This window comes from Panthera tigris, chromosome A2, assembly GCF_018350195.1.
Source record: "Panthera tigris isolate Pti1 chromosome A2, P.tigris_Pti1_mat1.1, whole genome shotgun sequence".
Classification (NCBI taxonomy): Eukaryota; Metazoa; Chordata; class Mammalia; order Carnivora; family Felidae; genus Panthera; species Panthera tigris.
Window position 1 is genome coordinate 81,418,771 of NC_056661.1, and position 277,031 is coordinate 81,695,801.

Sequence of the window (277,031 nt, forward strand, 5' to 3'; positions counted from 1 at the left end):
TGCTTCCTAATTTTATATAGTTTTACTGAAACATAATCACACCCATTCATTTACATGCTATCTATGGCTGTTTTTGTGCAACAAACAATATTTGCTACAAAGACCATGTGGTCTGCAAACCCTAAAATATTTATTACTGGACTCTTTGAAAACAAATTTGCTGGCCCCTGTACTAGACGTAGACTAAATTAGAACTGACAACATGGTAGCTGAAAAGGTCAGGCTTTCTTAAAGCACAGAACCACTCTTTACAAGCAATAACTCAAGTCAGAAAGACACATAAAGATGAGCAGGTCAATGTGGTAGAAGCAGGGCTTTGAGATGTCCAAGCCAGACTGGTAGAAGAGATGTCTTTAAGGTTAATATGGGGTTTTATAAAGCACAAAGACCTTTAGCCAAGGGTGTCAGGACAACGCCAGAGGATAGTGTACTGGCACAGTGAAAATATAGTTCAGCTCAGGAATACTGGGAGGGCATCATGTATACAGAAACCAGATTCTAAGAGGTGCAGCAGGCAGCTCTAAGCTCTGCTAACAAACATTATGGCTGGAAACCTGAGTATAAGTTGACTCCTGAACAATACGGGGACTAGAGGTCCTAACTGTTACCTTTGCAGTCAAAAATCCACATACAACCTTGACTCCCCAAAAACTTAACTACTAGTAGCCTACTATTGACTAGAAACCTTAACAATACCAGTAAATTAATACATATTTGGTATGTTGTTTATATTATATACTGTAATCTTATAATAAAGTAAGCTAGAAAAAATGTTACTAATAAGGAAAATATTTGTAGCACTGTACTATGGTTATTGAAAAAAATCCACACATAAGTGTACCCATGTAGTTGACATTTATGTCATTCAAGGGCCAAATGCATTTACTTAGCATCTATTTCAGCAACTGACAAAGGTAGGGTTGTGGATTAACAAATGAAACTCTCAAAAGCTACCTTACCCAAACTAAGCTGTTCTTTTCTAGATAAGAAGTCACACTGGGTTACACGCCTGATAAGTTTTGTTTGGCTCACACAGCTTCTTAGGAAATTTCACTTTAAAAAAATCTAGATATCTAGCAAGTAGGCCCACTGCATTTCCATACGGAAATAATCAGTTAGAGCTGAGAAGCAAATGTACCTTGTAGATAAGGCAAGTATTCTTAGTTTTCCACAGTCCTCCCCACTTCTTACTAGATAACATTCAGCTTGCCTTATTTTTATTATTTTTGAATGCACCAAGACCATCTGGCATTCATGTTTGTAGCCCCAGGTCCCCATCTTACCATAAAGATCACAAACCTGCACTTTACACAGGTCTTTTCAATATACATTTATTGAGCACTGACCATCCCAGATACTATGCACACAAATATAAATACTGCATTATCTCTGCCAAAGAGGAGCTCACAGGCTAAAAGCAGAGACCAATGATCCTATGTAGAATGATGATGGCACAAAGGGATGCTCAATTCTCACTGACCAGTCAGGAAGCACCGCCAAGGGAGATATTTAAACTAAATCTGAAAGGGCAAGCAGAGCTTTATTACTGTATTCCAGGCAGAGGAAACAGAATGCACATGGCGACAGGGAGTGCAACTCTTTTAGCAATTACACATAGTTCAGAATAGATGAAAGAGAGGGAAGCTGTAAGAGAGTTAGAAAGATAGTGGTGGGGTTATATATCAAGAATGGCTTGGGGCGCCCGGGTGGCTCAGTCGGTTAAGCAGCCGACTTCGGCTCAGGTCACGATCTCGCGGTCCGTGAGTTCGAGCCCCACGTCGGGCTCTGTGCTGACAGCTCGGAGCCTGGAGCCTGTTTCAGATTCTGTGTCTCCCTCTCTCTGACCCTCCCCCGTTCATGCTCTGTCTCTCTCTGTCTCAAAAATAAATAAACGTTAATTTAAAAAAAAAAAAAAAAAAAAAAAAAAAAGAATGGCTCATATCTATACTAAAAACTGACTTTTATTCCATATGCAAAAGGGAATTCCTGAAGAGACTGAAGGATAATTGAGTTTACATTTTAAAGGTTTTTTTTTTTTTTTTTTTTAATTTACTTATTCTTGAGAGAGAGAGCGAGAGAGAGCGAGCGGATGAGCAGGGGAGGGGCAGAGAGAGAGACGGAGGGAGAGAATCCCAAGCAGGCTCTGCACTGTCAGCATGGAGCCCAACGCAGGGTTCCAACTCACAAACCATGAGATCATGACCTGGGGCAAAATCAAGAGTCGGACATTTAATTAACTGAGCCACCCAGGCACCTCCAGATTTACATTTTAGAAATACAATTTGGTAGCAACATGGAGCATAGTTTAGAAGATGCAAGACTGAACGCAGACAGACCAGTTCGTAAGGAAATCATTGACAAAACCCAAGATGGCTTGAGGCCTGAAGGCAAGAAGCAGCAGCAAGAATGAAGAGGAACTGGCTAGAGACAGTGACCCACTGAATGTGGAGGAGGAGGGAAAAAAGAAGTCAAAGATTCCCAAGTTTGTAGCTTGAATGGTAAGGAATGTAGGAAATGACACAGGGGAGGATGGGAATGGGTGGTATGAACTCGGAGGTATTTGTGGCCACACTGGTGGCAATGTCCGCTTGGCATCTGGGTAAGAGTCAGTAATCAGATACAAGGTTAAGGCAGGTGGGAAGTTGGGAACTGTCAGCATTTGTGAGCTATCAGAAGACACTGTGATGCATACTATCACAAAGAAGTGTGCAAAGTGAGATCGAGAGCAGGGACATATGCCAAACATTTAAACGGAAAAGAGGGAACCATGCTCAGGCCGGCTACAGAAGAGCAGGTATAGACGTTGCCAGCAGCATGGAGAGGAAAAGAATTACAGTGTGAGGAACTGAGGTGTTAGTAAACGTATGCTACCAATTACATACTATAGACTCTAGGCTGGAGAGTGAAGAAAGTATAGAAAGGATGGATTACTATAGGGCTTCCAGATTTACTGAGAAAATTAAAAAGGGGCATCTAGTTAAGCTTGAATTTCAGATAAATAAAGATTATTTTTGGGGTGCCTGGGTGGCTCAGTCGGTTAAGCATCTGACTTCAGCTCATTTCATGATCACACAGTTCATGGGTTTGAGTCCCGTGTTGGGCTCTGTGCTGACAGCGTGGAGCCTGGAGCCCGCTTCAGATTTTGTGTCTCCCTCTCTCTTCGACCCTCCCCTGCTCGTACTCTGTATCTCTCTCTCTCAAAAATAAATAAACATTAAGAAAAAAAATTAGGGGCACCAGGATGGCTCAGTGGGTTAAACATCTAACTTCAGCTCAGGTCATGATCTCATGGTTCATGAGCTTAAGCCCTGTGTTGGGCTCTGTGTGGAAAGCTCAGGGCCTGGAGCTTGCTTCAGATTCTGTGTCTCCCTCTCTCTCTGCCCCTCCCCTTGCACTCTCTCTCTCAAAAATAAATAAACATTAAAAAAAATTTTTTTTAATTAAAAAAAGATGATCTTTTTAGTATAAATACATTCCAAATTCTGTAGGGGGATACTTATATTAAAAATTTATTCATTGTTTACCTGAAATCCAAATTTAACTGGGTGTCCTATATTTTATTTGGCAATCATAATTAGGTAAAAAAGAAAGATCTAGAGTCTGGGAGTACTGCTGAGGTCAAAGTGAAGGGTATGGTATAGAGGAATGAGGAACCTGAATATTAAAACACTATAGTTTAGGATTTCAGAGATGGAAGAGTGATGAAAAGGATCAGGAAAGGGCTATTTTGTGACTGAAACAGGATGGAAATGCAAGTCCTAGAAGAAACACTGAGGCAAGAATATTGGATGGCTCATAAGTGTGGACGCTGAGGTCAGTTAAAATGTTGGCTGAAGGGTACAGGGCATGAACATAAGCAAAATATCAAAATCTTCATTAAGTGTGGCAAAATGACCAGGAAGTCAGTGAAGGATGATACAGCCATACCACAAAATCTGATAGAAGGGAGGGATTTTGACATGACTTTGAAAGAGTACTAACAACCTGAAATTCTGTGAGAGGGACAGAGAGAATTTTAAGCAGGCTCAAGACCAGTGTGGAGTCTTGATGTGAGATCATGACCTGAGTTGAAATTAAGAGTCGGACACTTAACTGACTGAGCCACTCAGGCGCCCTGAGAAGAAACAACTTTCAAATGTACAGGCTGTGTCCTCAAGGTTTCAAACAAGATGGAGAAGCAGGGTATATGGGGTATGTTTTCAACAGAGCTTGTTATAGAGGAGAGAATGAAAAGGTGTGGGAAAGATTATCAGTGAGTTGATAACAACAATGAAAAGCAGAAGAAATGGGGATAAAAAGAACAGGAACAAACAAGGAATCTAGTCTTGATGGGGAAGAAAAGGTAGGCTTTCTAAACAAGTGAGAATTGGCTTAAGTTGAGATCCAAAGGAAGTGATTTCTCACCAGCATCTCATGTTCATCAGGTCCAAGGTCAGGAAGTAGTCCAAACTTGTCCCTTTTCCAATGTTTCCTAGCTCAGTGAATGGTACCACTGTCCATCAAGTCATGCAGGTTAGAAATAATGGAGGTATTCATGATATCTGCCTCCATTATGCTCATTATCCAAACCATCACAGAAGCATCAGGTAAGGAGAAAAGCTTTCCACACAGTGGAAACATATGTGATATTCTTAGGTTGAAAGATAGCATGGTGCATTCTAGAAACTAAAGAGCTTTTACCTTGATACAGAAGAAAGTACTAGATCATGATGTGTGTAGGTCACATTAAGGATTTGCTCTTTATCCTAAAAGCAATGGAAGCCACTGGCAGGTGTGAAGCAAGGAAAGAGACATTACCAAATTTAGGTTTTGAAAAGAGCATTCTGGGTAGAATGGAGAACAGATTTGAGAAAACAAGAATATAGGGAAATCACAACAAAGGTCAGTGTAGTTACCCTGGTGCGAGGGGGCAGTACTTTGAATAGGGTGCCAACAATGGGCATGGAGAAAAGTGGATGGTTTCAGCAAGGCAGCAGAGATTAAGCCAACAGGAATTGGTGACAGTGATGGGAATTCTCTCCTAATATTATAAGGAATGATCTAGTTGAAAGAGAATGGTTGATTACACAGGAAAGAAAACAGTTAATTGAACCCTGATAACGGTAATAGTGCAAACTGAATTACCTGGAAGGATCTTCCTCCAATTGCAAAGTGTAAGGAGTCCATAAGATCAGGGGACCATGTGTGCCCAGATCAGGGGGCAGACAGAGCTGTGCTGATTAGACATCACTATTTGCAGGAAGTGAAGGATGTGGACATAAGCTTGGACATGTTGAATGCACACGTGCAAGGTTTCCTCTGGTGTGGTAAGTGAAGAAGCTGGGAATGGGAAGAGAATGGGATGCATCTGAGAATGCTAGAAATCTGAGAGTTCTAAATTTAAACCTGGCCTTCCAGATCATTATTTCAGTAGATACATCATGTATTAGAATAGAATACATTTTTTTTTAAGATTTTATTTTTTAGATAATCTCTACACCCAATGTGGGGCTCGAACTTAAAACCCTGAGATCAAGAGTTGCATGCTGCACTGAGTCAGCCAGGTGCCCCAGAATATTTTTTTTATAATAGTTTGTTATCTTGATTTATAACTTAAATGTTTAGACACATGGCACGTGAGCCTCTGAGCCACATTTGCCCAGGCTCTGCAAATTTAAGGTTAGGACTGATAAGAGTGCATAATAGTATAAAAGACTATATATAGTGCAAGCAGAAAAAAATTCCTGAAGGTGAGAGTACATTGTAGCTGGGCCCTTACAAAGTTAGACATCCTAGACTTCTATGTGGGAGATGAGAAAATAAATGGCACAAGTTTCCAATTACCATATTACCATACACAAGGGACACATTTATGCGCTTGGAAGGTCAACAATTAAGAAGCTACTCTAGGGCGCCTGGGTGGCTCAGTCAGTTAAGCATCTGACTTCAGGTCATGATCTCACAGTTTGTGAGTTCAAGCCCCGTGTCAGGTTCCTGTGCTGACAGCTCAGAGCCTGGAGCCTGCTTCGGATTCTGTGTCTTCTCCTGTCTCTGCCCCTCCCATGCTCATGCTCTGTCTCTCAATAATAAATAAACACTAAAAAAAAATTTTTTTTAAATAAAAAAAAGAAGCTACTCTAATTGTAATGGTTTCAGTGTGACTTTGTAAAGCTTCTTGCATATAGCAGAAGTTTAGAGCATGGAAGAGACCTTAGTGATCATATAACTGAATTTATTCCGCTAAAACAGAGGCTCTGACAGATGAAGAATTGTGACGGAGGTCTCAAAGCTAGTTAGTAGCTGATGATTTCCAGCCCCATCCTCTTAGTCTGCTTTTCCACCAATGTTCCTTTTCGTGAATACATATGCTGACAATCAATTGCAACCACTAAGTTTTCACTTTCTTTCACTGATATGTATTAAAGGAAGTAAATACTTTGATTATTTTAAAAATCTGAGGCACCTAAAAAAAGGACCACTATTAAATTTTGACTCCAAAGTATTCTAAACAAACAAAAAAGGGAAAACAAAAAATTCCAATTTCATATGGTCACAAGAAATGATAATCCTGGAAAGTTACTTTTAACTGTTTTCCAAAAAGTTACAGGTAACTTGGGGCTCCTTTTAAGACTTAAGAATATTCTCCGACTGCTCATTTCCTGATTTGACTTTTATTTTTGCGTCTGTTCCTTTGACTTGTTAATCTCCTGTGAAACCTCAAAGTGAAATTAAAATCTTACTCCTCGCCTCGGTTGCAACTGTACTACTGTACCTCATCTCCCCCAATTCCTTATCTTCTAAGCTAGAAATCAAAACACACGCTTATAAAACATGGAACACTCAGGATGCTAACCACTATTTCACAGTTAAAAAAATTTTTTTTGCCTTTCAAACATCAATAAATATCGCTAACGGATTTTTCTTAGCAAGGTTCATTTATAACAACTGCAATAAAATTAAGATCTTTACGGGTGTATCATAAAAGTTTAAAAGAAAAATTCTCCAGGGGGTCTTACCTTCGAGCTCGGAAGAAATCCGAAAGTTCTGGGTTTGCAGGAAGTTATCTCCCTCAAAGCATTAGAGCTGACGATCTTAGCAACTGTAACAAATCTTGTCAGGACACCAAGTGATTTTTGGTCCCTCCCATTCAACTGCCTAACAGAAGGAAGGACTTAATTCCGCACAAAATTTTCTCCTCTGAGCTAAGCATCTGCGAAACTCGGATTTCTGAGAGCGAAGAGAAAGGGAGGGACCAAAGGGACCCCAAGGCAAAAAGGAAGAGAAAGTGATACAAAAAAAGTCGTCGAAACAGAGTCGAGTGCGACCTGGCGGGGGCAGATTTGGGGGTCCATTCCGAACACTCACGGGGCACCAGAGTTCACGCTGGCGACAAGTGGAAGACCCTCCCCTCACGGCAAGCTCCGCCACTAAGCCGCGCCCAGAGGAGCTGTGACCTCCAAAACGGGTCCGCTTGGCGATCCTGCCTCTTCGGCTCCAGATTCGCGCCTTTGGTTGGCTCCCAGAGGGATCCCTCAGCATGGTTCGTCCAATGGAGGGCTTCGCCGGTGGCCCGTCCGCTCCGCCCCTCCCCCGCCCCTCGCCCGCCCCTCGCTGAGGGCCCGCCCCTGCCCCGCGCCCGGGAGCCGAGGAGAGTAAATACAACAGGAGCGCAAAATGGCGGAACCGCCGAGCCCCGTGCACGGCGCTGCCGCTGCCGTCTCGGAGAAAGAACCGTTTGGCAAATTGCAGCCCCCATTCCGGGACCCACCAGGTCCTCTGTCGGCCAAGAAGGTCCGGACTGAGGAGAAGAAGGCGCCGAGGAGACTGAACGGAGAAGGGAGCAGCGGCGGGAACAGCAGGCAGCTGCAGCCGCTGGCGGCACCTTCGCCTCAGAGCTATGGCAGCCCTGCGTCTTGGAGCTTTCCCGGTCTGTCTGCTGCCCCCTCCCCGTCCTCTGCTCGGAGCAGTTTCTCTTTTTCCGCTGGCGCGGTCCCTTCGTCAGCCTCTGCTTCCTCATCTCAGCCGGTGCCGCGCAAACTGCTGGTCCCTCCTACGCTGCTGCACGCTCAGCCTCACCATCTCTTGCTCCCGGCCGCCACCTCCTCGGCCAACGCCAAGCCGCGCCGACCCAAGGAGAAACGAGAGAAGGAAAGGAGGAGGCACGGCCTCGGCGGGGCAGGCGAGGCCAGCGGGGCCGCCCGGGAGGAGAACGGGGAGGTGAAGCCGCTGCCGCGAGGTGGGTGCCGGCGCTGGGAGGGGGAGGGGAGGGCGCTCGGGTCCCCGCGTCCCCGCCACCTCCTCGCGCCCGCGGGGCCCGGGCAGGGGGAGTGTGGCGGTCGCGGGCGCCAGCCTGGAGGGGGCGGGAGGCGTCCCGTTCTCAGCGGACGATTTTGCAGTCCCTTTGGGGACAGGAAATGGAGCCTGTAATTTCAGTTGCAGCGAGGGGAATGCCCGAAACTCTCATTTTTAAATATTGTTTCTATCTCCCAGTTAATGCGCTGAAAGATTTGTAGAATTCGGTCTAGAGTACCCGCTTAGGTGTGCTGGACTACGGAGGGAGATGGGAGGTGATGGGATCGCGAAGGGTTTGGTCTGGTAAAGATTCTTGATTATTTAGACCGTTTAGACGTGATCGCGGAATTCGTATTTGTGAACACAGGCTCCAGCGCCAGAAAATCCTGTCAAAAAAGGGGTGTGGAGAGCATTGGCGTCAGCTGGAAGCTACCAGAGGCCCGAGCTTTTCATCCCTATTAGGGAAATGAGGTAGTGTGCAGGGCCCGAAGTGTGCTGTTTCATAAGGTACCTTCCGCACCGCTCCGTATTCTCAAGTGTTTTCTGGGGTCCTCTTTGGAATGCCACCACCCTTCGGAGAGAATTTTCAGCCATATTCTTTTTTCCTGCAGCAAATGATAAAATCAGGAGCGTTGACGTTTTTTGGTCAGATCAAGTGACTGCAAAATGTTTTAACATCAGAAAATGGCAAATTCACGAGCGTCCGTTTCAGACAGGGCTAGGCAGTTTTCTTTTAAAATGTAGGCTAGCCATATAATTTTCCGAAAGTGTTTATTTAAAATAGATGGTCCTACTTATTTCGTTATTGATATATAGTGATCTGACGGTGGCACAACATGGAGACTGGTTAAAAAGTAGATTTTTATGTGATCAAAAGACTAAAGCATATAATGACGTTTATTACAAATATACATTGAAAATGTACTGTGAAAGTATCATTGTTTCTTAGGAAAAACGACATGTCAAGCAGTTTTAGCATTGCTGATCTAATTGTAGCTTAAATCATGAATAATTCTGGTTGAGTGGCAGTTTTCACAGTTTTTAAAAATGCTGCACAGGAGTATGTAGTAACAGGGTTACTTCTTCCCTGCTGTTTTGCTTATAGCAAAGCCTCGACATCTAAGCATAGCCATCAGGAACTCTGGCACTGAGTAAAGTTCTCTCAGTTTTGGACTGTGTTGCTTCTAGGAAAGTGGTTTTGAGGATGGAATTTATACTATTAGCTCTGGAATTTTAATATGATTAGTATTTTAAAGCCATTTTGTTTTAGTGGTTACCTTGAAAAGTTATAAGTGCCTGAAAGTCTGTGCATTTGCAGTTTGGTATTAGTTTTATTTGTGGTATGTAAACAGTGTATTTGTTCTTCTGAATTCTTTGAATGAGGAAGTGAATGTGGGGTATAACATTTGTCAGTGTATTGGAATGGCTGAAAATAAAGAAGTAAACATTCTTTCACAAGTCTAACTTAAAATATGGAGCATAAAAATGGCCCTTAAAATGAATGGCTGTTAAAGAGAAATTTCTGTAGTCTTTTACGTTTAGGCTCCTCCTTTTGAAGGTCACAGCTTATATTATGCTTTAATATGAGGAATGATAGCTGCTACATTAAAATGTGGGGAACATGTTTTTCCATGATTTATGTAGGGTTTTTACGTATGACTAGATGTAAACACTATTGTACGATTTTCATTTTTTTTTTTTTTGAGAGAGAAATGCTGCCATTTTACTGAGAAAAAACTAAAAATCAAAGAGAAGAATTTTTTTCAGTGTCTTGATAAATTTAATGGTGGAAATCTTTCCCTTTTAATTTAAGAAGTACTCTTATCCTTCTAAAGTTCAGATTTAACTAAATCAAATTTATTTTAATTAAGAAAACTCTTAAGCAACTGTTATTAAAATAGCAAGATTACATACATCAATTCAATATAAATATAATTGCAAATATGAAAATCCTAATTTGTAATCCAATTCTCATTTCTGTGGGCTTTAATATAAGAATCTTAGTGAGTGGATGGCGCGGGGGGGGGTGGGGGGGGGACGCCTGGTTGCCTCAGTCGGTGGAGCATGTGATGCATGATCTCAGGACCTTGAGTTCAAGCCCCAGGTTGGGCTTAGAGTTTACTTTAGAAAAATCTTAGTGAGTGGTTAGGTCTGTTGTGTTGTATATATATATATATATATATATATATATATATATAACTCTTTCTAGTGTTGCTCTAAGTTGGATAGTTAATGGATAGCACATAGGATAGTTCAGTGACCCCAATTATCCCATAGCTTCATGATTGAACAATCTGAATCAGAACAGGAAATGAGCTATAAAGACATCTAAGCAAAGAAAATAGAATGAATCTTCCCTGAAAAAGCAAACAACAACAAAAATCCAAAAAATCTAGCCCACTACCCCATTTACCAGTTAAGTTCCTGTACTGTAGTAGGTTTGGTTTTGGGGTGTTTTTTTGTTTTTTTTTTTTAAGTCTTTAGTGAGAACTAATTTTTTTTATTGGCTACCATTCTAACAGGAATTACATGGATTAAATGAAACTGTGTATGAAAAGCCTTGGCAGGCCACTTAGTCAATGTTATTTGAGTCAGAAACATGATGATTTTTTAACCCCATAGCAAATTAAAAAGTGGATTAGTCCAGACACAGTAAGGATCATTGACAGTGGATTTGAAAGTTAAGAGTGATAAACAACAGAATAACAAAAATGTGGCAGTTCAAGCCCATTTAGCATAAAGGTTGATGCCTTATGCACCTAAAACCTGTGAGGCCATCTGGTCATAGTGCGGTAGCTGATTTCCATGATAGCCTGAGTCATCATGTGAAAGTTAAATTTATTTCTTATAAAAAGGAGATGTGCAAAACATTTAAAATTTTTAAAACTAGAAAATAACCAGATTTGGTTATAGAGGTAATCTGCTGAAGAATTCACATTCCATCTTCCTGTAGGAGTGAATAAATTTTTGAATTGGTAAAATTTTTGAATTGGTAAATGTGGAAGGTAAAAAATGGACATGTGCTGGAAGTGTCTGACATTTAGAATTATATTCTAGCAAAGAGCAAAACAAACGTATTATTAGATAACAAAGTGCTTTAATGATTCAAGTAAGCAGTAAAACTTGTATAGATCTTCTAATTTTTGTTAGTGTTTTTGCTTTGCATTTATTAACTTTTTTTTTCCTTAGAATGATTCTGTAAAGTATCTCAAGATAAAACCAGAGCATTTCACAGAATGTTTGCCTTGAAAGTATACAGAATTTAACTCTAATGAAAATAGAGACTCTTAAAGAATTGAATAATAGTTATTTTTCTTTTTATCTTAATTCCAGTTAACATACAGTGTTCTATTTATTTAAGGTATACGATGTAGTGATTCAACAATTTCATACATCACTCAGTGTTCATCACAAGTGCCCTCCTTAAGCTTTTAACCCCTCTCCCCTCCCCTTTGATAACCGTCAGTTTGTTCTTTATAGTCAGGAGTCTGTTAGAAATGAATAATTTAAGGTATGTAAATGTCAGTGATGTTGGAAGACTTTTCAAACTATACTTTCCCCTATCTTTCTAATATTGTTAATTCCACAGTTTTACCTTAAATTCAGTTTTAGAGTTTTCATCATTATGGCCAAATATTTGTCACTGCTGGCATAGTTTACTGTAATTTCATTTTCTTGTATAACATTTTTTCATGCCTTGTTTTTTCATTTGTTTAGTTTTGTCTAGCAAAATCTTTCTATACCCTCCAGCAGCTCCATAAAATGCTTCTCAGTACAATTTTCCACATGGTCAGATCTGTCAGATAAACTTACCAGTTCTATTTGTTCTTGTAGTCATCTCTTCTGTAGCTGTCTTTCTTCCTGCTTTAGTCTGGTTTTCTCTTTAGGCCTGCTGCAAAGCTGTCATCTTGGGACTTCCCTTAGCTGATACTCTGAGAATTTCTTTCACTTTTGTTGAGTCCCTTTTTTCTGGATCCTATGTGTTCCTTTTGGTTTATTCCTTCATTTTGGTTTCCTCTACTATTACTGTGGAAGTGTATGTTGGAAATAATTTTTTTGGGGGGGGGGGATTTTATTTTTACCCTCACAGTTGACTGGCCATTGAGAGGTTTGTATATTGGAAATCATTTTCCCTCAAAAGTTTGGAGGTGTTCCCGAATTGCCTAGCTTCCAGTGTTGATGTTGAGAAATTTGATCTCAAAAAGTTGCTGTGATCTGGGAGATTTCAACCTTTTCATTGAATTTTTAAATTTTAGCTCTCTTTTAAAACCATGTTTTATGAACTCTTGTTCTTTGATCCTGTATTGTAGCATCTTGTTCTTTTTTCATGGGTGTAGCACTTCTGTTACCTCTTCAAGAATATTAATTATAATTTCTTTGTTTCTTGTATTATTTTTGGTTCCTCTAAAAATTTTTTGTTGTTGTTGGTTTTGGTCTTTTTCTTTTTGTTGGAGGCTTTCTGCAGCTCTCCGTGATCCTTAGCCATTCCTTCATACTCAAGGAACATTCAAAGCTGATTTGAAAGCTCACTGGGCATGCATGAGCATGGCTTAGTGACTAATGAACTCCCATGTTTTATCTTGTTTTTCAAGATTTTATTTTTAAGTAATCTCTACACCCAAAGTGGCGCTCAAACTTAACCTTGCTGAGATCAAGAGTCACATGCTCTACTGACTGAGCCAGCTGGACACCCCTCCCATATTTTATCTTCTTTTCCCTGGGTAGTAGGTGACAAGGTTTTCAATTTCTTCAGATAAAGGTCCTTCATTTTTCTGTCCATCTGTATAACTGGAATAATGGAGATGAGGGGATTGGCAGAGGTAATAAGTTTAGATGGTAAGACTCTAATGCTGGATCAAGGAAGAAAACTGTAAGTTTCACCATTCAGTTTCTGGATTTTCATTTAGTCTTCCTGTTTTCATATGAATATGTCACTTCTTCCTTTTTCTGTGTGGGATGCACCTGAACCTGGAGCCATTCTGATTCAGTTTTGCTGGAGATCATACCTCTCATTCCCTTAGGAGAGACAGAGAGGGAGGAGGGTGAGAGTGTGTGTGTGTATGGGAGGGGTGGGGGTTGAGTCTGCTCTCCTGCTTCTCCTAGCAACTCCAGTTTTTCTTTCTTTCTGTCTTTCTTTCTTTCTTTCTTTCTGTCTTTCTTTCTGTCTTTCTTTCCTTCCTTCCTTCCTTCCTTCCTTCCTTCCTTCCTTCCTTCCTTCCTTCCTTCCTTCTTTTCTCATTATTTTAGAGAGACAGAGTGCAAGTGGGGGAGAGGGGCAGAGGGAGAAAGAATCTCAGGCAGGCTTCAGGGGAGAATCCTGACTCAGGGCTCAATCCCATGACCCTGGGATCATGATCTGAGCCGGATGCTCAACTGACTGAAACCACCCAGGCACCCCTAGCAACTCCAATTTCTAAGCCTTTCTAAGGGTACTGCATGGTAAATAGGATTGTTTGCTATTATCTCTGTAGGACTTAACATTAACCTTCTTCCATTATGCTAAATTGTTTACCATTCTACCATCAGCTGGTTTTCTGCCTTTATACATTGTATTTCAGGTTACAGTTACAGTATCTCCTCGTTACATGAAAGATGGAATTTCTGTTTCTGTTTCTCTCTATTGTTTGGTTATGTTTTTTAAAACTAGATCTTAAATTTTAGCCTTATTTTGATGTGTTCCTATTTTTGGAACATTGATGAAATCACTTAATCTCTTTGAGCCCAACTTATCTGTTTTCTAGAGATACCTTTTTCACGGTGTGGTTGTTAGAGTTACATGAATCTAGCACATAGCACCCATTTATAACAGATGTTAGCTCCTAACTCTTCTTTCCTATCTAACACAACAGAGACATTTCATGTCACTGAACTTACAGATAGGTATAACCTGTATAGTTTTTCTACTGGTATCCTGGTTTCTGGGAATTTCTGGTATTTAGTATGGCCTATACTAACTTTTTGAAAGAAATTTTTATTTTCGAGGTGTAGTTATTTTGGTAATTGCTATTTTTCACCATCCTTAAATGAATTAAACTTCCAAGTTACGCATAAACTACTTAAAATAGAGTATTGAAAAAATAAGGATGCTTATTTTGTGCTAGAGTAAAAAGAATTATGAAATATTGTAGCTTACATAAAATCTTTGTGTATGAGATTAGGAGAATCAGTGGTAAAAGTGCATTCTTAACTAAACTAATATTTTTATAACTTCAGACATTTTTATTTTTCAAGGTACATTAATGTGTTGTACATATTATTTACTCTTGAACTGTAGATTGAAAAAATTTAATTTTTTCCTCATGAAAAATTTTTAATTAATACAAAAGAAACCATAACAATATAATGAATTCTGAGTCTACCTTTCACACTGCTTTGACAGTTAACATTTAACACTTCAAGTTTCGTTTCCTTTCCTCCACTTATTTTTATTTTTTGAACTGGTATTTTAAAGCATATTCCCAGCATCTGTCATTTCACCCCAAAATAAGTAGGATAGAAACTTTTTGCATTATGGAACTAATAATGCCTGTAAAGTTTCACCAATGCCTATATGTATGCTTTTAAAGAGTGAAAATCTGCCGTAGTCCCAAACTCATTAATGATTTGGTATATCTCCTTTTGGAGTAGATGTGCGCATATAGATATATATACATATATATACATATTGCTTAACTCCTTTTAAAAAATACTTCTTAAAAAGTTATGGTAAAATATACCTAAAACGTACCATGTTAGTCATTTTTAAGTGTACAACTCAGTGGCATTAAGTACATTCACATTGTTGTGCAACCATCACCACCATTCATCTTCAGAACTTTTTTTATCTTCCCAAAATGAAACTGCATACCCATTAAAGAATAACTACCCTTTTTCTCCTCCCCACTAGCCCCAACAGCCCCTGGCAACCACCATTCTACTTTCTGCCTCTGAATTTGACTAAGCATTTCCTCGTATGAGTGGAATCATAAAGTATTTGTCCATTTGTGGCAGGTTTATTTCACTTAACATAGTGTCTTCAAGATTCATTCATGGTGTCAGAATTTCCTTTTTAAAGCCGAATATTCCATTATAGGTATATACCACATTTTGTTTAAACATTCATCCCTTGATGGACACCTGGTTTCTTCTACCTTTTGGCTTTTGTGAATAATGCTGTGATAAACATGGGTACAAATATCTGTTTGAGTCTCTACTTTCAGTTCTTTTGGGTATGTGCCCTGAAGTAGAACTGCTGGATCATATGGTAATCTTCCAGTTTTTTAAAGGAACTGCCATACTGTTTTCCATAGCAGTTGTACCATTTTATATTCCCACCAGCTGTGCCCCAGGGTTGGGTTAACTATTTAGTATCATCAAAGTAAACCTAAGCAGACAAGGGGCACCTGGGTGGCTCAGTCAGTTGAGCGTCTCTTAATTTCAGCCCAGGCGGTGAGATTGAGCCCCTCCTCGGGCTCTCTGCTGAGTGTGGAATCTGCTTAATAGTCTCTCTCCCTCTGCCACTCTCCCTTGTTTGTGTGTGCTCTCTTCTTCCCCTCATAAATAAATAAATAAATAAATAAATAAATAAAAAATAAATACACACATAAATACATAAATAAATAAGCAAGCAAGCAAGCAGACAAAAAACTCCCAATAACATTTATTTTGGAGCAGATACTTGTGAAGTCAGTGTGCAGTCAGCCACAACAGCTTAGGAAATAAAATTTGAGGGTTTGGTGGGAGAAAGGAAAGGCATTTGTCGAGTGCTTGTCATGTGCCATGGTATTATCTCAATATTTTTAGATTAAAACTCTGAGTTTTTCTTAGCTCACTCAGAGTTGCATGGCTAATGTGTAAAGAATTTGGATCAACCCCATCTCTGCAAGAGTCTGAGCCTAACTACACAGTGCTACAGTTAACTTAATTTTTTTCCCTTTAGACTGTGATAAACAGGAAGAAGAAAGTGAAGATGAACTTTAAAACTTTTTCCAACTTTTTCTTTTTTCCTGAATTTTTATTATAAAAAAATTTAAGCATACAGAAAAGCTGAGAGAATAACAATGATCTTATGTTGATTTTCCTCCTAGATTCGACAGTTGTTAATATTTTATCATATGTAAGAACGGACTTATTTAAAAGACATGATAGTTCATTTTTTTAAATTTTTTTTAATGTTTGTTTATTTTTGAGACAGAGAGAGACAGAGTATGAGTGGAGGAGGGTAGAGAGAGAGAGGGGGACACAGAATCCGAAACAGGCTCCAGGCTCTGAGCTGTCAGCACAGAGCCTGATGCAGGGCTCAAACTCACGAGCTGTGAGATCATGACCTGAGCTGAAGTCGGACACCCAACCAACTGAGACACCCAGGTGCCCCATGATACTTCATTCTTAAATAGTTCAGCCTTCATCTTCTAAAAGTAACCACATAACTAAAATAACATTAAAACATTCAAGAAAATAATCATACAGCGTGTATTCAAAGTCTTCCAATAACCCGCAATTTCCCCATTGTACCACAAACACACTACATCCGTTTATCTTAATCTAGAACCGTCCCACTCACATTTTTTTCTTCATGTGACGTTGACTTTTTGTAAAATTTATTTATTTTGAGAGAGAGCGAAAGTGCACGTGCTCACAGGCCAGCGGGGAAGGACAGAGAGAGAGAGAGAGGGAGAGAGAGAGAATCTCAAGCAGGCCCTGTGGTCTCAGCACAGAGTCCTTCTTGGGGATTGATCTCAAGAACCATGAGATCATGAGCTGAGTCAAAACCGAGTCAGAGGCTTAACCGATTTAGCCACCCAGGTGCCTGAGATTGGCTTTTTGAAGATACTAGTTCAACATACCTGTTACCTTGTAGATTTTTTTTTTTTATATATTCATGATTTTTAAACATTTCATTCTGGTATTTTATTTATTTATTTTTAAAGATTTTATTTTTAATATCTACACCCATGTTGTGGTGGTATTTAACTTGATTCTTTTTATTTATTATAACCTGGAAGTTAGGTATCAAGATCAAGGCTGATTAAATTCAGATTAACTAGTTTTGGTGAGAATATTTCATAGGCATATTTCATATTATATCCCATCAGGATGCATATAATATCTAGGTTGTGCCATTAGTAAATTGGTTGAGGTGCCCATTGTCCCCATTATTATAGTTCATTTTTTGTTTGCATTTAGTTTGTAATCTGTGTGTTGATGCTTTGTGAATATCCAGTTTCTCAGTTATTTTTTACCTCATGGCTTCAGTATCAATGATTTCTGCCTGAGTTACCCATTCCGTTGGGACTTAAAGAATGTTGCCAAACTATTTCTAACTAAAAAATGAATTAGATTTGGGAATGAGGAATTCATAATAAATCGCTACTCTTATATGTCGATTAACATTTGGCAATCTATTTTGATTTGGAGTACCAAAGTAAATAAGTTCATTGGTCTGACTAGAATTTCATGGTAAACACGTTTCTTGAATTCTTAATTCACCATAGTTTGAATTTTGGAAAACTACTTGCAGAATGCTTATAGTTAAAGATTGAGTGTAGTAGTCTAGTTACAATTGGTGATCTGTTACAATATTGGTAACACAGGCCAAAAATAAGAAATTCCTACCAGTCTTTTTTTTTTTTTTCAATTTTTTTTTTTTTTTAACGTTTATTTATTTTTGAGACAGAGAGAGACAGAGCATGAATGGGGGAGGGTCAGAGAGAGGGAGACACAGAATCCGAAACAGGCTCCAGGCTCTGAGCTGTCAGCACAGAGCCCGACGCAGGGCTCGAACTCACAGACCGGAAGATCACGACCTGAGCCGAAGTCGGACACTTAACCGACTGAGCCACCCAGGTGCCCCCTACCAGTCTTTTTAATATAGTAAATATATAATAGTATAGCATGTTAGAAACTATATATATTTCAAAATTATAATCTCTATTACATAACGTCCTCTGTCGACTGTTATAAATTAGCCATATACCTATATGAATTCCTGTTTAACTACATTATATCAATGCCTTCAGAACAGGCATCGTTATAGTCATCATTTTATGATCTTTGCCTTGTTCTCAGTGATTGAAGGAAAAAAAAATACCTCTACCATGAGAGGTAGAGGGAGAGAGAGAGAATCTTAAGCAGGCTCCATGCGCAGCACAGGTGGGGTTGATCTCATGACCCTGTGAGATCATGACCTGAGCAAAATTCAAGAGTCAGATGCGCAACCAACTGAGCCATGCAGGTGCCCCTTAAGAAATTAATTTTATCTGTCCTCTTTGCATTGCAAATTTGAGTAGCTACACTTGTTAGCTTTTTTATAGAAAGGGTATACACTTTCTTTAGATATTACTTAAATCAGAACCACTTCAGTGGTTTGACATGAGGAACAATATTCTGAAAAATGGATGTCTCCAGACATTCATTTTCTGGCTAAATCACTGATGAACTTTATACCTTAAGAGGGAGCAAATAGCCACCATTTTTCAATTTTCTGCTTTGAGGATGATGAAAATATCAGAATTAGTAAATTCTGTCAGGCTGAGTTGGGCCACAAGCTGATACAATGAGTAATTGGATGCAGCTTGAGCTAGAATTTAAGCTTCTTGAGGACAGAAACAATAACAATAATACCAATAGGTAACATTTACAGAACTGTACTCAGCACTTTTATGTGTTTCTATCTAATTTTAACAACTTCTTTAAAGTTTAGTCAGATATTAGCCTTTTTTAAGTATTGTATGGAAGCTCAGAAAATTTAAGTAACCTGCCAAGGATATTAAATAAACAGGCAATCTAAGTTTTAGATCATTATGTAGTTTGACTTCAGAGCCCCAGCTCTACGCTATTGTGCAAACTGGGTTAATGTTTTTAAATCTCCTTCATCCAGAATTGCACCTTACATTGTGAGCTAGTTTACCAAATAACCAGACTTTGAAAGAAGAATAGGCCTTAGGTAAATGGAGATGATGGAGACAGGCTTATTAGGGGGAATGGTATGAGTAAGATCGTAGAGACAGAAGCAGAAGTGTGGATGGCATGTTCAGTAGTCTGTGAATAGAACCATTCAGCTGGGATTGGTGATTTTGTACAAAGTTGGGAAATAACACAGCATGCCAGTTGAAAGTTTGCCATGATATGCCTTCTATTTGCCAGGATAAGGAGTTCAGACTTCATTCTGTGGGCAACAGCAAGGCACAGTTTTTTGGGTTTTTTTAATAGAGTGATAATTTATTCAAATTCGTATTTTAGGAATATTGATTTGTTAGCACTATGTAGGATGAATTGGCTGAGAGAAAAATTAGAGACAGGGATATTGGAGACTACTTTAGTAGTAAAGTGAAGTGATTTTAGTAGTAAGATGATTGGAACTCCTGGACATGGAAAGGAAAAGGTGTGTGTGTGTGTGTGTGTGTGTGTGTGTGTGTGTGTGTGTGTGTGTGTTGTAAGTTTATTTATTTATTTTGAGAGAGTGCTAGCAGGGCAGGGGCAGAGAGAGTAGGGAGAGAGAATCCCAAGCAGGCTCCTTGTTGTCAGCGCAGAGCCTGACACAGGGCTCCATCTCACAAATTGTGAGATCATGATCTGAGCTGAAATCAAGAGTCAGACACTTAATTGACTGAGTCACACACCCCAGAAAAGATTTTGAAAGGGAATGTATGGTAGGGCTTCATAAATACAAATATATAGCAACAAAGGATTTATGTATTTAATTTTATTGTTTCAGATGGAGAAAATAAGCATATCATTGAAAAAATGTGGGTAAGCTTGCAGGAGACCTGGTTGGAAACGATGTATATAAGTTTGAGACACAATCAAGTACCTTATGTTAAAGTTCTTATCACATGAAGCTCCAGTTAGTGGTGAGTCAATGTGTAAAGTTTAAAAATTAAAAAGAATTTTTTTTAATGTTTATTTTTGAGAGAGAGACAGACAAAGCATGAGCAGGGGAGGGACAGAGAGAATGAGAGACAAAGAATCCACAGCAGGCTCCAGGCTCTGAGCTGTCAGCACAGAGCTCTGGCGCAGGGCTCAAACCCATGAACTGTGAGATCATGACCAGAGCCAAAGTCGGATGCCCAACCGACTGAACCACCCAGGCTCCCCTAAAGTTTTAAAATGTTTAGGAGATTCTGTTCAGTGAGTGTGTGTATGTTTCAGTATTGTGTATGTGGAGGGGACCATTTTAAAAGTCACTGATAGTAGCAGGTAACAACCACTGTTTTTTTTGTGAGGAACAAATAATTTCAGATCCTGTCTTAGTTCTTAGGTAACCAGCTGTTCACAGCCTTTAAAAGGGCTCTAAAAAAAAATCAAGATTAGACATGGCCTAACAATTTAACAATTTATCTCACATTTGTCCTCCGTCTTCCGGCCTCCCCCACCATTTTTCTTATCTCTTTCCTTATCTTAGTATTTGGTTTAGTTTGGGGCTCTTTTACATTACTCTTCTCTCTGACTTTGCTAATCTCCTTGTTGGTTTTCTAATGTCTGTTGTTAGCACTCCCCAAATCTTAGTTTAGTTTGGAGTTTTAGATCCATAGATTCAACTGCCTCCTTGACATAATCCCTATTAGATATTCCGTAGAGCTGTAAAATTAATATGTTCAAAACCCATAGCCTTCCTTACTCAAATTTGTCTTGCTGTGTATGTTCTTTATCTCAATGCCATCATATATCTAGTAGCTCAAGCTTTAAAACTGGATTCTACACTTTACCTTTGTCTAACCTGTAGCCAAGTCTTGTCAGTTCTAATCACTATCTTTCATATCTGTGTCCTTTCACTGTCCGTCCTAGTCTTAGTTCAAATTACCATTATCTCTACCCTAGATCATTATATAACTGCCTCTTTATTGGAATCCCTACTTCAGGTCTGTGATCTTTCAATTCGTTCTTCATGCTACAGCCTTAAGTGATAACTAGAGATCTGAATGCATATGTGATCATGTCACTTTTCTCTTTATGACATGATGTTCAAATCCCAAAATGTCCTCCAACTCTCTGAATGATCATATTCTTGTTTAGCTCTTCAGCTTCTCCTCAGTGCTCCTTGCTGCCTAGGACTTTCTGTACCCATTATTCTACCCTCCCTAGTTCCACATTTCTACTGCACCTAGCTAATGACTACACTCATCTATCAGGACTCCACATGAAAGGAAGGCCTTTGCTATTCTCTAGATTAGGTTAGGTCCCCTTGCTGTCTCTTCCCACGTCACCTTGCACTTCTTCTATCTTCTTCACTTCATTTTAATCAATTAATTGTCTTCTTCACTAGACATAACCTGTGAAAACTGGGGGCTGTGGTTCTCTTCTTTTTAGGTCAGGGTACCTCTGGGTCCTCAATAACTATTTCGGAAATGAATGAGTAATACTACGTGTCAGCCCTTTCTGCCTGCTCAGAAGAGATGTCTGCCTGTTATTCAGGAAAGTTTGGGCACGTATTTCCAACTAAGAACGGCAGAAAAGTGATAACGGGATGAGATGTTGACCAGCAACTCACAGACGATGGTAAAATTGTCAAGTGAGTACAAAAGGCAGGTATTAAGGGCACAGGAACTAGAAAGACTCTGTAGATGATACTAATTGTATTGTGTTTGACTCAGCTTGAGTTACCAGAATTGACATTTTATATACTCTAATGTCAAACAAATGAAGCTTATCAATACATTACACAAAGAGGATATTTTACGGTTTTAATCTGCATGTGTTTACCATATCTGTAATGGCATTATAAATGGAAATCCTTTTCCAGATTGTCAAAAAAGTTGAATCCTACACTGTCTTTTTCATGTTTGGTGTCTTTCATTTAGGATATTCCTTTTTTGAGGTTTATCAATGTTGTTGCAGTAATCAATTCATTCCTTTTTTTTTATTTTTTATTTATTTATTTTTTTAGAGAAAGAGTGAGTGTGAGCAGGGGAGGGACAGAGGGAGAGAATCTTAAGCAGATTCCACACTCAACATGGAGAACATTGGGCTCCATCTCATTCATGACCCCAGGGATCATGATCTGAGCCAAAATCAAATTTGGACACTTAACCGACTAAGCCACCCAGGCACCCCTCATTTCTTTTATTTCTGAGTAGTTCATTGCATAGAGATACCACAGGTTTGTTTTTTCATTTCACCATTGATGGACATTTAGATTGTTTCTGGTTTTTGGGTTTTGTTTCTGCTACAATTGTTCACAGACGAATCTTGTAGTAGATGTATTTTTCATTCTCTTGAGCAAATATCTAGAAATGGGATCACTGGGTTGTATGGTAAGTTTATGTTTAACTTCATAAAAAACTGCCATACTTTTCTAAAGTTGCTGTACTTTTTTTCATACCCACCAACTTTTGATGTCGGTTTACTAAATCTTAGTCATCCTAGTGGGTGTAGCAGTATTTCATTGCAGTTTTAATTTGCAGTTCCCTAATGACTACTGATGTTGAACATCGTTTATGTACTTATTTTCCATCCTTGTCTCTTGTTTGGTGAAGTATCTGTTCAGATTATCTGTTATTCTTATTTTCAAATTGTGAGTGTTCTTTATTCTGTGTACAAGTTCTTTATCAGATATGTATTTCATGAATGTATTCTCCCATTCTGTGAATTTTCAGTCTCTTAATGTTGTCCTTCACACTTTTTTCATAGCAGAAAAATTTAATTTGATGAAGTCCACTTTATAATTTATTTATTTTTTGTATGGAATGTGCTTTTTGTGTCTTAACTGAGAGGGCTTTGCCTAACCCAGGATCACAAGGGTTTTTCTCCTATGTTTCCTTTTAGATACTTTATAGTTTTAGGTTTTACCTTTAGGACTATAGTGCATTTTGAAAACTTCTGTATTTGAGGTTTGGATCAAAGTGCCCTTATTCTTACTTTTCCTTCTTGCTTAACTTGAGAATTATTTTGTAAAGTCCACTCTCCCAACCCACTAATCACTTAGGGTGTTTCATTAAATTTGTTGATTAAATTAAGGGCAGATTTTAATTACAGAATTTTCTTTATATTCAAAAGTTACATGTATGTTTTGGGGCACCTAGGTGGCTCAGTTGGTTAAGCATCCACCTTCGGCTCAGGTCATGATCTTGTGGTTCATGACTTCGAGCCCTGTGTTGGGCTCTGTGCTGATACCTCAGCCTGGAGCCTGCTTTGGATTCTATGCCTCCCTCTCTCTCTGCCCCTTTCCTACTCATGCTCTGTCGCTCAAAAATAAACGTTTAAAATTAAAAAAAGGGGGGGGGCACCTGGGTGGCTCAGTCATTTTGAGCATCTGACTTCGGCTCGGGTCATGATCTTAGGGCTTATGGGTCAAGCCCCGTGTCGAGCTCTGTGCTGACAGCTTGGAGCCTGGAGCCTGGAGCCTGCTTCAGATCTGTGACTCCTCTCTGTCCCTCCCGGGCTCACACTCTGTCTCTCAAAAATAAATATTAAAAAAAAAAAAAATTTAAAAAGTTACATGTATGTCTTTACCTACCCTTATATTCTTTTTTTTTTCTTTTAATATTTATCTCTGAGTGAGAGAGATAGAGGTGTGAGTGGGGGAGGGGCAGAGAGAGAGGGAGACACAGAATCTGAAGCAGGCTCCAGGCTCTGAACTGTCAGCACAGAGTCCAATGCGGGGCCCAAACTCACAAACCGTGAGATTATGACCTGAGCCAAAGTCAGATGCTTAATCAACTCCACCACCCAGGTACCCTGACCTACCCTTGTATTGTTATATGTCTCCATAAAGTGTACTGATTTTTAATACAGATTATGAGTTTTCATCTGGCATTTTATTTTATTTTGGGGAGTTTCTTCCAGATTGTTACTGGTATATAAGAAAGCTTTTGGGTTTTCTACATACACTTAGTAGTTGGGTATGTAATTATATAATAGTGAAAGGCTACCAATTCTTCATAATCAGGAATAGTTGAATTACAGTATGATACTTAGTAATACTCAGGAAGTTATGGTACTCCTTGTGGTACTTCAAGCATTGTGTTTGTCTTTGAAATCTGAGATCTCTATTAGCACGGTATAACTATTCAGCTTGACAAATATTTTTAGTGCTTAGGTGCTGTGGTAGGTTTTAATAAAATGACAAAAACAACAATATAAAGCTTCTGCCTTCAAGTACCTTAATCTAGCAGGATACTAGAAAAAGTAATTATTAGTGCAGTAAGTTGAATACCACAAGACAAATGGAAAGTAGAGGTGGTACTTGTGGAAATGCAGGTAGGCAGGGAGGATGGGATTTTTGAGCGAATCTTTGAAGGATAGTGTGGTAGGATTTCAGTAAAGAGATGAAGGAATTTAGGTGGAGAGCTTTATTTGAAGTGTAACATTCATAGAATTGGATAGGAATTGGATAGGAAAACACGTATACAATGTCATAAAACAAAGAAGGAAATAATTTCTAGATATTTGATTCTCTTTGTAGCTCTGACATTATATATTGCTAAACATCTTTATTTTAGCTCTTGACTCTTATTTTTGAGAGAGAACGTGTGTGTGCATGCACAAGTGGCAGAGGGGTGGGGGGGGGGAGAGAAAGAAAGAATAGAAAGAAAAGAAAAGAAAATCTTAAGTAGGCTCCATGCCCAGTATCGAGTCTGACATGGGGCTCTATTTCACAACTGTAGATCATGACCTGAGCCCAAGTCAAGAGTCCGACGCTCAACTGACTGAGCCACCCAGGTGCCCCATAACTTTTTAAAATTTAGAACTTTAATTGGTTGCATGAAAAAACATAAGCATATATAATAAAAGCAATGATTCTCATATATGCTGTTATCATTATACAAAAAGAACTATATAGTTTACTGTTTGCATTATAGAATATAGTTTTAATTAAAGTAATTGTGTAATGTTGACTTAGAGGTCTAGAATGCCCCTGGTTGTATGTGGGTCACATTTTATATGACAGCTGTAGTATAAAATTCAATGAATACAATCTAGATACCAAATCTAGATACCAAATATAATGTCTCGCTACTTTATATCTTTCTTTTATAATATATAGAGAGGAGAGGAAGTATTTACTTCTGTTTTAGAAGCAGGTCTTCCTGGTAGATTAGTGAAGAAAACCTGACCTGAAATTTTTAATTATGGTACAGGAAGGCGCCCAGACCACTGTTTCATGTTATGCCTGGTTAGGCTTTCATGTAGGTACATCTATATTAATTTTTTTGTTCTCCTTTTAGGGATTGTATTCTTGTGATTATTACTATACTATTACTATACTATTATTATTTTGTCAGTGTATGCATATTACTAAATGCTTTCCTAATAATCTATATTTAATGATGATAGCTTCTTTTGTCAAGTGCCTGCAATATAAACTGGGGATAGTTGGAAATAATGCATATGTTGCCTTTAATCCTCATAAAAAGTCTAAAAAGATAAGTGCTGTGATCTTTAACAATTAATACTGAGGCACAACGTGATTAGTAAGTAATTTGTGTCAGTGAGTGGCAGAACTGGAAATTAAATATGTCTAATTACAAAGCCTGAGTTATTTCCAACATATTACAGTATATTTAGAGTTTCTTAATACACAGCTGTCTTAAACTATATCATTTTCAACATTCTCTTCCTTGTTTTTTTGGTCTCAATATGTTAGCCAAAGCAGCCTGCCTTTCCCTGAATAGTAAGAGATAAGTATTGTACAGTCTGAACTTCCTCATAATATGTTCAGGCAGAAACATTTTTTGCATTACTGTACAAAATATAGGACATTGTTGCTGTATGAGTCATTATACTAAGTTTTTTCCCCTTCATAAGAAAATAGAAGCACAGAATTGGGAAACACTAGAAGAGAAAGGGTCATCAGAGCTCAGTGAGCAGAAGCCCCTGATTTGCAAGTACAAGCAGCAGAAGCTTGCAGCCCTCTCACAGGTTAGCAGTTCCCAAGTCCTTCGGTTCTTACTTACTGGAACTGCACAAGTCTTTCACATCTCAGGGTTCATGACATGTAGCAGTTTTTACAATTAGGTCCATGAAGACCTTTCACTCTTTTAGCATTTTCCCCTCACTATGGATGAGCAGACAACTCCAGAGGAGGCATCAGGTATTTTAAATACCATCTGCCTCATGCCTGTCACATCTCAGCCGTCCTTTAATTGGAAAGGAAGGTTTTCTTCTTTGCCTTCCAAGTTTCTGAAACCCATTTCTATGTTATTCCTTCCCCTGTAATGTTACTATATCCTTATGAAGATGTAGTGCGGAAGAGGTAGAAATGGTGCTGCTTCCGTGTGCAGGTTTAAGTTAGGAACTATCTACGATTAGCTAAATTCAATGAAACATTTGTGGTCCAAAGAATTATATGTTTTTGGTTTTCTTTCCTATAGTGTAGTAATAGGAGCTTTTAACTCCTATTGGACCTGTTTGGGAGTTTTCCTAGTTCTGCCACTTAGTCTCTGTGCATGAGAACATCTTATCTGCTCTGAGCCCTGACTTTTATTCTCTATAAAATGAGGAGAATAAGTGAAATCTTTAATTTTTTCCTATGAAAAAAACTAATTTTGTGGAAGACTTTCTGGCAACTGTCCCGCTTCAACACTATCTTATTGATTTTTGTCAGAGCTCTATTTTTTTATTACTTATTTTTAGAGTCATATAAAATACTGATAAAAGCATTTACTTTCTTAAATTATATCACAGTTTCTCTAATTTGTCCTCTGCTTCTTTCTTAAATGATTCAACAAACACTGCCTGCCATATGTTTGGTATTGTGTAGGGGAATGCAGAGAGAAAAGTTGTTTGTATTTCTTTCCTTCAAGATGTATAATTTAATTGGAAAGATTATTAGCTGCAATGTAAGAGGCACTTTGTATTGTTACTCATCTTGTTTCTGTTTCTGCGTGTTGCTTTTTTTGGGGGGCTGTCTTCTCTGATTGCTGACCCTTCAGATGATTATTGGTAATAATTTGCTCCTACTTATATTAACCCTTTTTCTTTTGCCCTCTGGAATCCTCATTCATTTTTAGCATCAATTATGTGCAAAACACTATTCTGGGTTCTATAGAAGACAACAAAGATACATTAGATATAATAACCAAGAAAGAGTTTATAATCCAACAGAGCAGATAAAAAAGGTACACAAACAATTCAAATCATAAGAGAGGGAGAAGAAGGCAGTGGTCATTTCAAGTTGAAGGGACCAAAGAGTCCTTAATGGAAAGCTGAATTTCAGGTAGATTCTTGCAGAATGTGTAGGATTTTGGTCAACAAGAATTGGGATGGGCAAAGGCATCCTAACTAAATGGTATTAACAAAAATATTGGAGTAAGTTGTACTAATGAATCAGTCTGGAATCTTGTGTAGATATACATGTGGTTGAAGAGTAGAAGAAATTAAAATGTGTCTTGAATATGTAGATTCTTGAATGGCATACTGTGGGAATTTTCTCTTTTTATGTAGGGTGGTTTTGTTCATTTGTTTAAAGTAGAAGAGAGTGACATGATCAACTATATTTTCAAGGAATATTTTTTGGTCACTGCTGAGTGGATTGGTGGAGAGAGAAACTGTAAGTAGGAAGATCACTTGTTTCAAAAGATAAGTAATCAGTTATGGAAAGGGAAAGGAAGATAGACATATTTCAATGGAAAAATAGACTGAACTGAGAAAGTGATTTAATGTTAGGGAAAGTTATTATATATAATATATATGTTATTATATTATATATAATATGTTATTGTATATAATATTATAACGTTAAGGAAGTATTATAAAGGTTTTTGAGAATTTTTTGAATTTGGATGTTGGAGGATGTTGTGCCATTAACATAAACAAGGAATTAAAAGGAGAGCTTGAACTTTATTTATATGAGAAAGATGGTAATTTTAATGTTAAGTATTTCTTTTTTTTTTTTTTTTTAAGATTTAAAAACATTAAGTAATCTCTTTACCCAGTGTAAGGCTCAATCTAACTCACAACCTTGAGATTAAGAGTCACATGCTCTGCTAACTGAACCAGCCAGGCATCCCAAGTTGTTAAATACTTCTTTTTTTTCTTTTAATAGTTTTATTTTATTTTATTTTTATTTTTATTTTTTTATTTTTATTTTTATTTTGAGAGAGCGCCAGCAGGGAAGAGGGGCAGAGGGAGAGAATCTCAAGCAGGCCCCATGCTTAGCATGGAGCCCAGTGTGGGGCTTGATCACATGACCCTGGGATCATGACTTGAGCTGAAATCAAGAGTCTAGTGCTCAACCTGCTGAGCCACCCAGGCACCCCCCAAGGTGTTAAATATTTCTTATGGAAATAAGTGGTAGAGCTTGGCCAAGAGGCTGAGTTGAGATATTAGTCTGAGGATTCATTTACCTAACGGTTATAGTTTGAATCATAGGAATGCATTTTCTTCAATGGAAAAAGAAGAGAGAAAGAAGCATGCCCAAGGTAGATCCTAATGAGAATGTGCAAGTTTTGATGGTAGGATCGTGAGTTACTGAGTAGACAGGATAGTGCAGTACCACTGAGACTTAGGGAGGAATTTTGAAGAAGAGGTTAGTAATGTCTTTTGCAGTAAGGACCAAGAAAAAAGGGCTGAGAAGGCATTGCTCCCCTTTTTACTATATCCTTTATCTTTCTCTTTCCATTTTTGTAATGTTACCTTCCCTTCTACTTCCCCACTTAAATTCTGTATTATTTCTCTTTTTCTTCTATTTATTGCTTATTTTCAGATCTATTTCTAGCTATACTTACTCCTATCTGGGGAAGGTGTTTAAGGAGATCAGTGTTGTTGTTCAGACTAACTGATTTCATAGACTGTATTATTACAGTGTGAATCATGGCACATACCCAAAGCAGGAAAAACTCATAGCGTGAAGCCTATTTGAGGTTTGTGGTACAAGAATGTATTGTAACTGAAGTCTTCAGTAGAAAATTCTACCAACACTCCTTAAGAACAGGTAGTGTGGAGGGGCTCCTGGGTGACTTAGTCGGTTAAGCGGCCGACTTTGGCTCAGGTCATGATCTCACAGTCCGTGAGAGCCGCGTCGGGCTCTGTGCTGACTGCTCAGAGCCTGGAGCCTGCTTCAGATTCTGTGTCTCCCTCTCTCTCTGACCCTCCCTCGTACATGCTTTGTCTCTCTCTGTCTCAAAAATATAAATAAACATTAAAAAAAAAAAGAACAGGTAGTGTGGATTTTTATGACACTTTATTTTTTTTATTTTATTAATTTTTATTTATTTATTCATTCATTTATTTATTTATTTTGAGAGAGAGAAAGAGTGCAAGTGAGGGAGGGGCAGACACACACACACACACACACACACACACACACACAGAATCTGAAGCAGGCTTCAGGCTCTGAGCTGCTAGCACAGAGACTGATGCAGGGCTCGAATTCAGGGACCACAAGATCATTAAACTGAGCTGAAGTCGGATGCTTACCTGAACCACCCAATGCCCCTATTTTATTTACTTTTTTAATGTTTGTTTATTTTTGAGAGAGAGAGAGCGTGAGCGGGAAGGGGACAGAGAGGGAGACACAGAACTTGGAGTGGGCTCTAGGCTACACGCTATTAGCATAGAGCATGACACTGGGCTCAAACTCCCAAACCATGAGATCATGACCAAAGCCGAAGTCAGGTGCTTAACCGACTGAGCCACACAGGTGCCCCTGTTTTTTACTTTTAATTATTATTTGTTAATGTAAGCTCTATGCCCATGGGAGGAGTTGAACTCAAGACCCTGAGATCAAGAGTTTACTGAGTAAGCCAGCCAGGCACCCCTCTGACAACATCTTTTAAAAAAAAAAATCTAATGAATCTACATGAAGATCCTTCTTTATACAGAATTCTGTGGTTTAATGAGTCATTTATGGATTTCTCTCTTTTCCTTAAAAGCTATTAAATCTAACAAGTAGTACATGCATATATACATATTGAGAATAGATGTATAATTGCATCATATTTTCTCCTTTTGTTCTTTTTGTTAACTATAACATAACCTTGAGATAATGTATATAAAAGTGAAGTAGAAATACACTTGAACAATTTTAATGAAGTAAGGAATTTGGAAAAAGTAACATTATTTTCATGTGTGTTTGTGTGTTAGGTTACATATTCACTCTTTTATTTTGAAGTGGTTTGTTTTTTTTTTCTTATTTCTTTCCTTCTGATGCACCTTGAGTGATTCTAAATCTTTAAAAAAAAATTTTTTTTTTAATGTTAATTTATTTTTGAGAAAGAAAGAGACACAGAATGCAAGCAGGGGAGGGACAAAGAGAGAGGGAGACACAATGCAAAGAAGGCTCCATCCAGGCTGTGAGCTGTCAGCACAGAGCTCAACACAGGGCTCAAACCCACAAGCCATGAGATCAGGACCTGAGTCAAAGTTGGATGCTTAACTGACTGAGCCATCCAGGTGCTCAACTGTAAATCTAGTTAAAAAAAATTTGTCTAAACATGAAATTATCAGTTCTTCTTTCAGGAAAGAGATGTATGCTAACAACTTAATTACATAAGTATAAATATGAATCCCTTTCTGTTGTAGAAATTTCAGATAATTTAGAATTACCTAAAATAAGAATCAGTAGTTCCTTTTGGAGCACCTGGGTGGCTCAGTTGATTAAGCGTCTGACTCTTGATCTCAGCTCGGGTCATGATCTCACGGTTTGTGAGTTCAAGCCCCGCATCAGGCTCTGCACCGTGCAGAGCCTACTTGGGATTCTGTTTCTTCTTCTTTCTGCCATCCCCCGCTTGTGCGTGCATGCATTCTCTCTCTCTCTCTCTCTCTCTCTCTCTCTCTCTCTCTCACTCTCTCTCTCTCTCTCTCACTCTCTCTCTCTCTCTCTCACTCTCTCTCTCTCACTCTCTCTCTCTCTCTCACTCTCTCTCTCTCTCACTCTCTCTCTCTCACTCTCTCTCTCTCACTCTCTCTCTCTCACTCTCTCACTCTCTCAAAATAAATAAGTAAATAAAAAAATTTTTTAAAGTTCTTTTGTTCCTTCCATAGGAGCAAACCTGTTAGGTATTTTGTGTTCTTCCTTCCAGATTTTTTTCAATGCATTTACATATGTACATGTGTACATATACATGCACAGAAAAGAATATGTAGCCTATTTTCAAAAGCCTAAATATTCTACCACTTTTGTGCAACTTGCTGTTTTTATTTAACAGTGTCTTGGAACTCTGTCCATTACATAGAGTGAAATTTATCTACACATGCACACAAACTGCATGTGTCTGTGTTACGTATGCATGTATAGTTGACACACAATGTCACATTAGCCTCATGCACAAACCTGTGTGTGTCTGTGTATTTGACTATGGTTGACATACAATGGCACTTTGGCCTCAGGTGTACAAAATAGTGATTTGACAGTTTATACATATGCTGTGATCACCACAAGTACAGCCACTGTCTGTCCCATAAATATGGAATGCTTCATGAATTTGCATGTCATTCTTGCTTGGGGGCCATGCTAATCTTCTCTGTATCATTCCAATTTTAGTATATGTGCTGCTGAGGCAAGCAAGCACTGTATTTCTTTCTTACAATTAAGTTTTTCCTTTATAAATTTAGATAAATATAAGTTTTATTAAGCTTTCAATTTTGGAATAGCTTTACATTTATAGAAAAATTTTCTCTTGAAATTTTCTTTCTCTTGTTCTTGAAATTTTATATTTGTATGATACATTTGTCACAATTAATGAACGAATATTGATATATTATCATTAACCAAAGTACATACTTTATTCAGGTTTCCTTAGTTTTTACCCAGTGTCCTTTTTTAAAAAAGTTTATTGGGGCACCTGGGTGGCTCAGTTGGTTAAGCGTCTGACTCTTGATTTTGGCTCAGGTCATGATCTCGCATTTCGTGGGTCCAAGCCCTGCATTGACAGCTCAGAACCTGGAGCCTGGTTCAGATTCTGTGTCTCCTTCTCTCTCTGCCCCTCCCCCACTGGCACTGTCTCTGTCTCTCAAAAATAAATGTTAAAGAAAAAATTTTTTAAGTTTATTTTTGAGAGAGGGAGGGAGAGTGAGTGGGTGAGGGGGAGAGGGAGAGAGAGAATCCCAAGCAGGCTCTGTACTGTCAGCATAGAGCTGGCATAGGGCCAGATCTCATGAATTGTGAGATCATGACCTGAGCCAAAATCAGAAGTCATATGTTAAACTGACTGAGCCACCCAGATGCCCCCCATAATGTCTTTTTTTCTGTTCAGGGATCCCCCACCCAGGGTACCACGTTACATTTAGTCATTATGTCTGTTTAGGCTCTTCTTGGCTACAGCAATTGCTTAGATTTTTCTTGCTTTTGATTATCTTGATAGTTTCAGGAGTACTGGTCAGGCATTTTATAAAATGTCCCTCAATTGGGATCTGTCTGATGGTTTTCTCACGACTGGAATGGGGAGATGGGTTTTTGAAAGGAAGGCCATGACTTTGTAAATTTTAAAAATAAAATTTAATCTAAAAAATCAAATCGGGATGCTTTGGTGGCTCAGTTGGTTAAGTATTCAACTCTTGATTTCTGCTGAGGTCATGATTTCACAGTTTATGGGATCGAGCCCCACATTGGGCTCTGTGCGGGTGTGGAGGCTGCTTAAGATTCTCTCTCTCTCTCTCTCTCTCTCTCTCTGCCCATCCTCTGCTCTTGTTGTCTCTCTGTTTCTCAAAAAATAAAATTTTTAAAAATTAAATACTGAAAGGTTTATAATGAGAAATGGCCCTAACTCTTTGCATTCCCTACCCCTACCCCCAGTTGTTAACTCTTTTAGTTCTCATCGTTTAATTCCAAATTTCTGAATAAAATGCTCATAGTGGCTTTTATTTTTTGACTGATCGGTTTTAGACACACTATATTGCATTCTTGTTAAGGGTAATAAGAATTTAGCACTTTTATAACCTAGCTTCTTTCCTAACCAGTGATTTCATAAAACTTAGTTAAAGTGCAATAATCAGTGCCTATTATGACTTTGCAAATACTGTTCAATGCAAATCAGAGATCCTTTTCTGTATGGCCTTCTGGATTTTCGTAATAGTTAAAAATGGCCTTTCTTTTCATACATATTGGTCCCTGACTTACAGTGACTTGGAATTTTTTGACTAGATGATAGTGCAAAAGTGATATAATTCAGTAAAAACTATATTTTTGAATTTTGATCTTTTCCCAGGGCTAGTAATATGTGGTAGGGTACTCTCTGGTGATGCTGGGTGTGGCAGTGAGGTGAACTCCCCATCAACCATGGAGTCATGAGGGTTAACAACCCATATGCTTACAACCATTCTGTCTCCATACAGCCATTGTGTTTTTCACTTTCAGTGAAATATTCAATAAATTACTTGAGATATCCAACACTTTATTATAAAATAGGCTTTGTGTTGGATGATTTTGTCCAACTGTAGGCTAATGTAAGGGTTCTGAGCATGTTTGTTAAATTAGGTGTATTAAATGCATTTCTGACTTAATGAAAAAAAATGTTTCTTTGGTTTTTTTTTTTTTAACATTTATTTATTTTTGCAAGAGTGAGAGAGCAGGAACAGGGTACGGGCAAAGAGAGAGAGGTAGATACAGAATCTGAAGCAGGTTCCAGGTTCTGAGCTGTCAGCACAGAGCCCTCTGTGAGGCTCAAACCCATGAATTATGAGATCATGACCTGAGGCCAAAGTCGGACACTTAACTGTGAACCATGGTTGGTGAACCACCGACACCCCAGTATTTTCAATTTACAATGAAAGGGTTTATTGGGACGAAATCCCATTATAAGTCCAGGAAGTTCTATTTATATGTATTGGCATCTTCATTTTCTGCCCTATTCTTTGTGTTCTGTAGTAAGAGATAATCTGGCAATTCCCTTTTATTCTTGGAGGTGGTTTGTGCAGTGCTCTATACCTGAACTGGTTATCCTTTAAGCCAACTACACAGTTTTCGTACTGATACTTTCTTGTGTGCCTTCCTGTGGTGGGTCTCCTGTTTCCTTGGTCTCATGCCGTTTTCCTTTTCCTTCTTTGTTTACTCCTTAAATTACTTAAGCGTATCCTAAGAAAGGGGGTGTGTGTGGTAACAATGTTTGAATTTTTGCTTGTGTGATCATGTCTTCCATTGTACTTGGTTGATAGTTTGACAGATCCTATAATTCTAGGTTAAACATTACTTTCATTCAGCATTCTGAAGGCACTTGTCGTCCTATTGCTCTCTACCATCTACTATTGTGTTGAGTTCCACACTGTTATCTGATCTTTTATGTGAGATCTGGTTTTTTGTGTTTTTTTTTAATTCCTCAGGAGGCTTTTAGGATCTTCTCTTGAAACCAAAATTTCATGATGATGTGCTTGGTGTGTATGTGGAGAGGGGGGCTACCACTGTGAATTCCATTCTTTGTTCTCCTCTCTCTCTCTCTTTTTTTTTTTTTTTTTTTTTAATTTAAGTAATCTCTGCACCCTGCAGGGGGCTCAAACTCATGACCCTGAGGTCGAGTTCCATGCTCTTCCAACTGAGCTCCTGTGCTCATCCCGTAAAGTTTGGTGACTCATTTTTTCTGATAAAATTTCTCATTTATTCATTTTGATATTTTCCTTCCCTGTAAAATTCTATTTTTCTTTTCTGAAATTTCAGTTAATTTGATATTGGATCTCCTGAAGAGATCCTTTAGGTAACCTTTTTTCCTGCTGTTTTCCACTTTGTCTTGTTGCTCTCTTTTTGGAAGATTATCTCAATTTTACCTTCATGTTTTTAGCTTTTCAGTTTTGCTATTGTATTTTTCTTAAGATTTTATTTTATTTTTAAAGTATTCTCTACACCCAGCATGGGACTCAAACTCCCAACCCTGAGATCAAAGAGTCATATGCTCCACTGACTGGACCAGACAGGCACCCCTTTGCTACTGTGTTTTTATTTTATTTTTTATTCAAAAAAATTTTTAATGTTTATTTATTTTTAAGAGACAGAGCACAAGTGGGGGAGGACACTCAACTGCCTGAGCCACCCAGGCACCACAGTTTTATATTGTTTTGTGTTCCTTTGAACACTGGTAAGGTTGAAATTTTTTTATGTCCTTTGCACCTTTTTCTATTTTCTCTTTTTTATTAAAAATTTTTTTATTTCTTTTTATTTTTATTTATTTATTTATTTATTTTAATTTTTTTTTTTTTTTAATGTTTATTTATTTTTGAGACAGAGAGAGACAGAGCATGAACAGGGGAGGGTCAGAGAGAGAGGGAGACACAGAATCCGAAACAGGTTCCGGGCTCCGAGCTGTCAGCACAGAGCCTGATGTGGGGCTCGAACCCACGTGGGTTTTTATTTATTTATTTATTTATTTATTTATTTATTTATTTTAATTTTTTTTTTTTTAATGTTTATTTATTTTTGAGACAGAGAGAGACAGAGCATGAACAGGGGAGGGTCAGAGAGAGAGGGAGACACAGAATCCGAAACAGGCTCCGGGCTCCGAGCTGTCAGCACAGAGCCTGATGTGGGGCTCGAACCCCCGTGGGTCGAACCCACGGACCGCGAGATCATGACCTGGGCTGAAGTCGGACGCTCAACCGACTGAGCCACCCAGGCACCACAGTTTTATATTGTTTTGTGTTCCTTTGAACACTGGTAAGGTTGAAATTTTTTTATGTCCTTTGCACCTTTTTCTATTTTCTCTTTTTTATTAAATTTTTTTTTTATTTCTTTTTAAAATTCTTTATTGTTTTATTCATCTGTACACTCAACATGGGGTTCAAACTTATGACCCCAAGATTGAGAGTCACATGCTTTTCCTACTGTTACTTTCTTTTTCTTAGTTTTTTAGATGTTATGTTGTAAGAATTCTTCATAAAAGAGAAATTACCCCATTGTCTTTCAGGGAAGATTATTAGCCTTTATTGAGACTTAGAAAAATTGTGGAACCCTAATGTTTTTGGAGGAGCAACTTCATAAATCTCAGGATTTTTTGTCAGAAACAACCAGGGTAGTTAGAAGGGGAAATAAATTTGAGGAACTACTCCTGGATGGCTTTAAGGGCTAAGAATTTCCTTCCTTGCTGTGGTATGGCTAGGAAAAGAAGGAAGAATTAATAAAGATCAACGTAGAGCACATAAAAGGAAAGTCACAATGTGCTTCAGAAAATAACAGTAATTTACTATATCACAGGACCTGTTTTGTGTATCAAACAAGCATTTATTGAGGTAGAGTCTTTTCTACTCTCAAGGATAAACTATATACTGGTGGGGGAGGATTGATTATAAGGAGAAAGATAAGTTTATAACTAGAAAGAATACAGTGTGAAACTTGTTTTAATAGGGCTAGAGATAGAGAACCTGCATACTGTTGTATACAGTATAGTATTGATGGACCTGGTCTAATTTCTTAGGACAGAGCAGATGAGAATGAGCCTATTGGTGACTGCCAGAAGTTATAGCTGTCACCTCTTGTATGTGGAATGATAAATGACAGCTAAGACAATAAAAATTAAATGATACTCAAATACTGTTTTTTAGTTTTGAACAGGTAAATTTTGTTTTGATTTGTTTTTGAGTTCATCAATATGAGTGTGATAGTGAGAGTTTAAATTTTTGTCATAATGAAAAGACTATATTTCCTAGATTTTTGAAAGCAGGGAAGTATAATACATTTTTGAAAATTATTAGAATGATTAAAAAACAGTGGCAGTCTTCTGTTATGTAGGAACTGTGAATTTATTCTGAAGATTCCAGATAAATGGATTGTTGGTGTATTAGAAATCTCTCAAAAGGATTCTCTAACAATGCTTTTTATAAGTTCTACTTCCTTTATACTGGACCGATTCACCTAATATTTGTTTATGTGTGTGTGCGTTTTCATTCTATATTATAATGACTGTAATACTGGTGGAGACTAGTAAATTTTATAACAAGATGAAAACAATGATTTTATTATTTAAGAACCGGTCTTTTTTTGTTTGTTTGTTTTAAGAACTGGTTTTCCATAGTGGTACCAACAGTAAGAATCAACCAATATCAACTGATATCGTTGATTGTAAGATTCTTTAGTACAGCACTATTACTCTTTTTATCTCTTGCACATAAGTGCTCAATAGAAATATATTGGGTGCATTCAATCTGAAATATACTGGTAATTCAATAAATTGAATATATGTTTGAAAATCCCATTTATATTATTTGAAATTATTTTAATCAATTTTATTTTTTATATCTTAACTTTTACATATGGTATATGTCTTTAGCAAATGTTTATTTTTCCAACTTTGTAATTTACAGCTTGTTCTAGTTTGATAATGCTTAGTCATTTATTCCTTCTCTTTTCCTCCATTCTTATATTTGTTTTGCTTCTGGGTTCAAATTCTTATCATGGGTCTGTTTGTATCGCTTTTCTTCAGTCCTTTACCACCCTTTTTATTTTTTATTTATTTTTTAATGTTTGTTCATTTTTGAGAGAGAGAGAGAGAGACAGCACAAGTGGGAGAGGGGCAGAGAGAATCCTAAGCAGGCTTCACACTGGCAGTCAGCGCAGAGCAGGGAGTGAGGCTCAAACCTACCAACCTTGAGATCATGAGCTGAGCTGGAACCCAAGAGTCAGACACTCAACCCACTGAGCCACCCAGGTGCCACCAAAAATAATAGCTTTTAATAATTTGAACTGTTATTTTTCAGTCTTTTGAATGTGTGTACATTATAATTTTTTTAAAATTGGGATGTATAGGGGTATCAGTTCTATATGGAAAATCTGTATATACTTGCTGTTTAGTTTTGCTGAGAACCTAAAACTGCTCTTAAAGTCTATACTGTCTATAAATAAATATATTTATAAGTATATAAATTAAGTTTACTAAAAAATTGGGTCATAACCATATTATAATTTTATTTTCTGAGAAGCTAGTTTAATTTTATTCTGAAAAATATATTTTGTGACTGTGGTAAGTTTATATTATATCATAGTCTTTGTATACATATATGCCATTAAAATTCTGTAGTTATTTCCATCTGTGTGGTTAGCAGTTAGGATCTTGGTTACTCTTAGGGGTACTGGAAGGGAAGACGGGGATCCTTGAGGTGCTGTTCATTTTTGTGAAAATTGAACTGTATACTTACATGTTTTTCTCTGTGTGTATATTATACTTTAATAAACTTTAAAAGTTCAATAGTTATTGAAATAACACTTTTAGGTTAATAAACTAACAGGGATGATTGGGAAAATAAATGCAGAGACAGATTATTTTCTTCAGTTGTGATTTTTAAATGATGCATAAATAGTTCATTAAAAATGTATGTTTACTTAGGAAATATTAATTTATATATGTGTCTAAGCTCTAGCTAGTTGGAGTAAACACTTAATAGCTGGATGACAGCCTATGACAGGATCTCAAGGACTTTAAGCATCAAAAAGTAAACTAATCTGAAGTGTGAGAACAGCTTAATGTATTTCTAGAATTTAAGTTATATGTGAACAGATGAGGACCTTACTTACTTGTATTTCCCTAACCCTTTTCTTATACTCAGCAATGCATATTTTTTAAGTCGGTCCCTGTTTTGGTTTGTTCTACCATCACCTGTCCTCTCCTCTGTTTTGAGTATTATCATTTTTGCAAAAGCACTTTGTCAGTTTGATCGGTAGAAGATGTTATTTGAATTTTTTTTTTTATTAATGAATGTAAGTTTTAAATTGTTAAGTGCATTAATTTATTTTTCTAAGAATTTTCTGTTTAAGTAGTCTAGACCTGAGCTGTTCAGTGTGGTAGTCACTAGTGTCACTCATGTGGCTGTTGAATACTTTGAATTGAGATATGCTGTTAAGTATAAAATATACACTGGATTTTGAAGTCTTACTGTGGAAAAAAAAATAATGTAAAATGTCTCAGTAATTTGTTAATATTGGTTTCATTTTGAAATGACCATGTTTTAGATTCATTAGCTAAATAAAACGTATTATTAAAATTAGTTTCACCTGTTAGTTTTTGTTTCTAATGTGACTACTAGAAAACTCAAATTTACATATCAGGTAAGCATTATATTTCTACTGGGCAGTACTGATATAGATGGTAATCTAATCATAAGGTGGTTATGGCCTCAGGATAATATTTATAGAAAGGACAGTAAGGGGGGATTTTAAGAAATTCTGCAGTCTGGGGGCGCCTGGGTGGCTCAGTCAGTTAAGCGGCTGACTTCAGCTCAGGTCTTGATCTTGCGGTCCGTGAGTTCGAGCCCCGTGTCGGGCTCTGTGCTGACAGCTCAGAGCCTGGAGCCTGTTCCAGAGTCTGTGTCTCCCTCTCAGTGACCCTCCCCTGTTCATGCTCTGTCTCTCTCTGTCTCAAAAATAAATAAACGTTAAAAAAAAAAATTAAAAAAAAAATTCTGTAGTCTGTGTATATACACTATATAATCTCTGTTACATTAGAAGATATTTTATAGATTTTATGTGCTTCAATCATGACTTTGTAATCAATGGGAAGCATTTTGAGAACAGAAACTACATCACTATTTTAAAATTCTCTAGATCTTCTCTTTTGCTGGGGGCATTGGAGCTTGATTGAACAAGAATAGGGCAATAAATCTTACAAACTCAAATTTAAATTTTTAGAATGCAGATCAATGATTCCTAGAGTTTTTACACCTTTTATTTAAAAAAAATTTTTTTTTAATGTTTATTTTTGAGAGAGAGGGAGATAGAGTGGGGGAGGGACTGAGAGAGAGGGAGACACAGAATCTGAAGCAGCCTCCAGCTCTGAGCTCTCAGCCCAAAGCTCAATGCGGGGCTCCAACCCACAAACCGCAAGATCGAGACCTGAGCTGAAGTTGGACGCTCAACAACCGAGCCACCAGGCGCCCCTATACCTTTTATCTTAATATCCTAATATCACCAGCTAGCCAGATCAGTCATATCCTTTTTAAAAGATGCAAGCAAAGGTAGGGGAACTCACATTTAGTCTTATATAAACCAGGCTCTGGGTAGTCATTTTATAAATTGATTTATTTAATCCTTACAGTAACCTGTGAGAAAGATATTAACCGCCATTTTATAGTTTAAGAAACTGTGATTGTTTTTTCATTGTTAAGGTATTAATTCAGATATAGCCAACCTCAAAGCTAGCACTTTTTCCATTGTAGTTTACTATCTCAATTAGCCAGTTATTTTAAGTGATTTGAAGGTAGTCTAATAATATGGTTGACATGAAATAAATGAAGAATAATCTTTAGAATGAAGATTTTTCTTTAGAATCTCTACAAATCTTCATAATGATAAATTTTGACAATATATGATGTGTATATTATGTGTTCCATGTTAATTTATGACAGGAAATTCAGAAATCTATTTCCCCCAAACCTGAGAGGAAGAACAAAAGGCATGATTGTTTTTCATTCCGATTTTTCATGGTATATTGTAACTCTAGAAATTGCCCTATGGTTCATGGGGAAAAATTATAAAATGATTTTATTTATTTATTTATTTTTAAATGATTTTAAATATTTCCTTTGTTTTGTCTTTCAGATAAAATCAAAGACAAAATCAAAGAGAGAGATAAAGAGAGAGAGAAAAAGAAGCATAAAGTAATGAATGAGATCAAGAAAGAAAATGGAGAAATAAAGATTTTGCTGAAAAGTAAGTTTATATTTAGTGATGTAAGTTGTACTATATTATATTGCTCATTGTACTTTCAGACTTAGTGATTTAATGTTTGTTGCCAAATTTTGCTGAGAGCAAACTTTAATGGTTAGAATATGGAAAGTTATTGTAATAGTAGGGAGTTCTAATCCATAATGTTGTTAGTAGTATATTTCTTCAGTATACTTTATGAAGAAGTAGTAAAGGTTGAGCTTCATCAAACTATTAGTTTCCTTAAATATAGGTTATTTAATTCTGTGTTTGCATTACTAGTATTTACCCATGTTTAGATCATCTAAAGAGCTAAAACAATTTTAGTACAAGAGGGATGGATGGTAGAAGAAGTGATCTTAAAAATATTTGACAGTAATCACCATCTCAAAGTCTGGTATCATACAGGGATCATTTACTCTGAGCTGAATTAGAAGGTATACTCTTACTGTGTGTTGCTTGCATACCTAGAGAATATCCTGTTTTTGTTTCCTGCCTTTTCTCTGTTAATGTTTGTTTTCAGTTGCTGTTTATACATGGGGCTGGGTGGTTGCGTAATAATACTAATCCTATCAATAAATCTAAACCCTTCCAGGAAATATGTGGTAGAAGAGAAGTAAGAACAGTCTTAAATTCAGTCAGATAGCAAGAAGAATCCATGGCAATTTGGTTGCTAGACAGCTAACAAATTCATTTGCTGCCCCTATTAAGTCGAGAATTTATGGATCAGAATACATTGACTTTGATTAATTTGATGTTGAACTCATGTGTTAATAAACCATTATATACATTAGGAAGAAAAGCCTATAGCATTGTATGTGTAATGAAGTAACTGGTTAATTTATATTATTTAAGATAAACAGAATATTAGATTCTGTATTTTCATTTCATTCTTTGTCATATTTCCAGATGTTCTTGGGCTATTTTCTACTTGTCAGAACTTCATTTTTAATAAAATTCTTTTGACCTTGGAAGAAACAGGTCAGAGCTTAAGTTGATGGTTAGTTAATGTTCGTGGTCCTTTTATTCTATTTCTTTTGACAGCGTGTGTTAGCTGTGTTGTCTAATTAGATTGCAAGCCTTTGAGGCGGGACTCAAATCTGACCACTCTAGTGCTAATGATTAATGCTTGAAGTGTTTACTTAACTTTACCCTGCTGGTTTAGTCAAATAGTCATTTTTTACTGGTTTAGTCAGATAGTCATTTTCTTATCCAATGGAATGTACAGTGATGGAAATTCCTGTCACTTGGGTGAATGTTGGATTCCTTACATACCATTCATATGAAATACGTGAATCTAGAGATTATATATACAAACAAAATTTAAAATAGCCTAAGAAAATGGAGATTTTTCAGTAGTATGCAGTAGTAACCTTGACTTTGAAGTACATGAAAAATTTAGGAAAAATTTTGAATTGAACTAAACTGAAACCTAGTAATGATAAAGGGGAAGAATGAGATAGTTTTAGAAATGAATCTTAGTGACCTCTGAGATGACCATGGGAAAATGTACTTAATTATAGAATGAAGGTAAATAATAATGTAATTACTGCTTTACAGGGTTGTGAAGATTAAATCAGGTAAAGTATGGTGGAAGTGCCAACCATGGTGTCTGGCCCACAGATTAAGTGGATATGAATCTTTTTTGTAAACATGTATGAAAGATTAACTCTTGCGATTGAAAAACAACAAAATTATCTCCTCCCTAGGTAAAATATAGATAATTAAGTGAATAAAACATGATTCATTTTGGAAATAGTGCCTGTCCCATTGTAAGCACCAAGTAAGTGTTAGCTTTTGTTATTATCCAGTGGAAACAATTTGCCCTGCTAGTCTATGATCAGGGAGAGGTGATGTCCTGGAGCAACAACAGAATCTGTTGGTGGGGACAGTGTGCTGGTATTTACTACTGTGTGCCCTTTGTGCCCTGTTTTCCTTTCAGCCTTTCTTCTCTCTGTATTATTTTCTCCTGATAATGTTACAAAGTATGGCACACACAGGCATTGATTGTTTAATGACAGTGTTTGACATCTAAAATAGATCCTAACTCTTAACTCTGCACCAGTCTCATTTCCTCCAGGTTTTCATCAAAAACTGCATGAGATTGAGTATGACTAGATTATGTACATAATTATATACATGCTAAAAAATCTTTATTAGTGCATAAATCTTGTAAATGTTTTTCATTGACAAAATAGGATTATTTGCTTTATGAGAAATAGTTTAAAGGAATAAGCTGATTTAGCTTATCCTTTTATGTTTAACATCTACCACCTACTTTTTCTGAGCATACTTATATGTTTCAGCCATTTTTATGTTGTGAAAAGTTGTAAGAACAGAGGTGTTACGATTATAGTATTTTTGAGAGTGATATTTATCATTATAGCACATAAAAGAAGCTTGCTGGTGAGCAAGGGGAATGAGGGTTAAAAGAAGCCAATATCCAAGATTATTACTAGTATACCAAAGGTCACAGGTAGGTAATTCATGTCAGGAAGAGTGAAAATATTGCCATGCAAAACAAGCAAAGTCATTCCCCTAAGACCCAGAGGTTGAAAATAGCTAATTACTACTTTTTTTCTATGTATGGTAATGAGTTATATGTAAATATTAATTCCCATATTAGATACGAAATCAGATCCAATTTTTCTGGACAGCCCTTATTTTTTCTTTTGTTAACACTAATATACTAACTCTAGTGGTAGAAATTAATGCCAGTAGATTTGTGATTTTTTAAAGTTTTTGTTTAATTAGTTATTAACAATACATGCTGTTTTTGTATCTGTTTCGGTGTGTGTTTATTTCTGTATTTAAGTGAGGGTCTCTTTCCTCTCTGGCAGTGTGTGTGTGTGTGTGTGTGTGTGTGTGTGTGTGTCCGTCCACCTCTCTCTGATTGAATCTTTCTTTGGCTCTCGTTGCGTGTGTGTGTCTGTGGTGCTCTGTGTATGTGTGTGTGTCTGGGGTCCACTATGTTCATGGATCTATGGATCTGTGGAGGGAAGGTCCCTTATCAATCCTATTCTTTTATACTTTTTGAGGGTTCAAATTGACAACCCTTTTTGTTATGGGTACGTATCACGATCCTTTAAAAAAAAAGCATACACGATCCTCTAAAAAAAAGCATAGGTCTGATTTGAAGAATCATAGGATTTAGAGAAATGTTGCTTTAAATACTTTTAGTGTAAGAGAAGAACATTGATAATCAAAATGGTCTAATTTCCTTAAAGTATTTAAAGATTGTCTACCTATATGTCTACTGCATTTCACGTGTCTTTCTAACAAAGGAAATGAGTGACAGATTATATAAAACCTTAAAAATCTATCTAGTGAATGTAAAAATACGTCTAGTGAATGTTAGTGCCTCAGTTTGTAAAGAATGCATGTTACCTGTGTCCATCAGAGGTCCCCAACACTACCCCCAGGTTTGATGATTTGCTGAGAGGACTCGTAGGACTCAGCATATAGATGTATTCATGGCTATGATTTACCGTAGTGGAGGATACAAAGTAAAATCAGTAGAGAGAAAAGGCACATGGGGTAATTAATGTCTGGAGGAAATCAGGCACAAGCTTCCAAGAGTCCTCTCCAAGTGGAATCACAGAGGATGCGCTTAATTCTTTGAACAATGAATTGTGACAAACACATGTGAAATGTTGTTTATCAGAAAACTCAAGACTTGATGCTGAAGGTTTCTATTGGGGGTTGGTTACATAGGCATCTTTTGTCTAGCATGTACAATTCCAGGCTCCCAAAAGGAAAAAGGTGTCAACATAAACCATATTGTTTGCACGGAAAGTTTAGATACAGTGAGCCACTCTTACCAAGGAATTGTGGGGACATTCCCAAAGTACCAGTTTCTCAGATACCAGCCCAGGGCCACCCCTGTAAGCAGGCCTTTCTAAGACCAGCAGTCTCAGCCATGTTATGTTAACTCTCTTCTGCATACTGTGCTCGCTTTAGTGTTTAATTACAGAGTACTTTGTCTTGGGAATTTAATTCCTTGTTGCTCATTATAAGACTCTCTTAACTGATTTCTTATTATTTTGCATTTTTCAGTTTCTGACCATTTAATACTGTTACTACTTTCATTCATCCTTGTGAATAGAAAATAGACTGTTGTGCCTAATTCATTTCAAAGTAACATGTGATTCTAATGGCTGGATATTTTCTATTTTACTTTTTAAACATGTGGTAGGTATAAATATAATAGGATATGAAGCTTATATTTTCATTGAAATGAAATTCTTTATTTTGGCAGCCCATTTAATTTGTGCAACTTTATATATATTTTCCATTTAGTTACTGTACTTAGGCCTTTTAAACTTTAAGTTCTGTTTTTGGAGCTCGCTGCAGCAGCACATAGTACTAAGTTCTGTTTTTGTTTTGTTTTTTTTTTTTTTTTAAGTGGGTTCCACACGCAATGTGGAGCCCAACTCAGGGCTTGAACTCAGGACCCTGAGATCAAGAAGTGAGCTGAGAGCAGGAGTCAAACACTTACTGACTGAAACCACGCAGACGCCCCTTAAGTTATAATTTTTTAATTCACTGCTTTTTTCTTTGACGCATTTGGATTTTGCTTATGTATATATACCTATTTTATCTTTTCATGCTGATTAACTCCCTGTTTAAATTTTTTTCATTATTAATTTTGTTCTTAAAATATTAAATCTAATGTTTTGATCATTCCTAGGTAGCAAGTATGAGTTTATTAGTATATTCATTTATTTACGTGTAGACATTAGAGAATTAACACTTTGCATTTTATGACTCTACAAACCTATGTAATCAGTAATGTTGAAAGATTTTTATTTTTGCTTTACATAATTATACCAATTTGGTCTTCGTTGTATATTTATAAATTTTTAGAAGTAATGAATTTTTACAAGTTAACATTAAATTTCCCTTTTTTAGAATTGCTATTAACTTAAGAGAATTTTTATGTTCGTTGTTTCCAAGATTAGGATTTAGTGGTATTTATATTGTGGAAAACTTTGGCTGAAGGAGGGACAAGGAAAAAACCCACAGACCTCAGTTAGTTTATTGGTGAGAGAAATCTCTTCATTTATGGATTTATTAAATGTTCATCCGTAGCAATGTATTAAATGTCATGAGGAATACAATGCCTGGCTAGGGGGGGAAAGTATCACTTAACTCTTTCTTATAATTCATATAAAAGTTACTTGTTTCACTCATATAGTATGTGGAAGGACGTGATATACAGGTATCCTATGAGTGAAAAAAATATATGAATTTATTTTTTTTTAATTTTTATTTTTTTTTATTTTTTTATTTATTTTTATTTATTTTTTTTACGTTTATTTATTTTTGAGACAGAGAGAGACAGAGCATGAACGGGGGAGGGTCAGAGAGAGAGAGGGAGACACAGAACCCGAAACAGGCTCCAGGCTCCGAGCAGTCAGCACAGAGCCGGATGCGGGGCTCGAACTCATGGACCGCAAGATCGTGACCTGAGCCGAAGTCGGCCACTCAACCGACTGAGCCACCCAGGCGCCCCTATATGAATTTATTTATTTTAAAGTTTTTATTTATTTTGAGGGAGAGAGAGAACTGAGGAGGGGCAGAGAGAGAGAATCCCAAGCAGGCTCCACACTGTCAGTGCAGAGCCTGATGTGGGTCTTGAACTCATGAGCCGTAAAGATCATGACCTGAACTGACACCAAGAGTGAGGCAGAAAGAGCCAGGAACCTGAGCCACCCAAGTGCCCCTATATGAATTTAGAATGAAGTGATTCCAGTTCCAACTAGAGAGGGAAAGCAAAATGAAGAAAATGACATGAGTTGTCTTTAAAGAATGGTAAGAAAGAAGTCAGATGTGCTGGGTAGGACAAGGGTATTTTCGGAAGAGGAGATGTCTTTGCAAGTAGTAGAAAGATAACACAGGCTGTTTTATAAGAAATTGTAAGTAGTACACATTGACTAGAGAATGAAGTACTTGAGAGCATTGTCTGTTTTTTTTGTTTTTGTTTTTTGTTTTTTATTTTGAGACATAGTACATGCTTGCGAGCAAGCCGGGAAGGGGCAGAGAGACAAGGAGAGAGAAAATCCCAAGCAGGCTTCACGCACAGAGCCCAAGACAGGGCTTGATCTTACCAACTGTGAGAGAGATCATGAGCTGAGCTAGAACCAAGAGTCGTACACTTAACCAACTGAGCTGTCCAGTTGTCCTGAGAGCATTTTCTTTGGATTCCATATTGAGGAGGTTGTATTTTATTTGGTAGGCATTGAGAACCCTTCAAAGCAGTTTACTTAAAGGATAAATATGATCCAACAATATATAAAATTTATAGAAAGGTTAATATGACTCCAGCATTCAGGATGAAAGACAGTCATGAGGCTTTTAAACTAAAAATTAGCAAGGAAGTAATGTCAAGCAAAAAATCAAGGATGAACTGGATAATTCTGTTAAAGCTTGGAGAGATCAGGAAGAATGAATTGAGAGAATATCATTGGATTTAGTATTTGAACATTCTGGGAAAGTAAATTTGAGTAGACTGAAGGAGACTTAGAATTTAAGGGATAAGAATAAGGTAATAAATGGAAGGACCTCAGCATGGATGGTTGCTTTGAGAAGTTTGATCAAAAGAAGAGGATAGGGAACTATTTTTGTAAGGGTTTTTGGAGTTGGTGGGAAGGACTTATTTTTTAAAAGTAGGCAGGACATCTCGCTCACTGGAGACAGAAAGGAATAAAAGCTATATGTGCATATGGAAAAATTTAGGTAAGGAAACAGATTGGGAAGGTTTAATTTATAACAGGTTATCTATAAAAGTGAAGTAACAGGTAGAAACAGTGAATGCTTTTTCTTCTTAACTCTTACCATATGGCTTTCTCATACTATCTTAGGAAGCATAGTATGTTTTTTAAGTTTATTTATTTTTGAGAGAAAGAAAAGAGCACAAATGAGGGAGGGGCAGAGAGAGAGGGCTCAGTGTAGAGCCTGCCACGGGGCTCAATCTCAGGACTGTGAGATCATGACCTAAGCATATATAAAGAGTCTGGCACTTAACCTATTGGGCCACCCAGATGCCCCAGCATAATACTTTCTTGTGAAGATGTTTGCTTTCTCCTATTTTTCTTGCTGTACAGAAATAAATATATTGTGATAAAATTACACATTTATATGTACACTTAGTCTATAGCTGTATAGCCTCTGTGCATTACTCTTGTATTTTTTGGAGTTCTAAATTTCTAGACCCAGAATCTACCTGACTTTAGTTACAGAAGCTTATTAATGTATATGGTTATAATCCCTAAATGTTTTACTTTTTTATTCATCTCTTTACTAGTACATGGGTATCATTTATGCTTAGGACATGTGAAATTATTCTAATTTTGTCATCTCCTTTATGCTGCCTTATTGGGTCTTCATTGGGGACTTTGCAAAATCTAGTGGACCTCTAAAATAGTCCATTTTATTTTTTTTTTAATTTTTTTTTTTAACGTTTTATTTATTTTTGAGACAGGGAGAGACAGAGCAAGAACAGGGGAGGGTAAGAGAGAGGGAGACACAGAATCTGAAACAGGCTCCAGGCTCGGAGCTGTCAGCACAGAGCCCGATGCGGGGCTCGAACTCTCGGACCGAGAGATCATGACCTGAGCCGAAGTCGGCCGCTTAACCGACTGAGCCACCCAGGCGTCCCTAAAGTAGTCCATTTTAGATGCAAGAATAGTTTAGTAAGGAGGAAATATGGTAAACAGCTAAGGAATTGCTGTGTTTGTTGCTGCTCATACAATGCAAGTAGTTCTCTCCCTTTGTGATTTATAAGTCTTTTGACTACATGCAATTTTTAAATAACTTAGATGCATTAAAATGATGATATGTGTCAGTGGGAAACATCTGACTGATCTCTGTTCAACTTCCCATTTCTGATTTTTTACATTTAAATTTGAAGATTATGCTTTCTAAAATATCCATTCATTACTTCAGTAAACACTGATTGAACGTCTGCTGCATGTCAGAATGGTACCATGCGCGATAGGTACAAATTTGTCGTAGGCCTTCGTGTGTGTGTGTGTGTGTGTGTGTGTGTGTGTGTGTGTAGAGAGGGAAGGAGATTGACTAAATTATGTTTATCAATATTGTGTAAAACAAGTCCCAGATACAAACTCAAATCTGAGTAAACTTTGCTTATTTATTGTACAATAGTTCCTTAAGCATGATTTTTAAGTAACTAAAATATGGAGTGAAAAAAATTTTTTTCTCAACAGGTGGGAAGGAGAAACCAAAAACAAATGCAGAAGACTTACAAATTAAAAAAGTAAAGAAGAAAAAGAAAAAGAAACACAAAGAGAATGAAAAACGGAAGCGTCCAAAAATGTATAGCAAATCTATTCAAACCATCTGCTCAGGATTGCTATCTGATGTTGAAGATCAAGAAGCCAAAGGCATCCTAAATGATAATGTAAAGGATTACAGTGGAAAGAATTTGGATACCAAGAACTATGATTCCAAAATTCCAGAGAACAGTGAGTTTCCATTTGTCTCATTAAAGGAGCCACGGGTTCAGAATAACCTCAAAAGGTTGGACACGTTGGAGTTCAAACAGCTCATTCATATTGAGCACCAGCCTAATGGAGGCGCATCTGTTATCCACGCCTACAGTAATGAACTCTCCCACCTGTCTCCTGTGGAGATGGAGAGGTTTGCAGAAGAGTTTGTGGGTCTAGTGTTCAGTGAAAATGAAAACTCTGCAGCTTTCTATGTAATGGGTATTGTTCATGGGGCAGCTACTTATTTACCTGACTTTTTAGACTACTTTTCATTTAATTTTCCCAATTCACCAGTGAAAATGGAGATATTAGGAAAGAAGGATATAGAGACAACGACTATGTCCAATTTTCATGCTCAGGTAAGAGGTTTTTAGGTTTTGGGTTTTTTTTAACTTTTAGTTACATGTTTTAGACAAGTTTCTGTTTTTTATTTTGCTGTGGGTTTGAAATAAAAAGGTAAGACTATAATGACAATTTTGGGAATATTAAGAATAAATTACTGTCCTGATGTGAACATAAGAGTTTAAATTTCAGATTCTGGGGTGCCTGGGCGACTTAGTTGAGTGTCTCACTCTTGATTTCATCATTGGTCATGATCCCAGGGTTGGGGGATTGAGTCCTGCGTCAGACTCTGTGCTGAGCATGGAGCCTGCTTAAGATTCTGTCTCTCTCCCTCTGCCTCTCCTCCCCTTCCATGCTCTCTCTCTCTCAAAAAAAAAAAAAAAAAAAAAAGTAATATAAAAAAATAAATTTCAGATTCTACTTAATCTCTTTTTTCTTAGAGATAATGAAATAAGATTCTGTTGTCCTTTTTTGCAAGGATTTATCTTGGAAATGAAAGAAATGTGATGGATGTAGCCATGTATTTTCCAGCCCTTACAGCAGTACTCTTACCTAAAGATCACTTAAAATTATCTTGTTTTCTATCTTAAAAGTGCTTACCAGTGGATCCATCACATAGTAGGTGCTGAGTAAATGTTGGCTGTTAAATATATTTTAGTACAAAGGAATCAGTTAATTCTGCAATTAAGTGAGAAGGTTAGTGTATCAGTGCATTTATTGAGCTAATTTCCTTTTCCTGCCCTTCTCTATGGTATAGAATGTACATTATTTTAGAAAGCAGAGGCAAAATCAAATCCACTGGCTCTTGAAAGTGAATGTGGGCTCATCTAAAAGGTCATTGCCAGGGTGCCTGGGTGGCTCAATTAGGTGAGCATCTGACTCTTGATTTCGGCTCAGGTCATGATCTCATGGTTCGTGGGATCAAGCCCCACATTGGGCTCTATGCTGACAGTGAGGAGCCTGCTTGGGATTCTCTCACCTTCCCTCTCTCTCTCCCCTCCCCTGCTCTCTCTCTCTCTCTCTCAATAAATAAATAAACAAACATTAAAAAAATAATAAAAGGCCATTGCAATTTGCACCCACTCTCAGATCAGGGACTGCTTGCTTAGGCCAGGAGATCAGCCAATTTTTCAAATTTATGGGTGCTAAAGTTCCCAGTTTTCTAAGTAATAATTGACATTATGCTAGTTTGGAAAGAAGGAAAAAAGTGAAAAAAGTCCCAAAGAGATCTTAGTGATCATGTATTGCAACCTTTCTCACCTTACAGATAAGCAAACAAACATAGATAGGAGTAATTTACTATTTTAAGTTTGGTAGCAGTGTCAGGAGTAGAACACAATCTCCTCAATCTTCATCCAGAACTGTTTTACTTATTCTATTTCTTTTTGCGATATGTGTTTAAGTTACAGTCTTTTACCTTAAATGATAGTCTGGATGTCCAGTCATATCCACATGTCCAAGCCCCCTTCCCCCACTGTCTGTTTGGTATATATTCTGTAATACACTATTGTCTGGAAAATACAGTAGTACTTAAAGTTTTAATGTGCCTGTGGGAAGATACTCCTTAATGTAACATGTTTGAGAATCAGAATGTAAATATTCTTTTAGAGCTGAAGGGGAGCTATAGAGCATCTATTATTAGCACTGTCATTTTATAGAATTCTAGAATGGTTAGTAACTTGTCTGAGATTACACCTCTGTCTCGTGGTGGAACTAGTGATAGTATCGATTAGTATCTAGTAATAGTATCTACTATTTAGTCAATAAATAGTTCTGTGCCAAGAACTGCTCTAAACACAAATGTAATAACTCATTTAAGCCTTATTACAATCTAATTTTAGAAATAGGGAGAGAAGAAATAACTTGTCCATAGTCCTTTGGTACTAGATCATTCATTTGTCATTTATTATACGTCTAAGTGCTAGGTTTTATGCTCGGCCTCTTGACTTCCAATCCCACTTATTTTCATTATATCACAAACTTTCTTGCTGCCATGCTATGCAAGTTTATTTCAGTAATCTTTCAAATGTCATAATACATTTGCTTTTCAAATAGCTCCCAATACATTTTCTTTCAAATTAGGAATTTTTTATTAAACAAGAATTTTCATGTTATTGTGTAATAAGTGCTTTTGTTATGAATTAAAATGAGATACTGGGACTCATTAATTGTTCTACTGTGTGGCCAGGTTGTGGGTTGCGGGTCCTTGAAGAGCCACCTACCATTCATTTCCTATCCAGGGTTTTGGTATAATACATGTTACATAGAGGAAACGCTAGGCAGATGCTAGAGTTCTTGGTTACCAGCTGTGGCTCTCGCCCCTATATGATCTGTCAGCTGCAAGGACAGGTTTTACCTCTTTAGCTTTATAGTTACTAGCAGGAAGCTGCCTATGCAAGGTCCATGTTTCACTGCCCCAAGATGCTCCAGATTGAGTCATTCCTGTGGTGTGGGGAAGAATATCCAGCAAAGAGCTACTTTGAACTACTCATTTGGTATTTCTTGTTTTTTTAAGAACGAGGTATCTGAGGAGCGCCTGGGTGGCCCAGTTTTGGTTAAATGTCTGACTTCAGCTCAGGTTATGATTTCATGGTCCGTGGTTTGAACCCTGCATCAGGCTCTGTGCTGACAGCTTGGAGCCTGGACCCTGCTTCATATTCTGTGTCTTCCTCTCTCTCTGCCCCTCCCAGGCTCATGCTCTGTCTCTCTCTCTCACTCAAAAATAAATAAAAACATTATTAAAAACAACAAAATGAGGAAACCAAGGAAGAAGTTGTTTGCTGCCGACTGGGGCAGGTAGCCTTGTGTTTGTTCTTAGGCGCTAGCTATCTGAAACTGAATGGAATCCAAAAGAGAGCAAATAGGAGAGAAATGAGTATACTTTTTGTAGCTTATTTTTATTTCTGGTTTCTTGATTCTTCCCAGTAAACCCCCATCTCTTAACCTAATTTGTGGTATCCCTCCAGGAAATTATTTAACCATTTGTATAGGTTTTTATTTGGGAAAATGCTTTATGAATTACAGAGACTAAGTTATAAACATGTATTTAGAGCTAAACCAGTTTATAACTTGAGCCTTTTCTTGTCCTGAATGTGAGAACCTCTCTTCAAAATTTAATTTGTAGTAATATCTTATAGTCATTGTAGTGAGTTGTGACTGGGTTAGTGTGAATAGCTGCTTGAGCTCTGATGTGGGGTGGATGGAAAGAGAAGGGGTCTAGTCAGGGTCTTGCCATTTACCCACTGTGACACTAGCCTGCTACTTCAGCTCTTTGTCTCCGATTTCTCACCTACAAAATAAGGATAATATTATTTAATTCACAAGGCTGTTGTTAGCAGTATTTCATAGACTACTAACAGGTTATACAAAGAGAGTTGTTATAGTGACTTAGTGCGATATTAAAATTTTCCATTTTGTTGAATAGGTGACAACTGACTTCTGGGTGAGGATTCTTAAAAGTGTGTTAATTTATGGTAGGGAGTTCAGCAAGTACTGAAGGTCAAAAATTACCACAAATGCTTTATATACAAATAAGGAGTTCACTGAATTATGATATATGCACACAATGGGATATTATTGAACCATAAAAAGGAATGAAATACAGATACTGTTACATAGTGTGGGTGAACCTTTAAAACATCATGCTGAGTGAAAGAAGCCAGTCACAAAAGGTCACATATTGTATGACTTCACTTACATGAAATACCCAGAGTAGGTAAATCTATAGAAACAGCAGATTGGTAGCTGCCAAGACCTGGGGGAAAGGGAAAATTGGGAGTAACTGCTTAATGGACATGAGGTTTTCTTCCTCCCTCTCTCTCTCTTTCTCTCTCTCTCTCTTTCTCTCTCTTTCTTTCTTGCCTTTCCTTTATTGAGATTTTCAAAACTTTTTTTCTTAACTTTAATTTTTTTTTTTTTTTTTTTTTTTAAGTAATCTCTGTGCCCAGTATGGGGCTTGAACTCACAACTCCAAGATCAAGAGTCACATGTTCCACTGACTGAACCAGCCAGGCACCCCTTTTATTGAGAATTTTAATTGCAATAATTGAGGTAGAACATTATGTTAGTTTTAGTGTATAACTTAATGATTCAATATCTGTATATATTGCAAAATGATGACCACAATAAATTAACAACCATCACACATAGTTGCAGATTTTTTTCTTGTGATGAGTGCTTTTAAGCTCTATTCTCTTAGCAACTTTTAAACATAAAATACAGTATTATTAATTACAGTCACCATGCTGAACATTGCATGCCGGTGACTTACTACTTATCTTATAATTGGCTTGCACCTTTTGACCACCTTCACCCTCTCTTACCCCCTCCCACCCCACTTCTGACAACCACCAATCTTTTATCTGGATCTATCAGCTTGGTTTTGTGTTTTGTTTTAAGATTCCACATATAAGTGAGATCATACAGTATTTGTCTTTCTTTGTCTGAACTTATTTCAATATATAATACCTGCAAGGTCCATCTGTGTTGCTGGAATCAGCAGGATTTCCTTCTTTGTTTAATGGCTAATACTCCATTGTATGCTTATATACACCTCATTTTCTTTATCCATTTATCCACAAATGGACACTTACATTGTGTCTTTTTCTGTGTCTTGGCTATTATAAATAATGCTGCAGTAACCATAGGGGTGCATCTGTCTACTCAAGACAGTAATTTCATTTCCATGAGATAAATACCCAGAAGTGAAATTGCTGAATCATATGATAGTTTTATTTTCCGTTTTTCATTAAAATGTTTGTAAAAGATAAACTTCTTTAAGCTTTTGTTAAATTGATTTTTTAAATAAACTTTTTATTGAAGTATATATATATACACAGAATGCACACATTATAAATGCATAGCTTGATGAATCTTTACTAAATGAACACACCGAGATTTTAAAAAGTAGAATATTACTAGTAGCCAGAGCTTTCTCCAAATCCCTCTTTATCACTACTTTGCACCCCACCACCAGCACATACACAAGCACCCAGGCAACTACCTCCTGACTTCAAATATCACAGATAAATTTTGCCAGTTTTTGAACATTTCTGTGACAGAATCAAATAGTATGTGTGTTGTTCCGTGTGGCTTCCTTCCTTTTATCTTTATGTTTGTGAGATTCATCTATCTTGTGTGTAGCAACAGTTTATTTTCTCATTGCTGTATGATATTCTGTTGCATGACCATACCACAATTTATTTGTTCTTTTTAATATGGATGAATATTTGAATTGTTTCCAGTTTGTGGCTATTACAGTAGGGGTGCTATGAATATTTTTGTACATGTGTTTTTGTGAGCATATGTATTTGTTTTTGTTGGCTCTGTATATAAAATTAGAATTTCAGGATCAAAAAGTATGCACATGTTCAGCTTTACTAGATACTGCAGGTTTTCCAAAGTCATTGTACCAATGTACATTCCCACCAGCAGTGTACCACATCTTTGGCTACACTCAGTGGTGTCTGTCTTCCTCATTTTAGCCATTCTGGTGGCTGTGTAGTAGTATCTTATTGTAGTTTTAATTTGTATTTTCCTGATGACTAAGGAAGTCAAGTTCCTTTTTATCTAATTATTGTCCAATTGGATATCCTCTTTTTAAAAGTAACTAGTTTACTCTTTTGCACATTTCCCTACTGGCTTTTTTTTTCTTCATTGAGTTGTTGGAGTTTTTAATATATTGCGGATAGGATAAGAATCTTGTCAATTATATGTATTGCACATATATCCTCTTACTCGAAAAGGCTTGCCTTTTCACTCTTAAGAGTGCTTTGATGACTAGAAGTTCTTAATTTAATGTAATCTAATTTATAAAGGTTTTTTGTTTTTTTTTTTCCCATTTATGATTAGTGCTTTTTGTGTCCTGCTTAAGAAATCTCTGCCTAACCCAGGTCATTAATGTATTCTCTGAAGTTTTCTTCTGGAAGCTTTTATTCTTTTATCTTTTGCATTTAAATTTACAGTTCTTCTGAATAGATTTTTGTATATGATATGAGGTCACCATCAGGGTTCATATTTTTTCATATAAGTACTCAATGGACATGATCATTTATCGAAAAGGCACCCATTCCATGCTACATTGCAATGTCCTCTTAGCCATAAATCAGCTGAATCGTATATATGGTGTGCATTTCTGGGCTCTTTCCGATTTCCTTATCTTTTTGTCTTAGTTGCTATAACTTTATAATATTTCTTGATATCTAGTAGAGTAAGTATTAATTTTGCTGTTCTTCAAGATTTTCTTGGCTCTTTAGATTTGCGTATAAACTCTATAGTTGTCAGATTCCACAAAAAATCTGCTTAGGATATTGATTGGGATTACATTGAAGTTGTAATTAAGTTTGGGTACAATTGATGTCTTTACAATTTTGAATCTTTCAGTCTGTGATCATGGTATTTTCCTTCATTAGTTTTTTATTTTCTCTCAATAATATTTTTTGGTTTTCATCCTACAGATCTTACACATCTTTTGAGATTCATTCCTAGGTATTTGAGGACTTCATTTTATTTATCACTGTTTTTGAGAACTTGGAAGTTCTGAGTACCTCTTAGAATATGACATTAACACTCATCTTGAGAAACTGAAAATATGTCTTGTACCTTATTTCTCTTTCAGCACCTTTCTTCCCTTTACCTATGGCATTATTGTGCAGCATGCTTATTAGTAGAATCATATAGTGAGGCTATATATTTTGGTGATGTCAAATGAATTAGCCTACATCCTGCCATGTGCATTTGTCTTCACCAAAAGAATTGGTTGAGATAACATTATTGGACTCATGCATGGTAGTATTCTACGGGAGGAAGAAAATGAGGTATCAGTGTTGGAATGTAGTTTCACTTAATATCAACCATAACAAAGACAGGGTGTGGGAAACAAAGCCAAATTCATGTTCTAGTTTGATGATTTGATCACGACCTCTCATTAACTAAGTTCAATAGGTTAGGTTTACTAGAACCTGGTATAGTTGAGAGATAATACTTTTTACAGAGCGGAGGAAAGAAAATCTATAGAGAAGTTTTGAATTTTAAAATTTTGTAATTCACTATCCTTTAATTCCTCTTTCTGCCTTTTATATTCTGAAAAACCTCAGATTTAGTCAAAACCAGTCCAAAAAGCAGTATTCAAAAGATCTAGAAACATGCGAGAAGAGATAATTGAATGAGTTCATAGAGAGGAAGTGTGCAAATCTAACCTTTACTGTTTTTCTTTAATCTTAGTTTGGCAAATGCACTTAGCAGCATTAAAGAAATTGTTGATAGGGATGCCTAGGTGGCTCAGTCATTTAAAGTGTCTGACTCTTGATTTTGACTCAGTTCATGATCTCACGGTTCATGAGATTGAGCCCCACATTGGGCTTTGCCCTTCAGTGCAGAGCCTGCTTGGGATTCTTTTTCTCTCCCTCTCTCTCTGCCCTACCCTGCTTGTGCTATGTGCGTGTGCGCTCTCTCACAAATAAATAAACTTTAAAAAATTTTAACAAAAGAAAAATTCATGATAATGAGTATCTGTAATGAATTAGCACTATTTTTTAGTGGATAAAACAGTTTAATAATGTTAAAATATGTATTTTATGTTTCCTTTATTTGTAGTATTGTACTGTGTGCAAATATTGAAGCTTAAAATGTAAATAAAACCTCATCTGTTTCAACTTAAAATAGGTCCTCATATGCCCAAGTTTAGATCAGACCCAGAGAATTAATACTACCAGCAGGGCTGCTGTATATGCTGACATAAAATTGTTACTGCACCTATTCATAGTGCAACCTGATGGTCCTGACTACCAGTGGCTTGTGGAACCCAAACTAAGTCCATCCTCATGAGACTAGTTTGTTTCCTTATCTCCCTCCTTTCCTTCCCTCCCTTCTTCCTAATTTCCTTCCTCCCTGATTAAAATCTGATCAACCAAAATTCATTTGTCCTCAATTCTGTGGAAAGTAAAAGATGACAAATTATGTAACCGTTCCTATGATCTTTATAGTGTTTATCTTTGTAATATTACTCTGTAGTTTTCACAAAAACTCATTTTTGCACCTGTTCAGCCTTTATCCTTGAAACGTGTTAATTTGAAATTTTTTGTGTATATGTGTGTGTGTATACACACAGTGCGCACGCACACACACACACACGGCAGTGACAGATGATCGAGACCTCCTAGTCTTTGAATTCTTTTGGTTTTAGAATTCTTTTTACTTGTGTAATTATGTTTTCTATCTTCATCTGTATCCTTGCAGGTTGCCTGAAAATTTTAAAGACCATGTAGAATTATAATGTTGTTTTAGTAGGTCATGTCATGTCAGTAGTGTTGTGGCTCTGAGGTTAGTGATATAATGTCAGTCAAAGTGTATGATAAAAGTCTTTTTGAGAACAGAAACATATATACATGGATTTTTGTTGTAAGTTAATAGCCTGTCAGTTCTTTTGCTGCAGCAAACAAAACCTTCAAAACTTAATGGCTTAAAGTGATTTCTCACAATTCTTTGGGCTGTCTGGAGAGTTCTTAAGGTCTTTGTTGGGTTGGCTGGGGCTGAATGGCTTCATTCACGTGTCTGGTGATTGGCAGGTCAGTTGGTCTTAAGAGATCTTGCTTGAATGTCCAGTGGTTGTTGTGCTGTCACCTGGAGTGATGATCCCATTTCTCTCATCATCTAGCAGGTTAGCCTAGGCTCATACACATGGTGGCAGGTGCAGGACTCCACAGAGCAGAAAGAGGGCAATCCCTAGTGCACAAACCTCTGCTTCTGTTGGGTTTGCTAATGTCTGTTGGCCAAAGGAAGTGAAATAGCCAGGCCCAGATTCACTTCTTGATGATAGGACTGGTGCAGTCATGTTGCTTAGAAGTGGGCACACAGGGGCGCCTGCGTGGCTCAGTGGGGTGAGTGTCCAACTTCGGCTCAGGTCGTGATCTCGAGATTCGTGAGTTTGAGCCCGGTGTTGGGTTCTGTGCTGACATTTCAGAGCCTGGAGCCTGTTTTGGGATTCTGTGTCTACCTGTCTGCCCCTCCCCCGCTTGCACTCTGTCTCTCCCTCAAAAATAAACATTTAAAAAAAAGTTTAGGGGCGCCTGGGTGGCTTGGTCGGTTAAGCGTCCGACTTCAGCTCAGGTCATGATCTCACGGTCCGTGAGTTCGAGCCCCGCGTCGGGCTCTGTGCTGACCGCTCAGAGCCTGGAGCCTGTTTCAGATTCTGTGTCTCCCTCTCTCTCTGCCCCTCCTCTGTTCATGCTCTGTCTCTCTCTCTCTGGCTCAAAAATAAATAAACATTAAAAAAAAAAAAGTTTAAAAAAGTGAGCATACATGCTTGGGAAGAATTTTTGGCCATCATTTGCAATCTCCACATTTGTCCTAGTTTTTCTACCATCTCCATTTTGTTCAAATATTCATTTGATAGTAGGAAGACAAAAAGGCAAGTAAGACAGGAGTTTTATCTGTTAAGGTATAAATGAGGTTTCTTTCTTGTCACTCAGTATTTAATCAGCACATACTCTGAACACTGTAGTTGGAGCTGTGAGAATATGAAAACCAGAGCACTTATCTTCTGACCACCTTTCCCCTCCCCAAACTCTGAATCCTGGTTTTATTTCATCTTGGTTCTGAGTTGTTTGTATCAAATAACTTAGGTCACGATGTTAACTCATGATTAAATGGCTGGTACCTTAATAGTGAAAGTTATTAAATCTGATCTGATTTGTTAAGCTTTGTCCCTCTGCAGAATGAGACAGTTAACATTTGTTGGCTTCTTGCTGGGGTCATTCACTGTTTTAGGCCAGTAAAAATGATTAGATATGCCATCTTTGAACCATTGGCTGCATTTGTATTAAAATTTTATTTTGACCATTTGTGCCTGTCCCATCTTCCTTGAATGCTTAGGAGCAGATCTATGCAAAACATTACTGTAGCAAGTGCCAGGTGCTCTAAATGAGAAAGGGGACTTTTTCCTTTATTGTACTGTTTTAAAAATGAATAATGATATTTTTATCCTAATTTTAGTTGAAGTTACATGGATATTTTTGAAATAGAATGTTGACTAAATGTCATTACCTGTTAGATTTTGATTTGAAAGGATATGCCAGATGTGATGGGGAATGGCTCCCCCTTGTGGCACACTCATTTATGTTAGATTTTAGATTTGCCTCAGTAAGAATGGGATGAGCTTTTTTTTTTTTTTAAATAAGACTTTCCCTCTCCTTCCCCCTCTCCCCTCAAAACACCCAGCAGAATTGACAGCCTCTTCTGCCCTCACCCCCTAAATTTTTGGTTCTGATAACTATCCTGTTTTTGTGTTTTCTTCAGATTGATGATGATACTAGCTAGCTAGGAACATCTGTAATATCTTCTGTATTTATTATGGCTCACTATTATTCTGTGGAACCATTACTATCTCAGGATGTTGGTAGGCATGCTGAAACAAGTATGAGAAAAACTGGTTTTGAAGCCAGAATAGTTTGTGTAAGGCTGGGTCAAATAAGTTATGTTTACCTTGAGACCTCACAGAAATGCTAATAGTCCCTGTGTGTGGTAAACCTCCCACATGGAAGAGTTTCCGAAATTTATTGGACTGTATAGAATCCTCTTTGCAGGGGCTGGCATATCAAGAAACATATTTTAGGAAGCAGCAAGTTGTTTCACATGAGTCATTCTTCATGTTTTTTTTTTTAATTACTTATTACCATATTTGCTTCTTCCCTTGTAGCCATATTTATACATAAAATAAAACAGTTTTGAGTCCTACGTATTTATTTTTGGCTGCGTTTTTCTTGTCAGAAAGTCTACTTTTTTTCTTTTTGTAAGCAGGCCGACCTCAGAATCATAAGGTCTTCTTTTTGTTCATTTATTTTAAAGATTACTTTTCATGAGGAATGATGAATAGGATTTCGGTTTAAACATGATTTAATTAAACAGTTCATTTCTTGTTAACCAGAACTTCTTAGATTTTGTTTTTGACACTTAAACAGGCATTGGGTACAAGAAGTTTCCTATTCCTGATTTTTTTTTCCCTTTATAACATTTATAAAGAATATGAGAGGGGAAAGGTAAACATGCAATCATGATGGTGGTAGGTTTTGCGGGGGGGGGGGGGGGGGCGGTGGTGAAGGGAGCTATAGGGAGGAGATTTAGATTAAAAATATTCCATCTGCTTCTAACAGGCACTTTTTAAAGATGAGCTTAATTTAACTATTTAAATATAAGCAAAAATGTCATTTCTATCTTTTATTGTGTTGTCTTTTGAGTGTACCTAAATTGAGAGGAAAAATATGTGTACTCTTTGTAACAATGCATTTTTCTTTCAGCATATAGGATTTGTTTTAAAGCAGTGACACGTTTTGATATTTTCTAGTAAACTTTTTAACTGCATCAGAAAACTGATGGCTTGACTACTGTTTACTGAAGTGAGTCAAAGCAAATAAAGTAATCTCATATCCAGTGTCATCAGGATGTGATATTTTTCAGATAGGTGGTTTTTCTAGATAATGGAAGCCCATAGTTTTAGGTACCAAGATTTTAATGAAAATACCCTTTTTAAAAGCATATGCAATACAATTTAACTCTGTTTTCAGTCTAGGTTTGTCATTCTGATGCTCTAATGCATGCTAGGGGAGTTGCAAATATGTATGCCTGCTTCTTGTCACCACTCCCCACTTCACATTTGTGATTTCTTATCCTTTATGATTTTAGAGTTTAGTTAGGATTGTGCCTAATGTAGAAACATACGTCAGAAGAGACCCTTTTATGAGTCATGGTTTTATGGCATTTATTTTGGCTCTCCAGAGATTCTTTAGAACCTTACCTGTTTCCTCCCCCTCAACTCCCACTGCCCTTTAGTTACAATTGTTAAATAGATGATTTTTGGAGAGTTGAAGCTTTTTATCTTATGATATTGTAGGTTTAATTTCATTCCATGTAAGAATAGATATTTGCTATGTAGTATTGCAGTAAAATAGGTGTCCTCTAAATCAAGAGGTACTTACATTTTTTTGTGAAAGGTGTGTGGATCATATTCTTACATTTTGTTGTAACCACTTAAGTGCCATCTGTATATTTTATCAAGAGATACATACTTTTTGAATTTGAATGCATTATAATGTGTAATATGCCATGTTTAAAACATTAAATTAGTGATTCCGACTAATTTAGTCTATGTTTGAATATTGGGTTATGAAATTACAAAGTTAAGTGGTATATAATTAAAAGTTATATTACAGTGTATTTTAAAAGATTGCTTTCACAAAATTACTTTTGTGAAATTTTGTAAGTAAGATTTTGATGACTTCAGTTTAATTTTTAAAATGTAGTTTTAAATTTAAATATATTTGTATCCATCGTATTGAGTTATCAGAGTATTATCTTTAATATTTGGAGAATAAATGTTTTAGAAGAAAATTACTGTTTTGTTTTTGAACATGATAGATAAGTATACATAGTTTATATAAAGACCATACTTTTAGTAGAATTTACCTGTGTGGTTTTTTTTTTTTTTTCCAATGTTTTTTATTTATTTTTGGGACAGAGAGAGAGACAGAGCATGAACGGGGGAGGGGCAGAGAGAGAGGGAGACACAGAATCCGAAACAGGCTCCAGGCTCCGAGCCATCAGCCCAGAGCCCGACGCGGGGCTCGAACTCACGGACCACGAGATCGTGACCTGGCTGAAGTCGGACGCTTAACCGACTGCGCTACCCAAGCGCCCCTACCTGTGTGGTTTTAATAGTAGACAAATAGGATGTATTTTACAGTTTTAGCACATTTTGGTGAAAAGGAGAGAGACCTGTACTTTTATTATAGCAAATTATGTATATAAGTAAATTTCATATATAATATATATGTATTTTGCCATGAGGTGACAAGAACTATAAAGATTCAAATACAATATTTAAGATTATAAGCTGACGACTAGAGTCTATATTACTTTACTCTTGAAAATTTAGTTTTTCCCAATTATCTTTTGAAATATTTATGACTTATAATAGGACCATATTTTAAAACATCATCAAAAGATATAGCCTCTTTTTAGGTGGCCTCAAAATAGAAATGGTGGGAGGGGGACTCAAGTTTGTTCTAATTTATTTAATGTATTATGTTAAAGTTTTTAATAGTTTTTAATTAGTCTGTACTAATTTAGATGTGTTTCGTTTTAGTATATGTGCTGCCAAAGCGAGCACGTTTCATTTTAGTTTTAAACAAACAACAACGTTTATAACTTAGAAATTAATGTAAAGGTAATTTGAAATGAGATGACTAGGTCAATATGTTCCTTTCAATTAATAATCATTCTAGGCTAAGATAACATCTGGTTAACATCTGGTTAAGTCAGTTAGTGAAGTACTTAAGTTATAAGATAAGACATTATCATTTGTCTTTAATATTATCATCCAAGAAGCTTTACCCATTTTTTCAGTTACTAAATGATACATTTTTACTTAACATTTAAACACAGAAATTATACTCTTAAGAGGGCTGAATGTTAAATTTGTTAGTAATTAGTTCTGGTTTTCTGATTACTGTATTTATCTCATCTTCTCTATAGTTTAATAATGCTTTTAGTAGGTTTTTGTTTTTTGTAGGATGGAAGCAATTTGAATTGCATGGCAACTGCTAGGTAGAACTCAGAAAACTACCTCAGTTATTTGCGAAAAAAATTATTTCAAGTATAGTAAGACCTGTTCTTACCTATTACATAAATTGTTATGATTTCATATTTACATTTCCTCAGAGAAGATTATCTTTGATTCCTAACATTCACATTAAAGAGCATTCTTTCTTGGTGTTATCTTTTATATGCACACATTTAATTTTTGCACTTGGAAAGAAAGTCCAGTGGACCACCACCCATTTGACTTTTCTTGAAAAGTATGTTCAAAGTGCCTATTTCTTTAGGAGAGCTCATAAATTGAGTTGTGCTTAGTATTTTAGAAGAATTTGATTGTTGAAGATTCCTCCTTCCCAAATTATTTAGTTGATCATTGAGTCACTGCCCCAATTATTCAGTTGATTGTTGTTGATATTGTGATGTCGTAGAATGAACAAGCTGGGTGGCAAAGACTTCCTTGATTTTGGCTTTGTTAGTACTAGTTAATAATTAGAAAAGTTTTTTTAATGTTTTATTTATTTTTGAGAGAGACAGAGGGAGACAGAGGGCGAGTAGGGGAGGGGCAGAGAGAGAGGGAGACACAGAATCCAAAGCAGGCTCCAGGCTCTGTGCTTATCAGCACAGAGCCCGAGGAGGGACTTGAACTCACAAACTGTGAGATCATGACCTGAGCCGAAGTCAGACGCTTAACCTAAGACTTAGCCACCCAGGCGCCCCAGAACTAGTTAATGATTTAGATGAGTTATCTGAGTTAAACAAATTAAGGAGATTTGAGGCACAGAACTTTGGTTTGAAGTGGAAATATTATTATCTTACTGTGACTTTTACAGGTCAAATAATGTATTTCAAAGCACTTGGAAAACTTGAGTTTTGCACTGTAGGTCTGATTTCACTGAATGGCCATGAGGTCTGTTAATACAATCATATGCAGATCCAAAACTCAAGCCACAAACTCAGAATCACCTAATAGAATTAATGTTATGTCCGTTCTGGTAAATTTGCTTAATTTTGAATTGATAATAACCTTTAGCTTTGTTAGACTACATTACAGAATGCACACTGATGACTAATTTTCTTGTGGTACTGTTAGTACATGTAACCATCTAGAACCTCTAGAGTACAGTCAGATCTTAACATTTAGCTCTCTCAGTATTGAAGATGCTAAGAACTTTTGGGATACAGGAAAAAAGATGAAGTCATGAGTACAAAATGGGGACACAGAACTTCCAATTTTTTTTTTTAACTTGAGGATTGGAAGAGTGTGTTACGGTTCTAAGAAGTGACTTTTTGACAGTTAATCAAAACTTAAACTTGGAATTCTGGTAAATAAACTTATTAAGGAATTAACGTATCATTGTTAATTGCTTTTGCTGATTATAATAAAAATGAAGTGAAATTCTCTAGTATTTGAGTCAAATTAATCTATTGTGATGGAATTTTTGTCATCTTTTTTTTTTTTTTTAATATGGGGGTGGAGGGCTTACATTCTTGGGTATATAAGACTATCTGTGCCATCTGTGATAATAGGAATTTGATTTGTGATGTGAGTATCTTTTAAGAGTGTATCCATGATGTGACAAAAGCCTAACCATTCCAGGTTTGCCTCTTGAGATATATAGGACTTTGAATTTTAAAACTGCCATAGACCCAGGCAAAGTGAGATACTTTGATCTCCCTAAATTTAGTGCCCACCAAAGCTAATCCAGAGATGAAAAAGATAATTAGGATTTTGCTTAAAGTTTATGAAAGGAAGTTGTTTTGCCTTATAAAGATTTTTGTTTACTTCCATTAGGATATGAAACGGCATAGATTTCTTTGCAGGATTTAAATGTGCTTGTTAGAATTCAAGTACCAAGATTCTTGAGGTGTGGGTTGTTTTACTTCACTTGATACTCGAATGCCGCCCATTTGCTAGCATTGTGTAGGTGGCTTTATAGCTTTATATAATTGTTAAGTGTTCTTCGGCAATCTGAGGTAAATCATTCCACTTAAGGAAACTAAAACTCAAGGAATTTATGTGATTTCTGACGGTCACATAGCTGGTAGATAGCAAAGGTAGAGTTGGAACCTAGGACTCCAGATTCTCAATCTCTAGTAGTTTTTATCAGAGTTAATCATAAAAATAAACTGGATCCTAGGTAATAATGTATGATCTAGAAGGGAAAATCATTCCTGGTGGCCTTTCAGACATATAAACCACTGGTATCGGATAAATGTAACATTTCAGGGGGAAATTCCAATAAAAAGATATGAGGTATTTAGGAAAAACTGGTATACAACTTTTTAATATAATTTAATTGGCCTTATAGATCATATAATTAACTGCATTGTGAGAAGTTAGTGTCTAGAATTATGCTGTTGATCTCATCTGTGGTTTTATAAGCAGTGTGTAGAAATAGCTAGAGAAGGTAAAATAGCTTGCCTTAGTATGGATTTTTTTTCATGCTTTTTTTTTTCTTTAACTGTTTGTAAAGGCTTTTGTTTTGTTTTGCTTACCTCACATTATGTTCTTATGTTCTCAGACAGTATAATTTAGTGTTACAGAATGATAGTAAACATTATCTTATGTGTAACTTTTAATTAAATTCATATCCTTCAGGTAAAAAGAACATATTCTCACGGTACTTACAGAGCTGGCCCAATGCGACAGATCAGCTTGGTGGGAGCAGTTGATGAAGAAGTGGGAGATTACTTCCCTGAGTTCCTTGACATGTTGGAAGATTCACCATTTTTAAAAGTAAGAGAAAACAGTATCAAGCAGTCTAAATCGTGGGTGTCACTTTCACACTATGGGTGACACAAATCATGGTTGTTTCAGAAATAGAATTCTTGTGTAGTGTGTGTGCACGTGACCTCTCAGGTACTGATTATAATGGCAGAGCTAAGTGGTGGACCAGAGTAACATTTGCCTGTTGCTCCCACTTGAGGAAATTAGGTTCCATCCGTTTGTCAGCTTTGTATCAACTGAGTACCAGAGGATTTAAAGTACAGGAAGGATGCCTACAAATTAAGTGTTTAGGACAAAGTAATGGCAGTTTGGCATTGTGGAAAACTGGCTTGGGAGATTATAGCTCTGTATTTCAATCTTGGCTCTACTTGCCTGGGATGGGCAAGCCATTTAAACTTTCTGGACTTCAGTTTCCTCATCCATAAAACATTGCATTTAGACTATGTGGCTTTAAGGCCCTTTTAAATTTTTTAAATGATTACTAGCCAGATTTATTTTTTCAATAATCTCTGCATTCTAGAAAATATTTCTTCTTGTGGGCTGTTGGGACTGTCCCACCGAGAGAGAAATTTCTGAGCTGTGTAGTTCTTTCATCAGTAATTTAAAGGTCAGAATATGACAGGATCCCTTTATCTCTAATATTTGCTACATAATTCGCTGTAGATAGCTTCTTTTTTCACTTTCTTGTTCCATTTTCTAATCTATGTGTGTATGCATATCTTTTCTAGCTTTTTCACTCCATTCCATTCCCCTTATATTTTTTTTATTCCTTTACTAGTGAAATCATGGAATTTGATTGCATTTATTTTGAGTGGTATTTTTAAAATGCGTAATTTAGGGGTGCCCAGGTGGCTTACTTGCTTGAGCATCCGACTCAGTTTTAGCCCAGTTCGTGATCTCACAGGTCGTGAGTTTGAGCCCCGTGTCAGGCTGTGTGCTGAGCTTGGAGCCTGCTTGGAATTCTCTCTCTCTCCCTCTCTACTCTCCTTCTCTCGTTCTGTCTCAAAATAAACTGTAAATTAAAAAATATATATACCATTATTTAAACATCATTGTTTCAGATTTTAATTTTAAAGGCAAATGAACTAAATGCATTCTTTCAGGGGAAATTTCATGTGACAATCCTCCCCTTTCTTGGAAATGATAGGATAAATGTTTGTTGTTTTTTTTTTTTAAATACCATTTTCACCATTCCCAGGACAATGGCCCTTAGACATTTTTTTTCTCTCTTTTCTTTAAAAAAAAAAAAAAAAAAGTTGCTTTTAGACCAGCAACCTCTTCAAGCAACTACTAAACAGAAATAAGTTTTGACTTTGGTTTGGTTTTCCTTTTCGTTTTGTTAGGTTTTGATGATAATTATTCATAGAGGTATCTTTTTTTTTTTTTTTTTTTTTTGAGATGCCTAGTTTTTATAACTCAGTTCATTTTTATGGATTCTCATGGAGAACACTTGCTTATTTTGCCGGCTTATTAACATCATATGACCCTTTTATTTGGTAGAAGGAGGAATAACAGATGATGAATGTAGTAAATCATATTCTGCCAGGGTTAGAGGAGAGAACCATCTGAGAATAATTACTCTTGATATGTTTGAAATAGAATTTTTTGAAGGAAAATGTATAAATACATAGGAATATATTCAATATAGGTATGTGTTTCAAATGTATAAGTATAAAGGTATATATGAAAGTTTGTCAAGGGGGCAGTATTCTTTAATGTATGTTGGAAGATGCATTTTGAAAATAATTGGTTTCTGTGTAACTCTTTGCCTCTAGTGTACACTGCCATGGGGGACACTATCTAGTCTAAAATTAGAGAGTCGAAAAGACAGTGATGATGGTCCCATCATGTGGGTGCGCCCAGGAGAACAAATGATCCCTGTGGCCGATATGCCAAAGTCACCTTTCAAAAGGAAAAGGTATGTTGAATACAAATTTTTATTGCCAGGGATAGATGTCTGTACACTGGGTGTGTGTGTGTGTGTGTGTGTGTGTGTGTGTGTGTGTGTGTGTGTGTGTGTGTTTGTTGGAAATTGGAGAAAGAAGGAAGGGAAGGTTTAGAGCATACTTTAAATGTAAATTCAAAAATGGCTACACGTGCTGATTAATTTTTTTTTATAAAATATCAAATATAAATGAGGCTTGAGTAATGTAGGCAAATTACAATAAATTGTAAGTAGGAATGGGAAAAAATGTCATTCACAACAAAGACATTATAAACTATTTTGGAATAAATTTAATAAGAAATATTCAGAACCCATATTAAGAAAACTAAAACATCTCCTGGAGGATATAAAATAATAACCTAAATAAATGGAAAACCCTACTGTGTTCTAGATTGGATAAAAATGAGTGTCTTTTGAAATTTTTAGCATTCCAGTTGGACTCACACTTCCAGCACTGGATTTAATGATTTTAAAGTTCAGAAGGAAGGATAAGTAAAGTCAACAAATTTCCAAGAAAACTGTGAAAGAGAAGATAAGTGAGGGGGCCTTGTATTACTCGATATTAAAAATTATTGTAAAGCTCAAAAACATCACTGGAATACAATAGAGTATCCAAATAGATCAAAATATGTTGAGACCTTAATGTATGAGATGGATGGGAAAAGGAAGATTTATTTAATGAGTAATGCTGGCATAATTGAAGTCCATTTGAAAGAAAACAAAACCATAGCCCTTATCTCAAACCCTTATCAAGAAGTCAGAGATTTGAACATAATAGATAAAAAATTAAAATAAAAGAATAAAAACTTTAAACCTAGGAGTAGGTTTAAGTAAGATAGAATAAGATAGAAAATAAGAAAGAAAAGATAGAAATAAGATAGAAATAAGATAGAAAATAAGATAGAAATAAGATAGAAATACTATCTAGTATTATCTAGTATAATAGTAATACTATTTGTGAGAAAAAAGACATGAACAACAAAGTTCAAAACCATGATAGACTGGACTAAAACATTTATATTGTGTGCCAGACTAAAGTTAATATACAAAAAGCATTCCCAAATTCACAACAAAAATGTAACACAACCCAGTAGAAAAATAGGCTTCAGCCAGTTACATTAAAAGAATCATGAGATACTATTTCTACCTATTACATTTGCAAAAAAAAAGTATTAGAGGCTGGGAGGTATGAGGAAACAGAACCATTTATATATTGTTGGTAGAAAGGTGAGCTGCTATAATCATTCTGTGAAAGTAATTTAACAATAGCTCATGAAGTTTAATGCATATATACTATTTGATCCAGCACTACTACTTTTGGGAATCTGTCCTAAGAAATGAAATCACCAAAGGTAAATGTATAAGAATGTTAATTTCAGCATTCTTTGTAGTGAGAAATAGACTGTGAAAGCCTCTCCCCAGAACAGTGCAGATATACACAGAATTTTACATGTGATTTAAGGGAGTTCACCAGCCCTCTGAGGAAACTGCCTGCCCTCAGGGATTAGAATCCATGTATATGTGATGATTGTATATCACGTAGTAGTCTGACCAACTAATAACAATATTGCCCAAGGCACTGTGCTAAATGTTTCATATAAAGTTTTAATTCATTAGAATGTGGTGTTAATGACACTAGAATTGTAGGCTTGAAAGCCTGTTAGCTTTCCACAGGAATTATCATCTAGCTTTCTGGCACCTGTAGAACATAGTCACAAAAGGCAAAAAAGTATGTTGTAGCATCACGTGTGTGTGTGTGTGTGTTGTAATACAAGAGTGCACAAAGAGCAGTGGTAGTAGAGATGGACAGTGGGAAATTAGAGAACTAATAAGAAAGAGTGATTCTAGGGGTTAAGTCTAGGATGAGAGGAGAAAATTATGGGGGCAATCTGGATTTGTCTCTGAAAGCAACAGAAAACCACATAGGAAGATAAACAAGATGATGACTCCCAAAGAAATTGTTCTCACCCTTTTCCCCTTTTGCAGCAAAATTAGAGGGTTTTTGCATTGAATGAGACTAAGTAGCAGCTTCTGTATGCTTATCTAGGTGAGCCATAGGGGAATGCAGGTGGATGTCCTTTAAGAGGGAGCTAAGGTTTTCCTTTCTGCCTCCAATAAATCATGCATGTTTTGTGGAAGTACTTACTACTTGGTATTTTCTTCCTATTTATTTGTTAGTCTTTCTCCACTGGAATATCAACTCCTATGAAAGTAGGGAACTTGTCTGTTTTATTCACTACTGTCTTGTTCACTAGCTGCAGTGCCTAGATAGCACCTAATATACAATAGGTATTCTATTAATATTAATTAACCCATTTTTGAAAGTTACCTGTTTGTTCCAGATAATATATCTTACATTAGCCACGTGATTTGAATGAGGGGCATGGTTCTACAGATAAGACCCAAACCTCAGGTAAAGATTCTGGAAGGGAACCTGGGTAAACCACAACATCTATGATTTAGTTGTTTATCCACCTTACAGTGGCCACTTTTGTGAAGACTGTTAGAAAAAGGAGGGGATTATATGCATTTTTGTTTGTACTTGTTCATTTTAAAAATAGAACTTGATTTGGGAACAGGTGATGTAAAATTTCCTTTTGTCTGAATTATGTAATTACTAAATCCTTGATGGCAGTTAAGCCTCAGGACATCAATACAAATGTTTGAAGGCGATTAAGCTTTAATACGTAGGCCAGCCTCTTTCCCCACCTCCTCTATTTATCTTCCTTCCTTCCTTCCTTCCTTCCTTCCTTCCTTCCTTCCTTCCTCCCTCCCTCCCTCCCTCCCTCCCTCCCTCCCTCCCTCCCTCCCTTCCTTCCTTCCTTCCTTCCTTCCTTCCTTCCTTCCTACCTTCCTTCCTTCCTTCCTACCTGTCTATCTTTGATTTTATTTTAACAGAACTACCAATGAAATAAAAAACCTGCAGTACCTACCTCGAACCAGTGAGCCCCGTGAGATGCTCTTTGAAGACAGGACAAGAGCCCATGCAGATCATATAGGACAAGGTTTTGAACGACAGACTACAGCTGCTGTTGGAGTGTTGAAGGCTGTGCACTGTGGAGAGTGGTATGTATTAACTACTGCTTTTTCTTTTCTTTTTCTTTTTTTTTGACTGCTGCTATTTTAATGAAAGGTTTTTGGGTTCTAAAATTTTTCTTGGGAAGTTTCTCAGTAATTCTCCTTCCTGTGGGGAAAGAAAGTTCCATTTTTCTCTGTATTTGTATGACTAATTGTATGACTGCACTAAAATTTTTTAATTGTTAGAATGTGCTTTTACTCTTTTGGGTTGGACCATAATAATTTGATTTTCTAAGTGATGAGAAGTAAAAACAATTGCCTTAACTAAGGTTAAAGAAAAACTAAGGTTCACTTGGTGCTTACTGTGTCATCATTGTCCCTGATGATCTTACCCTACTTTCCCTGTGTATCAGTGTAATGTATAAGTTGTAGATTTTCTCTTTATCACTGGTTTTTAAAAATCTGTTTATGATTTGCCCTGGTATGATTGTTTTGTAGTTCTGTTGCTTGGAATTTCATTTCAAAATCCATTTTTTAGCATGTTCTATAAAAATGTATTTGTATATTGCTACTTAATTGACGAATTTGGGGATTTTTTAGAATTATAAAGACACTGTTAATCCTCCGCAAATAGAGTGGTAATAGTTTAGTAGCACTTTTCTAGTGAATGTCTCTTAATTTATTGAGTGACTTAGGAATTTTACACATAATTGCGGTTATATATGTCTTTATTGAAAGTATTCTCTTCTCATATTTACCTCTAATTTTTATTTAGTAATTTCGTCTTTAGCATTTAATTTGCTGAAGTATTAACCTTCAAGATAATCCCTTACTTTTTTGATTTCTATAATTAACCAATTCAAATTATTTTACTTTTTCAAAATACGGTTATACATAGCTATAATAAAATGAAGCGAGTTGTTCTACTTATGTTTAAGCCAAAACTCATGGTTTTATCCCTTTGTTTAAATATGTAAAGTGGTCTTTACATATTTAAACATTTTGACTTTATTTCTAAGTACTTTTGTTTTGACCATAAAATTTAATAAGGACTTAACTGAGTGAAACATTAATGGAAGATTCTTCATTGTTTCATGTTTTTGTAGGCCTGCTCAACCCCGAATAACCAAAGATGTAATTTGTTTTCATGCTGAAGATTTCTTAGAAGTAGTTCAACGAATGCAGTTAGATTTACATGAACCTCCACTGTCCCAGGTATATCTTTAACCATTATTGTCTTCAGTTTAATTTTTATTGTGGAAAAGACTTACTGGTATTTCTGTCTCTTTTTTTAGTGTGTCCAGTGGGTTGATGATGCAAAACTTAATCAACTGAGGAGGGAAGGCATCCGTTATGCCAGAATTCAGCTGTATGATAATGACATTTATTTTATTCCAAGGAATGTTGTTCATCAGTTCAAGACAGTTTCAGCTGTATGCAGTTTAGCATGGCATGTTCGGCTCAAGTTATATCACTTAGAGGAGGACACTGTACAGAATACAGCTACTCATGAAACAGGCACATCACCAGATACCACATCATCAGTTCTTGGACCTCACACTGACCACATGCTTTGTGCTATAAGCAAAACCTCCTTGGATTCTAATTTTTCAGACAAACTTCATTCTAAATCTGAACTGCAGCAGATTAAACATGAACCTATTCCATCTGTAAGAATCAAGGAAGAACCTGTGAATGTTTATATTCCTGAAAAGACTAGAGCACCGAATATGGATGGCAAGAATGTTAAAGCAAAATTGGATCATGTTCAATTTACAGAATTTAAGATTGACGTGGACTCTAAATTTGAAAATACCAACAAAGATTTAAAGGAAGAATTATGTCCTGGAAGTCACATAAGTCTAGTTGATACAAGACAACCTAGTTCAGCACATTCAAATCAAGATAGAAAAGATGATGACATTTTGTGCTGAATTTGTACATACCATTTACAATTCTTTTTTTTTTTTAAGTTAATAATGTAATAAAGATTCATGAATTCTGAAAGCAAGCCAAGGACTTGCTCCTAAGTCTGTTACAAAATAGAGTTTATGTAGCTTTGTAACATTCCTCAGTGCCTGTCCATAACTGTGAAGTATCAAAGCACTTAGGGCCAGATGCACTGTAAACATTACAGGTTTAAACAAAAGGAGTCTTTAAAAAAATCATTTGATTTGGAATTGTAGGTTTTAGAATAGAGCTGACATTAACATATATATATATATAACATATATATATATGTTACATATATATATGTATACATATGTATGTATATATATGTGTATATATATGTATTAACATATATATATATATATTTTGTAATATGAGCCAGAATTCTTTTTTGACAATTTAAAGGCTTTTCCATAGAGCTTATTTATACCAATTTTTTTTTTCATTTTACTGTGTCAGCACTGTAGTGTAAATAGCTTTTAAAAAATCTTTTTAGTGTGATTTATACTGAAATGTGAGCCACTTAATAAAGGTTCATAATAATAAATATGTTTTCTGTTGGGTCTGCAAAAAGACAAACTGACAATTCAGTTAAATCATTTGATCTATTATGTTTCTGCTGGTGTATGCATTTAGAGTGGTAATGGAGTGCAATGTACGTATTCAAATCTAGTGAATATTTAAATTCTCCACACTGTGTAAGCATTTTTAAAACCAAGGTTCAGTTATGAAAGCATATTTATATACGTGTGTATGTATGGGAATATATATATATGTATATCATATTTTGCATAACTTCTTAAATTGCTGAATAAGATGAATATGTGAAACTTCCTAGCCTCACTCCCTGGAATATGTTTTAAAATATTTATATTCAACATTAAGAAAGCAGTTTAGGTAATAGAAACAGTTTTATAAAGTTGGGAGAAACAAGGTCTGTTAGTGATATCTAACTCTTCTAACTAATGAAGTTTTGTGGCCAGATTGCATAGCCCTAAGGTAAATTTTCTCTGTAGTGTGTGGAATAAGTTGAGAAAATTTTCTTACTAATCAGCATCTGTACTATATATACTTCATAGAAGCTGAGTAAAAATCTTTAGTTACAGAATGTTTAGTTGTGAGCAGTTAAAATCCTTTTTTACATTTTTCTTGCAGACCAGGAGGAAAATACGACAAATACAAAATCGTAAGGGCAATGACTCAGCTGCCATACAGAGATAGAACTAACAAAATAAGATGTGTTACCTCATTTTTCTAAGGATCCTTCTCCCTACCTTAGCAGGTAAACAACTTAGAGTACTTTTTTTCCCCCCAAAAAAGCTCTAGAAAGTAAAATTAGGGTAGAAACACGATTGCCAGTGCCTACCTAAAGCTTAAAACAAATCTCTTCAGTGATGGACTTCAGCACTATTTGAGACTGCTTCCACTACTGTAATTGAAAGTCAAACAAATGTCTTTAATGTATGCTTTGATATAAGGAATTCTACTCATTGCAGATCAATTTTATTTACCTTTGGTATTTTTCTGGGCTCTTACTTTGGTTGATGACTTTTAACTGTGGTTCTTTTGGGCTAGTGTTGCTATTTAAATTGTTTCTGTCCCAGCCTTATTTGTGGTACCCATAAAACTGCTTATCTTTCTGGTTAGGGAGAAAAAATAATTGCAGCAGTGATATTTCTGGCTCACAGTTTAAAAGGGTAGGCAAATATTGTAGGAAATCTCAGTGGTTTACAGGAAATCAGTATGTTTGTAACATAGGAATTTTCATGGGATAAGGAAGGTATAAATCATGATAATGTAAATAGGGATTTTGTTTTATACGTTACTGCCTTAGCCTGCTCTTCACCACTTAAATCTTCTCTTTTAAGCTAAATTTATCGTTTGCATCTACCTTTTGGATACAAAAGTTAGTAACAAACCAGTATTGAGAAGTAGGAGAGCATGTGGTTAAAATGTTTTTCTGTTTTTCTTTTTTTAATTGAAGGGTGATATATTTAACAACGTTTTCGTTTCAGTTTTCCAGTAGTATACACATAGATGCATGAGATCATACAGTAATAAAATGTCTTTAGGGTATCCGTCCAAAACATTATGAGCCTTAAACTTTTAACTAAAAGACGTATCTAAAACAACCACAGTGGTTGCTTTTAGGTATAGTTTCTTTTATAAATACTCAAAACTTGTCCATATTTTGAAAACGTAATGTTTTGTAAAATGCATACATTTCTCTGGAAGTGAAATACAAATCACTGGGCTCAGATTTCAAGATATAGCCTTGTCACCTTGAATAATGCTATGTTCCTTGTCTTACGGGTTATAATTTTAAAATCCTCTTCAGATGCAATCTGAGAACTTTCTGACTACCTTTGTTACACACAAATAACTTCTATTTCAATATTGCATTATATTAATGGTTTCCTAGTTAGTACATTCCAGTTCTTTATCTGAACACAAGTTTGTTAGGTTTTTTTGTTGTTGTTTTGTTTTGGTTACTTCCAGTTTGTTGGACCAGAATAATAAAGCACTTAAGATGTAGTTTCTATATGATCTTATGCTATATAAACAGTGATTATGTAAATTATTAAATTGATACACAGACCTTTAAAAAAATAACTAAGGTACCTCAGTGGTGTCTGCTACAGTGCTTTTTTTGTTTGTTTGTTTGTTTCAATTACTTTTGTTCATACCCTTTTAGCTAAGAAGTAGTATCTTTTCCATACTCAGGTTAGCTGGTTAGCTAGCAAAAGAATTAAACATTTGTGATATTTAGTTGAAAACTTTACTAAAGCCATATTCATTTTCTCCCTTGTCCCTAAAGCTGTTGACCTTAAATAAAGATTAGGTTGATCTAGCACAACACTGTGTATGTGTGTGTATGTGTGTGTATGCATGTGTGTAAGATTATTGGAAATATTATGTTTATTCCCACATATATCCATTTTTAATCCATTATATAACTTGGGAGTTGGGGCCAGGGAAGGTAGGAAAAATTTTATTTCTTTTGTTAGGTCTTCAAGGTATTTCATTAGTGTTCCTGAGTGAAACAGTTTTTTCCCCAAATACTTATGGCAGGTAAGATCATGTTTGTAAATAATAGATTAGCACTGTTTTGGTAAATTTGCATTCAGGTATTTTGTTGGACAAGTTCATTGTCATGTAAAGCAAATATCTAAAAATTCATTTTACATTTAGCAAAGATGCAAGATTTGTTTTTAGAGTTTGAGAGGAATTTTCCTTGTCTTCCACCTTTCAATAAATACTAAAATTGATAACTGTAATCTTTTTACCTTTGTTTTGTAATTATTTTCTTATATTTGACATTTTATTTTCATCTTGTCATCTTTAAAAGTTCTTGTTTCTCTGTCTTTAGCCAAAACCATAAGATCTTGAATTGCAATTTGAAAATCTTTTTTTTTCCTCTTAAAACTTAATTATCAAAAGTTGATTCATGCCAACTTTAGAATACTGAGGATTACTTTAAGACTGCTAAACTAGTTAGGTATGGGTGACAGGATGATGGGCTAAATTACTTCCGTTCCCTCTAGACTCTCTTTCCCCTGAGTGGAGGTCAAAAGTGCCATTGTTTTCCAAATACTTTTAAGCTGGTAAAAACTGACATGTTGGGTTTTAGATCTTCAGAGTGGTAGTAGAGCTCTTGCTTAATCTTTCTCCCGCCTGATGTAACTAATTTGATATGTAAACAGAATTTTGGTTTTTAGAATGCCTTGTCTATTTCATGAAAGACTTATGTTTGGCACTGACAGTGTATCTCAGATAAGATAATTAAGAGGACAACTAGGGAGAAGTGTAAATCTCTATCTCTGCTCTGGCTTTTCTGTTCTGTGACATACTGCATAATGCAGATGGAATGATTGCTTTTTAGAATGTCAAGCACAAGAGGCTAAAAGCAGTGATGTCTTTTCTTTTTTAAGTTTACAGAGGTTGTATATCATATCTCTACTAGGTTGTATATCATATCATATTCTCTACCAGGGAAAGGAGGGGGAAAAAAAAACATTCTGCATTTCAGGTTATCTTCCCTTCTAGGACTTTAGACCCAATCAGGAAATGCGAATGAGCCAAGAATAAAATGTGGGCATATAGAATATATGTTAACTAGAAACGAAGAGGACAACAAAGACATACTACTTCTATGTTTTTTACTATTATCTGCCTTCCAAGAACTGCACTATCAAAATAAGAGAACTCTGGATCCTTCTACACATTTTAAAATTTAGGATTTATACATCTTGTGTGTTTTTAAAATGTTAAATCTATATAGTTTCCTATAAAGTTCATTGCTTTTGTATTACTTAACACTACTAGGCAGATTCAGAGACAAGTCAGTATAGCTGCAAATATTTTGCATAATGTAGTGTTTAAAATTTTATTTGGACAGGCAGTTCCACATCTTCCCTCTACACCCCAAGTGTCTTCTTTCTTTGAAATTTTGTTTTTAACTGAGCCAGACATTTATGTGAAAAATCTCATCTGCCTTCTTAAAAAAAAAAAACAACAAAAAAAACCCACACACTTTTCAGTCTGGCTTTTGTTTATACTATTGTTCCATCTTCCTGACAGTTCTTGGAAATCTCTGTCTGCCTTCATTTCCTCATTTCACTCCAATTTTGTTTTAAGCCTCAGATTTAATCACCCTGCTGAAGTGGTTCTCTCAAAGGTCACCGTTTGACTGCCAGATTCAGTGGCTTCACTTAATACTTCTGTTTAATCCTTGAAGCACTTGTAAACAATCATTTACTCCTTAAAACTCCGTACTTTTGACCTAACTGTTCTGCTTTGCTTTTCCATTCCTTTGGATGTCTTCTTTTGCCTATTCACTATTTAAAGCAGTCTCCGGTTCCTCAGGTCTCTATACTCTGTCCCTGAATTATCTTCATGACCCCATGACTTCACTCAGCCTTGGATTCTCACTGCAGCTCTAATGATCCCTGTAATCAAATCTAAATTCTTCTCCCTTGCCCCCAAGCATTAGCTGTTCCATCCCTCCTAATTTGGTTATTGGCGTCACTATCTCTCTACCTAGTCATCTCACAGTAATCAGAATTCTCTATCTTTTCTTCTAACTATATACAATGTATTGTGAGATTTTGTCTTGGTCCCAGAAGTAGTTTTATAATTTGTCTACTTCTCTTGTTACAGTAGATATTTAGCCATAGTAGATGTTCATCTCACCTGGACTCTTAAAATAGCCTAAAATGTTCTAGGCTGACTGCAGTCTTCTGCCCTTATCCCCATTCCAATCCATTCTTTCTTACTACCAGATCAATCTTTGTAAGACAAACAATGATTGTTACTCTTTTGCTTAGAAATATTCCATAGCTCCTTTCCTAAATAGAAGCCAAATGCTCATCATTGTACCAAAAAGCCTTCATGATATGGCCCTTCCTTTCCAACTTCATCTGTTGTCACCTTCCATTAACGTGTGTGCCCAATTTTCAGATTTATCTGGTGCCAGTACTTGCCATTTCCCTTGTGTACTTTTAAAATTCTTTGCCTTTGCTGGGGAAATCTCTGCTTGGAATATAACACAGTGAAATTTTACTTATTTTTTTCGAAATTCTAGTTAAACATCTCTTCCACATGTCATGAATTTGTTCCATTTGTGCCCTTATCCCAAAGTCGGTGTAGAACCATTTCTTCCCTCTGCTTCTTGTGTTCCTTTGTGCATATTATTTAGTGTACATATTAGTTAAGTACATGTTGGGCTCTGGCTAAACCATAAGCTAGAAGTTACATTTTCTTTTCCTTCTGTATCCTCAACATCCAATATATACACTTGGTATTCAATAAATATTTGAAGGAACCTTAACTGTTGTACCTTTACTGGGAGTGGGAAAAACAAATTATGTAGATTTCTACTAAAAAGTCTGTCTCTGACTAATTCATAATGTAACTCCAGAATTGCAATAGAAAGAAAAGTGAGGAAAATTAGATCAGCAGGCACTATAAAGAGACCAAGTTTCTATTTTGTACTATGGTCTTACAAATAAAGTGTAAGAAGCGACCTGTTAAATATCTGGGCCCATTGAGCAATGTGGAGGAAGTAAATATTGTAAAGATCATTAAACCTGTAAAATCCAACTTTTTTCCTTCAACCAGACATACATTCATTACAAATTAAGGATAGATTTTAACTAGACCTAAAATGATTAAAATTGCAAATCATATAAGAAGCAGTCTGAAGCAGATTTTTAACTGTTGCTAAGTCTTGCTTGGCAAGATAAAGTCTCCCTATTGATACTGTAAATATTCAAAAATTGAAAATTTTGAAGGTGATAACATGCACTAGTGTTTTTATTCTGTTGCAGGAGTGGGGCAAGGACAAAAAGGTGGCACGTTTTCACAGACCCTCTGTGAACCCACTTCACTAGTATGATACTATGCTGAGGGCATTTGAGCAGTACAGCTATCAAGGGGGAATAATACACTTGTATAATGTTGAGAAATTTCTTAGTTTGTATTTTTCATATGTAAAATGGCAGAGTGGGGAGAAATACCTTTTCTGTTAATTTGTGGTGAGAATTAAATGACAACATGCCAAATGTTTACGTAGCACATTGATTTATATATTGTAGACACTACAAGTGTTAGCTTCTGATCCTGGAATTAACATAGTAAAAAGAATAGAAGAGCTATGTTCTGGGTCAGCCTAATCATTTCACGCCTTTCTCACTAATGATCTCTTCTCTGTATACCGCTCTCTAATTTTGGGCAAATGATAGGTATCTGGGAAGAGGAAAAAGTTTATCAAGGGATCAAGGTGAGGTTGTGGCAGAGGTTAGGGAGATACAAAACAAACTTCTTCCTAGTTCACTATTTTGCCCAGAGCCAGAAATTCAAAATCATGTCTTGTCACAGACTGCTTTTTCTGTCTTGTCACAGACTGCCTTTTCCTGATTAGAAATTTGTGTTTGTGGTATCTACATGATAGTGGTAGTAAATTTACTTTGAGGTATAAGATTACCAGTATGATTATAGTATGGTAACTTGAACATAGGGCAAGCAAAATGAGAGTAAAACATTAAAGTGTAAAGTAGATCCCTCTCATAAAAGCTTTTAACCCAGGGTTACCTTACCTAGCAGTTGATAACTGGTATGCATCTTCCACTGATAACTTTCTATTTTTTTTCAATAGCAAACCTATTTGTGGAAATAGCATTTGGAGTTAGACGTCTCCATTTATCAATGACCATGGTCTGATTTACATTTCATTCATCTGTGCTTTAGTTTTTCTGTCATTGTAATGAGGTGGTTTTTTTCTTGGTTCTAACACTGTAATTCCTGTGTACCTTCACTATCTATGTCACGAATTATAGGAACACCAACAATACTTTGAGATCGACTGACATTTACTGTGCAAACGTGACCAATCAAGATGAGAGGAAACTCCTTTTGTAGTTTGTGGCTTCTTAATATAATACTAAAAGCACTCTGATTGTCTTCAGGAAGGGAGAAATGACTATTCTTTTCTTGATGACACAGGTGTATAGTAACCTGCCTGCCCCATATGAAAATGGTTCTATGGTTTCCTCTTCTTTTTTGACCATTACTTCTGTTAATTAATCGACATCAGTTTCTCTTACTTGCTGCACTGTGAAAAAGCAGAATGGAAAACAGCCTAATTCATAAGGTTAATAACTTTTAAAATTACAGTAAACTTTAGCGCACGGACGGATCTCTACTTCTCAAAGCTTTGCACAACTATTTTTCTTGGTGCGTGAAAGCCCTCCATTGGTGGGCTCATGTTTCATGTGGTAAGTTGATTGTACCACCATACCCATCCTCTGTGTTAATGAAATATTGCTGAATTAAGTTGTGCGTTCTTTCATATTTTCTACTTTTTCTATTTCCAAGTCTTATAAAAAGTTATTTTGTTCACAAGTTGCTTTTACTCAGAATTTTTGATAAATCTTTCACCCCAAATCAGATTAAGTTACTTCTTGTCCATGCTGACCTGGAAAATACTGACTTCACGAAGAAACTTCATGTTGCATACTTTCATGTTTAAGTTTCTTTCTTAAGGCAGAGTGTGTTCTTTTTATAAACACCATTAGTAAACAACTTTATATTATAAAGGTAATAGCCTATAATTAAAAAGAAATGGGAAGGTATTTTTCTTATTATTTATTATTCCATTAGTTTTGCTTTTTCTGTGAGCATAGTTTCTATCCTATCTTTAATTAATATTTTAAATGTATCCCAACCACTGAGGCTGTGATACTGTGATTTATAAGAAATACATATTTGATCTTCATCCTTATTCCAGGCACAGGAATTTTAACACCCTTGGAACTTAAATGTTAAGTGTAATAAGGTGTCTGTTGAACTAAATGAGGTGACTTCTGGAAAACTCCTAGGTAACCTAAGAATAGGGGCTGGTTGCCAGGGGAAACAACCGTGTGATTAAAGGGTTGGAACTTCCAGTCCCCCTGTCCTTATACTCCAGGGGAGAGGAACTGGAGATTGACTTCTGTCACCATTGGCCATTGATTTTCTTAATATGCTATGTAATCAAGCCTCCATAAAATCCCCAAAGGACAGGGTTCAGAGAGCTTCTGGGGTGGTGAACACAAGGAGATGGGGGAAGAGTGGTGTGCCCAGAGAGCATGGAAATTCCTTGCCCCTTCCCCATACCTTGCCTTACCATTTCATCTCGCTGTTCCTCAGTTACATCCTTTTATAATAAACTGGTAATCTAATAAGTAAAATGTTTCTTTGAGTTGTGAGCTGCTGTAGCAAAATTATCGAGAGAGTCATGTGAACATCCAATCCAATGCTGGTAGGTCAGAAGCACAGGAAACAACCTGGATTTGTAATTGGTATCTGAAGTTTGAGAGAAGGAGGCATCTGCTGGAATTGGACCCTTAGCCTGTGAGATGAGATACTATTTCCAAGTAGTGTCAGAACTGAATTAATTCCTTGGTGGTATGGAGATAAAGCACATCTGAATTGGTGCCAGAATCAAGGAGGCATACATCAATAACTTACTATGCTGCTTCAAGTTGTTCATTTATGGTGTCAGTATACCAAGTTAAGAAAGTTCTACTTTCTGGGAACCTTTCAGATACAATTACTTGATCCTCATGGGTCAACAGGTTGGTTATTACATGGCCTTTTAGATATATTTCTTACCTAGTTTCTCATCCTCTGAGACTTGTCCCATATTTTTCTTTTAGAAAATCTCATACAGAGATTTGCTTGTTTCATGGCCTAGCTTAGGGGTCTGTTTTTTGAATGGCTGTGAGGCAAGAATGGATAGTTTTGAGTAAGTGGAACAAAAGTCAAAAGAATAATAACTTTGTGATATGTGGAAATTTTACAAAATTTAAATTTCATTGTCCATAAAGTTTTATTGGAACATAGCCATGGTTTATGGCTGCTTGCTTGCCACAGAGCTGATTTGAATTGTTGAGACAGACCCACATAGCCCACAAAGCTTAAAATATTTACTATATAGCCCTTTAGAGAAAAATTTTGCTGACTCCTGACCTAGCTAATTGTTTGCATGTGGTGCTGTCCTTTTCCTTTTCCCTGTGAGAGATTATACTGAGAGATAATACATGCACAAATACAGCTTTTGCCGAATTTCAAAATCCTATCTGGTTTCTCAAAGAGATGAAAACTTTTTTCTCCTTTGAATCTATCATTAGAGAGACCAAATGGTTTGGATCTCTCAGTTGAATTAGAAATATCTGATCAATTCTGGAACATTATGTTCCCCATATTAACTATCCCTCTCCATCCTATTTTTTGATGCTCAAAATAGAATATATACCAATTATAAGACAGCAAAATGCTTGTAATTGATAATTTTTATTTAGCTTAGCTCTGTAGTTTCATAAGCTACATTAATTTGTGGTGTTATAACTTAAACTGTCATCTGCTTTACAAAGGAGAACTAGACCAAAATGCTATATTCAAAGCAATCCTCTCAAGTATTAGCAGCCAGGAATCACTTTGTGTGTTAGATATTTTTTAAGACAAATAAAATACTACTTTAGGTTCTTTCTGAAGCTAAAAATGAAGGCTGTATAGGGCGAGAACAATCACCTGCTTTAGGGTTATAATACACTTAAGACTGTTGGGAATTCTTCTAAGTAATGTCACCTAGGCTTCACTGGAATGGGTTAAGTGCCTTGGTAGGATGATCTATAAATTCTTAAGCCAGGATATTCTAAGAGTGAAAGGGGCACTAAATTCCTGAGACTGAGGACAGCAGGCATAAATGAGGCCTGTCCTGATTTAACCAGGATAAAAGGCCCCTCTAAATTTAAAAAGAGGCAAGCCTCTGCTCTAATATGCCACCTCTAATTCATGGATCATAAACAGGAGAGAGAGTTAATGCAGTTAGCCTAGATAAAAATCTCTCAAACTCTGATTCTGAATGTAAACATGAAAGTGGCACACGTAAGTATTTCATTAACTAGGTTTCTTTGTTCATAATTACAAGCACAAATGACCATTTACATTGGTCATAATGGGGCCATGATATATTAAACTCCTACCCAAATAATGTACATTAAAGACTTTGTGTTTACTTACTTTAAGAATTGACCACATACTTATAACAGATTATTCAAGAGTCAAGTATAAAAATAAGGTCAAAAACAAACTTTATTTATATAGGGATAATAAGGATATTAGTAACTCAAATACTGAATAATTAAGCTTTGGATTGACTAGAAGTCCATGATTCACAAAGACTATTTTATGGAAGCAGTATAAAACTACATTTGGTTATTTTTCTCAGTTCTCTGGTATTTCTTCAAGCTTGCAAAGATTCAGAACACTTTAATGACAGCTTGTTGAACAGCAATAAAATGAGATGATGTCCTTAGAAGTCAGTCTCTCACAAAAAAGACGTTATATCCAAGTTCTATCAAAGCCCCAGCCAGTAAGGCCCATAAAGGAATGAAGACATAGGACAGATTCATTGTAGTAAACTGTTCCAGTTTAGCACAGAGTGCAAGGCAGAAGGCTAATTTAAGTAACATTGCAATGAGGTACCAGGCTTTTTTTTTAATATTGTGTGATCCATGTCGAGGGTCAAAACCAGACTTACATCGCCCAGCCATTTTCACAATCAGCATGACAAGAAGGATAGTATCAAATATCCAGACTGGAATAAATATGAGGAACCAGTTCCAAGGTGCCTTCTCATCCAGTTTCAACACCAACATGATCAAGAAGAGTAATGTGAAAAGCCAGGTGAGTAGTACTCTCTGAGCCAAGGACATTCTCATTTAAACAGTTTAAAGAGGCTGTTGCAGAGTCGAAAAAAGGGAAATATACCCTAAGAGAAGGAAAAAAAGTCAAGATTGTTTTGATACCAGAAAAAAAATCACTTCCATTCCTGGTGAACAAAGCTGGTTCTTCCCCCACTCACAGATTTCCTAATTTTGAAAAATCCTATTCTGCCTTTCAAAACCTGTAAAATTTTGTAGCCATCTTTGACAACATTATATCCATCATTCCTTAAAGCCTATGACAAAATACAATAAAATTTTTAGTATATCAACTGGGCATAAGCTCTATACAAAAGTCTCAAGAATAGTCTGTTCCTTTTCATTTGCAGTCACTCAATTCCAAGTACTCATGACTTTATTCCTGCATCTCAGGGATATTCTTAACCTCTTTTTTATACATTTGTACATCTATAAATTTTCATTCAATTTGGAGATGTACTAAGAAAAAGCTTTCAAAATCAAAGTAGTGAAAAAGGAGGAAGTGGTATCAGGCTAAGGGAGGAGAGTTTTAATAAAGAGGGAATGATAAAAAGATATTAAGTAGAATTACTTAAGTAAAGAGGTCATTGGGCTAAAATAATACAGAACACATTAATACTGGGTTTTCACATAGTTTAGTCTCTGGGTCTTATATTTTTAAATTAAACTTTCTCATTGCAATTCTTAATAAATAGCTATTAGTCTGAATTTTTCTTTTTAATACTAATTATATATTGTTTGGTTTGTGGTATAGATCATGATTTTTTATCATTTGCTATCCAATAATCAAGACCACTTAAACTTTTGACATTTTGTTACCAATAGATGCCAAATTATTCAATAATTTAGTCCCTTCTTTCCTTTCTTAGAGTAAGCTCTATGCCCGTTGTGGGGCTTGAACTCAGAACTCGGACAGGCAACCTGAAGCTATTTCTTATACTTCTATTTTGTCTTACTGGTCTATATTTGTTTTGCACTAGAACTATATGACTATGATTGGATATGTTCCAGGATATATGCTCTAATATCTGGGAAGCTTAGTACCTACTCATGGGATTTCTTTTCCAGAATATTTTGCCCTTTCATTTTTTCACTACTAAAATCACTAATTCTTTAAAAATTGGAATTTTGATTGGGATTCATTAATCTATAATATGGTATAAGCATTTAGTCTTCACATACAAGTTTACAGTATGTTCTATACTTAAATTGTGACCATTTGGAGAAAGAGTAAGTAGAATGGAAATCAGAAGCCAGATTGCATGCAGTTGGGTAAGCAGTTAACAGAAGATAACGAAATGCAAATAGCTGACAACATTTTATTCTTTTGAAACATTTGGAGAAAAAAGATGAAAGATAAGACAAATAATGAGCCTGAGAAAGGGTTAAGAAGAAATTTTTCAGTAAAGGAATAATCTATGATTATAAGCTGAGGGAAATAAGCTACAGAGGAGTGATTGAGAGAGGATACTTGGTGGAAAGAGGAAAGGATCAGAAGGTGGTGGGGTAGATAGCAAAAGCATGAGAGCTAGGAGTAAAAATGCAGAAGATAAGAAAAATGCAGGAAAATAAGATAAATGCCCTAAACTAGCATGTTTAATTAATTATATTTTAGAACTTTGATATTCTTTGCTACATCTCTACTACTTTAAACAATGGGTGGCTATCATAGGGCAAGAACATATATCTGTTTTATTACAATAATGACTTAATGGATCTCCAAACACCCCTCTTCCCCTTATACCCATCTTTTGGCACTCATTTACTTAGCTGGCAGATGCTTCATACTGCAGTATGAAAAGCAGATGCTTTTACTCCGAGGAAGGCATTTTCTCTAGGTCTCATTTCCTGACCAGAGGCTGCCATAGTGGGATATGGGCTGAATTTGGAAGAGGTGTGAAGGGTGTGTACTGATTATTAACTACAAATGGATTTCATGCTGTAAAGGAAGTTTTTCTCAATCCTGATTCCCAGTCTATCTGAACATTTTTGTGAACCTTTAAAAAGTTTACAATACACTTGCTTAAACACACTTTTCCACTAGCCATTGGATGAGTCAGGGTTCATATTTTTGCATGTTAAGACTGAGTAAGCACCTGGTCAAAGGGTAGCTGCACTCAACACAGGCACGTTAGGATTGGAGGTGGAAAAATACAGCACAGTCTTAAGGCTTCCAGTTTTATAATGTGGGATGCAACAAAAGCTCTGTATGCACTTATACTAAAATGCCCTCAACTGAGAAGCGCTATGTCGATATTTAAATGATGCTTTAAGAATTCTGGATGCTGAGCTACAACGTTAATTTTACTTTATTCGTAAATCTTCACTAATTGAAGCAATCGTTGTTTCCTACTACTACTCTTCTTTCTCCTCAAGGGAGGGGGTTGCCTTCTCCAAAAATTTGCTCTACTGAAGTCCCATTTTAGGTGGTTACTTCTGGTACTAGGAAGATAATTATTAGTTCATATGCTTCCTCATTCATTGTCAAAACGTTCTGCATCGCCCCAAAATGGAAATCGAAAGGGCTCTGCCCACAGTTCCAGCGTCTATCAGTTGTGTGTGCAGGCATTGATTTGCCCACGGTGCTTCCCACACCACCCCCGTTTCCTTCTCTCGCTACCGCCAATCCTCTTCCAAATGAACTCGCCTCATCCCAAAAGACAGTTTTGCTTATGAGCCCACAACACAGAATTCCTCTAAATAACGAGTAGCTTTTGAAAGGCCCCTGCTGCAACAGCCTTGGAAAACTTAACCTTCCTTCAGAGGAACAGCGTTTTGCTTACAACTTACATGGTTTTCGGGCCTACTTGTTCCTATAACTTCAGGATGTTCCTAAACTCTCCTCGCCCTTAGTCTTCAAACACTGACGGTCCGCCCTATCCGGACTGTTCCCATTCTGCGCTTTGGGCGGCCCCGTACATTTTGAGAGTTGAACGAGGTTTCCTGCACAAGATCCAAAACGCACGCAGAAGCCCGGTGCCAAGCAGGTGTCAGTCCTTTTGGCTGGGAGTGGGAGGGGGTGGGAGGTAGAGACAAACCCCCCGAGGCTTCGGGAAGCCAGCACCGGGGCACCGGCAGGGCAAAGGCACCTCGGGAGACCGCTGGCCCGGCCCATTGGAGCCCGGGACTCACCTGGCAGCGCCGCTGGCCGGAGAGCGGAATGGGGCGCGAAGATCAGAAAACTCGCCAGTTTGGATCCTTGGCCTTTTCCAAGCTTTCTCCTCCATTAAATCCAGAACCCGTCACATGATAATCAAGAAAAAGATCTCAGTTCCGCCTCCCCAAACCACCGCGGCGGAGGCTCTATGTTCTACCTCAGGGCCACGCCCACATCCGGGGCAGGTTCTCACCACCCCTGGGACTACCCTCTCTACCTATAGGTAGAGAGGATGCCAATCTAAGTTCAGAGGCCTTTTTTCCTGTGGTAATTGGACCATTTGGCCGCCAGTGCGAACCAACCGATCTTTTCTTACGTTCGGGTTTGTCAAAAAGGCGGCTATAAGAGAAGCCACTAGGCCCGCCTCTCTACCGCTACGGGCTAGGAGGGAAGTCAGTCTAAGCACAGCCTGGAGTGTCCGTAGTCCCATTGGGCCCACAAGTGCCAATCAGACCAGCCAGCTCTCGGCTTCGCCCCCGAGGGCGCCCCGCCCCTTCTCTCCCCCTCCGCGCCAGCGCGCGGAGACTGCAGGCTCCGGCGCAAAATCCTGCGGGAGAGGGGGTGGGGCGACAGCTCTGGAGGCAGCGCTCCCGCCGGCAGCCTCGTTGTGACTCCTCCGGCTCCCGCAGCGGCGGCGGCGCTCGCTTCGGAGTCTCCCGCGCGCACCCCAGCCGCCTCCTAGCGGCGCGGCGCCCGCTCCTACGGTAAGAGCCGGCATCACCTCTGTGCTTGGGCGGGCCGTGTGGAGGTCGTTGGGTTCTGACAGAATCCTGGGGATGGAGCAGGACGAAAGAGGAAAGCGGCGGGCAGGATGGAGGTGGGGGCTCCGGGCCAACGCATCGCCCTCTGCCGCTGGTGACTTCCCCGGCAGCCGCTGGCACCTGCGCGCCGGGGTCAGCCGCGGTCCCCTCCCATCATTTGACCGGTGGCAGAGGCTCAGCTTCCCTCCTCTCGAGCCCGTGCAGTCCTCGAGCCTCGATAGTGAAGGGCCAAAGCCCAGCGCCGCCTCCCGCCCCTCCGCCCCCTCTCGCGGCCCCTTTCCTTCGCTTCCTTCCCCTGGCGCTGTGTTGGGGGCGCGTCGGGTCCTGGAGGGCGTGTAGGGGCATCGGCATCGGGTGGCCGAGCCTGGGCTGGCGGGAGAGGTCAGCTAGCGGCCGGAGGAGCGGGCTCGGGCGGAGAGGGCGACTGTGCGCGCGCTGGACGCAGGTTGGAGGAAGGGTCGCTGCCCTGCACCCGCTGAGCAGGCAACAGTTTAGTTTTCTGATTCCAGCACTGACTACGGAGCGGGTGCTGAAACCTCTCAGGGGCCTTAAGGGCTGTTTCCCCTCTGGAAACAATACTGCGGTCCACCAGCTTGCTTTACCTTTTCTTATTTTTATCTAATGTTGACAGCCAGTATTTTGGTATTCCTTCGTGTCATGACTTTTAAACTCAACACCTTCCTTGTGTAACTTTGGAGATCATTCTGTCACAGATCCATCACTATTTTTAGCCTGACCAAAGGAAAAAAAAAAAAAAAAGGAACTGCTTTATATCATCATATACTGACTAGGGGAGTGCAGAATATGGACAGTTTATTAATGTCAGCATTTACATACCAAGTAATTTTTAAATTCGTGAATGTATTAAACATTTTTTAATTTACACTCGCTGTCTTTGTTTATGGTATATCCTGCTTACTTTGAGGTTATTTTGTTGTGTGCTTTGATTTTATAGTTTTTGGTTAGCTTTAGCCAACTAGCCATTTTAAGATTTTTCTTTTCTCCAAGACTTTCCGTATAGACATGGTGTTTGCTCTTGTTTTTAGAGATCATGTATTTTTTAAAAATTTGTTTCCTCCCAAACTGGATTTTTTTCATAACGTTTTTAAAGTTGTAAGGGGGAATTCTGAGAATTTGGAAACTATGCACTTTAGCCTAAAGAACTGTAAATTATCACAACAATTTGAAATTCTAGCTTCTTGGAGTAAACATTGCTAAGTTGAAGAGAGGGAAATGGGTGTCCCCTGTCAGTTGTAGTGGCTCAGTCTCCAGATACCAGAGGAAAGGAATCTAGAGGTCTGAGGAGAATGAGCCATGCCTGAGTCCAGACACAAGGTAGTTCCAGGAAAAATTCTTGGTGGGGAAATAGCTTGCCTCCCACACAGGTTAGTTGTGTGCATGCATGGGATAGTATTAAGTTAGATGTTAGGTAGGAAATGTCTTTTCTAATTTTTACCACTTTCTGATAGGGCATGAAAATGTAATAAGAGGAAAAAGTATAATGTACAATGGAGGTCTGGCATAGTCAAACCTCCCAGAATAAACTTTTTTTGAGTCCAAACTGGCACTGGACAGTTGGCCCTAAAAATGGAGTAGGTGGCCTGAGCAATTTTTTATTTTTTAATTTAATTTTGTTATTTTAAAATTGTTATTTATTTACTTACTTGTTTATTTTAAATAAGCTCTAGACCCAGTGTGGGGCTTGAATTCACAACCATGAGATCAAGAGGCACATGCTGTATTGACTGAGCCAGCCAGACATCATGGCCTGGCAATTTTTAAACCACCAACCTTTTTACTAGCCCATTTGATACAAAGTTGCAAGGAATTTGTAATGAAAAAGGCTTCACTAAACTAAGCCAAAGAAAATTTAGAGTGGCATGTAGAAAAATTGAGGATAGAAAAATAGTCGGATTGCTTACATACTATCTCATTTAATCTTTATAATGCTATAAGGTATGTATGGGATTATTGTTCTGTGTTATAGATGAGTTAACCATAACTTAGGTTAATTCATTTGTTCAAGATTTCTCAGCTAATAAGTTGGTGGAGTTGGAATTCAAATCTGTGCAATCATTACAAAGCCTACATTCCAAGCCAATAAGTTTCACCACCACGGGGGCTTATTAGAGACCTGATACAAGGAGACTAATCAGTGGAAAATAATGCTCCAGAATCATAAACTGAATAAGAATATTGTAGGTGTTCAGTAACACTTTGAGTCATTGTATAGTACGGACTGTTGAGTGTTGCTGGGGATATAAGGATGGAGTCATCTTCCCTGGCCATAGTGGGGGAGAGAAATATTTAAACAGGTAATGATAATAAAATACAACATGTACTATAAGAAGAGTGATATAAATCTGTGATTTAATGGAAGAGAAATCAGTTGAAGTTTAGACATACCACCATTTTAATTCCTATTTGGCTTTATGACCTTTAACATGATGGCAAACCTTTTTGAGCTTCAGCTTCTTTAGCTGTTAAGTGGAGAGAATATTACTTCAAAGGGGAATATTAAGTATTAAACAGAATATATAAAGTACTGACACATTGGTAAGCACTGAATAAAGAAGACGGAATAATTTTCAGAGAGAGTAGAGAAGGGGTTGGAGGTTTAGCAGGGAGCTATCTCTGGAGCCTTAAAGGGTGAGTAGTAGTTTTCATTATTGGGGAAGGAGGGCATTCTACACAGACAGAACAGGAGGCAGCGTCCTGGAACAGGAATGTGGATTGTTGAAGGAATGGCAAGTAATTGTAGCTTTGTATAAAAAGTATTTGCGAAGGCCAAATTTAAATGATAATTGTATATAAATGTGGCTGGGCAAGGTGAGTACTACCCAATTTTGGTGGTTGGAAATTGCATACTTAGATATTTAAGTCGTTGGAAATTATTTGTGCATTGTTGTATTTTTATTTAATATTTACCTTTTAATACTTATTTTCCCCACTGTCAGTTAAAACTTCATTTCCAAACATGTCCAGCTAAGCGCTTTCATTATTTCATTGTGATATTTCACTCTAAACTGTAAAGGAAGATTTAACACCACTAGAGGCATTTGCACTTAATTTGTGGGATGTATTTTGGGAGTATTTAAAAAAGAAGAATCTTAAAGTGACTGTTGCCTTCCCTTAACCCCTTTATCTAGTATGTAGCCACATAGAGCCAATATTGCAAACTACCCTTTGCATATGTTGACTGCTTTTTCTGAATCCAAATTTGAGACATGGGAGTGGGACAGAACGTTTCAAATTGGGACTGTTCTTAAAAACCTGAGAAAAAGTCCCATGTGTGTATCTTCCCTTCAGGTTAGCACAGAACCATAAATGTTCCCATTGGATTGATAAATGTAGATCACTTCGTGACCAGAATTATTTGACAAAATTGAAGATATTAAATGACATTTAGGAAAGCTGCATTTTTATTCCAACGTGTTAGCCTCATACAGATTGCCAAAAATGACACAAAATACAGAGATCAGATTTCAGATGAGAAAAACCAACTGCTTCCTAGAACAGGTAGGTTTAGAGCACAAGGAAAGAGTGCTGGACTTCATTCTGAGTAGTGAACAGGAACTGGGCAGGAAATGGCTGTGGCTGCACCACTACCTGATAATAATCATAACATGATTGAATCTGACATTTAATGAGAGGAAGTAAAGGGGGGAAAAAGTGCACTGTATGCAGCTTTCCAGTTTCAGAAACAGTAGGGGAAAGGAGCTGTTAAAAGCATTTCAACAGAAGTTTTGAAGATATGTCGTGGGCACGCCTCTATATTTACATGAATGAAAGCACCTTAGTAAAACATTCAGTAAAACATCTGTTACAGATAGCAGAAAACGTTTTGCTAAGTTATGCGGCACAAGTTTTGATGCTCTATAGACCTAGGTTCAAGTCTCAGTTCTTCAGTCTGTCAGTTATGTGACCTTGGGCTCATTATGAAATCTTTTTAAGGTTCAGGTTTATTTAATCATAAAATGGAGATATTTATTCTGAAAATTATGTTTGCTAATGTATGTAAAGCACTTGACACATTGCCTGGCTTATAAGACATGTTAAAAAAATGGTTGTTGCCGTTAAAGTTAAGTTAAACAGTTGTGTTTTTATTTTAAAAATACAGTTCTCAAATAGAGTATGGGAAAGTCAGAAAATGGCAAACAGATAAAACCTTAAAGGGAGGCAGTAGGATGTCATACAGGCAACAGGCAAAGTTGAATAAAAAAATTGAGTTATTGCAGCCACATAGAAAACAAAGGAAAAGATGGGGAGAGGGTTTCATATTCTGAAGTGTTTTTTTTTGAAGATAGTATGTCAGACTCATTAAACCAGATAGAGTAAATAAATAAGGTTTTGCTATTCTAAATGACAATAAAAAGGTCACTGAAATTGGGTCTCTTGTACTGTGAATTTAGTATGTACAGAAAGGGACTTTCTTTTCTCAGACTCCTTAACCACTTTCTTATCTCTAAAATTCTTTTAACAGATAGAAGCCATTAATTTTACAGTTATAGAGAAGGCTTTAATTGCAGGGACTCCTAGGAGAGCAAATTAACTACATGTATTTCCTAAGTGTTGGTTCCATATATCCCATTGCCTGCTATATATCTTTTGGACACTGAATGTCTAAGTATATCGTATGTTGAAAAATAAACATATCTTGTTCCCAAATCTGTTTCTCCTCTATATTCCCTGTCGTAATGAATGGTTTTTCTAGTGTTTAAGCCAAGAATCACGGAGTATCCTTACTCTTTCTTCACTCTCCATACCTTTCATGTCCAGTCAGTCATTCTATCTGATCTTTCCTTTTATTAGCTGTCTTTTAATCATGCCCGGTCCGAATACTCACTCCTCATTGCCACTGATTTATTTCAGACCTACATTGTTTCTTGCCCAGATTATTGTTACTAGTTTTCTTGGTTTTAAATTAGCCTCATATTAATTAGTTCATATGTTGAAAAATAAACATATATTCTTGTTCCCAAATCTGTCTCTCTATATTCCCTATCCTAATGAGTGGTTTTTCAGTGTTTAAGCCGAGAATCATGGAGTATCCTTACTCTTTACTCTCCATACCTTTCATGTCCAGTCAGTCATTATATCTGATCTTTCTTTCTACTAGCTATCCATCTTTTCATCATGCCCTGTCTGAACACTCACGCCTCATTGCCATGGATTTATTTCAGACCTTCGTCGTTTCTTTCCCAGATTGTTATTAGTTTTCTTGGTTTTGATGTAGCCTCATATTAATCAGTTCTTCCCACAGCTCCCTTCCAGAATGATTTTGCTGAATAATAACATAAACATATTAAAATATATCCTTAGTGCCAGCACAAGATGATAATTAATAAATACTAGATCCCTCCATGTATCTTAAACTTAATACTAAATGACTTACATACCTGTGTCTAGAGTTTTCTTTGTGGGAAAGATTTTAATAATTAATTTCAATAGAGAGCTATTTAGTTTATTTATTTGTTTGTTTTTGAATGAGCAATAATAGTTTGAATCTTTCAAAGAGTTCGTCTACTTAATCTAAGTTGTTAAATTGGCATAAAATTGTCCATAATATTCTCTTACTATCTTTTAATGTTTTAAGATCTGCAACTATGTCCCCTCTCTCATTCCTGACCGTTAATTTCTGTATTTTTTTCATTGTTTCCTTTTCACTTTGGCTAGAGGCTTCTGTTTTATTGATATTCAGAGCAGCTTTTGCTTTTATTTATTGATTTTCTGTTCTCAATTTCATTGATTTTTTTTTAAGTTTTTCATTTATTTATTTATTTTGGGAAAGAGGGAGAGAGGCGAAGAGAGAGAGAGACAATCGTAAACAGGCTTCACACTGTCAGCACAGAGCCTGATGAAGGGCTTGATCTCACAAATTGTGAGATTAGGACCTGAGCCAAAATTAAGGGTGGGGCGCTTAACCAACTGAGCCACTCAGGTGTCCTTGATTTGTATTCTTTATTATATTCTTTTTGCCATTTCATTTCCATTTTATTTGCTCTTGGTATGCTTGAATTTTAAAAATAAAATCTTAGCTCATTAATTTATTGTCTTCTGATATAAATGTTTAATGTTGTAAAATTTGTCTCTAAATAGTGTTTGGCTGCATCCCATGAATTTTGATAGGTTGTATTTTCATTTTTATTCAGTTCAGAAATCTTGCTGATTTTATTTGTGATTTCTTCTTTGACCCCATTGGTTATAAATGAGTATGTACATAAGTTTCCAAATATTGGGGGATTTTTCAGATATTGATGTCTGATTTAATTTTACTGTGGTCAAAGAACATACATTATAAGATTTGAATCATTTTACTGATTTTTATTTGTTTAAAGTTTGTTTTGAGAGAGAAAGCATGTGTATGTGTGCATGGAAGTGGAAGAGGGGCAGACAGAGAGGGAGAGAGAGAATCCCAAGCAGGCTCCATGCTATATCAGCAAAGAGCCCCATGCAGGCAAGATTTCACGAACCAGGAGATTAGGATCTGAGCCAAAATCAAGAGTCAGACACTTAACCAACCTAGCCACCCAGGCGCCCCAAGATTTGAATCATTTTAAATTTATTGAGACTGTTTTATTGCCCAAAATATGGCCCATATTGGTAAATGATTCATGTGCACTTGAAAAGAAAGTTGGGTGGAGTGGGCTATAAATGTCAGATCAAGTTGATTGATAGAATTTCTCAAGTCTTTTCTAATTGTGGACTTGCCAATTTCTGCTTGTACTTCCATCAGTTTGGCTTCATATATTTTGAAGTTCTGTTATGAGATGCATGCATGTTTAGGATTGTTGTGATTTCTTGACAGATTGGATCCCTTTATCATTGTGAAATGGCTCTCTATTTCTGGTAATATGCTTTGCTCTGAAATCTACTTTGTCAGTATTGATTTTCCAGCTTTCTTTTTTCTCCCAGCTTTCTTTTGATTGGTATTAGCATGGTGGCTCTTTTTCCATCCTTTTATTTTTATCTATTGATGTGTTTATATTTGTAGTAGATTTCTGGTAGATAGCATATAGTTCAGTCTTTTTTTTTTTTTTTTTTTTTACCCAATTTCCCAATCTTTGCTTTTTAATTTAGACCATTTATATTTAATATGATTATTGATATTGTTGGGTTTAAATCTGCTGTCTTGCTGCTTGTGTTTTATTGCCCCATCTGTGTTTTGGTTTTTCTCTTTGCCTTCTTTTGTAGTACTTGAGTATTTTTTATGACTCTCCTTTATCTCTTTTTTTGGCTTGTTTATTATCTGTAGCTTTTTTGCTGTATTTTTGTTTTGGGGGTTTTGTTTGTAGTATGCATATATATCTTTACCTTATTACAGACTCTTTTTGGATAAAATACTACTTCACATATTATATAAGAACTTTATAATACTATGCTTCCATTTCTCCCTCTCATTCTTGTGTTGTCATACATTGTAGTTCTACATATGTTTAAATTGCACAATATATTTTTAGTTTTTTAGCTTTAAATGGTCAATTCTCTTTTAAGGATTTAAAAATAGTTTTTTGGAAAAAGGTTCTTATATCTACCCACATCTGTCCCATTTTCAAGGCTCTTCATTCCTTTCAAATTCCTTTTCCATCTGGTATCATTTTCCTTCTGCCTGAATGACTTCCTTTAGCATGTACTGTAAGCTGAACTGCTGATGAATTCTTTCCGCTTTCATATGTCTGAAAAATCTTTTTTTTTTTTTTTTTTTGTACTTCAGTTTTCAAATATATTTTTGCTGGGTATAGAATTCTAGATTGACAGTTTCTTTGTTTCAGGACTTTAATGATAGGACTTTAATGATGCTCCACTGTCTTCTCATTTGCATTTTTCTGACCTGAAATCTACTGTTCCCCCTATTTCTTTATACTAAGAGTGTCTTTTTTCTCTGGCTACCTTTTTTTTTTTTTTTTTTTAAGTTTATTCATTTATTTTGAGAGAGAGAGAGAGAGAGAGCACAAGTTGGGTAGGGGCAGATAGAGACACAGAGAGAGAGAATCCCAAGCAGCCAATGTGATGTTAGCACAGAGCCCAGTGGGGGACTCAGTCTCACAAACCGTGAGATCATGACTTGAGCTGAAATCGAGTCAGATGCGCAACCAACTGAGCCACCCAGGTGTCCCCTCTGGCTACTTTTAAAATGATGTCTTTAGTTTGTGGGTTTATCATTTTAATCAAATTTAGAAAAGTTGTGGCCATTATTTTTTCAAATAGTTTTTCTCTCTTCCCTTCACTCTCTCCTCCCATTCTGGTATTCCATTTAATATTGTCCCACAGCTAACTGATACTGTTTTGTTTTGTTTTGTTTTGTTTTTAGTTCTTTTTTTGCCTTCTTGTCTCAATTTGGATACTGTCAATTATTATGTTTTCAAAATTACTAACCTTTCTTCTGCCGATTTCTAATCTGCTGTTAATCTTATCCATTGTATGTTTCTTATTAGATAGTGTATTTTTTATATCTAGAAGTTTGATTTGAATCATGTTTATAACTTCCATGTCTCTCCTTAACAGTGCTCATGCATTCGTCTTCTACTTTTTTGAATAAATGGAGTTTATAGTAGATGGATTTTTTTTAGGTCGTGGTTAAAAATACATAACATAAAATTTACCATCTTAATCATTTCGCCATTTTTACTTAACCAGTTCAAGAGTGTTAACTATATTAACGTTGTGAAACAACTCTCTGGAACTTTTTGATCTTACAAATCTAAAACTCTATACCCATTAAACAACTCCTCTTCTCTCCTTCCCCCGACCCAGGTAACTACCCTTCTACTTTCTGTCTCTATGAATTTGGCTATGCTAGATACCTTATATGAATGAAATTATGCAGTATTTGTCTTTTGTGATTAGTTTATTTTACTTAGCAAAATGTCCTCAAGATTCATCCATCTGTAGTTTATAACAGGATTTCCTTTAAGGCTGAATAATATCGTAATGTATGTATTTACCATATTTTCTTTATCCAGTGATCCCTAGATTTGGGGATCTTTACTTATACCTCTTGATTATTGTGTATTAGTGCTGCTCTGAACATGGGTATGCAAATATGTCTTCAAAAACTAAGCTTTCACTCTTTTTGAATATATACCCAGAAGTGGGATTGCTGGATCATATGGTAATTCTACTTCTGAGTTTTTGAGGAGCCTCCATACTGCTTTCCATAGCGATCGCACCTTTCTACCATTTCACTAACAGTACACAGGGCTCCCAATTTTTCTACATCATTGCTAACACTTGTTATTTTCTGTTTTATTGATAGTAGTCATCCTGATGGTTGTGAGGTGATATGTCATGGTTTTGATTTGTATTTCCCTAATGATTAGTGATGTTGATTAGCTTTTCATATGCTTCTTGGCCATTTGTACATTATCTTTGGAGAAATGTCCATTTGAGTCCTTTGCCCATTTTTTAATTGAGTTATTTGGTTTTTTGTTGTTAAGGAGTTGTTCTTTATATATTCTGGTTATTAACCCCTTATCAGATATATAACTTGCAAATATCTTCTCCCATTCTATAGGTTTTTTTCTCTGTTGATTGTATCCTTTGATGCACAACAGTTTTTCAAGTTTGATATAGTCCCACATACTTGTTTTTGCTTTTGTTGTCTGTGCTTTTGGTGTCATAGCTAAAAAATCATTGTCAAGTCCAAAATCATGAAATTTTTCCTCTAAGTTTTCTTCTAGGATTTTTATAGTTTCAGGTCTTAGGTTTAGGTCTTTATCCATTTTGTGTTAATTTCTGTATGTGGTATAAGATAAAGGGCCACCTTCATTCTTTTGCATGTGACTATCCAGTTCTCCCAGCATCAGTTGTTAATGAGTCTGTCTTTTCCCCATTGAGTGATCTTGGCATTCTTGTTAAAGATCATTTGACCATATATGTGACCATACACGTTTATTTCTGGACTCTGTTCTATTCCATTGGTCTTTTTGTATGCATTTATGCCAGAACTACACTGTTTTGAATGTTTTGAAATAAATGGTGAGTCCTTCAACTTTGTTCTTTTTTAAAATTATTTTGGTATTTGGTGTCCTTTGAGATTCCATAGGAATTTCAGGATGGATTTTTCTATTTTTGCAAAAAAAATATCATGGAATTTTGATAGAGATTGCATTTAATCTGTAGATCACTTTGGATAGTGTGGACTTCTTAATAATCCTAAGTCTTCCAATCCATGACATAAGGTTGGTTTGCATTTATTTTTGTCTCATTTAATTTTTTTCAGCAGTGTTTTGTACATAATAGCTGTAATGTCCTTCCTTAACTAATCCTATCACTTTTGTCATTTTTGGGTCCATTTTTAAAACTGGTTTTTCTCCTTATTATGTATTGTATTTTCCTATTTTGTATGCTTGCTAATTTTTGTTTGAATGTTAAACATTGTGAATTTTGTTGTTTGGAAATACCTTTCCTTTGTATTACATTTTTGAGGTTTCTTCTGGGACACAGTTAAGTTACTTAGAAACAGTTTAATCTTCCAAGGCTTGCTTTTTAAGCTTTGTTAGGTGAGACCTGAGCATCCTTTAGTGTAAGGTTAATTTGTTCCTAGTACTGGTATAATCCTCTTCTGAATGCTCTAGCTGTTGCCCCTTGTTACAGGATTTCTTCACTTTGTGAACTCTTATCATTCCTTTGTGAACTTTGGTAATTGTTCTGATTGCTTCTGTCTCTGGCTTTCTTACATACATGTGCTGATCAGTATTCAGCCGGAGACTTGTGGGGGGATGTACTGCAGAACTCCAGAGGGTTTTTTTTGCTGCTTTTTCCTCTCTGGTACTTTGTCCTTGGAACTCCATCTATCTTGGTATCACTGAACTTTCTTTCCTTTTTTAAGTAGGTTCCACGCCCAGTGTGAAGCTCAAACTCATGTCCCTGAGATCAAGAGTCATGTGCCCTACCAACTGAGCCAACCAGGTGCCCAATTGTTTTCTCAATTTGGGGAGTCTCTCTGGCTCTGGTTTTCCCATCTTAGTGCTGCGTCCTGGAAACTCTATGGACAGAACACTAGAGAAATTAGAGGGCTTACTTTTGTTTCCTCTTTCAGAGATTGTGCTGCCTGTTGTACAGTATCTGAAAACTTTTTACTCTTTTGTCCATGTTTTTGGTATTTAAGATGGGAAGATTAATGTGGCCCCTGATATTCTCATCATGGTTAGAAATGAAAGTCTCTGTTGGGGCGCCTGGGTGGCTCAATCTGTTAAGCATTCGACTTCGGCTTAGGTCTTGATCTTGTGAGTTTGAGCTCTGTGTCAGGCTCTGTGTTGACAGGCCCAGAGCCTGGAGCCTGCTTCAGATTCTTTGTCTGTCTGTCTGTCTGTCTCTCTCTTTCTCTCTGCCCCTTCCCTGCTAGTGTACTCGCTGTCTCTCTCTCTCTCTCTCTCTCTCAAAGCATAAATAAACATTAGAAAAAAAATTTTTTAAAGAAATGGGAGTCCCTGTATATTTTTATAGTCATAATTTAAATGTAAAGTACCACTTTTTAATTGTTTTAATTAAATCCCATGATTTCATAATGTATTAGCTTTGCATAGCCAGAACCAAAGGATACCGTATGTTTTGATTGGATAAATGTATTTATGTTCATGTTCCTCAGCATTCCTATTTCCTTTAAAACAAATGTAGGAATGTATGATGAGTTAAAAGGTGAGCAATTAGTTGCATTTGCTTCTTTTATAAATCCAGTTTTTATGACAAAAATTGTGTGAGTGTGAAACATATGACTAGAATATTACTAGGGTCAATAGTGAGAAGTGTTTATTTCTCTAAGTATAATAATTCAATTTTTATCATCATTGGAAAATATTTGCAACGATGACTAAAAATACTGGTATGATCCAGAGTTATCTTTTATATTTTGAGCAGTCATTATAACTTAACCTTTGAAGTAATAAGTATTAAATGGTGTTAAAAATCTCTGGAGGAAATGGGCTTTAAGATATTAGAAGAGGAGCAGCTGGGTGGCTCAGTCATTAAGCATCTGACTCTTACTTTCAGCTCAGATCGTGATCTCACAGTTTGTGAGTTCTATCCCCACATTGGGCTCTCTGCTGTCAGCATGGAGCCCACTTGGGAACCTCTCACCGCCCCCCGCCCCCACCCCCGCCGGCCCTTCCTTTGTCTCTCTCACTCTCTCAAAAATAAACATTAAAAAAAAAAAGATATTAGAAGAGTATCTAAAAATCTGTCTCCTCATTGATCATAGGCAACTGAAGTGACCTTTTTCTTTTGATGGAGGTGGATTTGTAAATTTGTTAAATTAAAACACAGGGATAGTTTTCTTGTGCTTATCCTATTCTGTACCACTGCAACCACACTAATGAGAAAATAAACTTAATTATAAGAGGAAGGCTTTGGGGTGCATGAGTGGCTCAGTCAGCTGGGCGTCTGACTCCTGATACCGCCTCAGGTCATGGTCTCATGGGTTCATGAGTTAAGAGTCTCGCATCGGACTGTGTGCTGACAGCATGGAGCCTTTTTGGGATTCTCTCTCTCTCTCTCTCTCTCTCTCTCTCTGCTCCTCCTCTGCTCATGCTCTCTCTCAAAATGAATAAAAATTAACTTAAAAAAAATAAAAGGAAGCATTATGTATATTTAGTTGATAGTTTGTGTGTAGAAAATTAACATAAAAAGGTATTTTAAAACTGAATTAAAGCTTATTGTAGCTTTTTTCTTTTTTGACATAATTTCAGGTTTGAAGGAAAAGTTGTAAGAACAGTATAAAGAATTTCTGTGTATCCTTAGCCAAAATTAACTGTATATTACAATTTTCCTATATTTGCTTTATCCTTTTTATCTATGTTGATAGATACACGTGTATTACTTTTTCCTGACTTATTAGAATCCTGATACTCCTTTTCTCTATATGCCTCAGTTTTGTTTCCTAAAAACCAGGTGATTCTCCAACATAAGCAAAGTGCAATGATCAAAAATCAGGAAATTAACATGGATACAATACTATTATCTAGCTGCCAGTATTATTCACATTTCACCAATTGTCACAGTAGTATCCACTTAGCAAAAGAAAATCCCGGATCATATGCCGCATTTAGTGTCATGTCTCTTAAGTTTCCTTTAAGCTGGAATATTTCTTAAGCCTATGTTTGTATTTCTTGATATTGACGTTTTTTTTAAGTGTTGAGATGTCATTTTGTTGAATATCCTTCCATTTTAATTTGATTGATTTTTCTCCAAAAATTAGATTCTGGTTCTATAAGGGCAGGAATACCACAGATGTAATGGTGTGTTCTTCATAGTGCATTATATCAAGAAGCAAATGCTGCAATTTCTCCTTTTACTGATGATGATAACTTTGGTTATTTAGTTAAGGTGATACCTGCCAGGTTTCTCCAAGGTAAAGTCACTCTTTGTAGCTAATAAAATACCTGTGGAGAGAACCTTTGTGTAAATATCCTATTACTCACAGATTTGCCCATTAGCTTTAATATTTATTGATGATTCTTGCATGAATCAGCTATTAAGATGGTTACTTAAAAGTTCTCTTTACAGAGATACCTGTCTGGCTCAGTCAGTAGAGCATGCGATTCTTGATCCGGGGTTGTGAGTTCATGTTGGGTATAGAGCTTACTAAAAAAAAAGTGTGTGGGGGGGGGGGGTGGGGGGGGGCGGTGCCTGGGTGGCTCATTTGGTTAGCATCTGACTTCGGCTCAGGTTTTGATCTCGGCTCAGGTTTTTGATGAGTTCGAGCCCCACATCGGACTCTGTGCTGACAGCTCAGAGCCTGGAGACTGCTTCACATTCTGTGTCTCCCTCTCTCACTGCCCCTTCCCTGCTTGCACTCTGTCCCTCTCTCTCTCAAAAATAAACATTTAAAAAAAAAAAGGGAAGTCATTTAGGTGACTTAGTCAATGAAGCATCCGACTTCAGCTCAAGTCATGATCTCACAGTTTGTGAGTTCGAGCCCCACATCTCTGTGCTGACAGCTCAGAGCATGGAGCCTGCTTCAGATTCTGTGTCTCCCTCTGTCTGCCCTTCCGCTGCTCGTGCTCTGTCTCTCTCTCAAAAATAAATAAACATTAAAAAACATTTTAAAAAACATTTAAAAAAAGTTCTCATCACAAAGGAAAAAATTATAACTGAGGTGATATATGTTAACTGAACTTATTGTGGTAATCACTTCACATTATATCAAATCATGTACAACTTAAACTTATGCAATGTTCTGTATCAATTACATCTCAGTAAGATTGTTGCCAAATGGTAACTTTGTTTTTGTAATTCTCTAATTTCTTCTGTGTTAGCTGGCTCCCTGCTATAAAGAGAAGTTTCCCTCTTATTCATTCATTCATTCATACCAGTATATTCTTTTTTTTTTTTTTTTTTTTTTTTACATTTATTTATTTTTTGAGAGACACAGAGAGAGCACAAGTTGGGGAGGGGCAGAGAGAGAAGGAGACACAGAATCTGAAGCAGGCTCCAGGCTCTGAGCTGTCAGCACAGAGCCCGATGCAGGGCTTGAACTTACAAACCATGAGATCATGACCTGAGCCGAAGTCCGATGCCCAACCGACTGAGCCACCTAGGCGCCCCATACCAGTATATTCTTACTTTAATTTTTGACAATGTCCCTATCATTCTTTGAGCACCTTCTTAATTTCTGACTCCACAAGATGTTCCAGAATCACCTTGTACTGTCTCTGTGCCAACTGGAATCAGACATTTCTCTAAGGAACCTTGGTTTCTTTTAGTGTAGAATGGTGTTTAGAGATTTGGTTGCTAGATATGCTTATTGCTACTAAGGAATCGCTGCTTCTAAGCCTTCTCAGTGGACATAGCTAAATGTATTGTATACGTATGTGTATGTATATGTGTGGATGTGTATAATACACCTTTATTTTCAGAAATGATTATTGAGTCAACCAGTGTCGTGGCTGCTAAGAAAAGTGAATATATTCTTATGCCGCGTGACCAAATGATCATGTCCCAATTAGTAGAAGTTATAAGTCTACTGTATTTTGTACTCTTGGGATAAATAAATTATTTTCTTGGCCAACTACATTTTAGGAATTATTTAGATCTTATCTGGTGAGGAAGATGCCTTGGATCATGAGAGGTATGGAAATCATGTTATATGGAGAACATTGAAGGAGCTGGGCACATTTAATCTGGAAAATGATTAACAACAGCATATACTTATTACATTATTTTATTTGAAGGCTGAAGATGTGATAAATAAGTTTTGTGCTCATTTAAAGTAGGTAACTAATACAGGTGAATGGAACTTAAGAAAGACACAGTTTCTCTCTGCATAAGGAAAATTTTGAGGCAAACTCTCTTCTAATGGAGTGAGCTGCCTTGAAAACTTCAAACTCAGTCATTACCTCTTCAGAGGGAAATTTTGCCCATTTTTATATAATTAATTTGTGCTGTGAAAAGTTGGAACTACTTGAAAGATAGCTTAGTATGGTATATTTAGTGGCTTAGTTAATTGTATATCTCACAAGATGCGTCATGAGGAAAGGATTCTGTTCTAAATAAGTATAAGACATATTGTGTACATACTCTTCTCTTGGATATTTATAATGCACAGTAATATATTAAAGGCTCTGAGAAGTCCTTAGGTAAGGAAATTTATCTGACTTTTTCTAAACTAGTGGATTTAGGGGACAGGTGAGGCTGCAGCTGTAATCTACATACATGGTATTTAAACCAAGATACCTGAAGTGATCGTCAAGGGACTAAACAAAGCCAGAGAAGATGTCTAAGTACTGAGCTTAGGGAGAAGAAGAGAGCCAGCAAAAAAGGTGAGAAGGAATAGCCAGAAAGTTAAGAGCAAACCCAAGACAGGTTTCCTAGAAGCTAAGTGAATAAAGTCTTCCAAGAGGAGGGAACATAATTGGCTGCATTGTATACTGCTGGTATGTTGAGTATGATGAGCAACTGAGACCTGATCATTGGATTTATTATTTTTTTTATCTTTTAATGTTTATTAATTTGAGAGAGAGAGAGCACAAGTGAGAGGGGGCAGAGAAAGAGGGGGACAGAGAATCCTAAGCAGGCTCTGTGCTGCCAGTGCAGAGCCTGACACGGGGCTTGAACCCACGAACCATGAGATCATGACCTGAGCCGAAACCAAGAGTTGGACGCTCAACCAACTGAGCCTCCAGGTGCCCCAAGACCTGATCATTGGATTTGGCAACTAGAGTAGAAGTCATTGGTATCCTTAAGGAGAGTTTTCAATAGAGTGTGGGGAGTAAAAGCATGATTGGATTGAAGAGAGAAGGTAGAGAAATTGGAGAAGATAGCAAAACTTTGCTGTGAAGGAGAGAAGAGAAATGGAATAGTTGTAGTGATTGAGCACCTACTGTGGTCTTTTTTAAAAAATTTTATTTATTTTTAAGAGAGAGAGAGAACATGTGCGAGCAGAGGAGGAGCAGAAAGAGACAGAGAGAGAGAGAGGGAAAGAGAGAAAAGAGAGAGAATCCCAAGGAGGCTCCACGCTGTCAGTGTAGAGCCCGACACAGGACTCACAACTGTGAGATCATGACCTGAGCCAAAATCAAGAGTCAGATGCTCAACCAGCTGAGCCACCCAGGTGCCCCCCTACTATGGTTTTTATTGTTGAAAAGATTAGGCAAAAATGAAAAGCTCATGAAATTGAGCTCATGATTCTGGTTTAAGTAGTAGTTGTAGCATGTTTATAAAGTACTTTTCTCTGTGATACAGATTTGAATGGGCTAGAAATTGAAGTATTTGTTTTTTCCTGATATGTAGGAATTTCCCTCAGATTAGAAGAATGTAAGTTTAGTGGCTGTGAAATTGTGTTGCATTCCTGAATTTCCAGGCAGATTAGGCCTCTTGGTGTGGTAGTTAGTAGTAATATGGAGCAAAGCCCCCAAATTTTATTTTTATTAATCTGAAGTGATGATCTGGACATATTAATAACGGTTTTACCTAAAATAGATTTGCAGACCAGCAATATGTTCATCATTTTAAAAATGACTTGGTTTCCCTGAATAGTTCACTTGCCCCTAAAAAGTACTCTGGTTACATTTAAAGCCATAAATACTAATTTTAAATTGGCCACTGTAACTATAGGACAAAGAAGCCCAGGAACACAAATTGGTTCTCATTTCTACTTCACCATATTAACCCTCCATCTGCCTTCTTAGAATGAGCCCAGTCAGTAACTCCAATTACAGTTGATTCCTGTTATTCATAGTAGTTGTGTTCTATAAGGTGGCAGCAAACACTGAATTAGTGAACATTGAAGCAAAGCTCCTATGGAAATACAAGGTTAAGCTCCTATGAGCCACTGGTCACAGCATTTTCATCAGCTGATCAGTACCTAACCTTGTTTCATATGTGTTGCTGTTTACAGACACCTTATTTACTTAGTGTTGGTTTGCTAACATTGAATTCATGGCCAATAGCCCTGTAACTAATATGAAAATGAAACTTACCTAACACACATTTTCTTCATAAGGCACATCAAAGCCTTCTTGCATTAGGAACACTAGACAGCACTTCAACACTACCCTTGGGGGCCATTTTAAATAAAAAAAATCAATAAAAAGCAAAACATGCAAAAAAAGGTCACAAAATAGTCCACAAAAAAGGTTTAAAAAAGATTAAAAAAAGATAGTGTGAAAGCTGTCTTAAGAAGACAGACCATCATCTTGTTTGACCTCTTCTGGAAACCTTCACATCAGACATCTCAAGTTTTTTGCTAGTCTCTGTGTGTCTGGAAATGATTAGGGAAAGTACTATGAGTATTTTGACCTTGCAAGTAACAATTAACTAGCAGGCAAATTTGCAAATAACAGAATCTGAGAATAATTAAGACTATTAGGTAAGAAAGAGGTGGCTGTCTGATATGTTAAATGAATGTTTTGGAATATACTTACATAATTGAATCATGTTTATGAATACTAGGATTCCAGTTTACTGAAGCTATAACTTTGGAAATTGAAATCTAAAACTTGGTTCAAGTTGTAATTTTTATCAGAGTTCCACAGATACATGTCTTAAGAGTATAATTCTGGTACCAATTCCAATGTGTGTGTTTTTCCCCCGCCACCAAGCAATTCTCCAGCATCAGCTGGGTGTCCTATAATTCAACTCAATTCTGACACTATCTTTCTGGAGATAACATCACATCCTACCAGGTAAGGACTCAGTCATGCAAGACTGCCCCTCCCCCTGCCTCAGATGTCATTCACAAGTCCAGACAATCCCCTGGGCTTTTGACTTAACATATAGATTGGAGGTTCCCACCACCCCCTCCTGGAGGTCAGTTAATTTGCTAGAGCAGTTCACACTACTCAGAGAAACATTTTACCTACTAGATTACTGGTTTATTACAAAAAGATGTAACTTAGAAGAGACAGATACAGCAGATTCATAGAGGACATGATACGGGGAAAGGGACCTAGAGCTTCCATGCTGTCTGCGCACACTTAACTGTCCCCAGATCTCCACATGGTCTCCAACCTGGAAGCTTTCCAAATCCTGAACTTTTGTTTTTTATGGAGGCTTTATTATATAGACACAGTTGACTGAATCACTGAACTCCATCTCCAGCTGTTCTCTGCCCCCAGGAGGTTGAGGGAAGGGTAGGGAGTACTAGGACTGAAAGTTCCAATCTCTTTGACTCCACTGGCAAAGAGTGTCCTTGTTCAGGTGCTTTCCGAAAGTCACCTTATTAACATAACAAAAGACCCCTTTAGCATTCTCCCCATAGGAAATTCAGAGGGTTTTAGGAGCTCTGTGTCTGTAATAAGAATGAAGACCAAACATGGTTGACCTTTCAAAAACAGGGGTTTGAGCGCTGTGAGTCCAGTTATATGCAGATTTTTTTCCCATAAGTACAGTGTAGTACTGCAGATGTATTTTTTTCTTCCTTATCATTTTCTTAATAACATTTTCTTTCTCTAGCTTACTTTACTGTAGGGTAATAATACATAATAATACATATACAAGATATGTGTTAATTGGCTGTTTATGTTATCAGTAAGGCTTCTAGTCAACAATAGCCTATTAGTAGTTGAGTTTTAGGGAAGTCAGAAGTTACGTGTGGATTTTTGACTTTGCAGGGGGGTCTGTACTCCAACCGCTGAGTTCAAGGGTCAACTACATTTCTTACTATGAATCAAAATATCACAAAGAGATGGTTATACAAAGTTTAGGAAAAATAACAACCCTAGAACACCTTCCCCACATTTTCCCTTTCCCAGGGGCAAATACTTTCAACATTTTTAGTTGATATTGTATTTACCTGTCTTTAGATACACATGTGACTTGGTGATCTACAGGGGCATGGAGAAATAGTCACTATTACAGTATGGAGTGAGAATGCACATCTGCTGCTTTAATAGCTTTTAACTAGACCTCCTTTCAGCCCCACCTTTACTCCTACTTCCAGTGGAACCTGGGCCACAGTCCTTGAAGCTTTTGTTGATTTTTATGGTATAAATTGGGTTGATGTTCTCTTTTGTCCACTATCATGTTCTGCTTTCTCAGATCTGCAAGGTTAGTTACTAGTCATACATCTTATTTAAAGCTTCATTTTTATTTTTGTTTTCTATTTACCTGTGCATATATATGTATGCCTTTGCTGTAATTTCCCTTATATATTATATATTTTTTAAGTTTATTTATTTTGAGAGAGAAAGAGTGTGCACACAGGAGCATGAGTGAGGGAGAGGCAGAGAGAGGAGAGAGAGAATCCCAAGTAGGCTCTGTGCTGTCAGAGCAGAGCCCAGGTTGGGGCTCAAACTCACAAACTGTGAGGTCATGACCTGAGCCAAAATCAAGAGTTGACCCTTAACTGACTGAGCTCCCAGGCACCCCTCAGTTACATAGCGTAAAGGAGTAAAGTTCAATGCCGTGTTTAATTAGCCTTTTTTTTTTTCTAGTAGTTTAAAATACGTAACTATAAAATTACTCTCTAACTAAGTCATTTGAATGCTACTGCTTGTATGTTCTCAAAATTTAATTTCCTGATGAACTTGGCCTAGAAGAATCCAATGTGTCTTGTCAAATAGGTCAGAACAGGGATAAAGTTATTTTATTTTATTTTTAATTAAAAAAAATGTTTATTTTGAGAGAGAGAGAGAATGGGAGAGAGGCAAAGAGAGAGAATACCAAGTAAGCTTGGTATTGTCAGCTCAGAGCCCGATTCGGGGCTCAACCTCATGAACTGTGAGATCATAACCTGAGCCGAAATCAAGAATCGGACACTTAACCAACTGAGCCACCCAAGCTCCCTGATAAAAATTATTTTATACAGAGGAAATATGACCAGGACTGGAAGGCAAGCATGAAAATGTATGGTACATTCAGAAACCCACATGGCTAGATTGTAGGATATGTATATGAATGGTAAATTGGAGAGGGTAGCTGAGAGGTCGTGTGTGGAAGAAGATAGCTGCTACTGATTGTAAAGGCAATAAATCTATGATCAGGTTGTGAAAAAGGGGGGGGTTGTCTACTATACTAATTAAGCTTTTTTTTTTTTTTAAGTTTATTTATTTATTTATTTTGAGAAAGAGCACGTGAGCAAGGGAAGGGCAGAGAGAGAGAAGGAGAGAGGGAGAATCCTGAGCAGCTCAACACTGTCAGTGCAGAGCCTGATGTGGGGCTCAAAACTGCAAAACATGAGATCATGACCTGAGCCGAAACTGGTCATGCCTGAGTCAGATGCTTAACCAACTGAGCCACCCAGACGCCCCTGATTAAACTCTTTTCTTAGGCAATGGGAAATCATTAGATATTTTTGAAGAGGAGATAGACATGAGGAGGTCAGGAGTTCAGAAAATGAAGAAGTAGTGGGGCACCTGGGTGTCTCAGTCAGTTAAGCGTCCAACTTCGGCTCAGGTCATGATCTCGCAGTCCATGGGTTCGAGCTCCGTGTCGGGCTCTGTGCTGACAGCTCAGAGCCTGGAGCCTGCTTCTGCTTCTGTGTCTCCCTCTCTCTCTGCCCCTAACCCACTCGCATTCTTTCTCTGTCTCTCTCAAAAATAAATAAACATTAAAAAAAATTTTTTTTAATAAAAAAAAAGAAAATGAAGAAGTAGTAAGAGACTGTTAGAGTGTTCTTGGTAATAGATGATGGTGACTTACTTGCACCAGACCTGATAATGGGCCCGGAAGGGTTATAGGAGAGATGTGTTGGCAGCATGACAAAGTAGACTATATTTATTTACTCCTTCATGTTTACTGAATGGTTCCTATGTGTCACATATAAAAAACTAGTGGTGGTGGGAAAGGGAGAAGGCAAAAAAGTTTCTAGCGTTCCTTGTGTGCATAGGAGATTGAATAGATGGTAAAAGAGGAGTCAATTTGAGAAGGGAAAATGCATTTTATTTTTTTTTCTTGGAGGTACTTATTACATGTTCACAGAAAAGCTTAATTTATGGTCCCATATTTTCTGTTGAGTGTCTTGAATTGAAAAGAAGAAGTGAAACTGGGTGTCTTCTCTGTACTTCCTTCTGTTAGGAATAACAGAAGTAAAAATGCAGCTGTTGTTAGTTTTATTAAAAAATAAAATACAACCGAGTAAATTTAAAGATCCATTTGGCTTTATTCAATAATTCATGAATTGGGCAGCATCCCGTTTAGCAAATAGAAAGGAGCTCCAAAAAGCTGAACAAAATGGAACACTTTTATAGGCAGAAGGAGTAGGGACAAGGAAAGAGCAGATTAATTCATCTTTCTTTGGGGGTCAGAAGGGGTCTGTTAGACAGACTACCTCACTAGTGCTGACCAGGAAATTCCAGATTCACTGGTTTAAGATGACATTCCTGGGAAGAGTTGAAGCTGCAGTTAGGTTAGGTATTAAGTCTTGGTTTGCTGACATGGGGTTTAGCACAAGTGACTCTATTTGGAGTCTGTTGTCTTTTATTTATTTTTTTTACATTTAACAACTCTATCTTAGAATAATTAAATTTTACTTTTCAGTTGTGTCAGTAACTTAAAAGATTACGTTTAGTACTTAAAACATAAATGTTGAAAAAAAGTAAGGGTAGAGTTTCTGAATAAAAATGAAGTAGGATCACAGACCTTTTCTTCACTAAAACCAAAAAAAGAAGGAAAAAGTGGGTGGGAAGAGGAGAGGGCAAAAATTGAAATAGAAGAGGACAAAAGAGGGGTATGTGTGAACTTATGCCAAATACTTAAAAAAACTAGAGGCCAAGGAAAGAATGAGAAGCTAAAAGGTGTGTCAGATGAGGTTGGTAATTCCCGCTGCAAATCCCAGAAGCCAGACTAAGGAAGACAAGGCCTACAAAACAGTAAGCAAGCTCAATAATACTGCCCCTGGAGGCAGAGCTAAGAGGTGCGTAGGGAGCGAAAAGTCAAGGAAGAATCTTCATACTGATGCTGAGCCTCACAGAGTCAGGGAACATTGCCATTTTAATTACGCTTTGGTAAAGGACAAGAGCCAAAGCCCACGAAGGTGTAATAGCCTTCTGACTGGAGGGATAGATCCTCATACAAGATACCTAATGAAATTTCAGCATTCAGAAGTACCCCATTTCCTGCATCTTTGGGTTATAGAAAAATAGATGAAAAGCAGTATCCAGTTCTCAAATTGAAGACTGTGTGTGTGTGTGTGTGTGTGTGTGTCTGTGCGTGCATGCGTGTGTGTGTGTCTGTCTGTCTGTCTATGCCTGCATATGTCAACACAGAAATAAAAATGATCCCAGCTACAGTGAGAACGGTGTTGAAGTTGTTAAGCAGAACCTATTGGATATCAGAATAAGTAGGAGCTTAGCACAGCCCTCCCCATGTTAAACACCATCAAGATTTAAAAAAAAAAAAAAAAAAAAAAAGGCATGGCAGCTCTACAGATATGCCACAGGAAAGAAATAAAGGAAAGAAATGACCACGAAAAGACTGTCCTGGATAAGAATAGCGTGTATCCCTGACAGAGATTACAACAAATGGAAAAGAAACAATTACTCAGAAATATTCTGAAATAAAACCTGCATTTTCAGGTTGAACGACACTGAATTCCAGGGGGGAGAATTTATGAAATGATTAAAATTGACTGTACCTTAGAAATAACTAACTTTAAAAATGAGAGAATTATTTTGGCATCCTGGACAAAAAGAGAACATGACCTATAGAAGCAGGGACAAAAATTTAGCTGACTGCAGACTCCTCAATTGCAGTCAATAGCCAGAAGACACCAGAGCAGTGTTTACAAAGTTTTGTTGGAAAAGAAGAGTGAACCAAAAGTATGCCCAACAGTATCCATTAGATTTGGTTTGGCTGCTAATAACAGTGGCTGTTATAAGTCAGTCACATGATCTATATTGAAGTGATCTTTGAAAGGCACATCTTTCAATTAAGTATGCATTTGTTCACTTTTGACAAATGCATATATCTGTATAATCCACCTCTGATTTTAAATATTGACAATGTGTTTATGGTTCCCAAATCCATATCTCTATCCTTCTTGGTCTCCTCCAGCTTCAGACCCATCTCTCCAACTACCTGTTTGACTTCTTTATTTTAATGTCTAGTCACTTTAACAGGTCTGAAATTTTTGTATTTACTCTCATAAACTTTTTTTTAGTGTGTGTCCATCTCAGAAAATGGTTCAAGGCAAAAATCTAGATTCTTCTTTCTAATCCCTTTCCCCAACCTGCTTCATCCTAGTCCGTTTCCAGGTCTTGTAGATTTTACCCATAAATAAAACTCAGAACTGCCCACTTAGTGCCATCTCTCCTGATTGCACCTGAGCCCAATATGTTGTTATCTTCTACATGGGATTAAGACTTTCTTAACTAGCATCTAACTAGCATCACTGCTTCCACTCTAGCTCTTCAGTCCAGTCTGTTCTCTATAGAGTTGTCAGAGTGGTCTTTGCAAAATAGAATATTACTGCATTCTCAAATCACTTCAGTGACTTCCTATCTTTGTAATAAAATTATTTGCTATGGTGCCTGGGATCCCATGACCCCTACCTCCCTTTAATACATCATCTTGAATCACTGTCACTTGTGTCACATTGGCTTCCTTTCTGTTCCTTAGAAATACCAAGCTCATTCCCACCTCAAGGTCTTTGTGTTTGCTCCTCCCTCTGCTCAGGGTGTCCTCCCTCAATTCTTCATATAGTTGGCTGTTATCGTCCCTAAGATCTCAATTCACATGTCATCTCACTGGGATTTCTTGACCATTCTTTTCAAAAGTTTCCCACCCTGTCCCAATCATATTTCCCTGTTCATTTCTTTTATGGCACTTCTTCAACACCACGTTATCTTGTTTGTTCATTTTCTGTCTTTTCTCTTTGCAGTGTAAGTTTAATCAGGGCAGAGACCTTGTTTGGTGTTCACTTTTGTATCCTCAGTGCCTAGAATAGTACAGTATTAGTAGTAGGTATTCAGTAAATAAGTATTTTTATTAAATGATCAGATTAAATATCTCTAATGATTTTCAAATTGTATTCATAGCATTTTTGATGAGGTATAGTTAACTATTTTAATCTCTAAGTAAAATCATTTTTAAGATCTATTAAATCTTTAAACCATTTGAATATCATTTAGTGCATTATTATTTTGATAAAGAGTACCTGGGCCATTTATTTAGTGAATGTTTCTACTAGAGGCCAGTAATAACATATCTATATTTAAAATTTTTTTTTAATGTTTATTTATTTTTGAAGGAGAGATAGAGACAGAGTGTGAGCGGGGGAGGGGCAGAAGAGAGGGAGACACAGAATCCGAAGCAGCTCCAGGCTCTGAGCGGGCAGCACAGAGCCCAATGCGGGGCTGGAACTCACAAAGCACTACTAGATCATGACCTGAGCTGAAGTCAGATGCTTAACTGACTAAGACACCCAGGCACCCCAACATGTCTATATTTGAGTGGCGCCTGATTGCTTGATGGTAAAAATTTCTTGTGAGTAAATGAGGAAGTTAAGCCATTTAGACTGTATCTCATTGATTTTTTCTAAGTGGCACAACAGTCAAAAATATTAAGTACTTTAAAAAAAAAAAAAGAAAAGCCCCCCAAATGCTCAAGAAATAGAGATGATGTGGGTATATGCTAAGGTTAAGAAACCCTGAAATTTACAATGTTGCATTAAGGGACATACAGGGTGGGTTGGTTGTACCCATCAGGAAGTTCCAAAGAGGTCTTTGTGGGTAGTATTAAAACTATCACTCTAGGGATTCTCTTGGATTTCACAGTAGCACAAAATGTTTTTGTAAATACAGATTTAGAGAGTTACATGCTTAAAATTTTCCTTCTTAGATTAGGTGTTATCTTCCAGCCTCAAATATACAGACTATGCACTGGTTCCATGCAGGGAAATAAGAATTACAAATATTCTTTTTAGGGGCACCTGGGTGGCTCAGTTGGTTAAGTATCGACTTCAGCTCAGGTCATGATCTCACGGTCCGTGAGTTCGAGCCCCACGTCAGGCTCTGTGCTGACAGCTCAGAGCCTGGATCCTGTTTCAGATTCTGTGTCGCCCTCTCTCTCTGACCTTCCCCCTGTTCATGGTGTCTCTGTCTCAAAAATAAATAAATGTTAAAAAAATTAAAAAAAAAAAAACAAATATTCTTTTTATGAACTGGTAAAAGAGGAAATGTATAGCCCTTTTTATTAGACCTTATTTTCCATTTCATTTTTCTGTCCTAAGATTGAAAACAACTTTAAACATGTAGTGTGTGGTATTTATTCTTCACAACATTTCTTTGAAATCGTATCCTCATTCCAGATTTAAAATTTTGCAGGAAATTTTAACAATCTGTGGGTCCCATGATTAGAAAGTAGCTGCCTTGAAGCTGGTAGATTTCCTTCAGCCCATACCATGTTCCTTCTACCAGAGTTTCATTGTCTTCCCAACTTTGCTACCAGTGTAGCAAATTTTGACTTGAACTTTAGCATTCATTGCCTTTCTAAGGTCAGAACAGCTTTGTTCCTAGTTTCTGAAGCAAAAAAAAAAAAAAAAAAAAAAAGGCTTATTTTAGCTGTGGAGGAAGTCACTGAGTTATATTTAATTTTAGCATTTAAGAATGAAGTTAGACTAGAGTTGGCAGGTTTGACTTTAACTCCTTTACTTTATACTTTTTAAATCTACAAATATTTATATATTTGTTGATTGAGTGATATGTCAGTAAATAAGCCATATTTATTATACTTCACAATATTTTTATACCTCTTAGTGTTAGGAAAGAGTATGTTTCTGTATTTATGCACGTGTCACAGTAGTGCAGGAGTTTGATGGGTAGAATTTTCAATTGTGGTCCTTAAATGGACTCATCTGTGGGTGTGCTTTCATTAGCAGTTTTTACATTTGGTTGGTAAACATTGTGTTTAATATATACAAAAAAGCTATTATGAGAATTCAGAGATAATGACAACATTGGACTGCTCTCAAAAAATTTATAGATGGGACGGGGCCACATATCAGCAAGTACACAGAGTATACACTAAGTATAATGGGAACACAGAACAGGATGAGAAATCTTTAGTGGAGAAATTTGGGAGAAACTTGTAGAGAAAGTGGAATTTAGGATGCCTTCTGGAAATCCCCCTTGTTTTGTAAAGAGAAGTGTTAATTTTGACACAGAGGTGGAAAAGTGTAGGAAAATATGGTATGGTTGAAACAAGATGTATGAAAACAGATGAACATAAGGGAAGCAAAAATAATATAAAAACAGAGAGGGCGACAAAACATAAGAGACTCTTTTTTAAGTTTATTTGTTTGTTTTGAGAGAGAGAGGAAGAATAAGCAGGGGAGAGCAGAGAGAGAGAGGATCCCAAGCAAGCTTCATACTGTCAGTTTGGAGCCCAACACGGGGCTCGATCCCTCAAGCGGTGAGATCATGACCTGAGCTGAAATCGAGAGTCTGACACTTAACCGACTGAGCCACCCAGGTGCCCCATGTAAAAGACTCTTAAATATGGAGAACAGACAGAGTTGCTGGAGGGGTTGTGGGTGAGAGGATGGGCTAAATGGGCAAGGGGCATTAAGGAGGACACTTGTGATGAGCACTGGGTGTTATATGTAGGGGATGAATCACTGGATTCTACTCCTGAAATCATTATTGCACTATATGCTAACCAACCTGGTTGTAAATAAATAAATGAGTGCATGAATAAAGGAATGAATGAATGAAATAGGGTGTATGAGAAGATGATAGCAGTAATGTTGGTAAGTTGGTTAGGGTGAGATTTTAAAAAGTCTAATTCTAAAGGGTAGAGGGTCTAGATAGGTTTATAAAGGCAGTAGACAGTGATACAAGGTTGTTGAACAGACTAATAATGAAATCAGGGTCTGAGGAGATTTGCATAAACTGCCTTTTAAAAATAACCCATGTTCCATTTTGTCTAAAGGTTTTATTACGTTAAGTTCCATTTATGTAACACTGGTTTAACTAATGGTCGTGTTTTGGGGTGAGTTAGTAAAGGAATGCAGAGAAACTCCTGTACATTATTAGAATTGTTAGTTGTTTAGTTTTTATTGAGTTGTGGAATGTTTGGCTAGATGGCACTAGTGAGAAACTAAGGCCCAGAGAACTCAGTAACTAATTCAAAAGCACATCTCATTTAGCGTCAGAACTTGGATCTAGAACCCAATTCTCCTGATGCTTAGTCATTGCTTTTTCTCTGCTCTACTTCCTCTACGCCTATTTTAAAGTACTGGGTATTTAGAGACACAAAGGAAGAAAGATGCATCTGTTTTTTTCCTTTACAGTGTTTACATGTAATCAAATGACATGTGGCTATACTGCTTTTCATTTTTATTTAAATACCAGATTTATTAGTACAGACCAGTCTGAAAGAGACATCAAGCTTCAGCACTTTTTGTCCAAGTGAACACTTGTAAGAAGCTTCATTTTAGAGTAAGTAGGATTCTAACTGATTGAAGAGGATGGTTGAGTGGAGAAAAGGAATGAGAATAACAGCACAGGCGAAGCGTCAGGGGTGGGCATGAATGAGTTGTTTTGGAGCATGGTGAGAACCATGGTAAAGCAGAGAAGTTTGTTTCAGAATAATGAGAGAAGTTCCTTATAACATTTGTAGTGTTTGATAGACTGGGTTTTTTTTTTTTTTTTTTTAACATTTTTTTAATGTTTATTTTTGAGAGAGAGAAAGACAGAGTGTGAGCCAGAGGGGCACACAGAGGGGCAAAGAGAGAGAGAGGAAGACACAGAATCCAAAGCAGGCTCCAGGCTCTTAGCTGTCAGCACAGAGTCCAACACGGGGCTCAACTCTCCAACCATGAGATCATGACCTAAGCTGAAGTCAGACGCTTAACTGACTGGGCCACCCAGGCGCCCCTAGTCTTTGATAGATTGGGTTTTGTTCTAACATAGGGAATGGTTAAAAACCTCCCCCCCCCCTTTTTTTTAAGCTACAAAGAATACCCTTGGGCATTACTATATTTGTGATAGTGAGATTTTATAAAGGTGTACTCAACATACGATCTCTTTGTAGTCGTCCTTTTTCTCTACCCTGGGCATTAGCATCATAAATGCATTTTGCGTTGTCCTTGACATAGTAAAGTATTTTCAGGTGTTTTGACAAGGTATAATGATTAAAGCAGTGTTAAGGAGAGAATTAGCTCAGAGTAACTGTCTATACTGATATTTAAATGTTATGTCTGCAGTTAGCTCTGTGGTTTATAATTGGATTATTTCTATATCTTAATACCCATCCTTCTCTGAGATCAGTTGATCAAAAAAGATTAAGATTCTCAATTCAAGGTACCCAGTAAGCTTTCTATGCCCCTCTTTTTGTCTGTAAATTAACTTTAGTGTCATAATGTAGCATTAAAAACAGCATGAACTATCAATATGATAGAGACTGTAAACCTGTGTTTCTGGACTGTTAGAATCATCTTAATTATTCATGAAATCGTTTGTTGACTTATTCTTGTTGTATGAAATTTGGGTGTCTCTGAGTGAGTGTACTTTTTCAGATGTCCAATTCAGAAATCTATCTCAGCATGCTGTAAAACCTGTTTTAAAAATAGGTATGAGCCACTTGTGTCACTGAAAGGCTGTTGACACAATGGAAAAACTATTAAATGAGTTTGCAGAACAAACCTTGCCATTACTGAGGAAAGGCTTGTTTAAAAAAAAAAAAGTAGATTGACTTTTTATTTCTGTAGATCCAAAGAAATACAAATAAAATGTTTATAACATTTCATATACTTTGTGTCCTGTTATAAATGATTTTCAAAATTTATTTCTAAGTGTAGCTTGGTGTAAACCAAAGTATATTAAAAAATAATCTTTTAGATCATTTTATTTGAAGCAGGCAATGTTTTCCTCACTTTCATTGAAGCTTTTTTAAAAAAAGTTATTACTGTTTATATGTAACCACTTAAAGATTCCCCAAATGTATTAAATATCTCATACATTTAATAGATGGAGTGAATAAAAAATCCTTTCACATTTTGTATATGAAATGCATATTATTTGCACTCCTGGAGGATTAGGAGAGAGGATCTTTTATCTTGGTAGATAACCTGGAATTTTTGTCAATAAAGATTAGGTAAAGAGAAAGGAGGTTAAAGTGAAATGTTGAGATTCTCATAGTTTTTGTACCATTTTTTCTGCTTTTGCATTTGGCAAAGGTGAAGGGCAGGAGAGGGGAGAATGAGTGGAAAAAACTTCTAGGATGAAATGTGTTGAAGCTAATGAACTACTCTCAGAGATGTCTAGGAAAAAAAATGGGAGATTTTATTTATTTTATTTTATTTTATTTTATTTTATTTTATTTTATTTTATTTTTTAGTGTTTATTCATTTTTGAGAGAGAGAGAGAGAGAGAGAGAGAGAGAGAGAGAGGATGAGAGCATGAGTGGGGGAGGGGCAGAAAGCGAGGGAGACACAGAATCCTAAGCAGGCTCCAGACTCTGAGCTGTCAGCACAGAGCCCAATGTGGGGCTCAAACCCACAAACTCTGAGATCATGACCTGAGCCTAAGTTGGACGCTTTAACTGACTGAGCCACCTAGGCACCCTGATTTTATTTTTTTTAATTTTTTTAATTTTAGTTTTTTTAATTAGGGAAAGAGAGAGTGAGAGAGAGAGAGAGAACGAATGGAGAAAAGGGGCAGAGGGAGAGAGAGAATCCCAAGCAGGCTCCATGCCCAGCACAGAGCCCGACTCAAGGCTAGATCCCATAACCCTGGGATCAATCATGACCTGAGGCTAAATCAAGAGTCAGACAATCAAATGACTGAGCTACCTAGACGCCCCCAAAATGAGAGATTTTAAATCAGTAGTAAGGGAAAGCTTCCCCAAAAACCCTGGTGAGAAAAATGGAAGTAGCCATACCTGACTAACTTCAATGGCGGTGAACTTTGAAATCTCTAAATACTCCCATGTGCATGTAGTTGGAAATTGACATTGTGATTTTATGATAGTCTGGTAGCTATTTTTACTTTAAATGTCAACAAAAACTGATTACAGGTATTCCTTCTCTAAACCTTTTGCCATGTTTAAAAAAGGAAATATAAACACTTCCCAGTTCTTGGCTTGCAGGATTTTTAAATATAAAATTAATAATAAAAATAATCATAATTAACATCTGTTCTACGTACTGGACTCTGGTAGGCATTTTATGTATATCATCTTATCAGTCACAAAACCCTCCAAGGGATGAACAGATAGTCATTCCTATTGTACTAGTGAAAGAAACAGGTTAGAGAGATTAAGTTGCTTTTTCAATATTACATACCAGATAGTGGAAGACAGTATTTGAATCCAGGTCTTTAGACTCTATGCTCCTCCGTTTGTCCAGAATTTCAAAACATAGTTTGGTTGAATTTGGTCAGTTAAAGATGGAATTATTATTATCATAGGAAAGGTAATAAAACAATCTGGTTTATAACACTGTCAAAAATACACACATCAAGTAAATTCTGCCTTAAATTTTATTTAGAGACTGATCATCTGAACATTTGAACTTGTGGATAGTAATTTTCTTTATATTTGAATCCTCATATGCTTCCAAGAATGATTTGTAAACCTGGTATTTTGTTTACTCTGGGCAGACTCTGTAGCAGTAGCATCTCTAAAGTTGCAGACCTGCATGTGCTCACTAGGGTACTTTACTCCCAGGATTTCCCTGACATCCTCTGTAGCCTTAGATGATCTTGGTTTGTAATGAGTTCTGGGGCAAGTGTTTGTGTTTGAACCTGTTTAGGCTCATCCTTAACACCATACCCTCCATGCCAGCCTGGTCTTATGACTAAAGAAGTATTCCAGAGTTAACTGGAATCAGCCTGGAATTAATTCTCTCCAGGGCTAAGGAACCATTAAGTTTTGAATCCAGAACTCTTTTAGACAAACACACACAATATGCTTATGAAATGGTCTGTGGTAAATTTCTGAAGATTAGCAGACTGATATCTGGGAAGTGTTTAATATTAATTATTCCTCTGTAACTAACCCTGATATCAATTTAGTATTTAACATAAATTAGTTAAGTTTCTCCAGTTATTTGATTTTAGTTCGAAGTTCTGTTTAACTGAGTACCAGAGAGCATTAAATATGATTATAAACTTTGGCATCTTTATCAAGCCATCCTTTAGCAACAGTAATTGGCACTAGTTCCTAGATAGGAACTGTAGCAAAACTGATCTGTTACTGAGTGAATGAATGGATTTCTACTTTTAAATGAAGAAGTTCCAGTATAACCTGGGAAATTCTGAAATTTATTTAAAAGGCTTATTTAAAAAAATCCATCTTGTTAGAAAATTCAAGTGTTACATTCTCTTAGAAAGATCCTTTTATTATGGCAACTGATTTTTGTTTACTTAAGAGAACCTGTTGCTAAAATAGTAATGAGGAAGGGTGTAATACAAGTATAGTCATACACCCCTTGCTCTGCAAGTAACCAGAGTGCTATGTTCGCGTGTTGTTTAGTCTCATTTTGGACGTTGGAAATAAAGTCGTCTGTGTGTTTTTCTCTCTTGCACAGCCTAAAATGACGAATGTGTGATTTCAGTGGAATAAATGGCGTCCAAAGTCACAGATGCTATAGTCTGGTATCAAAAGAAGGTAAGTTGATCGTCAAAGCTTTCAACCTTTTAAATATTTTTATTCTAAAAATGCATGCTTTTTCTTAAGGTGCTATGGGTTTATGTCAAATATTACCTGAAATAATGACATATAGATTTCAGGATCTTTTGAGTGGAATGGGAGCATTTTGGTTTTTCTTGTGCTAATTTTATTTCTAAAGAAATTAGAAAGATGATGCTTCACAGTGTTTTTCTCCACTGTTTACTCCACATTATTAAAGTAGCTAGATTAATTATTTTCAGTTATAATATAAGCCAGATTTCCAGGACTTTGAATATAATTAGCATTTTATAAAAGCATTAAATTTTTCTTGCATTAACTTCTTTTAAAGCTAGGTTAGCAGAAGTCTTGTAATTTTATAACTTTTTATATCTAGAAAATATAGTCTTAATCTGTTTCTTGTAAGTTCAACTCAACAGTTGAATCTTTTCAATAAAATAAAATAAACCTTTGAGGTCTGTGTTTTTCAAACCAAAATAGTAAAATGTTTATTTTGATGTTTTAGGATTAATTGTCCTAACTACTAAACTAGCTGTGTCCTCTGTATATTTCAAAATAAGCTTTCAATGTAATATTTTTATGAAGTGCAAGAGAATAAACGTCTTTTTTGAAAATAAAGTGTTTTTTCCTGAAGAGTGTTGTTTAGACTCTTTAAAATGTATGTTGTTATATGTAGTATTTTAGATTTTTAGTGTATATAGTGAGTTATGTTTGTTTTCATAGTTTAAAACATTTTTGATGCCTTATTCTTCAAGTCCCTATTAACAAAATATAATTATATATTTAAAGCTTTTCTCATATGGGGTAAAATCAGACAATTTGTAAGTTTACTTGAATTGAAATGGTAATTAGAGTGCTTTCAAGATTAAGCAAACCTGAGAATACAGTCTGTCTTTGGATGTGTTTCTCTTCTGTGTAGAACATGCCACAGATACACAGGATCACATGTTTCATATAAGGTACTGAATTGGAAGTATTGACATTGATCATACTATTAATTCTGTCTTTTGTAGTTCTGTATTCATGTCATCTTTACCTTTAAACTTCCATTCAACTTAAAACTGAATAATGAAACTAAAACAAAATTATTTTTTATTTTTTTTTATTTCCTACATAAATCCTTGAAAGCTTTTCTGTTAATGCCTACTTATTATGAGAGTTAGTAATGTTTACTAAGCATTTTATCTATCTGGTTTTTTATGTTAAACATTTCAAACTTCACTGAAGATCATTTGTAGAACATGCTAGATTTACTGTCCTTTCTTGGTAACGGAGGGTTTGAAATATTACACTCGCATTCAGTTAGCTCACTAATACCCTTCTTATCTGCGGGTCATTTACCTAGCAGCTTTAGATATGTGCAACCAAAAAATTCTCCAGAGCAACCATAACAGATGTCACAAATTATATCTAGCAAATGTAATCACACATTTTATGTTACTGAGTCACCAGAACCATTAACCAGATTTTATTTGCTCTATTTTTAAATTTTGCTTTTAAATTTAATTGTCTTGAAGAAATACATGTGACTACTTTGAAAAATTAATGTTTCTGGGCTAATTGGGAAAAAAAAAAAATAGCCACCAGTACTACCTTTCCCTGTCCTTACCCAACTTCTGAGCTTTGCTCCCCAGAGGCAATGATTTTACATTCTTTATAGCTGAAACCAAAGTTCTACTACTCCTCATCACTGGTAGGGAGTTAGGAAGGATGGGTTACAAATGTGGGGTGTGAAGTTTTGGTTTTCTTAATTACTTTTGGGAGAATGCTGATATTTGTGGGTTAGAAATCACAGATACTAAATGTCATGCAATACTCTAAACAAGGGTTGGCAGACTTTTTCTGTAAAGGGCCATATAGTAAATATTTTAGGCTTTGAGAGTCATACGTATCTGTGACAGCTATTCAGTTCTGCTGTTCTATGGTACAAAAGCAGCCATAGACAGTACATAAATGAATGAATGAATGAGTATGGCTGTTTTCCAATAAAAATTAATTTACAAAAACAGGCAGTGGGTTAGATTTGGTCCACAGGCCTTAGTTTGCTTATCTGTACTGTAACATAGCCCAATACAACAAATAATTGTCCTATTCAAAATGCATTAGTGCCCTATTAAATTACACTGCTTTTTTTTCTAATGGTATTTGTGTTTTAAACTTGGCCCTTTCTTGATTATTTCATTATAGATGTTACTTGTTGATTTCTGACTGTATGATAAAGATTTAGCTTTTTTATGAGTCCCTCTTCAACCAGTATTCCTTACCCGAATCCTCCCAATGACTACAAATTTTGGTGAAATCACTATGCAGAGCTTCTGTTTGTGTATGTGTTGTTTAGAGCTATGTCATGCCATATACTCTGATATTTTCTGTCTGTGCAACTTTTTCCTCCTTTTGCTTAATTTTCCTAATTCTCCAAAGTCTCTGATAGAACTATAAAACTCCTTTTGTTGTAGTCAGTCATATTCAAATATTCTAGTAGTTCTTTGCCTCCCCCCACAAATCCCCCTTTGGGAATGACCTCCTAGAATTCTCTGTCCTTCTCTTCCATTCTGGGGGGATTGTTCTCATGTCACACCTCTCATCTGCCCTCTTGGTGTTTTGTTTTGTTTTGTTTTGTTTTGTTTTGTTTTGTTTTGTTTTGTTTTAAATATGAAATTTATTGTCAAATTGGTTTCCGTACAACACCCAGTGCTCATCCCAGCAGGTGCCCTCCTCACTACCCATCATCCACCCTCCCCTTCCTCCCACCCCCCATCAACCCTCAGTTTGTTCTCAGTTTTTAAGAGTCTCTTATGTTTTGGCTCCCTCCCTCTCTAACCTCTTTTTTTTTTTCCTTCACCCCTCCCCATGAGATTCTGTTAAGTTTCTCAGGATCCCCATAAGAGTGAAAGCATATGGTATCTGTCTTTCTCTGTATGACTTATTTCACTTAGCATAACACTCTCGAGTTCTATCCACATTGCTACAAAAGGCCATATTTCATTCTTTCTCATTGCCACGTAGTATTCCATTGTGTATATAAACCACAATTGCTTTATCCATTCATCAGTTGAAGGACATTTAGGCTCTTTCCATAATTTGGCTGTTGTTGAGAGTGCTGCTATAAACATTGGGGTACAAGTGCCCCTATGCATCAGTACTTCTGTATCCCTTGGGTAAATTCCTAGCAGTGCTATTGCTGGGTCATAGGGTAGATCTATTTTTAATTTTTTGAGGAACCTCCACAGTTTTCCAGAGCGGCTGCACCAGTTTGCATTCCCACCAACAGTGCGAGAGGGTTCCCGTTTCTCCACATCCTCGCCAGCATCTAGAGTCTCCTGATTTGTTCATTTTAGCCACTCTGACTGGTGTGATATCTGAGTGTGGTTTTGATTTGTATTTCCCTGATGAGGAGCGATGTTGAGCATCTTTTCATGTGTCTGTTGACCATCCAGATGTCTTCTTTAGAGAAGTGTCTATTCATGTTTTCTGCCCATTTCTTCACTGGATTATTTGTTTTTCGGGTGTGGAGTTTGGTGAGGTCTTTATAGGTTTTGGATACTAGCCCTTTGTCCGATATGTCATTTGCAAATATCTTTTCCCATTCCGTTGGTTGCCTTTTAGTTTTGTTGATTGTTTCCTTTGCAGTGCAGAAGCTTTTTATCTTCATGAGGTCCCAGTAGTTCATATTTGCTTTTAATTCTCTTGCCTTTGGGGATGTATCAAGTAAGAAATTGCTGCGGCTGAGGTCAGACAGGTTTTTTCCTGCTTTCTCTTCTAGGGTTTTGATGGTTTCCTGTCTCACATTCAGGTCCTTTATCCATTTTGAGTTTTCTTTTACCATCCGCCTGAGAGTTCCCTTCACTCCTCTTAGGTCATACAGATTTGTTTTTTTCTTAAATACGTATTTATTTAAAAAGTCCTTTTACAGGTGTTTAAGTTTCAGTGAAAAGAAGGCTTGACTGCTGATGCTGATATGATACTTGCTGATTATATGACCATGGGCAAATAACTTCATTTGAGTTTCGCTTACCACTCACTACATTAACTTGATAATCATTCTCAGCTGCTTTTCAGTCATCCCTTTGAAATTGTGATGAACTTTCCAAATTCTCAGGATCTTATTGCCAGAAAAGTGTATATAATATAGAAACACAATAAAATTTTCGCATCTGATTTGAACCCTCTAAGTCTTCAATTAGATAATTTTTAGAACATTAGTATTTTAACATTCTTTAATTTTTGTGACCTATCATTCAGTGGTATTCAGCTTATAGTAGGAAGTATTGCTATAAATAAAACCAAGAAATGTTCAGGGGCACCTGGGTAACTGAGTTGGTTAAGTGTCTGACTTCAGCTCAGGTCATGATCTCGCCGTCCATGAGTTTGAGCCCTGCCTGTTGGGCTCTGTGCTGACAGCTCAGAGCCTGGAGCCTGCTTTGGTTTCTGTGTCTCCCTCTCTCTCTGCCCCTCCCCCACTTGCGTGCGTGCGTGCGTGTGTTTGTGTGTGTGTGTGTGTGTGTGTGTGTGCACGTGCGCTCTCTCTCTCTCAAAAATAAATAAACATTAAAAAAAGTTTCTTTTAAAAAAAGAAATGTTCAGCTTCATTTTCTTGAACATATGTATGTTTAGTTGTAGCTCACTTTAGTGTCACCTTTTCCACTTAAAAATGGTGACATCTTTATATTTTTGTTTTGAGTACTGAGCACTAGCTAACCCCAAAGACCGTGACTTGATCTGTGGACTGTTGTGAACATGAACTCTAATATCAGATGTGAAATTTCGAGGAGAAAATAAAAACAAAAGTTTTAAAGTATTAAATCTAATTAGATGATGTCAGGGTACCTTTAAATAAATTATTCTCTGCATGATTTATTTTGAAATTTTTAAAAGTTCTTTTAACATCTTATTTTAAACTTCATTTGGTACTATTGTAGCCATCCATAGTCATGAATAATTTGAAAGTCCCTATTGAAAAAAATAATCTTCAGTCACTAATTCAGAAGAAAAATTAATGCCTCAAGAATGGTGATTGGAGAAACCAGAATAGATTTCCATTAGTATTAGGCTGTTAAATTGAAGTACTGAGCCTCAGACAAATGGGTTTATTACTTTTTCTCTTCTAAGTTTTTTTTTCCTGAACCATATTCTCATATGTACCATTAAATATTTAATGTAATTTTACTTACTTATTTTTTAAAATGTATTTATTTTTGAGGGAGAGAGAGAGTGAGTGCGAGCACGTACACATGTAAGCTGGGGAGGGGCAGAGAGAGAAGGAGAGAGAATCCCAAGCAGGCTCTGTGCTGTTATAGCACAGATGAGGGTCTTGAACTCAGGAGATAAGGGATCATGACCTGAACCAAAATCAAGAGGTTGAGCCACCCAGGCTCCCCCAAACCTTTTATTTTTAACTAGAGGTGATGAAAAAGACCCTGTTGCTTCTTTCAAGGCACTAGAAGGATTGAAAGTCTGCAGCAGGCAGAAGACAATGAGACAGCACCAGAGCAGGTCAGAAATAGGGAAAAAAAGAGACAACCACAGGCCAGCATAGCGCTCTAGTCCCTGGATTCACTTCACCCCAAGATTAACTTCACTCCAAACTTGGAGTTGTTTACCCATGTCAGCCAATAACCCCTCCCCCCCTTTTTGCTGATGCTAGTGTGAATTGGATTTTTACTTGCAAAACAGAAAGTTCTGACTAATGCAAAGGCAATATATATACATTTTATTGAGGTGTAACATACTCAGAAGACCACACAGATTTTAAGTGTTCAGCTTCATGAATTTTTACAAACTGAACACCTGTTTGTGTTTAGGACTGTTTGTGTCTTGTTTATGAAACAACTCAGATCAAGAAACAGAATGTTAACCAGCTCTACAAAACTTTCATCCCTCCCTCTCAGTCACAACCTGCCCTTGTTGAGGGTGACCACTGTGCAAAGCTGTGTATCTTAATGGGTAACAAGAACATAGATTTTGGGATTAGAAAGCTGAGATTTGAATCCTTGTTCTTGAAAGCCAGTATGATTTTGGACAGGTTGCTTAATTGTCTCTGAATTTCACTTTCTTCATGTACATAAATACCATTTTTTGTATTTATTTTAGGAGTAACTGATGATATATGTAAAATGTTAAGCAAAGTGCTCCACACAGGGTAAACCTTCAATAAATGAGAATTATTTCTATTATTATTACTTCATATTCACCATACTTATCAGATGAATTGTTCTCCAAACTTATCAGAGTGCTTTATTTCATGGATTCTAAAAATTCTCATGAGGCTAAAAAAAGATTCTTACTTGTAAATGAGAAATGTAAAATGTCAGGCTTCTAATATTCAATGTTAAAACAGTGGGTATTTGTTGACGTTTGTTGTCTAACCCTCATACCATAAAATCATGATTAAGTGTAACTTATAAACTTCAACTGTCCTTGCTTCAGTCACTGATCATGTTTTCCACTTCTTCCTTTTTAATATCACTTACTTGCCAAAAATAAGACTTGTCCTACCAGAAATAGATTGGTTAGTTTAGTTGCTCAAATATTTGCCTTTTCACTTAAGGTTTTTCTCCCCGTTTTAGTCATGAAGTCCTTGATTTTCCACCTTTATCCATTTCCATTTCGGGTATTTATAGCATAAATAATTTGAGTTTTAGTTTTAGTTATAAGGAAGAAAGAAACTATGCTGTGCAGTAGTCATGATAGTTTGACTTTAGAGATCATCTGGTTTCTGTTAAACTTTTTGCTTTATAGGTAAGAAACCTGATGCCTGTAGATCTAATAACTTGATCATAGTCATGAATTAGTTATAAAACCAAAACTCAGGTCTACTGACTTTCAGGTCACTCATCCTTCTGTACTAACGTAGCTTTGAAAAACAGACTGAAGAAACTTTTACTATAAAATTTTCTTGTTTAATTTGAGAGTTTATTTTTAGATGACTTCTAATGCGAAAGTGAGGAGATACACTTTTTTTTTAAAAAGATGGTTAGTATTATACATATATATCTGTTGATTTAACAACAGTAATGATAGTGATGATGATGATGGTGGTGGTGATGTGATAGCACTGCCTCACATTTAAAAGCATTTATTTTTCAGAGTGCTTCTGTTTCTGTTTTCATGGTTTCATTTATTGTGATAATGAAGTGGATTAACTCAGTGGTTATTATATCAAGATACTGTAAGAAGTTTTATAAGTTTCCTGGGGCTTTTGTAACAAAGGACCACAAACTGGGTTGCTTAAAACAACAGAAGTTATTTTTTTTCACAGTTCAGGAGGCCGGAAGTCCAAAATCAAAGTGTCAGCAGGGTTGGTTCCCTCTGTAGGGAGGCTTGAGGGAGAAATTGTCCCATGGGCCTCTTCTAGCTTTTTTTTTTTTTAAGTTTATTTATTTTGAGAGAGAGCACACAAATGGGGGAGGGACAGAGAGAAAGAGGGAGAGAGAATCCTAAGCAGGCTCCACACTGTCAGTGCAGAGCCCGATGTAGGGCTCAAACTCATGAACCATGAGATCGTGACCTGGGCCAAAGTTGGCTGTTTAACTGGCTGAGCCACCCAGGTGTCCCTCTTCTAGCTTCTAATGAACACAATCCTTAGTTTTCTGATGCATCATTCCAATCTCTCCCTCCATCTTCATGTTGTCTTCTTGACTCTTCTTATAAGGACACCAGTCAATGGATTTAGATCTGCTCTAAATTCAGAATGATTTCATCTTGAGATCCTTAATCAATTACACCTGCAAAGACCCTATTTTGAAGTGAGGTAACATTCCAAAGTTCTGGGAAGACATGTGGTTTTTTTCCCCACTACAGAAGTATGTCTAAAGCATATGATTGGTTTGAGTGGATTCAGTGTGGAGATGTGTAGCTTTATTTATGTCCTTTTGTTTAGCTGTGTCCTAGACCACCAGTATTGTACTGAGTAGAAGAAGATCAGGATCCTCACTATTTTCTTTATATTCTTAAAAGTTAAGATTGTGATCACTTAGCTCCTCCCATATGAAATGTTAAGGAAGAAGTTTCTATAGAATTCAACACAATTTTCTGTTTCCAGTTCTTAATAATACATAGATATTTGTGTTCTTTATTTAATCTAATTATATGAGGTTTATTGTCTTAATTATCATAGATAATAATAACATTCTTTCCCTTTAAAACTGCATGTAAGTTAAACCACAGTGTATATTTTTCAATGTTCTAATCTTTAAGGGTCATCAGATCTACTTTTTGATAAATTTTGACTGTTTCTTAAAATGCCAATTGTTTATATTAGAACCAAACAATTTTATATATAAAAGTAAATATTTAAATGTGTTTAAAATATTAATCTGTTGTTTCAGATATAAAACTGTGTCAGTTGAGTTAAAGTATGGAGTTTTATTTATTTCTTATTTCAAAGCTTATTTCTTTTGAAAGAGAGAGCATGCACACATGTACATGGGAGCAGGGAAGGGCAGAAAGTGAGGGGAGGAGAGAGAGAGAGAGAGAGAGAGAGAGAGAGAGAGAGAGAGAGAGAATCCCAAGCAGGCTCCTCACTGTCAGCTCAGAGCCCTACATGGGGCTCAATCTTGTGAGATCATGACCTGAGCTGAAATCAAGAGTAGGACACTTAACCAACAGAGCCACACCAGGTGCCCCCAAACTATGAAGTTTTAAAAATTTAAACTCTTATTGAATTTAATGTATGAGAACATTTTTTTTTCTATTTTTTTCTATATTTGCTACAGACTTTTGAACAATTATCAATCTCTTTGATGCTTCAGGAACTTGTATTTGGGGCTAATTATGTACAACACTAGTTTCTTTTTTTTTTTTTTTTTTAATTTTTTAACGTTTTATTTATTTTTGAGACAGAGAGAGAGACAGAGAATGAATGGGGGAGGGTCAGAGAGAGAGGGAGACACAGAATCTGAAACAGGCTCCAGGCTCTGAGCAGTCAGCACAAAGCCCGACGCGGGGCTCGAACTCACGGACCGTGAGATCATGACCTGAGCTGAAGTCGGCCGCTTAACCAACTGAGCCACCCAGGTGCCCCAACACTAGTTTCTTAACTTTACTGAGTTTTAGTTTCTTTGTCTATAATACTGAGATGAGAATCCTTAAAGATTGCTATGATGATTAAATGAGATAATATGTAAACACCAGGTACAGTGTTGGTGTATAGTAGGTATTCAGTAAATATTGCTAAATACCAGTTCCTGTGCCTTATGTTCTCTTTCACTAAATATGGAGTGTTGTTAATAATATATTTGGTTAATTAAAGGTTTTGGTTAGTAGTTCTTGTAAACTGAACATTTTGTATCTATTAAAATAGAAAAACATTAAAAGAAGTGGTCAATCTTTTGTGTGTTTTTGTATTCTGTACTTGCATTTAATTGCTGTCTCCTTTATCCTTTGCTGTAATTTCTAGCACAAATAGTTTTTTTCTCAGCATATGTCATTATTTATCTGAGATCATTTTCTTCTTTTTTGGCAAGAGGTGTTTGGGGAATAAACAAAACAAATGATACATTAAAAAGTGGATAGATAGATTGGGGCACCTGGGTGGCTTAGTCAGTTGAGCATCTGACTCTTGATTTCAGCTCAGGTCGTGATCCCAGGATCTTGGGATCTAGCCCTGAGTTGGGCTTCTTGCTGAGCATGGAGCCTACTTAGGACTGACTCTCTCTCTCTCTCTCTTTCTTCCTCCCTCCCTCTACCCCTTTCCCCTACTTGTATTTTCTCTCTCTCTCTAAAAAAAATAAAGTGGATAGATTAAATAAATAGAAGGATAGATACAGTTTCTTACATTTAATGCCACCTAACTTTACATGGTATTTGCAGGCACATACTACACTGCTGGGTGAACTTTCTGGGTACCTTTTTTTAAATGACCAAACTTTGTTTTATTTTTGACTCTTTATAAAAAGTTCTTTTTTTTTTTTATTTTCTTTTTTCTTTTTTAAATTTTACATCCAAATTAGCATATAGTGCAACAATGATTTCAGGAATTGATTCCTTAGTGCCCCTTACCCATTTAGCCCATCCCCCTCCCACAGCCCCTCCAGTAACCTCCAGTTTGTTCTCCATATTTATGAGTCTCTTCTGTTTTGTCCCCCTCCCTGTTTTTATATTATTTTTGTTTCCCTTCCCTTATGTTCATCTGTTTTGTCTCTTAACGTCCTTGTATGAGTGAAGTCATATGATTTTTGTCTTTCTGTGACTGACTAATTTCAATTAGCATAATACCCTTCAGTTCCATCCGCGTAGTTACAAATGGCAAGATTTCATTCTTTTTGATTGCCGAGTAATACTCCATTGTGTGTGTGTGTGTGTGTGTGTGTGTGTGTGTGTGTGTGTGTGTATACATACATACCACATCTTCTTTATCCATTCATCCATCGATGGACATTTGGGCTGTTTCTATACTTTGGCTATTGTTGATAGTGCTGCTATAAACATGGGGGTGCATGTGTCCATTCGAAACAGCACACCTGTATCCCATGGGTAAATGCCTAGTAGTGCAATTGCTGGATCATATAGTAGTTCTATTTTTAGTTTTTTGAGGAACTTCCATACTGTTTTCCAGAGTGGCTGCACTAGCTTGCATTCCCAACAAAAAGTTCTTTAACTTCAACTGCAAATTGAATAGAAATAGCCATTTCTAATATTTTTCTGAGCAGTGGTTGTTTTCGTCTATTAATTTCAGCTTTGATCTAGAATGCATTGTAATTTATCTCTCTTCCTTTCCTGTGAATTTTTACTTCTATAAACTTCTCTCCATTTGTTGTTTAATCAGTTAGTGGAACTGAAGGTAAATTAATTACATTGCTCTGAAGCAAAACCTGATGGAAGGCTCAAGGGAATTTCTCCTTGGGTAAAAAGTCAAGTATTCCAGTGAACTGATTTTGCAGACAGATCTCTAAGGTTCAGAAATCTCCAGTTTGCTTGCTTGCTTCTTGCCTGCTTGCTTGCTTTCTCTCTTTCTCTTCTCTCTCTTCTCTTTCTTTTCTCTCTCTTTCTTCCTTCTTTTCCTTTCCTTCCTTCCTTCCTTCCTTCCTTCCTTCCTTCCTTCCTTCGTTCTTTCCTTCATGTGTGTTTGCCTGAGGCTATCCCTGAGGTTGCCGTGTGCTAGAATCTAACTTCTTACTAAGGAATCAGGAAGTAGAGATGGGAAGGACCTTAAAATTAACCATTCTAATATTTTTATTTTACAGATGAGGAAACTGAGACACTGAGAGATAAGGGAACAAGGTTTTGTTTTGTTTTTTAAATCTAGTCTAGAGATCTTGTCAGCTGTACCATGACTTACAGAATTTCACTTTTTGAACAAGCAGAACCTGTACTTAGTTGAGATAGCAGCTTCACCTCCCATGGGTAAAGAAAATGGAAAAAATCGGAGAAAAAAAAAAAAAGAAAGAAACCTTTCACTATTCCCTAGCAATATCCTTCTGGGCTACCCAGTAATGTTTACAGACTCCAAGGGGACCTATATTCAGTACTCCTGAGTATAGAAGTACTGGTTTCACAAAAACACTTTCAGTAGAAAATTCTTTATCTATTTTTAAAGTTTTTGCAACATCTTTTTAAACTGTGAAGACATAAACACCTAAATGGTTAGTATTTATGTTTGTCCTCTTTAGAAACTGAGTGTTTGGAAATAGAAGGTTTTGTTTTTGTTTTGCAAATACATTGATGTGTCAGAAATAGGAATTTCTACATAGTACATAACCTCTTTGAAATGCTGTGGTTCTCTTACTTATTTGCTTATGAATTTTTTTTTTTCTTTTGGATAAATGTAATAGTTATTCCATTAAAAGGAAACATCTATGTGCCTACAGCAGTTGCCAGTAACAGTGCGTAATAATTAAAGTAGTTGTTTACACAGGTATGAGGAGATTCAAGAAACAGTATTATTTGACTAGAGTTGAAATTTTTAATGAATAAAGCTTCTTATGCCTCTTGGGAGTTGGGAAGAAAATTATTTTATGGCATACTGGAAAACTAGTTTCTAACCATTTTCATTTTCTGATGAATAGATTTAAAATAGAAATGTTAGCCAAGGATAGAATGTTTGCCAGTTATATTCCAAATATCTTGGAGTTTATCTTTAACCATGGTAACAGACATAGTGGTGAAATAAGTTGGTAGGTTGCCGTTGGCTGCCTAAAATTAAGCAAATGTACCAGCTTTGAAAAGGCCTGAGAGTGTCTAAAACACTGGTGTTAACCTGCTGAATGTTTATAGTTGCACGATGAATAACATTTATAAATGCTGTTTAACAGAGTAACTTAGAAGCTAAATTGCTCTTTGCCATATGGCCCCTAGAGTTTATTCAAATGAAAGCTGTTAATTCAATACCAGGGACTGATTCACAAGAAGGAAATGCTGAAGAAGCTATGAAACTTAAAAATTTCTCATTCTAGTTTTTGCCTAAAATTAATATCCTTATTAGGATATGTTATATTCACTTAAAGTGGAATCTTGTTTTAGTTTGCTTTCTGTTTTTAATGTCTTCCCCCACCCAACCCCATGAGGGAATTAGAAGTACAGATAAAGAGTTCTGGTTTACCTTGTTTATGGAGAAATGGGTTGGTATGTGGCTCTAACCAGGTAAAAGACAGTATGTAAAGAGAAAGTCAGGTGGCCTTATTAAAATTTAAGTCTTTTCAAACATTAGGGAACAAGAAGATAAGATCTTATTTTTCTAATCTCAAAATGGTAGACAGCAGGATATATTTTAATTACCGCTTTATGGACACTGTAACACTTTGCTGTGTGGTTTATTTTTATTTACTGGTAGAAAACAAAGGAAAATTGCTAGGTGAAGCCTTATTACATTGACTTCAATTAGGGAAAATTCAGTACATTTAGTTTTACTAGTACAGTTTGACTTTTAACACTAAAGACTTTTATGACCAAGACTATCTCTGTCTCTCTGTCTCTCCAAAAAAATAATGTCATGGTAGAATTTGCATCTGTCTACCTTTAAATAACATTTATGATGGACCTACTATGTATAAGGCACTGAGCGCTTATCTTAATACAACTCTGCATCATGGAGGAACCAAAATGCAAATAACTATTATACTTTATGGTAAATGCTACAGTGGAATTGTCTTTAAAGCATTATGGTAAGTCACATAAATTTCCATCTAAGTTTGTTTTTCCAGTCACCATTCTGTCACTACTTTTATCTCCCAGATATTTTTCAGATTTCCTATGATCTCCCTTCCTTCATTGTTTTCTTCATTCTTATTTTCAGTCAAATATTTTCTCTTCACAACCCCCCAGGGTGACTTGTCTTAAATAAAAATTTGACCTTGTCATTTACCTACTGAATAACACTCTTCCAAGATTTCCTCTTACGTGTGGTATAATCTTCTTCCCGAGGCCTTTAAGGAATTTTTTTAACATCCAGTTTCAGTTGGCTTTCTAGCCCCATCCAGCCTTCAGCTTTTATTCATTAACTCCATCCTCCACCAAATACAACTTTTTGAAGTCTCTCCATGCTGCTTTTCACCTTACTGCTTGGGATGCCCACATCTGCTTTTTTTTTAAATCTCACTCAAATTGGTCCTTAAAACTCAAAGCTAGTATCTTCTTCAAGGACATCTTTCCTAACCCCATGGGGACTGGATTAGGTGTCCCAAGCTACTTCTCCTATACAAAGGTTATGTGTGCTGTTTTCATGGCAGTAGTATTTTTTATTTCTTGATTCTTCTTCTTTTTTACAAGTATACCAAGTAACATGGTAGTTACATACCATCCTTCAAAAGTCAGCACTGTTGTTTGTTTTTAAATATCATTGTGAACTCTTGGTTTAAAGATACTTTACATGCTTCAAACTGTTGCAGTTATTCATGCTTAGATTGTTCTGTTTTGCCATTGGGAGCTTCTTTAGATGGCTTCTGAGTGTCTAGTTGTATTTGACTGTGTTCCTTTGAAGAAGCAAATTTGAAATGGGAGCGATCCTTTCTGCATAGGGACAAGGAAAACTACAGAGAGATCTTGATCCTTTTTTAATCATCCTAGATATAAACATGTTGAGATGGTGGTATAGTTATAGACTGAATTACTTCTGCTCCATCTAAGAGCAATTACAGGGAAATTTTTCTATAAATTCAATTTTTCTTTTATCTCTGTGTTACAGTGGTATTTGTGTATTCTAGCATTTATCACAGCTTGACTTGCATTATAATTAATTCCCCCCCTGCTAATCTGTAAGGGTAGGAATCATTATGTTTGTATCTACATCATTTATTCCAGTGCTTTACCTTATAGTTGGTACTTGGTAAATGTTTGCTGCTTTGAGAACAGTGCTCTCAGGAGACAATACTTACCTTAAACTTTTATTTAGTTCATGTAGTTCTTCGTTATATTGAGTGCTTAGGATGTGCCATGCACCAAGTTAGACACTAATTCAAGTAACTTATTTAATGGTAATGTGTGAAATTCTGTCTGTATGCTGAATATCTATTACATTAAGTGCTAAACATAATGCTTTAACCTATAGCAATATTTCCCAAAGTGCATACTGAATAATGTCAGTAGGCATTAGCAAAATTAGAGGGATTTTGTGATCAAAGAGTTTGGGAGATACTGAGCTAGACAAAGATAAACAAGTTTCTGATTACAGGATTTTATTATGCAAATACGTGTAATGTTATTTACTACCTAAGAGGCAAAGAAGATATCATTTCTCAATTTGTTTGACTTAGGTTTTTTTTCCCCAAGTATTTGTGGAACATTCTTAGGAAAATGCTGACCAAGTTACATAAAAGAATGTGGTTCAGCAGAAAGGACGTGGGGTTGTAAGTCAGAACTTGGGTTCTGCCCCTAAATACTAGGTATAGAACTTTCTGACCCTTCTTAAAGCCTCAGTTGTCTTCTTAATACAAGAAGTTAATACAGGTCTATACAGCATAAGACTGCAAATCCTTTACAAACCACTTGACAAAAATTAGTACTTTTGTACAGTCTTAGTATCTAGATAAATAGTTCATTATAAAGTTAAAATCTGTAAGTGAATATTTTATTTCTTCTTCTGCAGAGTTTTTCCTTAATTCTCCATACTAAAGATTAAAGGTATAACTTCTGTAGGCATACTTGAGTCAGTAGCAGTTTTATAGCCACCTGGATTCTTACAATTACAGCATAACTTTTCTTGACCAATGATGACAGTGGACTAGCTCCCTTAGATTGTAATTCTGAGGAATCTGGACTAAGCACCCAGGAGCAATTTATCTTAAGTTTTTTCTCCATAGTAATGTTACCCTATATAGATAAATGGAAGGAAGCCAAACAAATTAATGTTTTGATTTTGAATAATTGAACAGATTTAGATCTGTTTCAGGGTCTCGTTTTTTATTTCAAATGAATGAATGAACAGCAATAATGTTAGTTATTTTCTAAAATACAAATGTATTTTAAGTAACCAAGATATGGTAATACTCTTGGCATTTAAATTGCCTTAAAAATATGATACACATTTTTATGCTATTTATAGTACACTATTAGAAATATGCAAACAAGGAAGGTACTGTAGTCTTGATTCATATTACTTATATGTGGTTTAGTCAGGTTATGTTTTAGAATAACAAACGAGAATATATCCTATGATAAAAACTGAAAGAATGTAGATAAGGCATATGCATTCCTTCCTTGTTTCATGCTGCAGTATGAGGGAAAAGGAAGCATTGGGTAATTCATCCAATGACATAATAGATAACTTTTTTGAGTTCTTATGTGTCTGTTACTGTTGTTAGCTCAGTATGTGTTAGCACATTTAATCCTCAAAGTGGTACTGTGATTAATATATTAACTGTTTTACATATTTTTAGGGCTGAATAAGTTGGACTTCATGAAGTTTCGTGTATTTTCATTTGCTCTTTTAACAGGGTCTGATAGCTTCCCTGCTAGGAAGGCAACCAGGGAGAGACATGAGAGACAGAAGTCTCTGACAGCAGTTAGGGGTTAACTGCCACTCTTCAGACACCTCTTAGTGATCAGAGCCAAGACAAGAAAGAGAACATGGGTGGGTTTTGTTAAGAATGTGAATGAAATCACTGGTGGGTAACTACTGGCTCAGCTGTGGAGCCAGTCACTTGGATTTGAATTCCTGTATTTTGCTGCTTACGTTTAGCTTTGTACAATTTAAGGTTTTGTTAACTGTGCAACAGGGATGCGGTAATGTCTATTTCATAGAGTTATAAGGATTAAATGAGCTAATACATGGAACATGTGTTTGGTACTTGATAAATAATAAATGCTAACTCATTATTGTTACTGTTACTACTATTATTAACAATATCAATTGCCTTGACTGACAAGGGAGTGAAAACCAGAGACCTTAATATCTTCCTCAACCAGTGGTGGGACCTTCCATCCAAGCTGGGTCCCAGTCAGTCCATGGTTATTTTAGACATAGCCTCGTATTGCCATCTTGGGTAGTGTTTAAGTTGTTTGTTTTCAATGATTATCACCCACTACCAACACTTTTTTCTACATTTATTTTCAAGTTATGCATAATTTTTATATATACTGTTTCTCAAACAAAACTCCTAATAAATATGTTATTATTATTTGATTTCTTGAGGGGGAAGGTTAGGGGAGAGATTTTGAAAAAATGGGAAATTTCTTCTGAAATGTCTCTCTACTATCATAAATGAGAAAACCCAGAGAACTCAAAGTAATTTGACTGAACTCATTGAGCTGGTAAGTAATGAGGCTGGAGTTTAAATATAGGAATTTAATTCTGTGCCCTTACTAATTAGTTCTCCTGCCTTTTTTTTTTTTTTTTTTTTTTGCAAAGAAATAATAAAACAAATTATTTTAGAGTGAATATATATTTTCTAATTTACTTTCTTTTTGTAAAGACGGTAATGTCTTAAGTTAGACATGTAATAAGACTGGGTTCCATTTTTTAAAAATTGCTTTCATTTCTAATATAGAATGATTTTTTTTTCCCTGAAAGTAAATACTATGGTGTCAACAGACTGTAGTTTGATATGATTGGATTTTTAAAATCAAATCAAAATGGAGATAAATATTAAGTCTGATGTGTACAGTATCCTTGGTTGATGTCTTTGATGCAAATTAGCACAAGACTCCCTTTTTATTCACTTGGAGATACATTACAAATTCCTGTGAATGAGGAAAATCTTCATTTATGTAACCCCAAGCAAAAGTGACTGCATAGAAATGCAGACAATGAGAAATAAGAAGTTGAGGGATTCTTGGAGTGTTTGAAAAATGTTCATAGGGCACCTGGATGGCTCAGTTGGTTAAGCATCCAACTTTGGCTCAGATCATGATCTCACAGTCTGTGAGTTCGAGCCCCATGTCGTGCTCTATGCTCACAGCTCAGAGTCTGGAGCCTGCTTTGGATTCCATCTCCTTCATGTTCTCTCTCTCTCTCTCTCTCTCTCTCTCTCTCTCTCTCTCAGAAATAAACATTTAAAAAAATTGAAAAAAAAAACAATGTTTAGATACAGGTATTCAGGTTTAATTTGTTTTCACAGTATGTTGACTCCATCTCCTGATGTTTTGTTCTTTGGAAATTTCCTTTATTGAAATTGTTTTTGTACCTGTGATGCTTAGAGAAATGCCCTGCTGAACTAATCAAAATTGAAGGCTAAGAGAGCTTGGTTTTCCAATGAATACTTCAATTTAATAATTGCTGTTGTCTAATATAAGCATTCAAATCCTTCCTTCATAGCTTAAACTGTTCCTAATTACTTATCATTTCTATTTGCAAGTTCATACCACAGTTCAACGTATCTAAAAATCAGAAATTAACTCAGCTCTCCATTGTATTTGAAATACTATGTCATGGAATCAAGAACTCATACTTTTATTTCAGTGTTGATCCAAAAATTCAGGAGAGATCACTTTGATGAAGTCCACTTACACAGATTCTCTCCAAATTATATGATATTTTTGTGTAATTCTAGACCTGGCTGGGGTTAAAAACAAAATTTAAACACCTAGTGTATACCAAGTGTTGTGCTCAATGAATTACACATCATGGTCCAGTTTCCCAAACATTACTGAAGAAACAGGCTCAGAAGTTTTTTTCATTTGTTTTATTTTTTTTTTAAGTGCTCCAGTCACTATATAAATGGCCTGCCCAGATGTTCAGTCTGCTTACAGCCTTGCCTTTAAAAAACATTCTCAGGGCACCTGGGTGGCTCAGTCGATTAAATGTCCAACTCTTGGTTTCAGCTCAGGTCATGATCTCATGGTTCATGAGTTCAGGCCCAGCATCGGGCTCCACATTGCTGGTGCCGAGCCTATTTGGGATTCTCTCTCTCTCCTTCTCTCTCTGTTCCTCCCCCACTCACTTGCACTCTCTCTCTCTCTCCCTCTCAAAATAAATAAATAAACTTAAAAAAAAATTCTCATTCTCACCCTTTATTATTGTAGCAATTACCTGGTCATCCAAGCAAAAATTATCTATTTAATAATTTCAATTATTTGAAATGTCACGTAATTTTAATTTTTATTTGAAAATTTGCATATTTTCAAATAAACCTTAAAATTCCAAATAATGCAAATTTAGCAACTATTTGTACAGCATAGACAATTTTTAAATATTTTTTTAAAGTTTGTTTAGTTTTAGTGATCTCTATACCCAGTGTGGGGCTTGAACTCATGACCCTGAGATCAAGAGTCACACACTCCTCCAACTGAGCCAACAGTTTCTTTATATTGACAACTTATTTTCTCAGTTGCAATGAACTGTAATTTACACCACATAGCGTTTAAATATCTCAAATCCTTTGGGAAGTAAATCTTACCAATATGCAAATGAATGTTAGGCCAAGATTAACATTAATTAATAATAATCTAGCATAGGCACCAAAAAAAAAAACAAAAACAAAAAACAGAAGTAGTCTTCTGGATAGAGAGGAATAGCCTGCTAGGAGTCAAAACTTGATGAAAAAGTTTTTTCATTCCAAATTCCCCTAAGATCTAAGGCCTGTGTGTGTGTGTGTGTGTGTGTGTGTGTGTGTGTTTATCACTTTAAATGTTTGTCATGTTAAAGAAATCTTACAGAAATATAGCTATTTCTTCTTTTACAAAACAGCTTTATTGATATATAAATAAATGCCATAAAATTCGGTTGTTTTAAGTATCTAACTCACTAATTCTTACTAAATTTATAGAGTTGTGCAGCCATTACCACAATCTAATTTCAGAACATTTCCATCATTCTAAAAAGAAACTTCTTTCTTGTTTGTAGTCACTCATTCCCACCTTGAGGCAGCCACTAGTCTACTTTTTGTCTCTATAGATTTGCCTCTTTTGTACATTTTATATAAATGGAATGATACTATACATGGTCTTTTGTGTCTGGCTTCTTAACATGATGATTCTGAATTTCACCCAAGTTGTAGCATGTTTGAGTACTTCTTTTTTTTTAATTTTTTTATTGCCGAGTAGAATCCCATTGTGCCACATTTTTTTATCTGTTCACAATCAATGGACATTTGCATTGTTTCCACTTTTTGACTAATATGAATAATGCAGACATAAACAATTATGTACAGATCTTTGTACGGACATTGAGTTTCATTTCTCTTGGGTAAATAAGTAGGAGTGGAATTATCAGGTCATCACTGTCAAATTATTTTCCAGAGTGGCTGCTTCATTTAACAGTCCCACAATATATGAGGATTTTAATTTCTCCACATCCTTGCCAACATGTTATTGTCTGTCCTTTTGATTTATGGCCACGTTAGTAGGTGTGAAGTAGTGTCTCTGTGGTTTAATTTGCCTGGCTACTTCTTTTCATTAATTGTTTATTGTCTATATTGAATGACATTTCTATAGCTTTGGAAATCCTGCAAGAGACTTAAACTGGCATGGTCCTTGCCATGTGAAGTATTGGTTTCCTCGAAGATTCTGACTGTATCCTGTAAAATAAAGTCTTTGAATTGTGATTTAAAATTTAGGCCTTTTCAGGTAAAATCAAAAGGAAAAGAGATTAATTACTTGTCACACAAAAAATAATCAATCTTAGCTGATTGGCATATTACTGGTCATTTCCTGCTTTAACTCTGCTATTACTAGTTGAGTTGTAGGAGGTTTTTTGGGGTTTTTTTGTTTGTTTTTTTGTTTTTGTCTTGATCTTACCTATTATCATGAACTATTATTCCATTTTCCTCAAAGTGTGATGATAATTGATGAAGTAGTCCTGGAATTTTCTTTCCCTTTTCTGGACCATCTAAGAAAACATGTCAAATAATAGATGTCAGTCGGCAAAAAAATATTTTCATTTTTTTCATCATTGTAGGTTGGGCAATAAAAGGTGTAAAATAAATATTTAATCTACAGTTTGATGCAGTAAGACATTTATGGAATTTTCCTTTTGGTTTTATTAGACTGATGAAACCCTGTTTAAGGAATTTACAAGGTGGGCTGAACTTTAAAACAAGTTGCATTTTTGTGTTAAAGCATGCCCAATACCTGTTATAGTTAAACAGTATAGGTGAGAGGACAATATAAATATATATTCATTTTAAGGAAATGTTTCTTTTTGTTCTTCCCCCTCAGTCTACCTGAAGTGCCTTGGTGGGAACTTTTCCCACTCTTCCAGGATGGCATTTAGCCTATTCTTTGCAAAAGAAGTAATAATATTGGACTTTTAATTATAATCATGAATACAAAGAAAAAGTGATAGCTGTTCTTGGGTGTGTGGTTATTAAAAAAACAAGTCTTGGCAAGTTGAAGGATGGATATGTCTGAAATAGGTGATGTATTTACTTAATTCTTTTCTAAAAAAAATATTTGAAATGGTTTCTGCTATTAAGGCATAGCAGTTTCTACAGACTGCTATTATTTTGAGAAAAGACAATTAAGATTTATCTTAGGAAGGTAAGACTGCGTAATGGCCAGCCAGCCAATGGGCAACTGTGTCTGTAGATGGGGTCCAAATTCTATGTCTTAAAAGCTGTCCGACCATGGGCAAGTTGTTTCAATCTCTCTGAGACTCAATTTTTTTATCTTTAAAATTGGAGTGAAAATGTTGACTTATGAATAGTTTGTAAGAAAGTTCTAGCACAGTATCTGAGAGCTTTTGAAGTAAACATTATGTTGACTCAATTTGTATTTGTACCACACATGGATACACTGTGAGTCTTATAACTTAAAAATCAATCAGGAAAAAAAACAAAACAAAAAATAAGGCCCTTGGAGCCAGCGCATCTTGTGTTTGAATCTGGTTTGGTCATTTGCTGTCTTTCTGACTTTGGGCAAGTTATAGAACTTCTCTATCTCTGTTCAGCTTTCTTTAAAATTGGAACACTATCTGGGGCTCCTGGGTGGCTCAGTCGGTGAAGCAGCCGACTTCGGCTTAGGTCATGATCTCTCGGTCCGTGAGTTCGAGCCCCGCATCGGGCTCTGTGCTGACAGCTCAGAGCCTGGAGCCTGCTTCAGATTCTGTGTCTCCCTCTCTCTCTGACCCTCCCCCCGTTCATGCTCTGTCTCTCTCTGTCTCAAAAATAAAATAAACGTTAAAAAAAAAAATTGGAACACTATCTATTTCAAGGATTGTTATGAGAATCGAATGACATTGTGTAAGTAAAGTAGTTGGCCCAGAGCTTCCTCTGTCATGGTTGTTGTGCTGGTTGAATAACAACAGGTGGTATTTATTGAACAGTTACTGTGTGCTGCACACTTTCCTAAGTCTTTACATGCATTTAGTCATCACAGCAACCCCATGAAATAGGCATTACACTCGTACATACACTGACTAGCTTGGTTTTGGTCATTATTATTTAACTGAGTTAATTAATTTTTATAAATGCATATTTGGCTAAGAGAATTGTGACCTTTGTTGTCAGTGAAAGCCCTTTCTTGGACTAGGTGGGAGGATGAAGTTCATGTCTTTTTGAAGTTTTTTTCCCCTTAAGTTTGACATATAAATATGAACAGCGCTGTTAGTGGTAAAATCAAGAGAGAATAAAGTTTGTTATTTGGTCTTCCACTGTGTTTCAATGATTTAGAAGCTAAAGAACTGAAACCTTATTTTTTTTAACTAACCTGTTTGTTTTAAGTAGTAAATAGCTTTTAAAAAGCCATTTTAATTCGTTTTAATAATTATTTTAACTATTTTTAATAAAATTACATTTTTATTTAATAAACGAATTGTTGAGATAACACTTAATGAAAAGCCCAGATAATTATTAATTAAATTAAACTTTAAGGGTTTGTCTATATAAAAGGTTTAAAACCTGGGGAGATGTGTTACAAGTTTGTTAAATAGAACTTTAGTATTTACCCTGGATAATGTGTCTTGACCCTCTGCTTAATTGATGAAGTAAGGCATATTTGAATTATTTCATGTGATTAATATAAAAACCAGTGATGATCTTTTTTCTGTCATTAGCGGGGTCTGCACAATTCATGATGCAAGGTTTGGTTAAGTAGAAAAGCAGAAGTTAAACGGTCTTTGCCAAGATGACTTCTTGGGAAAGGTTATTAATTGGGCAGTACCTTGATTAATAAATCTACTGAGAATGTACTGCCATGTACCAGCAAGTTGGAAAATAAACAATCTTTGTAAATTATGCAGAGTGGTGTTGGTTTGCATTAGCAGCAATGTTCTCATTAAAGTTGGGCCAGGAAAAAACACCACTGTGTTCTGCTTCTACTTTTCACTACGCATGTAAACTACGCCAACAGCAACAGCCAACACCTGGGAAAGAAAGGCAAACCAGCCCTATGTTGGGCCCCTTAGCAGCAGAATTTCTAGCAACTTGTCTGTAGGACTTTGTTGTTTAATTTTATTCTCCTCTATTAGCCATCCAAGTGTTTCTCTTGATGATCTGACGTTTGAATCGGGAGAGAATCTGATTGGCTCAGCTTGGGTCAGCTCTCTAGCTTTGGATTACCGTGGAGAAGGGTTTCTTGCAGGATCAAATAACAGTGACCTGGTCCTGGAGAGTGCCCCTCACACACAGTATAGCAGGTTCTTAGTTCTTTACGCTTAGTGATTTAATGATTTTACTTAAGTATACATGAGAGATAGGTATTGAATCAACTAAGTACTTGCTTTTTTTAATCTTAAAGAATTAGTTTCTTATTAAAGATGGGGCTTGGCATTTGAGGACCATTGAGGGACCCCTGAAATCTGCACTGTGTCTAGTAAATCTCACTGGCTCTGAGGGTTAATTTTAATCTCTTGAGAACTGAGGGGGAACAGAGAACAGGAGTCAGATGAGACAGTCCATGGCCAGTCCCTGCTGGTTGCTATAGAGGCCAAAAAGCTGATGATGGCCTTCTCTCCTTGGCTCCCAGAACTTGGAGTTCTCCCAGTTCTACCATGTAGCCGTTTATTGGGCTCCCTTCCCTCCATTGCCTCCCTTTCCTGTGTGAACCATTTGAATTCCTTCCCTTACCACCTAATGCAATTTAAGTTACCCTTCTGCCACAAGAGTCCCTTATGGAATGTTGTTTTCTGGGGTAGTATATATTTTAGCATTTTGGTTCTTTAACCCATTTTTCCCCTTTATATCCTAGCTAGGATATTGGTGTCTGTCTGCCCTTTTATAGTACTCAACTTTGACAGTTTTATTGTTAAGGTATAACTTTTTTTTTTTTAACTTTTTCTTTTTTTATTAAGGTAGAACTTATTAGGTGAAATTTCCATTCTGTAACTCATAGGAAAAACCTTATTTATTTTCACAGTGAGACTTAATTAAATTGATTTTGTGCAGTGGCAATTCCTTTCTTAACAACTTGCCCCTCTTAACAGTATTTTTCCATGAGAAAATGTGTTCAAGAGCATCTAGTCCAGTGCCTAACAGTTGTTATTACTGTGATTAGCTTTCATTTTCTCTTGATGTTTTTAAATGAGATTTTATTATGATTTAAAAGTTATACATGTCTATCATAGGAAAATTGGAAAATGCAGGTAAACATAGTAAAATCACACAATTGCCCTACTGTTAACCTTGTGAAATTTCCCCCAAAAATATTAGGATCATATTGTATCTAGTTTTTCTATTATCCTGTTTTCATGTAACATACCAAAAGTATTTTCTCACATTACTGAATATCCTTTTACTTTTTAAAGTTTATTTATTTATTTTGAGAGAGAGAGCGAGCGAAAGAGAGAGTACACATGTGATTGGGGGATGGACAGAAAGGGAGAGAGAAAGAATCCCAAGCAGGTTCCCCACACTGTCAGCGCAGTGAGAACTCACGAACCGTGAAATCCTGGCCTGAGCCAAAATCAATAGTCAGATGCTTAACTGACTGAGCCACCCAGGTGCCCCTGAATAACCTTTAAAACATAATTTTAATGAGCATAATATTCTATTGTATAAATATGCCGTAATTTATTTTTTAAGCCTTTCCCCTGACTACATATAGCATTCACGTCGTTGAGATAATCTCTTACTGGGACGCCTGGGTGTCTCAGTTGATTGAGCGTCTGGCTTCAGCTCAGGTCCTGATCTCACAGTTCGTGGGTTTGAGCCCCACATCAGGCTCTGTGCTGACAGCTTGGAGAGCTTGCTTTGGATTCTGTCTCTCTCTCTTTCACTGCCCCTCCCCCACTTGTGCTCTGTCTCTTCTTTCTCTCAAAAATAAACAAACGTTTTTTTAAAATTTTAAAAAGTAAACTCTTATTTCCTTTTTTTTAAAGGTGTTTTTTTTTTAAGTTTATTCATTTATTTTTGAGAGAGAGAGAGAGAGAACAGGGGAAGGGCAGACAGAGAGGGAGACAGGGAGAATCCCGAGCAGGCTCCACACCAGCAGCGCTGAGCCTGATGTAGGGCTCAAACTCACAAACCCTGAGATCATGACCTGAGCCGAAACCAAGAGTCAGATGCTCAACTGACTGAGCCACCCAGGTACTCCTCTCTTATTTCTTTAATAGGTTTTTTATAGGTAGAGATTTCTGAATAAACACAGTGAACATTTTCAGTCTATTGAGCCCTCAGTCTCCACATATGTAACCAGTCTCCCATTGTAGCTGCCATCTCATTCTGTATATGGATACCTTTCTCATCCCATTCAAACTTTTTATTGTAGACCTCTTTATCTTTCTTGGGCTCTGACACCCCACATTAGGATAGATGTTCTCCAAGTGAGGATCTTCCTCACCCTGCATGGGTTTTAACACCCTGTCTGTGCTGGGTAACCCCAAAATATGGTCATCTTCATGACCCTGCTCAGGCTCTGAGTTCCCTGACACCACAAAGCCCCTGCTCTACACCCCACTTGGGCTGGTACCCCACACCTAGCCACACCTGTGTGTTAGACCTGGCTTTGGGCTCCCAGGGCTCTGCCCTATTTAATGATGTTGACACTGAATTGTTCAGGAAAGGCATGGGGAAAGGGAAATGATGCCATACCGTTTGAAGACTTACTGAGGGGTGTTGCCAGGTGATAGCATCATGCCTGGCGTACTGTAGGTATTTGGTGGCAGGGTGTGCATACGTGTGTTTAATTCTTCCCCTCCTGATCCTGGAGTGTTGAGTCTTGGTGGTAAAAGGAATGATTGCTGTTTACCTTTTTTATTGACCCCCATTTTCCAAACTCCAAGCGTCTATATCTTGGCTAATGACTTTGCCTACTATTTAAATGAGATCAAGATTATTTGAGATGAACATGTTTAACTGCCTAACCACCTCAGAACATTTCAATATTTTCAGCTCTTCTTATTTTACCTTCTTTCTTGAAACTCTTTCCTCTTTTGGCTTTTATTATAGTGTATTGTCCCACTTTTCTTCTTGCCTGACTAATTTTTCTAAATCTCCTTACCTGACTTTGATACGTCTACCCCCCCAGCTGGATATTTATCTTTCTTAATATTTTGTTATTGATCTCCTTAAGCCATTCTGTTTCCCTAGATTATTATTAGCCATAAATTGTCCCAACACCTAGGTTTTGCTGCTGAATTCTGGATTTTATTTTTAGTTTATTTTTATTATTTTTTTAATATTTATTTTTGAGAGAGAGAGAGAGAGACAGAGACAAAGCATGGGCAGGGGAGGGGCAGAGACAGAGGGAAACATAGAATCTGAAGCAGGCTCCAGGCTCTGAGCTGTTAGCATAGCGCCCCACTCGGGGCTCAAACTCACAAACTGTGAGATCATGACCTGAGCCAAAGTCGGACACTTAACTGACTGAGCCACCCAGGTGCCCCCTGAGTTCTGGATTTTATACCTTCCCAACTCTAGCTCAGATTTTATACTGACTCTAGCCATAATTCCTAGTAGGTTTATAGCTCCCAACAGTGTTTTTTTTTTTTTATTCTTTTTCTTCTCTTTGCTATTCTTTTATTTCCTTTTTAAATGTTTATTTATTTTGAGAGAGAGAGAGTGTGCAAGCAGGGTGAGGGGCAGAGAGAGAGGAGAGAGAGAATCCTAAGCAGGCTCCATGCTTGGGGAGTGAGATCATGACTTGTGTTGAAATTGAGAGTCAGATGTTTAACCAACTGAGCGACCCAGGCACCCCTGCCCCCAATTTTTTTAAACATGGGAGAGGGAGAAAGAGAGAGAGAGAACATTTTAAGCAGGCTTCACATCCCGCACGGAATCTTTTGTGGGGCTCTATCTCCCTGCCATGAGATCATGACCTGAACCAAAATCAAGAGTTGAAAGCTTAACTGACTGAGTTACCCATCCCGTAAGTTTCCTGTTGTACATTTTACCTTACAAATACTGCTATTTTTCAGACTATCTCTCATTTGTGTATAGTACAATAGTACTTACTTGATTATGCTTTGAATTATAACTAATTCTCTGAGTATTTTTCTTTGGATTTGTAACTTCTTCGAGGCAAGTTCTACTATAATCATTTCTTTTTGTTGAATTAATGAACACTCTTAAAGACATTTTTTCTAAACTTGAGTCAGTGTTTTACTGTATCAGTAACTGGTTTTCCCTAGGCAATAGGAAATTGGTCATGATTTGATTATATGTATGTGGCCTGTAATACACTATTCTTAGGGTTAATGCAGGAAAGGGTGTGATTTTAAGATGATGCATAAATTGACAAAATATGTGGGAAGATTTTAAATAGCTTTAACTACTATTATAATGAATAGAATCTTTGCTAATTACCTAGATTCTAGCATCTCCAGATGAGAATGTGTTTTCGGACTTTGATGTTTACGTCTGAATGTCAGAGGCTACCTAGAAATGTATTTCATAATTGATTGGATTCTAGAAATCTGTTTTCTTTCTTGAAAAGTTGTATTCTCCCCCCCACCAAAGATTTTAATCTTTTTAAAAGTTTTATTTTTTTATTTGCTTTTCTACTCAAGCAGCTTTTCTTTACTGTACTTAAACTATTAATTATATGATTCTGCTAATAACTAATAGCAGAAGAAATAAAGGACAGTTGAAGCAAAGGTTACAAAGAAACTCTTTGCTTATAATTATTCATATTTATTCCATGATTTAGAATTCTTTCCCCAATTAAGATATCTTAACTCTGAATACTTACCCATGTCTTCCCTTTCCCAAATAACACTAGAATTGTGGTGAAATATTTTAATGATTGGATTTAAAGACTTCTGTGATTTGGCTTTTCATGTTTTTTAGAGCTCTAAGAAAAGGTTGATTCAGAAGAATTAAAGATTTGGTAAAAAATTTGGTACTTGTTTTACATTTGGAAGGGTTACTAGCTCTTTCCATATCCTCAGACCACACCTTTTTGTCTGACATCATCCTCATTCATAGTTCATATTGTGTAATTAAATGATTCAACTTCCTCATATTTCCTCATTATTAAAGTCACCTGAGTGTCTGACCTCTCTAGGTATTGGGGGCGGGGGGGGGGGGGGCAGTGCATGTGCACGCATGCAGTGGGCAATCAGAAACATTGGCAGTATCTTGATTAAAATAGGACATTGTGGGGGCACCTGGGTGGCTCAGTCAGTTAAACGTCCAACTTCAGCTCAGCTCATAATCTCACTTTTTGTGAGTTCTAGCCCTGCATCAGGCTCTGTGCTGACAGCTCTCTCTCTGACCCTCCCCGACTGGCATGTGTACGCTCTCTCTCTCTCTCTCTCTCTCTTAAAAATAAACATTAAAAAAATAGGACATTGTGAAGAATTAAGAGAATAGAACAAGAGAGCACGAAAATGGAGAAGTAATGGGAATTGCTGCGCAATATAGTAGATTAGAAACAAGGTTCTTCAGGAGCAGTTATAAAGACTCAGAGATAGGGGCGTTTGGGTGGCTCAGTTGGTTGAGTGTCCAATTTCAGCTCAGGTCATAATCACACAGTTCCTGGGTTTGAGCCCTGTGTTGGGCTCTGTGCTGACAATTCAAAGCCTGGAACCTGCTTCACATTCTGTGTCTCCCTCTGTCTCTGCCCCTCCCCCACTCGCGCGCGCGCGCGCGCGCGCGCGCGCGCTCTCTCTCTCTCTCTCTCTCTCTCCGTCAACAATAAATAAACATTAAAAAAAGAGAGAGAGAGAGAGAGATATTGCCAGGCATTCAGTAAAGAAATTTGTTTGAAAGTCAGTAGTTATGATCAAAGAACGGTGAAAACCTATTTGATAAGCCCTGAAAGCTATACTTGGAAATTAAAAGTTATAAGAAGTCTAAAAAATCAGTTTCTACTAATACCAGGTATGGATTTATCTCAAGGTTAATCAACAATTCTGATGGAAGTGGCCCTAATCGTTTTGTTAGTATGGTTTAGTGATATGAGCACAAGTATTAAGTCTAATTTCAGAATGTCCGTAGTAATTTTAATTTTGTTATATTGCTCAATGCTTCAATTTATTTTTTACCAAATTTATGAAAATGCAAGTTATATATAGTTTAGATATCTGGGCAGATTAGATTGTGAGTGTTGACAGCCCTGTTTTAATTTATAAGTTGTAAACAATTCTTTAAAAAGTGTAACATTGACTTTTTAATTGTCAAAATGACATTTATCTCCACAGCTTATTTCTGCTTTATTCTTTGTTCCTTTTGCCCAGGCATTTATAGCTACTTTTATTGGTTCTTTCTTTTTTCATAGTTGTAATGAGTCTTTTCTCCCCACATACTCATACATTAAAAAATTATGGCCATCCAAATCCTCATTAGTGAATATAAATATTGTTATAAATTAATTTAAGTATAGTTCCACCTTATCAATTTAAAAATGAGATATTGAAGCCTAGAGAAATTGATTTACCAAGAAAGGAAAGAACTAATATTTAAGGAGCACCAACTATATACCAGACACTCTTTTTACATTCTAGTTCTGTGAAGTATGTTTTGTTGTCCCCATTTTACAGATGTTCAGAGGTCAAGAAACTTGCCAAGACCATAAGACTTGTCATGGTGGAGGCAGGATGATAATCCACTTCTGGTGCACAGTCTGGGGTCCTTGCTACTCCTGTCAGCAAACATTAAAAGTCAATCAGCTAAGGCAGTGAGAGAACAAAGGATTAAAAACAAACACTCCAAATATAACAAAGGGTATTTTCTGATTGATAATTTTGTTTTTATTAAAAAAAAAAAGACTCAAAGGTAAAAATTATCTTTGGTTGTGTAGCTATTTAAATCACTATTGGGGCACCTGAATAGCTCAGTTCGTTAAGTGTCTGACTCTTGATTTCAGTTCAGGTCATGATCTCATGGTTTGTTAGATCAAGTCCTGGGTCAGGCTCCATGCTCATGGCAAGGAGTCTGCTTGGGATTCTCTTCTCTTCTCTTCTCTTCTCTTCTCTTCTCTTCTCTTCTCTTCTCTTCTCTTCTCTCCTCTCCTCTCCTCTCCTCTCCTCTCCTCTCCTCTCCTCTCCTCTCCTCTCCTCTCTCTCTCCCCCTCCCCTGCTCTCTCTCTCTTCCTCTCTCTCTCTCTAAATAAGTAAACATTAAAAAAAAAATAAATCCCTATTAAAATATGAGACTTGTAGGTATAAAAGCAACATGACCTTTACCTATTTGGGTCTTCTAGTTGATGATGTATGTACAAAAATATAGTCACAGAAAAAACTAGAATATATTTACTATCAGTATAGAGATGGAAAGAACCACGAAGGTCACAGGCATCTTTCCTTTTATTTTCTTTTTGAGAAGTGGTCTCAAGAGATTCTTTAGCTTCTTGCCCTGAGGGTATCCTTGTCATGTTCTTAACACACACACACACACACACACACACACACACACACACACACACAATGGAGTACTACGTGGCAATGAGAAAGAATGAAATATGGCCATTTGTAGCAACGTGGATGGAACTGGAGAGTGTGATGCTAAGTAAAATAAGCCATACAGAGAAAGACAGATACCATATGTTGTCACTCTTATGTGGATCCTGAGAAACTTAACAGAAACCCATGGGGGAGGGGAAGGGAAAAAAAAATGAGGTTAGAGTGGGAGAGAGCCAAAGCATAAGAGACTCTTAAAAACTGAGAACAAACTGAGGGTTGATGGTGGGGGTGGGTGGGAGGGAGGGAAGGGTTGGTGATGGGCATTGAGGAGGGCTTCTTTTAGGATGAGCACTGGGTGTTGTATGGAAACCAATTTGACAATAAATTTCATATATTAACACACACACACACACACACGCACACACACTTTTGCTATCAAAGGTTCATTTGTCCTGGCACATGATTGGCCTCTGATTAAGTTTATTGAGTGGACCAAACTCAGAAGGGATTTGGGTTCTGTGTTAACTTTTTGAATTAAATTTGATGTTTGTGAGAATTAATAGGTTGCTTTTCAGAGTTTTTGAAATGAGATTCCAAAAACCGAAACTGAGCATGATAGAAGTAGGAAAAAGTAGGACTTTGATATATAGTATTATGGTGTATCTGTTCATTTTCTAAGGAAAGGAGGTGCTTAAAATATGTGTGCAAATCTGGGCCTCCATTTGCCCTGCTTATGTCTATTTGTTAACTCTAAATCTTTTATCTAAGCACTTAATCTAATTAAACTATTGGTAACTACCTTTTTGAAGCAAGACACCTTCTCTTTAGTCTCTTGATATTTGAGCCACTGCCATTCTGAATGTGATGACCTAAGGGGTAATCAGATCACCTAAGAGTAGCTTTTCAAATTGTTTTTCAAACATTTCTTTTCTAGAATTCCTTAGTGATGTGTGTTTCCCATTTCATCATCATCTAGGTTTTAACATTTGTACTCTTGATACCATCATATTCATTACAATTTTTTTTTTCCCTTAGAAGCCAGAGCTGATTCTGGCAGACACCTAGACAACGATACTCTTTTTCTCCACCCACCAATCCTCCCCTTCCTTATCCCTGTCTATCCCTGACTTCCCCTCATTGTCCTCCCCTCTTTTTCTCCTTCTCCATTTTGTTTTGTTTCAGTGTACAGGAAGATAAAAAAATTAGATTGATGATAGGTAGAGGTAGGTGATTCCCTGTAGACATACTATTTAGTGGTAGAAACATTAATTTCTTAGTTACTTCAAATTACTTTGGGTTAGAATCTTACTTTACAAAAGTAGTACATATCTATTATGAGGGGGAATATGATGTAAAGAAAAAAATAAAAGTATTCTCCTATACTTCTTTTAGATAATCTCTATTAATAATGGCTTTCATGTATCTTTCTAAATATCTACTATATATATTTAGGGATATACTTAATGTAACATTAGCCACATTAGTTTCAGATTTATAACATGTACATTTTCTTTTTATTTTCTTTTTAAATTTTTTTTTAACATTTATTTATTTTTGAGAGACAGAGAGAGAGAGAACATGAGCAGGGGAGGGGGAGAGAGAGAGGGAGATTCAGAATTCAAAGTAGGCTCCAGGCTCTGAGCTGTCAGCACAGAGCCCAACGCAGGGCTCGAACCCACAAACCGTGAGATCATGACCTGAATTGAAGTCAGACGCTTAACTGACTGAGCCACCCAGGCACCCTACATTTTCATTTTATGATAGTCTTCTGTAGGTCAGAAAGTATATATAGTATTCATTTGATTCAATTTTAATTCACTTGATATTACTATAGTATCTCAATTTCTTCTTTTTTTAATCAGTCAACCTCTGTAAAGGCTCAAAGTTTATCAAAATAGGAGGAAAGAAAATAATACTAGAAGTAATAGATGAGAACACGGATACTAGAGATGGAGAAGACAGGAAATGAAGACATTTGCATCTTATGACTTCAATCTTAGTAATTGGAGTGGTTAGCTATATGTTCTGCCAGGAGAGGTAATGCTCACAGTAATTAGGAATTAAAGCCTGTAGGAAGAAAGTTTAGAGCTCCCCTTACTGTCATGGGAAGTATTGTAACAAATCAATACAGGATTGCCAGACCTGTTGTTACAGACACAGAATGTTACAGATATAGAATGTTACAGATACAGAATGATTTGTAGAGGGCAAAGTGTTTGGTCTGGAACCAGGTGAGAAAAAAGCTAACTGTAGGTCAGCTCTGGTTGGGTAAGAGTACACCGGAGGCCTAGGTGTTCATGGAATCTGTGGGAGTAATAACCAGAGTGTTAATAAAATTGCTTATCATAGCCAGGCACCAGATAATGAACTTTCTTAATGGTTGCCTGCACATCAAATGTAAATCAGGATTTCAACGTAGTCTCTCATAATTTGAGAGAAAGTGTTTTTGCCTCCTTGAAATAGATGGTTGGTTATGAAGAATATTGTTTGAAAGCCATATAACTACTCATACATTAATTACGTTGGTATTTTGTAAGGTACCTTACAGAAGGTTGGTCTGTTTACCAACAAAGCATTATTTGTATGTATATCCCTTTGTTTCCATAGAATATGGGGCACTTTTCTAAACATCCAAACAGTGGAGGGCAGGGGAGAACAGAAAGGAAGTAACTGAAATTTGGAAGTAGCCAAAATATTACATAACATTCTTCTCTCAGTGGGAAAACATATTATCTTTTTTTTTTTTTAAGAACATATTATCTGATTAAATTTCTTTTCTGTTGGACAAATGCTACTGCTGAGATTCCTTTAACTTTTTGTATGGCATTTAAAAAATAATGTAATTTTTTTGTCCTGATCTTTTGCAGAGAACTATAATTGAACTCAGCTTTGTGACTTAATTTTATGTAGAAGAAATACAGAAACAACAACAACAGTTATTAAGGTTAGGTGACTTAGTCAAGTCTGCCAAGTGTTTGTGTGTAGAATAGAACCTTTGGAAAGTGTATTGAATTATTTGTTTTTTAATTTTGTTAGCATAGCTCTGCAGCTTATTCTTCATCCCTGACCCTAAGTCTTGAGAAGATGGTTCTTCTGTTTTTCAGTCTGAGTTTCACTTCTTTTCTTGCTCTGTGATGATTGACCATAAGATCATGTTTCTTTCAGGGGAAAAGCTTGAACTCAGCCACTGGGGTTCTGATTTATCGTGACAGATTGCAGCGTGGAATTAAATGAGGCTTTAGACCAGAAGGGGTCTTGAGAATTCCTTCCCTGCCCTTCTGGTATCCTGTCACCACCCTTATTTCACGATACTTCTGATGTGCTACACACATATCCCAAAAAACCAAGCAATTTTCAGACGCAATTAGGTCTGAATGTCTATTTAAGAGTAATTTGTTAATGGCATATGCATTGCTAAGCAGAGCCACGAACATCTAAAGCACCTGCATTTAGGTTCACAGCACCCTCACAATTTTTTTCAGAGAAGTAGTCTATTTGCTTATGTAACTAAAGGGTCCATTCTGGTGGTATTTTTTAAAACAAAAAATGTCTACTGCAAAGGAAAACTGATGTTTCCACTTGGATAGACATTTAATTGCTTGTAATTGAAAGTGATGCTTCTCTAGTTTTTTTGTTCTTTGTTTTAAGATCCCACATTCTGTTACAGTAAAAGTTGTTCTTCCTCTAACCCATTAAATCTTTGGGAGAAAAATGGACTCCCCAGTAAAATAAGCCATCTTTATCCTCTTTATATCCTTTTTATAGGAATATCCCTCACCACCACTGCCCTTTTTTTAGGATTACATGATGCTATTTACAAGTGCCTCAGCCTTCAAAAAGCTTTTCGCCTTTTAGCCACTGCTTCACCTCAAGATTTATTAGACTTTCCTAACCTTTTTAAGCCTGGAGCTACTGAGTACTGTACTGGGATTGTATCAAACCTAGTTAGGCCAACAATTAACATGTATTTCTGATTTGGTCTTTTGCATATACATTATTTTATCTTCCTGATTTTAAGATGGTGGGACATATATTTCCATGTCCATATTCTTGAGTCATCTTGAAATAAAAAATATAGTTCTTTTTAAAATTCTCTTTAGAATTTAGTACATTCTTTTGTACATGCAAACAAATACTGCCAATATAATCATTAAAACAAATTAGTGCCTATGGGGCGCCTGGGTGGAGCAGCCAGGTCACGATCTCGCGGTCCGTGAGTTTGAGCCCCGCGTCAGGCTCTGGGCTGATGGCTCGGAGCCTGGAGCCTGCTTCCGATTCTCTGTCTCCCTCTCTCTCTGACCCTCCCCCGTTCATGCTCTGTCTCTCTCTCTGTCCCAAAAATAAATTAAAAAAAAAAAAAATTAGTGCCTATTCCTTATTAGTTTTGGTTATTGTTTCACTAAAAAATATACAGTACCATTGAAATAGTTACACATTTTAAAGGTAAGTTTTGATTAATCCCAGTCATTCTGAATTATCAAGTTAGAGCAGAATTACTCTTGTGGAATCTATGTCCCCATACTTACCTCTTCTGATTTTAAAGAAGATGATTGTTTGATTGAATTCAGAATTTAAGAGGGTAAAGGACATCTGGTCACTGCAGGTCAGCTCTGCCACTAAGTCCAACCAGTTGGTTACTGATTATCTACCCTGCTTTAGAGACATTCATGGCAGATTCGGTTACATATAAGTGAGTTGTTCAGTCCATGTGGCTTGGTCTAGGTGTTCTAAGATTTTAATTTGCAGGGTATATTATATCACACAGTGATTTTAAAAATAAGAAAGGAGTCACAGGAAAGCAGTGAAAAAGAGAAAAGGATTTAAAGGACCAGAGAAATTAGTATGAATAAGATAATGTCTGAGAGAGAATAATCAAAATGAACGGCTCTTACAGAATCATGTAATCATTTTTTTTTTCAGAATCATGTAATCATTTTATTGTACCTCCTTCATGTCTGTCTTTAAACCATTCCTGTATTCTCGATTTCTCATTCCTTGAAACAAGATTTTTATTTGAGTGTTTATTTGTTTTGAGAGACAGACAGAGAGAGAGCGTGCGCATGTGTGCGTGCGAGCAGGGGGAGGGGCAGAGAGAGAGAGGGAGAGAGAACATCTCAAGCAGGCTCCGCCCCATCAGCACAGAGTCTGATGTGGGGCTGTATCCCACAAAATGTGAGATCGTGATCTGAGCCAAAATCAAGAGTGAGACACTTAACTGACTGAGCCACCCAGGCACCCCTTGAAACAAGATTTTTTTTTAATGTGTAAATAAGAGGACTTTTAGAATGATGTTGTGAGTCAGAAAGTGCTCTCTCCTGAATTTCCTCATAATATCTCTGCCTGTTTCTGGTATCCATTTCGTCTCTTAATTGTAATTATTTGAAATAATTTTAATTTCTCAGGATTCTAATTTTCAATCAATGCTAAAAGCGAAAATCCTTAGTTAAAACTATAAGTTATTGACCCATTTCAGTGTCCTGTTGGATATTGGGAACTAAGGGGAAACTTAGTTTCTTAGTATTTAGTTTCTTAATACTGAGATGGACCATAAGAGTGGTTTCTTCATGCTGCCCCGCTGAAGGTGTACTTCAGAGAACTTTCCAGCATCTGAGAATGATGGGCATAGAAGCTAAAAGGAATTCTACTACTTGATGTTTACCCTGTGTCTTCAATTGCTTTCAAGACTTTATTTTTCAGTTTAAACCGTAACCCACATGGTAATTGTGATCTACATGTTTATGAATTTTTAATTCTGTAAAACATTGACATTTTGTTCTTTAAAAATAACTCCATAAAGAATTTATTATTGGTAGTTTTTTCTTGAAGGTACTAGAGGTGTAGCAATTGTGTTTATTTAAAATAAAGATTCCCAGTGCCGCGCTAGTCTCAGTCTGGTGAAGCTTTTCCGTCGCTTGCAGAGATTCGCCGGGTCATGGTGCCAGCCTGACTGAGAAAGGGACGCTCCTGGGAGACGAATGAGGAACCACCTCCTCCTGCTGTTCAAGTACAGGGGCCTGGTCCACAAAAGAAAGAAAAGCAAAAGACAAGAATGGCTAAATTCGTCATCTGCCCAGCCCCTGCCACCCACTGCAGTGACATCCTGCGGCTGATCAAGGAACTGGCCAAATAAGAATATATGGAAGAGCAAGTAGCATTAACTGAAAAAGATCTATTAGAGGATGGTTTCGGAGAGCACCCTTTCTACCACTATCTGGTTGCAGAAGTGCCCAAGGAGCACCGGCTTCTGGAAGGACGCAGCGTTGTTGGTGTTGCCATGTACTAGTTTACGTATGACCTGCGGATTGGCACACTGTTGTATCTTGAGGATTTATTCATAATGAGTGATTACAGAGGCTTTGGCATAGGATCACAGATTCTGAAGAACCTAAGCCAGGTTGCGATGAAATGTCGCTGCAGCAGCGTGCACTTCTTGGTAGCAGAATGGAACGAACCATCTATCAATTTCTACAAAAGAAGAGGTGCTTCTCATCTGTACAGCAAAGAGGGATGGAGACCCTTCAAGATAGACAAAGAGTATTTGCTAAAAATGGCAGGAGAGGAGTGAGGAATGCTGATGCAGAAAATGACAGCTTCCATTCTATTTTAGATTAAATTCTCAACTGATCTTGCTTTCTATCCTGTTTGTGGTCAAATAATAGAATGAACACCCATTCCAAAGCTTTATTACCAGTGGCGTAGTTTGCATATTTGAAATGCAGTCTGTTTAAGATGGTAGTCTTGTATGCCGTTTGGAGTCTCCTTGAACATCTTTTGATAAACAACAAGATGGTGTGATCTTGATGTATATGAAAAAGACTTCATTCTTGTGAGTCATTTAAGTGTGTACAATGTACACACTGGTACTTAAGAGTTTCTGTTTTAATTTGTTTTTAATAAACTCCCCTTTGATTTAAAAATAAAATAAAAACATAAAAAGGTTCCCTAGAGTAGTGGTTCTCAAACTTTAGTAGTGTGTCTGAGTCATCTAGAGGAATTTTTAAAACACAGAGTGTTGGGTGCTATTAGTCATATTACTGATTCAGCAACCGTGGGATGAGGCCAGAGACTTTGCATTTCCAACAAGTTCCCAGGTGGTGCTAAAACTGCTGGTCCTGAAACCATACTTTGAGAGGCACTGAGTACAGTATTGATTGCAGAAGTCTGAGACAAAGCTGAATCTCATCTGTGCTGAATGAATGCTGAGTTGCTTGTAATGCAAGCAGAGTCATTCTACCTATTGGATGAGTACCAACGATGAGCATTTAATGCAGTGTCATATTTTATTTATTTTCATAGATTGGAGCATATGATCAACAAATATGGGAAAAATCTGTTGAGCAAAGAGAAATCAAGGTAACAAGTTTATTTCATTTTGTATATTCTAAAACATAGTTCTATAAGTTGATTATTAACCACATTTTAATTTATATCTTTCCATATACTTTTAATTAAAGTACTTTTAAATAACGAGATAAACTCCAAAGTTTTAAATAAAGAGGTAAACTCTTATGCTGGCATAATCATGTGTCTTTACCTCTGATGATTTATTTATTTATTGTTTTTGCTTTTTAGCATCTTTCTGTTCTTTTAAAATTTAATTTCTTATGATTATTTTTTTATCAGCTGTCTGTCTTCCCCTTTCACTTGTCACCTTATACTTCTAGTTTGCTTTTCCTCCCTTTTGATGCTGTCATTGCTCTGTACAGTTTATTAAACTGGTAAGTGTTTCAGGACTTTTCCCGCCTGAGTGATCCTGTCAAATGCCGCTCTGCTTCATTGAGATCTGCTTTTGGTGCTACTAACAAGAATGACTTGGACGCAAATAGTTTCGCTGAAAAGTTAGTTATTTTTTAAAAGAACTTAGGAAAATAAGGCATTAATTAAAGTGTTTTTGTGTTAGGTGGTTTTCATGTAATCACTTATGCTGATAAGACATTGTCATAGGCTCCTTGCTAGCATGAAAACTATTTTTTAACCAAATTTATTCTGTTTCTCAGCAGTTGCTCTTTTTTGATAATATTTATATTTTTCATTTGCATAGATAATACTAATCTGTGTGTTCCTGCACGAGCTAAATTTAATCTGAGCCCAGAGAATGTTACTTTAGCTGCTTGACATTTTCTATCTTGTATAGAAAGATGTATATTAGACTGGAAACCAGTTTTAATAGTTACTTAAAAAAAATCTCAGTGTTTAGACAATTTAGTCATCTATGATAAAGGGCAAGGTTCTTTGCCATTGGTCATTTTTAATCTTTAAACTTTTCATGAAGAATTAAAGTTGGTGTAAACACCTAGTATGTTAAATATAGGATTAAATCATGGGGACAAAAAGATGGAATGGATTTTATTTTTGTAGTAAGATACATAATTACAAATGTGATCAGTTCAGTTAGGCAAGGGAGGTGTAGGTCTGTGATGGGGAGTGCAGGGGGAGGCATCCCTGGGGAGGTTAAGAAAGACTGCATAGAGGAAGTGACTCATGAGCCGAGTTTGACAGACGTTAGGGAGAATGAGGAAAACATTCCAGACAGAATGGAGAGCATATGAAAATAAATATGCAAGAAGGAAGGAACATGACTGACTGAGGAATCCTCAAGAGCTTGGTTGATAATAGGGTGGATGGAGGAAGGAAATTGGAACGGTTAGGCACGAAACTAGAAAGGAAAATGGGAGTCAGATCATGGAGGGGCTTGACTGCCTTACCTGCCAAGTTTGAATATAATCTGGAATACAGTGAGGGAGACATGGATGGATTTTATTTTATTTTATTTTATTATTTTTTTAAAAAGAGAACTTTTTATAACTTTGATGTGCAGCAAATTCAGCAGCATACATTTAGCCCAGTTTGGTGGCCAATTCTTTAGCCTTTGCCTTTTCTAACTTGACAGTGTGAGCCACTGCCTTTGGACCCAGGACCCAGGATAGTGGATCTCCTCATCATATCTGTCATTGTAACTGGTCCTAATAGCTTCCACCTGCTTAGCCAGAGCTTCTTTGTCTTCCCAGTTAACCTGTGTGAAGGCAACAGTGGTGCAGATCTTCCTATGGACCAGACACCCTAGCCTGGCCTTTCCCTTGATGATGCAGTAGGGAACCCCCCTCTTGATGACACAGGGCAGGCAGGAAGACAACCAGCTCAGTGGGATCCACATGATTTGCAGTCACCACTGGCTGAGCTTTCTTATTTTCCACCAAGGTGGTGACAGTATTAACCCCAGCTCAAAGGACAAGCGACCTCTTAGAGGGGACATCACCTTTGCTGGCAGCTTTCTTCTCAGCCTAGGGCATCAGTCTCTGCTTCTTCTCTTGCTTTGTCTCTGTTGTGTGTCGGGGGTGGGGGTGGGCAGTATAAGTAGTTGAGCAGCTATTTGATGGTCGAGGGCCCGGGAGAGCTGGTTAATTGTGGGAGGCACTTTTAGACATTTATAGAGAATGGCCCTTTGCCATTACAGCTGGATGTAGTGGGGCCATTTAACAAAGCAGATGAGGTCTCTTTTGGTCTGGATATCCTGTCCAGTGCCAAAATTCTTGGGCCTTTTCTCACATAGGGGATTGACCACCTTCTTGACCTCCTGCTTCTGCATGACAGCAGGAGGGGGCGGGGGCAACTAGCCTCCCCTTAGCCTTTTTTCCTTTCAGCATCTTGGATGGCTGGAGCTGTGCTACTTTGATTTTTAAAAATTTTATTTGAGTATAGTTGACATGCACTGTTACATTAACTTAAGGTGCATCATATTTTAGTGACTTGGCAAATTCATATGTTGTGCTATGTTCACCACAAGTATAGCTACCATCTGTCCCATTGCATCACTGTTACAGTAGCACTGACTGTATTCCTTATGCTCTGCTTTTTATTCCCATGACTTACTCATTCCATACTGGAGGCCTGTATCTCCCTTTCCTCTTTACCTGTTTTGTCCAACTCTCCCTACTCCTTACCCCTGCCCCCCCCACCCCAGCAATCATTAGTTTGTTCTCTGCGTTTATAGGTCTGGTTCTGCTTTTTTATTCTTTTTTTTTTTTTTTTTTAAGATTCCATTTATAAGTAGAATCATATGGTATTTCCTTTTTTTAATTTAAAGTCAAGTTAGTTAACACATAGTGTAATAGTGGTTTCAAGAGTAGAATTTAATGATTCATCATTTACATATAACACCCACCCAGTGCTCATCCCAACAAGTGCCCTCCTTAATGCCTATCACCCATTTAACCCATCCCCCCCCCCACCTACCTCCCCACCAGCAACCCTGTTTGTTCTCTCTTATGGTTTGCCTCCCTATCTGTTTTTAGACATTGAAGGATTTTAAGCCGAAAAAGTTGCCTGATTAAATTTATGTTTTAGAAACTTGGCTTAGGCAGCACTGAGTGTGATGGGAAATACTACAAGAGGAGCAGATTTAAAATTGTGCTTTAGAAATATCCAGGTGGTACTTGAGAGAGAGATTTGGGAGTCCTTGGTATGAATGTGTGTATATCTAGGAATGTGTATATGTATGCTATGTGTATTATATAACATATCATATAATACAGCTATAGGAGTGAGGGGATTTCCATTGGATGATGAGAGGAAAAGGCTGAGAATAGAACACAGGGAAACATCAACATGTAATAGGTAAAGAGGGAGATATAAGTGGAGAGTAAGAGATCCATGACACAATAGTCTGGCAAGACTATCAGGAAAAGTAGGAATAGTCAAGCAAGTAATGAGCAGCATACAGGTTTAGTAAGATGCCTTGAAACCTCTTAAGCTGCTCAGTACAAATAACTGCATTCCTCATTTTTAGAACTATTTTAATGCCTAAGCAGAGGTTAGGGTAAAGGAGGGTTACTTATTTATTCCTTTGTGCACTGACAGGATGAACTTGGAGAAGACTAAGAACTATAACTTTTTTTCTGGAATATGTCTCCCTTTAAAGATAGTACTTTATAATTGAAGAATTAAAAATGGTATTAAAACTTACTCTTGTTATTTTGAATTAAATAAAGGGGCCAATTTGTTGACAAGTCTAAAATATTCCATTCTTGCTAAACATTTTAGTGGAGGCAAATTGTTTGTAGTGTAAAATAATTTTGCATTTACTCTAAGGAAGGTAGAGAAATAGCTGCTGTGTATTAATATAATATTTGATTTAAAGCACCTGGTGCTTCGAAAACATTGTACGGAATGTGTTGAGTTTGTCCTCTGTAATCGATTGTCTCTCTGTCATGGCAGTGAGCAGCAACTAAAGAAACCAAAGAAAGCCATAAAAGTAAATTCTTTGGAAATGTTTATTTTTTTAATTGAGACCTTTAGTTGATATTGCCAAAGTTTTTTGTAAGTTGCAGATTATTTTTTTCTTAAACATTTTAGAAATTATAACTGAAAACTTACATTTTCTGATCACCTTAACCCAAATTTAAAAGTTAATGTGGAATTTCTCCCAGCTTTACGGCTTACTAGAGTTTCAAAACTTCAATAAAAAGAACCATGCTATTTAAAGTCATTATAGAGGAAAAACAGGATGGGGAAAACTAAATAGGATTTCTGGAAAGTGAAACTGATGGTTACGTCCTTTGGTGGAGTCTAAGTATTATAATAGTTCCATGCATGGGAAGTCTGCATCATTGAACAGAAGTACTTTCTAAATTTAAGCAGCTGTTTTAAGCTTTTTGGCTCAACATTATCTGTGTGTACTTACAGATTTAAAAAAATTCAAAACTTCATATAATTTGTGTCATTGTACCTTAGGAAGGTACTATGAGAGTTTAAGTATTCAATAAAGAATATATTATTTGGATTCTTAGAGATTAATTATATTTCTAATACTTAGTTGTTTCTACTTTCTAGTTTGATCAGTAAACTAGAAAATCTTATTAATTAATTTTAATAAAAATTATTAACATCTTTTATTTTAAACTAACTTGGTTTTTATTTTTTGTTCATTTAAACTTTTGGTGGTCCATAATTATAGTTAGTACCTGAAAGCTATGCTATTTTGTTTGAATATAGTCTACTCTAAACCAATTAAAAATTTTTCCAACTTAAAATATCTACTTAATTAAAATCAGATTTTTTGAATGCTCACCTGTGGGTGCTAATATCTTTTATTTTTGTGATTGAAATAATTAATGTTAGAAGATTTATCAGTGAAATTTTTCTTTGTTTTTCTTTTTTTAACACTAAATAGTCTGATAGGTTACCTTGAAGGGGAGTTTTATCAAAACTGGCAATTATGCTATGATTCTACAATGTAGCTCAAAATAAATATTTTAATAAAATATAAAATAAGAAATGAACCACATAAAAAAGGTCAAGAAGAATGAATCTTGTGTTGTTGAAAAACAACATAATTGCAGAAATCAAGATAATTTACTGTTCCACTCAAAGGACTTTAAGTTCTTAAAACAATCTTTAGAAATTATAGGTACATAGCAGTAAATTAAGCTTCAGGTTTGCCATAAAACATTGGCAATAAGATTATTTTCAAATTATCAGGAAAATAATGTGTAAAAGAAGTAAATCAAAGTATGTTACTGTTTTCAAATTTGTTGGCACTAATAAAGATTAAATCTCAAACTTTTTTCTACATCTAGTGCTCTATTAAAGAAATTTTGTTTTTCCGTATGTGTATTGTTAGAATTGTTTTCCCAATTTGCAAAATGTTGGGAGTGATTTATAGTTCTGCTAGCCACTCGATCATGACGTTAGAATGGGAATACAGATGGAGTCAGTTCTCGTTATTTGCAGGAGTTGTGTAAAGTCACCACAAACACTGAACTAGCAGATACTGACCGTTGCTCCATCTCTAGTCACAACTCTTTTGTCAACCAATCAGTACTTATACTTGGTTTTTGTATGTTTCTGTTGAAAGGCATCTTATTTAATATATATTGTTGATTCACTAACACTGAACTCATGGCCAACGACAGTATGACTCATGTCCGAACAAAGCTTATGGAGCACATGTTTTCTCAGTGAGGCACCTCTCAGCCTTCTTATACTCACTTCAGCACTGTGCTTGAGGGCAATTTTAAACAACAAAAATACCAACAAGAAGCATAAAAAAAGCAAAAACCAGCACTTTGTGAAAACAGACTGTGAAAGGATGCATATTTACAGCATGAGAACTGAAATAAGAAGGCAGATTGTTGCCTTGTTTGACTTCAGATGGGAATGTGCACATTGGGTGACTCAAATTTTTTGCCAGTCTTACTTTATGCATGTCTGCAAATGACTGCAAAAGCACAGCAAGTATTGATTTGGGGTTACAAATAAATTCTGTGAGCAGGTAAATCTGCAAATACAGAATCTATGAATATGAAGATTGACTATATATATAAAATTACCATGGCTGTGTCTTCAGTCCTGACTCTTTTGTTTTTGTACCTGCCAGTGGTTTTCAGCTTCACATGGACAACTATTCGAAGGGGTTCTAAGGTTAATTGCTTCTTGATTTCAGGGTACATTTTTGATTTAAACATCTCCGTTAATTCTGAGCTCAAATAGTCTCCTTTTCTATGTTTCAGATGCAAACAGTACTTAACTAAACGATTACCTTACGGGTCATTGTTATTTGGATTAGGACCAAACAGAATTTATTACAAAGTTACCTGATTAACTGAATGAATAGTAAACAAATTACCTACACACTGTGTCATATTTCAGCACTTGACTCCTAAAGAATTTAGTCTAAGCTCTTCCAATTCTTAACATCCCTTTTTAAGTTATAAAGTGTGATTTTTTTTTTTTCAGTGATTTTGATCTCTGCCTCTGCTCCTGCTCCATACACTGATGGCAGAAACTTAATCTTAGTGTTCAGTAATTCTGGGTTTAAACTAATTCAATTCATGATTCCTGCTTTCCCTCCTCTTCCTCCTGGGCATGGCATCTAAGTTCTAAGGTGATTAGGTGGCATTGTGGTCTCATTGGTGGTTGGCATGTGAACGTAGTGGCGACCCTGAGATCTGCATCATCCTCTCCGGGTCTCAGCTAGTATCACCCCCACATGCTGGCATCTGCTGAGAAGTCTGCATCCCTGTCTGTCCCCAGCTTTGTGATCTTCTGCTTCCTGCAGCCACGCCCCCAACATCACACCTTGAGGGCTTTTCAGGGCCACTGCTCTCCCAGCCAGCCCCACCCAGTATACTCTCCTGTGCAGATCTGGGGCCAACACAGTCTCCTGGACCGTCTCAGGCTTTACATCCAAATTGAGTTCTGGTTGTGATAGTCTTTGTTTTAGAATTTTACTTTTAGTAATAAACAGACCTCACATGTTACACACATCCCTAAATGTATCCTTTTGGAAAGTAATAAAATTTATTACAATACTACAGTTATGTTCCAATGGTAACAAATATGTGATGTGTTATATTTTTGTCCAGTGTATTACTTACAGGGTTTTTTTAATTGAAATCTTTAGAATTTGATTATTTTCTGTTGTTCTGGATTTAAAAATATGTAAATTGAATTCTACTTTTTTATTGAGGTATAATTGACATATAAGATTATATTCTAAGTGTACAACATAATGATTCAATATTTTTATATATTGAGAAATATATGTATTGAGAAATGATACCACAATAAGTAGTTAACATCCATCCCCATACATATTTCCAAAGATTTTTTTTTTCTTATGATGAGAACTTTAAGATCTACTCCCTTACCAATCCTACTTTTAATATATTATAGGGTTTAAGGAATAAACCAAAGAAAACAGCGCATGTGAAACCAGACCTCATAGATGTTGATCTTGTAAGAGGTGAGTCTTGAATAAATAACAGCTTAACGCAATTAGAAATTGACCCTGAAGAAACATTATTCAAAGTGGGTTAAATATATATGTAGAGATAAAAGAAATGTGAGCTGAAATGAAGGTGGGAATAGTACAAGAAAGACATAGTGGAAGTATTTAAATACCATTGACTAGTCTTTCTCCCCACTAAAGATCAGTCCAAGAAATAAAAGAAAAGCAGCTTGTGTTTGCCTAGCCAACTATATGGCTTGTTTATAAAAATTTAAGTGGTAACTTTTAATTTCTAATTGGAACTGACCTTTGAACATTGTCTTGTATTTATAAAATATCTGGGAGAAATTCTGCTGTTATTTCAGTTAAAATGGTTTCTTTCAGAGTACCTAAGTTAATAAGATAGCACTAAGAATGTTTTTAGAAGTGCCTACCACCCAAAATTGGGCATTTCTCACTCATAGTATAGTGCAAACTAAAATTATACATGGTTTTCTCTGTCCTTCAAATGTTGAAATATTTTCTCTAAGGAAAGTAAAGAATGATGCATGTATTTTGTCATTTTATTTTGTCATTTACTTTTTTCAGGGTCTGCATTTGCTAAGGCAAAACCTGAAAGTCCTTGGACTTCTCTGACTAGAAAGGGAATTGTTCGAGTTGTGTTTTTTCCCTTTTTCTTCCGGTGGTGGTTACAAGTAACATCAAAAGTCATCTTTTTCTGGCTTCTTGTCCTTTATCTTCTTCAAGGTATAGTTAAGTGATAGAAATTCATTTTGCTTTTAACTTTCAGAATGTTATGTTTTTAGGCTTACTAAGGCTTTTGAGAAAACATATACTAATTATATGGAGTATGAAGATACACATTTGTTGTGATATTTCATTTAATAAGACACAGCTGGTTTGGTGTTAAAAATGTTTGAGAAAACAGTTATGTTCCATTATAATTTTTATGAAAACTTGAATTTGCAAATGGCTAAAGAAAAACACAAATTGAGAGTAATTTAACAATTAGAAAGTCTCTTCAAAATGCACATACATATCACATGTACCTACCACACCAGTCTTTTTTTTTTTCTTAAGTTTATTTATTTTGAGAGAGGGAGAGTGTGTGTGCACGTGGGCACACAGTGGGGGAGGGGCAAAGAGAGAGGAAGACAGAGAATCCCAAGCAGACTCCATGCTGTCAGCCCAGATCACCACATGGGGCTCAGTCTCACAAACAGGGAGATCATGACCTGAGTCAAAATCCAGAATCAGACTCTTAACCAACTCAGCCATCCAGGCACTCCCACACCAGTCTTTTTGTATACAAGCTATGTGAGTTCATTTTTCCTGTATCAGCTATAGTTTCTCTTTTCTTCTAACCACCATATTTGGAGACTGTCCTCATTCTGTATTGAGAGTCTGTGTGCCAGGCAGTATTCTGAGTGCTTTTCAGAGTCTCACTTAATTCTAACAACCGCACAGTGAAGTGTTGGTACCAGTAGTTTGCCTAGCTTATAGAGATGGGACCCGAAGGACCTGAGGGCCCCAAGTCACACAGTCCCCAGGGGCAGTAGAATCCAGGTTCGAGTCTAAGCCATCTGACTACCAAGCCACATGCTTAACACAACTCCATTACGCTGCCTCCCAGCGCAGCAGCACTCTGGTGCCCAGTCAGAGCAGCAGCACACAAGGCATAATACGTGATGCTCTATAGAGTGTTTGGAGGCTTGAAGAAGACACCACTCGCATCCCAGCACTGTAACAAAAGCAGTGGTTTTAATTCAGTGGGCACCCTTTCAGTCTTTTTAATGTCTTGCTTTTTTAAAAAGACATGATAGTAATCCTGAATGATTATTTAAATACGTTTCATCAACAAACTCTAAGTAAAAGATTAAGTATCTTTTTTTTTTTTTTCAGATAAGTATCTTCTAAGTAAATGAAAATACAATAAAGCCTTCAGACTTTTATTTAGGTAAAGTTGTTTCTTTTGAGCCAAGGTACATCATATATACCTAAGAGAGAGTAAATTATGAAGATTCTGTGATTTTTATCAATAGAGAGATTTGTGTGTTTTTCTGATTAAAGAAATGATAAATTTTAATTGAAGAAAATTTGGAAAATATAGGAAAAAAATTTTAAAAACCTGCCTGTAATCTGGCCCTTCAGTTTACTTTGTAACATTTTTTATGTAGTTTTGATTATTCTGTATAAACAATTGTATTTTTTTGCCTTATGTAATCACAAGTATCATAGTCTTTATAATTATATTTTTAAATTATTATATACTGTCCTACATCAGTATTGAGCATTTAAGCTTTTTGCTGTCTTTTGCTATTAGAATTACTGCTGAAGTGAATGTATTTGTGAAGTTTTTCTTATATTTTGAATTATTTTCCTATGATAAATTCCTAGAATGCCTGCAATGGGGTGTAATAACATGTCCAAGGATTTTCATATGCAATTTTTAATCACTTTCAAGAATTTGACCTTTATTGTTATTGTTAAGTAATGCTATTATATGGTAGTTCTTCTAACTGTATTTTTATCAGCTATTTTCTAGGTGTAGTAATCCCAATTTTTATTGAGTTACCATCTTGTGTTTGCTGTCCTCCCCAAAAGATTTAAGAGAACTTAATCTAAATGTAGCTATCTTCTAATGCTTTCTAGTTTAACTACAGGAGAAAGCTTTATTCTAAAGTAGTCAGAAACTGTAATTGCTAATGAGAGTAATGAGTAATCAGTACCATTGATTGTAATCTCTGTGCATTGTGCTTTCTACTATTGGAGGGCAAGGAAGTTTCCACTGTAACTAGATGTTCACATGTTGTGTCTGAAATTCACTTACTGGCTTGCCAAAGTTAAATAAGAAACACAGGTTAGAACAGACATGAAGTAGATCTTTTTCAGTTCAGAACCAAAGTTTAACATTATAAGTGTTCATAAGTGATAAACACTGAATATTCTCCTAGTAAAGCTTAAAGAAGTGACTTAACCCACTTCAAGTCACACAGCCAGTGACAAAGTGTTGATATGACCCTTAATGACCCTCAAAAATCTGTTGGCACCTTAGAAACCCCTGTGCCTCCATTTTTTTTGAATTAAAAGTTGTGTCCTCATTCTCTATCCCATCCCTAGCTCCTGAAAGGTAGAAAGAATCACATGCAGTCAGACTTGGTTTTGTACAACTACATATAGTTTTTCACTTCAGTTACAGAAGTATCTCAACTGTGTATCCTCAACTACATTTATGCGTTTTGCTTATATCATTTCTCACCCAGATTTTTGCCAAGAGCCCTTATATCTTCTACCTTCTATTCATTTATTTATTTATTTACAGAGAGAGATAGAGAAAGCACCAGCAGGGGAGAGGGGCAGAGAGAGAGAGAATTTTTTTTTTAATTTTTATTTATTTTTGAGAGAGAAAGAGACAGAGTGTGAGTGGGGGAGGGGCAGAGAGAGAGGGAGACACAGAATCTGAAGCAGGCCCCAGGCTCTGAGCGGTCAACACACAGCCCGACACGGGGACCGAACCCACGAACTGTGAGATCATGATCTGAGCTGATGTTGGACATTCAACCGACTGAGCCACCCTTGCGCCCCAGAGAGAGAGAGAGAGAGAGAGAGAGAGAGAGAGAGAGAGAGAATCTTAAGCAGACTCCATGCTCATTAGAGAGCCTGACATGGGGCTCTATCCCACAACGCTGGGGTCATGACCTGAGTGGAAATCAAGAGTTGGACCCTCAACTGACTGAACCACCCAGGCAGCCCTGTCCATTTACCTTTTAAATTGCAAATCCAAACCAGCCACTTAAGGTCTAAATCTCTTTTTAGTTACCATTGCCTTCAAAGTGAAAGCCAAGTTTTTAGTCAATCCTTTGTTGAATCTTTCCCCAGGTTTAACCAGACTAAATTAGCTCTTCGCTGTTTCTTCAGCATTTTGCGGGTGTTTTTGTTTGTTTGTTTTTTTAATGTTCTCTGCCTTTGGACACACAACTGTCTTTGCTTGGGTAACCCTTTTTCCTTATAGTTACCTGGTCAGCAGCGTCTTCTTGTTCTCTCAGTTAGATTAGGCATCAGATGCCCCCTTCTTTGAGAATCCTTTCATAACCCCCCAATTTAGTTATAGGTCTTTCCAGTATATATTACAGCACTCTTTGTAGGTACTGCTCGAGCTGCCATAACAAAATAGCACAGACTGTGTGGCTTAAGTGACAGAGATTTATTTTCTCACAGTTCTAGAGGCTAGAAGTCTTAAGATCAATGTGCCATCAGGATGGTGTCTGGTGAGGTTTCTCTTATGGACTTGTAAATGGCTACCTTCTCACTTGTTCTCACATGGTCTTTCTTTTGTGTGTGAGCAGAGAAAATTCTCTGGTGTCTCTTCTTAGAAGTATACCAGCTCTATTGGATTAATGCTCCATGCTTACAACTTCATTCAACCTTTGCTCTATGCATTTGGCCGTTTAGGGCTTCAACATATGAACAGGGCAGAGGGTACAATTCAGTCCATTACTGGTATCTTGTTTCTTTCTTTTTTTTTTTTTTTAATTTTTTTAATGTTTATTTATTGGGGGGGGGGGGGAGGGAGAGAGAGAGACTACAAGCAGGGGAAGGGCAGAGAGGGAGACACAGAATCCGAAGCAGGCTCCAGGCTCTGAGCTGTCACAGAGCCCGATGTGGGGCTCGAACCCACGGATTGCGAGATCATGACCTGAGCCAAAGTTGGCCACTCAACCAACTTAGCCACTGAAGTGCCCCACTTGATTCTTTATATGTCCCCCTTTTCCTCTAAATTGAGGAGGGGCAGGGAAAGAGACTATGCCTTATTTGTCTTTCTACTCCCAGTGGCTCACATATGTCACTAAATCTCAAAGACTGACAGACCTAAAAATTGACCTTTAGATGGTTTTTTGTTTCTAATGATTATCCCTAGAGTTCTGCTTGGCCAGTATGTGAATCTTTGGAACTTTTGTGCCTAATAAACATTTTGTCATAGTTGAGCTCTTAGAGGAATCTGTAGAAGTTCTGTCTAACAAAAATCTCCAGTAGTTCTGTCTAGTTCACAGGACTTCATTACATGATCAAAAAGTATAACTTAGCATTATGTAAGAGAAGTGAATGCTTTCTTCTTAACCCCTCACTTGAAGGGGAACAATAGGATGGAGGTGATACCAGAACTGTGGATACAGGAACCACTGTCTCAGGAACTGAGGCCCTGGGAGGGACATGGACACTTAGGCACAGCCAGAAGAAAGAAAGAGGGATAAAGTTGGTTCCCAGCCCCACCAGAGAGGATGGTAGTCACAGGGCTGAAAGAATACAGATAAATAACCAGCAAGAGGTTATATAAAATCTGAAGTTCTTTAAGATGTTCTTCTTTGTGCCTGAAACTCTGAACCTCATAAGTAGCGTTTGCATCCCCCTTCTTTTTATTTTTTATTTTATTTTTTTAATTTATTTGTTTAGTAGTCCCTACACCCAACCTGGGGCTCGAACTTATGACCAAGAGATCAAGAGTCACATGCTCTTCCAACTGAGCCAATTGGGCAGCCTGTGTCCCCCTTCTTTTTAAAGATAATTTAGTGTTAGTGAATAGAAGTACTATCACTAATGTTAGATACACACTATGTAAGGAGCTTTTCAGAGTGTTTTACTTGAATTTCTAGTACCTATCTCCGATTTTATTTTACAAAAAAATAAATAAATAAACCAAGGCTCAGAAAGGTAAAGGGACTTAATAAGCGTCACATTAGAGTTCATGTTAAAAACATCAAAAACTATACTTTTCAAAATTTCAGCTTTGTTATAAAACAACTAGACACTTTGAGTTAAATTCCAGGGTAGTTCATAAAGATGATTGGTATTTAAAAAAAAAATTTAAGTCTCTTTTTTCTTTTTAAAGAAACTTATTACTTAGGAGATTATAAAGCTGAAATTTGTTTTTATGGGACCTCTTTAAATACATATTAGGAGGTAAAGTGGTATGTTAAGCTTCCATCTTGGTGTGCTAGACCAGGATTCTTTCGGTTGCACGTGGCAAAAACCAAATGCAAACTAGCTTTTGCAAAAAGTGTTGTTTTTGTTTTTGTTTTTTTGCTGCTTATTATAAAAATTAAAAACAAAAACAAAAAAACCAGGAAACTAGATAGACTGGTCAGTAACAATAGCCCGATGGCTGTATGTTCCAGTTTGCCTGGGACTGTGCAACCGTCCAAGTCTACTTGTGTTGTCCTGAGGCTTTTATTTCACAGCTCTTCTTTCACTCTCAAAAGAGTCCTGATTTACATGATAAGTTGCATAGTCATTCAAAACAGCATATGCCCATCTCTTTGATTAAATAATTATTGATATTTTAGAATATTCACTTAATATATTTTGTTGAAGTAAATTATATACATCATGACATTTTACCCCAGTATACATCAACATGCATCTCTTCAAAATAGGCACATTACACGACATTACAACAATCACACCTAACAGAATGAGCAAAAATCTCCTAACTTTCAGATTCTCCAGTTGTTCCAAAACAGAATTAGAAACTCCTAGGCCCTGCATTAAAGCATTGCTGGATCTAGAGGCTCAGGTGATGTCTTTTTGTGTTGTTGATTCTGTTCTCATCATGCTGGTCTCATTCTTAAGAAGGCTTTTTTCTGAGTGGTGGCTGAGGTGGTATGGTAATTTTGTATTTCCATAGTAGTACTTGTGATCTAGGAGAAGGGCCTTCTTTCAAGTACTTATATTAATCCCTGAAAAAGATTCTGATTGGCCCCACTTAGGCACATGCCCATCTTTTTATTTAAAAAAAAAAACAAACAAAAACAATTTTTTTAAGTGTTTATTTTTTAGAGAGAGACAGAGACATAATGTGAGTGGGGGAGGAACAGAGAGAGAGGGAGACACAGAATCTGAAGCAGGCTCCAGCCTCTGAGCTGTCAGCACAGAGCCTGATGCAGGGGTTGAACCCATGAACCGTGGGATCATGACCTGAGCTGAAGTCAGACGCTCAACCAACTGAGCCATGCAGGTGCCCCGCCCATCTTTTTATTAATTCCTGTGCCCAAAATTAAGACTGTGGCAAGACTAGCATACATTTCTATCCCTGAAGTCAGAGAAATAAGACCATTTGATTGACAGATAAAAGGGGCAGACTCCCAAAAGGTAGACACTTTTATGTCTAGAAAGTATAAAGGATGCTGAGCAGGCAAAAGCAAGATTTCTTCTTCGTATGACAGTGCTTAGTATTGGTGAGTGTTTAGAGGTTTTCCTGAAAAATACACCCAAGTAAATTTATGTTACTTTTTCTGAGTGGATAAACTTCTATTGAAAAGAAGCTCTTTATAGCCTTATTACACATATCATAGACTTACTTCCTTGTTTGGAAAACAAAGAAATAAGAGCACTAGAAGTTAGTGGTTCTTTTGATTGTGATCTTACTAGGAATGCCCTTAGATTTATATGCAGCTGGTTTTCACTATAGCGTTAAAGTGTGTACTTTAGAGACTGTGTTGGATGTTATCTTGTTCCAGGAGTTTATTACTGAATACTGTGGGTAGCCAGTGGCAAAGAAAAAATAGTCTGAAAGAGCTTGTCTGGAGTAACATCTTAAACTCATTTAAAATTAGAAAAATAATCTGCCAAGAAGCAGTGTTAGAACAATTTTTAAAGTTTTGAAGAAGTGACTATCAGATCTATAATTAAACATATTTTCTTTCCCTTTTTGTAGTTGCTGCAATAGTGTTATTCTGTTCCGCTTCTAGCCCACATAGCATACCTCTGACTGAAGTGATTGGGCCAGTATGGCTGATGCTGCTCCTGGGAACTGTGCATTGCCAGATTGTGTCAACAAGAACACCGAAACCTCCTCTGAGCACAGGGGGTAAAAGAAGGAGGTACTCTGTTATAAGTGATCTTTTTGTGTATGTCTGTAACTTGAATCTAAGATTGTTCTTGACTTGAATAAAATGTCATCTTGTAAAGTCACTCTTTCAAATAAAGCAGGGAGTTTCAGAGTAAACTGCCAGGAGATTTAGGTTGTGCATTTGCTTCAAGGCCATTGTGAGACCACATACCTACTTTTGTTGTTTTTGCTTTCTTTTCTGAAGCTCATCTGCAAGGCACCTAATATCATTGCAGGGAATATATTAGCTGGAATTGCTGATAATTCTCTCTGTTTACAAAATCTTGTACTTATACTTTGACAATAAGAGCCAAGAAAAAATTTCAGTCAAATTCTATTTATTAAATGCTATTTGAAGCTGTTTCATATTGCCCCTTGATTAAGTAAACGTAGCAAGTCTCACTGGCCACTCAGCACAATGGAGTTCTGTTTAAAGGGTCTTTTGGAGCAATTCCTCTTTTGAATATCGTTGCTAAGAGATTGTGACATTTGCAGTATGGGGATGTTGAGATTTAAGCCCTTTTTGTTTTGAAAAGATAATACCTTCATTAGATAAATAGCATTATTGATCAGTTAGATTATAATTCTTTCCAATCTAAATTTTCTTCTTTCTTCTTCCTTCTTCTGCAGATAAGTGGCATTCAAGTAGGGAAGAAATGCTTTTGTAAAAATCTGTCCAGTGTTATCCTTACAACCTAATGTCCACTGACCTGTCATTAAGAGCAAGAAACAATACCTAACATTTATAGAAATTGTTCTCAAATATGTACCTTAACATTTGGATTAACTTCTATCCAGTTTATTTGAATTTTATTGTGTACTGAAGTTCCTGTGTTTATGTTTTATCAAAATTTTGAATGTACTGCCAAGAAAGTGGTTGTTAAAATTTTAAAGTTAATCGGCTCTTAACCTCTTCTGATGAAGGAAATTAAGAAAAGCAGCCCATTTGGAAGTACACAGGGAAGGAGATGGTTCTAGTACCACAGACAACACACAGGAGGGAGCAGTTCAGAGCCACGGAACCAGCACCTCTTATGGCGTCGGCGCTGTCTTCAGAGACCTCTGGCACGCGGCTTTCTTTTTATCAGGGTTTGTATTTATTCAAGGCTTTATATGGCATAGAGATGCACTATCCCTTTTCTGGGACTCAGTCTCAGTTAATGATTATTAATGACTTTAAATATGACAGTTCTGGGGGGTGCCTGGGTGGCTCAGTTGGTTAAGCATCTGACTCTTGACTTCGGCTCAGGTCAGATCTCACAGTTCGTGAGTCAAGCCCCACTTTAGGTTCAGTTGAGGCCCTGGAGCCTGCCTGCTTCAGATTCTATGTCTCCCTTTCTCTCTGCTCCTCCCGCATTCATGCTCTTTCTCTCTCTCTCTCAAAAATAAATAAACATTTTAAAAAAATAAAGAAAGAAAGAAAGAAAGAAAGAAAGAAAGAAAGAAAGAAAGAAAAAGAAAGAGAGAAAGAAAGAGAGAAAGAAAGGAAAGGAAGGAAAGAAGGAAAGGAAGAAAGGAAGTAAGGAAGGAGAGGAGAGAGAGAGGGAAAGAGAGAAAGAAAAAGAAAGAAAGAAAGAAAGAAAGAAAGAAAGAAAGAAAGAAAGAAAGAAAGAAAGAAAGAAAGAGAGGAAGGAAGGAAGGAAGGAAGGAAGGAAGGAAGGAAGGAAGGAAGGAAGACACAATATTATAATTGGGCACCTGGGTGGCTCAGTTGGTCCCACTTCGGCTCAGGTTATGATCTCGTAGTTCGTGATTTCGAGCCCTGTGTCAGGCTCTGTGCTGAAGAGCTCAGAGCTTGAACCCTGCCTTGGATTTTGTGTCTCCCTCTCTCTCTGCCCCTCCCCTGCTCAGAGTCTGTCTTTCTTTCTCTTTCTCTCAAAAATAAATAAACATTTAAAAATTTTTTTTAAATATGGCAGTTCTGGTATGGATTTTGTTTTGATAAATTATAATGCTACAGATGATGGAAAAACAGAGACCATAAAGTTTACTTTGGGATATGTGTAAATACATCTATATGAGAATGAGTATATACCATCACAGTATGTTTAGTTGGGATTTCTTGATTTTGGTTTATTTAATGATTTTTCAAATACTGTTTGACTTCTATTGAATTGGTCATTTTATTTTTATCAGCACTATTAGTCAAAGTGACTATTAATGCCATGTGAGTTGTACATTTTTCTCTAATCCGTGCTTCAATTATGTAAAATTATCTGAAGTAAAACATATAGGCATTATTATTTAAAATAATAAAATGTATACCATAGCATGAAATTCTGGTTTTATACATTGGGCTTTTTGTATAGTTTGTATCACAGCAAAGATTTACCAAATAGGGAAATATAATTACAGCAAACTTCAAAAATAAACCTAATTCAATCTTGTATTGTCATTTTTAATGGTTGATTCAAAACATGTAAGGGTTATATTAATAGTTTACATAGACATAATAAGTTTGAAAAAAGTTAAAAAGCTATGATCAAAACACAGAATTGATAAAACTTGCCAAGTTAATAAATCAAGGGATACTGCACGTAACTGTTTTTGAGCACTTTTGTTAACTCCTTCACTAGTATCATTGTTTCCTCAACTTGTGTTTGTGCTCTTAATGATAAAGTTTATCATACGTTACACAATTAAGCCATGGTATCCTGGGAGTATTTTCAAGTGCTTGTAATTTTGAGGGAAATTGTACCAAAGCCTAAGTTTGAAGTAACATGAAATTAAGTTGGATCCCCTGACCATTCCAACCACCTGTTCTTTGTCCAGAAAAGATACAGGCTTTGGTTTTATTTTGAATTTGACTTTCATTGTCTTTGTTAGTTTTTTGTTGTTGTTGTTTGTTTTTTAATAAATAGCTGTCCTTTCCAACAGTAGGATGTGAAAGTTTTATCACTGTGAAGTCAGTTTCTTAAGACCTTCTGATGAGCACTTATAAATAGCATAGTATATATGTTTTGCTTTTGGGGAATCATTTAGTTGTTTGGGTTGTCCAAAACTAAAATTGTATTACATAGTATTCAAAATCCCCCTAGATCAATAGGTTAGTGCCTTTGGAATTCTACCATGTTTCTCTAGTCAAATGAGATTCAGACTTCAATTTTCTTCCTTTTGGACTATAGAATGACCTTGACTACCAGTCACTGATATTATAATGGCTAAATCCCTTTGGATTTATATCTTTAAAATGACAACTTTGTAATCTAAATGTTTTTATTTTTTAAAAAAAAAATTTTTTTAACGTTTATTTATTTTTGAGACAGAGAAAGACAGAGCATGAACGGGGGAGGGGCAGAGAAAGAGGGAGACACAGAATCGGAAGCAGGCTCCAGGCTCTGAGCCATCGGCCCAGAGCCCGATGCGGGGCTTGAACTCACGGATCGCGAGATCGCGACCTGAGCTGAAGTCGGATGCTTAACCGACTGAGCCACCCAGGCGCCCCTCTAAATGTTTTTAAAGATGTACTATTTTAATCTGTCTCATTTTGGAACGGGTTTGTTAGCATATGAATGAATGTTTTAAATATTAGGTACAAAAAGATCTTAAGAAAAATGTTAATTTTGGAATTTCTAAACTGAGTTCTGAAATCTTGATGATGTCTTGTTCTTTCAAGCTTTGATAAATCAGAAAGGCCTTAAACTGAAATACCAACTGAGACTTAAAATTGTTTCTGGTGATAATAAATTGAAAAGCTAGATACCTCCATTAAGGTATCTGAATTAACATAACTAGGAAAATAAATGTATGACCACACAAATGTTTAAGCTTCATGTAGAGTGTCTGTTGGTTTTGTAGATGTTAGGATGAAAACTACTGTTTATTTTTATATCCTGAATTTGTAAGTTGGGAAGGCCCTATTTATCATTTCTAAGTACATTTCATTTTCAGGATTAAACAATTTTTTAGATAAGGCATAATATTTCTCATTTGAAAAAAAATTAGGAATTATTGTAAAAGAATTCCATGAACCTAAGAAAACAAAGCCAACGAAAGTAGCAATTTAAAAAGATGTAGAAATCAACTATACTTCCTAAGTATTTAGTACTTTAATTTCAAAGAATTATAGTCATAAATTAGCATAATTATAAGTTTTAGTAAGAATATTGAATAGGAAGAATTACATCTAGCTAGTATATCTCTTCAGCATAATACCTTCTTCAGAATTCAGATACTAAGGTTTCTTACCTGTCCTTTAATTTACTATCACAATATCACTGAAAAACAGTCAATATAAATTGACTTGGTGGATGAGAGACAGATGCCAGAGTAAAACTGGTCATACGTTAATTCAGATGGCTGACCTCCATATTGACTATTTTTAACACCTAAAGATTTAATAAATTGATTTTTTTCACATAATGTAGTATACTGCATAATGAATTAAAGTGGTACGCAGTCCCACCATAAATTTTTGGTATAAGGATTAAAATTTTATTTTTAATTTAAGTCATTTAAGCTATGAACTGGGTGAAGCGTGTCTTCCACAGACAAGGATGAAGACCATGTAAATATCAGTATATCACAGATTTTTCAAAAATATCTTAGGCCAAGGGCGCCTGGGTGGCTCAGTCAGTTAAGTGTTCAACTTCGGCTCAGGTCATGATCTCGCAGTTCGTGAGTTCAAGCCCTACGTCGGGCTCTGTGCTGAAAGCTCAGAGCCTGGAGCCTGCTTTGGATTCTGTGTCTCCCTTTCTCTCTTCCCCTCCCCTGCTCTTGCTCTGTCTCTCCCTCTCTCTCAAAAAGTGAATAAATGTTAAAAAATTTTTTCTATATCTTAGGTCACAGATTAACTCATTAAGCTCTGCTAGAGCCACTCTGTTTTGGAGTAGTCCTAGAAAAATTACAGGTACCATACATAAACCTGGTACATAATACATAATTTGGTACACACCTCTCAAATTTGCATGTTACAAAGGATACCTAGGGAAACAGGGGCCCAAAAGTCTTTGAAGGGCTATGTTAGCATATCATGAAGGTATATGCATAGCTGTGCACACAGTAGAGGTAATATGTAGGCTTCTGTGTCATTTTCTAATGTCTGAGATTTTATGCATTCTGTCTCTCTAGCTTCCTTTCCCTCTGGATTCTTAACCTTGTAGAAATGACAGCAGGACTAGAAATTTCATACCATGTTCTAGAATAAGAGTTATTTGCTACTGTTAACTTTCCCCATAGGAACATCTCTCGAATATCCTTTAGTACTGGAAGGATAATCTTCAGTTGGGTCTATTTATATACCTCTAAATGTTTTCAAGAGCACCAACAAACATTTCCAACTTTTTTTTTCCCTATAGCAGTACAGAGTACCATGAATGTTATGATTACCTGATGAGGTTTTTCAAATAGAAACACACTGGTTTTCATGTTTGGTACAGTAGATCTGAAATTTCATAAGCTAGTAAATTCTTTAAAAGTTGTGTTACATTTTTGGTTAAAGTTTTCAGTGTTGAAAAACGCAACCATTTTCATGATTTATTTATGGCATAGGCTGTACATTTATTTGCATTTTTTCAGACAAGACCAAAATCATCATTCATCTCACAAAGGAACTAAGCTAATTACACTGCTTACATTTTTGAAAGTCATTTCCTCCTCAGAGTATTTTTGACATAGAGTTATCCTTCTTGACTTGTCAAGCATAAGACTTTTAAAACAATTCTACACAGGTCATGCCATTCAAAGATTAATGTAGTAGGCTAGTTACAAAATTAACTATAAAGTTATAAAACATGGTAAGCCTTGACCATGGCAGTGGAATTGCACATTGTTTCTTTGCAAATGCTTTTTGTTCAAAATCCAACGCATGAAATACTGTTTCTATCACAGAAATAACTAAGAGCAGTATGGCCTAGTATGTCTCCTGTTTTCACCGCACTGCTAACCTCATTGCCCACATGCCTGTGACTCATGGTATTTGGGTTGATCTAAGAAAAAAATTGTTAACTCTGGTTTTTACCAAGTTAGTGTATTATATGCATTAAATGTGGCTGTCAAAAGGTAGATTTTTTTTGTGGATAATATGAAAAAAAGTACCATTTCTTTCTATACTACAGTACTTTAATTCCTAATACCAGCTTTTTTTGTACTGTGTGTTTTATTTTTGGTAGAGAACGATGATTTAGATACATATGTTTGTTTTAAAATCAAAATGCTATTCACTTACTCTTATTTTTGTACATATTTTAAAGTTGACTTGAATGAAGTACCCATCCCTTTAAAAACTAGTCTAAGTAGAATTTTACAATATTAGTATTTTAAATATATCTCTCAGTCCTACTCCCTTTCTCTAGTATCTTTACTCCCTAAAACAATGGAATGTAGTAATAAAGCATCTGAGTCTTGGTAACCTGTGTTCCTTTTGAGAAACTAATATTATTCTCTGAGGTTCTTACTTTCAGCTCTTAATGGCACTATGAACGACACAGCAGTCAGTGGTGGAACTAAACATCACCTGGAGCAGCCAGTTTTTGACCCTCTTTACCTCCATTAATTGGAATTTAGCTTTCCTACTCTCTCTTTCCTTTCCGCATTTTTGTGATGCTCAAACCAAGAATACCCTAATCAGGGTACAAATCAGCTTGTACTTTTTAAAAGATGTAATTTTATTTTGAAACAATTTCAAACTTCTAGAAGAGTTGAGAGAACAGCACAAAGAACTCCCATATATCTTTCACCCAGAGACCCCATTTAAATTCTGATGGTCTCTGTTAATAGCTTTGTTCCTTCCCGCAGAAGCTCTAATCTGGGTCATGTCTCTCTAGTCTCCTTCAGTCTGGAACAGACATCAGTCTTTCCTCAACTTTCACGTTTTTAACATTTCTGAAGACTTACAAGGAAGTCATTTTGTACAAAGTCACTTAATTTAGGTTTTGCCTCTGGTTGGGATCTGACTCCAAATGACTTGTGAGTGCCAAATATGTGTATCTTTTCCTAACTCCAAGGTCAGCATTATCAGTTGGTTGGTACTTGAAACTGGCCATGGTGGGATTACTTACACCATGGAAATCAGGAAACACTACAAACAAGGACTGTAGAGCTGGTTGTTTAACATTTAGCAGCATAATACTGAGTTAGTAGTGTGATGTTTCTTCATGATTAAACCCAAGTTATGCATTTTTGGCAGGAATATCAGAGAAGTGATACTTAGTTCTTATTGCATCCTATCAGATGGAAAACAAAGTAAATTTGTTCCTTTACTGCTGATATTGATGTTAATCACTTAATATAATATCTACCAGATTTCTCCATTGTATATTTACTTTTCCCTTTATAATCAACAAATCTCCTGTGTGGAGACACATGAAGATTATAAAAATAACTTCTTTCTCATCCCACCTTCACCTTCTAGTTTTAGCATCTATTTGATGATTATTGCCTGAATTATGGTGGTTGCCGAATGGTGATTTTTCTTTCTCTGTCATTTCTTCTGCATTTATTAGTTGACATTCTGCTTTAAGGATAAGCTTTCCCTTATTTATTCCTAGATTTTCATTTTATTCAATTGGTTAATGTCATTATTCATTTTGATGATCAGATTGGCCTAAATTTGGCCAGTGGAGCCCCTTTGAGCAGTTTGTCTTTTTCATATTTCCCTATCATTCCTTGATCACTTTCTTACTTTCTAGAACAACAAAATGTTTTAGGTTCGGCTTGTACTTCCTCTGTCTCAGCCCTCGAGTCATCCATTTCTTCGAGGAGGGTGGTATATAGAAAGCAAGATCTGAGTTCTAAAAGTGCTCATTGCTGTTGTGGTGTTAAAACTCCCAGACCTTCTTAGTGGGCAGAGCTGGAAAGTGGTGTGTGTGTGTGTGTGTGTGTGTGTGTGTGTGTGTATCCCTCTACTTTTATTTCTATATTTAGATGTATTATAAACCATGACTTTGCAATGATAGCTCCAATTCAAATATGGTACCTCAAAGTTTATCTTTTCTTTATATTCACATGTTCCTTCTCTATCACTGAAAAATCTGATTCCCATTGTCCTCAGTATACTTATTTATTCAGTTAGTCTCCATTTGTAGCCCATTCCCAAAACCCCATTGGGCTACACCTGACACCTTGCCCCAGAATTGTCCTTGAATGGGGTGCTATTATTGGCTGCCACCGGTCTGCCCTGCTGCCCCACTGCAGCACTTCTCAAGCAAGAGCCCTTACTACCAGCCACTGCCAAGCTGCCTGTTTGTATTTTGAGCTACTTTGTAAACTCTGAGGGTGGTACTTATATTTGCTATTTTCTTTGTCCTTTCAGCTTGGTTTGCAACTTCTCTGCATTTAGTTTGTGAGAAACATCAGAAAGCTGCTATAGCTTAGTAACTTACTGTTGATGTCTCCTGAGGGTGTTCCATGTACTTTGAGGAGATAGTGGGGAAAGAAACAACCCAGAGAAGATTGGAAGTAGAGATAAAGAAGAGAGGAAGGGAGATAGCAGAAAGGTATGTGGAATGGGTTACTGCTAGTACTTCCATCCTCCCCTCCACCAAGAGTACATTCCCCTCAGAAAAATCCCAGAGGCAGCAGTTACTACTGATTCAAAGCCCTTTTCCCTAGGCCTTTATCTTTTTGCCCTTTAGGGTTCTGGTTCACTCTTCAGGTTTTCAGCTATTTTTTCTACTTTGACTATAGACCTCCAGGCCTGTGTTTTCAACTGCCTAGTGATCTTTCTAAGGATATTCCTAGGCCCTTGAGGGCCAGCATTTCCATCTTCTAAGATAAATTTCTCCTCTTGCATATCCTGTCTGATTAATAGTTCTACCAATTTTCCAGTCTTCTTTCATCCCATTCATCTCCTTTTCCCCGTTTTTCCACCCCAGTGTAATTTCTAAGAACCTTCATAGATCCCTTTCCAGCACACTGGTCTAGCTTTTCAATTCTCACATTTTTGAAATATCAAGACTTTATTTCCCTAGGTCTTTTTCTATATCCACATGTTGCGCAATGTTTAAGGGAGAGATGTGAAGGGAACAATTAATAACTGATGATTTTATCACTTTATTCCTGAGGCAGAGAGGGTCACACATTTTCTCTGCATCTTTTATCTTCTGTTTTGCCCTTTCTCCTCTCTACTTTAATCCATTTTCCTCCTTCCCTCTGTAACTCTTAAGTGATCTTTGTTCAATGGTTCATTCCCTTGGTCTCTCCATCTCTTAGGGTCATATAGAAAGAAAAGGGTCAGGAGATTGGGCTTCTGAGTCTTGCAACTCTGGAGATGTGTTCTGAATGACTAGAAGGCATCAGACATCTGCGAAGCTTATGGGAAGTGTGGTCTGTACCATTTAGTAACCTTGCAGGAGAAGATCAGGAAGAAGAGAGGCCTGTTTGTATAAAACAAAAGCTTTTTAGGCTTTGATGAGTGTGTTAAGAAATCCCATCAGGCAATTTCCCCAAGAGGAGGCACTTGGAGGTAGTGTGGAGAATATAGTTACCTTCATAGTCAGAAGGTCTGTATTCTAATGCTGGCTTTACCTCTAACTAGTTCTGTCACCTTATATAAGTTACTTAGATTACTTAGATCTCTTTATATCTCTGATCCATTGTTTCCAAAATGAGCATTTAGAATAGGTGAGTTCTAAGGTCCTACAAAGTTCTAAAAGATTCCAATACGACTGAGTTAATTATAGTATTAAAGATATGTTTTTTGTGTGCATTTTTAAAAAATTTTGGTTTTTGGCCTTTAAAAAAGCAATATAATTTTTTTTTTCCTGCAAGTCTGATACTCTGCAGAAAATTCAAGGGGATTTATTTAAATAAAGTTAAATGCAATTGCTTTTTAATAATACAGGCTTAATAATTTAGGCTTAATCTGCATTGAGCACATTTTAATTTTGTGTGGGACTTCCACTGTATTTCTGCTATTTCTTTTGGATAGCTATTCTTTCACCCTCTGTAGTCTCTGAGAGTCTCTGAAAAAGACTCCTCAAGCATTGGCCTGTTAATCAAAAAGTCTTGTTTATTATTTTACATGTTGTATTTTATGTATTGAAAATAATTAAATTCCTATAAGTGAAGAATTTCAGTGGTAGCCTTTTAGGTAATTAATGGCTACATGATGCTAATATTTTTTCCAGAGTATTTCTAGTGGGTGAAAGAGGTTACTTCTTTATTTTCTTTGCGTTGTTCATGTCTACTTCTTCCATTATTTATATTTCTTTCTAATTTTTTTAAATGTTTATTTACTTTTGAGAGAGAGAGAAAGAGAGCAGAGGCAGGGGCAGAGAGAGAGAGGAAGACACAGAATCTGAAACAGGCTCCAGGCTCTGAGCTGTCAGCACAGAGCCCGATGCAGGGCTCTAACTTGTGAACTGCAAGATCATGACCTGAGCCGAAGTCAGATGCTTAACTGACTGAGCCACCCAGGTGCCCAGAAACTTGTATTATAAAGTTTTCCCTTTCTTAACATATTTTTATGCTACAAAAGGTTATATGGCTCCTTTGTATACTACAATGAATTTATCAGAGATATTTATTTATATATACTAATAGTAAAGTATTGGGGTAAGCAAAAGTATTAAAACCAAGATAAACCACCAGTCACAATTTAATCTAATAATTATAGAAACAGTTTTTTTGTTTTTTGTTTTTAAATTTATTTTTTGAGAGAGAGCACATGCACTCACAAGTTGGGGAGGGGCAGAGAGAGAAGGAGAGAGAGAATCCTAAGCAGTCTCCGTGCTGTCGGTGCAAAGCCCAACTTGGGGCTCGATCTCACAACCCTGAGATCATGACCTGAGCTGAAATCAAGAGTCAACACTTAACTAACTGAACCACCCAAGCACCCTTAGAAACAGTTTTTAAACAAAAATTTAAAATATATTATTAACTGTAATAAAAAGGGCAAAGTTTTGATCATAGATTTTTCATAAAGACCAAGTGATTTTAATCAAGAATCATTTGATAAGTTAGGGCATGTCTCTTAGAATTGATATTTGTTAAGACCTCAAAACCAATCAAGTAAGCTAAATTAGGACATTGATTGACAATTATTGACTTACTTTTTATGATAGGTATTCTATTTCTAAATTATTTATTGTAAAAAATAAGATAGCCATTAAAATTCTGAAAAATAACTACCAGATTTAATTTTTAACAGAGCATAATTTCTATCAGTAACCCATGAAAATAAGCTAGGTCTACATAACATGCTTCTGCAATTTCTTCTTTTTAGATCAAAGAAAGCAAAGAATTCAATTGATAAATCAACTGAGACTGACAATGGCTATGTATCCCTTGAAGGGAAAAAAACTGTTAAAAGCAGTGAGGAGGGAATACAAAGCCATGAACCTCAGTGTGAAACTGTTGGACCAGAAGAGACAACGTGGCACACAGGAACACTGAGGAACATTTCCAGCAAAGTAAGTGTGATTTTTAAAATTGTTTGTTTGTGTGATCTTTTATCAGCTGATGGAAAGTGACTTAGACAATCGGAATCACCTTTGAAGTATGTATTTTTTCCAGAATTTATTCTGTAGCCTTTACAAATCACACTGATAAAGCTGAAAATAAAGTTACTTGATTAAATTTGATTGCTAGTGTAACTTGGTGCCTTCTGAATTGATTGATGGCTCCAATTTTTCCAAAATGTTAAAGCACTTGGGGTTGCCTCGGTGGCTCAGTCGGCTGGGCGTCTGACTTCAGCTCAGGTCATGATCTCACAGTCCGTGAGTTCGAGCCGCACGTTGGGCTCTGTGCTGGCAGCTCAGAGCCTGGAGCCTGTTTCAGATTCTGTGTCTCCCTCTCTCTCTGCCCCTCCCCTGCTCATGTTCTGTCTCTGTCTCAAAAATAAATTAAAAAACATTAAAAAAATTTTAAATGTTAAAGCACTTTATAATTTATAACTGATGTTTGTTAAACCTACCTTCTCTTTCCTCGTTTCTCTGTGTGTGTGAGAATTTGTTTTAAATGGAACATTTAAATTATTTTAGAAACTGAACTAGGAATGTGGCTTTCCATCCATGTTCTCCATAAGAAAATATCACCTGTTTTTCATTTCATTACCTTTGGTGTCAGCACATTTGTTCTGTTTTGTTTTGTTTCGTTTTGTTTTGTTTTTAATTTGAAAAAAAATTCTTATTGATGACATTTGTTAAGGATAGCAATTGTTTGTTTACTTTTCCAAAATAATAAAGAAATCCAGCATTTATTGTAACAAAGCCTATGGTAATATTATATATCTCTTTGTTTCTTTCAGGTTTTTTTGTTAAGTAATTTTTTCTTTAAAAAACTGTTACAATAAAACAGTATGGCCAAATTAAAAGATGTTTGCTTCTGTTACATATAGAATGTGAGCATGAACATTTATGTTGCTTCTTTAGGTTTGAGTGAAATATGTGTTACCACTTGACAATACATGTATTTTCAGTACCAGTAGCATACAATAAATACCATGGGGTGCAGTGAAATAGAGTCCCTTACTCTGATTTTAGATTTTGGAAGCATTTAGCTCTTTAATACTGTGAGCTTCACATCACTATCATCATTCACCAGATAAGTTTTTAGTCCTACCGCTTTCACATTTTTAGCTGTGTATTACCTACTAAAGTTATATGAGTTTATTGAGAAAATCAAAACTAAAGCTCTGGAGTCTCCCAGTTTCAGAATTTCCAAACTCTGGATGTCTCTTACAAATTGGTATGGACATAACGTTGTCTGTCTGATATGCACATACATACAACTGCCATTCACTTCCCCCTGCCTCATAAGCCATTATTAAACCAGTAATGGGCTTGTAACTGACCGCATTTTGGGTTTGTAGAAATAGTATAATAAGTTCATCTCGGTTTTCTCAGTTCCTCTTAAATAAATGGTCTCTGTTCTTCTTTTATCCTATTTTATATTTCTTAATTTTCAAATCTATTTCTCATCCTTTTGTGAGCAGAAATTTTATAGGACAGTATTTGACAAATAGCTGTTGAATTACTCTTAAAATTGAAATAACAGTATAGTCACTAACTTAAGACATTTTTAAAGAAAATCAGGTAATACTAATCAATCACTTTTAGGTTTTTGAAGACATATGTGTATGTATGTATAATTTAAACTCTTACAGTTTTAAAGTAACAAATTCAGTCATAAATTACCAATAAGTCTCTTCCTGTACTCTCAACTTAGGATACTCAAAGGACAATAACAAATGTTTCTGATGAAGTCTCCAGTGAAGAAGGCCCTGAAACAGGATATCCGTTACGCCGTCATGTGGACAGGACTTCTGAGAACATTCTTCGAAACAGAAAATCACACCATTATAAGAAACATTACCCTAATGAGGTATATACTTTGTCCTTATGTATATGTATACATACTTACTTATATGTTACTAATTTACAGCTTCTTTTCAACAATTGAATAAAATTACTGAAATAAATATATCCCATCAGTATGAATACCTTGTTATATGACCTGGGTTTATAGAGTAGCAGTTTTGGATTTGTGTATTCCACACATGATAGATAGCTACACATTTGTTCTCGTTTTGTGCATTTTCTCCAAAGACTCTCATACATTCAGTTCATTGTTTGCTTTTAAAGACAACCATCCTAGAGAGAGAGAATCTGTGAACGCCTGTGTTAGTCTTTTTCACAGTATGAAAGGCTTTATAGCTTCTTGATTGTAGTAGAGTTATCATTCCAAGTGACTTTCATGTTACTATTACTAGTTATTGAGTTTCCTATAGTATAAAATTCAATTATTTTTTCTTCTTTGATTCTTTCTTTTTAATATTTGGTTTTCTCTAAACCCTTTTCCAGCTTTTTCACATCTCTTGAAACTATTTAAATAGAAAAAGAATTTCATTCAATTGTATTTTTAGTTTTTATTCTAAGGACAGAAAATTTCATTACCTGACTTCAAGGCAGATGTCACTTATGTCACTTTTTGATAAACATTGCCTTCTCCTCTTTTGAGACTATACTAGAATTTTTTCCTGGATGATTTAGGGCTATACTTTTGAAAAATCACACATTATGCTTGCTGTGAGTGTGAATACCTTGATTGTTTTAAGCTTAGAAGAGTTACTTCTTTGTACATTCTTCTCTGTGGTTGTAGCTCTGTTTAATCTTGCTGGTAACTGTGGCTATGTTTCTTCTCTCAGTGGCTGCCATTAGGCAGACACTAATGCCAGTGTGTCTGCTCATTGCCTGTTCACCTGGATCATCTGATATACTTGTGAAATTCAGTCTCGTTAATTTCTCAGTGTTACACTAGGTATCGTTAGAAGTCAGTTGGTACTAGAAGGGATTTCAGGACCTCTTATAGAAAGAAGTCTCCACTCTCTAAGAGAATAAATTATTTGGCTTTGGAGGTACTTTTTTTACCCCATAATCTTTGCTTTTCTTGATTTGCAGCTATATTTTGAACTATTGAGATTCTTGAAGGGCAGACCAATATTCTACTGATCTTAACTTTTAAATAAATATGTTGCTTAAAATCTTCCAGGTTTCAGGTTAAATAAGGCTGATAAGTAGCAAATCGGCATTGATTGTTTTCAATCTTTTTTTAATGATGTAAAAGATTACCTAAAAATAAAATCTTGTCTTCAGATTCTTTATTTGTAAAGTGAGGAGCTTTAGACTAGAACATATTTTAAAAACTGCATTTCAGGGGCACTGGGATGGCTCAGTCGGTTGAGCGTCTGACTTTGGCTCAGGTCATGATCTTGCAGTTCATGAATTTGAGCTCAGCATTGGACTCTGCTGTTAGCATGGAGCCAGCTTCAGATCCTCTGTCTCCCTCTCTCTTTGCCCCTCTTCTGCTTGGGCTCAGTCTCTCTCTCTCTCTCAAAATTAAATAAACACTTAAAAAAAATCTCTTTAAAAACTACATTTCAGTTCAAGAAAATTTTGACTCTCAAATCAACCTCACAAGGTATTTTAAAAAAGCAAAACAAGGGCTCCTGGGTGGCTCAGTTGGTTAAGCATCTGATTTTGGCTCAGGTCATGATCTCACGGCTTGCGAGTTTGAGCCCTGCATCTGGCTCTGTGCTGACAGCTCAGAGCCTGGAGCCTGCTTTGAATTCTTTGTCTCCTGCTCTCTCTGCACCTCCCCCATTTGCACTCTTTTTCTCTCTCTCTCTCTCTTAAAAACAAACAAACATTAAAAAAAAAAAAAAAAGCAAAATGAAACCTCCTTTGAATAAGTAAAATTGAGACAGATAGCCATAGTGTTGTAATATTGTTTTACTTCTTTATGTATATATTATTCTGTTCTTTTCAAATTACTGGTGATATTTTTTTCTTTCAGGTTGAGGCACAAAGGAATCATTTTGGGAAGCACTTTGTGCTTGGGTGGAACTGGTGGTCTTCACTATAAAATGAGTGGTTAGGGATACAGCCATTTGTTATAAGGCTCTCGAATGTCAATATCTATAGATACACTTTTTAGGGGATTTTAGTTTTTCAGGAAGAATCATCCAATCTTTGGTGGTTTGGGTGGTAGATATTATATTAGGCTGCCGTAATGTTTGGCATCAAGGAGATTGGGAATGAGGTGGTCTTGTCATTCAATATGTAGACTTTCACTTAACCTTCTTTCCTCCCACCCCTCAACTCTCCCATCCCCACTTCTGCCCCAGTTTTTTTGCCTTTTTCTACTATCCACTATGTATATCTGGTTGTCTTCTTCTAGTCTCCTGTTGGGAAGATGGTGGTAGAGTTACTTGATTATCTGGCATAGGGGATGTCCTGTGGAATTGATACCTTCTTTTAGGCATTTGCCCAGTTGCCTGCCCCATCCTGCTTTGTTTAACTCTACAAATACCTTTCAGTTTTTATTCCCTATTGAAAATTAGGTTTCAGTTTTGATGGCAGTCATAATAAAGAAACTGTGGGCTTGGACTCAGAATATTTAAGTGACTTTGGAAAAGTTATTTAACTTCTCTGAGTCTCAGTTTCTGCATTTGTACAGTGGAGAGAGACAAGCCTCATTGGATTGTTAGGATTAAATAAGATTTGCACAATTACCTGGCACAAAGCATTTATGTTATAAATTCTTATTCCTTTCAAATAAATATTTTTTCTCCCCTTAATTTGATTATATGCTCAGTTTTAGCTAAATGTCTAAAATGATTTAAAATGAGCAGAGCAAACCAAATTAAATGAGCTATTAACTTGAGCTGCTTTCTTCAATTCAGAAATTTCTAATTTTTAGCCCTTATTCAGCAATTTGTAGTGGAATCCAAAGTGGCCATTAATCACCTAAATATTGCAGGCAAAATTCTGTTTGGCATGTAATCAGTTATAGACCATAATTTTTAGATTTTACATTTGTAAAGTAGCCCACTTATTAATCAGTATTTGGCAAAATGCATCTGTAAAGAATTAGAGATATTTTCTTATCCCTAAAATCACCCATTAGTTTCAGTTAAATAATCATCAGGGCTTTAATCCTGTTACTCATTTCTGTATCTGATTAGCAAATCTACATCAGAAATTAATGATAGATAATTAGCTAGTTTTATCAAAAAATTTAAACTAGCCATTACTGGTTTCCTAATGCATTCTGTGCCTTGCTAGCTAATGAAAACAGTTGTAATGAAAACTGCTTATGCTTCAAGTATTCTGGTTGGCATTAGTGAATCATATATTTTTGGAGTGCTTTTTATAAGACAAAGCAGACTGATTTTTACCTTTTTTCTTTCTGTATTTTTTTATTTTGATTTCTTTACTTACTTTCCTGCTCAACTCTTTCAAAACACTTTTACTTCTCCTTCAAACATATAATTCTCCCACAAATCCGTAATCAGCACACTAAATGTGTTTTCATGGTGCTCCATTCTAATATCAGTAAATTAATTATCAATAACCTGTCTCATTCATTCAAGATATTTTGTTAACTTGTGGTGAGGGTGGCAAAAAAATGGTTTTTGTCTTTCATTGACTTACAGTATAATTGAGAGTTATGACTTATTTGAGCATATGAAGTACATGAACATTTAATAACAGACAATATTATAGATGCTGAATAGGAATGTAAAATTTATTGTCGTGAAAATAAATAATAATACCTCACTTCAGGGACAAAGGGATCACTCTAAATAGAAGGCTCCAGGGGCGCCTGGGTGGCTCAGTCGGTTAAGCGTCCAACTTCGGCTCAGGTCATGATCTCACAGTTCGTGGGTTTGAGCCCCGCATCAGGCTCTGTGCTGACAGCTCAGAGCCTGGAGCCTGTTTCATATTCTGTGTCTCCCTCCCTCTGTCTCTGACCCACCCCTGTTCATGCTCTGTCTCTCTCTGTCTAAAAATCAATAAACGTTAAAAAAAAAATTAGAAGGCTCCAGAACTAACATTTGTGGAGCCCCTGCTTTGTACCTGGTTTGTCTTAAAAGCTACAGTGCTCATTTAATTTTCAGTGTCTCTTTAATTAAGATAGGTGGTTTTATTCCCCCTTGGTAGAAGACTAAACTAAGGGTCAGAAACAAGGTAAGCCACCTAGAAAGGGATACAGATGGCATTTTCCAGACGCTTGGTTGAGTAGGTTGTAAAGGAGAGTAGGATACAAGGTAGGAACATAATTAGAGACTAGAGTGGCAAAGAACAAACAGGTTTAGGGGCTGGGGAGTAGCCCCTTGTCACTGGAGGAGAAGGTTGTGGTAGGGACAAGTGGAGAACCAAAGTCCAAAGAATAGCACATTTGAAGACAATCATGCTGGTGAAGGAATTTGAACTTTATCCAGGAGAGCAGTGTGAAGTCACAGAAGGACTTTGGTCAGAGGAATGGAAAAAAGCTGCACTTTTGGAAGATTAATCTGGAAAGTGGGGAAGGCCTTTCGGATAGGGGTCAGTTAGGAGCCTCTTTATAGCAAACAAAGTGTAGATGATAAAAGCTGGTGATAGCATGAGAAGGAGAAAGAGATACACATAAAACACTTTAGAGGTTAAATTGACAGTCTTAGTGACGACATAGGATAGCTAAAAATAAATGTGAAAATTTCAGCATACTTGGCTGTAAGGATTACCATTCTTTATTCAGTAAAAGTTATTTTGAATTATTTTTTAAGCTTATTTATTTTGAGAGAGAGAGAATGTGAGCAGGAGAGGGGCAGAGAGAGAGGAAGAGAAAAAATCCCAAGCAGGCTTCGTGCTGTCAGTGCAGAGCCCAATGTGGGGCTCCATCTCACAAACCATAAGGTCATGACTGGAGCCAAAACCAAGAGTCAGATGCTTAACCAACTGAGCTACTCAGGCACTCCGTTTTCAATTATTAAATCAAACTTTTACTCAGAATATTTATTTTATACAATAACAATTCCTAGGAAAAGAAGTAAATTGATTAGAAATTATGTAACTTGTACCTTTTAGGTTTCACTTTTGTACCATAGATGACCTCAAAAACATGAGTTGGCAGTTATCTTCCTGGTATAGATTATTTACCAGTTTTACATCAGTTTCTTGAACTTCTGTTTGAAAAACAAAAACAGTAGGTATATGAGATCCACTGTTGCTAAAAAAAAAAATGAGAGTAAGAAAATACTCTTAATACTCAAAATACGTTAAACACATCGGTTAAAGTTGGTTAATATTCATTGACTATACAGTTCATATGAACTTAGGCTGGTCTCTGCTTGCCTGAATTCTGAACTTTGTATAAAAATTTAAGAGAAAACAAGCACAACCTTTGCATGCAAAATAACACGAGCTGAGATGTGAAATCAAATAGATTTTTGATAATAAAAAAATTCTGTTACTCCTTAAACACTAATATATATCTTTAATGTTTTGCTATTTCACTGTCATTTGACAGTGTACTTGTCATTGCAGCAAAAAGTAGCAAAGTATGGTTCTGATAGAATCCTTTGATTTGGAAAGGGTACATAAATTGTATTAATGTCAAAGAATATCTTGATTTCAGGATGCCCCTAAATCGGGTACTAGTTGCAGCTCTCGCTGTTCAAGTTCCAGACAGGATTCTGAGAGTACAAGGCCAGAATCTGAAACAGAAGATGTATTATGGGAAGACTTGTTACACTGTGCAGAGTGCCGGTCATCTTGTACCAGTGAGACAGATATGGAAAATCCTCAAATTAATCCAAGTGTGAAAAAAGAATATAGAGACGACCCTTTTCATCAGGTTAGTTTACAGCATTGGGTTATTTGGGGCTCTCAGTCCAGCTCTTTTGAATGTATGTACAAATTTTATAGAGGTAAAGAAAAAGCTTACATTCAATTAAAGTAATATTCCTGTGATTTTTTTTTTTTCCTTTTTATGTGAGCTGTGGTCTGGCTTCATTGGAACATAGAATCTCAGTATTTATATTATGGTTGTGTCTCTGATGTTGCTACTGAGAGGTTGTTGGTAAATGGAGTTTTGTAAGTCAAATTGTGTTTTAGATGCATTAGTCCTTTTCTCCCTCAGCATACTTCATGGTCAGACCAGCACTCATGGCCTTAACTCCACCTATAAGGTTATAATTCACAAATCTATATCTCAGTACCAGATTTATATCTCCTAAGAGCCCATATAATGAGAATCACATATGTAATTTTAAATTTTCAGGTAGCCTCATTTAAAATGTTTAAAAAGGTGAAATTAATTTTAATATGTTTTACTTAGCCCAGTTTATTCAAAATATTTTCACTTCAACTTACAACCAATGTGAAAAATACTAATGAAATATTTTGCTTTTTTTATACTAAGTCTTCACAATCTATTGTAAACCCTGACAGGCACAACTTATTTAGACTAGCCACTTCAAGTACTGAATAGCCACATGTGAATAGGGTACCATATTGGACAGCACACCTCTATAGCATATCTTCTTTTGAATGTTCCACCAGTATCTCAAATTTAACCAAACACCCCATCTTCCCTTATAAATCTGTTTTTCTTCTGGGACTCAAAATCTTAGTGAGTGACATCTCCATCCATCCACTCACCAGTCCAGAAACACGGTGGTTATTTAAAATTTTCACTCTTCCTCTTCTTTCTCTTATTTAACTTTTCATCAAATCCTAAAAATAAAACCAACAACTAAACTCTTAGAAAATTAGAGGTAGAAGGGAACTTCCTTAATCCACTAAAAGGTAGCTATCAAAGAGCTATAGCTTCTAAAAACCTATAATGATGAGATTTTAGAAGTGTTTCTATTAAAGGCAGAAACACTCAGAGATGTCCATTATCACTGCTTTTTCTATCAAAATTACACCAGTTATGTTTGTTTGCCTGTCTGGTTGAACTTAGACTGATTTAAAGTCCACATTGAAGAGCAAAATGTCAAGAATAACTGAAGCAGTTTTGAAGAACAACAGGGAGACTTTCCCTGCCAGATATAAAAACTTACTTAGAAAGTACATACAGTAATAAAGATAGTATGCTATGGGCGTCTGCTATAGACTGAATGTTTATGCCCTCCCCCTCCCACTCACCAGTTCCTTTGGTGAAACCTAAAGCCCAAGGTGATGGTATTTGGAGATAGGGCCTTTAGGAGGTGATTAGGTTATATGGGTGGAGCCCTCATGAATATGTAGAGTGCCCTATGAAAGAGACCCCAGAGAGCTCCCTTGCCCCTTCTACCATTATGAGGTTACAGCAAAAAGAAGGCAGTCTCTGAGCCAGGAAGTGGGATTTCATCAGACACCAAAACTGCCAGCACCTTGATCTTGGACTTCGAGCCTCCAGAACTGTGAGAAATAGACTTCTATTGTTTCTAAGCCATAGAAATTCTGTGGTATTTTCTTATATCAGCCCAAGCAGACCAAGACAGTGTATAAACAAATAGACCAATGGGACAGAATAAAAAACCCTGAAGTAGTGCATGTTACATGGGTCTCTAATATATGACGTAAGTGGCATTACAACCATTGGGAGAAGAATGAACTCTTCAGTATATAGTTATAGATCAAATGATTATTCATATACAAAAATATATTCCAGATAGTTCCTAAATGTGAAGAAACAAAACCTTAAAATGTTTACAAGAAAATATAGGAGAAAAATCTTTGTTACTTTTGGTAAGAGAAGAATTTTTTAAAGAACACAAGAAACACATTCAAATATCAAAATGAGGCAATCAATAATTCAAATATCCTAAAATTTAAAACTTTGGGCTACAAATTAAGCCATAAACATTGTTAAAAGATGGAGAAATAGAATTGAGGGAATGTTTTGACTCCACCCCCCTCTCTCCCCCCCCCCCCCCAAGATGTGAGATATTTGAGCACCTGTGTACATAGGGGAAACCCAGGAGGGAAGGACTGAAGAGATACAGGAGAAGAAGTTGTTGAATGAGATTTCTTAGGATTCTAGAGGGGAACCATAATTAGGAAGTTTTGCCTTTGATAGGAAGGGGATCACATCTTCTGCTGAAATAGGAGGAGGAGTAAGTGCACAGAGAAAAATTAGTAAGATGATGAAAGGATTATTGCCTAATGTAGTGCAGGAGGCCAGGAGGTCTGTTAACAACAAGTGAGATGATAGGATTGGTGGTGACGGCTCACAGTTATCATTTGTGAAAAGTGAAGAGAGTTTGTTTGTGCATGTATTCAAGCCAATGAACACATTAAGAGTCACACTGCCATATTGTTGAGGGTCCAGATGGTATCTGAAACCATGAATTTGTGATTGCTCAATCCACACAGTTGTGTGATAGTCTCTGAAATACAGTTGTGGTAATCAATAAAGCAAACATTTAAAAAGCATTCACTACATGCCAGGCACTGTGCATAGTAATCTAGAAGCATTATGTCATATAATTTTCACAACCTACAACAGTGTAGTGTATCTTTTATATATATGGTTATATATTCATTTCATAGATGAGAAAATTGAGGCTCAGAATTAAATAACACACCCAAAGTCATACAATGTAGGTGCTCAGTAAATAGTTGTTATTCAAGGAACAGGAGAGACCATGAAATAATGGAAATGCTAAGAGTCCAAACAATGTTAGATAGAGAAGAAAATGAAACCAAGAAGGGGATAGACTGAAGGATAGGTGTGTTCAGAAGTGTTTTAGAATTGAAGGTTTGTGAGACCTGGTAAGATGAGAAGTCGAGCATTTCAGTCCAAGGCCCAGACTATGGCCATGGGAGTAGCTGAAGGTCCTTGGAATTTAAGAAGCAAAAAATAAGAAACAATCCATGAGAACAGGTTGTTGGATGAGTCACCTGGATATTCATCTAAGTCACTGGGCAGAGAGCTGAAATTGAAGTTTAGGAAAATGCCTGTGAGCTATTTTCCCAGTGACACCATCAGAGGCATAGAAACAGGGACTGTGTGTTCTTTTGCTCATAGTTGTATCACACAGTGCTTGGTACTTAGTAGGTGTTTAACAAAAATTGAGTAAATGAATGAAAGGAAATACAGGTTTTTCAAAGCATTCCAAATTGTTTTTAAAGGATGCTGTACAGAATTAGTTGGCCCTAAATCTATCCCACTACTCTGCTCCTTTTGGTATGATTTTTAATGTTCTACTCTGCATATTAATTACAGTATCACAGACTTACATTGGTTTTGCTTGCGGATTAAAGACTTGATTTTACACACATTTCTTATTCTCAGGCTTCTAAAAAATGAGCTCATATCTTCAGTTTTAATAGTAGCCATGTAATGGAAATTAGCTCCCTTTAATGAAAAGCTACCAGTTTTTTCTTATTAGACTAAGATCTGTATTGGGTTTATTGGGTTTGGAGGACCGTTTTCTGCCCACCATAAAAACTGAAAAATACCTCCTTACGAAGAAACAATGAGCATCTGAATCTGTGTGTTCTAGGCAGGATGTCACCAAATCTGTAGTTTTGTTTTATTGTTTGTTTTATTTTCTTTGGAAATAGTAACTGAAACATTTCTACAGCAGAAAACTTCTCTCCCCCAGTCGTGGCTGAGTATATAATAAAGTATGAGGCCATATTCAAGTGAAATTCATTTTGCAGTAGGTGAAGCCAGATTTTAATGGGTACAGTTCCCACAGGTAGAAACTGCAGTAAAGCGGTTGTCATGGTGAATTTACTTGAAATAAAACATGGAACCAATTAAGTGTTAATGTTTTCAGGCAGTTTTGAATGAACATGAAACAAAGCAGTTGAGATTTTGAATGAGGATCCAGATTTTAGTCTGAAAAATATACCAAGAAGAACCTATATGATAAAATTATGAAATGGAATTATTCAGTTTTCCTTGAGCCTTTCTGAAAAAGCATTTCATGTAATGCTGCTCTTCATACACTGTAGACAGCACATGTTGCAACAAGACTGTGGTTTCAGAATATATTTCACACACACAGATACAGGGTTGGGTTGGGTTTTTCTTTCTTTTTTTTTTTTTTTTCCAGTTAAGTCTTTTTAAATTCACCAGTTTCTAGTTGCTCTCTTTCTCCTACCTGTTGGCTTTCTAGAAATAGGAAGATGATATCAAATGCTAAGTAAAGTAACTGCAAAGGTGACTGGGCAAAATGAATACTTTTGGAGGGTGAACTTCTTGAATTCCTATTTCTGTCCTAGATAGACCTTGATATGCCTTGCTTCATGTAATTGGGAAGGCTTTAATTCACTGTTAACAGACTGAGAGTTTAAGAAGATTAGAAGCCTGTAAATCAGTGGTTGAAATCTTGTCTCTCCAGGCTTTACACTCTGCATTCAGCTTCTAGCTCTTCTTCCTAGCCTTTGAGCCCATGTTGTTTCATAATGATTAAATTTCCGTGGAAAGTTTGATACATATTTCGGTACAAATAACTTTTATCCTAGTTAGAATATTTTGTGGAATTTTCATTTGTGGAATTAAGTGGATAGTTAATAACTAATGTCTTAACAGTTTTGAAGGCTCTCCAATAATGAAATATATACTATGATGGTTAGTGTATATTAAAATACCATATCTTTGGAAAAGATAAATTTTTAGAGAAAACTTCTTCATAGTCAAGTAAACTAAATGTAAAAGAACTTTGCTAATAATATGGCTAGTGGCATTACGGTTTGCCTGTAATTATTCATCAATTTTTATTCTGCTTATAGTAAACCTGGTATATATAGCTTTACATGCAGAAAATTAATGTTCGACTCAGAATGATAATAACTTCCCATATCTGTTTTCTTACGTATTATTAATGACTATTTTATATCTTTAATCAAAACAAATCAATGCAATTTTATTCTCCCTACAGGAAAACAATTCCTTAAGTTTTCAAAAAACTTACCTTTACCATATTTTAATCACATTTCTGTTCTTCAGAGAATAACTATAACTATAGTAGATTCTTCTACTCATTGTTAGAAGTTATTTTAATGAAATATGTTATAAAAATAAGTTAGTAATACTGTAATGTAAATTCATGCCATTTTGGGTCTAATCTTTTAATGTTTTAACTTCTCATGAATATCTGATAAGGTAAAGATTAGTGTTGAATTTTGTTGCTGTCTTTAATCCCCAACATCCTATTTTGAAGTTTTATTTATTTATTTATTTATTTATTTATTTATTTATTTAAAGATTTTATTAAAAAAAATTTTTAATGTTTTATCTGTTTTTGAGAGAGAGGGAGACATAGAATCTGAAGCAGGCTCCAGGCTTCAAGCTGTCAGTGCAGAGCCCAACACGGGACTCAAACCCACGAACCATGAGATCATGACCTGAGCCGAAGTCAGACACTTAACCGACTGAGCCACCCAGGCGCCCCTAAAGATTTTATTTTTAAGTAATCTCTACAGCTAATGTGGGGCTCATACTCACAACCGCAATATCAAGAGGCACATCTTCTGACTGAGCCAGCTAGGCACCCCAAAGTTTTATTATTTTAATTATCTAAAACAAACAAAAAAAACAAACTTAAGCATCTGATCCTTTGTATTAAGGCTTTCAATTTTTCTTTTTTTTCTTTTTTTTTTTTTTTTTTTTTGCCTTTTTCTATTTCTTGAAACATTGAGAGAGTACTTTTAGTATCATGTGCTTCCATTAGCAATATATACTCAAAGGAACAAAAAAAAGTTAATCCTTTGGGGAAATGCTAGATTAAAATACAGAAAAGTAACTAAATTAAATAATGAGGGTAAGGGCATGCGGAAGAGTCTCTTCCAGGATGAGATTGTATCACTGTTTAGTATTTCAGAGAGGTTTAAATCTTAGCTGTCATGTGCTTTGTATTGAACAACCGTAAGTTGGAGAGTCAGTAATATGAACAATTTGATATCCATTTGTTTTTGAACACTACTATATTAGTAGCTATGTAGCTATGTAGACAATTGACAACTAAGGGCTTTTGCTGACACATTTTAGAGGATTTTTGAATAGTAGCTTGCCTAACACCTATTAGAGGAAGTTCTTAATGTACACATTTTTATAACTGTAATTTTTATGCCATCTGTTCAATGTATATGCTAATTAATGTTAAGATAGAATTTTAGTGTCTTTGAAATTGGGTGTATGTACATACAGGTATACCCGTGTTCAGACATACATATGTTCTGTTTTATAAAATACGATAAATGCATTCACCAATTTGTTTTTTAGTGTATTTTATATATATACACACGTTTTATTTATGAAATGTGACAAATGTATTCACCAATTTCTGTTTATTTTTTATAGAGTCATTTGCCCTGGCTCCATAATTCCCACCCGGGATTAGAGAAAATAAGTGCTATAGTATGGGAAGGCAATGACTGCAAGAAAGCAGACATGTCTGTGCTTGAAATCAGTGGAATGATAATGAACAGAGTGAGTGCTTAAATATTATTCTTTTAGTTCAGGAATAAGACAGCAATTATTAATATAATAAATAATTACTAGGATGTTATGTTTACAACTTATCTCATTTCTTCAACATGAAAAAAAAGTATTTGTATTTGGTCCTGTCTGTGATTTATACAGTGATTTGTCACCAAACCACTGTCATGCTTTAGTGTTTCAATTCTTCTGACTAAGAACAGATGATGCAATTTAAAATTTTCTTCTTTTATGTTATTCTTTCTTTTGCTTTTCATGGATCAAATTGTGCTAGACATACACAAGTGTTGATGAAGGCTTATTTTCCTGTGTCCTCCCTCCTGCTTCATTTATTATTTAAAAAAATCAAAATAGAATATTTATATTGATACTTGCTTGCCCACTTAAATATATAGAAGTAAATGCAGCTAGGGGTAACAGGTTTTGAGTAGTTTCAGGAGGTAGAGTACAAATACTATGGGTTTTAATTTCAGTTATGAAATTGTGTCTTTTATGAAATCATTACTACTTATTAAATTTTATCTGATTCCTCTTGGGCAACTAGGCATGATTTAACTTGGACTTTTTTTTAAATTTTTTAAAATGTTTATTTATTTTTGAGAGACAGAGAGACAGTGTGAGCGAGGGAGGGGCAGAGAGAGGAGACACAGAATCTGAAGCAGGCTCCATGCTCTGAACTGTCAGCACAGAGCCAGACTCCGGGCTCAAACTCAAGAGCGTGAGATCATGACCTGAGCCGAAGTCAGAAGCTTAATCGACTGAGCCACCCAGGCACCCCAATTTTACTTACACTTCTAAATTTCCATGCATTGTTCATTATGTAAGAACTATTATGCATACTTTACGGAGGACAGAAATTAAAGTAACTGCTCTAGAAATTGATTTCCATCCTATAACATACTCCTAAGGAATCTCTGGAGATGTGGATCTAGTTGGTGCTCCATACCTTAGCTGTCTGTGAACTAGCAGGTTGTTTCCAGAATGTATAATATGATGATAGAAAGTTAGCTAGATCCCTCCCAGTCCTACCAGTCTTATATTTCCCATTATTTCATTTTCAGTTTCCTTTTTCATAATTCTCCCTTTTTCCCCTTTTTTATTTAATTTTCCCCCCTCTAACACATTTTCTTTTAAAATGGTTTTAAAGTATAAGGAGATATCCATTTGTATACTGAGCTCTTTGAAGGAAAACACAGATTGCAAATTTATCAAATAAGTGTAATTCTAGATTTTTCTTTTTATGTACTGAACTTAAGTGGTTATGAGATCTCATTCTTTTTAATATGGAAGTATTTGTGAATATTTCTAACTTTTGAAATAGTGAGATCTATAGAATTTTTTCCCCAGACCTAGGTAAGACCAAAATAGTTCATCCTTTTGCATCTACTTAGTGAATTAGAAATCTGATAATGAACTGTTTTTAAAAACTGAACATATAATGACTTACAATCTACCTGTAATATGCTCTCAAACTTTGAGTCAATTTAAATTTCATTATTTGTGTATTAAAACTCATATATTTTAACAAAATGATTTTATACCGCTATAAATAAAATAATGCCTAATAGAATTCATTTTACTGTAGATAAAATTTATGTACAGTTGGGTTTCTTTCTGTCTCTCTCTCTCTCTCTCTCTCTCTCAATATAGGTGAACAGCCATATACCAGGAATAGGATACCAGATTTTTGGAAATGCAATCTCTCTAATCCTGGGTTTAACTCCATTTGTTTTCCGACTCTCCCAAGCTACAGACTTGGAACAACTCACAACACACTCTGCTTCAGAACTTTATGTGATTGCATTTGGTTCTAATGAAGATGTCATAGTTCTTTCTATGGTTATAATAAGTTTCGTGGTTCGTGTGTCTCTTGTGTGGATTTTCTTTTTTTTGCTCTGTGTAGCAGAAAGAACTTACAAACAGGTGAGTATAATATAGAATTTTGAATAGAGAATATTTTATCCTTTTCATAATAGATAATTTGTGAAGTATTTTAGTATTTCATTAAATTATTTTGACCCGCTAATTATTTTCCTGTTTTGTTTTTGTAGTACTTAAGCAAATACAATCCTATAACAAGCCATATTTTGTTGATTTTTGTTTTTCTATGGTAATCTACTTGAAAATTAATCCTATCCTAATCTGTTTTTAGCGATTACTTTTTGCAAAACTGTTTGGACATTTAACATCTGCAAGGAGGGCTCGAAAATCTGAGGTTCCTCATTTCCGGTTGAAGAAAGTACAGAATATAAAAATGTGGCTATCTCTCCGGTCCTATCTTAAGGTAGAATGGTAGTGATAAAAGTACTCTTAACATGCTGCCTTCCTCTCAGAGTTTCTCTTTTTTCAATATGGATATATGTCTAAATGTATAGTCACCTGTGTACTCAACATGCTGCTGCGTGGTCATACTTAGTGTTCTTTTCAATCCATATTCAGAAATTGAAAATAAATGTTTAACTGGTTCTTTAGATAAAACACCTGAGGTCTGAAAGGCTTACATACATTTTTATGTAGATCATTCAAGATCAGATTGTCAAGATTTATATTTTATTTTTAATTTTTTAATTTTTTTAATTTTAATTTTTAATTTTTTTTAATCGAAGCATAGTTGACACACAGTGTTACATTAGTTTCAGGTGTACAACATAGTCATTCACCTCTGTGTGCTATGCTATGCTATGCTTACCACTACATGTAGCTACCGTCTGTCACCTTACAGCACTGATACAATACCATTGATTATATTCCCTAACCTGTGCCTTTTATTCCTGCGACTTACTCATTCCATAACTGGAAGCCTGTACCTCCTACTCCACTTTGCCCATTTTGCCTATCCGCTCACCCCCTTCCCTCTGGCAATCATCAGTTTGTTCTTTGTATTTATAGGTCTGATTCTGCTTTTTGTTTGTTTATTCATAGGTTTTGTTTTTTAGACTTGACATTAATCTTTTTTTCATAAATCTCACCAACTTCTACTCATTCAGAAGCTTAAAGATTTTATTCGTACCTAGAATGGTTATCAGAAGCCAGCAGAGGGAGCCCACTGCTTAAAAAAGAATTTAAAAAACTAATCAGTGAGTATCCTCACTGAAGTGGCCTATTACTATTTAAAAATATTAGCTTGCAGTTCTAAGCCATTCTCTTCATGCTGTTCTTTTCCCTTAATCTTTTAAAATAACTTTCCTAATTATGGCAGTAAGATATAAAAACTCAGGAGGGAAATGGGAAACTTCTGAATTAAGTTTAGGAAAGCACTTCTTCTGAGGATTATTTCTTTGCTACGTTAAGATGCAGTGATTTTCATTATGCATGGAGTAATCAGGCCTTAAATAAAGCTGGCCAGAAGATCAGAAGCCCTCTGATATACCTAGATCTTTAATGCTTTTTATTTTGAAGTAACAATGAAAGAAGTGGAAAAAAGTTTGCACTATTGTCTACCCTTCTATTTAAAAAATTCATTGTTCTGTTCATTGATTTAATTTGTTAGTCTCCATGGGGAAATGCTAAAAATTGGCATGGATTATTTTTGCTCACTGTGAATTTTTTGTTATGTGGAGGGATGAATATGATCTTTGTTACGTGGCTTAGTGAGAAGCCATCTGTAATTCGTCCTCATTATCAATCTGTTATATAAGTAGATGTTGTATTCTTTTGTACATTGTTTGTTTCATTCAATAAACATGTATTTAATGCTAACCACTTAACATCCACTACTGATGACATGCAAGGCCTTACCTTTCGGAGCTTAAAATTTAGCGAGGAAAATCTGTAGCCCCAGACCTAGGAATTATCCTTGGTATTTATTACTTCCCTCTCTTGCATTTCCAACATCCAACTCATCACCATTTTCCACCCTTTCTACTTCCAAAATATATCTTGGATCCATTTACTTCTTTGTTTCCATGTCTGCAACCTGAATGAAACCTTCAATCATCTGCTTTGGGCTACTGTAGATGCCTGTTAACTGGCCTCCCTCCATTCAGGTTTCCTCCTTCCAATACATTCCTCAGTCTGCCACCAGAGATCTTTTTAAAATTTAGATTTCATTATATGATTCTTTAAAAAAATTTTTTTTGAATGTTTTTATTTATTTTTGAGACAGAGAGAGACAGAGCATGAGCAGGGGAGTGGCAGAGAGAGAGGGAGACACAGATTCTGAATCAGGCTCCAGGCTCTGAGCTGTCAGCACAGAGCTCAACACGGGGCTTGAACTCACAGACTGTGAGATCATGACCTGAGCCGAAGTCGGATGCTTAACCGACTGAGCCACCCAGGTGCCCTTCATTATGTGATTCTTAAAACTTTCTGAGGGTTCTCCATTGCTCTTAAAGGACAAAATCTGAACAGGGCTTATCAATGCCCTTCGTGACCTAGCCCCTGAGGATATCCTGTCTCCCTTGTCTCATTTTGAAACACTTTCCTCTCTGCATTCCAGCCATACCAGACTGCTTCAGTTCTTTGAATGCAATATTATTTTTACTGTTTTGTGCTCTTGCACTTGTCCTTCCTTCTGCCAGGAACACTGCCATGTGCTATCATACCTGAGCACCCTATTCTGGTATAAATATCACAGTATCAGGAAGATCTTCCCAGGTTATCTTCCTAACTTGCCTGTAAGAGTTAGGAGTGTGGGCCTGGGAAAGATCTCCTTAAGGAAGTGATACTTAAACCAAATTCTCTACCAGTTTTCTCCGAGCATCCTTTACCTTTCCTTTATAGCACTTATTACAACTGATCACATATATCTGTGGCTATAAGCTTGATGTCCGACTTCCTGCTACTTCCTGTGAAGGTAGGGACCGTGTGTGTTTTGTTCTGTGCTGTATTTTCAGTGCCCAGCACAGCGCCTCATTCTGAGAAGGTGCTCAAGAAATATCTGTTGAATAAATGATTAGTGTTTGACAAAATATTTGGAATGAAAGGAAATGAAAAATGTGGAAGTTATGCTAAGAATTTTATGCTATGTATTCACCATGTTTACTGTATTGCAAATCCTCAGGAAATAGTAACACTTTGTAATTAAAATTCATCCAACAAATTAGGTATATTTTCAACATTGTAAGCTATGATCAACCTGCAGGGAGGGATCAACACTTTAATTGAAAGCATGGAATTAGCTGCTAATTAGTAAATATATTTAAAAGCATTTTTCCTCTTTTTCCCCAGCGTCGAGGTCCTCAGCGATCAGTTGATGTTATAGTTTCATCTGCTTTCTTGTTGACTATATCAGTTGTATTTATCTGTTGTGCCCAGGTGAGTTGACTTGTTCTGTGTAGAAAGTAGATAATCATATCTATAATTATTAGGCTCCAGAAGGCTTTCTAATAATAAACAACCACAGTAATAATATTATAAGGAAGCCTAGTTGTACAAGTTTTGAAATTGACCTTTTGCAGGTTTTTTTTCAGTAGAATAAATAAATGTGTCTTATTCATCTCTGTGTCATGAACAGTGGCTAGCATAGTCTCAGATGTCTATTGATTGAATATATAGTAATTACTTTTTCTCAGTCACTTACCTGGTTATCTTTATTTCCCAAAACAAACTTATTAGTGGCTAGAATTGCAATATTGTTTCAGACTGTTTTTCACAAATCTCTGCTTTATTCACATGTAGTATTCTTTCATTTTATATCTGAATCGTCGCTGTGACATGACTGCCTCAGGCTCTGAGAAAGAACTCTCGTTGTCCAAGACTAGTCAGGAAGCACAGAAGTATCTCAGGATATTCTGCGTTATAAAATTAAACTTCCATTTCAAGTACTGTGACATACTAGATTACCTGAAGATTCTTCTGCTTTAAAATACTGTATAGTCCAGAGGGTGGGTGGAAACTTAGCTGTTTAATATTCATATATAAGCTCTTCTATGTACATATTACATGCATATCTGAGTTTATAAGACAGTAAGGGGCCAAAAATGAAGATAAAGCTAAAAAACAGTAAAAAACAGAGCAGTTAAGTATATGTGTTAATGCTGTGAGAGCGCTAGGATGAGGAGGTGAGGTACACTGTCAATCTTCGTATCCTAGAGACTTGAGATTTAGGCCCACAAGAGGACAGAAGATGAGGCCTCAGCCTGCATACACCCTTATACATGCTCCCCCCCGTAAACCAGACCTCTTACAGGACTATGGTCTCCATGAAAAGGTAGAATAAGAAAAACAACCTGTCCACCAGCCCAGGAGGATAATAAGAAAGCTCATCTAACTCTGCCTGGACTCTGACTAGAATGGGGGGATAAGTCTCTGCCCTAAGAATATGTAACTGTAGGTCTGCCCTTATTAGAGGTTCAGGGTTTAAAATGTGCATTACAGATCTTGTCCTGTTATCTCCATGTCAAGAAGTTAATATAAAAAGCGGTCCTAGGATATTTGGCAGAAGCAAAACCAAGATTGGTTCTTGGGGAATGTGACTTCAGCCTAGGCCTCAGGATGTCCACAGATGAAGCCTCTTGAGGTTTCAAAACACTGAAGAAACCATCCATGTTGAGCCAGTCAGTGAACCAACAAGCAGGAGATTAGGTCTCCAGCTGCCTCAGATGATAAACTGATCAGATAAGAACTATAAGATAAAGACACAGATAACACTATGAAAAAAGAACAGAGAGATTTGAAAAAGAACTGACAGCACTTCAGAGAAACGAAAAATTCAGTTATTGACATTAACAACACAATAAAAAATAGCAGATTGAAGACAGCTAAAAATAGTGAATGGGAAATGGAAGAAGCTACCCAAAATATAGGACAGAGATAAAGAGATGGAAATATGAAAAGGAGATTGAGACATGGGAGAGCCAACATATATCCATAGGAATTCCAGATGGAAAGGAGAAGGAGAGCAATATTTGGAGAGATAATGGCTAACAGTTTTTCTGTGTTGCTAAGACCTTAACTTCGGATTTAGGAAGCACAACAAGAATAAGAAGGAGCAATAAATATAAATCTACACTCAAGACACATTGTGGAAGAACTACAGAACACCAAAACAGAGAGAAAAATCGTAAAAGCAACCAGGAGGAAAAGACTGATTTCTTTACTTACAGTTCCTTATTGCATGTTAGCCTTTTGTTCCAAGTTTAATTTCCATGTTCCTGAAGTACATCCTGTAGTAGTTCTGTCTCTTATGAAGAGGCAGGCAAATACTAGCTATAAGAAAGCTGGTGAGTTCATATTAATATCAGATGAAATGACTGTAATCTAAGTTCAATGGGGTTTAGATAAAGGGAAGCGTGACAAAAATTAAAAGAATAATTCATCAAGGTCTTATAATTCTCAGCTTGTATGCATGTAATCCAGTAACTTCAAAATATATGTACAGATAGCCAAAATCAATAACACTAAGAAGTTATTTTTAAAAACCTCATTGGAAGGTTTTTTTTTAAATTTTTTTTTTAATGTTTATTTATTTTTGATACAGAGAGAGACAGAGCATGAATGGGGGAGGGTCAGAGAGAGGGAGACACAGAATCTGAAACAGGCTCCAGGCTCTGAGCTGTCAGCACAGAGCCCGACACGGGGCTTGAACTCATGGACCACGAGATCATGACCTGAGCCAAAGTCGGCCGCTTAACCGACTGAGCCACCCAGGCGCCCCAGTCATTGGAAGGTTTTAACACATTTCTTTCAGTAATTGATAGATTAAACAGACAAAAAACAAACAAACAAAAAACAATGAAGATATGTACCTAAACAAGATAGTTTAAATTTTGTTCTAAAATTAGAGAATACATATTCTTTTCAAACACAAGGACAGTTTACAAAACTTTCCTATGTACTTGGACACAAAGTAATTCTCAGCTGAGACAATGTAGACCACTTAATCTAACAGTAATGCAGTTACGGTAGAAAACAATGACAGCAGCAAAAAAAACTCATACATTTGGAAATTTTAAAGCATGTAAATAACAAATATTTAGAAAGCATAGTGTATTAAACTGTAAGCTACTGACACAGTTGAGAAATTGTTTAAAGAATGCTAGTATAAATTACTTTATATCATTAAAGTTGAAAACCTAGGTGGACAATTTGTACAAATGCATAATGTACTAAATCTGACTCAAAAACTGAAAACCTGAGGAGACCTGTAACTACAAAGTAGTATTGGTTCAATAGTTTAAAACTTTGCCACCAGCAAAAATCCTCTAGACCCATGTGGTTTTACAGTTGAATTTTGCCAATTATTCAAATAAACAGTAATTCTAATCTTACACAAAACACCTCGAGAGTAGAAAAAAGGGACTATTCCCCAACTCATTTTGTGTGACTAATAGAATCTTGATACCAATTGACTGGAGAGACAGTATAAAAATGGAAAACTGTGAGCTAATTTTCCTTAGTAACTTCAATGCAAAATACTAGGAAGATGAAGCCAGCAACTTAATAACAATAAATATGCCATGACCAATATAGTTTATACCCGGAATGCAAAGATTTTCAACTCACAAATCTGGTTTGAGCTCCTGTAGTTGATTAAAAAGGGAAAAAACATATGATCATCTTAACAGATGCAGAAAACAAATTGGTGAATTTCAGTGGAGATTCATAATACAATGACTGGAAAGTACTATTCTTAATCTTAAAGTATATCTTTAAAAATTTAAAGCAGACGTTGTACATACGATATTTAGTACCTTAGGGGTATTTACTTTAAATTTGGGAGTAAGGCAGTTACCCTCTCTACCTTCTCGTCATGGGTTTTGATTACATTATTGATGTGTTTGAAATATTTCATAATAAATGTGGAATGTTTTTAAAATAAAAATACTATATTTGTGATCAATTTGTATGAAATAAAATGTTATTTCCTTTAAAAAAGAAATTGTTTCAATCACATTGCTGCTTCATGTTGCCTTTTTCGTACACTTTTAGTTGCTTCACGTGCATGAGATCTTCCTTGATTGTCACTACAATTGGGAACTAGTAATCTGGTGCATCTCGTTAACACTTTTTCTCCTAAGATTTGTTACCCTTGGATCAGAGACAAGTAAAAAATATAGCAATACCTCAATATTACTTACTGAACAGGTGAGAATGCATGTTTATTATAAGTTAATGCCTATAATCTACATATTAAACTAAAAATCTTTTCATTTACTTGAGGTTTTTTAGGAACCTGTTTTTAGATTGCTTTTGTGTTACAAAGAAAAACTTGACATTTGATAGGACATGAGCCTTTCTTCAATGTTCCTGCCTTGATATGGCTTTCAAATCTGACCTGTTGTTTTTCTGTTTCACTTTGATTTGACAAGAAGCAAGTACTATTTATAGAAGTGATGAACTTTAAACCATTAGTGGGATATGTTTGCTTGGCAGTCTAGCAGAGCCATATTTGAAGAAGTAGGAATTTTTATTCAGTAGGAAGGATAAAGCATAAGAGTTTTGATGGTTGACTTTGTTGTGTATTAATTTGTTTAATATTTTCCTTACCATTCCATAGGAATTACTCAAAGAAACTTACTGCAAGTGAAAATGTTTTGAGTAGTTTTGCCAGGGAAAGTATGATTTTTAAAAATCAGTAATCCTGTCACATGAGCTCAATTAAAGGGAAAGGGGAGAACAGCAAACAAACCAATTGATCTACTTTAGTTATTACTTACTCTTTTGTTTTGGCTCTAGGAGTAAAGTATTTCACCTATTAAATAATGAAATCGAGTTTTCCTTTCTTGTGTCAGCTTTAATCTGAAAAGTTTAAAATTTTATTATAAAATGTTTACTGTAAGAAATTTGGAATATACAGTAAAGTATGAAGGAGAATATTAATGTCATCTATAATCTCAATACCCGGAGAAGCACCATGAATGTTTTAGTGACTGTCTTTCAGTTCCTTTTAAAAATGAATATTTGTTGTAATTTTAAGTATTTTTAACTATTCATTCCTCGTTTTCATTCCTTTTTTTATAAAAGATAAACCTCTACTTGAAAATGGAGAAGAAACCTAACAAAAAAGAGGAACTGACACTAGTGAATAATGTTTTAAAGCTGGCTACTAAACTGCTAAAGGTAAAAATAAAACTGAAAATGGATATAACGTGGAATATGCTGTTCTGACATTTTATCTTAGTCTTTTGTTTGCAGATCCTATCTTATGTTTGGTTTTTATGATTATCCAAATTGTTTCCAAATTATATTTGAACACATTCATGTCATGTACATTTTACTTATTGTAAAACTAACCAGTGTGATCCAAATCATATCATTTTGAAATTTTAATAACTTTTGAAAATCTAAGACTTTAATGTTTAAAGTATTTAGAGGTTGGTATCTTTGGAAATTTTGCCTCCTAGTACTTAAAATAGGTTTCAAAAAGGGAGATTTGGTGTTAATTTGGAAATTTTCTCATTTTGTATTTCTCAGAGCAGTCTTCTGCGTGGCCTGAGTTAGCTTAAAAATTAGTAATACAGAGTAATTATAATAAATATATATCACCAATAAACCTTTAAATTTTCGAATCATTTTTGGTAACAAAAAATATAATTTCAAAATATTTGATGTCATAATAATACTCTTTGGAGGTAATTTGATAAAATATTTCTAGCATTGCTTTGCAGTGTTAGTAATGTTTTTCTTTCTTAAAAGGAAAATGTTTTTTAAAATCTCAATTTCTGTAACAAATTGAATATAATGTTTTCAGAGAATGGTGTAAAATTAGTAGTTTCTCAGTATTACGTTTAATTCTTCAGTCAATTAAAAAGTCTTAATTAGGTACTGCCTCACAGTATATAATAGGCCTTGACAAGCAAGGTTCAGAAGAGAGGCGGGTGGGCTTGTCTGGTACATATGTGTTGAATATCTTCAGAGTGTAGGCACTATGCTAGACAGGATGAGACTTACAAGCAGCTTCAATCCCAGAGTAGAGGGAAATTTGAGAAACTAAAGTACAAAGCACAACAATGTGATCCTTTTTGATCACACACAGTCATATACAATCTTCTACTCAGAAACCTGGGAGTTAATATAGATTGGTTTTTCTCTGTCACTCTTCACTGCCAAGAAATTCTCAGGCCCATTGATTTAACCTCTCCAATATCCTCTAGTTCATCTCCGTTTCCCTATCAGTACTATCCTAGGTCAGGCCCTCATTGTCTCTCACTTGAGCTTTGATCCATTGAACAAAGCAGGCCTTCCTGCTTCTAGTCTCACTGTTCTCCAGCACGTTTTCCACAGTGCTTCCCTACTGCCTGTGACCTTTCTCATGTGCACATCTGATACACTCTTCCTGATTAAATTCAGTCTGTTAGTACGATTTGTGTAAAGAATGACCCTTACCTAAGTAGCCCGTTTTACAAATTTGAAGGATTTCTTTCCTTGCAGTTGGCCCCTAACAATGCTGGGCAACCTGTAGCCATTCAAAGATGCCATGTTTTCATGTGTCTTATGGAATATCTATTACCTCCTCCCACTAAGTTTTAGGAGCACCTTCCTCTAGGACCCACTGCGTTTTTAATACATAGCTCTTTTATGGGAGACACAATTAATTATTTGTATGTCTATTCAACTGTAAGGTCTGTCAGCACAGGGACTAAATCCTGACTTCCTAGAGCTTAACACAGGGCCTGCCATATAACTTTGAATCTGAGAATAAATAAATCATAGAATTTTAAATCTTTGAATCAATTAATTCTTATATTTGAAAAGTAATTGTCTTAAAGGGAATTTTGTGTATGTATTAATAATAGCAGAAAATTTGGCTACTTTTCTAATTCTTGTGCAAAAAGGTATTATTCTCTTACATTTTTTGTTCTTATACTAGAAAATGTTTCCATACCTCTTGGTAATTATTAGACCAGTACTTTACTAGTCATTCATTTGAGACAGAAATTGCAGTTACAAATTTAGATCACAGAGTTCTTTTAATGGAAGTCACTTCTAAGAAAAAGAAAAACCTGAAAGTATATATATATATAATATACATATATATATATAGTTTAAGTTTAACCAAGTTTATCCTTTCTAAAACTATCCACAATTTGTAACTGTTTTATGAAAGTTTTTTTCAAAAATTCTCATTGTATATTGCCCTGAATTAGTTTAACTCTTGATTCTTAATGTATTTCTGGGCTCATGTTTTTTGTTTTATGTTTTTTCTTTTGCTAGGAATTGGACAGTCCCTTTAGATTATATGGGCTTACAATGAATCCACTGCTTTATAACATCACCCAGGTTGTCATCCTGTCCGCTGTTTCTGGCGTTATCAGTGACTTGCTTGGATTTAATTTAAAGGTAAGAGTTTCCAAGTTTTTGTGTTGTTTTTTCTTTTTAGAGAGAGAGAGAGAAAGAGAATCTTAAGCAGGCTCCACATGCAGCATGGAGCCTGAGGTGGGGCTCGATCTCACAACTGTGAGATCATGACCTGAGCCACAATCAAGAGTCAGACACTCAACTGACTGAGTCACCCAGGTGCCCCTTCCAGGTATATTTTTATTTCTTAGTGCCCTGTGACACCTTGTGACATTTATTTTACCCTGTCCGTCTTTTGAGATCTCGAATGCACACTGGTGAAATCATTTTCATAATATTGTGCACAAAGAATGAATAATTTTCTTGGTTTATAATGCTCATGGAACTCCTAATTTGGAACAGTATTCATACAAATAGGATTCTTGTATAGAATAAGGTATTCATTTTTTACTCATAATCTGAATCTAATTTAGGTGATAAAAAAGGAAAAGAAGAGCCTTATTTCTTTTTTTGGCCAAAAGTTATTTATTATACAGCAATGCATATATCCCCCAGCATATGCACAACTCTTAGTGAGTAAGGTGTAGATTATTCATATTAAACAAGTGGTATATGTATATTGCTACTTCCCAGTAAAAGAAAGCAAGGGAAATCTGATTTTTACTTTTTTATTTAAGGTGAGTTACTCTTGAAAATGCAAGGATAAAAGAGTTTAAAATAGTAGAACCTATACTTGTTTATGAATGAAATTTAGATAATAGCATTATGTAATATAATTTATAAGTTACAGTATTAAAACTGACTCTAGGGGTGCCCAGATGGCTAAGTTGTTTGAGCGTCCAGCTTCTGCTCAGGTAATGATCTCGTGGTACATGAGTTGGAGCCCTGCATTGGGCTTGTTGCTGTTGCCGTGAAGCCTGCTTTAGATCCTCTGTCCCCCTCCCTCTCCCTGCCCTGCCCTCCGCTCAAGCGCACACTCTCTCTCTCTGTCTCCAAAATAAATAAAAAACATTTAAAAACATTTAAAAAAAAAAAACTGACTCTAATGGTTACTACTTCTATTATTTTTTCACTAGCTGTGGAAGATTAAATCATGACAATGCAGAGAAAAGAAGATGTAGCCTCTTTTCCAGAATAAGAGTACCAACTAAGCTGCCTGAAAGCAGTCACTGACTCTTTGCTTCAGGAGTCTCAGCTGGGAAATCGAAGTGTTTACATCAGACTGTCTTGTGCAATTCTTATATTTATTTTACTTGTTCACTGTTTTTTACATTTATTTTAGTCTTTATATTTTATTTTTAGCATTGATGTACTTAGTTGTCGAAAGGGTGATAAAACTGATATCCAGATACTTGAGATCCTGGTAATTGTTCATAAATAATTGACAAAATAACAAATCGTGAGAATAGAAGCCATTGCTAAGCCCCGTTTCTCCATCAATGCCGTGAACTTGCCTTACTTGAGGAAAACTTCTTTAACTTGGAATATTGCATTGGACTCAGCTAAACACATAAAGTGTGTTCTTTGGTGAATCAAGATCCAGTCAGGGTTTCTCTTGAATTATTTTGGAACAATGCCAGGATCTGAACTGATTAAGCTGCAGTTACACACCCTTCAGTATTAATATATATGGTATTACATAACAGGTCAACAAGTGCTCTTTGATGATAAAACTCTTAATAGAGCAATAATTGTAAATGGTTACCATACTGTAAGATATTTTGATAAAAATTAACTAGTAATAATTGTATTTATTTGAAACACTGGGCTGTTTGCACAGCTCCAACTGTGCATGCTCAAAATGTGCACTTTTTAAAATTGTTACTTTTAATGCGTATCTTTATATGGGGTATGTTATAGTGTACTAGGGCATGATATGGTATCCTTTTGAGTGAGGTATACACTCATCTCACAAGTGAAGTGCCTATTGATATTACTAAAGTACATTATTATGTTTACTCAAGTAAAATAATTTTCTCCCCATGGTACACTATAGTGTATACACACTCAAATGAACAACTTAAGAACAAGGTTAAGAACCAATAAAATATTCCTTTGATTGCTAGTTATAAAACTATATCCAAATTTTCAGAAAAGAGCTTCAGTTTGCAAATTCTATCCTCTAAACTTAACCTGGTGCATCCCCCTCACCTCCAATTTTATAAGGGCTATTTTAGATGCTTTTAACCTGGAAAGTTACCTACTCCCCCCACATACACATGCACACACAATTTGCCAAGTGTCCAAATGAGAACATATCATGTTGGCATGTTAGGTAGATAGGGCAAATATGGTGATATCTTACATTGGACCTTGATTTTAAGTTGTTACATTTGTACAATCAAGAATATATTAGGAATTACATAAAACATGAAATGTTTTTGCAATTTTTTTTTAACTGGGTATCTAGTTTCTAAAACAAAGAATTTATTTGAAACAGTATAGAATTTTCTTGGTGCAAGGTATATCATGTTGAATATCCTCACATTTTTTACCATGTTTTAGGGAATTTATTAAAATAATTAATTGTAAATGATTTATTTGATTGGTGCAGTTTTAATCCCCAAATCATAATCTTAAGATCAGGAATGTGTAGAGAACAGAGCCATGTCATAATATCACTTTGCTCTTACCATTCCTTTTGATCAGCCTCATTGTGTAGTATATTTTCTTTATGTAGAAAACAACAAAAGCAATTTGTTTTATTACCTATGTTCTCCTATGTTTAATAATGACCAAAGTGCATTCTGAGTTCTTTCAAGGAATGTATTACTGGAGCTTTAAGAACATACTTATTTTCTCATGTGGAAACTTAGGCTTTGTTTGATATGTTTCTTCTTCCTCTATTGTCTAATGTTGAGGTTGTTTTTAGGAATTATATTTTATAAACTTTTTCAGAATAAGGTACATACCTATACAGAACTTAACATTTTGCACAGAATATATCAAATATATTTTGAGAAAAAAAAGTACAGCATGAGTTCTGTTAGGAATAAAAGATGAAACTATTGTATCTCACAAAAAAAAAACCTTATTTCAGAATGGAAATATTTTTGAGAAAGGTAGCTGAGTATACTGATTTAGGAAAATGCTTGTTTTGGATTGAAGTTCATTTTAACTTAGAGTTGGGAGTTGATTTATTGAGTACAGTATACCTCTCAACAACCTATAAATACTATGAATTATGTCTCTAATGTGGGCAGCAATAGAATACCAAAAGGAAAAAGTTGTCATTTTAAGCAATTTCAAAATATTAATGGAATTGTTTTCAAAGCAGAAAAAATAGACATTTGCTGCCTTTAAGAATACCATGAATGTAAGAAATTGAAAGAAATTGTAACATATCACATAATATAGAAAAGGCAGTTCAGAGATAGAATTGTGGCAGATGTTGTGTGTTAACTGTTGTTTCTTTGCCACATGTGTTGTAATTGAACGTTTGAACAACAAGTTTAAAATAAAATATTCTATGCTGACAGTGTTAAACTGAAGGTTTTCTGTTGTTTTCTTTTCATTTTAAATTCATATATATTTCTATGGTAATGTTGTATTTACTATAGCATAAACTTTAGTTATCACTCTTAGATTTCAGACGAGTGGAAATAAATTTTTTAAAACTTCCCGACATTTAAGATTTTGTTATGATTCTCAACATGAAAGAATATCTTCCGCCACCAAAATGCTATGATGTCATTAATTTTTTTTTTTTTTTTGCTTATTTGTTTGTATTTAAATACAGAAAACTGGCCATGGCCTGGGATATTAAAGCTCATTGTCAGAAGGATAGTGGTATTTTTAATCAAACAGTTTGCCACATGAGTTCAGCATGAGAGATCATGGCCAAAAATAAGATGGGTAAGCATTCTAATATTTCTGTTGATTGGTACAAGTGTTCATAGGACTTTAATTAATCAGGGACTTTTAATTCAATTGCACTTTGCAACTTACCTTAAGCTTGGAATTGGCTCTTTCAATGAGTCTCCCTTCAGAATGCAAAATAGAGCATATGGCTGGCATGTCTTTGAATTGCCGTATCATTTAGAACACTGATTCTCAACCCTTTTTCTGCCAAGTCTGTACAAAGGATACCTCAAATGCTTATCAATAGCACTGGCTCCTCACAGAGCCTACCTACTGGGGGTGAGACTGTGGATCTAGGAGGCAGTATATTTTTTAAAAAGTGTTCCCCAGGTGACTTGGAAAATTTGTCCCACCTGTCACTCCTCACCACCTTGAGAATTACTACCTTATGATCAGGAATTTTGTAGAATGTAAATTCCATGAGATTTTAACTGCATTCACCACTGTATTCCTAGCACATAAAATGGTACCTGATACATAGAAAAATCTCAGTCTATTGAATGAATGAATGAATGAGTCACATAGGCCCTTAGACACCACCTAGTCCAACGTCCTTATCAGATAAAAAACCTGTTAGGAAGCTTGCCCAAGGTTGGTATGCTTTGTTAATGATAAAACCCACATTTTCTTTTATTCCCTTTGAAAGTATATTCTATAGAGACAAAGAAGATGGAAGAGTAGGAGGACCCTAGGCTTGTCTCATCCCATGAATACAATTAGATAACTGTCAAATCATCCTAAATACCCCAGAAATTGACCTAAAGACTGGCAGAACAAATTCCATAACTGAAGGTCGAGAAGAGGCCACATTGAAGAAGGTAGGAAGTTCAGAGAAATGGATTTTGGATGTTGCAGAGGGGAGACAGCCATAGTCACACAGAAGGGCGAGAGGGAGAGGAATGCACAGGGGAACACACAAGAAGAATGTTTCCCCATAGCCATTGGATTGGAAAGTGAGAGGGGCTGAATTTTGTGAGTTCTTGCAACCAGTGGGGCTTAAGGCCTGAAGTTTTAAAGATGAGCAGGCTTGGCTGGGATAGAGCCTGGAGAGCACTGTGCTGCTCCTAGAGAGAAGGCAAGCAAACAATACAGGGGTATATACAGTGTGGAAACTGACCTGAAGAACACCGGGAGCACATGGTGTGAAGACTATTTGGAGCATATCCCTGAGTGGCAGTGTTCATGGGGACACCTCTCCTGGAAGAAAAATTGGCCAGCACCATTTCTCCTCCCCTGCCCTTCAGCATAAACACAGAGTTACCTGTGGGACGCAAAACATTGTGGACACTGGCTGCCTAACTTGCTTATCTAAGGCCCACCCCCTGTACTCTGGTGGAACTGCCATTCTCAGTCACATTTACCTCAGTCCCAGTACAGCGAGCCCCTCCTTAAGAAGACCAACACAAACCCCTGCCTGCACATCTCCTGACCAGAGAGTTTTGCAGGGCCTCATTTACAGTGGAGGTGGTGACAGGTCTCATTTCACAAGCAGACCAGATCACACCTAGTTGAAGCTCACCACATTCAGGCCAGGGACCAAATAGTGCCCACAGCAAACAAGGAGAGCCTCAGCAGACAACTGGCCTGAAGGATAGAGCATCCAGAACACAACAGGAGAGAGCACATGGCACATACTAGAGACACTCCTAAAGTGCCAGGCCCTGGGCACTACATGACTTCGTCATAAGGCCATTACTTTCAGGAGTAGGAGACACAACTGGCTTTTCTAACATAGAGAAGCAGGTGGAAACTAGACAAAATGAGAAGACAGAGGAATTTATCCCAAGTGAAAGAACAAGATAAGGCCACGGCCAGAGATCTAAATGAAACAGATATAAGTAACATGCCCAATGGGGAATTTAAAGCAATGATAATAAGTATACTCACTGGACTTGAGAAAAGGATGGAAGGCATCAATAAGACCCTTACCACAGAGATAAAAAAGTTAAAAAAGAATCAGAGATGAAGAGTGAAATAAATGAGATTAGAAACACACGTGATGCCATGAACAGTGGGTTGGAAGAAGCAGAGGAACGAATTAATGATCTAGAAGACAAAGTAATGGAAAGCAATGAAGCTGAGTAAGAGAAAGAATTATGCAACATGAGAATAGACTTAGGGAACTGACTCCATCGAATATAATAATATCTGTATTATAGGAGTCCCAGAAGAGGAAGAGAGAAAAGAGGGCAGAAAATTTATTTGAAGAAATAATAGCTGAAAACTTCCCTAATCTGGGGAAGGGAACAGACATCCATATCCAGGAGGCACAGAGAACTCCCATCAAAATGAACAAAAGCAGGCCCACATGAAGACATAGTGTAATTAAATTTGCAGAATATAGTGATAAAGAAAAATCTTAAAAGCAGTAAGACAAAAGAAGATAGTGATTTATAAAGGAAAACCCATAAAGATAGCAGATTTTTCTACAGAAACTTGTTAAGGCACAAGGGAGTGGCATGATATATTCAAACTGCTTAATGGGAAAAATCACAGCCAAGAATACTCTATTCAGCAAGGCTGTCATTAAAAATAGAAGGAGGGGCGCCTGGGTTGGGCTCAGTCGGTTAGTGTCCGACTTCAGCTGAGGTTGTGATCTCACGGTTCATGGTTTCCAGCCCAGCGTTAGGCTTTGTGCTGACAGCTCAGAGCATGGAACCTGCTTCAGATTCTGTGTCTCCCTCTCTCTCTACTTCTCCCCCACTCATGCTCTGTCTCTCAAAAATAAATAAACATTTTTTTAAAATCAAAATAAGAGAGTTTCCCAGACAAACAAAAACTAGTTTGTGACCACTAACCCAGCCCTGCAAGGAATATTAAAGGGGACTCTTGGAATGGAAAGAGGAGACCAAAAGTGACAACATAACAGTAGGAAACACAAGAGCAGTAAAAATGAGTATTTCTGTAAAAAATCAGTCAGAAATTCTCACACACAAACACACACGCATAAAGGATGTAAAATGTAACATATATCTAAAACATGGGGAGGAAAGAAGAAAAGAATGGGTTCAAACCTAAACAGCCATCAACTTAATATACACTGCTATATAAAGAAAAGGTTATATACAAATCTAATAGTAATCATATATCAAAAACCACTAATAAACATGGAAAGAATAAAGGGAAAGAAATCCAAATATGTCACTAAAGAAAATTAGCAAAACGTGAAAGATAGAAAGACAAGAAAGGATCAAAGAAAATCTCCAGAGACCACCACAAAACAAGTAATAAGATGATAATAAATACATATGTATATCAATAATTACTTTGAATGTAAATGGACTAAACACTTCAATCAAAAAACAGGGTGTCAGGAAGCCATCAAGATCCTCAAGGAGAAAGCAGGCAAAAACCTCTTTGATCTTGGCCACAGCAACTTCTTAACATGTCTCCAGAGGCAAAGGAAACAAAAGCAAAAATGAACTATTGGGACCTCATCAAAATAAAAACTTCTTCACAGCAAAGGAAACAATCAGCAAAACTAAAAGGCAACCGACAAAATGAGAGAAGATATTTGCAAATGACATATCAGATAAAGGGTTAGTATCCAAAATCTATAAAGAACTTCTTAAACTCAACACCCAAAAAACAAATAATCCAGTGAAGAAATGGGCAAAAGACATGAACAGACACTTCTCCAAAGAAGACATCCAGATGGCCAACTGACACATGAAAAAATGCTCAACATCACTCATCATTTGGGAAATACAAATCAAAACCACAATGAGATACCACCTTACACCTGTCAGAATGGCTAACATTAACAACTCAGGCAACAACAGAGGTTGGTGAGGATGCGGAGAAAGAGGATCTCTTTTGCATTGCTGGTGGGAATGCAAGCTGGTGCAGCCACTCTGGAAAACAGTATGGAGGTTCCTCAAAAATTTAAAAATAGAAGTACCCTACGACCCCAGCAATTGCACTACTAGGTATTTATCCGAGGGATACAGGTATGCTGTTTCGAAGGGACACATGCACCCCCACGTTTATAGCAGCACTATCAACAATAGCCAAAATATGGAAAGAGCCCAAATGTCCATCGAAGGATGAATGGATGAAGAAGTGGTGTATATATACAATGGAGTATTACTCGGCAATCAAAAAGAATGAAATCTTGCCATTTGCAACTACATGGATGGAACTGGGGGGTATTATGCTAAGTGAAATGAGTCAGTCAGAGAAAGACAAAAATCGTATGACTTTACTCATATGAGGACTTTAAGAGACAAAACAGATGAACATAAGGGAAGGGAAACAAAAATAATATAAAAACAGGGAGGGGGACAAACCAGAAGAGAATCAAATATGGAGAACAAATTGAGAGTTACTGGAGGGGTTGTGGAAGGGGGGGTGGGCTATTTGAGCAAGGGGCACTAAGGAACCTACTCCTGAAATCGTTTCACTACATGCTAATTTGGATGTAAATTTTAAAAAATAAAAAATAAAAAAAAAACAGGGTGTCAGAATGGATTAAAAAAAAAAAAACCCTATGTATATGCTGCCTACAAGAGACTCATTTTAGACCTAAAGACACCTGCATATTAAAAGTAAGGGGATATGGGGACATCTGGCTGCCTCAGCTGGAAGAACATGTGACTCTTGATCTTGGGGTCATGAATTTGAGCCCCATGTTGGGTGTAAAGATTACTTAAATAAAATTTTAAAAAGAATAATAAAAGTGAGGGGATAGAGAAACATTTATCATGCAAATCGATGTCCAAAGAAAACCAGAGTAGCAATACTTATATCAGACAAACTAGACATTGAAACAGACTGTAACAAGAGACACAGAAGGGCACTATGTAATAATAAAGAGGGTAATCCACCAAGCAGATACGATGATTGTAAATATTTATACACCCAACATGGAAGTACCCAAATACATAAAACAATAACAAAGGAAGTAATTGATAATAATACAATAATAGCATGGGACTTGAACATGCCACTTACATCAACGGAAAGATCATCTAAACAAAATAAACAAGGAAACAATGACTTTGAATGACACACTGAACCAGATGGACTTAACAGATATACGCAGAACATTTCATCCTACAGCAGAATACACATTCTTTTCAAGTGCACATGGAACATTTTCTATAATATCACATATTAGGCCACAGAACAGGCCTCAACAAATTCAAGAAGATCAAAATCATACCATGTGCCTTTCTGACCACAACACTATGAAACTAGAAGTCAACTACAAGAAAACATCTGGAAAGACTGCATATACATTAAGTTAAATAACATGCTACTAAACAATGAATGGTCAACCAAGAAATCAAAGAAGTTATTTAAAAATACATGGAAACAAAATGAAAATACAACAGTCCAAAACCTTTGGGATTTGGCAAAAGTGGTTCTAAGAGAGAAGTATATAGCAATACAGGCATACCTCAAGAAGCAAGAAAAACCTCAAATAATCTAACCTTACACCTAAAGGAACTAGAAAAACAACAACAAAGCCTAAAGCCAATAGAAGAAAGGAAATAATAAAGATTAGAGAAGAAATAAATGATATAGAAACTTAAAAAAACAAACAAACAAACAATAGAACAGATCAGTGAAACTGGAGCTTTGGAAAAGTTATTTGAAAAAGTAACGTTGATAACTCTCTAGCCGGGCTTATCAAAAAGAAAAGAGAAAGGACCCACATAAAATCACAAATGAGAGAAGAGAAATAAACAACCAACACCACAGATATACAAAGGATTATAAGGGAATATTATGAAAAACTATATGCCAACAAATTGGATAACCAGAAAAAACGGATAAATTCCTAGAAACATATAAATTACCAAAACTAAAACAGGAAGAAATAGAAAATTTGACCAGACCAATAACCAGCAATGAAATTGAATCCATAATCAAAAGCCTCCCAAAAAACAAAAGTCCAGGACCAGATGGCTTCACAGGCAAATTCTACCAAATATTTAAAGAAAAGTGAATCCCTATTCTCAAATTATTCCAATTATTTTGGAATATTCCTTATTCTCTCAATTGTTCCAAGTATTTTGGTTGAATACAACCAAATACAACATCCATTCATGATAAAAATCCTCAACAAAGTAGGTTTAGAGGGAACATACCTCAACATCCTAAGGGCCTTAAATGAAAAATGCACACTAACGTCATCCTCAATGGAGGAAAACTGAGCTTTTCCTGTATGGTCAGGAATGAGACGGGTGTCCACTCTCACCACTTCTATTCAACATGGTACTGGAAGTCCTAGCCACAGCAATCAGACAACAAAAAGAAAGAAAAGGCATCCAAATTGGCAAGAAAGAAGTAAACTTTAACAGTATTTACAGGTGACAGGATTCTACATATAGAAGACCTTAAAGGCTGGGGCGCCTGGGTGTCAGTTGGTTCAGTGTCCAACTTTAGCTCAGGTCATGGTCTTGTGGTCCATGAGTTCAAGTCCCACGTCGGGCCCTGTGCTAATAGCTCAGAGCCTGGAGCCTCCTTCAGACTCTGTGTCTCCCTCCCTCTTTGCCCCTCCCTCACTCACAACGTCTCTCTCTCAAAAATAAATATACATTAAAAAAATTTAAAAAAAGAAAACCTTAACAGCTTCACCAAAAATCCTGCTAGAACTGATACACCAATTCAGTAAAGTTGCTGGATACAAAATCATTGTACAGAAATATCTGCATTTATATGCATCAATAATGAAGCAGCAAAAAGAGAAATTAAGGAATCAACCCCATTTACAATTGTACCAAAAATAATGAGATACCTAGGAATAAACCTAACCAAAGAAGTGAAAGACCTATACTCTGAAAACTATAAAACATTGATGAAAGAAATTGAAGATGACACAAAAAAATGGAAAGAACTTCCATGCTCATGGGTTGGAAGAACAAATATTGTTAAAATGTCTATATTATACAAAACAATCTACACATTAAATGCAACCCCTATCAAAATACCATAAGCATTTTTCACAGAGCTAGAACAAACAATCCTAAAATTTGTATGGAAACACAAAAATCCTGAATAGCCAAAGCAATATTAGAAAAGCAAAGCTGTAGACATCAGAATTCCGGACTTCTAAGTTAATATTACAAAGCTGTAGTTATCAAAACAGCATGGTACTGGCACAAAAACAAATACATAGATCAATGGAACAAATAGAAAGCCCAGAAATGAACCCACAATTATATGATCAATTAATCTTCAACAAAGCAGGAAAGAAGAGCCAATCGGAAAAAGACTGTCTCTGTTCAACAAATGGTGTTGGGGAAAGTGGACAGCAACATGCAAAAGAATGAAACTGGACCATTCTCTTTCACCATACACAAAAATAAACTCAAAATGGATTAAAGACCTAAATGTGGAACCTGAAACCATAAAAAGTCCTTGAAGAAAGCACAGGCAGAAATTTCTCTGACATTATCTGTATTAACTTTTTTCTAGATAGGTCTTCTAAGGCAAGGGAAACAAAAGCAAAAATACACTGTCAAGACTATATCAAAATAACAAGCTTTTGCACAGCAATGGAAACAGTCAACTAAAAGGCAACCTACTATATATGGGAGAAGATATTTGCAAATGACATATCCAATAAAGGGTTAGTATCCAAAATACATAAAGAACTTACAAAACCTAACACCCAAAAAATGAATAATCCAATTAATAAACGGGTAGAATACATGAATAGACATTTTTCCAAAGACATACAGATGGCTAGCAGACACATGAAAAGATGCTCAGGGACACCTGGGTGGCTCAGTTGGTTAAGTGTCCAACTTTGGCTCAGGTAATGATCTCATGGTACATAAGTTCAAGGCCCACATCGGGCTCTGTGCTGACAGCATGGAGCCTGTCTGTGATTCTCTCTCTCCCTTTTTCTCTCTTACCCTCCCCAGCTCTCTCAAAAAATAAAAGAGATGCACAATCAACATCACTCATCATCAGGGAAATGCAGATCAATGCTACAATAAAGATATCATCTCACATCTGTCAGAATGGCTAAAGTCAACAACACAAGAAACAGCAGGTTTGGGGGAGGATGTGGAGAAAGAGGAACCCTCTTGCCCTGTTGGTAGGAATGCAAACTTATGCAGCCAGGGTGGAAAATAGTACAGTTTCCTCAAAAAGATAAAATTACAACTACCCTAGGATCCTGCAATTGCAGTACTAGGTATTTACTCAAAAAATACAAAAATACATGCACCCTGATGTCTATAGCAGCATTATCTACAACAGCCCAAGTGCCCATCCACTGATGAATGAATAAAGAAAAAATATGTGTGTGTGTGTGTGTGTGTGTGTATATATATATATACATATATATATATATATACACATATATACACATATATACATACATATATATGAATATTACTCAGCCATGAAAAATTAAAATCTTGCCATTTGCAATGACATGGATGGAACTAGAGAATATTACGCTAAGCAAAATAAGTCATTCAAAGAAAGAGAAATACCATATGATTTCACTCATATGGAATTTAAGAAACAAAACAAGCAAAGAGGAAAAAGAGAGAGAGAGGCAAACCAAGAAACAGACTTAACTATGGAGAACAAACTGATGGCTACCAGGAGGTAGGCGAGGGGATGGGTCAAATAGGTGATGGAGATTAAGGAGTGCGTTTGTCATGAGTACTGGGTGATGTATGGATTTGTTGAATCAGTATATCATATACCTGAAATGAATATTACACTATGTTAAATTAAAAAATAATTAAAATACTTAATCATGGGAAAATATTCTGGAGAGAACAAAGATACTGATAAGTTATCTGTCCATATTTGTAGTGAGGTAATAATATAAAGTAATAGGCCTTGGCAGTAGGAAAAAATCAGAAGTCATTTGACATCTGCCTGTTCAACTCTCTGCAGTGTGGTTTGTTGGAAAGTACATATGCTTTGGAGTCAAACTTGTTTTACAGTCTTGGGCAAATTACTTACCCATTTGTGAGTTTTGGTTTTCTCAGCTATAAATTACTGACAGTGATACTAATATCTATCCTGCAGGGCTACTAGGAGGATTAATGAGACAGCATATGGAAAGCACCTAGCTTAGGAACTGACATGTATGGGTTATGCAGAAAGGTCAGTTCTTTTTCCTCTTCAAATAAGTAATGGCTTAGGACAATTAACAAGGATTTCCAAGGTAAACCATTCATATTTCATATGGTGTCATGTGCATATCTGTCAAATATGATACATAATTAATAATTATGCTTCATATAAATGATCATACACAAAGAGTTCTTTTCAAGGATTCAACATTTAATTCCTTCTCTTTATAAGCAGGCATACTAAAATATGGAAGGGAAGTTTTCTCATTCTTATGTAAGCCTACATGTTATATCCAATTATGAACAATTTTGCTTAATTCTCAGGAGTATATTCTATTCATATCTTTCCATTGTTAGATCTATGTTTCATTTATATATGGATTCTCTCATTAATAACACCCTGGAGCTTTTTTATCTTCTGCCTTGTCTCAACCCTCAACCTTAAGTTGTCTGCTCACTGTTCATGCTCTGAGTTGCGAGAACATCTGACTTGACTTTTGACAAATTGCACTTATCAAGATTTTACTGGAACCTTTGAGTTGTATATTTGACAGGTTGTTTGTTTTGTTTTAATCAGTCTCTTATACATTTGTATGTTCTCTACAATGGCTCTTCCAAACTTCCTCTGTCATCCCCCAGCTCCTAAATCCCTCTCATCCTATAACTATCAGCAATTGACATCATCATGTGCGAATTGTATCACTTTCCTCCTTTGTCACCTCTGCGGAACAAGTGTTGCTCTGTGAGGCCATCTGTCCATCAGTGCTCAGGATTCTGTCCCTGCCCTTCTATATAATACTTCTTGGTTTTGCCCTGCCATCATCATTAATCTTTTCCTTGTCTGATGTTGTAAGCTATTTGGATTTCAGTGAGAACTGCTTTGATCTAGAGTGTGAGAACACTGTTTCAGGTTTATAGGTTGGCTGGAACCATGGTATACTGGATGGCACTGTGAGGGCTCGCCATACCCTCAGCCCTTGTCTAAACAAAGCAGGAAGTTGTTTCTTCATGTTCATCAAGCTTTGTTGGACTATACAGGTATTCCCTGCTTTTTGAAAGTTTGTGTGACGCCACTTTGCTCTTATGAAAGACCTACATTAGTACCTGTTTCCTCTAACCAAAAGAAATCAAAGAGGATTTTGGCTATTATGAGAAAAGGCGAAAAGTGAAAGTGCCTTCAACATTTGTTTTGCAGCCGTTATAGAAGGAGTAGGCACCCTGAGCCCCAAGAGTATTACTCCCAATCTCCTTCCAGGGGACCACACTCAGTATCTCAGCATCAAGCTGCCGTAGTTTTGAACTGTGTCCTCAATTTATTGTGTGCATCCATTAGCAAGATGAGCCCTAAGATGTCTGAAAAGCCTAAAACAGGTTATTTTTTTGGGTCTGGGAACACTAAAAAAAAGTAATGGTAATTGCTTCTTCACTTTATGCTATTCAGTTTATGAAATAGGAATGCTGTTCTTTCAGATAGCAAGAGTAAACTATTAACTTTTCCCTCAGATGCAGCTGATTGGTGCCCGGCCCTAAAGCAGCCAGCCGTTTTATGGGCCTGTGAGTAACCTGTGAAACCAGCTGGCACAAGAGCTGTGCCCAGTGGAGGCACTTCTATCCTTGATGGTGACTTGCTGACCCAGTGTCTCTCTTTTACCGCAAGTTTGAGTCAGAATACTGTGTTAAGCAGGGAGAGTTGCTAGAAAAGCAGAGACCCAAGAGAAGTCATGAATTAATCAGCAGAACCATAAAGTAGAAAGGAGGTACTTATAGTGGAGAAGGGAGAAGCAACTAACAGAAATTACCCCAAACTGGCAGAGAACTGAGTGATAGCTTGGTAGACTGTGTTATTGGGTCATTAGTCTCGGACTGTGGGAGCTTCATTCTATGTCCCGAATCATGAGGCCACATGTCCTGTTTATCTTATGATAAATTCATCACCTGAAGTAACAGAATGATGATTCTCATCCTGAATAAGACTTACACATTTGGCTGCCTGTTCAATCTTGAGCCTTTTTTCTTCTCTAATTAGTTCTCACTCTTTCTACCCATATCGAGTTAAGTGTACTGCTTGGCAACCTACCCTTTCAGCATATTTAGGCATCCTCTCTGTCTATAAAATAATTGTCAAACTCAGTGCCAAGAGTTGTGCTTGCTGCTTAGTTTATAGAAAGTTATTTAGTTCTGTGTATTCAACAGTGACCTGAAATTCAAATTAGTGGCTTGTTTTCTTTATTGTCTTTTAAAGCTAATCCAACTCTTACTGCCAAATTTAATCATTGACTTTCTGAAGTTATTTAATAATCTCCTTGACAGATAGGTTTTCAGGAGTTCAGGGTTGTTTTAGTCAAATTCTCTTACAAGTTTTGATCAATTATTTATATATGAGAATTTGTATTTTTCCCAACCTTGGTACTAAGAGGTATGCTTTAAGGCAAACTAGACTTGTTGCCAAAGGCTATAACCAGTTTGCATCCCTTGGGATATATGCCCAGTGTTAGCAAATGCATTTACTTGTTTTTGCCCAGAAATGCAGACTTGGAGCTAGCAGCTATTCTGCCTTCTATTTATATCCTTCCTATTGCTCTCAGCCAGAACTGCTGGGTCAGATTAGTGGTACTGGAAGATTCTAACAACATGAATTGTGCTGTTTGGGAGAAGACATTGGGGTAAGATGTTAGCCTTGGAAATGTGGGAAACAGACCAAGTATTTTTATTTGTTCATTCATTCATTCATTCACATTTATTTATTTATTTATTTATTTATTTATTTATTTATTTATTTATTTTAAGAGAGAGAAAGACAGCATAAGTGGGAGAGGGGCAGAGAGAGGGAGAGACGGAATCCCAAGCAGGCTCCATGCTGTCAGCACTAAGCCTGATGCAGGGCTCAATCCCCAAAACCACGAGATGATAACCTGAGCTGAAATCAAGTGTCGGATACTTAACCAACTTAACCACCCAGGTGTCCCCAGGCCAAGTACTTTAAAATTCCAATTGTATTCAGTTTCTCTTTCATCCATTCCATGAATAGTTTTTGAATATTATGTGCTAGACAGTGAGCTAGGTACTAGATATATGGAAATTAAAATATAGTCCATCCTTTCATTTAACTTGGATGTTAGATGAAAGTATAATATTTATTTGGTATAGTCATCCAAATAAATTAGTTTGAAGGAGGTACATGCTATAATGGATTTGCTAGTGTAAATAAGTGTCATAAGCAAGCAGTAGTATGGCTAGAAGATGAGTTTGTGAAGCCAAGGAATTTGAATTTTGTCCTCAAAGATGAGGACAGCCTCCTACAGTATTGGCATGTCATAGTTGCTTGCTGAATACTAAATTGAGATATCACATTCTTCACTGGGACACATAGTCCCCAGCTCCAGGCTGAGAATTAATTTTGTTAACTTAAAATTTTAGTACATGTTAAGGACTCTGTCGGAATTTTTATGTAATTAAAAAAAAAAAAACTGGGGCATCTGGGTGGCTCTTTTGGCTAAGCGTTTGACTCTTGATCTCGGCTCAGGTCGTGATCTCACGGTTTGTGAGTTCGAGCCCTGCGTTGGGGCTCTGCCCTGACAGTACAGAGCCGACTTGGGATTCTGTCTCTCCCTCTCTCTGCCCCTCCCCTGCAGACTCTCTCTCTCTCTGTCTCTCTCTCTCTCAAAATAAATAAACTTAAAAAAAAAAACTGACAGGAACACCTGGGTCATTCAATTGGTTAAGCATCTGACTCTTAATATTGGCTCAGGTCATGATCTCACAGTCATGGGATTGAGCCCCGTGTGGGGCTCCATGCTGAGAACGGAGCCTGCTTGGGATTCTGTCCCTCCCTCTCTCTCTCTGCCTCTCCCCACCTCTCTCTTTCTCAAAATAAATAAATAAACGTTTTAAAAAAAAAAAAAAACAACCCTGACATGTCACAAATCTGTATCCAAGAATGTGTATAATTAAATTAACCTCAGTTGGATGACAGAGTTAATTTATAATTATTTGCAAAATGATTTTTTTTTAATTATAGAATAACCCAAGTCATGGGCACTATGATAAAGATTATGGATTCTGGAATCAGGCAGAGCTGTGATTCTTTGCATGTGTATGACCTTGGCCAAGTTACCTTACTTCCCTGATTGTCTTCTGTAAAATGTGGTGGGGAGATGCTAATGTTGGAGCCTCATGCAGTTCTTGCAAGTATGAAATCAGAGAGGGTTTGTGTAATGGGCATAAACTTGCTCTACAACACTCCTGTACAGCAAAACATCATTTTTTTTGTCCTCAATTAAACTATATCTGGCACTGAGCTCCTGCTCAAAAGACTATCAAGAATTCAGTCTGTTAAGTTTGGAGGAACCCCTCCTCCCTGGATTGATACAGAAATCCAGTGGATTCAGCCAGTGCCTAGAAAGTATGGAAATGGCCTGGTCCTTATTCTCTGATAGTAGCTTTTCCTCTATCCTGCCGCTTCTGCCTGGCTGACAGCCTCTTGTGTGTGTTGGGCATGGGTGCCCTCGCCAACTCAGAGATGTTTCCCATAGATATCCTCCCTGGCTGACTCCAGACTCAGCCTCACAATCCTCACCTGTGCTTCAAAGCCTTAAGATCTCAGTGCCTGTCTCCTTCCACACACACCCCTCAGCCGTGCTCCGTTGGGCACATCTGCAACCTCTCTGGAGGACGAGCCCCTCTCCCAGCAACTCCCACCCCATGTTTCCATGAGCTGCTTTCCATCCACCGGACTCCCAAGCCAAAGTCTGGCTGAGGAGTTGTCTTCTGGGACCTGACAACTTCTACTGTCAGCCCAGAGCTCCAATAGCAGTGGTCCCCATGGAGGGAAGGGAATCCAGCTCAAAATAGGGTTGTGTGATGATCTTCTTGGAACAGTGGAAGGACGCTGCTTATTCTTCTAAGTCTTTCAGCAGCACATATCCCAAGTTCTCATGCCACTTAGGGAACATGCTTAGTCACCTCACAATAATTATTCAGCATTATTATTTTTATTAGCATCCCTTATGGAAAATAGGCAAGGATTCAGAGAGATCTCAGTAAATTAAAGAAATTATCCAACTAGAAAATGAAGTGGAGAACCTGAAGCTGTCCAAAGAAAGAAATCTAAGTTATTAAAGGGAAGAAAATAAGGCTTTGGGAGAAAGCACTAGTATTACTCAGTGTGGAAAATAAAACAAGTAGAAGGCTTACATTTGTCTTTAAGCATGTTACAGCTTGCAGCCAAGGTCCCCATCCTCTGTTCTTCATCAACCCTGAGGTTTAAAGCAACAGACAGTAATTTGAATTGCATTGTGAGATTTTGGCTGGTCACACACAAAGTACTTACTCAATGCAGAATGGTAATTTGTGGATGCCACGCCCCCAGGGATGCTGGTGGAGTTCACCTGCAGGGAAATGAGGACTGGCTTACTTGATACATTGGGTCCTCCTCAACACTGCGATTCTAGATATGCTTTTGTTACTTAGTGGGTGATCCTGAAAGTTATATTTACTCACGTACAGTTAAAATACAAAGTGAGATATGGCATAGATAGAAGGTCTTACTCTGAGTATCTGGAACCTAGGCTTGTATCTGCTCTTAGACTGATTTCTTGTGTGACCTGGAGTGGCTGTTTACCCTGGAACCTGAATAGAGGTGGTTTTAGAATTAGCATTAGTTGATCTATCTTTCCTCCTTTAGCTTTACCATTCTGAGATGTTGTTCTCCATATTTTCTTTATCTGCTAATGAGCAGGAGAATTAAGAGTACTTTTATTTTCAGAGAGTTGACTGTGGTTGTAATTTCCCAAGGTAATTATTTAATTTATAAACGTCTAGTTTCTAAAAGAAAATTAAAAGGTTTCCTTGTGGAGAAATTTAGCTGCCTCGTTATTCCAACAAAATATGTTTTTATCAGTTGTTTTAATTTGAGGGAACTGATTTTCCATGGGCCGGGTAATTTAGTATAGTTTTGTTTCTTACCATGACCCATCTCTTTGGCAAATTGTGCTTTTTCACCATTCTCAAGTGAGCTTTCATTTGTTTTGGGTTGGTGGGATCAAGCACTCCCACTTTTTTTTTTTTAATTTTTTTTTTTAACATTTATTTATTTTTGAGACAGAGAGAGACAGAGCATGAACCGGGGAGGGGCAGAGAGAGAGGGAGACACAGAATCTGAAATAGGCTCCAGGCTCTGAGCCGTCAGCACAGAGCCCGACGCGGGGCTCGAACCCACGGACAGTGAGATCGTGACCTGAGCCGAAGTTGGACGCTTAGCCGACCGAGCCACCCAGGTGCCCCCAAGCACTCCCACTTTTAAACAGAGCCATGGTGTTAACACAAGCCCCTCTTCAGTTTCATGTTTTTCTGATTCCCTGAAACCAGTCTGTCTTAATTAAGCCATTTTACGCCTGACCATGGCATTAATCAGATGACATCTCATTAATAGTTTTATTTTAAAACTCTGGAAACAAAGTTTCTTCTCCCATTGCTTTTCCACCCATATCTAAAATGCAGCTCTTGGTGGCAACTCTTTTTTTAATTTTCTACAGGTTTGTCTCATTGCAAATAGGTGAATTACAGGATTGGAACGAGGCATCCTTAACTGATATCCATTTCATTCTTCCCTCCTTGCTTCAGTACCTAGCAGGTATTCGACTGTGAGTGCCACCTTGCTAGCCGGTGACAGAACCGCTGCACTTAGTTCTTTGTGCATTGTGCAGTTGGACTTTGTGTTTACAACTTACTTTTCCTATCTTCTCTAAGCATCTTATTAGAAGGTAAGGTAGTTTATAATGTAAACCAGCCTAATTCTGCCTCCATAATGGTGAATAAACATCTATGTAGCTAGGTTATAAGATGCTCTTCAAAACAAAGTCTATGTCGTAACTATTTTTATGTATTCCAAAAAAATGTATTGCAGGTCTTTGAACATAGGTACCCACTGAGGGGAGAATAAGGGGGGAACAGCAGATGGAGACCAAAACGTTTACTAAGAATGTGGTGTCTTCATAATGGACTCAATACTGGCTGCCTGTTACAATGGCTTGGACTCAAAAAATAAAATACAATACTGATACCTTTGTTCCACTCCTAGAGATTCTGAGAGGAGGATTTTTTTTTACTCCCCACCAAGTTGTTCTTGGGGAGCAAGAATTGTCATTATTAAAACACTGGTCTACATTGTCAAAGGCATTTAGACAGTGATGAAGACAATTGTCAGTGAGTACATGAACAAAGATGCTAGAACAAATGTATCTACTATGCTGACAACTTAAAATTTTGTGCCCTAAATAATGTATCACTGTTTTCCATTTTTTTATTTATTGGTGGGGTGGGGGGTACTTCTCTTGCCCGGAGACCTGATCCTTGTCACATGCTGACAGCACACCCAAGTGATAACTGTGCCTGCTTCAAGGGCTTAAAGATAAATGATATGTTCAGATAGTATATGTCAGCTGAGTAGTGGCAGTGACATTTAGCCCTTCTGTGTTCCCCTGGGTGCTCATCAGTGGTACACAGGTACTGCAGATCTTTTAGGAACTTTGTTTCAAGAGGATATTTAAAGAGGACAGAGTAGCAATTTGTTGCCGAAATTGAACTAATCCAAACTACCTACTAAATCTAGTCTTTAAATCAGCATGAACCCTGCCTTCCTCTCTTTGTCACAGATCCTTTGTTGTTGGCTCAGTTGCAAGAATTGCCTTCATATTAGTTGGTAATTTAAGCCTTTTTTTTTTTTTTTGACAAATTGAATAGTTTTGGGGCATCTGGGTGGCTCAGTCAGTTAACTGTCTGACTCTTGATTTCAGCTCAGGTCCTGATCTCAGGGTTCATGAGATTGAGCCTGTGTAGGGCTCTGCTCACTGACAGCATGGTGCCTGCTTGAGATTCTCTCTCCTCTCTCTCTCTGTCCCTCCCCCTGCTCACATGCGTGAGGTCTGTTTTTCAAAATAAATGAATAAACATTTAAAAAATTGAATAATTTGAATCAGTGGTTGTCGAAGTGTGGTTCCAGGAACTCTGGGGGTTCCCAAGATTATTTCAGGGGTCTGCAAGGTTAAAATCATGTACAGGTAAGAGATCTATAAAAGTATAATACGGACCAATGGATTTCAATGAAACAGTATAAAATGTGCATGATATGGTTTCACATTCTACCCTGTGACTTACCTTTAAGAAAATATGCCAAGTTTGGGTGTAGTAGCAAAGGAGAGTATCTATAATTATCAGAAAAGTCTAAGAAAATATCTCTCTTTTCTAGTAACATATCTGTGCCAAGATGAGTTTTCTTTTTTCATTTTTTAAGATTTTATTTTTAAGTAGTCTCTACACTCAATGTGGCTCTTGAGCTTAGAACCCTAATATCAAGAATTACATGCTCTACTGACTGAGCCAGCCAGGCACACCCCTGAGTTTTTGGGTTTTTTTAATGGAAGTTTTTAAATTTTATTTTATTTTATTTTATTTTATTTTATTTTATTTTATTTTATTTGTTTGTTTTTAGAGAGAGGTAGTGCGAGCAGGGGAGATGGGCAGAGGGCGAGAGAGAGAATCTTTTTCTTTTTTTTTTTTTTTTTTCACTGTTTATTTATTTTTCAGAGAGAAAGAAAGACAGAGTGTGAGCGGGGAGGAGCAGAGAGAGAGAGAGAGGGAGACACAGAATCCGAAGCAGGCTCCAAGCTCTGAGCTGTCAGAACAGAGCTCGACATGGGGCTCAAACCCATGGACCACGAGATCATGACCTGAGCCAAAGTCGGATTCTGACTTCAATGATGACCAACTGAGCCATCCAGGTGCCCTTTGAGTTTTCCTCACACACATAATCAAACAACACATCAAAGCAAATCAAATAAAGACACACTTCAGAGAGTATAGCTATCTTCTTCCTTTTCTAACATCTTTGTTGAAGCCTAGTTGACATTCAATAAACTACACGTTTAAAGTGTACAATTTGATAGATTTGGGCATACATGCATATCACAAAACTGCAGCATAATCACTTTCATGCAGGTATCTGTCATCTCTAAGTTTGCTCTGGCCCCTTTGTATTCACTCACTCTTGCACCTCTCACTCCCTACCCCTGCCATCCTCAGACAACCACTGCTCTGCTCTCTGTCATGATAAATCAGTTTACCCTTTCTAGAATTTTATATATATGAGACTGCATTTGGTTTTTTTCCTCAGGATTCTCTTTCACTTAGCTTACTTATTTTGATATTCATCAATATTATAGCATGTATCAGTGGTTCATTCTTGTGTGTGTGTGTGTGTGTGTGTGTGTGTGTGTGTAAATAGTATTTCATTGTATTATGCCAGAGTTTGTTTATCTGTTCACCTTTTGAACATTTGGGTTATTTCTGTTTGGGGCTGTTACAAATAAAGCTGTTTTGACCATGCATGTATGATTCTTTGTGTAGACATAAGCTTTCATTTCTCATAGTAAATACTAAGAAGTGAAATGACTGGGTTATATAGTAGGTGTATGTTTAATTTTTTAAGGAACTGCCAAACTGTTTTCCAAAATGGTTATACCACTGGATATTCCTCCCCGCAGTGTATGAGAGGTCCAGGGGCTCTGGACCAACACTGGTCCAACACTCTGAACGGTCAGTCTGTTTTAGATATTCTAGTAAGTGGATGGTGTATCTCATTGTGGTTTTGACTTTCATTTTCCTAATGACTAATGATGCTGAGCATCACTCCTTTATATTTTTATGCCTTTATAGAGATATGTTTCACATATTGAAATTCATCCAGTTAAAGGGTACAGTTCAGTGGTTTTTAGTGTATTCACAGAGTTGTGCAACCATTACCACAGTGTATTTTTAGAGTATTTTTTGAGCATTTCTAGCATCCCAAGGAGAAATCCCATGTGCATCCAGTGATCATTTCCCATTCTTGCTCCCCTAAACTCCACCTCAGCCCCTTGCAAATTCTAATTTACTTTCTGTCTCTGTGAACTTTCCTATTCTGGGCATTTGTCATATAAATGGAATCATATAATATGTGGTCTGTTGTGTGACTGGTTTCTTTCACTGAGCATAATGTGTTCAGAGTTGATCTATGCTGTAGTATAACTTCATTCCTGTTTATTGCCAAATAATATTCCATGTATAGATATATCACATTTTGTTTATTCATTGGTTTGATGGATATTTACATTGTTTATACTTTTTGAATTTTATAAATATTGCTACTATGAATATTTGTCTATTTATTTTCTATATATATGTTATAATTTTTCTTTTTTAAGTCAGCTCCATGCCATGCCCACTGCAGAGCCCAACATGGGGCTTAGATTCATGACCCTGAGATCAAGAGTTGAGCTGAGATCAAGAGTCAGACACTTAACAGGCTGAGCCACCCAGGAGCCCCTATCCTTTCTTTTATTGATGTGATGTATTACATTTTGTGAATATTAAACCACCCTTGCATCCTGGGGATCAATCCCACTTGATCATGATGTGTGATTTTTTTAATGTATTGTTGGATTCAATTTGCTTGTATTTTGTTGAGAATTTTTGCATCTATATTCATGAGAGATATTGGCCTGTAGTTGTCTTTTTTGTGTGGTGTTTTTATCTGGTTTTGGTGTCATGGTTATGCTGGCCTCATAGAATGAATTAGGAAGTTTTCCTTCCTCTTGTATTTTTTGGAATTGTTTGAGAAGAATAGGTACTAGCTCTTCTTTAAATGTTTGGTAAAATTTGCCTGTGAAGCTGTCTGGTCCTGGACTTTTGTTTGGAGGGTGGGGGGTAGGGAGCTGTTCTTTGATTACTGATTCAACTTCATTGCTGGTTGTTGGGCTGTTCACATCTTCTATTTCATCCTGCTTTAGTTTAGGTAGGTTACATGTTTCTAGGAATTTATCCATTTCCTCTAAGCTGTCCAATTTGTTGGCATTTACATTTTCATAATATTCTGTTACAATTATTTCTCTTCTGTTTATATTGATAGACTCAATTTGCTAACATTTTGTCAAAATTCTGTATCTGTGTTCATGAGAAATATTGGACCATAGTTTTCTTTACTCATTATATCTTGTCTGGTTTTGTCATGCTGGTCTCATAAAATAAGTTGGGAAGTATTTCCTCCTCTTCACTTTTTTTCCAGAGGAGCCCTGTATAGAATTGTGTTATTTCTTCCTTGAAGGTTTGGCAGAACTCCCCAGTGAAGCCATCCGGACTCTGATTCTTCTGTGGAGAAGATTTTTAAACTACAAATTAAATTTCTTTAGTAGGGGTGATCTTTAGTAGTTTGTGTCTTTCAAGGAATTTTTCCATGATCGGTAGTAGTTTGTGCCTTTTAAGGAATTTGTTAATTTCATCTAAGATGTTCAATTTATTGGCATAAAATTTATTCATTATCCCCCTTATTTTTCTTATATCTATGGAATTTTTAGTGATATCACCACCCTCATCCCTGATATTAAAAATTTATATATTCCATTTTTACCCTGATGAGTATAGCTAGAGGTTTATAAATTTTATTAAAATTCTTTAAGAATCAATTTTTTATTTTATTAATTCTCCCTATTGTTTTGTTTTGTTTTCAGTTTCATTGATAAATATTTTGATTTTTAATTCCATTCTGTTTTTTTCCTCTCAAGCCTCGAAAGGTGGTAGCTGAGGTCATGGATTTTAAACCTTTCTTTTTTTTTCTAATATAGACATTTAGTACTACAAGTTTTTGTTGAATACTGCTTTATTTTCATCCCACAAATTTTCATATGATTTGTTTTCAGTTTCATTTTGTTCAAAATACTTTCTAATTTCCCTTTTGGTTTGTTATTTGATCCATCAGCTGTTTACAAGTGTGCTATGTAGTTTCGGAATTTTAGAGATTTTTCAGATAATCTTTCTGTTACTGATTTTAAATTTAATTCCACTGTGGTCAGTGAACATGCTTTGCATGATGTGGATCCTTTTATTTATTGAGACTTGTTTTACAATCATGAATATGGCCTGTCTTGGTAAATGGTTTATGTACACTTGAAAAGAAAGTGTATTGCTATTTGTTGGAGTATATGACAAATTTCAGTCAGGTCAAATTGGTCAGCAGTGTTGTTCAAGTTTTCTATACATTTATGAATTATCTGTATGTATTTTCTATCAGTTATTGAAGAAGCAGTATTGAAATCCCCAACTATAATTATTGATTTAGCTATTTCTCTTTTCAGTTCTGTCAGATTTTGCTTCATTTATTTTGAAGTCTTTTTTTTTTTTAATGTTTATTTTTGAGAGAGAGAGAGAGGGACAGAACACAAGCAGGCGGGGCAGAGAGAGAGGGAGACACAGAATCCGAAGCAGGCTCCAGGCTCTGAGCTGTCAGCACAGAGCCCGATGTGGGGCTCGAACACATGGACCATGAGGTCATGACCTGAGCCAAAGTCAGACACTTAACCGACTGAACCACCTCGGTGCCCTATTTTGAAGTCTTATTATTAGGTGCCTACATGTTTAGCATTCTTGTGAACTCTTGATAAATTGATTCCTTTATCATTATGAAATGACCATCTTTATCCCTGGTAATATACTCTGTTATGAAACCTACTTTGTCTAATATTAATATAGCCATCTCAGCTTTCTTTTGATTAGTGTTAGCATGATATATATTTTGTCCATTTTTTTCACTGTTAGCCAAGTTGTGTCTTCATATTTAAAGTGAGAGGGTTTTTTTTGTTTTTTGTTTTTTGTTTTTTTTTGTAGTTGGGTCTTTTCTAGCCAGTCTTCTAATCTCTGTGTTTTAATTGGGATATTTAGACCATTTACATAAAATGTGATTATTAATATAGCTGGGTGTAAGTCTACCATGTTGGTATTTGTTTTCTATTTGTCCCTTTAGTTCTTTATTCTCTTTTCTCTTTTTTCTGCTTGCTTTTGGAGTGAGCATTTTTTATAATTCGTTTTTTATCATTTTTGTTGGCTTGTTAAGCTATAGCTATTTGTTTGGTTTGGTTTGGTTTCACTGATTGCTTTAGGGTTTGTTTTAAACTTACCACATTCTACTTTGAATTGATGTTATATTACTTCACATGTAGTAAAAGAACTTTATACTTCTATACTTCCATTTCTTCTGAGAATTCGTTTTGTTCTTACCAAACATTTTGTTTCTACATGTATTATAAATTCCACGATGTATCATAATTGCTTTTACTTGAATAATTGGTTATATTTTTAAAGTATTTAAACAATGCAAAGAAATATTTATAATTATTGACATAATTACCAGTTCTGGTCTGCTTTATCCCTTTGTGTAGATGAAGTTGTTGTTGTTGTTGTTGTTGTTGTTAAGATTTCTATCTACTGACCTTTTTCTTTTACTTGAAGGACTTCCTTTAATATTTCTTTTTGTGTAGATCTGCTGGGAATAGATTCTTTCAGCTTTTGTATGTCTAAAAAAGTCTTTATTTTGCCTTTGTTTTTGAAAGATATTTTCATGGAAAAAGAACTTACAGGTTGTAGGAATTTTTCCCCCCAGCTCCATTTGTCTTCTGCCTTGTATTGTGTTCATGACAAAATCTACCTTCATCCTTGTCTCTTTTTCTGTATAAATTATGTGTCTTTTTTTTCTGGTTTCTTTTAAGATTTTCCTTTTTACAACTGGATTTAGGCACTTTGATTATGAAGTGATTTGATGTAGTTTTCTTCATGTTTCCTGTGCTTGGAATTTATTGAGATTCTTCAATCTGTGGATTTATAGTTTCATCAAATTTGGTTTCATTAAAATATTGGTCATTATTTCTTAAAATTTTTTTTTTCTGGGACGCCTGGGTGGCTCAGTCAGTTAGGCTTCCAACTTCAACTCAGGTCATGATCTTGCAATCTGTGAGTTTAAGCCCCATGTTGGGCTCTGTGCTGACAGCTCAGAGCCTGGAGCCTGCTTTGGATTCTGTGTTTCCCTCTTTCTGTCCCTCCCCAGCTCATGCATTCATGTATACACTCACTGTATAATAAATAAATATTTTAAAAAATTTGTTTTTTTCTGATGGTGCCTGTATGGCTTAGTCAGTTAAGCATCTGACTCTTGATTTCAGTTCAGGTCATGATCTTGTGGTTTATGGAATCGGGCCCTGTGTCAGACTCCACACTGACAGCATGGAGCCTGCTTGGGATTCTCTCTCTCCCTCTTTCTCTGCCCCTTATCCACTTGTATGCATTCTCTCTGTCTGTCTCTCAAAATAAATAAACTTTTTAAAAAAATTAAATTTTTTTTATCTCCTAACCTGCTTCAGAGTATCCAGAAACATGAATATTAGGCTGTTCAACACTTTGATTTTCTTTTCTTTTTAATCTTTTTTCAACTTTTGTTTCTCTGTATTTCATTTTGTATGGTTTCAACTGTGGTATCTTCAAGTTTACTAATCTTTTCCTCTTCAGTGTCTAATCTTCCATTAATCCCCAGTATATTTTACATTAGAGACATTGTAGTTTTCCTATTTGGAATTTCAAGTTGGGTCTTCTTTATGAACCCATGTCTCTACTTAACCTGTTCATTCTTTCACCTTATTTCTTAAACATATGGAATATAGTTAGAATAACTGTTTTAATTTCTTTTTTACTAATTCGATTATCTGTATCATTTCTGTTTCAGTTTCAGCTGGTTATTTCTCATTTGTGGTTATATTTTCCTGCTTATTTGCATGCCTGATTATTTGTTGGATGCCAGACATTGTGTATTTTACTTTGTTGGGTGCTGGATATTTTTATATTCCTATAAATATTCTTGAACTTTGTTCTGGGAAGTGAATAAGTTAGTTGGGAACAGTTTGATCCTTTTGGGTCTTGCTTTTTAAGCTTTTAAAAGCAGAGCCAGAGCAGTGTTTATAATTAGTTTCAGATTAATCTTTCCCCATAACTGAGGCATTATTTTCTGAGTGCTCTACTTTGATACCTCATGAATGATGATGTTTTCCACTCTGGCCTGTGGGAATAGACAATATTTTCAAACTTGTGTGCATTTCCCAATCTTTTTGGGTGACTCATTAACTTCAGGTAGTTCTCTTACATGGATTCTCCAATCACTTCTTGCCTGAATACTTTACAGGTGCTCTCTGGGACCTCTGGAATTCTCTCTTTACATGGCTCTCTCTTTTGGTATTCTGCCCTACATACTCTATTCAATTTGACTTACCCACACTCCAGCTCCATCTCAACTCACGAAGACCACAGAACTTTTACTGGGTTCCCTTCCTGGCATTGTCCCCTGGAAATTCTCCCAAGGCAGTAAGCTTCAGCAAGTTTAGGACTCATTTCATTTGTTTTCCATGTCTCAGAGATTAGTGTCTTTCACTGCCAAATGTCTTGAGAATTAACTTTTTATACATTTTGTCCAGTTGCTTAGATGTTGCAAGAAAGAGGGTAAACCTGATTCCTGTTACTCTGTCTTATTTGGAAGTATTAAACAGACTTGCAAAGATTTAAGACAATTCTACTCTTTAAGTTGTTTTATTTGTTTTGGAAAATACAGTTTTTATAAAAAACATTTAGTTAACATGTAATTGGTTTATTATCACTATCTTTAAATGAATTAACAAATACTTAAATTTTTTTCTATTTTATTTTTTAACTTAGTAACTGTCAATAGAAATAACCCATGTAAACAAAATGTCTTTGGATTACTCAATAATTTTTAAGAGTATAAAGGGGTTCTAAGACTAAAAGGTCTGAGAACAGTTGATCTAAATGTATTGAAGTAGTTATTGTTGGATGCCTGAAACTTAAAGTTGGATAACCCTCATGCTGGGGAAGGGCATGGGTACAAAGATGAGAAAATCCATAAACAGAGAAAAGAAAGAAGAAGAACAATAAAAGGAAGTTAAGAATCCATTTGGCTCCCAAGAGACACAGAGAGTAGCATAAATTCCTCATTTTCCAGTTGTTGTCTACACATTCGCAAGGCTCTCTTGCCCTTGGATTCTTTGAAATAATACTAAAAATAAATCCTTTTTTTTTCCCCTTAGAAAAAAGAAACAGGGGCAGGAGGATTAAAATACTACGTAGGCTTGAAAGGAGGACATTTGGAGAGTCCAGGGTCCTTTTGGAGTCTAGAAATCACAATGCTAATGACAAAGGCTGATACTCATGATCATGAGCTCAAGCATAGACTAACAAATCACATTCTGGAGTGTGGGGAAAGAATCTAAGTTCTGTGATTTTATGGCTATTTATGCTGGTTAGTCTGTTAGCACTATACTGTGTGGAGAACCAGGACTGTCCCTCATCTTACAGTCTAATCTTGACTGACACCACTCTGGAACTTACTTTCTCCACATTAAAAAATGAGAGTCAGAAGACTTTCTAAGTCTTTGTTTGCAAGTGACAAAACCTACGGCAAATTAGCGTAAGTACAGTAGAGTGTTTATTGACTCCTATAACTATGGGAAACCAACCTGAGCTAGTGCTGGCTCTGACATCCAGGTGTTCAATGTCTTCATGTCTTCACTCTATTTTCTCTCCCCTCCTATTCCTTCCCATTTTCTGCACATTCCCTTTTGCTTTCCTGTTTGCTTTGCTCTCCATTCAACCACAGAATAATCCCCAGAAACTCTAATCATTTATGGACCTTTGAGATCATGAGTCCAGATATAGAAACAAAGATTAACTCTCTCCCAGCATCCACAGGCCCAATCCCTTGGAGACTTTATTGTTGGCTGTACTTGGGTCACCTGACCATCCTTTATTTATTTTTTTTTTTATTTTATTTTTTAGTTTTTAAAATTTACATCCAAATTAGTTAGCATATAGTGAAACAATGATTTCAGGAGTAGATTCCTTAGTGCCACTTACCCATTTAGCCCATCCCCCCTCCCACAACCCCTCCAGTAACCCTCAGTTTCTTCTCCATATTTTTGAGTCTCTTCTGTTTTGTCCCCCTCCCTGTTTTCATATCAGTTTTGCCTCCCTTCGCTTATGTTCATCTGCTCTGTGTCTTAAAGTCCTCATATGAGTGAAGTCATAGGATACTTGTCTTTCTCTGACTGACTCATTTCACTTAGCATAATACCCTCCAGTTCCATCCATGTAGGTACAAATGGCAAGATTTCATTCTTTTTGATTGCCGAGTAATACTCCATTGTATGTATACACCACACTTTCTTTATCTATTCATCCTTCGATGGACATTTGGGCTCTTTCCATACTTTTGCTATTGTTGATAGTGCTAAATAAACATGGGGGTGCATGTGTCCCTTTGAAACAGCATACCTATATCCCGTGGATAAATGCCTAGTAGTGCAATTGCTGGGTCATAGGGTAGTTCTATTTTTAGTTTTTTGAGGAGCCTCCATACTGTTTTCCAGAGTGGCTGCACCAGCTTGCATTCCCACTAGCAATGCAAAAGAGATCCTCTTTCTCCGCATCCTCACCAACCTCTGTTGTTGCCTAAGTTGTTAATGTTAACCATTCTGACAGGCGTAAGGTGGTATCTCATTGTGGTTTTGATTTGTATTTCCCAGATGATGAGTGATGTTGAGCATTTTTTCATGTGTCGGTTGGCCATCTGGATGTCTTCCTTGGAGAAGTGTCCATTCATGTCTTTTGCCCATTTCTTCACTGTATTATTTCTTTTTAGGTGTTGAGTTTGAGAAGTTCTTTATAGATTTTGGATACTAACCCTTTATCTGATATGTCATTTGCAAATACCTTCTCCCATTCTGTCGGTTGCCTTTTAGTTTTGCCGATTGTTTCCTTCACTGTGAAGAAGTTTTTATTCTGATGAGGTCCCAGTAGTTCATTTTTGCTTTTGTTTCCTTTGCCTCTGGAGACATGTTAAGAAGTTGCTGTGGCCTAGATCAAAGAGGTTTTTGCCTGCTTTTTTCCTTGAGGATTTTGATGGCTTCCTGTCTTACAGTGAGGTCTTTCATCCATTTTGAGTTTATTTTTGTGTATGGTGTAAGAAAGTGCATGACCAACCATCCTTTAAATCAATGACCTTGGACAGGACCATGAAGAACCAAGAATAGCTGGACTGGGTTCTGCACCTGCTCCTTTGACAGGGAGTGGAGGACGAATTGGTACTGGCAGTCCCATCAGAACGCATCTAGAATGTGGGGCAGCTCAGTGGGGTGCTTATCAGACTGCAATCAGCACTCTTAAAGTGAAACAAACTCTGTATGTTCTGTGTTTATGATTTTAAAAAGAAATACAACCAAGTGGTTATTGCAGCATTACTGGGAGTTTGGCAATTTCTTCCGAGTCCCCAATTCTCTTCTTAGGGACAGTTTCATCTTCTCCTATTGCTTTTCAGGTATTTTATTTACATGGTTTAAATTTCATCTTTGTTCTGAAACCTTTTACCAACTTTCTTTATGTCAAGAACAGAGTTAGCTGCACCCAGAGCATTCCCAGTGATTCCAATTCCTGCCAACACATTCATGCTTCCTTTCAAATCTAACTTTCTTCTACCTGAATCTTTTCTTAAACCTGATGTGTAACAGAGATGTAGAGTCAGGGTTGATACAAAAAGACTATAAATCAATAAAAAGCAAAGAGGATGATCTCTTGATATGGAGCCCTCATCAGATTTAACATTTAGTTGAATAATCACTTCCAAGCTCCTTGGGAGTACAAAGTAGAGTGAACACACAGGTGAGGGATTTATTCACTGCACCAGAAATGCTTAGTATGCAAGACAGAGTCTCTTCTCCCTGAAGTAGCAGCCTCTAGTAAGAAGCTCTCTACACTAACTGACTTTGGAACTCATTCCTGTGTTTTTCCCTTCTGTTCAGAAGGACTGAATGAAAATGTAGAGTCTGAAACTGTTTACTCAGAAAAATAAGATCTATGAATAGTGTGATTTTAGGCATAGTTTCTGAATGCAGCTTAACACCTACATGCTATATTTAGATCGGTACTATCAAAATGAAAAGGCAACATGCCAGGTGGTTATTATGTTCTAGAATATTCAAGCAAAGAAATTTGTGTTTGGAATTAAATATAAAGTCCTTGCTCTCCTATAGATCCAGCTAATGCTTGTGGTAAGAGACAATCACTGTTGTGTGCTCTTAAATGGGTGAGCTGCTAGAGAGAAACACTTGAAATAGTCAGCAAAAGTTATTTCTGGAGGTGAAAATATATGTGATATTAACTTTCCTTTGTCCACTCTTCTCTGCTGTTCAGATTTTCTGCAATGGATACATACCATTTTATTTCACAATAAATACAATTCTAAAAATTCCATTTATGCTAAATTGTGAACGTTTTTGGTATACGCCAAATTAAGCAACATACACCTACTAAATGAAACTGACTGGTACCCAACTCCTTGGCTTGAACCATGTTCTAGAAACTCGGATTCTACCTTGACTTTGCGGCAAGAGTCCCAGTGGGGTCTGGCATGTGTACCCACCTCAGGACCCTTTGCTGTGCCATTAGGTCTACAGGAGTCCTGTCTGCATGAGCATTATGAGGCCTCTTAGGACAGACCCAGAGAGGACTCTGGAGCTTAAGTTCAGGTCTCCAGTTCCCAAGCTTTCAGACTGAGTCAAAAAGAGGAGACTTTCCCCCCAACCTCTGGGAGTGAGGGGCAAGGTGGAGAGTGAGAGCATATCCCTATCAGTATGTGTGCTGCAGGGGGAACCACTGGCAAACTTCCCTGAGAAGACCCTTCACGCCTAAGCCTTCTCCTCAAGCGCTTAACTAGTCTACGTGCACCATGTGCCAGCAGAACCCTGGCTCATCTCTTCTGAACACCTGCAGGCTGAGGTGTCAGGTTTGGATAGCATCCGCTTGGCACACAGAGAGAGCCCTGTGGATAAAGAGTGCTCCCGAGAACAGCGTAGTGTGGTAGCACTCAAATCTCTGACCTAGCCTGTGGAAGCTGCTCTTTCTGATTCACAGTCTACTTGTTCAAGAACAAAGTCACAATTTGGAGCCTATGAAGAGCCGAAGAGCTGTGAGCACCCACCAGTAGCATCAGGTCCCAGTTAAGAGTGTGAATGGGCCCTGGAGACAGAGCTGAGTCTGGCTCTTCCCCAGGAATGGTGAGATCTGGGGGAAGCACTTCTCCCCTCTGAGACTTGATTTCTCCACATGTAGAAGGTGGTGGTTTATTTAGTTACCAGAAATAAAATGGGGGTGAAATGTTGACAATAGAAATTACTCAATAAATGACAAACATCATTGGAATTACATGTTAAATCATGGAATACAAAGTAAGCTCAGTCTGCTCCCAGTCATTTCTGTCAGACTCAAAACCCCATTCTTCAAGTTTCCCATTGAACTTCTTAGTAAAATCAGCAACCAGCAACCGTTTGTTGCTCATCTCTGAACCAGCTGTGAATGTCTTTTTCATGTTTCAGCTACAATACAGAAGCTGAAAACAACTTGGCATTCATCTTTTGGATTCTAGGGATGACTTTTATCACCTTGGGAGGCTTGAATGTGTTTACTCATAGGAAGTGCTAATAGCAGGGAAGATCATCATCACTACTGTTGAAATTGAAACATATCAGAGTGGTTTCTTTCTTCTTTCTTTCTTTCTTTTAGATAAAAGGAGAAAGAAGGGGGAAAAAAGAAACAACATTACTGAATCTGCTGATCCTATGGTTGAAGTTAGGGCCTTACTCTTTTGTATATTCATCTATCACTAGGTTAGCTTTCATATTTTACTTTTTTTTCTGGTTAATAAGGCCATATTTGACAAAGCAATAGTCACCAAATCAGTCTGTTTCTCTAGTAGAGTGAGATGTGTTAACGATAATGGAAGTCTTCGAGCATCTGGTCTTGGCAGAGAGTAAATGGAAGGTGGGCCACAGTGGACTGAAGCAAAGGAAAGTATAATCCTTGGAACTGTCATTGTGCCACAGACACTATGGATAATCATACTTTTCGCATGCAAATGTTAGTATAACATTTCTATCTTTTCCCCAAATCACCCAATAATTTCACATGAACAAATATTTTGCCAGTGTTTTATTGAAACTAAGATACCATCTATTTTAAAATATATCATTATTCTGTGTATTGCTAAGAAAGCAAAGGCCTTGCTATTGACGGAGATGTTAAATGTGAAAAAAAAGAATCTAGAAATCATCAGAGATGGATGGTACATCCTTCTGTTTGATGAGCTCATTTTAACATCCTTTGTGTCTCTCTCCTTCCCACTATACTAAAGACATTGGTTGACTAGTTTGAGAGCATTGATCACAATTCAAATAGATGTTCTACTTTATGCAACACAAATAACAACCATTCACCACTGAATGCCTAAAACTTAATGGCATTTTAAGCACTAATGAAATGAAGCTAGTTTATGTTTCTTGAATTAAATAAATAAGGGCTCAGTCATTAGGCAAATCATGACAGACCTCACTAGGAGGACTGGCTGGATCTTACAGTGTTCAAAGGATTTGAAAATGGAAATGTCACTTTGTCTTACTCCTACTTTCTTGAACATTTGTTCCTAACAAATTCTTGAGATAACACCAGAAAGATCTGATGTTTTCTTTTCTTTTTTGTTTTGTTTTTTCTTTTTTCTTTTCTTTTCTTTTCTTTTCTTTTCTTTTCTTTTCTTTTCGTTTTCTTTCTTTCTCTTTCTTCCTTTTTCTTTCTTTTTCTTTCTTTCTTTCTTTCTTTCTTTCTTTCTTTCTTTCTTTCTTTTCCTCCCTCCCTCTCTCTCTTTCTTTCTTTCCTTCTTTTTCTTTCTTTCTTTTCCTTCCTTCCTTCCTCCTTCCTTCCTTCCTCTTTCTTTCTTTCTTTCTTTCTTTCTTTCTTTCTTTCTTTCTTTTCCTTCCTTCCTTCCTTCCTTCCTTCCTTCCTTCCTTCCTTCTTTCCTCCTTCCTTCCTCTTTCTTTCTTTCTTTCTTTTTCCAGAACCAGTCACAGAAGAGCTCCAGATTTTGGCTAATATTAATCAGTTCACCTCAGGCAGTTATGGAATATTCTTCAGGAGTATAACAGACAGAATTGTTTAAGAAACTTCCCTAGCGGAAGGTTAAGAAACAACTCAGCAAGGAAAATGGTAGATGGAAAATGTCAGGAGAGAGACTGGGTTTCTATTTTGAGGATGGTAAAACCATTATGTTTTAATGCAGCCAAGTTCAGACTGAGTCATAGCCAATGACCACTCAAGTTAAAGCCAGAGGTTGCACACTTCCAAGATGCAGTGAATTCAGACTCTGCCTCTCAGATTGGAGGATAGGAGGTAGGAGCTTGATCTCTGGAAGCTTCAGTTTCCTCATCCAGACTGATGGTCTCCAAACTCCTTTCAGTCTATAGTGCTGTGGTCTAGCCAGAAGTCATGAGCCATGGGACAGCCTCCTCTAGAAAGAGATTAGGTCTGAGTAACTGTGCCATGGTGCCAAAGACTTCTGGCTTTGGACTGACATGCAAGGCTTTAGACTTTAGGTTCCTAGACCTTGCAGAGTGGCTCCTAAGATTGTGTTTGGCTGCCTAGTATCCAAACACCTTTCCTATTGGGGGACAGCCCCAAATTAGGGAGAGCACAGGGCCAGCCACCTGTCACAGAAGCTCCAGGGCAGCCAGGACATGGGCATGTGCCAGGCCTAGCCAAGCAGAGCCACAGACAAAAAACACAGGGAGAGGCTGAACTTTCCAGGCTGGGCTCAGCAGTAGGAGGTGAGCCTTGAACAATGTCATCCAGCATCCAGGGCGTGGTTCTGGCAAGATGGTTCTGGGACCATAGTCTGGCTGTGTTCTTGCTGTATAGTCTCCCTTTGTCCCTGCCTGTTCTTGGAGCCTCTTTCCAACTTTTATGAAAATTCTCTTTGATGTCCATGATTTCCTGCCCTTTGCCACAAAGAAGTCTGACTCTCTGATGTCTGTGAAGGGCATGTCTGTACTAAGCTCTGGAAAGCCAGAGATAAGGGCCTAAGCAAAAAGGTGGCCAGATGGGTGCTATTGGGAAAGGCAGCATGGGAGGACATCTGGAGTGGCATTGTCAGCTTGTCTGACTGCTTAGGAGGCTCCCCACAAGGCACCATGCCACCTGGTAGATTGTCCACGTTCCATGTCTGACCATCGGCCTCTTTTCTCTGATCTCCTGTCCCCTGTTCATAAACCACTTCTGATGCCCTGGGCATGCAATTAAATACTTTTTTTTTTTAAATCAACTTTATCTATGCTCCTTATGGGTTATCTCTGCTCCCACAGAAGTGCTGGAAACTGACAGCACAATAATTACACCCAACTTGATAGAGTCAGCCTGGGGAGTTGAGATGTATGGGGCAGCTCTATTCTTGGCCTGCCTCTCTTGTGGGTTTCAATACTTATCTCTTAAGTCACTGAGATTTTTGTTGCAGTTTCCCTCATGGTATAGAGAGTGCCTGACATCACAGTGCTGAGGTAAGATGGATTTCTTTCTTTAAAAAAAAAAAATCCTGCTTTTTCAAGCACTGGGAATATAGTTCCTGGCATTTAAGAGAATGTGACTGTTAAACTCTGAATAAGGCCATTTCCTCTGCAATTAGAGACTTTTGGCTCAAAAAAGATCTTTTCCGAGAAACCATATAAGCCTATATTCTGGTATTTCAACATTTTATCCCTCTTCCTCCCCTCACTCCTCACTAGGGTTCTTAATGTCCCAGAAATTGAACATCACCACAAAGCAATCACCCAAACTGATGCTTCTACTTTGTAAGCTTAAGAAAAGGAAGTTAAAAACACACAGAGAGACCCAAAAACCTTTAGTAGGGCTTTAGACCTAATATATGTGACTGGCTGTTTTCAGAAGGAATAATAACTAGAAGGCACAAATAAAGCACTGAAGTAAAATCCCCCTTTGAATTATGCATAAGCAAAGTAAATTAGTAAAATCCAAATGTACTTTAAGAATAGATATTTGCCATTTGCTGGGACTGGAATTTATTTTGTTACTGAAGAGGAAGGGGGAAAACAGAAATAATAAAGTTAGTTGTACCTCATGTCAGTGGCAAATGTGCTTTACATTTTGATGGTCTTCTGTTGGGTCCATAAATATATTGTTTGAGCTGTACATGGGTTAAAATTGTCTTTATGAGGAGAACTGTTTTTTATTTTATTTTTTTTTAAGTTTATTTATTTCTGGGGCACCTGCGTGGCTCAGTCGGTTGGGTGTTTGACTCTTGGTTTTGGCTCAGGTCATGATCTCATGATTCATGAGATGGAGCCCTGCGTGGGACTCTGTGCTGACAGAATGGAGCCTGTTTAGGATTATGTCTCTCCCTCTCTCTCTCTCTCCTCCCCTGCTCATGCAATCTCTTTCTCTCTCTCTCTCTCTCTCTCTCTCTCTCTCAAAATAAATAAACTTTTTTTTAAATCTCAGTCAGGCTCCATGCTGTCAGCACAGAGCCCAATGCTGGGCCCAACCCCACGAACCATGAGATCATGACCTGAGCAAAACCAAGAGTAAAATGCCTAACCAACTGAGCCGCCTGGGTGCCCTAAGAGCTATTTTTTTTAAGGGTTAATAGTCTTTTGAAAAACATGAAGGTTGGATTTGTCTTTTGTTTGTTCATTTTTTCATTCATTCATTCATTTATCCATTTGTTCATTATGAAGCCCCTTCTCTGTTCTCAGTACTAAGAGGGGATATTAACTCAATACAGGACTCCTATTCTTCAGGGGCTTCCCAGTCTCCTTCAGTATTTAAAAATGGAGCCTCTTGTCCTATGTATTCCTCATTAGATACTATAGAAGTTGTGTAACCAGTGACTCTTTCTGAGTTTCAAAGGAGAACCGCCACTTCCTGTTTGGGGTGATCTGGGATGGATTCATGGAGAACAGTGGTTTGAACTGGGTTTTCAAGGATAAGCAGAATTTTGACAGGTAGAAACAGGCAGCACAATGGAACTTGTGGGGAGAGGGGACAATGGGGATTAACATATCTGGGAGATGCTAGTAATATTCATTCAGAATGAGAATCCCCTGGGCACCTGGGTGGCTCAGTTGGTTAAGCATCTGACTTCAGCTCAGGTCATGATTTCATGGTTCGTGAGTTCAGGTCCCACATCAGGTGAGCTTAAGCCCTGCTTCAGGTGAGCCCCACTTCCTTCTCTCTCTCTGCCCCTCGCTCACTTGTGCCCTCTCTCTCTTTCTCTAAAAAAGCGCATGCGTGCGTGCTAGAGAGAATTCCCTGGCATAAGATGACAGGAGTAGTTTGGAGCCACTCAGTGGGATGGCTTTGAATGGAGAACAGAGTTTTGTTCTGGGGTACGTTTTGAGCAAGGAAGCTCTAGTTTCTTTTCTGTCCTTGACCCTTCCTGTAGGAATTGATCCTCTGCTTTCCATTTAATGGGCCTGGTTAAAAAAAAAAAAAAAAAAAAAAAAAGGAAAAAAACTGGAAGGCTTGCTGTTGGGTTCTCCCCTTTCACCTTCCCAGCTATTGAGGAATTCTGGCAACTTTGATCCTAGGGAGTCTGAAGAGCCGGGAGTCCCTGAAGGGAGGCTTCCTGTGCTGAGAGCTTGTGTGGTTGAGGTGTGACCACACCGCAACCAATGCTGCTCATCAATGTGGGTCAACTATCGGGGAGAAACAATGGTGCAGAAAGAAACATGAGCCAGGGGCTGAAGTTGCTCTCAACCTTTCTGTAAAATGAGAATGGGACTTCCTCATCTCGAAGATGACTTCTTGTCATGCTTCAGTCTACCCTGAATTTGTCATTTTCATGAGGAGCCCCCTGTCTCATTTTGGCACAAGATTTATGGATCTACAGGCTATGGTTTTTCTGAGCTCCCTTGATAATATTAAAATTACATTTCTTTCTTTCTTTCTTTCTTTCTTTCTTTCTTTCTTTCTCTTTTCTTTTTTTTTTTTTTTTGTTTCTTTGGTTGCTTAAACTTTTAAAGTTTAGAAGTTTTTTAAATAGTAAGATTTAAAGTCTCAAGTCATCTTAGAGGCTGTAATTCTCCTGTGATTTCAGCTCCCAAGCTGTTCGTGACTTTGATCAGGTCTCCTATTGTGATGGATGATTAAAGGCATGGGGACGTCAGGGGAAGAGCATCCTGGGAGTGACATTTGAAGGGCTCGATTAGTCTTCTGTGTAGATCAGGTAAGGTCAGGCACAAGATATTGTTAAAACTCTAAATTCTGGTCGTTTGTTGCTGAACACAGGCACTCTAACATTCAGAGGGCTTTGCTGCCTTTGAAAACGGTCGAACTAATAATCTCATGAAGATAATACTAATAATAGTGATACCAGCCAAATTTTACTGTGTGCACTATGCTAACCCATCTACAGGCATTAGTTCATGTTATCACCAAAAGAGCCCTATAAATTAGCCCATTTCACCCAAGGAAACTGCAGTTAGGAAGATTACCTATGTGTCCTAGGCACAGATGAGGGGCAGAGCCAGGTCAGGAACTCTGGGTTTGCTCTTAACCCTTACATAATCCTACCTTTCTCAGAAAAGCGCGGGACTTCATCCTTCCTACTTTATGTGTGAGGGTTAAACTTTCCTGAACCAACCCTGTAGAAAAGGAAGTTAGGCCTACTTGGGATCTCTCAGCAAAGGAAGGACTTAGGCAGGGAGATGAGTGGGGGAAGATGATAGGTGAGAAAAACTAGTCTTTTTCTATTCCTATTGTACATTATGAAATTTAAACAACTCTTTGATTTTGTTTTCTGTAAATTTTTTTCTTATTTGAAACTATGAAGAAGAAAACTACAATTATCTTTTGTCTCCTAAACAGGAAGAAACCCTATGAATTTTTTTGTGTGTCTTTTCTATCTTATTTCAATGCATGTGCATATGTATGTGTGTAAACTAAACTGGGATTATATATATATTTGTTACAGTACCCATTTATTACTGAAACCACTTTTGTTTCTACAGCACTAGAAAGATTGCACACGAGGCAAACCAAATCACAATACAAAGTATTTTTGTTAAATAGCTATATATGGCATATTTGACTTTTCATTCTTTCTTGTACCAAGGAAAGATCTTATCTCTTGCCACATCTTGCTGATTTATCCCCTGCCATATGTCTTGCGTTCTCTCTATGCCCATTACCATTTCCATATACAACCCTTGTTACCTTTCTCGCCTTCCTTTCCTCCAAAACAACTTTCATCAAGGTCACCAGAGTCCTGCCCAGTAATAAGCCAGTTCAATTTATCTCTTTCTTTGGTTGCTTGTGCTTTTGTTATTATACTTAAGAAACCATTGCCTAATCTAAGGTCACATAGATTTGTGCCTATGTTCTTTTTAAAGAATTTTATAGTTTTAATTCTTACATTTAGGTCTTGATCCATTTTTAGTTTATTTTAATATACAGTGTGAGGTAAGGGTCCAACCTCATCCTTTTGCATGAGGATTTCCAGTTGTCTGAGTACCATTTGCTGAAAAGACTATTCTTTCCCTAGTGAATTTCCTAGGCACCCTTTTTGAAAATCAATTGACCATAACTGGGTGGGTCTATTTCTGGACTCTCAATTCTATTCCATTTATCTATATGTCTACCATTATTCCAGTACTACACTGTCTTAATTATTGTAGCTTTGTAGTAATTTTTGAAATTGGGAAGCGTGGGTCTTCTAACTTTCTGTCTTTTGAGATAGTTTTAGCTCTTCCAGGTCCCTTGAATTGCCATATAAATTTAGGATCAGCTTGTCCATTTCTGCAAAGAAGCCAGCTGAGATTTTGATAAACATTGTATTTAAAATATAAATCAATTTGGGAAGTGTTGCCATCTTAACCATATCATATTTCTTTCTATTTATTTAAATTTTCTTAACTTCTTTCAACAGTGTTTTGTAGTTTTCATAGTATGTTTTACACTTTTCTGTTAAAATTAACATAAATATTTTATTATTTTTGAATTGCAAATGAAATTTTGTTAATTTCACTTTAGTTTATTACTACTGTATAATATACAATTGATTTTTGTATATTGATCTTATATCTTATAACCTTGGTGAACTTGTTTATCAGTTCCAATAGATTTTTAATGGATTCCTTAAGATTTTCTATTCACAAGATCATGTCATCTGCAAATAGAGATAGTTTTATTTCTTCTTTTCCAACTTGGATTTTTTTTTCCTTTTCTTACCTAATTTCCCCAGCTACAACTTCTAGTACAACCTCTGCATCAAAAAGCAGACGTCTTTGTTTTGTACTTGGTCTTAGGTGGAAAGCATTCAGTTTTTTTGTCATTAATATGAGGATAGTTGTGTTCTTTTTCATAGATACCCTTTATTAGATTGAGGATGTTTCCTTACATTCCTAGTTTGTTGATTTTTTTAATGTAGTGGGTTTTTAATTTAATTTTTTTAATGTTTTAATGTTCATTTATTCTTGAGAGAGAGAGAAACAGAGTGTGAGGTGGGGGGTGGTCAGAGAGACGGAGACACCGAGTCTGAAGCAGGCTCCAGGTTCCAAGTTGTCAGCACAGAGCCCGATCTCACAAACTGTGAGATCATGACCTGAAGCAAAGTCGGATGCTTAATCAACTGAGCCACTCAGGCACCCCTGTAGTTTTGTTGTTGTTGTTGTTATCCTGAGCAGTTTTGAATTTTCTCATTTTTTTTCTATCTATTGAGTTGATCATGTGTTTTTTCCCCTTTATTCTATTGATGTGGTATATTACAGTAATTGATGTTTTTCAGATGTTAAAATACTCTTGCATTCTTGGGATAAATCTCACTTAGCCCTGAGGTATACTTTCTATATATTGCAGATTCTATTTGCTAGTTTTGTTGATACAAAATTAGTCTATAAGACAAATTAGTCTGTAATTTTGTTTTGATACTTTTGTCTAGTATGATTTCAGTCTCATAGAATAGCTGACAGTTGTTTCATCTTCTGTGTTTTGTAGGAGTTTGTGAAGAATTGGTAGTAATTATTCTTTAAATATTTGGTAGAAGTCACCAGTGAAGCCATCTGGGTCAGGACTTTCTTTGTAGGTAGTTTTTAAATTTCTAATTTAATCTCTTCTTATTATAGATCTATTCAGATTTTCTATTTCTTTTTGAGTCAATTTCAGCAGTTTTTGTCTTTGTAGAAATTTATCCATTTCATCTAAGCAAATAGAATTCTTTTATAGTCCTTTTCATTTCTGTAAGGTTCGTAGTAATATTTCTCTTTCATTCTGATTTTAGTAATTGGAATTTTCTCTCTTTTTGCTAGATCAGCTTAGTTAAAACTCTGTCAATTATGTTGATCTTATCAATAGAACCAAGTTTTAGTTTAATTGATGTCCTCTATGGCATGTCTATTCTCTATTCCATTAATTTCTGTTCTAATCCTTATTATTTCCTTCCTTCTGCTTGCTTTGGATTTCATTTCTCAGTACATATTTGTTGAATTACAAAATAAATGATAAATATATTTATGTCTCTATTAACAAAATTACACAGGAAGAGCCAAGAAATAACCTCTAAATAATAGTCATGTGTGTGCCCCGCAGAATAACCGACTTCACTGATAGCCCTCCATCATACTGATCCTGCCTGAAAGAGTGACTTCATTTTGAAATTAGCAGACACTGCATGTAGGACCCGGATCACTTCAGGATTTGATGCCACACTCAATTTGCTCTAATTCCTCTTTTTCAGTAAGGTTTCTTGGTTTCTTCAAATAGAGAGGCCAATCTAATGAACCAAATTGAGGTTTGAGGAGAAGAGGGCTGGAGTCATGGTGGTTATGTTTGCGATTCAGATTAAAATTCTTAATTCTTAAAACGCAATAATAAGGGATGTGTAGTCTAATTAGAAACTGTCTTTACCTTGGGAACCAAAAGGAAAACCTACATATGAAGATGCAGTGGCAGTGTTCAAGTTTAAAATGAAGGAAGCTTACCACCCAGTGCCACTTGAGATTGCAGAGGGTCTCCAAGGCTCTTGGCTTAGATGCTATGACCCAAATCAGTGACCATACCCTTAGGGGGAATGGCAGCAGAGAGGATCTGGAGATAGTCCTTGTGTACGCCAATCCTGCCACTTAACCCTTTTGGGTTTTTTTTTAATTTTTAATTTTATTTTTGAGAGAGAGTGCATGCAAACAGGAGTAGGGGAGGGACAGAGAGGGGGGTGGAACAGAAGATCCAAAGCAGGCTCTGCACTAACAGCAGCAAGCTCCGTGCGGGACTCAAACTCACAAAGTGCAAGGTCATGACCTGAGCCAAAGTTAGACGCTTGACCGACTGAGCCACCCAGGTACCCTCCTGTGGACTCTGAGTTTGGAGAGACTATGCATTTGCTAATTGAACAATTTGAGGTGGGCTTTCTGATATTTGGAGTTGAAAACAACATAACTGACATACCTCCTGCTAACTCTGTCTTTAGTTCTCCCTTAAGTCCCTGGAGGTCTGTGTCTGGGAGATGAGATCAATATCTAAGCTCCAAATGCATTGCTTTGGCCCTCCTCTCACCTCTCGTGGTTGGCAGAGGTGACATTTCCAGCTCTATAGCTGAAACATTATCTTCACATGCAGCAAATAATATGCAGTTTCTCAAACTAGTATGGTTAAGAACTGCTTGGGTATTGAGGGGGGAGTGGCCTCTTAAAAAGGGATTATGTGTGTCTTAGGTGGGGCACAAGAATCTTCTTGTTAAATAAGTTTCCAGTTAATTGTAGTGTGAGATATCTGAAGACCACATTTTGAAAACATCCCTCCCTACTCTGACCATCTTCTTCCCTCTCAGTGTATTTACTGACCTTACCAGGTCAATTTCCTTCCCACTTCTGGCCTTCATTCAGGACTTTATTATTGCTTATTCTCTCTCTAGACTTTTTCCTGGAATAAACACATGTTTCTCCACTGGGGCTCTCTAGGAGTTTACAGGAGATGTCCATATGCGTCCTCCATCTCTGCCGCACTCAGTAACTGCTCTGTGTGTGGCACTGTGGTGGATTTTGTCACTCATTCATTCATTTATTCATTCAATATATTTATTAAGTGCTGGCCACATTGTAGCCACTCTAGTTCTAGGCCCAGGGGGATCTTAAGGAGGACAAGACAGAGTTTCTAGATACCAAGTTGAACAAGACTATGTGCTCTTCTCAAGGGAGCGTAGGTATGATGTTTCCAAATGACTATAGTAAGGAGGACAGATAATTAAACCTGACATAGTAATATATGCAATGTAATAGAGAATATTAATATTATCTTAAATATAGCTCTCTCTTTTCCCTGATGACTTCAAAATATCTTATGATCTGTTATTTTATTTTCAGTGCCCTTTATTATTCTCTCCAATTTTCCCTTATCCTGCTACTAGCCATATTTTACACCATCTTTTCTGCCAGTCCTTTATTGCCAGATTGTAATTTAGTTCTGACACCTGAAACACATCCGCTAGCTAGGGTTCTCAGTTGCAGAAAACAGAATCCATCAGAGCTACTTTATGCACGTTTATTGAGGGAAGTACTTACAGAATTAGGAGAATTTGAAGAGATAGACTCTACGTCAAGCTTCTAGGAGCAACCTTCTGGACCACATAAGAGAACAGTTATTGTCTTAACCTTGACCAGGAAGTTGCCGAACCCCTTTGGCTCCAGGACCACCTCACTTCTGTTGCAGTCTGCACCATTAGAACAGGTGCCATGTGCCTAACACTCTCCCCACACAGCTCAGAGCCTCAATCTCCTCATTTATAAACCGTGAGTAGCATCTATCTCCAGGTCACATTTAATACATTTCACAGCTGATGTGGCATAGGCACAGACCGACGAGAATGGATATATATTATAAATCACTCATTAGGACTTACTGGTGCCAACCAGCTGAATATCAAACCTCTTGGCAGTACTACAAGTATTAAATGGGCTTGCCACAGTAATGCCAAGTGGCAAGGGCTGGTCAAATGGCACTGGGTGCATAGCACATGAGTGGTTTGATTGAGATCATACAAGGTGCCAGTGGTCAGACTAACGTGGTAATTCTGTGAACACCCCCAAGATGTTAGAGAGAATTCTCTCACAGATCTGGAGAAGAAACCAGGGTGGTAGAGGTGAGAGGTTAGCATCCTAGTCTCAGACTCTGAATAGTGAGGCACCTGGGCCATCCATCGGAGCACAACACCCACACACAAGGAAGATGGCTGGTAGGGGGTGGAGTGGGGGGTGGGAGTCAAGGAGGAGGCTGCTTCTTTCCTCAACTGTTGTTCTAGTGAAACAGATGGATGACTTGAAGTGTGGGAGGTAATAAGTAAGGGGAAGGACCAGGGAGTATTAGGCTTTGGGGTGCCCTCTGCATGAGAATGATGAGCACTAAACCTGTCTGAGTGAAAGGTGTGGACAGGATTAAACACACCAGAGACTGGAGTCTAGCACCTTGAAAGTTTAATGAGGACAGTCTGTGAAGCAATACTCTGTGATTAATCACATCAAAAGCATCACTTAAATCAAGTAGCATCATGGTGGACAACGACCATTTAATTTAGCTACTGAAAGGTCATTTGGAACTCTTAATAGTGCACTGTCAGTAGGACTTGGCTTCTATATCCAGGCAGATAAAGGTCCATTAGGTCCCTGGAGTGAGGGACTTAAGATCTGAGCCATCTGGACGGGTGATGCACCTGAATATGTAAGAAAAGGCAATAGGAGATACATCAAAGTGAGGCAGAGTCACTGAGGGTTTCTGGTTTGTTTGTTTTTTGTTTTTACCTTTTTTATTTTTAATTTTTAAAGATCTTCCTACTTGAGGTCCCAGAAAAGTGATATTAAGAAAGGCAAAAACTGAACACAAGGCTATAAGAGGGAGTATTGCTGTTGTGTTTTGTAGGCAAATGAACACATTATATAAGCATCAAGTTATAAGGGCCATGCACAAAGAGCAGAGTTTAATATTGTCAGAAAATCAAGCTTACAACTGATTGTATCTGATGCATATTTAATGATGAACATAATGGAGGGCTATGAGAGCTGTAAAGGACCTGGCCGATTGTTTGGTTCAACCTCCTCATTTGCACAGACCAGGAAAATGAATGCAGAGATGATACCCATGTCCTGAGTTTACACAGTCACAAGGGGTGCAGCAGGGATTAGCACTCAGGCCACTGGACTCTGTCCAGGCCCATCCACCTCACCCTAATTGTGCCGCAGGAGCCCCAGCTGTAAACAGACATTTCCTGTTACTGCATTGCACCTAAACAAAGACTTTGGGGAGACAGCTGGGAGAGGGAGAATCCAGCTGTGCCAGAGTCACTCAGGAGATCCTGACAGGCTGTGGATTTAGAACCCAAAGGGCAGAACCTCCATCTTCTCTCAGAAGGGGTGTCTAGAGCTTGGGCACCCCCTGCCCACTCACCTGCCAGGAGGCTCCTGAGCTCGGAGACAGCCAGGCTTGTGGGGGACAGAAGGGTGCCTATGCACAGGTCAAGGGAAAGAATACTTTTGCAGATGCCCCAAATCAGTCCCTTCCTTCTGGTGTCCATCTTTAATTTCACCATTGAAATACACAGCTCCTTTTTCTCACCTTTCTTACCTTCTTTGTAATGGATTGCTGTAACTCGCTTACTTTTCTTATTCCATCTCCCCCTCTTTACTGGCTAGGAAGTTATACCCTCTATTTCCATTTTTTTTACTGTTAGTCCTCGAAACTTCAACATGTATACTTCACTTATCAAGCTACTATTTAATCATATCATAATTCGTTTTACGTCGTTATAAAGACATTCGACCTCTTTCACTCAGATCCCCGTCCTTACTTTCAAGCTATTGTTGAGGGTTTTTTAACCCTAAAGATTAGATATTGCTATTTTTTAATACAGTTAATGTTCATTTTACTTCCATGTTTACCAATTTCTTTACTCACAGTCCTTTTTCAGACCTGCCTTTTTTCCTGAAGTATACCCTTCCCTTAGTGCGGGTCTTATCGATGCAAGTCTCTCATTTTTTTTTTTTTTTTTTTAATTTCATCCCTCTTCCTAAAAGACATTTTGCCAGATACGTGATTCTGTACTGATTCTGTGCTGTGCATGATTCTTATTTTCTCTCAAAAGAGATTTTCCCACCCTTCTGTGGCTTCCTGTGTAGCTGTAGCCAGTGGGCTATTGGTCTAATTGCCATCGCTTGTAACCAAGTTATCTGTTTCCTGTGCCGGCCTTGGGGATCATCTTTATCTTTCTTGTGTTGTAGAGTTACTACAACATGCTCAAGTGGGGATTTCTTTTTATTTATCTATGTGCTTCTTATCTGTGTATTAATGCCCCGTGACTTTTCAGAACTCTCAGCTGCTGTGTCTTTACACTTCTCTACTCTCTCTGCTCCAAGTGGACATTAGTTAAACCTGCTCCTTCTATCTTTCGTCTCTTTTTACTTTGAGATTTTCTGTTTCCATGACTCTGTGTGCTTAATTTTGGGTAATGCCCTTGGACTGGTCTTCCAGTTTGCTGCTGCTTTTTTTCAGTACCTCTAATCTTCTGTTTAACCCACTCCTCATTTTTAGTTTTAATAATATTTTTCCTTTCTAACATTTTCTTATGAATCATTTTTAAATCTTCCTGGTTCTCTATTTCTTGATCCTTTTCTGATTTTGTCTTTTCCTTTAAACATTTCACGTGTCAGGGAGCCTAGGTGGCTCAGTCTGTTAGCGTCCAACTTCAGCTCAGGTCAGGATCTCACGGTTCTCGAGTTCAAACCCCGCTCACTCTGCCCCTTCCCTGCTTGTTCTCTCTCTCAAAAATAAATAAACATTAAAATAAATAAATAAACATTTCATGTGTCATAATTTTGTTTCCAGTAGCTCTGAGGTTCTTCTGGATGTAAATTTTTTGTGTATTGTTACTCCTGACTTCCACCATGTTGACTTATTTCTGTCTGTATTTGGTAAGTTTTACTTCAGGGATTCTTTTTTTTTTTTTTTTTTTTTTTAACATTTATTTATTTTTAGAGACAGAACACTTGCTTGTGGGGAAGGGGCAAAGAGAGGAATACAGGATCCAAGACAGGCTCTGGGGCCCCCCTTTGAGGTTCAAATTCACAAACTGTGAGATCATGACCTAAAACCAAAATCAAGAATCTGATGCTTAACCAACTGAGCCACCCAGGTGCCCTACTTGAGGGATTCTGTTTGAGCTTAATTTGTTCTTCCAGAGAATTGTGTTTGCTTCTGTTTGGGCATTATATAATGCTACTAACATGGCACCACTTAGTTTTAATTTTTTTTTTTTTTTTTTTTTTTTTTTTTTTTTTTTTTACTTTTACAGTCCCTAAGGGGAGGGAGAGGGAATAAGGAAAGAGAAGAGACCAGTCTTTTAGGAACACACACAGAGCACATTTGGGTGAGTCCCTCCTGCGCTTAAAGAGTTTGTGTGCTGTGTGTATTTAACCATGTAAGCAGGTTATTGATGCTTGGGGAGGAAGAGTAGAATAGAAAAATAAAAAACAGGGGCGCCTGGGTGGCTCAGTCGGTTAAGCATCTGACTTCAACTCAGGTCATGATCTCCCGGTTTGTGGGTACAAGCCCCGCATCGGGCTCTGTGCTGACAGCTCAGAGCCTGGAGCCTGCTTCAGATTCTGTGTCTCCCTCTCTCTGACCCTCCCCTGTTCATGCTCTGTCTCTCCCTGTCTCAAAAATAAATAAACGTTAAAAAAAATTTAAAAAAAAAGAAAGAAAAAGAAAAAAACAAAATCTGGAGCTCTTAATATTGCATTTGTTTTGTTTTTCAAAGGGGAGGGGATACTGTGAGCTGCAAAATAGCTCAGGGGAGTGGGTTTGAAATGAGAGGGGTAGTGGAAGCCAGGTGATCCAGCTACTTTTTGAGCATTTCTCCATACTCTGTTGGATTTCAAGGGGTAGTGATGAAACCATCTGTAGGAGGTCCTTGCAGCAGGTGGAGGGGGTATGAAAGAGGCCTGAAAGGAAGTGCACCTGTGCAAGATTGGAAGGCTTTGGAGTAATTGTGCCCACCCGGAGGAGCCACAGATTGTTCTAGAGAAAAGCAGGGTCACAGCCATAGTAGCATGAGTTGGGAGAAGGAGCACTACATGCGATTAGTAAGAAGGGGAGCCTGGGTGGCTCAGTCAGTTAAGTGTCCAACTTCGTATCAGGTCATGATCTCATGGTTCGTGGGTTTGAGCCCTGTGTATCTGTACTGATAGCTTACAGCCTGGAGCCTGCTTCAGATTACATGTCTCCCTCTCTCTCTCTCTGCCCCTCCCCCTGCTCACACTCTGTCTCTCTCTCTCAAAACATAAATACACATTTAAAAAAATGTACATGCGATTAGTAAGAAAATACTCATTATGAAAAGGGGAATGTTAGCCAAATGAAAATACTAGTCTGCCTCGAGGGAGAGCTGATTTCATCCTTTGCTTTCAGGTCCTTCAGAAAGCCTTCCAGGATAGTACCCCTTTCCCCCAGGTCCCAGGCAACCTTCACTTGGCTTGTTCTTGGCTTTTGGTCTTGCTCTGACTGAGGGCGCAGGCCCAGGAGACAGAGTGCCAATAGCCAGGCAGGGGTCCCTGCGGCCTCAGGAGGTGATGGCTGCATGGGTTCTAGTCTGAAGGAGGGAACCGGGCAGGAACAGCTCAAGGGGGAAAGGAGAGCACAGAGTGACCTCTGTGACTGTCTCCAGCAGATCCACTTGTTTTAATTTTTATCCTACAGCTTGATAGCATGGGTTATGTAAATGTGTTCTCCACACCAGGGCGAAATAAGGCCTAAGGATGCAAATTCTGAGAAAATATTATTCAACTTTTTTCCATCTACAGTTTGAAAAGAGATAGTTCAAATTCTGGGCTATATTTGGTTTTATTATCTATTGACTTTTACTGACCTGGCTTTAGCTCACTGTGGATATTTTACCCCTTGAATCCAAGTGACTTCCCATATTTTCATTTTAGCTAATCAATACTTTATTTCTACCCTGTTTTATTGAGATATAATTGACATATAACATTGCATAAGTTTAAGGTGTACAACATAACGGTTTGATATATGTTTATATTATGGAATGTTTGTCACACTAAGTTTAATTGACATCCATCACCTCACATAGTTACAAAGATTTTTTTTTCTCTCTGATGAGAACTTTTAAGATATACTCTTAGCAATGTTCAAATATACAAAACAGTATTGATGACTATGGTCACCAAGCTGTACATTCGTCCCCCAGAACTTACTTATTTTATAACTGGAAGTCTGTACCTTTTGACTACCTCCAGCCATCTTCATCCCGTACCCTCCCATCTGTTGGCAACCACCAACCCAGTCTCTGTTTCTATGAGTTTGGTTTTTTTAGACTTCACATAGAAGTGAGATCATGCAGTATTTGTCTTTCTCTGTCTGACTTAAAACCTTCAAGATCCATCCATGTTGTTGCAGATGGCAAGATGTCCTTCTTTTCTATGGCTGAATAATATTCCATTGTTTATATTTACCACGTTTTCTCTATCCATTCATTTGTCAACGGACACTTAGATTACTTCCATGTCATGGCTCTTATAAATAATTCAGCAATACTTTAAAAAGCATATTTGTTGTCATTAATCCAGGACCTGGATTAATCACAGAAGGATTTTATAATAGCAATCCATAATCCTGCCCTAAGAGGAATCCCTACAAGTGTGTTGATCTACTCATTTTTCATACCTACCTAGTTCAAAATTATTTTAGCTGGCTTACAGACGGTGCATGCTAGAGTCATCTTGTACTGGCTAAGGAGAAATTGATTGTTAAATTTCTAGGGATCTTGCAAGTCCCTAGTTAAACACAGTCATTATTAAACACAGCCATTATTAAAAATTAAAATACAGAAACTTACAATTAAATAAGTTATATTAAAAATAAAATAAATACTCACATTCATCACTTCCTAATTCTGTGTCACTGCTCCTCATACTGTTGAGTTTGTTTATGTCCATTGTTTCTGCATGACAACAATGCTACAGAATGGTGTCCCTACCACACATCTCTTCCTAAATCCACATTCAGCACCCTCATGCTGGCAGCTTGAAATTGGTGGTACTTGGAGTATTTACACCATGAAAATGAGCAAACACTATAAATCAAGGTTTCATTTACTGCTTTATTGATTGTCTACGCGTCTTAAAGGATAATAAGCAAATAATGGTAAAACACACAATACTCTTTATTGTAAATTCTGCACAACCATGTGATTTTTGTACAATAAGGGTTAGACATCATTTATGGAAGCAAAATTTGTAATAAATTTATGTTTATAAATATGCATTTTCCCCCCAGAGAACCAGTTGTGAGACATTCACCAGCTCACCTCTGCTTGCAGAGATCTACAAATACAACAAGGTAACGCAGATTTGAAGCAGATGAGAAAGAGCAAGGAACAGCAAGGAGAGGGATGTATTAGAGCTGGAAATGATGTTAATACAAAATTTCATATTGTAGAGTTTAGGTACATGCCGTGATTGGCCACAGATTTGTCTTTAAGCTTCCTAGCATGTTTTGTATAAAGAAAAATGTGATCTCATGTGCTGAGTTTTCAGCGTTCCGATGAGGAATTGTGGAGTTTCTCCTGAACTAAACCCAGAAGGAATTTTATTCTGATGGTTTATATAGAGCAACATATTTTTATAAATGTCAATAATGTCCTTAGAGAAAATTGTCATTTAGAGTCATGGGGTGTTCCCAGCAGAGCCGCTGTTGGAAGGCTGAAAACTTCTTGCCAAAGTGCATTTCTGGAAGAAATACATACTGAAGTATTTATGGGTGAAATAATACGAACTCTGGGTTTTGCTTTAAAATCCTTCATGAAACAAACAAACAAGCAATCGAAGTGAATAGCTGAAGCAAGAAGAACAAAATATTGATGAATGTTGAAGCTGGGTGAAGAGCAGTTGGAAATTTATTGTACTCTTGTGTCTACTTTGAGACAAAATTAAGCCTGATGCATAATGTCTCTTATCTCTTTTATCTTAAAATTATTTTTTTAGGTTTGTTTATTTATTTATTTTTGATAGAGAGAAAGAGAGAGAGAGAGCGTGCGCAGGGGAGGGGCAGAGAGAGAAAGAGAGGAAGAGAATACCAAGCGGGCTTTGCGCTGTCAGCACGACGCGTTGCTCCAACTCACAAACTGTGAGATCATAACCTGAGCCGAAATTAAGAGTCAGACGCTCAACCAAGGGAGCATCCAGGCATCCCGCTTATCTGTTTTATCTTATAATAATTCCTCTTCCTTTCTTCCCAGCACAAGTTTATGCCCCTATTCCTACCTGCCCCCATGACATTCATATGGTAGAAAAATCGGGTAATTTGCTCTATAGAATTTCCCACGTTGTGAATTTGTCTGTTGCATTCTTATGGTGACAGAAAGTGTTACCTTAGCAGAGAAATCCTTTAAAGTTAAATATTATCCCACAGGAGTGAGAAACAGGGCAGGAATGCTTTATTGGAGACAAAGTGAAGAGAGATGAGGCCATCTGACCCTAGGGAAGGAATCACAGTAAACAGGGGTAAAGCCTACAGGAGAATAAGAGAGGGGACCCAAAAAGAAACCCTTTAGAAAGCCTTCATTTACTCCTGAGCTCTGTGTATTCTTCGTCTTCTAGCACCTTCCCTTTCTTAACCTTGGCGCCTTAACCCTCAAGCAGAGTGGTAGGGACAGGGCAGCAAAGGAAAAAAGTATCAAGGGCATTTTCTTTCTTCTGGCTGCCCTCTTGAGCTACTTAAGAAGAGATTAAAAAAAAAAAAGGATTAAAAAATGTTCTCTAGAACAATTTCTACTTAAACAAAAGGACTAATACATTTAAAACCAAGTTGGTCTTGAAGGGGCAGCATATTTATCATCTACCCATGCTGGGTCTTCATTTCATATCCAAATAAATAGAAAACTACTTACAAAAAGGCAAATGAGACCCAGATTTACCTGCAGGTGGCATTTTATGCCATAATTTAATGGCACTTCATCAACATCAGCTTTTCTGGGCTCATGGATTAGTTCATGCTACATGAAAAGAGCTTTTGCTTCATTAGCTTCACGAGTTATGCCATTTGAAACCATGTAAAATGGCTAATGTTTTAATGATTTTAAATCATTAAATAAAATAAAGTTTAAATTTAAACTTTATAATCAGAAGTTCAAGAACCAAATGCCAGTGACTCAGGGACCATTTAGACATCTGAGACATGACCATGATGGAAGGTTAGTTGTAACAGTTATTTAGATTTTATAGAGTCTTTGAAATGTTTGAGCACTCATACAAACATGATGATGAGCATCAGCCCTGGGGTATTCCTGTGGCTCAGCTGCAGGCAGAGAGAGGTCAGTATCAACTCAGGCACACTGATTTTCAGTTCCACAGGAAAAATGCCATCCCTGTCCCTCAGCTCTCCTATCTGCTAAGGCACATGGGTCAGCTTTCCAGGCAGCACAGAAGATGCCCTCACCATTCTCACCTGGAAGAACTATTTCAAACCCATTGCAGTCCAAACCTGGGAGATGCTTGACCACACAGAGGACTGGTTTTCATGGAGAACTGCCTGGAAGGTTTCAGTGGGTTTTATCCAGTTTTTTAAAAATGGAGTACAACAGCATGAAGTGGATTGGGGAACCGTCAGAGCACGGTATAAGGGTAAGTACTATTTTGTGAAACTTTTGTTTCTGTTATTTATTTGGGTATATGTGTATACTAAGACATAATGTGAAATGTATTGCTTTATTTTAATTTTAAGTAATCTCTACACCCAACTTGGGGCTCAAACTCATAACCCCAAGATCAAGAGTCACATGCTCCACTGACTGAGCCAGCCAGGAGCATCATGAAATGTATTTTTTTTTAATTTTTTTTAATGTTTATTTATTTTTGAGGCAGAGAGAGACAGAGCATGAACGGGGGAGGGTCAGAGAGAGGGAGACACAGAATGTGAAACAGGCTCCAGGCTCTGAGCGGTCAGCACAGAGCCCGACGCGGGGCTCGAACTCACGGACTGTGAGATCATGACCTGAGCCGAAGTCGGACGCTTAACCGACTGAGCCACGCAGGCGCCCCCATGAAATGTATTTTTTAACGTGAGTCAAGTCAAAAGGTTGAAGAATGCTGCTCTAAGAATGTATAATTTACCCCTGGAATAAGCCAGGCTAGTAAGAAGCTATTACTTGAACATATCACGTGCAACCAATGGTTGAAATTTCCATAATAACATGTTAAAAATAATACATGCCTTTCCTCTCACGTCTTACCTCTCTGAGATATATGTGACCTTAATGAATTCCTCTGCCCAGGTAATAAGACTTAGCATTTAATTCATTTATTCATTCAGTCAACAAACATTTTTTGGATTGTTCAAGCCACTGAGAATGTAACAGTAGGAAAAAAATTGACAAAAATCCCTATCTCAGTGGAACTTATATTCAAGAGTAGAGGGGGAAGCACAGACAATAAGCAAGGTAAATAAGTAAAGTAGAAAATGTTAAATGGCTGTAAGTGCTAAGATAAAAGAATAAACAGAATAGGGTAACAGAGGGTGTTTGGGGATGTATTAGTTTTCTGTTCTTCTGCATAGCAAATTACTGCCAACTTAGCAGGTTATCTCTTAGTTTCTGGGGGTCCCAGAGTCTGGGCATGGCTTAACTGGGTCCTCGGTTCATAGTCTGGAGAGGTTGCAGTAAGGTGACAGCTGGGATGAATTCTCATGTGGAGAATTAACTGGAGAATAGTCCTCATCCAGGCTCATTCAGGCTGTGGCAGAATTTAGTTCCTTATGGTTGTATGACCAAGAGCACCAGCTTTATATATATATATATATATGTATAAATTTTCTTTTTAATGTTTATTTAGTTTTGAGAGAGAGACAGAAAGAGACAGAGCATGAGTGGGGGAAGGGTAGAGAGAGTGGGAGACACAGAATCTGAAGCAGGCTCCAGGCTCTGAGCTTTCAGCATACAGCCCGATGCGGGTCTTGAACCCATGAACTGTGAGATCATAACCTGAGCTGAAGTCGATGCTTAACCAACTGGCACCCCACCTTGGCTTTTTGATGGCTGTCCACTGGAGGTGCCCTCAGATCCTCAAGGTCTCTTAGTTCTAGCAGACCTCTCACAATATGGCAATTTACTTCTTCAAGCCAGTAAGGAAGTGGTCCTGCTCTAGTCTGCTAAAATGGAGTCTTATGTAATGTAACATAAATATGGGGCCCAACACTTTGCCATATAACATAATATAGTCAAGAAAGTGACACCTCCTTACCTTTGATACATTTTATTTGTTAGAAGCAAGTAACAGGTTCTGCCCTCAGCCACTAGGAGTGGGATTCTACAAGGGCATGGCTCATTGGAAGTCACCCTAAGCTATGTCTACCATAGGGAGTTGCAATTTTAGACAGGTGGCTATAGAAGGTATCCCTGGGAAGTATCATGTACATAAGGGCCTGGGAAGAAGAAGGAGTCATGTGGCTATCTTGGTGAACAGCATCTGTCCTAGAGGATAAATCAAATGCAGGGCTCCAAGGAGTAAAATGTCTGCTATTTTAAGAAGAAACAGCCTATGTGCTGATGAAGGGGATCAAAGAGAGGGACAAATGGATGATGCAGGAGAGTTGCTGGACCACTGAGTAAGTAAGAAGGATCTAGTATATAAGTGAAGGGGTTGGCATTTGCTACTGGCACAGACAAGCAATTCATGATAAAAGGCCTGGAGATAGAGTGTATGGGCACAAATACAAGTGTAAATATGGTAATGGGAATTTCTACTTTCTCAGTGAACTAGGAAGTGAGGCCATCTGCAGAGGGTAAGGGTTAGGGGGGGAGGTGTTAGCGATTTGAGGAGAAATGAGAAGGTATGAAACAGCCATTCATGAGAGTGGAATGGAAATAGGTCCATCCCTGAGAATGGACCAAGGAATGTTTGTCTTTTGGCTTAGCAACATACTAGGCCCACTTGAGGTTATAGGTCATGAATTTTAAGAGAGACCAGTCAGTAGGAGTGGGTGTTTTTCTCCAACCATAGTCAGCATGTGTGGAGACAGGAAAGGTATATGCAGAGAGCTGGATTAAGCCAGGGTTGTGGTTTAGGTAAGGGAATGCACAGAAACAGAGAGGGGCAAGGTGCAATGGAGGGAGTATGGTGAATGGCCATGGAATTTAAGTGAGGTCAGATCCAGCAAGGAGAAAATTACTAAGGACATAGTTGAACTGAACAGCACCATCAACCAACTGGATCTAATTAACATTGATAGAATACTCCATCTAGTTATAGCAGAATACTCATTCTTTACACACTTACATGGAAGACTTAACCAAGACAGAACACAGTCTGGACCACAAAAACGTACCTTAACAAATCCAAAAGAATAAAAATCTTACAAAACATATTTTCAGACCACATGGAATTGAGCTAGAAATCAATAGCAGAAGGATATCTGGAAAATCTCAAAATATTTGGAGGTTAAACAACACACTTCTATATAACACATGGGTCAAAGATGATGCCACAAGAGGAACTTTTAAAAATATTTTGAAGTAAGTGAAAAAGAAAATATAATTCAAAACGTATGTGGTACTGCAAAAGCAGTATTTAGAGGGAAATTTATAGCAATGAATGTGTATTTTGGAAAAGAAGAGATGATCCCTATGGTTGAGTCAGATGACAAGAGATTCAAGGCTAGCCATTTTAGGGAGGAGGATGGAGAAGGGGCTGAGAGTGGCAAGGAGATGCAGGAAAGAGATTCTCATGGAACAAGAGACATGGGAGAGAAAACAGCTACCACTGGAGAGGCTCCAGGGGAAACACTATCTGAAGGAGAAGTCAGGTTCCAGTGATAGCACAATGATTCAGTAAAGTTCAGAGAAGAAGTGATGGCTATGGAGATTTTGCTGCTGATTTTCAGGGGGCTCTGGTGGAAGGGCTTCAGGGAAAAGGATAAGACAAAGGAATGTCAGAATGAGGTGGGGATAAAAGTTTGGAGGATAAAGGAAGTCCAATCAAAGCAAGGTTAAAGGGCATGATGAGACAAGTCGTTCCAGTGTAGGGGCTGCTGTCGGAGTGTCCTCGGGGCACAGAATTCTGTTGTCACACTGCTTTGAGGCCGGCAGAAGAGTGTCTTTACTCTTCTGACTCCTACCCATGGAGACCTGCATAGGGCACCCTTTTTCTAGAAGGGAAAACCATGGATGCCTTAATCTACCACAAAGAGTGTGGGATGAGTGGTGGGTGGTTAGGATCTTTTTTTTTCTTTTTTAACTTCATTTATTTATTTTGAGAGAGACAGAGACAGTGTGAGTGGCGGAGGGGCAGAAAGAGGGAGAGAGAGAGAATCCCAAGTAGGCTCTGCACTGTCAGTGCATAGCACGCTGTGGGGTTTGAACTCATGAACTATGAGATTATGACTTGAGCCGGAACCAAGAGTTGGATGCTTAACCGACTGAGCCACCCAGGCGCCCCAGTTAGGATCTTGGAGTGAGTGACACATGCAGGGTGTCTTAGTCTAAGGGGGTTTGTTGTAGGGATACTCAAGGAAGTAAAGAAGACAGAGAAGAGGAGACTCAGGTGAAGGAGACTGCAGTTTCAGATTGTGATATGTTTGTTTATCATATGCATGCTATTATCATATGCAGCTATTCTGGTGACTCACCAGTACTTCAGAAAAGCAAGTAGCTGTGGCTTCTGATTTAGCGTTTCATCTTTTCAGTAAATCAGTTCCTCTTGTGTCTGTTTTTACTGTTACAGTGGTTGCTCACTCTCATTTCATGTTTTCTATTCAAATTCTCTAAGAGAGAGCATCTAATCAATCAATATCCAACCAATCCACCACCCATTCCACCCATTCCTTCCTCTCTCCCTTCCTTTCTCACTCCCTGGCTCCCTCTGTCCCTCTCTCCATCCCTGCACCCATTCATCCCTTTATGCATTCATTCAACCAGAGTTTAGAAACACCGTGTTTCAGGACCTGTCTTAGGAGACTGAAGCGATAAAAGCAGACAAAGATGAAATTTACATTCTTGGGCATGCAAACAGAAAATAAATAAAAATAAATGCATGAGAAGTGTTATGGAGAAAAAATAGAGCAGAGTAAGGGGGAGAGGGAATATTGAGAGAGACAGAGAGAGACAGAGAGAGAGAGAGATCAGGAAAGATCTCTGTGATAAAGTGACATTGCACAAGGGCCATGAAGGCAGTGAGGGAGGAAGCCATGCAGATATCAGAAGAAAAAGCATTCAAATAAAAGAAAATGATAATGTTTCAGGAAGAGCAAGGAAACCAGTGTGGTTCCTGTGAAGAGAGAAGAGTAGAAGGAAATAAAGTCAGGTGTGTGAGGGGATGATGGGTGCCAAGTTTCAGCAGGGAATGACAGGATTGGATTGGATTTTCTTGTAATCATAGCATTTTATTCAAGTTCTTAGGTGATTAATTTTTTTTTTCTGAAAGTCTAAGTACAGGGGTGCCTGGGTGGCTCAGTTGGTTAAATATCTTACTTTGGCTCAGGTTGTGATTTCACGGTTTGTGAGTTTGAACCTCACGTTGGCCCAGAGACCTCTTTGGATCCTCTGTCCCCCTCTCTGTCTGCCCCTTCCCAACTCACATGCACTCTCTCTCTCGCTCTCTCTCAAAAATAAATAAAAACATTTAAAAATAAATAAATAAAAGGTCTGAGTAGAAATCTTACTCCTATATAATTGTTTGAGGTACAATTCACATCAGTGAATGCACCCATTTTAGTGTATAGTTCTGTGCATTTTGACAAATGCACGGAGTCATGGAACTGTCACCACAGTCAGTTTCGCTACCCAGAAAGTCCCCTTTGGGGTCAACACCTCCCCCACCCATAGCCTCTGACCACCACTGTCCTCTTTTTTGGCCCTTTAGTTTTCTGTCCCCAGAGTCATAAACGTGGAGCCATACATTAGGTAGCCTTTTGAGCCTGGATTTGTCGACCTGGCAGCATGTGTCAGACGTTGCTGTGTGCAACGGTAGTTTGGTCTTTATTGCTGATTGCTGAGTAGTATTCCAGTGTGTGGATTTCACCACCATATGCTTATCCATTCACAAGTTGAAGGGTGTTGAGTTGTTTTCCAGTTTTGGTTTTATTTGGAAGATAGGAATAAAGTCACTATAAAAATTCACATACAGACTTTTATGTGAACATAGGTTTCATTTCACTTGGGTAGGTGACTCGGAGGGGGATTTCAGGGTCATATGGCAAATGTATTTTAACTGTATGAGAAACTACCAAACTGTTTTGCAGAATGTTGTATCATTTTGCATTTTCGCTATTAATGCATGTCAATTTTAAAATTTTGGTCATTTTAGTAGGTGTGCAGTGATATTTCTTTGAGGTTATAATTTGCATTTCCCTAGTGATTAATAATGTTGCACATATTGTTATATGATTATTTGCCTTCTGTATATCTTCTTTTGTGAAGTGTCTACAAATATTATGCGCCTTTTATAAATTGAAGTATTTATTTTTTACTACTGGATTTTCATGCTTTTAAAAATATATATTCAGTATATAACTCCTTTATGAAATTTTTGTTTTACTAATATTTTTGATGAGTCTGTGACTCTTTATTTTTCTGTTTTTTAAAGTATCTCTTAAAGTTTTAGATTTTACATTTAGATCTATGATCCATTTAAAAAATATATATTTATTTATTTATTTTGAGAGAGAGAGAGCACGAGCAGGGGTAGGGTCAGAGAGAGGGAGAGAGAGAATCCTAAGCAGGCTTCTTGCTGTCAGTGCAGAGCCCAACGTGGGGCTTGATCTCACAACCATGAGATCATGACCTGAGTCGAAATCAAGAGTTGGATGCTCAACCAACTGAGCCACCCAGGCACCCCTGGATTTTCAGACTTAAAAATATATATATATTCAGTATAGAGGTGCCTGGGTGGCTCAGTTGGTTACGTGTCCAACTCTTGATTTTGGCTCTGGTCATGATCTTACAATTTGTGAGATTGAGTCCCTCGTTGGACTCTGCACTGACAAGGAGAAGCCTTCTTGGGATTCTCTCTCCCTCGCACTCCCCACTCACCTTCTCTCTCTCTCAAAAGAAAGACAGAAAGAAAGAAAGAAAGAAAGAAAGAAAGAAAGAAAGAAAGAAAGAAAAAAACATTTTTTAAAATCTGAAAATCCAATAATAAAAAAAAATAAATAGGGATGCCTGGGAGACTCATTCAGTTGAGCATCTGACTTGATTTCGGCTCAGGTCATGATCTCACAGGTTCACGGGTTCAAGCCCCACATTGGGGTCCTTGAGCTGACAGTGCAGAACCTGCTTGGGATTCACTCTTTCTCCCTCTCTCTCTGCCCCTCCCATGCACACTCTCTCTCTCAAATAAACTTAAAAAAAACTTTAAAAAACATATATTCAGTATACAACTCCTTTATGAAATTTTTGTTTTACAACTATTTTCTACCAATCTGTGACTTTTTTTTTCTATTTTTAAAATGTCTTTTAAATTTTTAGATTTTACAGTTAGATCTATGATCCATTTTGAGTTAAATTCTGTATACAGTGTGAGGTATGCTTTAAAGTACAGTATTTTTTTGCATGTGACTGTTGAAAAGACTATTCAGTCTCCTTTAAATTGCCATTGAGCCTTTGCTGAAAATTAATTGATTGTATATGTGTGGATGTATTGTTGGACTCTCTAGTCTGTTTCATTCATCTATTTGTCTGTCATTTGCCAATACCTTACTGTTTTGATTATTGTAGCTCAGCGGTTCTCAAGTGGGGACAATTTTGTTCCTGCCGGCTGTCCCACCATGCCCCAGGGTATTTGACAGTGTCTGGAAACAATTTTTTTTGTCATAATTGGTGGGGAGAGGTCAGGGATGTTCCTAAGCATCCTACAATGCACAGGACAGCCTCCCACCACAAAAAATTATCCAGTCCAAAATATTAATTGTGCCAAAGTTGAGACATGCTGCCTACCTTTACAGTATGTCTTGGAATGAGATAGTGTGCCTTTTTTTTTTTTTTCTTCCTTTTTCTTTTTTTTTTAATTTAAACTTTAGTTAACATACAGTGCAATATTGGTTTCAGGAGTAGAATTCAGTGATTCATTACTTGGGTTCAACACCCAGTGCCCTCCTTGGTATCCATCACCCAAGTAGCCCATCCCCTCCTTACCTCCCCCACCCTCTACCAACCCATATTTTGTTTTCAAGATAGTGTGGCCTTAACAAGAGCAGTTTTGTAGAAGTGGGGAGATTATGAACATACAATGTTACTGTAAGGATAAAACTGGACAATATATGCAAAAGTGCTGGGCACACAGCTCATGCTAACTAAATGCTAATTTCCTCATTATTTGTTACTGCTCCTCTTTGCAGTCCCTTCATTGTGACTTCTGCACTTGTGAGGGCCTACATATTCACTTTTGAAACTCCCACCATCATGAGTTCTCCCTTAATAGAGACCTGCTTGCTTCTCCTCTGCCTATACATGTGGTACGTGGCCTGATGTAGGCCCCGGTATCTGCTGTCAAAGTAGTGTTTCCCCTTTGGCCACCTGCTCATTGAAGAGGTATGAGCATCAGAGATGTCTGTTTGTCCACCAATATCTATCTTTCCCATTCCATGATGTGGAGTGGTAGCTGCCAGATAGCTGCCCAGTCAGGAACTATATTTCCCTTGTGTCCAGCTGTGGCCATGTGACTAGGTCTCACCAATGGAATGGGATTTGGAGTGACTTGTCATTTGTAGGCTGAGACTTTAAGCAAAGGACAGGCTGTATTCACTCCATGCCCTCTTTCCCTTTTTGCTTTCTGGTGCAGAGGGCTCTGAAGTTCCAGAGAAGGGCTTCTCAAACTTCTGTGCACATGATTCACCCACACCTGGGGATCTGCTGAAAATGCAGGGCTAGTAGAGTAGATCTATAGCAGGGCCCGAGATCTTGCATTTCTAACAGGCCCCTAGAGATGGCAGTGCTGCTGATGCTCAGACTACTTTTCAGAAGCGAGGCTTTAGGGGATGGTGGAACCATAGAATAAAAGGAACATGGGTCTCCAAATCACTAAATAAAGAAAATCTACTTCTTCAGTCAGCAACTCCTGACTTATTACCTGTGTGACAGGTGCCTTTTTGGACAGCAGTTGGTCTTCTGGAAATGGTTCACACAATTCACTGCTTCTGTTTGAAAACATCTTGGCCAACTAGTTCAGAACAAAATCACCCCCAGCTGTCCCCACCCCTCCTTGGTATATGTGTGTGTGTGTTCCAGATGACTCCTTCATGTTTTAAGAGATCCCTACCTAACTCTACTTTAAAACACTACCAAGCCCTCGTACCATTAGCTCCTTGAAAATAGCAATGGTTAAGAAAAAAAAAACAAAACAAAAAAAGTCTTGGTTTTTGTATTTGTTGGCTCAGATTAAAATCGGAGAGCAAAAGTAAGGTTTGGGATGGTTGTGGACGACCACCTTCTGGAGGAAAGGTTAGTGGAGAGTAGACCAAGAGGGTCTTTAATCCTGAGGGGTCAGTATAGGGATCTCAGGTAGAGTCTATTAAACAAGGGGCCAGTGGGTGAGTATCAGGGCCCTGGTGTAGGCTGAAGGGCCAAGGTTGGCTGGACCAGCTCAGCTGAAAGTGCAGTCACTCAAAGGTTGCTAGACATGAATAACAGGAACCTTGGCAGGTAGTCAAATGGGATTGGTGGTGGTGGTGGTGGTGGTGGTTTGTGTGTGTGTGTGTGTGTGTGTGTGTGTGTGTGTGTGTGTGATTGTGAAGAGCTAGAATTGGAGCAGAGAGGCAGAGGGAGTCTGGACCAGTACAAGGCCAAAATCCACAGGGGCCTTTTGCATGCTTCCAGCAAACATTTACAGTGAGGAGGCCAAGTTCATCTAAAGAACGCTGACCAGCTGGACACATTGTGCTAGAGTTTAGCCAAGGATATTAGTGGAAAGTCCCTCCCTGCATTTTGAGCAAGGATGGCTGGAACAAGAAGGCCTGCCATATCATTGTTGCTCTGGCCCTGACCTGACTTTCCGGAAATAACAGCTACAGCCAGGTCCTGCTCAAGCCTTGCTGGCTTTGGGATGAGTCTGGGCCTGAACTGAGCAAGAGAAAGTCAAGGGGAAATAGTTACATCAACTTATTTTGAATACATCACTTGGGTGAGTTGCAGAGGCTAGCCTTTATCCCAAGTGGTGCTCAAATAACATCATCAAGCCATTCTATCAGTATTTTGTAGAAACAGCAGCAAAAAAATGTGAGATAAATTGCAAACTGTCCACTCTGACTAGTCAGGGCCAGTTACTATGTTGACAGCCGTTCTTATTCAAGATAAACTATATTGGATTTAGAGATGAGGCCAATTTTTAAAAAATATATCCAATTTTCAGCAACTATTCTGAGTGCCTATTCTATGTTAGGCATCATGAGGATTAATTATAGAAACATGAGCTGAATCTTCAGTCCACACTTTGATGATGGAGGAAACAATGGAGGACCTATAAGGTAAGAGTTGTGAGTCTGTGTACTGATCATACAGGAAAGTTCTTGTCAGATTTGCAAATGCACCGGCAAGGACTCCTGAGTCCTCCAAGAAAGGCTGGCATCATCTGCCTGAGACAGAAGTTCCAGAAGACTGAGCTCAGTGTCAGCAGCCTGGGGGTGGGGATGGGGGGTGAAACCTCCTGCAGAGGATAGAAAGGAAGGGACAGAGAATTAAAAGTCAAGGGAGAGAGCAGGAAGTAGGGAGCACAGGGTGGTCTCCACTCCAGACCAGCATGTTATGTACAGGAACAGGTTGTTCTGCCCAGTGAAAACCCAAAAGTAGCCTCCTGCTGCCTTTGGAATGGAGGCTCAAATCCTGACTAAGGCCTATTAGGCCCTGGGAGTTCTGGATTCCATGGCTCTCTGGCCTCCTGTTGGCCGGTTCTCGTCCTCCCCGGTACTTCATGTGACTGGCTCCTGTAGGACCCTCAGATTTGTCAGCCCTGGCCACATGACCTTCCATCCTGGCTTGCTGGGCCTGAGGGGTTTGCTTGGATACTGACTCACAGTTTTAAAACCAGGACCATAGGTGCCTGGGTGGCTCAGTCAGTTAAGTGGCCGACTCTATTTCGGCTCAGGTCATGATTTCACGGGTCATGGGTTCAAGCCCCTCATAGGGCTCTGTGCTGACAGTGTGGAGCCTACTTGGGATTCTCTCCCTTTCTCTCTCTCTGCCCCTCCCCTGCTCACACACACATGCACGCACACTCTCTCTCAAAATAAATAAACAAACTTAAAAAAAATTAAAACCAGGACCGTCCTTGGCAAACTGGGACAAATTGGTCACCTTGTTCCCTGAGACTCAGACTCTTCTGTGCAGCTCCTGCCACCACTGTTCCCATCTGACACCCGAGCCCACTCACACTCTTAGCTCAGCAGCCATTTTCCAGGCCACCCCTCTCAGCCAGCACACCTCCCACCCCTGCCCCCCACTGGACCTGCCTCTGGCCCCTTCCCTGCTTCTTTGTAGCTCTTACTACATGAAACTAGCCTTTATCCAGAGTGGTGCTCAAGTAACATCAAGCCAGTCTGATGGAGTATCTCCATCTTTAGTCTATGATTATTGGCTGGAGGAATATTTGCTTCTGGGTGACCTGAGAGCCCCTCACACTTTGCATGTGAAACGCTTAGCTTCCTGGTGGTTAAAACACTGTAAGCTTTCTGTGGGGTGGGTAGTGCCTGCCTAGTTCCTGGTTACAGTCTCAGACCTCTGCACTGTGCCTGGCACATGGCTAACACCTAATAACTATTGAATGAGAATCCCAGAACACCACTGAAAATGTTTACATATCCCTCAATTAATAATAACACGAGTAAAAAAGTGTATGTTTAGCAAATATTTACTGTATGCCAGGCTCAAGTCAGAGTCCCTGACTCTTTCTCAGCCTTGAGATGATTAAGCATGTGCCTGCTTTAAAATTGAGTAAGCTATTAATAGGTTTTTATGTATTTTGGGGTGTATAAGTTATTTTGTCACAATAAAAATATTGAAATTGGAGGTCCTGGGTATATGTCTGTGTATGCCTGTGTTCATATGCAAGTCTGTATGTGTGTGTACATGTGTGAGTGTATCTATATATATTATCTACCTATCTATCTACCTATCTTCTTTGTCTTGTAGCTGCTCCTTTGCCCACATTAGCCTGCTTTGAGTTACAGCTAAGGGCATCTCAGAGTTGCTAATCCAGATCAAGAAGCAAGAATCCAGGGATTCCTATTAATAAGACATAACACAGAAGTAATTGGAAGTATGCCGCTGAGTTCTATGACCCCTGCTAATCTTTCACATGTGAAAAGTGTGGCATACAGGACTATTGGTTTTGAAGTATCTCTTCTGTGATTTTCTCCATGTTCTGTGCAGCTGAACGGCCTGCAGCTCACTTTCATTCTCTTGTTAAGGACTGGAAGCATAAATTGATTCATATCTTTCCCGGTGGCTCCTGGACTTTAGACAGAAGTCAAATCTTTCCAGAATCCTTGCTTTCTGTAACAAGGCATTCTTTGCATCTGACAGTTATGTGGCTGTATTTATAATGCATAGGACGTTTTCCCTCCCAAATGGTCCCATCCTAGCCAATTACATCAGAATCTCTGGGAATCAGTCCCAGCAAGGGACTCCCCAGAGTTGGTCCCCAAATGTTTATCCTAGTCTCAGTCTCTCATCTGAACTTTATTCTCTTTGGAGCATGTCCATCTTTTTGGTCTATGATTATCGGCTGGGTAAGTATTTCCATCTGGGTGACCTGAGAGCCCCTCACAGTTTACATATCAAAAAAATGTAATGATGTCCCTTCTAGATCTAGTCCTCCTCTCATTTTCTTTTTCACTCAGGCTTGGAGCCTGTGACTGTCCCTGACTTTGTATCCAATAATTCTGAGGTCTGTTTGTTCTCCCTCCTCTAGAGCCCTATCTCTCCCCTCCATTCTGGGTGCTCAGGGCTTCTTATCTCTCACCTGATATTAGTGCCTGCCAGTGTCCCTCATCTCTGCTTCACCCTGGACAGGACTGCCAGGACCTCCTTCCATAGCCAGGTGCTGGTTTTATCTTTTCTCTGCCCAGAAACCTTTAATAATTCCCCACTGTTCCTAATGGCATTTGTTATCTGCTTGAACCTACCTCTGTTTAATCTCTTCCCTTCCTCCCTCCCTTCCTCTGTTTCTCTCTCTCTCTCTCTCTCTCTCTCTCTCTCAAACACACACACACATACACACACACACACACCCCACAGTCTTGGTCAAAATAAACAGTTCATGGTTTCTCTAACGTATCTCAAAGTTTCTTAACTCTGACTTTGCTCATGTTGATCTCTCCCTTCCACCGCATCTGCCTCTTGAAATCCTATCCACCCTCAAACCCAACTAAAATGCCACATATCCAGGATGACTTCTTCCTCCTACTATTCCCACATCCTACTGGATCCGGCATTCCCATGTCACACACCCATTTCGTCTTGTGTTAATAGTCTTGGTCTCCTAACTAGATGACAGGCAACATGAGAATAGAGGCTGTGTTCTGTTCACCGGTAGTGTTTTATATATAGTAGACACTCCACGCTATTTATAAACTTTTGTGAAACGGAGTTAAGTAGGTTTGTCTTAAGGAGGGCCCCTTTTAGCACATGTAGCTCCCGAAATAATTTTATAAAATTCTACATCCCATTTCATTTTAAAGTTAACAGCCACATTTTTTCACAAATTATTGCAAAGGCTGTATGTTCTCTTGTTTGCATGCGTTATAGATGTTTATTTAAACCTTGCATTTGCATATTCAACTCATTAATTTATGGAAAATACCTGCCACATAATCCAAGGGGCAAAGCC

At 37.0% G+C, this 277,031-nt stretch overlaps 3 protein-coding genes, 1 long non-coding RNA gene, 1 other non-coding gene and 1 pseudogene across 7 annotated transcripts; 4 read left to right on the forward strand and 2 right to left on the reverse strand.

The window, feature by feature from the left end:
* Window positions 1-7,610: 7,610 nt before the first annotated feature.
* RSBN1L (round spermatid basic protein 1 like) lies at window positions 7,611-72,882 on the forward strand. Its single transcript, XM_042965196.1, has 8 exons — window positions 7,611-8,215; window positions 40,637-40,747; window positions 48,970-49,610; window positions 65,780-65,917; window positions 67,684-67,826; window positions 70,752-70,919; window positions 71,978-72,086; window positions 72,167-72,882. The coding sequence occupies exons 1-8, from the start codon at window positions 7,654-7,656 to the stop codon at window positions 72,803-72,805; spliced, it is 2,511 nt and encodes an 836-aa protein (XP_042821130.1). The 5' UTR covers window positions 7,611-7,653; the 3' UTR covers window positions 72,806-72,882.
* Window positions 19,969-21,760, forward strand: LOC122233279. The gene is made up of 2 exons (XR_006210827.1): window positions 19,969-20,102; window positions 21,559-21,760. It is a non-coding gene; the product is annotated as an uncharacterized LOC122233279 (long non-coding RNA).
* LOC122236754 lies at window positions 31,590-31,696 on the reverse strand. Its single transcript, XR_006215006.1, has one exon. It is a non-coding gene; the product is annotated as a U6 spliceosomal RNA (small nuclear RNA).
* Window positions 72,883-83,432: 10,550 nt separating the features above from the next.
* On the reverse strand, window positions 83,433-87,590 carry TMEM60 (transmembrane protein 60). Its single transcript, XM_007083922.3, has 2 exons — window positions 87,200-87,590; window positions 83,433-84,135 (listed from the first exon to the last, which is right to left on the reverse strand). The coding sequence occupies exon 2, from the start codon at window positions 84,083-84,085 to the stop codon at window positions 83,684-83,686; it is 402 nt and encodes a 133-aa protein (XP_007083984.1). The 5' UTR covers window positions 84,086-84,135; window positions 87,200-87,590; the 3' UTR covers window positions 83,433-83,683.
* Window positions 87,591-87,737: 147 nt separating this feature from the next.
* PHTF2 (putative homeodomain transcription factor 2) lies at window positions 87,738-214,000 on the forward strand. Of its 3 annotated transcripts, none has more exons than XM_042965212.1 (18): window positions 87,738-87,928; window positions 119,892-119,971; window positions 157,374-157,430; window positions 164,751-164,820; window positions 165,394-165,552; window positions 172,517-172,682; window positions 173,615-173,779; window positions 183,855-184,041; window positions 185,798-185,953; window positions 191,531-191,749; window positions 198,197-198,325; window positions 199,985-200,257; window positions 200,487-200,618; window positions 203,504-203,590; window positions 207,206-207,361; window positions 208,241-208,336; window positions 210,431-210,556; window positions 211,591-214,000. In XM_042965212.1, exons 2-18 carry the CDS (start codon window positions 119,927-119,929, stop codon window positions 211,609-211,611), a joined length of 2,244 nt encoding a protein of 747 aa, XP_042821146.1. In that variant the 5' UTR covers window positions 87,738-87,928; window positions 119,892-119,926; the 3' UTR covers window positions 211,612-214,000. The 3 variants fall into 3 exon arrangements, with proteins under 3 accessions (XP_042821146.1, XP_042821164.1, XP_042821155.1); XM_042965221.1 differs by lacking the exon at window positions 87,738-87,928 and adding an exon at window positions 106,074-106,107; XM_042965230.1 differs by lacking the exons at window positions 207,206-207,361; window positions 208,241-208,336; window positions 210,431-210,556; window positions 211,591-214,000 and adding an exon at window positions 204,003-204,270.
* On the forward strand, window positions 155,967-156,849 carry LOC102967893 (annotated as a pseudogene).
* Window positions 214,001-277,031: the final 63,031 nt, after the last annotated feature.

Coding starts and splice junctions, on each gene's coding strand:
- RSBN1L (XM_042965196.1), top strand. CDS start 7,654: ATGGCGGAACCGCCGAGCCCCGTGCACGGCGCTGCCGCTGCCGTCTCG. Junction 8,216..40,636: donor GGTGAAGCCGCTGCCGCGAG/GTGGGTGCCGGC, acceptor TTTGTCTTTCAG/ATAAAATCAAAGACAAAATC. Junction 40,748..48,969: donor AATAAAGATTTTGCTGAAAA/GTAAGTTTATAT, acceptor TTTTCTCAACAG/GTGGGAAGGAGAAACCAAAA.
- TMEM60 (XM_007083922.3), bottom strand. CDS start 84,085: ATGAGAATGTCCTTGGCTCAGAGAGTACTACTCACCTGGCTTTTCACA.
- PHTF2 (XM_042965212.1), top strand. CDS start 119,927: ATGGCGTCCAAAGTCACAGATGCTATAGTCTGGTATCAAAAGAAG. Junction 200,619..203,503: donor CTCTCCGGTCCTATCTTAAG/GTAGAATGGTAG, acceptor CTTTTTCCCCAG/CGTCGAGGTCCTCAGCGATC. Junction 203,591..207,205: donor TATTTATCTGTTGTGCCCAG/GTGAGTTGACTT, acceptor GTACACTTTTAG/TTGCTTCACGTGCATGAGAT.